The 231,187-nt window shown below is 36.0% G+C and overlaps 3 protein-coding genes across 3 annotated transcripts in view; 2 read left to right on the top strand and 1 right to left on the bottom strand.

Moving 5' to 3' along the window:
• Positions 1–35,681, top strand: part of LOC150084862 (uncharacterized) — a 243,598-nt gene extending 207,917 nt beyond the window's left edge. The window contains exons 18-21 of the mRNA XM_090376371.1: positions 1,157–1,208; positions 14,263–14,412; positions 29,228–29,309; positions 35,500–35,681. Of these exons, the coding sequence (XP_090232497.1) occupies positions 1,157–1,208; positions 14,263–14,412; positions 29,228–29,309; positions 35,500–35,556 (341 nt within the window). The 3' untranslated portion in view covers positions 35,557–35,681. The remainder of the gene's footprint in view (positions 1–1,156; positions 1,209–14,262; positions 14,413–29,227; positions 29,310–35,499) is intronic.
• Positions 35,682–53,287: 17,606 nt separating this feature from the next.
• Positions 53,288–69,131, bottom strand: LOC150084861 (uncharacterized). Its single transcript, XM_090375604.1, has 2 exons — positions 68,641–69,131; positions 53,288–54,324 (listed from the first exon to the last, which is right to left on the bottom strand). The coding sequence occupies exon 2, from the start codon at positions 54,314–54,316 to the stop codon at positions 53,540–53,542; it is 777 nt and encodes a 258-aa protein (XP_090231730.1). The 5' UTR covers positions 54,317–54,324; positions 68,641–69,131; the 3' UTR covers positions 53,288–53,539.
• A 20,190-nt stretch (positions 69,132–89,321) lies between these two features.
• GCS2alpha (glucosidase 2 subunit alpha) lies at positions 89,322–228,813 on the top strand. The gene is made up of 21 exons (XM_090376660.1): positions 89,322–89,427; positions 144,917–145,018; positions 147,447–147,683; positions 154,961–155,134; positions 156,060–156,096; positions 172,180–172,261; positions 184,409–184,505; positions 184,613–184,717; positions 187,933–188,008; positions 192,009–192,182; positions 193,825–193,964; positions 194,425–194,851; positions 198,029–198,125; positions 200,691–200,851; positions 204,609–204,858; positions 214,747–214,823; positions 216,073–216,147; positions 219,095–219,208; positions 223,038–223,150; positions 224,160–224,263; positions 228,372–228,813. Exons 1-21 carry the CDS (start codon positions 89,411–89,413, stop codon positions 228,482–228,484), a joined length of 2,772 nt encoding a protein of 923 aa, XP_090232786.1. The 5' UTR covers positions 89,322–89,410; the 3' UTR covers positions 228,485–228,813.
• The last annotated feature ends 2,374 nt before the right edge of the window (positions 228,814–231,187 follow it).

Here is a 231,187-nt window from a genome sequence, read left to right as displayed (position 1 = left end):
TAGTTCTGATGCTATGCTTTTTGATGATCAACAAATCTTAAATACAGGTTCTTGTTATATTCTCATGATTCCTGTAATATCTCTTAGTGCAGATATTTGATGATTCTGTTCAACAGTACTTCTGATCCTTTTCTGCTCAAATCACCTGTGCCCTCCAGAAGAATCTCGATTGTTGTGGATAGTTTGAAAAATTCAAAGAAGAAATAGACACAGTATGGGAGAGGTGAAGAGGGAATTTTTTTTTTCGGTTTTTTGGCTGATGCTGTTTAAGCTTGCTTTCTAACATCATTTGCCAATACTAATACTGATTCAGTTGATATTTGTGTTCAAGACACTTCAGCACCAAAATTTGATTTTCACAAAGATCATGACATAATCTTTGACAAAAATCTCTCCTTTATCTGCCACTGTGTGGCATGTAAAATTCATAAAACTAAGTTGATAGTAAATCAGAAAACAATTACAGTGTGCAACACAACAGCCATTACAAAACACATACATTGATGCATATATCTCATTAGTACTTTTTAAGCAGAAATATGGCCAGGATCATCACAAAACAGGCACAGAAGTTCCTCTTGGATGGCTAGATTGTAAACTGGAATTTCTATTCACAATAGGAAGAAAATGTACCAAAATATCAAGATCAAGCCCTTTTATTTGCCAATAAAATTGGCAGATACAGCTTCCTATTGAAACTGCTTTGTGAAGTGGTGGTTTCTCCCAACATATCACAACTGCAATCACAGCAACTTGTTCCAAACAAAACAATAACCAGGCATTTCTCTATTTCACTTCTTTCTATATTGTTATCATTATATCATTGACAGTAATAAATAAATAATTTAAGTATTATGTCTAATACTTCGTTACTTAACCCATTGACAGTTTCATAAAATCATATTGTCAACTTTATAGGATGTTTTTACCCTGTTCAATAAATATCTTGAATTTTTAATATAAAAACTATGGCAAAATATTATCTTGGAAGCACTGAGTAACTTCAGAGTGAACAAAGTAGTTGAGTGAAGTAGAGAAAAATAGCAAAAAATGAATAAATCTTAGAATTCTACCCCCACACACATACACTACTATTACTGCTGTATGTATCTCACATACATATTAATCCGATAATGATTTTTTTCTTTTCTTGTAGCATTTCAAGAACATAGAGAACAAGAAGAGAATCTAGAAGAATGTAAAACAAAGTGAGTTTTAAGTGACTTATTATAAGTAGTCATGTATGAATTTCAAAATTTGAGTTCACGTCAAACTTGAAGAAAATAGTGGAACTAAAGTGGAATTATTTTATAACATTGGTTTAATTTGCATTAGTAATTTAAAAAATTTAAGCCATTTCTGTCAAGTAATAAATTTGCAGTTACCATTATTGACTTTATAAAGTAACAATTGAAGACTGCAGATTTTGTTTTTATACAGACTTGTTATTCTTCTTTGGTAAATATCCTCTTAAATCTAACAGTATCAATATTTTGTTTCTAGGTTGGTTTTTTTTTTTTTTTTTTTCTCCAGGAATATGAGTTAAGCTGAATTAAATACATGGTATTCGCAAACCTCCTTTACGAGACTAAAACATTATTATGTGAATAGATATGCGATACAAACCTGAAACCACTTCTAGATAATAAAGGATATCTTCAAGTTTTTATTCGTCAACCAGAAAAATATTCATGCTGCATAGTAATAGTAGCATAGTATTTTGGGGTCAAGTGCAGTGGTGAGCTATAGTGGGCTTGCGAGAGCCCATTGTTATTATTTTTGAAAATTTGCGAGCCCATTGTTGAAACTATTATTTATTTTACAAATGAAATCCTTAATTTAATTATTGAGTATCCAGAGCCGGAACTACAGTGAAGCGAATGGGACCCCATCCCCAGAATTTTAATGGCACAATCGACCAGTTATGTATTTTAAAATTGCTTCATTTTTGAGTTACAGTCGGACCTCTGTTTAGTGAACTTCTTTACAGCGAATTTTTTTTAATTTCACTTGGTTTCTACGGAAACATTTAAAATAGTTTCCATGGAACGAATAGATTGAGAGACAACTTTGTATGCATTGTTCTCACCTCTGGCCTTTAGGCAATTTAGGTAATTAGAAAGCGTGAATTAAGGGTGAAAGTGATTACCGTTCCACAACATTGTGGTGTCCTAAAACCTATGCAGCTACATTCTGAGTAGTCATGCTAGTTAGTATGCTTTCCATATCCAGTCAGAGGATTAACAATATTCCCAACATGGATAACCTATGTCGTGGTTCCCCTTTACTCTGACAAAAAGTCACATATTTTTCAGAGAAGTGAGTGATCCACGCGTTTCAGTAAAATTCTCCTGTCTATGTTTACATGGTCACAGTAGCTGAATATCTGAGCGATTCCTATATTTTGCACACTATTCAAAGAACTAGAGACATTGGGAGGAGGGGGAATGAGGCAACTAAGATATTAAGAAAACTTTCCAAAGATGAGATGTTGGCAGATTTGGAAACCGTGTCAAGGCTTTCACTGTAAAGAAGATGTTCCCGGTCTATTTTGGTATGCCCCTGCTAAACATTAAAAATTTCCTATCAGATCTAATGACCGAAAAAGAGTCTGGTATGCCGCCACATATTATACAGTATATGCCTGATGATTGGAAAAGAGTCTAACCATGCTTAGTATTCGTTGCTAGTTGTTGTTGATGTCTTCGTTATTGCAACTACTGATGATTGGAAAAGAGAGCCCTTTAATTTTACCTCATTAAATTATATCATCATCATTACATAACATCATTATACAGTATACATCATTACAGTAATATGAATAGCACATCATTACATTACATCATTACAGTAATATGAATAGCACATTATTACATTACATCATTACAGTAAAATGAAAATATATTTTGGTAAGCCCCTGCTTTGATAGTTATACAGTATATGTCTGATGAGGTAAAGTTAGGTCATCATTACATAACATCAGTATACATAATTACAGTAATATGAATAGCATATCATTACAGTAATATGAAAATATATTTTGGTATGCCCCTGCTTTGATAGTTATACAGTATATGTCTGATGAGGTTAGGTTAGGTTATGATGTATAATAATATATTTTCATATTACTGAAGTGGTGTAATGTTAATGATGATAATGTAATGATGTGCTATTCATAGTACTGTATTTTTTTTTTTTTTTTTTTTTTTTTTGGTAGTTGTTGCCGCATTGGCTTCTGTGGCCATAATGCACCTCCCAAGGTTTTTTGCAGTACTTTGATCCAAGCCCGAGCGGGATTTGAACCCGCAACCTTTGGGTTGCCAGGCAGGCACTTTACCCACCTGGCTAGCCTGGTTGGCATTACTGTAATGATGTTATGTAATGATGATGATGTAAAATTAAGGGGCTCTCTTTTCCAGGCATCAATGGTAGCAATAATGAGGACATCAACAACAACTAGCAACGAATACTAAGCATGGTTAGACTTTTTCCAGTCATCACACCTGATAGGAAATTTTTAATGTTTTGCGGGGCATACCAAAGTAGACCCAATGTTCCAAAATATAATGGCATATAGGCAATAATTTAAAAAAAAAAAAACACTGTATGCATTATATCACCAATCTCCAAAAAACCAGTGAGAATTAAGGATTATTGCTAAAGAACTTGATATGGAAACTATAACGATCGGTCATGTGTTCTGACCACGATGGGAAACTTGTAGCTTGCAGACGGCAATTGAGGGCTGGAGGAATTATCCCGCTTTGTGCAAACATTTTTAATCAGAATGCTAAATATTCTGGATTATTAAACCGGCTTTTCAATCCAGAATTTCTTAACTATTTAGCACTAATGATCGACATCCTGCAGGAGCTCTCTTAGCTTTCAGAAGCTTTACAGAGTTGCAGCATCACTGTAGTAAAAGCAGATAAATTAATTATTCTAACTATCAATGCTATCTCTAATTTGAAAAATTCTGAAGGAAATTATGAAGCTAAAATTGAGAGCATGTCGAAGTTGAAAGAATTTGAACGAGTCAAAAGTAAGAACACACTTAAAAAATTACCTCATAACGCATTATTAAGGATAAATTAATTAATGCAACTGAGTAATTTTAAATTAAATAAAGAAAATAATGATACTATTGACGATGAGGAATTTAAAGAAATTTTAAACATATGCTACCCGGAATTGTGGAATATGAAAGAACTTTCGTCTCTGTGGCAAGACCTGTCATATTTTAATTGAATGTCCGTGTTTTTATAATGATCATCATTTATGTTTTAGCATCTGTCTGAGCCTTATACACTCTGACAGATTTTATCGGACAATGACAACGTGTCAGCTATATTTAAGTTTTTACAACTTATTAATCTAAATAACTTTATCTAGAATGTTTTTATCATTTTATGCTTTATAAACTTTTTATATTGTATACTCTTTCACAATAATATATAAACAATTATAATATTATACTTTTATATTTAGATGCTAATGCACCATAAAATCCTAAAACAACCAACTAACCATAGCAAGACTGAAAAATGAATAAGAAATTTAAATTTTCTGATAAAATATAAAATAAAAATTAATGATTTTCGAGATTTTTGTCAAAGACAGTTTATCTTTAAAATCGAGTGAAATTCCCTCTTCAATTAAGAAAGCCAGAAATACCTTTGAAACCATTGCAATTAGCACTGCTGAAGCTGAGCGAGCTTTCAGCGTAATGAATAATATTGTGACAATTAAACAAGTTGCAGATTATGATTACCATACATCTAAATGGAAAGCCACTGCTGCAATTTGATCTGGATCATTATATCAAATTATTCCTCTGTAATCATCGCTCAGCTATTGAGCAAATCAGAAGATTGACAACAACGTTAATAAAGAAGTAAATTCTATATGGCAGATTTTAGAATAAACTTTTCTTGAATATTTGTATAATTTTTTTTCATGTAATCTGTGATTTTTGTGTACGTTTTCTAGAAGAGTTTGTTTTTTATATTGTAGAATTTCTTTGTGATAGTTTGTTATTTGTGATATGGGAAATATTTCATGTTATTTTTTATTCACAATATTAAAATTTTATTATGAAAAAATGTATCCATAATATTTCTCTTACTTTTAAAAAAAAAAAAAAAAAAAAAAAAGAATAAAAAAGTGGCAAATGTGCTAAGCATGCATAGTAGATGGCTTTATGTGAATTCTGTGTGTTTCTTTTAGGTATTTTGATTTGTATATTAATTACAAAATAAAAGAGCTTTTGTAGCGTAAATATTTTATTGAACCTTCGCAAATTTTTGTAATTTCTGGAAGACAAGATACAATGGGTTTATGATAACTAAAGTAAGAGATGTATACTTGCGATTGCAACATATCTAAATGTCTCTAGAAAACAGCATTGACTTAAGTACCAACCTTGTAGTTGAAACGACATATGCATATTTTAAGGACATCTAACAATTGAATGTTACGAAAATGTGAGACAAAAAAATAAATTGTTGACAAATACTTGTATTGTTGCAATCATACTTACTTCAGGAAGCATGATTGTGATGTCATACTATTCAAAAATTCTAAAAAGTAAGAACTCGAGATATTATCGTATCCAGGTGTTACGTAAAGGAGGGGCTTGATGACCAGGCTGACCCGAGATATTATACCGGTCATGAAAAATGCATCACGCGCTCTAAGCGCACTACTAGTGAGTGCTTGGCACAGACTAGTAGTGCGAATGTGAGAAGTGCCTCTGGCAAAAGCCGTGGAAGAAGTCACTTCCGTGACCAATCAAATTTACTCGGCAGGAATCCCCAAGGATGTTTCAAAAAGTCTGCAAAATTGCGAGCCCATTGTTAAAATATTCATGGCTCACTACTGGTCAGGTGGCACCAGTGGTTTCCCACATTTGCGCAAAGTGCATTTGTCTGGCGGCACCAGGGGTTCCCCCCCCCAATTCCGCATTGTGTACTCTGCTTGTGTAGCACAGAACTGTGTAGGCCAGAGATTTAAAAAGTGTGTGGGGAGTGGCAGGATGTGTAGTGTTGTGTACTGTTGTTTCCAGTAGCGTAGCTACCCTTTTTTAGGTCTGGAGGCAAAGAACATGTTCGGGCCCCTACTTAATTAATGAAAATTGCAAAAACAGGAGACAGCCAAAGATGCCATGCCCCTAAAGGGCCCAGAAGCAATTGCCTTGCCTGCCTACATGATAGCTACGCCACTGGGTGTTTTTTCTGACCATTTAGCCATTGGGCTCCTTTTGGGACCCACCATTACTGCACTTGGCCCTGGGGAGGCAGGTCAGGTACCCAGTAGATTTTATTTTGTACTCTGGCAGGCCCTGTCACCTAGTTTCTGAAGATTTCAGTGGCAAGGGCCTATGTAAAAAAAAAAAAAAAAAAAAGAAAGGAAGAAAAGAGGGAGTTAATGCTAGAATATAAAAGACAGAGAGGTTTATGCAAATGCGGTTTAAATTTAGATGTTATTAATTGATAAATTGTGTGGGGTGTACACTGGTGAGTTAGACAGAGTAGGGGGAGACTGAAGGCTGGGGGGAAGGCAGAGGGATGTGGGACGATAGAGAAGGTGACCCCCAGAAAATCAGTGAGGCAGGTTCATGCCTCACCAGGCAGAAGGGAGGAACAGGTACCCTCTTCCCCCAGCCAGGGAGAAGAGTAAAAGAAAACCAGGTGAGAGTGCTCTGTTTAATTGCCAGTATGGCTTGTGGCAGCAAAGCTGCTGGTGTCTTCAATGTCTGGGTTTGGAGTCTTGCGTGGGATCAGGTCCTGTCTGGGATTTGTGGTCACTTCCTTGTTTCTTCTAATTATGGTGACAGTTCAGTGGATTGCATTTCATGGGATGCAGTCCAGTCCATGGTTGTTCTTCTTTTATGTTATTACATGTTAAGGATCCATACGTGGTGATATACTTGGGACAGAGCCCCATCCAGAGTTTGCCGTCACTTCCTTGTCTCATGTTGTAGAGCCTTAGTGCACTGTCTTTCCTGGGACATAGTCCTGTCTGTGATCATTGGTCATATGCATTGTGGCATTTTAGCGATCTAGCTGCCTGATGATTTAGAAGTCTTGCGACAAGCAAGAGCTGTTGTCAATTATTATCTCAGTCGGTATGGATTTTCATTATGGCTTCGTTCAGTTATACTAACAGAGGTTTTGGGGATGTAGATAGAGGCATCTGCAAATAAACAACGCAAATGAATCCATCAGGTGAGTGTAGTCGGGGGATTAGGAGTAAAAGTATACAGTAAGAGAATCCAGTTTTAGACCAAGAAGTCCATGATCTTTCATGATGAGTTGAGGATTTCTCTTGAAGGGAGTTGCCCAGGTGTTGATGTTTCCAGTGTCCAAATCAATTGATGGCGTAATCAAAATTGTTGATTCTCAACCTAGATACTGGTTTTAGGTGTGTCAATCAGTGTCTTATTTCCTGTGAAGGGATAGTCAGGTTCTGTGGTTTCAAAGTTAAAATCAGGTGATATCACAGCCCGATTGATTGATCTTGCCTGCAGATTTTGTTGCGGATATCAGCCTGATGGAACTTGGATGAAAGAATTGAATCTCAGTTCAGGTGAGCTTTGATGAGGTTGGCAGTTTATGCTACTGGGGAGGGGTGCCCAGAATCTGTCTCAAGTTATTGGTCTTGGTGTTTTAATAGGTTCCTTAATGTTCTTCGTCTGTCAAAGACATCCTGTGAAAAAGTGGTGAAGTATTTATAATTGTCATGAGTATGAATTAGTATATGTTCTTGGTTCTTTGGCAAATTAGTAATCTTTGTGATCAAAATATATCAAGTATATGCAGGACAGTCATACTTTGTATGGTGCCAAGATTCGTCAGTGCCACAGTGGCAGTGTGGATCATCTGTGATGCCCAGAGATGTTAATTTTTCTTGTATCGACCCATGGCCTGTAAGGGGGTACGTTATGTACAGGCCAGAGGGGAAGGAGCAGCAGTGCATAGCACACGCTTCTTGATTAGACTGGGGTTCGAGCCCATCACCACCAAATACGGAGGATGCGGAAAGGTCAGGGAATGACCACCGCATATCCCGGAGCAATATGGCCTTAGTTGCTAATGCTCCTAAAAAAAAACTAACAGGCCAGAGGAAAACCAGCTTGGTGCTTTTGGAACGCGAACATTACTTCACGGATGAATTGTTTTGTAATCGCTCCCTTAGTGGATGTCGTCCATCTGTCCTGCCAGGCCTGCTGCAGGTGAGCAAGAAGGTGCCTTTTCTCTGTCTTGCAATTGATTGCTGGGTTGGTGGCGAATCCAATGGTGGTAGTGGAGATTCCTGTGGACAAACGATACAACATGCCACATCTAATTATTTCAAGATCTAGAGGGAGGACTCCAGCAAGGACTTGGAGAGCAGGAGTGCTCACTGTGCAGTGAGCTCTGGTGATGATAAGTAGTATTGCTCTTTGAATGGTGGCTAATTTCTTCTGATTTGCAACAATAGTTGCCTGGTGATACCAGACCCCTTCAGCATATGAGATGGCTGTAATAAGCAGTGTTTGTAAAACAGTGCTAGGGTATGCCATTTTTGACCCCAGTCCCTGTGGGTGACCCCTTGCCACCAATGCTATGTAATTTCTTATCTTCTTTTGGATATACTGTAGGTGTGGGAGGAAGAACAGTTTTGAGTCCAGGATTACACTAAGGTGCTTAAGCTGGGTGCAGTGCTTGATGGTTGTGGCATTGATCTTAATCGGTGGTCTGGTGGTTGAACTTAGGTTCCCTTTCTGGAGAATGCTGGAGGTTTTCTCAGCCGAGATTGTCAGGTTGTGCTGGGTAGTCCACTCCTGGAGGAGCTGGAGTGCTCGGTTAGCAGAAATTTCAAGCTGGGCCCTTGAGCTGGCAGGCACGAAAAGGATCAAATCATCTGCATAGGCTTGGGACTTAACATGCTCAAGATCTTGATTTAGGAACTTATCCAGGATCACGTTCCAGAAAGTTGGTTCTAGGAGCGAGCCCTGTGGGCATGTCCTGTGAATCTTTCTGATCACCCTGGAGTAGACTGTCTCTACACTGACAGATCTGTCACATAGCTTTTAATGCAGGAGTAGAGATTTTGAGGAATCTGTGCTTGCCTGAGCCCGCCAAGAATGCTCAGCCGCCAAAGTGAGTCGAACACACCAGTGAAGTTGACTGCAATTACAAGGAAGTATTTCTCAGGTGTGGATTGAGCAGATGTTATCAGGTTATTTAGTGTCTACTGTTGAGTGCCCCAGATGGAATCTGTACTGGTTGTTAGTCTTGTGATTGTATAATACTTGTGAATTCTGCAGAAGATTAGTCTCTCAAAGAGTTTGCTGAGAACAGTTAGGAGGGCGATTGGTCTGTATGATGTGGGCTGTTGTGGCTGTTTATTCGTATTCTTGAGGAGAAGTCGAAGATTAGCTGTCTTCCAATCAAGTGGATTGTAGTCTGCTATTCTCCTGACAATCTCAGGCTCCATAAGGTCAAGGCCTGGGCATTTCCTGTCCTTGAGTTTCAAGGACTGCTCGATGAAGTTCCTCCAGGGTGAAGGGCTCTTCGGTTTTCTGCATGGTGTGGTAATCATTGGAGGCACACAGTTGGGCTTGTATTGGTGTGAGGTCAGAGATTAGTGGCTGGAAAATGATATTGAGTATATTATTAATTGATTGCTCCCAGGTAGTGGTAATTGTGCCTTGTGGTTTGAGAGTAGTTGTCAGAACCTCTCCCCTGGGGAGTTTATGGTGGTAATTTTGTATACCACTTCCCCAAGGGTCGGCATTCCCAGTCGATGCCACCAGGTGCTCCCAAGATGGTCTTTTCCTTTGGCAGATTAGAGCCATATAGGTGTTCCTGGCTATTCTATATTGTTGTCTCATGACATCCACCTCTGGTTGCGGCCATGCTTTCCTTTTACTATTTACCTCTCTGCGGAGGCACTACAGCTCTAAGTTCCACCAGGAAACAGCACTGGGGAGTGGATTCTTTGGTTTAAAGGTTGTTGTATAGGCATTTGTAATGACCTTGGTAACTTCTCTAGTGCACTTCTGGATCCAGCAAGTTACAGTCCCCCACCAGAAGTTGCATGACAGATGTCCAGAGCTGCTATGAAGTTGTCCAAGTTAGCATTTTATATTTTAAATCTGTTCAATGTGAGTTTGGGATTTGCACAGTGGATGGCAGCATAATTATAAAACTGCAATCATGGTGGAATTTACCAACTCCAGAAAGGTGCAGTTCATACTTTAGTTCAAAGAGCCACAGTCTTCTACTGCTGTAGGCACCTCCGTAGCCAGGTGGGAAGGAGCAGCGGTGCATAACACACACTTCTTGATTAGACCGGGGTTCGAGCCCATCACCACCAAATACGGAGGATGCGGAAAGGTCAGGGAATGACCACCGCATATCCTGGAGCAATATGGCCTTAGTTGCTAATGCTCCTAAAAAGCAAATAACAAACAAACATCTTCCACTGCTGCTATGTGTAAATTCTGAATACAGTTTAAAAAGAAGCTGAGTAGACCTGCAGTTTTGTAATGAAAAGGAAAATTTATAAAGGATGTCTGTGCAATCAACCCAGCTGAGATGGTTGCTGAGCAAAATTTGGCAAGGGTGCAGTAGAACTAGTTTGAGGAAGCTTTATGCAAATCTTAGGAAAATCCACACAGTATGCCAGTCTTGAGCTTAACAAGTTAAGGTCAACAGTACTTAATGTGTTATATCATACTCTGAGGGTGAAATCGCACAAGTTTCAGCTCATACAGAAGTTATCAATTGATTACAAAACTAAAAGAATGGAATTTTATTGGTAAATTTTCACCACAATTACAATTTTGTGATTATGCCGCCATCTACTGTAGCATGCACATTTTCTGGTTGGTGAATAAAAATGTGAAGATATCCTCTATCACCTGGAAGTGATTTCAGGTTTGTGGACAAATTAATGTGCTTTACATAGGAAAAGGATTTTTCTACAAAATTTTCTTTTTAACGTTGAATGGTGAACATCATTGGTGTTTTATTTAACCCTGATGTTATTTTTTTCATTGTTGTTGTACACATTGTGTTTACATTCACACATGCATACAGTTTATACTAATTTATATACATTATGTAAAATCGCAACATAATATTTCTACCTATGATTTATAAAAATAACTCAAGTGCTTCACTGTTACTGTTAGATTACTGTCCAGTTCATTCTTTGATTGAACTGGACAACTGAAAGTTAAAGATGACAAGATCAGAGTTGTGTTTCTGCTGAAGAACAACTGCACTGATCCAGTTCCATAGATCAAGACATTACTTAAGCCTACTGTCATGTTGAGCTACTTGCTGATGTGAATCCCAAAATGCAATTTTCAGAATTTTTGAAAACTGATGCTGAAAGAATATGCATACAATGGTGGTAATAAATTAGCTCAATGACAATTGAAAACTGCTGGTGAAATGTATTGGAAAATCTCTGATTAAAATCCGAAATTAGCAGCATTTTCAGGATGAGAAGCAAAGGCTACTTATAATATACCTGGTGTCCTGGGTCAAAGGGGATGTGAAAACTTTGGTTGTGCATCACCCGAGTGAGGAAGAAATCACAGCCTCTATGAACAGTGGAAAGACAGATGGCAAATACAAGGCCAGTGACAAATGGAGTGACTCAGAAGACAGATTGTAGATGGTTACTGTAAAGAAGGAATACCAGAAATTAAAGTACTCAAAAGCATTTAATGGAGTGATGGCATGTTTAGAATATCAAACTTATATTGAACATAGTTTATTGCATATGACTACTAATAAGAATTATGTACTGAAAAAAACAGTCATCAGTTCTTACAAACTACATTAGATGACTATTTCAGAATGGATGCATAAAATGTAGTACCTGACAGCCCTAAGTGGTAATGTCCTTGTATTCTCTCTATCCTGTGAACTTCCTCTCACCCTGTGTAATCATCCCCAAACATAAACAGAAAATATATTTATTAATTTTATTTTTATTTTGTATCAGTAGAATGAATAAAATGTAAAGGGAATGATATTAACCTTTAATAATTCATGTGTTTTACTCAATGTGTACTTGTGAAAAAGCTAAATAAATCTTAGTTTCATCTATAACATAAGCGTTCAAGTTGTTCGCTCAACACCCGCATTATATGAAGGTTGCACTGTGTATGTTAATCTTAAATAATTTTTTGAAAACAAAATTTTGTTCAAGAAACTACCAGTAATTATAGCTGGTATGTTAGCCTACAACACTAAAGAGGCCAGGCAGCCGTGTTCTACATTATTTATACTGCTGTATGATTAGTGAACAAACATAGGATTGGTAAGAGTTTAATTAATAGTTTATTTCAATTATACCTAATTTTAGTTAACACTGTCACTACATTTCTATAATAGAGCTAGTAGCAAAGCTTGTTGAAATCGGTGGGATGCTTCAAATATAACAGTTCTCATATTATACTAGGTATATGAAAACCATTATAATAAAGGGTCATGATATTATTATAGTTCAATATACTACTTACCTTATCCAAAATAATCACTTAGGAACCGTATGAAAATAATCATACTAGTAGAATTTCATTTTATGATCATAACTATTTTAAAAATTGCATAATTTCATTTTATAGGTAATTTTAAAAAATTTTTCTCCCAATTTTAATTACAGGTTAAACCGTGTATAATATCTACAATGTTTGCGAAACCATGTTATATGGGACTAAGAACCAGTACAAAAAGGGACTTTACGTTCCAAGCGCTAACAAAAATATACCATTTCATTAACAAAATATTAACAAAAATACACAATTCAGATTTCATGCATCTTCTACTCTCTTTAAAAAATCATTAATCTGAGTTTGTTTGTTTTGTTTGATAGATCTTTGTAAATTTCATCGTATGGAACTAAGCATTTTTGAAGCTCCCTTTTGAACTTTGGGCTCAATTCAGTTGAAGAATCTGAATTCAAAAAATAAGATTCTAATTGCTTGGCTAATTGATTTGATTTGCCTCCAATGCCATTTTCACCAAATCTGCTTTGCCAGCCACTTTTTCTACCAGTAATTCGTAATTCTTGAACATCTTCAGTAATCATTTCTTTGTTTTTTTTTTCCAGGAGCATTGGTGACTATGGCCATGTTATGTGTATATTGTCCATAAATTGCATGTTCGGAGGTTGATTTTCCATTTTGCTAGATGGAAAACCCAAGTTTCTTGGAGAAAAAAAACCATATTATCCTTGCTTGAGACAGACTAACTCAGTCATGTTGTGAAAAAGACCCATAAACATTCCTCCTGTCATTGATGGGAATTCAAACTTAGGTCTTTTCCATCCGGTGTAGAGAGGACACCGATTCTGCTGACTGTGCTACCCTTGAGGGCTTCAGTAGTCATAACATCAAAACCTTCCTCTCTTACCGACTTAGCAAGTTCTATTGTTGCACTGATTCCGTTTTCTGCCGGTTCAACCATATTTCCTGAATGAACTGACTCTGGCCATACATTTTTCCAACACGCATTTAACGTTGACTGTTTTGCTTCTTTGATCAATAAAGCTATGATTCTGATACAGTCCACAATTGAAAAATGTTCACATGCTTACATCACTTCGGAATCATTTTTTTCCAAAATCTATTGTAACAATTTTCTGATGTAATGAGTTTAAAAGGTAGATATAATGCCTTGATCTAATTAAAGAAGTTGTAATAGGTGGTAGCAACATCACTTCAGCATTTGGATGGGCTGGCACGTTATCCAATAGTAATAAAACTTTGAAATCTAGATTTTTCAACAAGCACGAGTTCAATAGCACAGAACCTAACACTGGGATTTCTTTTTTTTTTTTTTTGCATAACAATTAGTGAGCCAAAAGCAGGGATTCACAAAAAATAATGGAAATGTTGAAAAATTACATCCAACATAATAGCAGAGTTTTGCCCGCATAAAAGCTCAAAAATGCTGTGTTATGCGAGGCTTGCCCAATTCTCTAATCATGTTAGAGCGACACAGTGTCATATGACTACAATGTTGTGTGGGGATTGCCACACTTTATCAGTCTTGTTACAGCAAAACCGTGTTGTAGAAGTATCATGTTACATGAGGGGGGGTTGCCTGTACACCTAATTTAAATCTTAAATTAAAAGTACTCCTGTTGTGTGGTTTCACTATAGGCTACCAGTCGTGTGAACTAACTGTAGTGGTTTTTGCAAATATTATAAGAAAATAATTTTTTTTTTACATGTAACTATTATCATTTTAATAGGTTTTTAGACATCAAAGCATTCTTTAGCTGGAATAGCAAGTCAAGAAATATCTCTGAGTGGCCAAAAGAACTTTTTACTCCATGGATCACATTTTGTAGTGACTTTAAAGACATATGGAAGAAGGAAATGCAAAAAAGAAATAAGCAGAAGTAAGTATTTCTATTACATTTAACTCATCAGTATTCTAAGAGAACTGCAAATTTTCTTTAAATGTAAAGAAAACGCATTTTCCCTTCTAAAGTATGATCATTAAGCAATTAGTTATTATTTTACATTTGGATCAACATTAAAAACAGAAACAAAATAAATCATTCCATTTTCCATATTTATAGTTTTTTTTCATCTATATAATATTTATTTAACTACATTAATAATAGCAGATCAAATTTTCTTTCAGTACACTACTTATATAGGGGCTCACATCTGGTGAGTATGGGCTTGGCACACCCAGGGTTCTGAGCTGGATATCATCATTTTTCTCTTTCTTGGTGATTCCCTTCTATTTCTGACTCTTGTTCTCTCTCTTTCTCTCAGGGTAACTTTTTTTTTTTTGGCTGGTGTAGCATAAGCCTCAGGCTTCCTTGCACCATATGGCTAATAATAATAATAAATAATAAAAGTCTATTTGAAAATATTTTTTCCCCCTGATGGTATTGATCTCTCATATACAGTATGCAAGTAGTATATCTCAAGAGAGGCACCTCCATAGCCTAATGCTCCTAAAAACCAAATAACAAACAAACATATCTCAAAAGTTGCTTTATTTCATTTCTAAAAATAGTATTTCCGTGTTGAGAAGTATTATTATTAGCATTTATTTGTAATAAAAGTGTTGTTACACTGACAGCTGTTTCAATTGTTTTGCCATCTTATTTTGAAGTAAAACAGTTGTGATATTAAGCTGCACTATGAGAGATGCCAGGCAGTAGTAGAAGTATAAATTTTAAAATAAAATGTATTATTTATTTTTTAAAACGAAAAGTACAAAATTCAGGGTAATAAAAGAAAAGTAATAAAAACAGGGTATTTTTCATTTTGCTGTACTAGTTTTATAAGCTCTATATGTGCTTTGATTACTTATGGAAGATAAAATAAAAAAATCATGAAATGGCTGAATAATAATGAAATTTGCCTTAAAAAAAAAACCTGAATTGTATAAATATTATAAGAAATTGTAACTCTTTATTGCACAACTTAATTATAAATTAAACATAATAAAAATTAATGAAGAGTTAGTTTATTTATAATAAAAAATGTCAAAAAATTTGCAAATGTTTTAGACTGATTTAGACTTTTCTGTCTAAATCAGTCCAAAATTGTTTCCAAGGAAAATTTAGAATTATTAAATAAATTTGCCAACATGATAAATTGGGTCATTTAATAAATTATTAAATAAACTTGCCAACTAGGATAATAAATTGGATCAACATCAACGGACTATAAAACTAAATCTGTTGCACAGACTAACCACAGGCAGCTGTTAACATATTTCCAAATAGTCGTGTGGGGGGACGGACATGGAGAACTCTTGACACGAAATTATAACTTCAGCTAATGATATTACAGAATAAGAATGATTAATTGAGCAGATATCTGAAAAGACACTTGCTCAGGGAGAGAAAAATCCAACCTTCTACCATTCTAGTAAGTTTGGTTTACCAGTAATAATTTAATAATGTTTTGCCATCACATAACTTATTAATTGTGAATAAATTTAAAAGATTTCCTCGCCTTCTGCTAAAGCTGAAAAAACAGATTTGGACAGAATCGGGGGATAAAAATAAAATATATTCAGACATTGTCACTCAGCATGAGATGGACAACATCTCGTGCTTAGTGTAGATTTAAAATTAAAAGAAAAATTTAAATATAGTATTAGTAATGGCAAATAATGTAACAAAGGAAGCTTATACAGCATCAACCAAAAAAAGAAAAAAAATCCCTGTTCACCTAATTCATTCCCTTCAATAGTTTGTCTGGTTCATCTTTGGATTTATTTGAGCTATCAGCTTCTACACATCTATTCTGCAACTGTCCTTCCTCAAATTCCTAAGTTCGAAAAGCAAAACAATATTTCTATTAATGTTTATAATTACCAAAAAAGTTCAATTTGCCATTTACTGATAATGGAAAATAAATTACATAAGCATGTGAATCTGTTCTATATGAAGAAACAAGTTGAAACTGATAATACTATTAAAGAATGTTATCGTTGGATAAAAAATATATCAAGAGTAATATGTTCACAGGTGAATAATCATAAAGAAAAAATATATGTATATGATATATATTTAACATATTTTTATTCAGAAGAAAAATTAAAACATGTAAAGAACACAAAGTTAAGATGCCTGAAACCGATTCAGTTTATTTCAAGCCGACCGGGCTAGTCGGGTGGGTAAAGTGCCTGCCTGGCAACCCAAAGGTCGCGGGTTTGAATCCCGCCTCGGGCTTGGATCAAAGTACTGCAAAAACCTTGGGAGGTGCATTATGGCCACAGAAGCCGATGCCCGAACAACTACCCGAAAAAAAAAAAAAAAAAAGTTTATTTCAAAAATTATCACTCATTAAAAATTACATTTGTTATTTATGCAGATTTTGAAAGTAATACCGAAAAAATACATACTGCTAGACAAAATCCCAAAGATTCTTATATAATGAATTATCAAAAACCTATGAGTTTCTGTTATTATATTAAATACATTAATGATAACAAATATGAATATAAAGAACATAGATTATATAGAGATGTAGATGCATCAAAAGTATTTATGGAATGGTTGGTTGAAGATGTAAAAACAATATTTAGAATCTACAATATAAAAGAAGATAGGTACCCCTTTCAGATGAAGAACAATTGAACTGTGATAATAGAACAATGTCATATTTGTGGATGTGAATTTCCAAATGAAATCGAAAACAAATAACAAAAAAAGTTATTACAGAAATTTAGCAGTCATGATCATTTAGCTGGAAAATTTAGAGGTTCAGCTCAGTTATTTTTGAAGTATAAAAAATGCAGATTTTATTCCAGTAATTATGCTTAGTTTAAGTGGTTATGATTTATTAAGGAATTAGGATTTAATAGCGATAATGTTAAAGTTATTGCAAAAAATGGAGAAAAAATATGTGTTTAAAATTTAAAAAATATAAGTAAATTAAACTCGAAGAAGATGAGTATTTTCTAGATGAAGAAAATTATAAGCAATGATTATCAAAACATTATTTGAGATTTATAGATTCATTAAGATTTTTGGGAACTAGTATAGATAAGCATGATAGTAAACTTAAAAAAGATCAGTTCAAAAACATAAATAAATATACTTTTCAGAAGATAAGAAAAGGTGATTATATGAACTCATTAGAAAAATGTGAAGGAATTAAATTACCTGAAAAAAAAAAAAAATTTATAGCGTATTAAACGAAATATCTGATATATCTCAAGAAGATTACATTCACACACAAAAAGTTTGAAAAGAATTTACATGGGTGAATATTGTAATTTATTTTTAAAAAATTATATGTAACATGTTATTAGCTGATATTATTAAATTTTAGAGATGTTTGCTTAGATGCCTATAAACTAGATCCTGCTTGGTATTATACAGCTAGTTTATCCTGGAATGCAATGCTAAAAATGAGAAATATTGAATTACAGTTATTAACTGATATTAATATGTACTTAATGATTGAAAAAGGTATTAGAGGTGGAATTAATCAATGTTGTACTATATATGCAAAAGCATATAATAAATATCTAAAAGATTTCAATAAAAATGAATTATCAACATTCTTAATGTACTTATGTGCAAATAACTTATATGGATGGGTGATAAGTGAATATTGTGACTCTGGTGAGTATAATAAGAAAATGTACAGGGAAATAGTGGGCCAGTAAATCAGACAGTCTTATAATGGGGGATTTTAATTTCTCAGATAATGACTGGAATTTGTGGGTTGGTCACTCACACACTAGCAAGGCTTTTGTGGATTTATTGGATGATTGTTTTCTACATCACCATGTTCGAAAGGCAACTAGAGGGAGTAATACTCTTGATCTGATTATCAGTAGTGATTCTTCATGCATTAAGAATCTGCAGATAAAGGAACCACTAGGTGGCAGTGATCACAGTGTGCTGAAGCGGGATTTACTCAAAGAGGTAACTACCATCAGGGGTAAAGAGAAGGGTTTTTACTTTTGTAAAGGCAACTACGGTGGTCTGAGACAGTATTTAAATTCTATATGGTGGGACCAACTGACGATGTTACCAACAGCAAATTCAAAATAGGAAGCAGTCAAAGAATTAATCGTGGAAGCTACTAGGCTTTTCATACCAATCAAGAAATATTGTTCAAAGTTTAGGCCTAAATGGATGTCAGATGAACTAATGAGACATATGGCACAGAAGAAAAATGCATGGGATACATATAAATTAATGAGTGACATGGAAGCTTATGATAGATATAAGCTGGTCTGTAACCAAATCACAAAGGAGATTAGGCAGGCAAAGGCAGATTATGAGGAATCTTTGGCAAAGGATGCAAAGAAAAACAGCAAAGAGTTCTTTACCTATGTAAACTCTAGAAGGAAAGGGATGAATCAGATTGGTCCACTGGATATTGATGGTTCAACTGTTGATAATCCTGCTCAGGTGGCTAGCAAACTAAATGAGTATTTTGCATCTACATTCACACGTGAGGAGTTATTTAGGGAGGGGAATGTCAGAGGTGAATTGAACTCTGGCAGTGAGCTAGATGATTTTGTAATAACTGAGAGGAAAGTGGGAGAGAAATTGTTGAAGATAAACATAAAAAAGCACCCGGAGTGGATGGCATCTATCCAGTTATATTAAAGGAGGCAGCAAAGGAAGTAAGCAAACCTTTAGCCATAATTATGAGAGCTTCTTTGGACTCAGGGGAGGTACTCATGGACTGGAGTTGTGCAAATGTGACCTCAATTCACAAAGGGAATCGAATGGTGACACGAATAATTACAGACCAGTTAGTTTAACTTCTGTTCCGGGTAAAATAATGGAGTCACTAGTTAAAGATGCATTGCAGGATCATCTAGACAAGACTGCAGCAATAATTGAGACACAGTATGGGTTTGTTAAGGGAAAGTCTTGTCTGCAAATTTAATAGGATATTATGAATGGAAATTTCTACTGCTGCAATCACCAATAATACAATGGAATGGGCAGGAATTATCTTCCCCTACTGATATTGCAAATGCTTTATCAGAGTCTTTTTATAACATTTCCACCTCATCCTCTTATGTGACCTCCTTTCAACACATTAAAACTAGTGAAGAACGTCAAAAATTGAATTTTCAAACTAGATTCTCACTTCCTTATAACCAGCCTTTTACTCTAAGTGAGCCAAGGAATAGTTAAGAAATTGTCAAATAGTGGAGCAGGACCAGATGGCATTCACTACAGTATGCTGATGCATCTATGTGAAGCCGACCTAGGCATACTGTTACTATTCTATAACCATGTCTTTTCAGAAAATACTTATCCTTTGTCCTAGCGGCATTCCTATATCTGTGCTATTCCAAAACCAGGCAAAGAACCCACTTTGGTCCAGAACTACAAACCGATATCATTAACAAGCTGTTTGGGCAAAATATTTGAAAGGATGGTGCATAAGAGGCTCACCTCTTATGCAGTTTGGTGTGACATAAGCACTGCAAAAGCAAAAATAAGAGTACGTGTGTTATAGGCCTAATAACTCAAATGAGTACAATGAACAATTGTACAGAGAAATAGTGGGCTAGTAAATCAGAATGTCTTATAATGGGGGGATTTTAACTTCCCAGATATAGACTGGAATTATGGGTTGGTCACTCGCACACTAGTAAGACTTTTGTGGATTTATTGGATGATTGTTTTCTGCAGCAGCATGTTCGAGAGGCAACCAGAGACGGTAATACTCTTGATCTGGTTATCAGCAGTGATCATTCGTGTATTAAGAATTTGTAGATAAAGGAACCATTATTGGGTGGCAGTGATCACAGTGTACTCATGTGGGATTTACTTAAAGATATAATTATCATCAGGGGTAAAGGAAGGGGTTTTTGCTTCCGTAAAGGTGACTATAGTGGTCTCAGACAGTTTTTAAATTCTGTACAGTGGGATCAACTGATGACATTACCAACAGCAAATTCTAAGTGGGAAACATTCAAGGAATTAATAGTGGAAGCTACTAAACGTTTCATACCTATTAAGAAATATTGTTCAAGGTTTAGGCCTAAATGGTTGTCAAATGAACTTATGAGACTCGTGGCAGAGAAGAAAAATGCGTGGGATGCATATTATTATTATTAGCCATATGGTGCAAGGAAGCCTGAGGCTTATGCTGCACCAGCCAAAAAAAGAAAAAATTTCCTGAGAGAGAGAAGTAAAAGGGAATCACCAAGAAAGCAAGAAAGAGAAGAATGATGATATCCAGCTCAGTATCCTGCGTTTGCCAAGCCCATACTCACCAGATGTGAGCCCCTGGGGTAATATAAATTATCAGGCGACACAGAAGCCTATGATATATATATATATATATATATATATATCCAAGTATAAAAAAGCAAATATTAAATGTTATAATAAATATAAGTATTATAATAAATATTAAGTAGTAACATAACCAATTAATGCCATCTAGGACGATTAAACATTACATCGGTCTGTATGAATATGAGTTAAGTTAATAATGGTTAGAGTTTTTTTTTATAATGGTTAGAGTTTTTTTTTTTTTTTTTTTTTTTTTTTTTAAGTTTTTTTATAATGGTTAGAGTTTTTTTATTATATTATACATACATATCATATTTTATTTTTAAAAAAACTCTAACCATTATTAACTTAACTCATATATATATATATATATATATATATATATATATATAAGCTAGTCTGTAATCAAGTCACAAAGGAGGTTAGGCAGATTACAAGAAATCTTTGGCAAAGAATACTAAGAAAAACAGCAAGGATTTCTTTACTTATATAAACTCTAAAAGGAAGGGGATGAATCTGATTGGTCCACTTGATATTGATGGTTCGACTGTTGATGATCCTGCACAGATAGCAAACAAACTGAATAAGTATTTTGCATCTATATTCACACATGAGAAGTTATTAAGGTTTAAAAATGCCACAAGCTTATCAAATTGTAACAGGGTGCTTAATGATTTTGTAATAACTGAGAACAAAGTGGAGGAGAAATTGTTGAAGTTAAACATAAGAAAGGCATCTGGGGTGGATGGGATCTATCCAGTTATATTAAAGGAGGGGGCAAAGGAAGTAAGCAAACCCTTAGCCATAATTATGAGAACATCCTTGGACTCAGGGGACATCCCCATGGACTGGGGATGTGCAAATGTGTCCCCAATTCACAAAGGGGATTGAAGGGTGACACGAGTAATTACAGACCAGTTAGTTTAACTTCTGTTCCGGGTAAAATAATGGAGTCACTGGTTAAAGATGCATTGCAGGATCATCTAGAGAAGACTGCAGCAATAATTCAGACACAGCATGGGTTTGTTAAGGGAAAGTCTTGTCTGACAAATTTGCTAGGATATTATGATGTGGTTACAAAGGAACTGGATGCAAAAAGTAATTTTGATATCATATACTTAGATTTCAGGAAAGCTTTTGACACTGTTGTGCATGGAAGACTACTGTACAAATTGGAGCAGAATGGTATTAAGGGTAAGTTGCTACAATGGATAAAAGGATGGTTGAGTGGGAGATGACAGAGGGTGGTAACCAATGGATGCTGCTCTTCGTGGACTAATGTTATTAGTGGAGTCCCACAGGGTTCGATGTTGGGTCCACTGTTGTTTTGTATATTTATCAATGATATTGATGAAGGTATATCAGGCTTAGTATTGAAGTTTGCAGATGATACAAAGGTTGGCAGGGTTGTTAATCACAATAATGGCAGTGTGTTTCTGCAATAGGATCTAGAAAATTTGGGAGATGGGCTGAGAAGTGGCAACTGAAGTTTAACATTGAAAAATGCAAAGTACTGCATATAACCCCAGAGAAACATACCAACTGTGTGGTACTACACTTAAGGAGATAGAAAATGAAAAAAGACCTGGGAGTAATTGTGCAGTCAGATATGAAGTTTTCTGAGCAATGCAGATAGGCTGCCAAGGGCAGGTCATGGGGTTTTGTCAATGATATACAGGAATTTTGTTAGCAGGGAAAAGGTGATTGTCCCTCTGTATAAGGCAATGGTCAGGCCATGCCTTGAGTACTGTGTTACAGGTCTGGAGGCCTCATTTTAGGAAGGATTGGTTTGGTTTGGTTTGGGTTTTATTGGCGCATCAGCAACTGAGGCTATAATGCGCCAAATACCGGTTATATGTAAAAAGTTAAAACATTCATTGACCTTTTAGGAAGGATGTAGATTTCCTTGAGCGTGTGCAGAGAAGGGCACAAGATTGGTGAGGGGAATGAAGGGATCCTCTTACCAGGAGAGCCTTAAGTTCTGCAAATTGCAGCAGCTGGAGACTAGGCACCTGTGAGGTGATCTGATTGAGGTGTATAAGGCCTTGAATGGGTTGAGCCCGCTGAATTCTGATGGGATTTTTCAACTTTTTCAGATTACGAATCTAAAGGGGCATAAATTCAAATTGAGGAAAGACAGCTGTAGAATAGATGTGCAGAAATTTGCATTTAGCCAGTGTGTGGTTAATTGCTGGAACAAACTTCCATCTGTTGTTGTGGAAGTTGATAGGTTAAATAAATTTGAGGAACTGGACAAACATTTAGAGAGAATGGTTGTGTGAATTTTTTTTTGGCTGATGCTACATAAGCTGATACACTTGCTTTCTTGCATCACATGCCACTACTACTACCTGGTTTCTAGATTCCCAGTATATTCTTTCTGATCACCAATATGGCTCTCCGTAAAAACAGATCTATCCTAGATTTACTTGTAAAACTTGAATGCAGCATACGAAATGCCTTTGTCTTGAAACAGCATCTAGTGATGATCAACCTAGCTATTCAAAAAGCATTCGATACCACTTGGCATCATGGCATTATTAAATATATACATCAATTGGTGCTGAGAGGCAATCTTCCTGAAATAATTCAAAACTTTTTAAAATTACACACCTTTCAAGTCCGATATCGAAACATGCTGTCAGCATCTCGCATTCAGGAGGAGGGTGTCCCTCAGGGTTCAATACTGAGTGCTACCCTATTTGTGATTCAGGTCAACAACATATTGGAAGACCTTCCAAAAACCATTCAAGTATACATGTATGCAGATGACTTCACTATATCCTTCCAATCATAAAGCATGAATACTATCGAAAGACAGTTGCAAATTGCTCTATTCAAAATAGAAGCCTGGACCTTATGGATATCGTCTTGCTGAGCAGAAATCCACCACTACTCACTTCTGCAAACTACGGTCACTTCATCCTGATCCTGAGCTAAAGATCAATAACATGCCAATACCCCTTGCTCACACTGTCCGTTTTCTTGGCCTGGTTCTAGATAGGAAACTAAACTTCCAAGCACACGTGACCTACCTTCAGACCATCTGCTTGAAGAAATTGAATATCCTCCGGTGTGTGTCATCTATGTCATGGGGCACTGATCGACATACCCTGATTCATCTTTATCGAGCTCTCATCATGTCCCGTTTAGACTATGGCTCCCCAGTGTGTGACTCTGATAGGAAAACTACCTTAGAGCGATTGAACACAATCCATCACAGTGCTCTGAGAGTTTCTCTAGGGGCTTTCAGAACCTCCCCAGTTCAGAGCCTTTACATTGAAGCCCACAAACCTCCGTTACATCTTCGGAGAAAACATTGCTTTTGATGTATGCTGCAAAAATCTGTAGTCTTCCCTCTCACCCGAATTGGAGATGTCTGTACAATACCGTATTGGAGTCATTTTACAACAGTAAACCAAATGAAAACAGACCTGCTGCACTTAGACTTAAAGAACTAACTCAAACGTGGAATATAGAAATTGGCAATATATATCAGGACATGACACCTCCTGATCCACTGTGGACAAATATCCCTGCAATTTATGATGACTATTTCGTACAGTTACATGAAACTCACTCTGCTTCTTATTCACAGGCCTGTAAGATCTATACAGATGGATCAAAAACTGAGAGACCCAAGTAGGTACTGTGGCAATCTTCCCATCATTCACCACTTCTGTCTTATTACCTGTAGAATGCAGTATCTTTACTGCTGAGCTTTATGCTATTAACTTGGCTCTAGATCACATTACTCAACTTCTAATTTCATCTGCCTGAATATGCACTGACTCACTCAGTGCTGTCTCTGCCATAAATAGTAATACCAACTCCTCACCCTGTAATAAAACAAATACATTCTAAGTTACTTGCCTGTAAGGAATGGAACCAAACTGTGACATTCTGCTGGATTCCAGGACATTGTGGAATATCAGGAAATGAAAGAGCAGATCTTGCAGCCAAACAACCAGATACTACTCTTTTGCAGACTTTTCAAACTCCATATACCGATATATCCAAGAAACAAACTCCATATATCCAAGAAACAAACTATACCAAATAAAACCAGAACCAAAGCTGTGCTCTCTAGCTTCCAGAAAAGCAGATGAGAAGAAACAATTTTAGGAAGGCTTAGGATTGGGCATACTCATCTCACTCACATGTATCTGACAGCGCTCCCATAAAACTACATCATGTCAAGTACAACTGACCATTTGCTAGTGGACTGTCCCCACTTTCAAAACATCCGCTTAGACACCTTTAAAACAATTGCTAATACACTGTCATCAATAAATTTATTGCAGATCCTGGAAGATGATCCTAATAAAAAGGAACTATTTACTTTCCTAAACCGGATAGGAATATATCATAAAATATAGTTATTTCATATTCACCATTAGAAAGACACAATATGGCCCCAGCAGCCTATGTGTCGTTAAACTCAACAAGAACCCGTCAGCATTGAGCATGCTCAATCCATTCAAAGCCTTGAACATCTGAATCAGATCACCTTGCAGGTGCCTAGTCTCCAGACACTTTATTTGTAGAACTGAAGCCTTTCTTGCTAAGCACACCCCTTTGTTTCCCCCCCCCCACCAATCCTATTGCTCTTCCTTGTATTCGTTCCAGCAGCTCTACATCCTTCCTAAAATGAGGCCTTCAGACCTCTATGCATTACTGAAGATGTGGCATGATAATTGCCTTATACAATGGAATAATCACCTCTTTATCCCTGCTACCAAATTCCTGTATATCATTGACAAAACCCCCTGAGCTGTCCTGGCAGCCTGTCTGCACTGCTTGGAAAACTTCATATCTGACTGCACAATTACTCTCTGGTCTTTTTCATTTTCCACTATCTTGAGTGTAGTACCACACATTTGGTTTGTTACTCTGAGGTTACTACTACAGTAGAGCCTCTACTTAAGATGACATCGACATCTGATATTCTCAGGAACCGATATATGTACCTTCCATACAATCTTTTATTTTGACCAATTATATTTGCAGGTACTGATGGCTTTCTGATATAGCTGGAATGATACATGGGTGGAAATTTCAGACACGTGGTGCACGGAACATCACTCTTACGATTGTTCTCAACCAATTAGCATTATCGTTCAACATGTGGTGTGCAGAACTCGTACGATTGTTTCAGATCTGTGATGATCTGAAAATACAAGCTCTGTCAACCTGTGAGATCTGAAACTTCAAGCTCCATAAACCAGTGGCAGTGCTGTGCACTTTGAAGACTTTAAAGCCAGCAGAGACTGGTTCAAACACTTCAAAAAAAGGGACAAATATCAAAAGTGTTGAAAGGCATGGAGAGGCATCCAGTGCTGATAATAAAGCAGCTGAGACCTTTAAAATTAAATTCCAAGAGTTAATTGATCAGGAGGGTTACCTTCCCCAGCAGGTTTTAACATTTACAAAATCGGCCTTTTCTGGAAGCGAATGCCCAGGAACACGTACATCACTAATGATGAGGCTAGTTTACCTGGTTTCATAGGCATAAGCCTATGAAAGATAGGCTCAGTCTTCTGTTGGGTGCCAATACCTCTTGAGATTTTAAGCTTGAAGCCTTTGCTTGTGTATCACTCTAATACTTCCATAGTATTTAAACAACAAAAGGTTGACAAATGCATGTTGGGAGTATTTTGGTGCAGTAACAAGAAGGCCTGGGTTACAGGATATGTCTTCAATGAATGGGAGCTTGAAGTTTTCTGTCCTTCAGTGACGAGTTATCTTGAGAAAAATAAGCTTCCTGTGAAGGCACTGCTCCTGCTGGATAATGTGCCAGGCCACGATCCCAACCTTGTTCAGTCTCTTGAGGCACAATTTGACTTTGTTCAAGTGAAATTTTTGCCTCCCAATACCATTCCTCTTCTTCAACCAAACCAGCAAGTGATTGCAAACTTCAAGAAAATCTACACCATGAAAATGTTCTCAAGTTGCTTTGCAGCAGCCTCTGGTGAAAATGCTCTCACCCTCAAAGATTTTTGGAGGTCAAAGTTCAACATGCTGGACTGTGAGGCTGATTGTAAGTTCTGGGAATGATGTTTCCACCAGGTGCTTTTGATGTTTCTACTGGTAAAGAATCAGTCCATTTGGACAGTTTCTTTACCAGTAGCAACAAAAGACTGAAAAGATGTGTGATGCTTGATATAGTCCCACCACCACTGTGCCACCATTGATTTCATCAGCTCTGCACTTCAAGTCTTTTTTTTAATTTTTTTATTTTAAGATGTTTTATGACTATTAAGTAATCTTTATAAAAAAAAACCCATTTTTAATGTAAAAATGAAGTATAACATGCAAGAAATACCTGTTTTATGTGTTGTTGGAGAATGTATTACAGTAAATCAATGTATTTTTAGTTTCAACTTACAATATTTTCAACATACAATGGGTTTTGTGGAACGAATTACCATAGGATGTTGGGGTTTCAGTGTACTCATATGCAGTATTTTGCATTTGTCAGTGTTAAACTTCAATTGCCATTTCTCAGCCCATCTGCCTAACATTTCTAGATTCTTTTGTAGTAGACACCATCAATATTGTCATTAATCACCATGCCGACATTTGTATCATCTGCAAACTTGGACATTAAGCGTGATATACCCACATCAATATCATTAATAAATATAGAAAACAACAATGGGCCCAATGTTGAACTCTGGGAAACTTCACTAATAACATTAGTCCACAAAGAGCAGTGCCCATTGATAACCACTCTGTCTTCTTCCACTTAACTTTATCCATAGTAGTAACTTGCTCTTAATGCCACAAATGGGTAGGGGTGCATTGGATGCACTGCACCAGGACACCCAATCTAGGGACCCCAATCAAGGGAGACATCAGAGTCTCAACATAAATAAAGGAGGCCCTTAACTCCTGATGCACCTGAGCCCCCAATTATCTTTGCATGGCCCTGGCTCCAGTTTGTACAGCAGTCTTATGTGCAACGGTATCAAAAGCTTTACCGCAATTCAAGTATATTATATCAAAATTATTTTTTGCATCCAGTTCCTTTATGACTGCATTGTAGTAAATCAGATTGGTCAGAATATTTCCCCTTAACAAACCCATGTTGTGTATGAAGTATAACTGCATTCTTGGCTAGATGATCCTGCATTACTTCTTTAACCAGTGACTCCACTGTTTTTCCTAGAACAGTGGAGTCACTGGTTAAGCTAACAGGTCTGTAATTACTCGTGTCACCCTTTGATCCCAATTTGTGAATTGGAGACACATTTGCACATTTCCAGTCCACAGGGACCTCCTCCAAATCCAGAGATGCTCTCATAATTATGGCTGAGGGTTTGCTTACTTCCTATGCTGCCTCCCCTTAATATAATTGGATAGATCCCATCCGCCCCAGGTGCCTTTCTTATGTTTAACTTCAATTTCTCTTCCATTTCCTCTCAGTTATTACAAAATCATTTAGCGCTCTGTTAGAGTTTTGATAAATGTCTGGCATCTACTTCCCTAAATAATTCCTCATGTGTGAGGAATGTCAGCATTCAGTATGTCAGCAACCTGAGCAGGATAATCAATAGTCAAACCATTAATATCAAGCGCACCAATGTGATTCATCTCCTTCCTTCTAGTGTTTATGTAAGTAAAGAAGTCTTTGCTGTTTATCTTTATCCTTTGCCAAAGATTTCTCAAAATTTACCTTATCTTGCCTAACCTCCTTTGTGACTTGATTACAGACATTATTATATCTACCGTAGGCCTATGTGTCGATTGATAATTTATGTGCATCCCATGCATTTTTCTTTCTGCCACGAGTCTCATTAGTTCATCTGACATTTATTAGCCCCAAACCTTGAAGAGTATTTCTTATTTGGTATGAAAAGCCTAATAGTTTCTATGATTAATTCCTTGAGTACTTCCCATCTAGAATTTACTGATAGTAACATCATCAGTTAGTACCCCTGTATAGAATTTTAAAACTGAGACCACTGTAGTCGCCTTTAGAAAAGCAAAAATTCTTCCTATCATTTGTTTTTCTTTGTTCATTTTTCCTTATAGCCTTTATCATTCTTCAGTTTTCCCTTACCTTCCTCAGTACTTTGTTTCTAACCCTATCTGTCCATTTCAAGCTTCCTCCACATCCACATCTCAAAAAGCTTCAAGTCTTCTAATCATGTTTCAGCCCTACACATGATGCTCCATACAAAACATTTCATGTTAATTAACCCCTTAACATGTGTGTCTGTTTCTTCTTCTCAAACTTCATCTTATCTATTGCACATTTCATCTATGCTCTGAAAGCATGAAACTATAGAAACTGTGAATTGAAGGCATTCCAAAAAAATTGTTTTTTTTTGTATGTATGTGTTGTATTTTGTTAGGGTTGGGGTGCTTATATCCACAATATATTGTAATTTGTTATTTTTATTAACAGTGAAACTTAAGGATGTATATTTAATTTACTTTCTGTCCATTGCAGTTTTGAAAAAATAAGAAAAAAAGTAAGTGATATTGCAAAAGAAAGTAAAGGTAGTATTACATCAGTTAAAGAAAAAGGTTTGGTAAGTAGTGTGTTTTTAAAGATAATTTATAGTTAAGGGATGGGATGGGATGGAATGAAGCAATCATCAATTAGTCTTGGAAGATAATGATATACCCATAATTATATATCATATGAGCCCATATGTGTATCATATGTACATATGGGCTCATGTGTATGTGATGTTAACAACTAGAGATATAATGTTCACCTGTTATGTGTCTAATCCTTTTGAGTTCATTTAAACAGTTATTTGCTATTACTTCATTCTGAGTTGTCTTCATCATGCAAGGTAATTTCAGTGATCTTATCATTCTTTGTGTTGATATTGTAATCCCAAATTCATGACATTTCTGTCTGCAATTTTTTTTTTTTTTTTTTTTACTGTTAGGTCACTGAAGAGCATAGCTTATGTATACAAGACTTTCAATTCTCTTGAAAGTCAGTATTTCGTATATCTAATCATTTATGCTTGGATTGCCAATGATTTGTAATTTGCAAAAGAGGAAGATTACATTATGCTTCTTCTCCTTGAATTTGGCCAAAAGACACCAGAACAGTATGCCAATTGATGAGTTTAGTATTTTAAATTGATCTCAACATGTTCCACTTATTAGACCTGCCAATTGTTCAAAACATTTAAATGAGTATTCCAAATAACAGCTTTGAAAACATCCATAAGTAATAATTGCAGTGGCAAATGATGCAAGGAAGAAAGCTTACATAGCATCAAATATAAAAAACAAACAAACAAAAAAAAAAAAACCCACTATCCACATCATTTATCCATCCTGTCTAATTTTACAACACTATATGGAAATTTGTTACAACAGTTGAATACTCTCTGGCTGAAATCAAATTTCTGCACATCTGTTCTGAACCTGTCCTTTGTCAATTTAAATATATGCCCCTTAAGTGTGTTGCCTGAGAAAGAGTAAATATGTCATCATCATTTAATGTACTTAATTCATTTAAAGCCTTAAACACTTCAATCAGGTACCTAGTTTCAGTTGTTGCAATTTGTGGAACTGAAGTCTTTCTTGGCAAGAGTGCTATTTTTGGCTCTGCTAACCTCGTTGCTTTTCTCTGCACCTATTCCAACAGATCTGCATCCCTACTAAAATGATGTTTCCAGATCTCTGTGCAGTACTCATGATGTGTTGGCTTATACAATGGGATAATCATCTTATTCTTGATGGCAAAATACCTGCATATGAATGACAGAACCCCATAAGCTGGCCTAGCAGCCTCTCTGCACTGCTCAGAGAACTTCTAGACTATACACTTACCTCCTAGGTCTTTTCTTTTTTTTTTGTTTTATACCATTTTGAGCGTAGTAGAGATAAGTATGTTATTCTGGGTTTACTGCCACCCATATGTGCAGTATCTTAAATTCATCAATGTTAAACCTCAATTGCTACTTCTCAGCTCATCTGCCTAATCTTTCTGTCTTATTGCAGTAGCCTGCCTTGCTTCCTCTCATTAATTACCCTGAATTCTTTTTATCATTTGCAAACTTACATATTAAGCTTGATATGCCTTCATCAATATTGTTAATAAACATTGAAAAACGTTGGGACCTGGCAATGAACCCTGAGGAATTCTACTAATAACATTATTCCAAGAAGAACAGCACCCATTTTGACCACCATCTTTTTCCACTTAATCATCTCTTTATCCACAGTAGTAACTTGCCCCTGTTGTAATTTTAAAGTTGATTAATTCAGTTATGTTAGCATTAGCATAGGCACATGATGCAAGAAAGCAAGCTTATATAGCATTAGCCAAAAAAAAAAAACCCAAATCTTCTAATTTCACTCATCCACTTGCTCCAAATGTTTATCTAGTTCTACCTTGAATCTATTAAAGCTGTCAACTTCTACAACGACAGATGGAAGTTTGTTCTAGCAATCAACCACATGCTGGCTAAAGACAAACTTCTGCACATCTATCCTGCAACTGTCTTTCCTCAATTTGAATTTATGCCCTCTCAGGCAATTATTCTGAATAAGAAGAAGAATCCCATCAGCATTGAGCATGCTCAAACCATTCAAGGCATTATACTCCTCAATCAGGTCAGATCACCACGCAGGTGCCTAGTCTCCAGACACTAATTTTCAAAACTTAAGCCTTTCTTCGTAAGAGCAACCCTTTGTTCCTTTCACTAATCTTGTTGCCCTACTCTGCACTGGCTGCAGCAGCTCTACATGTTTCCTAAAATGAAGCCTCCAGACCTGTATACAGTACTCAAGGTGTGGACTCACCATTGCCTTATACAAGGGGATAATCACCTCTTTATCCCTGCTAGAAAAATTCTTGTATATCATTGACAAGACACCATGAGCTACTCTTGCAGCCCGTCTGCACTGCCCAGAAAACTTCATATCTGCCTATACAATTACACACAGGTCCTTTTCATTCTATACTACTGTCAGTGTAGTACCATACAATTTATACGTTACTCTGGGTTACTGCTTCCCATATGCAGTACTTTACATTTGTCAATGTTAAACTTCATTTGCCACCTCACAGCCCGTCTGCTCAGCTTTTCTAGATTCTGTTGCAGCAGCATACTGCCATTAGTGTCATTAACAACCTTGCCAACCTTCATATCTTCTACAAACTTGGACATTAAGCCTGATATATCATCATCAGTATCATTAATAAATACAGAAAACAATGGACCCAACACCGAACCCTGAAGGACTCCACTAATAACATTATTCCATGAAGACCAGTGTCCATTGATTACCACTGTCTTCTCCCACTCAACCATCCCTTTATCCATAGCAGTAATTTGCCTCCAATGCCACACTGCTCCAATTTGTGCAGCAGTCTTCCATGGGCAATGGTATCAAAAGCCTTTCTAAGATCCAAATATATATTATCAAAGTTATTCCCTGCCTCCAGTTCCTTTGTGAGCACATCATAGTATCCAATCAAATTGGTCAGGCAAGACTTTCCCTTAACAAAACCATGCTGTGTCCGAGCTGTAACTGAAGGCTTGTCCAAATGATCCTGCAGTGCTTCTTTAACCAGTGCCTCCATTAATCTTCCTGGAACAGAAATTAAATTAACAGGTCTATAATTACTTGTGTCGCCCTTTGATCCTCCTTTGTGAATTGGGGTCACGTTTGCACATCTCCAGTCCATGGGTACCTCCCCTGAGTCCAAAGAAGCTCTCATAATTATGGCTAAGGGTTTGCTTACTTCCTTTGCTGCCTCCTTTAATATAACTGGATAGATCCCATCCATCCCAGGTGCTTTCTTATGTTTATCTTTAACAATTTCTCCTCCACTTTGCTCTCAGTTATTACAAAATCATCGAGCTCATTGCCATAGTTTAATTCACCTCTGGCATTCCCCTCCCTGAATAGCTCCTCATATGTGAATGTAGATGCAAAATACTCATTTAGTTTGTTAGCTACCTGAGCAGGATCATCAACAGTTGAATCATCGATATCCAGCGGACCAATCTGATTCATCCCATTCCTTCTAGAGTTTATATAAGTAAAGAACTCTTTGCTGTTTTTGCATCCTTTGCCAAAGATTTCTTGTAATCTGCCTTTGCCTGCCTAACCTCCTTTGTGACTTGGTTATAGACCAGCTTATATCTATCATAGGCTTCTGTGTCACCCATTAATTTATATGTATCCCATGCATTTTTCTTCTCTGCCAGATATCTCATCACTGACATCCATTTAGGCCTAACCCTTGAACAAAATTTTTTAGTTGGTATGAAAAGCCTAGTAACTTCCAAGATAAATTCTTTGAATGCTTCCCATTTTGAATTTGCTGTTACAGTTTTCATCATAGATATTTGATGTTCTAACAGGAACAAGAGCATTAGGTACAGTTATAAACTGAAACTTTAAATTTTTAAAACAGTAAAACTCTAGTTACTGTCTCAAGGATGCTTTGGTCCCTTCAGTGACAAAGAAGACTTTCTCCCAGCAAGGCTTGAGCTTGTGCTCCCATTAGAGACAACACTGTTATCCATGAGTCAGCTTATTTGTATAAAGTGATATTAAGAATTTCAATTATCCTAATTTAAATTAAATTCTAAATTTTATATAAATATTATCATTAAAATGGTGAATCAATTATTTATCTGAAAGCCAGAGCACCATCATGACAATTGTTTTGGGACTTACTAATTTCTCATCAGAATAAAGGTGGCCTCCATTAGCAAATAAGTGAATTTAATCTAAAGTAGATTATATTTTAGATTCATTGCCATCTCTAATGTGAGCAAAAGCCCAACCTTTTGTGGCTGAAAGTTGATCTCCATCACTGGAGGGACTAAAGTGATCCTACAATAGAAATTGAACTCCTAGTTGTGCACAAATTTTAAGTTATTCATTTCCTGCATTGAAATATAACCTCAAAACCTTTACTAAATGTTTTCACCTAGAAACAAGTAGATTAAGTCCAGTTATAGTTAATGCAAGCATGCTTAATGAAGAAGGCTCTAGTTCGTTTTACATTCATTTCTTAAAATATAGATTATCCTTTTGTTATGAGCACAGGGCCAGGTGCAATGCACTTCTTGTTAGCCTTGCTTTTCTGCTGTACTACACTACTGCTTGATAGCTAAGGTGCTGTGATTATTATTTCAAAATTCTCAGCTTTTATATAAATGACAAATTTACTTTTTAGCAAGTTATTGTTTGAAAGTGGTAACACCATTGTACCTTTTGGTAAAGCAAAATTCATTCTGCTCTGTTTCAGGACTAAGGATCATTGGTCAAATCTTTGGATGTGAGCATCTAAGGATCTCACCTGTAATCCCTGCTTATATAGCAATATTTCAATATGGCTCAAGTTAAATGTTTCAAATAAACACAGCTATTCCCTGCATCCGACTCATGTATGACTGCTGTTAGATTAGTTAAACATTATTTTTCCTTAGTGAAACCAAGCTGTGTGTTTCTTCAAGAAAACTCATTTTGTCTGAATGATCCTGTATTGCATTATTAATCATTGCCTTCCTGATTCTCTATTACCGAAGTCAGACTGAATTGTCTGTGAATATCTTCTTCATTCTTGGAACCACTTTTATGGATTGGTAATACATTAGTTGCTTCTCAATCCTGAGGATTGCCTCCTGCTAAATCTAGTGAAGTCTTCATAGCTGGTTAACCTTAATGGGCAGATGCATTCCCTTGCTGCTTCTTTCAGAATAACTGTGTATGTGCACTCTTCCCCAGGATCATTACTTTCCTTAAGGTTCAAAATTTTTTTCCACTAAACAATCCTCTGTAATTTTATATAGGTTTTTTGGTGCTTAGGTTCACTAGTACAGTTTCTGTTTGCTATGAAGGGCTTTTATCTATAGAGATCAATACAAAGTAGCCATTTGATCAGCTGCATCGTCTGGATTATCAATAAGTAGCCTGCATCCATTACATAAAGATTTGGTTAGATTTGTTCTTTTCTTTGTATTTACACAGGTGTAAAACCTGTGTAAATACAAAGAAAATCAACTTATAACTATTATGTATTTCAGAACTTTTCATCATTCTATACCTGTTTCATGCTACTGTTTTACTCTATTAAACTAGTCAATTCCTTCTTCATCCACCTCACCATTTTTGTGCTAAATTTCTTTTAAAAATTCAGAGAAGAGAAGAGAATTAGTATTAATGATGGCAAATAATGCAAGAAAGCAAGCTTATACAGCATCAGCCAAAAAAGAAAAAAAAAGCTATTTCACCTATCCATCCCCTCCAATAGTTTGTCTAGTTCTTTCTTGAATTATTCAAGCTGTCCACTTCCACGTTAGACAAAAGTTTGTTCTAGCAATCAGCCACCTGTTGATTATTGACTAAAGGCAAAGTTTTGTGCATCTATTCTGCAACTATCCATCCTCAGTTTGAATTTGTCTCCTCATGTGCATAGTCTAAGCAAGAGGAAGAATCTCACCAGCATTGAGCTTGCTCAATCCATTCAAAGTTTAATGATATATATGCATTAATATTATATATGCTTCTGTTACAGCAGCTCTAAAATTGGTCCATAATAATTCACCTGTACTCCTCTCTACATTCTTTCCTTGTAACTTAGAATCTTAGACTGTTATAATTTCCTTTCCTGAAATTTTCTGGAATGTATCACAAGCATAAGGTGGGGACTATATGTATAATAATACATCAATTTTTTTATCTCTGGATATCTGATTTATTATTGACTTATGTGAATTTAATTTTCAGAAAGCTAAACTGACGAGAAAAACTAGACTTTCAAAAGAAGCAAGTACAGAATCATAACTTCCTGCCCTAGAAGTATCAGTATGCCTTAATCCAAACAGGTGCTATTCTCTTGAAAGTGGCAATCTCCAATAAGCATTTTGTAATGTGTGCTCATAAGATACATCATGAACAGCATACTGAAATTATCATAACATTTTCAATTTTAATGGACTCCAGGCAGTTTACTCTGAAGATTTTTTTCTTCACAAGTTAATTGGAAATGAGAAAGAAATGCTTTATAACAATTTTTTTCCATTTTGTAAAAACAAAAGTAAACAGTTTTTGCCTGTTTTTATATATTTTGTGTTAAAACAAATAAGCTAGCTTTGTGCACTGCATATTAGGAGAAAATTTGCCTCCAAAACAATTTTATAATTAATATTTGAACATATGAAGGACTGTGTATGTAAATAGAAATTCAGAGAAATAAAAAGCCAAAACAACTTCATCAATAAATAAATAATAACCATCTGTACAAGTTAGCCACTAAATTTTTCATGATTTTAATTTATCAGAAATTCAAGATAAAGGGCAGGTTTGTAAACAGTGATAAATGACCATTAAAACATAGTTAATATTTTAGAAATAAAATTAACTATAGTTATCTTTATACATGAATATACTGTACACTACACTTTTAAATGTGGATCACATAATCATTTTTTATAAATAGTAGATGGTGTATTAATGCTGTAATAGTCCTATGGCTAGTGCAGTTACAAATCATTCCTGTAGAAACAGAGTAGAGCTCAGTACTTAAACCACTCCTGTTTGGATAGCATGTGCATTAACACAGATGATTGTAGAGAATTATGAATAATGTGAAACTAAATCTTATTTAAATGACAAATATTACTTGTGCTTTGCATGAGATACAGGTAACAGAAGAACTGTCATAGATTTAATAGTCTTATAATATTATTCTTCAAATAAAACTTTGTTGAATCAATAAATTTTACTTATCTGAAGGTTATATCCGTTCCTAAAATTAACATTTTTTGAATTAAGTACTAACTTTGATATATTTATATATTTAACATAGCTTTTTTACCCAGTTGGGTTTTAGTATACACATTTAAAAGAAGTGATATTTATCTTATCTTCATTTCATTCACGCCCGCGAAATTTAATAGAATAGATTTTGCTTTCTACTTAAAATATGAATCTAAAAGAACTAAATCATATGTCGAAAAAGGTAAGATAGTTTCATCTTGTTATAAGTCTCAGATCTGTAGACTTCCAGTAGCATGCATTGTAAAAAGTAGCATGCTTTTTTACGATTGTTACTGTTTTGCTTACTGGGTATGCATAATGACTGGGAGCAGACTAAACTTAGATTTGATATATAATTTATTGAATGTTTTTGTTATGTTCACCTGCTGTTAGTGTAAAGAATTTTTTTACTAATATCTTTTATTAACTTGTAATTAGTACTAGTGTAGATGCAAGTAGGATGAGGATTTCTGTGAACTTAACATTTTATTTGTATAGATTTTTAGAGAGCTTATAGATTATGCAGAAAATTTCTGCAAGCAGCATGCCAAATTTCTAGTCACACTGTTCAGAAGATTCCATCACCACTTGTACTTATTTCTATATATGTATTGTATATTTTCATACGGTATGTGAATAGAATCCATTTCTAACTTTTTATCTTGTAAAACGAGCTATTTATTTTAAACACCTTAATATAATTATAATAAAAAACGTTTTGCTGTTAGTATTTTTATATGCATTCCAAGAATGCTAAATATTAAGCAGTTTGATCATTATTTGCACTTTTGGCACCTCATTCATCTAGAATAAAAGCTGAAATGTATAAAATTGCTTTACTGTGTTAAGTTGCAGCTTTACAATTCAAGTGATGTCAAACATCAAAAGCTGTATCTAATGGAGTGTCAATTTTTTTCACAATCATATGATAACAGATAATGTGAATGAAGTCCATTATCAGTTTAAAAAAGTATTGATATTTATTAGAGGTAGAAAAAAGTTTTTATTAATGCATTTTGATTTCTCTTTATTCTGTTTTATTTATTATTTATTTTTTTGGTTGTAAGATTGTGCAATAGTATTCTTTATAACTTGAAATGATAATTAGATAATATTACCAGATAAATTGGATTAATGAAGATTCACTGTATAAAGAACACATATACACCCTCCTTTCTGCCATTACACTCTTTGAACATGACTAGTTTGTTATGTTAAGCTACTAATATAAATCTTAACTTATGCATTGTTGTTTTCTTTAAGTTTTATCCTAAATCAGAAGTGTTCAGGTTAAGGTTTGATATTTTTAGTTTCTTAATTGAAGTAGTTGTCTTTACACTGAGTGGCCACTTTATTAGGTGCACCTACCTAATAGTGAGTAGGTCCCACTTTAGCCCTGAGAACAGCTCAGATCCATCATGGCATGTACTAAGTGGGCTGTTGAAAGTATGCCACAGGGATGCTGGTTCATGTTGATTCAACTGCTTCCCACAGTTGTTGTAAATTTGCCTATGGATCTCTACTTCAAAGTGCTTGTTCCACTTTGTCCCACAGATGATCAGTTGGATTGAAATCTGTTAGGTGGGGAGGTCACTGCTGCAGACTGAATTCATTCATGTTTTTGGAACCAGTTGTGCACAATTCTGGCCTTGTGACATGGTGTAGATGAATACACTGCAATGGTAAAGGTATGTGCCTGGTTGGAAACCATTTTCAGATAACCTGTGGCATCCAAAATGTTGCTCCACTAGTATCAAAGCCCCCCAGTGTGTGCCACTAAAACACTTTCCACATTATACCGCCACCGGCCTACACTGTGATACTTATCAGGATAGATCCAAGATCCATAGACACATGCTGTTCTTGCTATATATTCTAGTCTTCCCATCAGAGTGAAACAGCTGGAACTAGGATTCATCAAACTAGATAATGTTTTTTCAATCCTCCACAGAAACATTGTTGTTGGTGCTCCTGAGCCTGCCACAACCATTTTTTGATTATGTTTTGATTATTTTGACCAGACTAGGTTCCACACCTATGGAACCCGGTCTGGTCACAATTTGCAATACACCCAGAACAATCTTGCGTGAAAATTCCAGCAAAGTTGCAGTTTCTGAGACAATTTATACGGTTGTGTCTGGCATTGACTACCATGCCACATTCAAAATTGCTTCAATCTTTTGTCTTGCCCATTTTCTGCTTAGTTGCACACACACAACATTCCTATATATCTGTACACCATGTATTATATCACATGGTATAAACACATGATGCCGTTACTGAAAAGGAATTCCATTTCATGAAAAGGGTAGTGTACCTAATAAAGTGGCCACTCAGTGTTATTAATATCATATGGTGGTCTTCCATCAGTATACATAGAACGAACAATATTTCATATCATTATACAAATTTGTAGTCATTCCACTTAAATATCTTTCAGACAATGAGTAATGTTCATTGATAGAAAGAAAGTCTAATCAAGAACAAAGGCTACTACTACCTCATTTATTATGTGTTTAGAACTGTTTTTCACTCGCATTGATTTAAAAATATGAATTATAGAGAGATGTTGCTTCTTTCATTTCTCTATGTGAAGGAAAAATCAATTTTAATAAAAACTAGAATAAATTTAATCTAGTAAAACTCTCATATGTCATATGAAAAACCATTTGAATTATCCAAGAGAAAAATTTGCAGTACAAATCAAGTGAAGTGTATTATTTTTATGTCTGTTATTTAGCTATAGTATTTAATACCCTTTGAATGGATAAACATTCCTTTTCCAATCAATGAGAAAATTGTTGATATACAGTTATTTAAATAATCAAATCTTTCTAATTTTAGAATGCATTTAAAATTTGTTTTTTGAAGTTGCAATTACTTTATAATTGCTTTAGTTGAAATAAAACCATTCTTGTTTACTATATTGTTGTGATTACTCCTATATATATACCATTTTGTTGTCTTTCAATATTTACATAATGTTTACTAGAGAATATCCGACAATCAAATTCATTCAGAGAGATATTTTAGATGTAATTTTAGAAGATTATTTTGGTCTGTTTTATGAAGAGCAATTAAAAATATGAAGAATACCCTTAATCTCAAAAATGTTATTACATGATACAGAATAACAGAAAAATGGAACCAGCGAGGAGGCAGTTAATCAAAAAGCCAATTAATCCAGAGTTACCACTTTTAACTTTAAGAAACAATAAATAAACAATGCATGCTAGTGTTAAATCTATATTACAAGCAAAAGGTGGCATCACAAGGCATTAGGTAGGTGTTTCTAATGAAAACCAACTCAGTGTACCTTTTTATTGGTAAATTATTGATCTTTATGCTTAATTAATGCTCGATTATGATTTTACATTAAAGTATGATTTTATATTTTAATGCTCAATGCAAACTTCCAAGCCTTGTGGCATGGCACATTGTATTTTTGATAGATGCCAGAATTGTCTGGATACACTGTCATGGAGAGGTGTGCTTAGTCAGTGACAGTAGAAAGGTAAGAATTCCCATTGAGCCATTGATTAATGGCGATCAGAGCATGCCACGAAAGTAGTCCCCAAACCATACCACTGCCTACAGCCTGCTGAATACCAACAGTGCATCCAGGTGCCATGGTCTCGTGTTGCATTTCTCCAAATGTGCATACTCTCATCAGCATGATCGTATTGGAAACAGGATTCATCATATCAAGCAACAGATTTCCACGTTGGTGGTCCAATTTTGGTGCTGATGTGCCTGTGCAAGGTGTAGTTACTTGTGTCTCACAGTGAGTGTGGGTTTCAGTGATGGCTGTTAACTGCCATAGCCTTGTGGATATTGGTCTTGCTATTCATACATTGGACTGAGTGGTTAGCTGAGTCACTGCTGTGTTACGAGACGAGACATGGGTGTGAACCACGCATTATCTTTGGCTAGTTGTTTGACCTCTGTTGAGCTAATCAACTCATGACATAACAGAACAGAACAGGACACTAAGATACTGGCACCTGCACATCCTGCCCCTACAATCATTCCATGTTCAAAGTTGGAAAGATATCTTGATACTAACCTGTCCTTCCTTGCAGACATTAAAAAACTGTTTGCCATGTGTGTGAACTATAATCCTATATCAGCCGTTAACAACTTTGAACCTTCACCAGTCCATTCCTACACAAGGAGATATTACTAATGCAAAGCTAACTGGTGTACATAATAAATGCAAATTAACATAAAAGCCATTGCACAATGAGTGCACTTTATTAAAATTAATTTTTTTGTTTTTAATCTTTTACCTTGTTATGTATTTTTAGCACTTAATTTCTGTAGCCAACGTTCCTTTTTTGCTGTTTGTTAAGCTATGTTTATATCTAGGTGCATGTATCAGAACTTGTATGGGATGCATCTGCTGGGCTTTGTTATAAAAAAAAAAAAAATTGTGATATGTAATGTGGTATAAAGGATGTCTCAAAATAAAACAGTGACATTTCAGGAGAGTGTATGGGGTACTCCACTTGCATTCTGTGCATATCATTTCCAGGAGATTGACTTCATATGCTCTGCTGACAATGATATGCAGTGCCACTTTATTTTATATCAAATAAGCATACTAGTTATAGCATTAAATTTAAGATAAATACCAACCAACACCTGTTGTATTAGCCTGTATACATACCTCTCATATCAGCTGAAAAAAAGCCCTGTACATGTCTGATGATAAGCTGCAAAACATCAGTTCATACAAATGGTCATACAAACTGTATGAGATGCTTCCTGTGTTGACATTTTTAGATACATATTGTATATGGCGATTTTACCATATGTGTGAAAGTTGCAGAACTGGAAATGCAGAAACTGTGCAGTTTTTACATTTAATTAGCCATTCCCAGAATAGAATGGATTTTGCCGTTTGTTTCTCTTGTATTTACAACAATTGTGATACAAAAGTGGAGTGGATATATAGTCAGGGGTTAAAATGGAAAAGTTAACAAAATGGAATTCTTATTAATAAAATATCTCATTTTTAATAATCAGGTATGTTCATGACAATTGCAATGCATCTGTTGAACTGTAATGCCTTTCTGGTGTCCTCCAGTACAAGTTCTTTATATAGTCACAGCAAAACTCTACTGATTCAAACTTCACTAATTCAGGCCCTCTGTAATTCAGACTGTCTTCTTTTTTATGTATATATTTCATTTATGTAGAATGGTGGGATCTTTTTTAAATGAGAATTTAATGATGCAATTCAAAGCTTCTTTTAGAATGGTTTACAATTACTTTGTTAAAGAAATATAATCATTCAAAAGGAAAAATTAAATGAAAACATTAAGGCATGAAAAAAAATGAAATAGTAATACAATATGGGACCTTTACTCAACAGAAAATTTGATTCAAAAACAAATGTGGGAGGAACTGTCTACATCCGATTAAATTTTTCATTATTAAAATTTTACACAGTAATTAAAGCTTATTGTTTAAAAAATTTCATTGTGTTCTATTTGATTTGAACTCTCCATATTCCATTTTGGTTTGGATATAGCATTTTCATAAAATTTACTTTTTATTTTCATCATATTTGTGTCCTAATACCTCTGAATGAACATATGTTTGTTGGATTATGGGTAAATTTTCTTGTTTTCATGAACTGTGACTTGAAAATATTTATATATATTATAATTTTATTTTCTTTTATGCAGTTTCACCAAAAGTAATATACACACGCTTAAAAACGTGAAACTTCCCTCATCTGATGACATTTGCCAATTTAGGTCCTGAATTTTTTTTAACCAGATATTTGTGTTTGCGAGTGTAAACAGGACCATATATTTATAAAAGTTGACCAATTTGGGTTGATACGTGTTCTGATACATGTATCCAAACATAAACATAGCTTTAGAAAAACTGGTCTATAATATTGAACAAATTTTAATACCTATCCCTACACTACTAAATATTAAAAATTAGTTGGGTCTATCTAGAGAAACCCACTTCTACTGATAATAGAGAATGCAAATAGTTCTGAATGTAACATCCAAAAAGAAATTGCCATTTTTGAGCAAAGATGTTTCTTTAATGCAGAAACAGATAATTAAATGTTAAAAAAATAAGCTTCAAATCAAATTATTCTCCTATTTCAGCACCATTGCATATACCACAGACTTAATATTCAGAAAGTAAAAAGAAAATTTTATAATAGTATTATAATCAGATTAAATTAAACTTAATGTGCAAAATATAATTTAATATGAAATTATTTTAAGTTAATTGTTTCATGATGGTTGGATAAATTATAGGGTCAAATTATGAGAATCAGATTCCCAAAAGAGGATGGTTAAGCTAGAGAATATTAAGAGCCAATTCACTATATACATTTAAGAGCAAACACTTCACCTTAAAGTAGAGCTTGCCTATCATGCATAAAAATTAACAGAAAATAAGCACCTCATACATATTTCAGCCAACTCTTTAATATAATAATGAGCTTGTCTGTGCATTCATCACATTATGATAGTTATTACCAGTTTTAGGCATATCATACCATACCACTAACTTCAACCATATTGCTTTGTTGTGTTATTATATCTGCACAAGTCTGTGTTCATTGACCAATTTGCACATTGTGCAGGCTGAAAAACCCAGAATAACTCACATGGGGGGAATCCTACTCCCCCCCCCACCTGAGGTTAACTAAATACAGTCTTGATTGAATAGACCTTTAGAAATTTCTCCAGTCATCAATGAGACTCAAATCCACACCTATCCAAATGAGTGACAAAACCACTATACTGTCATGGAGGAATACATGATGGAGAAAAAGTGAAAAACTAAAACATACATATTTTTATTAAAAATTTTTTAAACTTTCTTTGGACTATCTGAAGTATTTTCAGAATATTCTCTTTGGGTATAAATATTGGAAATATTTGGAAGCAAGGTTGGGGGAGTTTTCAAATTGATCAAGCATAAAAGAAAAATGAATACCGAGAAAAATTTTCATATGAGTATTGTTTATGAAGAAAAATAGTCCAGTAACAAATGTTTTATGTATTTAATACAAACTATAATAACTTTTACTATCTCAAAAGTTTATAGGGGCCACTTTCTTCTGTTCTAAGATTAATGAAAAAAAGGAAACACTAAACCAATTACAAATACAAAAAATTCCTGCTGTCTTTAAGGATAACTTTGGTAAGGTGCAGTTCTGCTCCTAAGTACCAAGCCAACCTAATAAAAATAAAATGAGGAAGGCAAAACAGTACAACACTTCTAGCAGTACAAACTCGTAACTGCCTGGCCCAAGGGGATATGTGAATAACAAATTGAAATAAATTGCAATTTGTTATTCACACAGCCCCTTGTATAAATTGAAATCTAGGAAGTATGGTTGAAGGATGTTTGATTGGATCAAGAGTAAGTTTGCCATCAGCATTTAGCTTACTTGATTCATTCAAAGCCTTAACTACCTGAGATCCTTACACTACCTAGTTTTCAGACACTGCAATTTGCAGAACTGAAGCCTTTCTTGGTAAGAGTACCCTTTTGTTTCCAATCACTAATCTTGTTGCTCTAATCTGCATCTGTTCCAACTGATCCACCTCCTTCCTAAAATAAGGCTTCCAGACCTGTATGCAGTACTCAAGATGTGGCCTACCTATTGCCTTATACAACAAGATTAATCACCATGTTTGCTGGCAGAATTCCTCTATATCATTGACAAAACCCCATGAGCTGTCTTGGCAACCTGTCTACGCTGCTGAGAAAACAATGTCAGACTGCACAATTACTTCCAGATATTTACCCAGTGGTCTGCATGAAAATGGATTTTGCTGTATGCCACTTTCAAGAACTCAAACAAATGCTAATCACCTGCTACAAGGTTTGGTTGAGTGTGTGAGGAGGAAATGATATTCATGGACATTTCCTTCATAGTTGATACCATCACCATGAATTGGGAGATAATGCACTGATATGCAAACACACCCTTGGACAACAGTCCATACCTCACCATATATTTGCTTCATCTCATCTGTTTGCAGCACTAATGCATTGTCAACTCGTGGGTGATGAAATTAGACAATGCAATTATAAGGAAATGTTCATGGGCAACATTATACTAAGGTTTTCCTGAGCTATGTACAGTTACTCAAATTAGTCCTCCCCCTTTTTTTTTTTCTCTCTCTCTCTCTCTGCTTCTAATTTGTTCAGGAGTGATAATGCTGTTGCTTGGCTAGGGAGCATCATTCAAATCCTGTATACTACTTTTTTTTTTCTTTTTTTTTTTTTTTTTCCTTTTTTTTTTTTCCTTTTTTTTTTCTTTTTTTTTTAACCCTCTGCACCCATTTATGGACATCATCTTCAGACAGCAAATGTCACTGTAAACAGCCTATTCTTTGGCAGTCTGCTGGTTTGTCATTTTTGTACTGATAAATCAACTTCATATCTTGTTGATGAATGATAGCACTGTTTTGAAACTGTGATATGGGTTTGCACATATTGCTAGTTATCACCTTTGCATTGTAGGTTCACTGTTTTCAGTGAAAGGAAAAAAAAATCTGGGTTTAATGTGTTAGATCGAAACAACTGTCTTAATATAATTTTATCTTAATATATCTATCGACAAATATTTTCAGCTTAAAGATTTTGTTAATCAAGTTTTCCTTAAGTTTTTTTCTTTATTTTTATTTTTTTTAAGGGCACCATAACTGTTTCTTTGCCTTCCTTTATTGCCACTCCTGTTAGCATTAGCATTAGTAGAGGCATTTGATGCAAGAAAGCAAGCTTATGCAGCATCAGCCGAAAAAAAAAAAAAAAAAACACTTCACCCCTCTGTTCGTTCAAAATACCTGTCCAGCTGAGCCTTAAACTTATTTAGGCTATCAACTTCCACGACAAGGGATGGAAGTCTGTTCCACCAACCAACTACCCGCTGGCTAAAGGCAAATTTCCACACGTTTTTCCTACGTCTGTCTTTCCTCAATTTGAATTTATGCCCTCTCAGGTGATTATTCTGAGCAAGAGGAAGAATCTCATCAGCATTGAGCATGCTCAAACCATTCAAGGCTTTATACACCTCTATCAGATCACCTTGCTCGTGCCTAGTCTCCAGCTGTAATTTGCAAAACTTAAGCCTTTCTTCGTAAGAGCACCCCTTTGTTCCATTCACTAATCTTGTTGCCCTTCTCTGTACTCGTTCCAGCAGCTCTACATCCTTCTTGAAATGAGGCCTCCAGACCTGTATACAGTACTCTAAGTGTGGCCTGACCATTGCCTTATACAAGGGAATAATCACCTCCTTATCACTGCTAGAAAAATTCCTGTATATCATTGACAAGACACCATGAGCTACACTTGCACCCGTCTGCACTGCTCAGAGAACTTCATATCTGCCTGCACAACCACCCCTAGGTCCCTTTCATTCTCTACCTCTGTCAGTGTAGTACCACAGAGTTTATACGTTGCTCTGGGGTTGCTGTTTCCCATGTGTAGTACTTTACATTTGTCAATGTTAAACTTCATTTGCCACCTCTCAGCCCATCTGCTCAACCTTGTCAGATCCTGTTGCAGCAGCATAGTGTCAGTAGTGTCCTGACAACCCTGCCTACCTTTGTTATCGTCTGCAAACTTCGACATTAAGCTTGATATACCATCATCAATATCATTTATGAATACAGAAAACAATAATGGACCCAACACTGAGCCCTGAGGGACTCCACTAATAACATTAGTCCACGACGAGCAGTGTCCATTGATTACCACTCTCTGTCTTCTCCCCCTCAGCCACCCCTTTATCCACAGCAGCAATTTGCCTCCAATGTCACACTGCTCCAATTTGTGCAGCAGTCTTCCATGTGCAACAGTATCAAAAGCCTTTCTAAGATCCAAGTATATAATATCAAAGTTATTCCCTGCATCCAGTTCCTTTGTGACTGCATCATAGTATCCAATCAAATTGGTCAGGCAAGACTTCCCCTTAACAAAACTATGCTGTGTCCGAGCTATAACTGAAGTCTTGTCTAAATGATCCTGCAGTGCTTCTTTAACTAGTGCCTCCATTAATTTTCCAGGAACAGAAGCTAAACTAATCGGTCTATAATTACTTGTGTCAGCCTTTGATCCTCCTTTGCGAATTGGGGTCACATTTGCACATCTCCAGTCTGTGGGTACCTCCCCTGAGTCCAAGGAAGCTCTCATAATTATGGCTAAGGGTTTGCTTACTTCCTCTGCTGCCTCCTTTAATATAACTGGATAGATCCCATCCACCCCGGGTGCCTTTCTTGTGTTTATCTTCAACAATTTCTCCTCCACTTTACTCTCAGTTATTACAAGATTCTCTAGCTTACTGCTAGAGTTGAATACACCTCTGGCTTTCCCCTCGCTAAATATCTCCTCATGTGTGAATGTCTATGCAAAATATTCATTTAGTTTGTTAGCTACCTGAGCAGGATCATCAACAGTTGACCCATCAATATCAAGTGGACCAATCTGATTCATCCCCTTCCTTCTAGAGTTTACATAAGTAAAGAACTCTTTGCTGTTTTTCTTTGCATCCCTTGCCAAAGATTTCTCGTAATCTGCCTTCGCCTGCCTAACCTCCTTTGTAACTTGGTTACAGATCAACTTGTATCTATCATAGGCTTCTGTGTCATGTGTTAATTTGTATGTATCCCATGCATGTTTCTTCTCTGCCATATGCCTCATCAGTTCATCTGACATCCATTTAGGCCTAAACCTTGAAAAATATTTCTTAGTTGGTATGTAAAGCCTAGTAGCTTCCAAGATAAGTTCTTTGAATGCTTCCCATTTTGCATTTGCTGTTGGTAACATCATCAGTTGGTTCCACTGTATAGAATTTAAATACTGTCTCAGTCCATCGTAGTCGCCTTTACGAAAGCAATAACCCTTCCCTTTACCCCTAATGGTAGTTACCTCTTTGAGTAAATCCCACTTCAGCACACTGTGATCACTGCCACCTAGTGGTTCATTTATCTGCAGATTCTTAATGAATCAAGAATCACTGCTGATAATCAAATCAAGAGTATTCCTCCCTCTAGTTGCCTCCCGAACATGCTGATGTAGAAAACAATCATCCAATAAATCCACAAAAGCCTTGCTAGTATGTGAGTGACCAGCCCCCAAATTCCAGACAATATCTGGGAAATTAAAATCTCCCATTATAAGACTCTCTGATTTACTGGCCACTCTATTTCCCCGTACAATATCTTATTATACCCATCAGAGTCATTAGGCCTATAGCACACTCCTACTCTCAATTTTGATTTCCCTATGCTTATGTCACACCAAACTGACTCGACACTGCCCTGTCCATCGATGTCGACTGGCTTCACCTCCTTGGACTTTATGTGTTTCTTAACTAATAGCATAACCCCTCCTCCCCTCCTGTCCTGTCTATCCTTTCTATACACATTGTATTCCCCAAATTCCAGTTCCGCATTCCTTATATCTGTGTGACACCACGTCTCTGATATCCAAACAATATCTGCTTTTGATGTTTTGAGCAATACCTCAAATTCATCAAATTTATTTACTAAACTCCTCACATTGGTGTACACGCAAGTATACATGCACCTATTTCTATTCTTAGCTACCCTAACACAACCCATGTGTTTACTTGTACCGCAATGTCTCCCAGCAGTCTCTGAAATATCCTGCATCTTGTTTTTCAGGCTTCTGCTCATTCCAATAGAAGCAGTGCAAGAATCTCTTTCACCTCTGCCAGTGGCTACTGTTAATCTATTCGTCTTTGTCTCCCCCCCAAGCTAGCAGTTTTCCGACCCACCTAACACTGCCTCGATAGCATCAGCAAATATTCTTGCACCCTTTATATTTAAGTGTATCCCATCCCTGTAGAAGCAATCTCTCCTGTTAACAAGTACAGTCCAGGCTGAAAAAAATTCTACCCCTTGAGCCTTGCACAATCTTTCCAGGGCCGAATTGATTGACAAGGCTCTCATCATATACTCTCTCCTATTGTGTCTGGGCAGAATTGCAGACACTTTCAAATTCAACCCTATTTCGCGGCTTTTTTTCAACAGTGACCTGTACTTGTTAAGCAATTCTGCCAGTCTTCTACTCTTGATATCATTAGTGCCAACGTGTACAACTATATCACCTTTTGTGCCCTTAAAAGATGATATCTGCTCTACAGCGTCATCAACCTTTGCCCCTGGCAGACATACCCTGGTCCTGTTCCACTTATCCTTTTTACAAAGCATGTTCCCCGTTTCCCCGACAATAGAGTCACCAACAACTACTAGTTCCTTTGGGACCAGCGCATTCTGCCTTGGGGGTTGCCGCTGTGTTGCACAATGACCAAGTGCAAGCTCTGGCGTTAATGTGGGCAGCTGAGAGCTTGATGGGCCCCTCACTTGTAATCCTTCGAGGGCATCCACCCTGTCCTTCAAGCTCTCATATAAGCCCATAAGAACGATGAGTTGTTGCCTGATTTCGATACACTCCTTGCATCGCGCGCACACAAAGACATCCCCCATGGCAATATCATGTCCCGTACCTGAATGCTCCACAAACATCATGCAAGCTGTGCATTTTAGAAGGCTGTGATTCAGAAGGCAACTGCCCCCCTCAGTTCTCCTCTGAGCCACAGCACTTCCATTACTTGAGCCTTTTGTTTTGCTGCTCTGGTCTGAGTCATGATTTCTTTTAATTTAAATAAAATTTCAATTTCAGTTTATAACACTACTAAATATTAAAAATTAGTTGGGTCTATCTAGAGAAACCCTAACTTATCTCCCAACACAGTTATAACGGGATATATATTTTTTAGTGTCTAGTATTAATTATCTCCAAGTTCCCTTTATATAACTTCCGTATCAGTTATGTATTAATTAATTATGTTACGTTTGTAATCTAAGTCGGTATATGTATTTAGTTAAAAGTGCACTTTAAATGCCAACGAAGTTCAACAAGTTTAATAAATTTTACCGATCACTGAAAATATTATAATCTATGCTATACTAACGCTATCTAGGTTTGATATATAACGATTGTATGACAAAGACAAAGGCGGGAAGTTACGAATGGTAAATCTATGGACACTTAAGTATTAATTAACTTTCAATCTCGCTGTCTCAATTCAGAATAAACTAACGATCCTTACTAGGTCTATAAGCTACTTACAAAAAATAATTTGATGTAAATAATATTCAATAAGTGGCTGTTCCCTTATTGGAGTTTATTTACCAAATCTTTTGTACTTTTGGTCTCAAGAACAGTCAAGGATGAAATCAGCTGATAGATTAGCATCTTCAGATGTGAAATCCACTGTACAGATGTTTTGAATCTGTTGACAAGTGAATGTAAATATTTTAATGCTTTCACTGCCAGCTTTTCTGACTGCAGGGTTCAACCCAGGATTGAGTCAATCGGATTGGAAAGGGCAGAAATATTTTTGCGCTTTCTTTTGACTGAATTAATCAGCCCCCGGTGAAGGTTGCTTGACAAAAATATCCAGTTTCTCTTCTGTCAAATTGGAAGAAAAAAAATCTATAAGTATGGTGGTTTTTCCTCCAAGTGGATTAAAATATGAAGTTGCATATTTGTATTCAAGAAGTAGTGAATGTGTTAAGCAATACCACTTATACATACCAAAACTAAATAACAGCAAGTGGTATTGTATGATTAATTTGTATATTTAATGCACAAGCATTAGTTCCTCCCCCCCCCCCATCTTTATGTAGAAAGTCCTACACTTAACCTTTTCCCTTTTAACGTTGTCATTTTTTCTAAATATAGGTCTGATACCTTATTACTGTATAAATTGTACCTCATCTTATAGGTATCAACTTTTTTTTTTTTTTTTTTTTAAGTGTTCAGCTGAATACATTCAAAAATGAAGTATACAATACAAAATGTGTTTCAAAAGTCCTACCAAAGTGTTTTTATAGGTTGAAAAATGTTATCTAAACAAAAACTTTAAAAAAATTGAGTCAAGTTCTTTTGCAAGCTTTGTAAAAACCTCCACTGTGAAAAGGTTTGAGATCAAACAGTGACGTGAAGTTTATCATAACCTCAGCTGTGAAAAGCATTGATATCAAAAAGTTGTGCCAAATTTGTTATAGGCTCAGCCATGAAAAGCATTGAAATTAAAAAGTTATGCCAAGTTTGCTGTTGGTTAAACATTTGTCATACACTTGGCAGATTCACCACATTATTTAAATTGCAGTTCATTACAGGGTCATAAAGTGGTGAATCTGCCAAATTAGCCAATAGTAAACTTGGCACAACATTTCATCTCAATACTTTTCATGGCTGAGGGTATGGTGAACTTTGCATTGCTGTTTGATCTCAAACCTTTTCATAGTGGAGGTTTCTGCAAAGCATGAAAAAAAACTTGACTCACTTATTTACAAGTTTTTGTTTTTTATTGAGATATCAAATCTTTTTGCAGAGTTATTAGACTTTTAGCACATTAACATGCTACATTATATTGGCAAATAAATTAGCTGGATACCATTTCTTCTCTGGGCCTTTGCAAACAAATGATCCACCTTTAAACAATGGCAGTTACACAAAGGGTCAGTATGGCAAATAATCTGCAGTGTTATTGCCATTATTTAAACATGAAATTATTTAAATGTGCTAAATGGATTGTTTGTATTAATTAAAAACTATCGCTTATACTGTTATTTTAATGCATACAACCCCTAGATAACTTAGTATTAGTATTAATAGTGAAAAATGATTCAAGAAAGTTTATATAGCATCTGCCAAAAAAAATATCCCCATTTCACCTATCCATCCTTTCCAATAGTTTGTCTAGTTCTTCCTTGAATTTATTCAAACTATGCACTTCCACAACAATGGATGGAAGACTGTTCCAGCAATCAATCACCCATTGGCTGAAGACAAACTTCACACTTTATTCTGTAACCATCCTTAATTTGAATTTATGTCCCCTTATGTGCATACCCTGAGCAAGAGGGAAAAAAAAAATAAAAAAAATAAGCAGCATTGAGTTAGCTCAAGCCATTCAAAGCCTTAAACACTTCAATCAGATCACCTCACAAGTGCATAGGCTCCAGATGGCACAATTTGTGGAACTGAAGCCTTTCTTGGTAAGAGCACCCCATTGTTTCCCTCACCAATTTCGTTTCCCTTCTATGTAGCCATTCTAGCAGCTCTACATTCTTCCTGAAATGACACCTCCAGACCTGTATGCAGTACTCAAGGTGTGGCCTAACCATTGCCTTATACAATGGGATAATCACCTCCTTATCTCTGCTAGCAAAATTCCAATATATTATTTACCAAACCCAATAGCAGCGTGTCTGCACTGCTCAGAGAACTTCATATCAGGCTGCACATTTATCTCCAGATCGTTTTCATTTTCCACTACTCTGAGTGTAGTGTAGCAACACAGTTATAGTTTTAATTAATTAATTTTATTTTATTTTATTAGTTAATTAAACTTTTCATAGTTTTTATTAATTTTCCCATTACCAGAAAGACTATCCTATAACTGTATGAAATTTCTAACTTAATCAGAAATATGTTACAATATTAGTGAGTGAGTCAGAAAGCAAAAACTACCACGTTGAGGCACTACAGAAGGACACCAGTTCATCCCAGAGAAATGAAATTTGATATATTTTGTCTTAAGAGTCCAGTTTTTCAGAAATCCATGTTAATCTTCTGGCTTTTTCGCATTCAGATATACAGAGGTGTGAAAACAACAGGTATTTGTTGGTTCGAGTAAAGAGTTTGGGCATCTTATTAAGAAATTGGCCAGGTGCATTGCTGTGCACCCTGATATTTTAAGTCTTTTTTTTTATTTTAGCCTAAACTTTCCTCTTCTTTAAGAATGACTATCCTTAATGAAAATGAAAGGTAGTGTTCAGGCTCAAGGAAAAGGTAAAAGCAGCAACTTTCATTTAATAAGTGGAGTTGAATGGTTTTAGTGTGAAGCATTAAAAGATTTCCTCAGCCTTTCCATTCCACCTACCTTTATCCCAAAAACTAATCAAGAATATAATAAATACTGCTACACTATGCAGAAAGGTTAATCTAGCCTTTTAAACTATGATTAATTTATGAATTTTCAACTTTACTGATCCTCTTTATCTTCTATCCCTCATGATGACACACACCTGCAATTCATTGATATTTAATGAGAACTTTGCTGATGCTTCATCTGCAGGGCTCTCTTTAAAGGTGAATAAACTTGGAGATTGCATGAGACACTGGTATATTGGGTGCCTCTTGTCTGGGAGGCCATACAGATTTGGTGCCTATAAGTAGGACCATGCAGTGGGCCTTTGTGCATGGTTGGTTTTAGAGCCCCTTTTTGTTATGACTGTGGTTTAACCATTTAAGTATTTTGGGGTTTATTTTTTTTTGCATAGATGCATTGCATTCTTTTGTTGTGGCCTTTCTTCTAACACTAGATCTTTCCCCAAAAGGGAGGAGGGAAACTATAAACCTAAATATAGAAATCCCATTTTGTCTTTCTGTAATTTGGAGTGAAATTAAAATCCAGTTAATTCAGGCTAGGAGAAGAAACAAAGTGAAATGAAGCTGTTTTCAAATATATGTGAAACTTTATTGGGGCAGTTTCATTATATTGAAACTGAGAATCATTAAATTAAAAAAAAAAAAAAATGCATAATCTATGATAGAAATTATGTACAAAGTTTATATGCCTAAATTATGAATTATTTTCAAATAATAAAAAATTTTCAATTATTTTTAGCATTTTTTTTTCTTAGGCTCATAACATAATTTAAATATTAAATAATACATCACTTCAACAGAGCAATTCACAATCCATTGTATATATATATACCCTACTCTGAAAGGGTGTGTAGCCTTCTAGTGTAGCACATGTGCTACTTTATATATTATCTTCATTCTCACAAGAACGATAAAGAGTTGGTGCTTGGCAGCTTTTCTGAAACCATAGCCACCGGTTCTTACACCCTGCCAGATTGGGTATTTTGCAGAAAATGAAACAATACATATAGATGCATAATTACATTCAGCGAAGAACTTCAGAGATACAGCGGCAGTTTATAACACGAAGTACTCTAATTTTCTTTATTTGTTGGACTAATCCTGGACACTGAAGTGTTATGCTTACCCATCTGGATATGTGAGGTTTACAAAATGCACATGACTGAAACGCAGCTGCATTTTTCTTTTTCTTGTTTTCGCTTTCCTGAGGAATGTAAAAAGAGTTACACTGCCCATAACAAAATCTGTTGACTATTGTCTTTGAATGACAACCCTTTTCTGAAATTTCTTGACGAAGGGGTTCAGTTCGACACCAGTCTTTCTTCAGGTGATTTGCAGAAGTTATAACAACAGGAGGTTTGTTGGATTTCAAAATAGCAGGCTTGTATCTCCAAGGCTCTGGATTGGAAAATAGAGATATTTTTTTTGATGGCTTATGAAATAAGGTATGCATTTGTGGAATATGTTCTGATTTTGGTAGACCTTGTTGCCACTTGCGTAAACGCCTGTCTTTATGCCATCGTTGTGAACCATCTGGATGGAGCTGTTTTTTGGCAGCTAACCATGGTGACCAAGTTCTTTTATTAGATTCTTTAGATTGATTCTTTAATCCTTGTTTTTGGACCACTTTTCGCATTATAATAGGAAGCAAATCTCCCATTTCTGGTGAATGAGTACTAGAATTCCAAGAATCTACAGTTACTTCAAAGATTCTATCACTTTGAACTGCCTTAAGTTCCTCACCCATCATAACAGCTGCCAACAGGAGTATTATTCCAACAGCTCCTAAATGAGTGCTCATCCTTCGGCCTGAAAGAAAAGTATAATTTATAAATAAAAATAATTAAAATTTGACATAAAGCTGTATATGTGAATTTAATGAGTTACCAGTCAGATAAATATACTTAAGTTTAATTTACTAGTTTATTCATACACTTTTACTTTAATTCATTTAATTTATTTTAATTCATTATCTAGAGCTTTGCCTTGTCAGCAAAAACATTAAAAAGCCCATAGTTTATATTTTTGAAATAAATTTTTGAACAGGGAAAATATTTTCTTATACACATGAATTATGGTTATTAGTATTAATAAAGGAAAACTGAAGCAAAAAAGCCAAGCTTAATCAGCATCAGCTTCAAAAAAAAAGAGTAGAGGCGGTTCCATCCAGCTGACTAACCCTTTAGCTAAAAAAGAATTTTCTTGCATCCAGTCTATTACTGTCTTTCTAAAGATTAAACTTCAAGTGTGTAATTATTTATTTTACCCTGAAACCAGCTTGGTATATTGGACTAGTAATTTGTCATGCTGTTTCCTTTAGTATCACTGGATAAATCTCATCAATTATCAAACAATTGTTTAGTTATCTTAGCTAATAGCACTCTCAAACTTAAAGGAATGCTCACATGTGGATATTTAGCTCATCAATATTACTGAAGCTGGCCTGTAGTGGAACCAATATGGTTCAGTCCCTTCCTCCTAGTGTTCACATATGCAAAAAAAAAAGTTAGTTGTCTTAGGCAGCATCTTTTCAAAGTTTGCTTTAGCATTTCTTACTCTGAGTAACTTTATTACAGATTAACTTATCTGTCAGTGCTTGCTATCTCTTCATAATATATAATTCATCCTGTGACACTTTCTTTTATATTACTGACTTCATCAGCTCAGGTCATCCACTTTAGTCTAGACCCAGAACAATGTTTTAAAAAGATGGGCAGCTTAAAGAATTATTTCTTCAAACAGTTCCCAATTATCATTTGCATTTTATCACTGATTCACTTACTGGTCCCATTGAACAGAATTCCAACAATGCTTAAGGCCATCAAAGTTCCCTTTCAAAAATTAAAACCCTTCCCTTTACTCTTGGCAACAGATTTTTCTCACATTTTTCTCTCTGGCTTTGTCCCACATTAATACATTATGCATACCTAAACTCCCACCTAAAAGTTTGGAATCACAGCATGTGACAACAGTTTTCATAATTTTTTTTTGAAATTAGCCATGAAAATGCAAGGTTTAATATAAAAAAAAAACAACACACTACAAAGTATTAAGATTTTTTAAGTATCGAAAAATTTATAGCAAAAAAATACTGAAATGATTAATATTAACAACTATACTGATTTTTCATCAAAATATTTTCCATGATTTGAGTCTAGATCAGAGTTTCACGGCGCCCTTAGTGTCCCAGTAATTTTTTCACAGCACTCCTAGGCCAAAAGAAATACCTAACACAGTGGTTTTCAACCTTTTAATGTATACCTATATAATAATTTTATTCTTTATATAGAGGTACTAAATAAAGATCAATTATAGATCACTGCAAAATGAAAAAGATACGGTACAATGGATACCGTACACCTTTTTATAATGAAATAAATGTATAAATTTCAAAAAATAAAAATAATAACTTTAAGTAACTTAAACCAAAATTACTTGGCACCCCAGGAATGTTGTTGTGGCACTCTGGTTGAAAACCACTGGTCTAGATGATCCCATAAAAGCTCTATTGGTTTTAAGTCACACAATTGGGGTGGCCACACCATAATTTGCACTACCACCTCCTCCTCCTCTTGTTTAGTTGCTAGAAAGTCCCTGCACAGCTTAGAGCTGTGCTTCGGGTCATTGTCTTGTTGTAATATAAAGTTTCTTCTACAAAGTCTTAAATCCAGAGGATATTGCATTATGTTCAAGAATGTTTTTATAGCTTTATTTTCTTAAGTCCTTCAATTCTGATTATGTCACCCACTCCAAAAAAGCAGAACCAATCCCAAGTCATGATGGAACCACCACCATGATTGACTATAAGCTCTAAACACCATGACACCATTTTTTTCTCAGTTGATTGTCTCACATGAACACTACGCTTGGATCCGAAAATTTCAAATTTGGATTCATCCATCCATGGTAAGTTTTTCCACTATTCAGTTGTCCAATGTTGATGGCTCTTAGCCCAACCCAACCATTTCTTTCAATTATCCGGTTTTAATATGGGGTTTCAGACCGCTACATTTAACCCCAGGGGCTCACATCTGGTGAGTATGGGCTTGGCACACCCAGGGTCCTGAGCTGGATATCATCATTCTTCTTTTTCTTGGTGATTCCCTTCTATTTCGACTCTCCCTCTCTGTCTCAGGGTAACTCGGGAATTTTTTTGGCTGGTGCAGTATAAGCCTCAAGCTTCCTTGCACCATATAGCTAATAATAATAATAATGACCGTCAAGCCCTGCTTAAGATGAAGTTTTATGGTGGATGTAGACACGGGAATTTCTCTGTTCCTATCGAACTCAGCTCAGATTTCAGGTGCAGTGAGTTGTCAGTTGCGTTTAGAAATAAGTGTGTTGGTCTTATGCTTCTGTTGCTACATGCAGTCATCCTGATCATGGTTTGACCATTAAACTGCATCTCCTTGAATCTTTGAATGATAGTTTGTACTCCTTTAAATGAAACACCTAGTTTTTTGTCAACACTTCTTATGGAATAACTTTCTTTATACTGTACAAAGTTATAACAGCACTTCTTTTTTTGAACATTTGGTTCCTTATTTCTTGTCATATTTATCACAAAACACACAAAACTTACACCAGACTCTTTCTGAATGAAGGGTGTTTGATTTTATAAGTTACAGCTCTTCTCAATTTATATTATTGCAAAACACTACAATTTTTTAATAGTGAAACAATACTTTCACTTTCTAAAATATTCTAGAATCATCTACAACATTTTACCACATTCAGTAATCTTCCACACCTTTCTGGAATATTCTCAAATATTCCTTAAATATTATTTTAAGTTTTTTGATTTTTATACGTAACTGAAAACATTTTAATAATCCATGCAAAAATGGGCGATATTTCCCTCTTTATAAGTACCGGAGAACCACATGCTGAATAAGCTTTAGGCACAGTTTCTACTGCCACCATATGACACAATAGTGGGGGGATCAAACTCGGAAATTATAGTTCTTTCCACTGCACAACTTATTAGTGAAAGCAGTGACAAAAACTATAATTTCTGGGTTCCATTCTCCTCCCCGCATTATTTAAAAAAAAAAAAAAAAAAAAAACACCATGCCTTATTAAGCATAGAACCCCTATGACCATCACAATTTAAACTACTTCGATAGTGCATATTATTATTAGCCAATGTGGTATAAGGAAGCCTAAGGCTTATGCTGCACCAGCCAAAAAAAAAAAAAAAAAAAAAATTAATACCCTGAGAGAGAGAGAAGTAGGAGGGAATCACCAAAAAAGAGGAGAATAATGATATCCAACTAAGAACCCTGGGTGTGCCAAGCCCATACTCACCAGATATGAGCCCCTGGGGTTAATATGCAGCGAATGTATAGTGTTCATCACAGAGTAGTAAGATTACTATTCTGTGGTGTGCATAGTGTAAGGGTCAAGCGCCACCTGTAATTTCCTATATCTGCGCACTTCGATAATGCAATGGTCATATTTCTCACAGCAGAAAAAACTTGCCTTTGCAACGAGTTGCCCTGGTATTGCACTACTTTCAAACAGATGGCCTCGCCAAAAGTTCAGGACTAATTTGTTCTCATCAGATAATAAATGGCCTGTGATGACAACGTTCAGACAAAACAGTAAAGATGTTCGATGTGAGCTGCCGTGCAGTATAGTAATTCAATTTTTAACGTTGTAATATAGCTAAAAACCATCGGTCGAAGTAGTGCAATACTAGGGCAACTCGTTACAAAGGCAAGTTTGTCCTGCTGTGAGAATTAAGATCCTCACATTACTGGGCCCAAAAAACAGAAGAACGTACAAGATAGTCATGATAAATGTTTGCAGTTGTAATTAAAATCCATTGTTTGTATTAATATTTATTGAAATGTGCTTCTCCAAAACTGTTCAACCACTAGATAAGTCTCAAAAATCCGGTGCTCCTCAATGCCCTAGAGTGTCCGATTTTAAAGAGTTTACTGTATGTACCATCAGGCCAAGGTGGTTAAGGTCCTGACACTGTCCCTGTTATCGTTCGTATGGGGGGCACTGAGTCCCCCATACAAACGCTAACCTGTTTCGGCGGATGCTGTCCGTTATTTCCGAAATCGTTTAAACTGAGAGTTTACTGTATGTACTTAATTTATGAGTATACTTTGTGTTTATCCCAATTGGAAATATGTGAATATTTCCAATTTTTAAATGGATAAATCTCTAGGATAAAAAACAGTTTATTTTATGAAAGTGTCAAGTTAAAAGTTTGCAAACCACTCTTTCATAGAATAGCTTCACTGTATAGCTTAGCTCCCAGGAGGGAAACCACTGTTTCTATGATGATTATATATCACTTTCTTGAAATCTTTTAATTAAAAGAAAAAAAAAAGAGAGAGAGAGAAAAAGAAAGAAAGGCACGTATAAAGTTTGTTAGAAGTAGTTCCCCGAAAAAAACGTGCTTTGTTAGAGAGAGAGAGAAAAGAAAATTTATAGAGAAATTACCGAATATAAGTAAAGTCAGGGGCTGACATCTGGTGAGTATGGGCTTGGCACACCCAGGGTCCTGAGCTGGATATCATCATTCTTCTTTTTCTTGGTGATTCCCTTCTACTTCTCTCTCTCGGGGTAATTCAGAAAAAAAAATTTTTTTTTTTCGTGGTGCAGCATAAGCCTCAGGCTTCCTTGCACCATATGGCTAATAATAATAATAACAATAAAGCCATTATCCGAACCAATCAAGTTCATTTATTTTTGTTACGTCCTGGTTGAATCTTCTGCTGTTATCGCGTAATTCATTTATGGAATAGTGTCGGATTCTGTCTGAAACCCTGTTTGCGTAAAACTTGTACATTGGACGAGAAATTTTGTTGTTGTTGTTGAAACTTAGTTCACAATTATGCAGTTATTAAACTAGGGAAGTATAGCATGGTTTTTTCTCCCGGAAACTCTGGTTTTTTTTTTATCCAGAAATCAGAAAATCGACCACAGAACACAATTTATAGACAGTATATACGGAGCAACATGGTCTTAGTTACTGATGCTCCCCCCCCCCCAAAAAAAAAAAACTACAACAACCAAACTAGGGCATGACCCGATTCTAGTTACAGGTTTTGTTGTAAAAATGAAATACTGTAATTAAAACGAAATTAAATCGACTAATATAAAATTATTTTCAATGTAATAACAGTCACTTTTTTTAACCAACGTGATTGCACGAGCTGATTAAAATTCCTAGCATTTAACAGCTTTTTCTCTTCTGTTTAACTCATGAAACAAGGATACAACGCACTTTTATTTTTTCGGAAAGCAACCCGTTAAGAATAGAGTACCCAGTTACTTCTCATGTTCATCTCTTATTGTAAAAATCCTCTAAGTTGTATAGGTAGCCAGTTATTCCTAACAACATTAAGAAGCAACCGTGGAGTTCTCATACCTTTAAAGAAGTCACGACAACGTGGTAGCGTATAACATACGGAATATATTGAGCGAATAACCTCAAGAGGTTATCTCGGCAGTTAAAATGTCAATCCGAAACCACAAACAGAACTGTGTAAACAAACAAATACCATTTAGACGCCAAATTGGTTCGAGTGAAATTTCATATGTAGGCTCCCATAGAGATCCATTATCTGGGTGCGGTAGAAGGGAGATGGGTGGATATAAGAAAGTTCATGTACGGTTTTCTTCAGATGCAGTTATAATACCTAACTAAATACCGAAGGTCTAATAAATCACGCCTACATTTGATCTTAGGTCTTTTAGTGTCACCCATACTCATTGAATCATACTGACCAGAGATTTTTTTTTTATGGAAGGGGAAAAATTTTATAATTTATGGGTTATCTTTCGTCTAATTAAGTTATAAAAGTGAACCCGTCGTTTTATCTTAGGTTAGGATTAAAGGGAAAAAACTTAACGTTATCTTGTTTACGATAAGGATATTTACTTTCGCTGATAATCGGCACCTTTTAACCTTGAACTGGGTCAAACTGTGTCCTGAAAACTTATGCCCTGCTTTCCAACGACAACTGTCACACAGCACACCAGAAAAACAATCTGAGATAAATTCTAAACGTTTTTTGTATTAAGGGTAGTCGCCTTTAAATCAGAGGCAGGAGTGAAAAAAATGATACTTCATTAATACCATGACAATTATTCGACCATTATAAGGACAATTCTTCAACAATATTTTGTTTCATAAGAAAAAAATTGATTGGGATCAATCAATTTGAATAAGACATCTGCGAAAATTTGCTTTCAGCTAGAAAATAATTATTATTATTAGCCATATGGTACAAGGAAGCCTGAGGCTTATGCTGCACCAGCCAAAAAAAAACAACGTTACCCTGAGAGAGAGAAGTAGAAGAGAATCACCAAGAAAGAGAAGAATGATGATGATATCCAGCTCAAGACCCTGGGTTTACTAAGCCCATAAGGCGCCTCCGTAGCCAGGTGGGAAGGAGCAGCAGTGCATAGCACACGCTTCTTGATTAGACTGGGGTTCGAGCCCGTCCCCACCAAATACGGAAGATGCGGAAAGGTCAGGAATGACCACCGCATATTCACGGAGCAATATGGCCTTAGTTGCTAATGCTCCTAAAAACCAAATAACAAACAAACTAAGCCCATACTCACAGAGGGGTGAAGTGGAAGTGGTTATTTTTATTTATTTATGTTACTTTTTTTTTTTTTTTTTTTTTTGGCTGATGCTGCATAAGCTTGCTTTCTTGCATCAAATGCCTCTACTAATGCTAATGCTAAAGATGTGAGCCCCGGGATAAATTGTTGGAACAAACTTCCATTTGGTGTTGTGGCAGTTTGAGGGGATGGGCATATGAGGGCGTTGTTTTTTTTGTTTGTTTGGTGTCATATAGGCTTGCTTACTTGCATCGTTTTGCCATTGCTAATACTAATATTCAATTGATAATAGTATAATAATAATAGGATTTCCTACTCCATATAATGGTGCCTCACTTAAAGTATACGAGGGGAGCTGAAAAGTTTTTAGCCCAATATAGATTGCAAAGGTTTTCGTAAAAGACAATATTGACAATCATCGCTCGACTCTTCTTGTGTGTTCATAGAAGATATCAGCTTTGTAACTATATTCTTCTCCTTTGCACAGGGAGTTGAAGTGTGGAAGGTGAATGAAGATGGCGACTGTTGAGAGAATCAAGCACCGTGCAGCCATGAGTACCTTCATTTAAAGCGAATGCCGCCGAAAGAAATTCATGAAGACATGCAGAAAACATTAGGGGAATCTTGTCCTTCACCCGCCAAGGTCAAAAATTTAGTTGCAGAATTTAAGATGCACCCCGTAGTGGGAGGCCTGCCACCATGTCGACACCTGCAGATGTGAATCCATTCATGATCTGATCATGCAAGACCGCAGAATAACATTAGAAGCATATTGGGACAACTTTCAATATCTCCCATGAGCGAGCGGTGAATTTTTTTAGGAATGAAAAAGGTTTCTTCGGGGGTGGGTCCCTAAAGCAATGAATGCAGATCAGAGCGGGAAAGAGGGAGGTGTTGTCATGAGATGGGCAGCATTTTGAAGCTAATGAAGCTCAGTTTTGGGTGCAGTATGTTACTATGGACGAAACATGGGTGCACCACTTCGACCCTGAAACAAAAGAACAATCGGAACGGTGGAAGCATCTGACTTCTCCCCTCCTAAAACGTTTCGAGTCGGCTGAGAAAGTCATGGCATCCACCTTCTGGAATGCAGAAGGAGTGATCTTGGTTGATTTCCCAGAACGAAGTGCCACTGTTAATTCCGAGTATTATGCTAACCTACTGAAACGTTTCGGCGAGGAATTGAAGCTCAAGATGCGCGAGAAACGCCTTCTTGCATCAAGACAATGCACCGGCGCACACAGGGTTTGTGACTCGGGCAACACTGCGTAACTGTAGGTTCGAACCACATTATCCGCCCTATTCATCAGATTTGGCTCCAAATCTATTTTCTATTTCCAAATCTCAAAAAGGACTTGAAAGGACAGAATGGCAGTCAAGTTGAATCAAAAACTGAATTTTGTTTGAGAGGGTTACGAAAGCTAGTACTGTATCTAGGAAATGAACCGCGATCGCCAGAAAGTATGTTGACTAAAGGGGGCCTACGTTGAAAAATAAATGGGTTTTCACAACTTTCCAGCATTCTTTGTATGAGAGGCTAGAAACTTTTCAAGCTCCCCTCGTACAATACATTTAAAAGTATAAATAAAATAAACGACACAATGCAACCTTTTCCACAATAGATAATCTCACGGTTTTCCCCCTGCCATTTTACTTTGAAATTATAAAAATTGTGTTACAGGAATTTCGTAAGTGATACGTTTTTCAGTTTTTATTATATATTAGTCAAGTTGACTGCACAAGAGGAAATGTCCTCGGTAGCACAGTGTATATAAGCACGCCCTCCCCATACCGGGCGTAAAAGGCTCGGGTTCGAATCTAGGAAATGACGCGAGGAATTTGTATAGTCTCTTTCACAACGTGACTGAGTTAGTCAGTCTCAGGCGCGGGTTATATGGTTTTTTTCTCTCCCAGAAATTAGGGTTTTCGTCCGACAAACAGCCAAATACACGCAATTTACAGGCATAATATATACATTACAATATGGTCTAAGTCGTTGATGCGCCTACAACAACAGCAGGAAATAATCGTTGACACTTGACTAAAACACTTATAATTCCTTGTATCTGTAACATTTGGTCTTACAAGTTGTATTATAACGGATAACTTTAATGTTTACTTTAAATAGCCACTGTTTGATTGAAAACTGTGAGCTCAGTTTTATCCATTTCTTCATGGGTTCTCAAAGTCAAACAGTGGCTATCGGATCCCCTCTAAGTTACTAATGATTCCCACCCCAGGGGATTATTAGCAACTTTCTTTTAAGTTATCTCGGATTTTAAATAATTTTTTTGTTTACTTCCAATGAAACCGTTTTATTTTATAAAGGTTCTGTCATTGTTTTATTTTTATATAATCATTAAAAAGTAAGTAGTACAGTATATTTAATTTTTTTTCCAGTCCTAACCCAAACGAAATTATTACTTTTATTCATGGGGGAAGTCTCACAAATTCATTTATCGTTTTTGGGGATTGCGGTACTGCAAAGTTTCAGAATCTCCTGCTCAGGCCTATCTGATGGGACACCAAAAGCCACTGTTGTTTTTTACCTACAATACGATAAAAGTTTTCAAAAAATAGCATTATAATATTTTCCGTAATGCACCCAATTGACGTGTAGAAAATTGTACACTTAAACGTCGATCACTGCTGGTCAGATCACAAACGATCAACGTCCTCGTGGGTAGTATATGTGGTATAATCATAATCCTCCTCACACGGTGGAAAAGATCTGAGTTCGAATATCGTCAGACGCGAAAAATATTTATGGGTTTTTTTTCACAACGTGGCCGAGTTAGTCAGTCTCAGGCACGGGTAGTGTAGTATTGTTTTTTCCTTCTGGAAACTTGAGTTTTTCGTCCAGCAAATAGCAATCGACCACAGAACTCCACAAGATACAGATATATACTGCGCAATATGGCCTAAGTTGCTGATGCGCCTAAACCCAATAACAACGCACCAACCAATCAACCGAGCGACAAAATCATTATTCTTGAGTTGAGTCCGTCGAAGATGATTATTATTCTATGATCATCTTCGACGTCCCCCAACTTTCTGATCGCACCTCGTACTCGGACACATCTCTAGTTATGAATTAATTTTTAAAATGAATCATTTTTATACCATGTGAATAATTCAAATTAGTTTATTAAGTGTTTTCATCTAATTTCTAAACTTAGTACAAAGGTGACGTTTCAGGATCCTTGCTGGATCCCATCATCGGTTGGTCGGTTGTTGTAGGGTTTAGGCCAGGAGTCGTCAAGCTTTTCATGGTGGCGGGCTACTTTTGATACTAATTAAACAGCCGCGAGCACCAAAGAATAATGCATTTATTAAGAGTTTTACATTGAAAGATATAAATACATTACATACTCTGTCATACATAATATTATTTTATGATTTTACTTTTTTAAATAATAAAATAAATTTTAATTAAAATTAATGTGAAAATTGTGATTGCATTTCTTCAGTTATCGAACGAAAATCTGGAGTATAAGACGAACACTACACGAGGACTCCCATCATCAGAACATACAGGACAGCTTCTCACCCTGACTTGTCTAAGTAGGACTGAGTTGTTGCTTATGAGTTTCCCCCAATGTGACAATTAAACCTCCAGGACAGCACAAATTAACTTAGGGAAGTATTTATGAAATTGCGGGGCCCCTAAACAAGATATCCTATACGAACCTGTAGAGAGGAACCCCTAGAAAATTTATTAAATAATATGATGAAGCCTAATAGCTGTTTATATCTCTTAAGCTCGCTTACACCAGTCTAATAAGAGAAATGTAACAGATTTTGAGCAGGGAATGATCATGTACCCTACCAAATGGGCTTTAGACAATTGTCTAACTTGTCTAGGCATAACTCCAGAACTAGGGGCCATAAATTCAAATTACGGAAGAAGGGATTAGGACTGGGTTGTAAGAAGTTTGTGTTTTAGTCAATGAGTTAATTGCAGGAATAAGTTACTCCCATGGGGTTGAGGCGGTTGGTGAAGTAAATGCCTGGGGCTTCGTTACGCCATACACCACAGACCGGATACAGAGTTCGGTATGTAATTTCGAAACCTGGTGTAGGGTTAGTCAGCGCATTTTTTTTTTTTTTCCCTCTCTTAATACTTTTATTATTTTTTCATTTAAGTTTAGCATCAGCCTTAAAATAGCCTTTGCAGAATAAATTCGTCTTCATTAAAACTAACTACTACTACACAACCAGACGAATCTAGTATTAGAGGTGTGATCAAAAAGTTCGGGAGCAATGAATTATGTGGAAATTGCAGAATCATACCGAATTGCAACTTGTATTAACAAGTTTGGTTAATAATATTTTTATTCCATAGCACAGAATTAAGCATTCCTATGACCTTTCTACCTTCACCCAGTCTTCTCTCAATAAAATAAAAATAAAAATTGCTTTATTTAATACAAGTATTAAACAGAGCCCCAGCCTATTCAAGCCTAAAACACTATTTCCAATAATCATTTCAATAGTAAAGGAATAAAAACACGAAATCGTTTTCAACTTTGAAGTTTAACCATAGGAGAACTGTGCGCTAGACAGTTCCACACTTTGCTCCCAGTGGTGGAGTCAATGCCTGGTTGATAGATTGGCAATAGGCATTTTTTTTAGAGGTGACAAAACGAGTCAATGGAACTGCGGAGCGAACAATGCGGATTTGATCGTTGATCCTAAAGGGTAACAAAAAGACACTGCCATGATGTCGGTGTCTTTTTGTTATTCGCAGGATTCGCCCGAATACTCATTAAGCAAATTATATCAGTATCAACAGTGCACCAAACTTCAATGAAAAAGTTATTAATCTATTTTCAACAAAACCGAAGAATGGATTTTTAAATAAAATTTCAAACCAAAAAAACCAAACTATTATATTAGGCCACCCGAATATTTAAGTTCATATGCCGTGATGTGTGTGTGTCTTATGTCTGTTAATTGTGTGTGTTCTATGGTCGATTTGTCTGTTTTGCTGGACAAAAAAACCCCAGTTTTTGGGGGGGCGGAACCTTGCTATCTACGCCTGAGACCGATTAACTCAGCCGGGGGGGTGAAAAAAGCCCACTAAAGTTCCTCGCGTCATCGACAGTATTCGAACTCGGGCCTTTTCCACCCGGTGTGGGGGAAGATGGTGATGATAGCACTGCAGAAATAAAATTTCAAGATTACCTGAGTCTGTTAATGGTAAGCCAAGGCAATTTAATATAACTTTTAAGAAGCAGCACTCCCATACATCAGAGTCACGAGCCCCCACTGCTGAGGAAATTATTCAGAACTCAACACAGAAATTATTAGTAATTCCAAAAAAAAAAGCTAAACACTGATTCAAATGCTTTTGCAACTTACAGAAGCGTTGGAATCAGTGCAATGTCCAGGAGACTACTTCGAAAGAGGTTCATCCTATTAACCAGCAAGCTTCATTTCTCAAATATTAGTTCAGTCCCTGATCATACCACGTATTTACTTTTGGCCGTGCAAAGGAACTTGGTGGTCCTGATGCAAAAGGGGTTAAGGGGCCTCGTTTATTTATGCCGAGACTTTGATGTCTCTCTCGATTGGGCCCCCTAGATCGGGGGATCAGTGCGGCGCATTCAATGCACCCCTCCCATTTGCACGCCCTTGCTTTTGATATCAACCACTCTCCTTCGGTGGGCAGCGTCAGAAAGTATAGAATTTCTACTCGTAATTTTGTAATTCCATTACAAAAGCAATGGAATGAAAGGCTTCGCGGACGTTCACATCCCATAACGAAAGTGGCAGATTACTGCCAATGTAGAAATTGTACACTGATCGTTCGATGTATACACTGTATCAGTCCTTATTACTTAATCTTTTGTAGGGCTTGCTGTGGTAATAACTAAAAATGCAATAGTTAGTTAATATTTTCTTTTAAATTTCTCTTATCGACATTTTTATGCGCTGTAAAATAAAAAGAAAACATATCCTTATATCTAAACTAAAAACAAATTGTTTTTTTAACCATAAGACTCTTGAAGTAATCAGGCTGTTTTGAAAAGCAAAACCCAAATTAAAACGTAATTAAAAAGCCTTATCTACAAAGTTTCTGATAATTAAAAAAAAATGCAGAATGTTAGAAAAACATTTTGCATATTATAAAAACAAATATAACATAGGTTGTTTTTTTTTTTAAATCATTGTTTTTATAACCATTGCGTTCACACATTTTTAGATTTTCAAAAAAAAATTAAAAATTCTCAAAATGTGTGAACGGGGTATTCAAAATTTTTCGCATGTAAATTTAAAAATTAAAAAATGCAAGTATCAAAATATATTAAAGCGAAATACATAACATGAAATCATAGAATAATATAAATGTTATAAATAAAATTACTTAAATTATATATAAGAAATATATAAAGTATACGTAAAGATTTCCCAAACTTACTATTGTTCCATATATTTTTTTTTTTTTTCGAAATTATCTTTAGAAATGTATTTACTAACCAGTATTATGTTTAGAGTGCAGGATCTAGTGGAAGTACATCATTGACCAGTTGGAAAACTAAAATTTTAGAGTGGTGGTGGTGCAGCAGAAGATATTCAATAAAGATATTCTTCTGGTGCAGCAGAAGATATTCATAAAGTTTATTCTTCTGGTGCAGCAGAAGATATTCATAAAGGATATTCTTCTTGTGCAGCAGAAGATATTCATATAGGATATTCTTCTTGTGCAGCAGAAGATATTCATATAGGATATTCTTCTTGTGCAGCAGAAGATATTCATAAAATATATTCTTCTGGTACAGCAGAAGATATTCATAAAGGATATTCTTCTGGTGCAGCAGAAGATATTCATAAAATATCTTCTGCTGCATACAGCTGAATACAATTTTTGGGCGGTGTACTTTGTACCCACAGTCGGTTTAGAAAATCGAGGGGATTTGTGCAAAACGTGCACGAGACCTCTTATGATACAAAAAAAAAATTTAATTGTGATTTTTATTGGAATAAATGAATATGTACATAGGTTTAATCGTTTGTTTGATAGTACGATGGAGTTGAGGATCACAATAAGGAGGTTGTAAAGCCTGTCTAGCTGGTAAAAATCTAACAAAATGAAAGCTGGCCTTCTCAGGAAATCCAGAGAGGTTTTCCACTTCCAGCTTTTGAAGACTTTACACATAATAAAAACATTGAGACACAAGAAAACAAAATATGGCGTAAAGGGAGACGTATTTTTTATTTAACAATTTTTTTTCAGTAACGAAACTAAAAATGCCGCACTCCTGTGCTGGAGGAGGTAATTGGGTGACAATAAGTTATAGATAGAACAAAAAGTGCTGGCACCCCAATACCAAAAATGCACCCAAGTCTCGAGATATCGTACTCTCCAGCCCGTTTGTTTAAAGTACACTTTTTTGAATAAATAAGTGAAGCCGCGGTATTTTAATAATAAAATTAATAGTTGAGTTCTAGAAACGAAATGACTAGAATATCATATTTAGAGAATGACCACGAATTCATGGTTATACGTTTTCTACAAAATATTACCTCTGTCTTCTATTCCAATGACAAGATGCTATCCTCTTAGTCAACTTGTAGTTTCGATGTCTACAGACTTGTGACCAAGCTACAGAAAGGTCCGGAACGCCAGAAAACACACGTGGGTCAGCGTATTCCCAAATACCGTTGAAGAAATAGCCTGAGAAATCTGCTGTTGATGAGTAGCCGGTTTCCTATCATTGTCACAAGAGGGCAACCCAACGATGTAAATACTATATCGTTCGCTCCGCAACTTCCGGAAGACGGGGAGGATTGAGGGGGGGAGAGTCAACTATTGCGCTAAGATTCGCAGCATTAAACACAATACTGCTACAGAATGGTCGGATTGGGTTGTTGATGTGACGAAATCACCGTATAGCCGGTCGCCAGTGTGTCTCTGTGGTGGTTGAAGAAACGGGGATTTGATATCGTGTAAAAGGAACTTTTTTTTTTTCGGTATTCCTTCCCCAGTGGCGTCGCCTGGCACGTGTTATGTCTGACTCGTGTCACAGTTGGTGTGGTAGTCACAGAGTCGCTCTTGGAATGCTGTTGTCTGCCGCTTCTTGACCCCTCAGCATCACCTTACGAGAAAATGTATTATGCTCTTATGACGGACCATTCAGTCGCCGCTGCGTCGGTAGTGGCCAGGTGTGAAGACCGCCCATGTGCCTACCAGCAGACCATAACCCCCCGTCAGCAGAAGTCTCTCACGCCACATCTACTGCCCACAGTTGAAAAGGATCGCCGCCTTCCACAGAAGGTCTGTTTTTCGCGTATTCGTGTCTACAATAAAGACCAAATTCCAGACTTCAAATTCAAGGTGGAGTCGTAGAAAATGTGTTGGAGAGTCGATCGTCAACAATCTACTTGGCCTTGAATAGGAACGGCGACTTTAGATCTCTTTAGAATTACCAGACAAAAGGGAAACTTCTTGTGATCCCAGCAGGAAACACTTCAACTACGAATAAATATTTACATTATGAGAAAGTAGTAAGACAACTGGCTATTTGGCTCTAGGAGAAATTAAGCTGCAAGGAGGAAGACACCGATTGCAATAGTAACGACATCGTTGCTATAGTAACTTGATTTAAATGTAAAAAAATAGCTTATACTTTTAATATTATTACTCAAGATGATTTAAATCTTAGTTATGTAGAACTACACTCAAATAGCAAAAGTGGAGGGAGAGGTGATCATGGAATTACTATTTTCTACGAAATTTAAAAAAAAATTGACGCAAAACGTAACCATCTATGACCAAGGTGGTCATTTTTGACCAATTTACTTTTATTATTATTTTTTGTAGAATTTAGACTATAAAAAAAGTAAGCTGGTTCGATAATGTATTATAATCTGCACGTGCAGCTGTGGGACACATCGTTGAGATATCTTTATAATATGAAAGATTCATATCATATGAAAAGAAATGCATTTTCCAGTGAAACCGTGGTTTCCTGTGCTCTTAGAATTTAAAAAAAATAGCTTTAATTTTGTCTACCAGGAAAGGCTTCAGTTTTTCAAATCGCAGCATCTGGAGATAAGGCACCTGCGAGGAGGTCTGAGGTGTTTAAGGCTTTGGATGGATTGAGCAAGCTGAATTCTGATGGGATTCTTTCTCTTGCTCAGACTGCACACATGAAAGGGGAGGAAGGATGGTTGCAGGTTGGATATGTTTAAATTTTCCTTCAGCCAGAGGGTGGTTGATTGTTGGAACATACTCCCACGTGGTGTTGTGGAGGTGGGAAGTTTGAATAAATTCAAGGAAGAATTGGATAAAATGTTAGAAAGGATGGACGAGGTGCAGGACCAGCGTCGTATCTCGATATGAATAGGAGTGAATCATATGAACACTTTGGAAAAAGATTTCAATTTCTTGTTGATATAAGTTGTTTTTACTTTATTTATTTATTATTATTTTTATTTTTTTTTTGTATAAAATAATTTGAAGAAACATATATTGGTGGGGAAGAAGGGTGTGAAAGAAAGCAAACCTTCTTGTAGTAAACAACAGGAAGGTCCGGAAAATTTTTTTGAGGCGAGCCTCCTCATGAACTATAAAAGATCTCGATAATTCGTGTTTCATTAATCCGACTTATATTTAATCCCAGGTCATGCCCAGAAAAATGAAGAGAGTCGAATTAACGAGATACGGATTATGGAGACTAGAGGTTGAAGTTGAATCGATTCTATATCAAAAAAGGCTTTGGCACAAGATTTTGATGTTCCTTCATATAAAGAGTTCCACGGTTTTACTTGTAAAGTGGTATAAAGAACAGCTCTCGTGGTTTCTGTAATAATAGGACTTCAGCTACCAGGCCTTGATGCTTACAATAGAACGATCTTTGTGTTTCACCAACAGAACCAGAAAACCGACCATAAGATACATACAATTTACAGACCACATGCCTTAATTGCTTTAGTGCAAAAACAGTACTCTCGTTTATTTAAATGTCGAGACGCTACTTTAACAGTCTGGGATTTATTAGTCCCCTTATCAAATAGCAGGGAAGTCTCTAGAGACCATCTACGAAACAGTGCAATACCAAGGTAACTCGTCGTAAGAACAAAACTTCGTTCTAATGTATTGAGTAAAGGACATTACGTGGAATATTATCTTAAATATAAAAATCTTTGTACTTGTTCAGTATCTGACATCTGGTATAATAACTTGCTAAACAATTTTTAGAGATAGGCGTGAGGGTCCATAAGTACACATGCTTTGAGTGACCGAGGTTCAAGCGCGTGACTGCTAAATACGGTGCTGTTTTTATGTTCTTTCGATCTTGTTAACGTGTGGTCGTCCCGGAGTAATAAATAGAAAATGAATTTATATTATTTATATTTTAGCCAGAGCTGTAACTGTTGGAGGTGCTTGCCCCGGGTGCATCACAGTCAGGGGCACAAAACTGATAGCGCTGTTCCGTGTTTTGCATTATTGAGAAAATAATACAAAAAATTACAGAAAAGAAAATTAATATAGGGGCACATTTTTTCTTTTTTGCTCCACGCACATACCTTTTATTCTCCATATTTCCCACTCAGTTCGCTTATAAAAGTATTTGCTTTTTGCTCGTTTTTTAGTTATCAGCTTACTAAATACATAAATCACGAATTATTAATACTTGATTATTATATTAATTACAGCATAAACGTTAAATACGTGTTATATTTCAATTATTATTAAAATCCAGGAATAAATAAGTAAACTGTATTACGAAAGCGTTGACAGTATACTATTATGATTGCACTTGACGCGTCATGGCCTTAGGCGCATCATGTGCAATGGAAGGAAAACAATTACATCACTTTTATATATTGTTAGGTAATTAATATTAATAGGTAACGAGATAATTAGCTATTTACTTTACTTTTCGTTTATTAATCAGAGAAAAAGAAACAATCATTCATTTAAAGTGCTTGAAACTCTGGATTTTAGCGTGAATCCTATTTTATTTCATAGATCCAATATACTATGTCTACATGAGTGCTGCACCAAAGAGATCGACGTTAGGCTCTCTTACTGATTTCTAATATCCATTAATAATACTGATGTAGGTGTTTCAAGTTTGATGTCTTAAATACAGATGATTCAAAGGCGGGAAGAAATATTAATGACAGTAAACTTCAACAAGACATACGATGGGTTGAGAAATGGCAGCTGAGGTTTAACTGGAAATGTCTTGCACCTTGGTACTAATAATCTTGCAGTAACGTCAATCTACAAATTCTGGAAGCCTCTCTTACCTTTTAGATTCTTGAATGGAACACCCCATTCAACAGAACCGGCTCCAGGTCTATCGGCCCCCCTGTGCGAGAATTTTTGGAGCGCCTTCTCCATCTTCCTATTAAGTTTATGCATTATATTTTTACTATTAACTGAAAAATACTTATTTTTTGTTTTAAAAATGAAACAATGTATGAGAGAGAGCCCCTGAAGGGTAGAGAATCAAATATATTATTTATGAAATAGATAAATTAACCACATTTGCAATATATAATAATGTTATTTATTATAATATAAATCGTATCAAGAATCTAAAAGTGTCTTTAACAACTATACCATATCAATTTTCAGGCCCTCTAACTTTTCGTGCCCTCTCGTGGGGGGGGGGGGGGCAACTGGCTGTAGAGTAATTTTGCCACTGAGTACATCTGGATAGCAACGAACTCAGTGTAGACGGGCTATTAGGGCAGCTCATTGGGTTTTGTCAATGATATTCTTGTATGAATATGGACTATATCGACAGTCATTCACAATGATTGTAGTTCCAAACTAGTCCTAAGCAGCCTAATTTCTACCGAGAAGTTAAAAAAAAAAACAAACGCAATTATTATGCATAAATTTCTCAAACTATCCTTCCCTCCCCCACACGTGTATTCCAGTAGCATGTGCTACAAGTGTCGAATTACTTAGTCCAGACAGCCAAATGTTCAGTTAAAAAAAAAAAAAAACTACAAAATTGCCTTGCAGTAATAAATTTGTTTCTTCTTTTTTGGAAGGTCAGTGTTGACAATTGTACGGTACGTCGTATAAATAAGGTTATTTATGCTTTAGAAGTGTACGTATTTTAAAATTAATTATGTATTCTTTATATAACAGTTAAGCGGTATTTTATAATGTACTTTTTACCTTCAAATCTTTAATTTAATTTTAAAATTATGATATAATTTATAATTTTATTAAGAAACCATTAATTTGCATTTATACACTGACTATTTGAAATCTGTAGGTGTTTTCACTCGTGTTGTTGAATTGCGGTAGCTCTTCAGCTCAAACCATAAAAGTATTTTTTTTTCATGAAAACCCCAAAATCCAGAGATTACCTATAGCACTTAGTAACAGGTTGAGGGTTGAGAAGATGGAAGATATTTGTTGAGTTGGGGGTTGAGAAGAGGGAAGATATTTGTTGACATCAGACTTCAACCTGCTTGTGTTTCACCGAACCTTTCCATTGAATTAGTCCATAAATGGATAACATAAGGCAGAATATCACCAGTGGATCCTCACTGACAGAATCCATACTGGCGATCGTTGATCACATGAAAGGTTTCTAGGTAGTTTAACAGTTGGCGATTAATTGATTTCTCCATTACTTTAGAAAGAGTAGAAGTAATTGCAATGGGACCATAATTGGATGGGAGGGATTTGTCACCCTTTTTAGGGACTGACTGGATATGAGCAAATTTCCAAGCAGAAGGAAAAACACTTTTGGAATAAGAAAGTGAAAAAAAGCGTCAAAGAACACGAGTAAGTTCAGGAGCAGAGGTTTTGAGAACAAGTGAAGAAATACCATCAGGACTTGGAGCATCTTAGCATCGAGATTCGTCAAAATCCTTCTGACATCCTACGGAAGACCACAGGTGGCATTAAACTGAGCGTGTTTGGAATGGTGGGAGATGTTTTACCAAAATCATTAATACATCAGTTGGAAGAAAAATGGGATGCTAGCAGGTCAGCTTTATCCTTGGCTGAAGTGAAAACAGAACCATCTGGTTTTGACAGAGGTGGGAGCATAGATGGGCAAAAGTTGCAGCTTTGGCAAGAGACCACAATGCTCGGCTACCATTAGGGCAAGAAGCAAGTTTTCTACTGTTCAAAATCTAATTTGGACTGATTAATAACTGCTTTACAATTGTTGTAAGCTTTGGTTTTTTTTTTTTTTTTTTTTTTTTGGTAGTTGTTGGCGCATAGGATTTTGTGGCCATAATGCACCTCCCAAGGTTTTTGCAGTACTTTGATCCAAGCCCCAGGCGGGAATCGAACCCCCGACCTTTGGGTTGCCAGGCAGGCACTATACCCACCCGGCTAGCCTGGTCGGCGTAAGCTTTGGTGTAGGCAGAAAATGAAACTGAACAATTGGAAACAAGCCAATTACGATATGCAACATTCTGCTATTTAACAGCCTTAGCACATTTATTGGAAAACCAAAGTTTAGATAAAGGACAAGATTTTAAAGTGGAATGTGGGACAAAGGATTCCATTCCTCAAGAATAATTTCACTGACACGATCTGAGCAAACGTTGACATCAGAAGTTTTGAAACAGTTGTCCGACCAAGGAAAAGAAGAAAAGAAGTCTCGCAGGTCATCCCATTTTGCATTCTTGTAATGCCAAAGAACACACGGTTGGGAACAGCCATGAGATAAAGGCTCCATTGGAGAAGAGACAATCACCAAGTTGTGATCTGAAGTCCCTAAAGGACCTCTCACTTCGACAGTGTGCTTAGAAGGGTTGTTTGTGAGAAAAAGATCGAGCGTGTTGGCTGTATGGTTAGGATTGCCCTGTGTTCTGGTAGGTAAATGAACAATCTGTGTGAGGTCATTAATAATTGCAAAAGAATCAGCATCTCGACCAGCTGTGTCGGGGTGTGACTAGAAAATGGAAGCCAGCTGAAGTTGTGAACATTAAAATCACCAAGGAAAATTACCTCACTGTTAGGAAAGTTATACTGGAGAAAGTCAAGTTTCAAAGAGAGGAAGTCAAAGAGTTCCAAGTGATTAGTGGAGTTTGGAGAATGATAGAGACAACAGATAAATTTGACAGAATGAGGTAGAGAGATTTTAAGCCAGAGAAGATCAAAAAGAGGAGATTCCAAAGTCTGGAAGTTGGAAGTCTCTGACAGGGAATATCGGAAGGGACATATACACAAGTACTACCTTTGAGGCGAAAGGAATCATATAGCGAATAATTTGGCCAACTGATGTTATTAGACATAATGACACAACTTTTATTGATGTTATTAGACATAATGCCTTCTGTCATCTAGGATTATGTGGTGGTGATTTGATGTGTTGGCAGTTGGGTTGGGGGTTCTTAGCTATCCATCGCAGACGTGTCGAGCTATTCGTGCGTCTTTGGAGGAGAGAAGCCATTAAATAATTTTATTTTCGACTGAATTCAGGAGTTTGGCTTGCTGAAGAATTCTACAAAAGAACATTGAGGTAAATCTTATTTTTTATATATGTTAACTACTAATAACCGTATTTATGGTCATGTGGGCTCAGTGTACTACTGCACACCTTGTAAGATGTAAATTCTTACAAATTAAATAAAAATATGTGTTTTGCTAGAAGTAAGGTTAAAGTTTGAAGAACGCTAGATTTAGTGATGGGATAGTTTAAGCGTGAGAATTAAGAATAGTAGCAAAGGGGTGAAATAACAGTAAAGAAGGAGAGAGCAAACAGGGACAGCAGTACTAGGTAACAGGGTGATATTTGAGAACGGGCGTGAAGGGGTTGCTTAAGGAAGAACAATAGGACGTGAAACGGGATTATATGAAGCGCCTCCTTTGATCTATGACACCCTTGGAGTCAAAACAGGAAATGAGTGGACGTCCAGTTTTCGCTTCAAAATAAAACCGGCGTCAGGTTGACTGATATTTGAGTTTTCTGATACTTTTAGAGAGAGAAAAAAGTGTGAAACGAAAATGAGTGTTTGTGGAGGTTGCCGGTGGACATGAAAGGGGCATGCTGCCTGTGAGAAAAAAATAAGAAAGTTCGAGAAAAGGGTTGGTTTGCACGCTAGGGAGACAGCTTGGGAGAATTGTGTTGGCAAATGGAAAGGAACGTAAATTTAAACAGAGGGGGAGGATTGGTTAGAGTCCTTGGGGGAGGTGTGCCAAACTTGAGGGGAAGAGTGAAGTTCGGGGAGAGAAAAGAGCATTCTGTGTCTGACTTCTGTGTGATGTGGTCAAAGGGGAGAAGGTCATCAGTGTGGGTTGAAGTGGTAGGCGAGTTTGGTAATGTAGGTCCCTGTAAAGAGAATGAGCCAGGTATGTACACCTATGAATATATCGTCTACACAAGAAAGTAGACGTCAGGTCAAGAGTGCCCCAGAAGTGAAAGTAAGCCTGTCAGCCTCAAAAGAAACCCGGAGTGTCCCCAGCAGTGAACGCATGCCTGTCTGCCTCGAAGGAAAACCGGAGTGCCCAAGGATCTGAAGTAAGCCTGTCAGCCGCGTGCTTGGAAATAGCGGCGAAGTCGGAAAGTAAGTCTGTTCCTTGTTTCTTTATTGAATCCTGAACTCAAGGACTCATAACCATTGCTTACAGAGCAATTTCTCAATTGCTCTGTAAGCAATTGAGTGATAGATAGTCCTTGTAAAGGAAAGGAACATTCCTGTTGTTAATGATTATGAATAAATGTAAGGGTGGTTCAGGAGTAGCAAAATCAAAGTAATAATATAAAGGAATTAGTAAAGAAATTATATTTATAAGGGTAGTACTGTGTAAGGATAGGTTAACCTATGTCATTAAATTAGGCCAAGTGTCAAACAAGGTAACATATCAGTGAGGTGCAAAGAAAAATAAATTTTATTAATAGAAAAACCTCATGAGTAAAGAGGGACAACTAAGGTGATAACTAGGGTGGCTAGGATATTAATTAAGGCAGAATGGGTGACCTATAAGGAATGTTATTGAGATAAGAGGGTACCAGATGTAATACGTTTTATGTGTAAGAGGCTAAAACAAAGATTCTAAAGGAGTACTAAGAGCTGAAGTAAATATTATTGATGTAAGAGAAAGACAGAAGAAAAAATTGGTAAGATAAGAGAATGATTGAGTAATCATTGTGCAGTCAATTTTATGTAAAATTCAACTGATACAAACTGATGTTAATAATTCGCTTATTGAGAATAATTGAGGAAGAGAGAGAGAGAGAGAGAGAGAGAGAGAGAGAGAGAGAGAGAGAGAGAGAGTAGTGTATTGTAGCATGGTTTACATATGTATATGAAATTGGGATGCTTGTATGTAATTATTTGTTTCTTTTATGTAAATGCTGTATTTATGTAAATGTTGTTGTATGCTCATTAAAAGTTTTGTAAACAAAATATGTTTTTATGGCTTTAACGTTCTGCTAACAACCGCTATACACACCCAAGCGATTGGAATTTTATAATAAAATTTATAAAAAATTATAAATTTTTATAAAAATTAAAAAAATTATTTATTTTAAAATTATTTATAATAAATATTTTCTTAAATATTTTTTCCTTCAACTTTAACTGTCACTTATTTTTATAACTGGGGACAGCCAAAAAAAACTCACAAAAAAAAAAATCAAATTAACAGGAGCACATTGTCATTCTATTTTTTTTTTAAAACATTCTGTTGAAAAAAAGAAAAAGCCAAAATAAAACCAAAATATGAAAACTGATATTTCTTCTTCTTTGGAAAGTCAGCGTATAAATAATTATTACATTTTAGAATTTATTATGTATTCTTTATATAACATATAAGCATACTTTATAATATATTTATTTATTTTTAAATATTTAATATAAATTTAAAATTATATTATAATTTTATTAAGAAACCATTAATTTATATTCATATGCTACCTATTTCAAATCTGTATGAAGGCCATTAGCCTTTTGTTTGATAGGAATATGTGGTGCGGATCTCCTGTGGTCCTGTGATGAATATTGTTCGTTCTATTACTTTTCCAATTAATGATTGTTGATGAAAACTGAAAGAAGAAGAAGAATAAAATTAATCGCATACACGAAATTTATGATTTTATATTTAATTCAGTTAACATCCTTTTTCATTTCCAATTTTATTGAGTACTTTACAATAGGTGACAGTAATTATAGTAGTGGCTATTTTGAACAGTGTCTAACCTAGCTAAAATGTACCATTTTGGTTGTATTTATTGATTTCGGTAACCAGTACAAAACCACAACGGTGGCAACACCATATGCAAAATAGTGGTTGTTTGCTATACGTTTTAGAGTTGCTTGAGCGAGTACAGAGAGGGGTAACAAGATTGGTGAGGGGAACGAAGGGGTTCTCTTACCAAGAGAGGCTTAAGTGCAGCGTCTGGAGAGTAGGCACCTGCGAGGTGATCTGATTGAGGTGTATAAGGCCTTGAATGGGTTGAGCAAGCTCAATGCTGATGGGATTCTTCCTCTTGCTCAGACTAACAACCTGAGGGGAGACAGTTTCAAATTGAGGAAAGATAGTTGTAGAATAGATGTGCGGAGATTTGCCTTTAGCCAGCAGGTAGTTGATTGGTGGAACAGACTTCCATCTTTTGTTGTGAAAGTTAGCCTAAATAAATTTAAGGCTCAGCTAGACAGGCATTTGGAACAAATGGAGGTGTGAAATGGGAGGTTTTTTTTTTTTTTTTTTTTGGCTAAAGCTGCATAAGCTTGCTTTCTTGCATCGTATGCCTCTACTAATGCTAATAAAATCATAGCAAAATATTTAGCTTCTCTAGTCATTCTTAGTATTTTATTTGTAATATTTTGTGAAATTATTTCAATAATTTCATTTTGTATTTGATCACCCAGAGCACGATATTTTTCCATTCAGATTTCTGAATACGGGGAATATGTTCTGCCATGAATCAAATTTAGCAATTGTTTCAGTACCATTTTAATTTTCAAATTCTTTTGAGGATCCCCGAACGCTGTACATTGCCTTGCTAAAAATAGTATCACATATCTTATTCTGGCTGAACTGCAGAACATGGTATCTCCGTTGCGAGAACGGAGTGATTTTCTGGTCGAGTTCTGTGATTGGCTTATTACTGGGACTGTGTAATTTACCTCATTTTGCGTTTCAGATTGTTTGATTGGATGCAAATCTGTTGTTCCGTTTGCAGGGCTGATGAGGTGAGGTTTGTTTCTTAACGATTTGATGTTTTTTGCAATAATTGCATGAGTTGTCAGTATCAGGTTCTCTTTATATTAGCAGGATGTGGGGACAGCAGCCCCAAAAACAAAACAAACATTTCTGCTCCTTTTTTTTACTATAATATGGCGTCATTGCTTGTTCACCTGTAACTGAAGAGATATTTTTCAGTTCGATTTATACCCATTCGCTACCAATACGCCCTCTGCACCAGTAGCACAATTGATAATTTACATATCACGTGATTATTACGATGTCCTTATACTTTTGATAACATAGTGTATAACTTCGATGAGACACTTGAACTGTCTCATTTGCATCAACAGCTAAGTTATGAGGCGTTAGTATATCGGTTTCTGGAAATTCCTGGTTTCCCTGTTCGCGGAAAACGAAAATAAATAAATAACAACGCCTTGTCGAATGAAGACGTTCGCCATCTTATCGATTCTTACGTAGTAAAACACTACACACATTGAAGTGCGCTTGAGAATTTTCCTCCTGACAAGTAACTTTACTGATGATTTGTTAACTATCCACTAAGTGATGACTCTATTTACTGCAACGCCAAGTCGCCACAACGACTTGGGACAACTAAAGGAACAGGAAACACGGTTCTTAGCAGATACTTAAGTTCTCTAACGCTTGAGGTATTTGCCTAGCTTTGAGAAACGTGGAGTGTCTCTCTGAACAAGAGAATTATGTCTACGAGGTCAAGCGTCCGATTAGATTACTCACGCTGGTAATGATGAAACATTGCAGACCACAATAATGTTCAAGATCTACATATAGCGCATGCTCCTAACTTCTTCAATCCATCCTTATTCGGTACCAACTAAGACTGCCAAAAAAAAAAAAAAAACGTTTAAATAAAAGTTTATCCTTCATCAGTACATACTTTCATTTTTAAAAATCAGCGAACAGACTAATTACTGTTTAGGTAAATGACGTAACAATAATCTATATCCGTATCGTGGTATATTCTTAAAAAAAAATAAAGATAAATTCATTTTAAATTATTAAAACGAAAAAAAAAATCCAGAAAAGAATTATTTCTAAATAAATTTTAAATTACACATCTTATTAATTAACAGAGACGGCAAATATTTAAAACAGTTGAAGAAAACAGGGCGTCTTGAATATTTGTTACACCCTTATCCCAGATCTCACTCTGGAATCAGAGATAATTTACCGTCTTAATTTATTTATGTATTTAACATCAATAAATAGTTAATGGACGTTTATTTATTTATTATATAAATATCTGTGCTACCCACGAGGGCACCTCACGTGTACAACAATGGGTGCAACGTGGCTGAGTTAGTCAGTCTCAGACAAGAGTTGCATGTTTTTTCCCACTCCAGAAAACTCGGATTTTCGTTTACAAAACAAGCAAAGTCGACCACACAATACATGCAGTTTACTGACGCCTTGTGGACTTAGTTGCTTTGGCGCTTTCCGCGATCATACGAGCGTTTTCCAAGCATCTACCTTAGCTAACGTATCCATCAGAATGAAGTGCATGTAGCATTATCCATTACGCCATGCAGTGGCGCGTTATACCTTGCCCATTGGGCCCAAAGGCAAAATGGAATTTGGGGGTCCCATATAAAGAAAAAACTAATAAAGAACATTTTCAATTTCATTTTATTGTGACAACAAAACAAACAAATTATATGACAGAAGAACTAAACATAAAATTTCATCCAAGATCATTTTTGAAGAAAACCTAATTTTCAAATTAATCTTCAAGTGTTCTTTGACCTTGGAAGGTAGAAAATTCAGTTTCCGATAAAAATCAGCATAGTATTTAGGGTCATCTCTAAATGAGAGATTTTAGAAGAATTGAATGTTCAATTCTTCCAACTTTCCCAGAACAAAAAGGGCATGGGCCTAACGCATTTCCCATCACCACTTTGCCTTCATCAATATAAAACAGCAATGAGTTTTGAACAATGATTTTAGCCTCAACCATCTGATCGGAGCCCTAGGCAGATGCTTTTTTTGCCCATAGGATAACGCGCCACTAACGCCATGGGATCAATTTTAATTGATCCAGAGTTCAGGTTCACTCTACTTTGCATCATGGCAATCGATGGTGTGCATTTTGATATTAAAGGCTTGTGGAGTTCAAATCTTCCAAGAATGTTCATGACGTGTTGCTGTCTTCGTGCCATGCCAGTACTTTATGTCTAGTAGCTGGCCACTCTTAGGACTTATTGTAATAAGCCTCAGTTTCTAAGTCCAAGTTGCAGTTGTGGACTTGCCAATGTTTATCCTTTCCTCAGCGAGTTTTATGATACCAATGGAGTGTGGAATGAATTTCTTTGTGGAATCTGAAAAATTAATTTAAAAAAAAAGGTACATAAATCTTTATATATACGAAGTTTTTTTTAAAATAAATTTTCCCTCTAATGAAATAAGTAAATATCAATTTGTTCTTATTTTGACTTGACAATTAGAATGATAAAAAAAAAATCAAATTAAAGCTTAAAATCATCAATAAATAAAGGATCCTTATCATTATCTATGATCCTGGAGCAACAGGCCTGTTTAATTTATTCTGCACCTATTTATGCATCACGTGATTCAATTTCTAGATATGAATTCCCAATATTTTCGTGCTGCCATCTATCGTAAACTATGCCCACTATTAGTTGTAAAAGATGGCCGAATTTCATGATAGTTCGCACAACAGCAGACACATTAATTCAAACCGCATTTGAAAATGACCTTCAAAGCGTATACACTGAGCGGCCAGTTTATTAGGTACCCTAGCCTTTTCATAAAATGGGGTATTGATCACTCATACAGTAACAGAACTTTTCTGGATTTATTTAATGGCTGTTTCTACTGCAGCAGAGGAAACAAGAGAAAGCAACATTCTTGAGTTTAATCTCTTCTCACTGGGATAAACTGATGCCATTACCAACTGCAGTCTAAACTGGAAACTATCATAGAAGCTATAAAGTTTTTTTATACAAACGAAGAGATATTGTTCAAGATTTAGACTGAAATGAATGTCACATATACTGATGAGACTAACAGCGTAGACTAAGAATACATGGGATGATTATTATTATAAGTAGTGGCAAATGATGCAAGAAAGCAAACTGGTACAGCATCATCCAAAAAGAAAACTCACTGCCCGAATTACCTGTCTATCCCCTTCTAACAGATACAAAAGGACAAGTTTTAAGAATGCATTTTTCCCCTGAGCAGAGAAGACAGTATACTAGGGCGGTCCATGGGATTCTGCCAAAGACGGACTGTACAATTACCTCCATTTTTTTTTGTTTTTCACCAGCTTGGGTGCAGCACCACCTGATAGGTATGTTATTTTGGGACAGAACCTTGTATTTATATGCATCCTTGTATTTATCAACGTTAAACCTCATCTTCCACTTCTCAACCCATCTGCCTAATCGTTCTAGGTCTTATTGCAGTAGTATGCCTTGCTTCCTGTCATTAACCACACTGCCAACCTTGATATATTATTATTAGCCATATGGTGCCCAGGCCAACGCCCAGTGAGGGCGTTGGTCTGCACCCCAGCAGGCTCTTGATTCACAAAACTACACATATATGATTAGCTCATGAAACGTCCTCATATATACTGGACTTCTCAAACATTTTGATATTTTCAAAACATTAAAATGTTTTATCTGTACTGAAATATTGAATTTTTATAAACATTTAATATAAAAACTGGCTTATCATGAAAAAAAGTACATATTTTTCATATAAAGTATAATAATAAAGTACTTATACATAATTTTGAATCACCTTGTTTATTAAATGGTTTAAGATGAGCAATAACAAAGTTTATGGATAAATAAAACGTACGCAATATCTTAAAAGCATGATCATCTACTATACAATATATATTGGAGAACATTTAAAACTTTATGTTTTTTTTTGACAACATACGAATCAGGCCCAGATTTAGCAATGTTTCTGCTCCAGTAGGGCCGGTACTAAGAGAATGGGAAATACTAAAAGGTGTAACGTATCTTGGCCCCTGATTGAAAAGGGCCAAAAAATCTTAAGAGCTCTTTGGTTCAAGAACCGGGTGGAGTAAACTGTACACTTGCACTGGGCGCCCGAGCTGTTGAGCAGCCCTGTCCACGACGCTCTTAAAAATAAAACAAACTAAAATTATGATTCGCGGCCTACATGCTAGCTGAAACAGTCTGACGAATTCAAATTATTATAACGCTTTTCATTAATTTAAACATAAACTGTATTTTTCTATGATATTTTGGCAAAGATCATATTTACGAACTGTGTTTCTAAGTGTGATAACAGCGAAAAATATTGTATATATGAAACGTCAACTTCAGGCTGGGTAAAAGATGCTTTGTACCAAATTTGGAGAATTTTTTTAGTTTGGGGAAGGGGGGAATAATTTCAATTTTAGGTTTAATTTGGAAGCAGTTCACGGTGTTAATCCGTGTGAGCAGGTAGTACAGTGGTTATAATCGCTGTCCCCGCTGCGTGAAAGGGGGCTCCAGTTTGAAGAATCCTGTCAATGATGCGGGGAAGCTTTTATAGTCTTTTTTTATTTCCCCCATTCCGTTCCTGATTTAGTCGATCTCAGTCGAGGATGGCAAGGTTTTTTCCCGCAGTAACTCGAGTGTTTCGCCCAGCAAAACACACAACCTGACCAGAGAACGCATGCTATTTATGGGCATAAACACATGGGTGGAGGTTCTTCCCGGGTAACCCTAATTTAGTTATTTATTTATTTTTTTCACAATGGTGTGATGGGTGAAATGAGAAGTGCGTGTGTGTCTGCGTGCGTGTGTGTGTCTGCGTGCGTGTGTGTGTATGTGTGTTTTGGCTGATGCTAAATAAGCTTGCTTTCTTGCATCATGTGCCTTTGCTAATGCTAATACCATTGAAGGCCTTATATACTTCAATCAGATCACCTTGCAGGTGCCTAGTCTCCAGACACTGTATTTTGCAAAACTTAAGAATTTCTTCGTAAGAGCAACCCTTTGTTCCATTCACTAATCTTGTTGCCCTTCTCTGTACTCGTTCCAGCACCCCTACATCTTTCCTAAAATGTGGCCTCCAGACCTGTATACTGCACAGTACTCAAGGTGTGGCCGGACCATTGCCTTATACACTTTTCCCTGCTAGAAAATTCTTCCATATCATTGACAAGACACCATGAGCTACACTTGCAGATTGTCTGCACTGCTCGAAAAACTCCATATCTGATTGCACAATTACCCCGAGGGTCTTTTCATTCTCCACCACCCTCAGTGTTGTACCACACAGTAGATATGTTACTCTGGAGTTACTGCTACCCATATGCAGCAGTACTTTACATTTGTTAACGTTAAACTTCAGTTGCCGCCTCTCTCTCAGCCCATCTGCTCAACTTTTCTAGATCCTGTTGCAGTAGCGTACTGTCATTAACAAACCTGCCAACCTTTGTATTGTCTGCAAACTTGGACATTAAGCCTGATATACCATCATCAATATCATTTATAAATACAGAAAACAACAATGGACCCAACACTGAACCGTGAAGGATTCCACTAATAACATTAGTCCACGAAGAGCAGTGTCAATTGATTACCACTCTCTGCCTTCTAGCACTCAACCATTGCTTTATCCATAGCAGCAATTTGCCTCCAATGCCACACTGTTCTAATTTGTGCAGCAGTCTTCCATGTGCAACAGAATCAAAAGTCTTCCTAAGATACAAGTATGTAATATCAAAATTATTCTTTCCATCCAGTTCCTTTGTGACCACATCATAGTATCCAACCAAATTGGTCAGGCAAGACTTCCCCTTAACAAACCCATGCTGTGTCTGAACTATAACTGAAGTGTTCTCTAGATGATCCTGCAGTGCTTCTTTAAATAATACCTCCATTAATTTCCCCGGAACAGAAGTTGAACTATCAGGTCTGTAATTAGTTGTGTCTCCCCTTGATTCTCCTCTATGAATCGGGATCGCATTTGCACATCTCCAGGCCATGGGTACTCCATCCGAGTCGAACGAAGCTCTCATTGTAATGGCTAGGGGTTTGCTTACTTCCTTTGCTGCCTCCTTTAATATAACTGGATAGATCCCATCCACCTCAGGTGCCTTTCTTATGTTTACTTTCAACAATTTCTCCTCAACTTTGCTCTCAGTTATTACAAAATTATCTAGCTAACTGCCAGTTTAATTTACCTGTGGCATTCCGCGTGCCTCTCGAATAACTTCTCATGTGTAAATGTAGATGCAAAATACTTATTCAGTTTGTTGTCTACCTGAGCAGGATCATCAACACTTAAACCATCAATATCAAGTGGATCAGTCTGATTCATCCCTCTCCTTCTAGAGTTTATATAAGTAAAGAGCTCTTTGCATTCTTTGCGAAAGACTTCTTGTAATCTGCTTTTGCCTGCCTAACCTCCTTTGTGACTTGATTGTAGACCAGCTTATATCTACCATAGGCTTCTGTGTCACCCGTTAATTTATATGTATCCCATGCATTTTTCTTCTCTCCCACGTCTCAATAGTTCATCTGATTTATGGATCATTTGATATACATTTAGGCTTAAACCTTGAACAATATTTCTTGATTGGTATGAAAAGCCTAGTGGCTTCCAAGATTAATTGTTTGAATGATTCCCATTTTGAATTTGCTGTTGGTAACATCATCAGTTGTTCCCACCGTATGGAATTTAAATACTGTGTCAGAGCACCATAGTCACTTTTCGAAAGCAAAAGCCCTTCCCTTTCCCCTGATGGTAGTTACCTCTTTGAGTAAATCCCACATCAGCACACTATAATCACTGCCACCCAGTGGTTCCTTTTCCTGCAGATTGTTAATGCATGAAGAATCACTATTGATAATTAGATCAAAGTGTTACTCCTTCTAGTTCCTCCCGAACAAGCTGCTGTAGAAAACAATCATCCAATAAATCCACAAAACCTTGCTAGTGTGTGAGTGATCAACCCACAAGTTGTAGTTAAAATCTGGGAAATTAAAATCCCCGATTATAAGACAATCTGATTTACTGGCCCACTCTTTTTCTCTGTTCAGTTGGTCATTATACTTATCAGAGTCATTTGGTCTATAGCACATTCTGCTGTCAATTTTGCTTTCCCAGTGCTTATATCTCACCAAACTTACTCGACACTGCACTGTCCAGAGATGTCGACTGGCTGCACTTCCTTAGATTTTATGTGTTTCTTAACTAATAGCACAACCCCACTTATCTTTCTATCCTGTCTGTCCTGCCTGTACACATTGTACGCCTCAAATTCCAATTCTGCATTCCTTATATCTGTGTGGCACCACATCTCTGATGTTCCAACAATATCTGCCTTTGATGTTCTGACCAACACCGCAAATTCATTAAATTTATTTACCAAACTCCTATCATTGGTGTATACGCCAGTATACATACACCTGTTCTTATTCTTAGCTACTCTAACTCAGCCCATGTATTTTCTTGTTCTGCAATGAATCCCGGCAATCTTTGAAATCCCTGCACCTGTTTTCCTGTCTGCTGCTCATTCCAATAGAAGCAGTGCAAGAATCGCTTTCCAGCCAGCCTGCGTGGTAGCACAGTGGTATCGTCACCGTCCTCCCTTCACCGGATGTAAACAGTCCGGGTTCGAATGTCATCGATGACGGAAGGAACTTTAGTGGGCTTGTTGGACTCTGTGGCTGAGTTAGCATTAGCATTAGTAGAGGTATGCGATGCAAGAAAGCAAGCTTATGCAGCATAAGCCAAAAAAACCCTCCATTCGTTCGAAATGCCTGTCCAGCTTGGCCTTAAATTTATTTAGGCTATAAGCGTCTACAACAAAAGATGGAGTTAGTCGGTTTCATGCGTAGATAGCAAGGTTTTTTCGTGTAGCAAACAGGCAAATCGACCAGAGAGCACACGCATTTACAGATAAATTTAATAATAATAATAAAAAAAAACTATTATATTTAGGCCCCCGAATAATTAAATTCATCTGCCGTGCTGTATCTTATGTCTGTTAATTGCGTGTGTTCTCTGGTAGATTTGTCTGTTTGCTGGACGAAAACCCCAGTTTCTGCGGAAAAAACCTTGCTATCTACGCCTGAGACCGCCCAACTCAGCCACGGAGTGAAAAAAGCCCATTAAAGTTCCTCGCATCATCGACGGGATTCGAACCCGGGCCTTTTCCACCCGGTGTGGGGAGTACGGTGACGATACCACTCCACTGTGCTACCCACGCAGACTAGATAAATTTAATAGAATGAACCAGAGCTATAATGCTGAATACGTTCTACGTTGATATCAATATATGTATTTGTAAAAGAATAAGAGAAGTTTACCTCAATATGATATGTAGAACACTTCCGTATGATACTCTCCAGAAATTAAAACGAAAAAAATTAAAAAAAAATCGAAAATCTTACATTATAGTAAGAAATAATTAACAATAATTAAAATGAACACAATTAAAAATCGATTTAAGGCAATTAAATATTAAGTCAAAAATTAATTTAACGAAAAAAATGCAGAACGATTTTTCTTCCTCCCTTTAGGAAGTAAAATCGTTTTGCGTTTTAATTTTTTACTTTATTTTTAATTGCGTTAAATTGATTTTTAATTGTGTTCATTTGATTTTTAATTATTGTTAATTGTTTCTTACTGTAATGTAAGATTTTCGATTTTTTAAAAATTGTTTTCGTTTTAATTTCTGGAGAGTATCATACGGAAGTGTTCTACGTATCATATTGAGGTAAACTTCTTTTATTCTTTTACAAATATTTACAGATAAAATAAATATATGGGTAGATATAATCATTTATAGGGGACCCTAATATCATAATTTTTTTTTTCACCTCTGCCATCGGCTACTGTTAATCTATTAGTCAGTGTATCTGACCAACACCTCAAATTCATCAAATTTATTTAGCAAACTCCTGTCCCCCAAGCTAGCAGTTTTATGACCCACCTAACACTGTCTCGATAGCATCAGCAAATATTCTTGTACCCTTTCTATTTAAGTGTATCCCATCCCAGTGGAAGCAGTCTCTCCTGTTAACAAGCACAGACCAGGCTGAGATAAATAAGAGAAGATACACACTTTTAGCATTGCCTTACCGATTACACCTGTGTTATCAGTAAGCCACAAATGCCCAGTCCATAGGGGAGGGACGTTTATGGAGGATTTCCGCAATTTTTTTAGAGATTATGAAAGGGTTCCGTTGGCGAATTAAATTGTCCAACACTGCTCTAGGCCATAGTCAACCCTTTGACGTAGAATAAAAATCTAATAATAATAAATGGTCTTTCAATTAAAGTAAAATAATAAAACTATTTGCACTTATTTAATAACAATGGGATTGTCCACAAGGAAGAGGCATTTTCAATCACGTTTGAAACTCTCCGTACATCTTATTAATTTCGTAAAATCTCCCTATTTAGTAAAACGCTCACAGTTTCCCAGTACCTCTACTCCATGCGATAGCTATGGATTACGAAACACGACCTTCATAGAGACACGTCAATGTTAATTGTATTCATGAGTATTTACCGATGATTCATTATTTATACTATAATGATACGAATTCTATTAATAATATGAGTATCAAGGCAAAGCAATTCTTGTAATTGTTATGATTGTCTGATGCGATTTCAATTTTTAACACAGTAAAGACAATTTAAAATGGAGGATAACTTTTCTTTTTATAACGCAGGTGACTTATTTACTCCTGTCCAGTACAGTGTTTGTTAGATAAACTTTTTTTTATTGTTTATTTTAGATTTGGTGAACTAAATCTGGTTGTGGGCGTGGCGTCGTTTACATTAAAATTTTGTAAAAAAATTAATAAATACAGCTACAATGATTAACGGATATATATATAACAATAATAGCAATAAATTTCTTATTGACTTTTTTTTTTTTTTTTTAATTGAAGCTGTTTGTCTGAATAAGGCAAGAAAACAGATTCGAAGATTGAGTTACCCGTCACCGGGTGGCGCTTGCAGCAGGCATGTCATTAACGTTGAAAAATAAGTGCTGCGTTTCCATGTGAAGCTGTTTATAACGCGGTTCAAGGTATCGAACAAAAAAAAAAAAGTTAAACGCATAGAGGGCAGGCTCGCCAATCACGTGATTACAGTTGATCTGGATTCTATGCCGGAAAAATGGCCACGTGTGTCAGGTGAGTTACTGCGAGAAAAGTTAAGATGTAAACGTACAATTAGCCATTCAGTTTCATTTTTTGCGCACTTTTGCAGTATGGAATTTCACGATGTTATTAACATTTTAACTGCATTTTTTATGAATCTAGAGATAGCAGAATTATATTTACGCGATGTAAATATACACGCTGTTTTACTACTCGAGTTGTAAAAATTTAATTTTCGTTAATTAATATTGATGGCAGTCGTGTTTATGGGAAGAACGAATTATATTTAATCGCAGTGTCTTTTAGAATAAACCTTTACCTGAAAAAAGTATAAGCCTTCATTTATGCGTGATATGAATTCGATATAAAACCTGTAAACAAAGGGACAGGAAATTTTACGTTTTTTGTTTTGATTGGCGCATTTTTGTTAACGCAGTTTCATATGCCGGCTGAGAACGTTTTCCGTTGGAGAATCATCACCATATACCTGCTTGCAATGTTTCATTTGTAAGAGATTTGGTTACTTTAAATCCATAGAGAAGTGATTTAGACGTTACTGACAATACCCTTTCAAATAGTAAAACTCTGGCATTCACATGAATGCGAAGAAGCCAAGTCCCCTCACAGCTGATTTTTTGTATCTGTTCTGTAGGAACTTAAATTTCTAAGTTGTGTACTTAGTATAAATCGAAACGATGTATAAGAAGACCAGACTTCAATATGTATACCGGAACAGTGATCACAGTTTCATTTATAGAAACAGTGGCTTAAAAAATAAATATAAATACAGTAATTGTTATAGTTTAAGGAGAATTTTTCTTCATAGCCTGTGCCATAATGTTGATTCTGTTGGTGAGTTGTGTTGCCACAAGCGTGAATGCTAGATTGGCATACCAAGTTAAAAAAAAAGAAGAAAAAGAGCAATTGTGGGATGGTGTCATTCATAGAACTTTTCATTATGATGGGTGGTTACAGAGCCACGTTGAGGGTGTGGTGAATGAGGCTCTTGCCTCAAATTAAAAGCTGAAGGAGTGCCAAATGAAAGATTAAATAATTGCCAACATTGCCATGATTAACAGTAGGGTGCAATTTTTCATTCTCGCCTCAGGTACTAAAATGGCTCGGCATGGCCCTGGGTGGTTATATTACAACTGGCAACAAAATGATTTTTTTTTTCCATTTGTAAACATTTCTAACCCAGTTTTGTGTGCTGATTTCAAACAACAAATGGGCCCAGCACAAAATCCTGGGCTCTTCACTAATAATGTTAGTTTAAGAAGAGTAGTGCCCCTTGATAACTATGCTGTCTTCTCCCACTCAACTAATCATTCCTTTATCCCCATCAGTAACTTGCCTTAATGCTACACTTACAGCTAGGAATAAGATGCTTTTTGAATGTAATGTAAATTAGCATGAAATTTATAAAATCAGATTTTTATTCTGGTGATTTTTTTAAATAATTTGATGAAATTTTGAGTTATACTGAGTTCATTTTTCAAATTTGATCTCACTGTTTGATACTGGAACATTTTCAAGTTTTAAGGGCCTCCGTAGCCGAGTGGTCAGGAGCGGGAGTGCAGTGGCACACGCTCTTTGAGTAGACCAGGGGTTCAAGCCCCTGACTGCTAAATACGGTCGATCTGCCAACCCGCACTTGACCAGCGTAGTAGATTATGGTCCATGTCCCTCAGCATGAATTGTTGAGGAGGCTTCCATCCTGCAGTGGGTTGATAATGGCTGAGTTTACCCTTTTTAGTGTCTCAAAAATGCACAATATTATCAGAATCATCATCAGATTTAGAGCAGACTCCATCGTCGTCATCATATTCACTCTGACTATTGCAGTTCTTTTCTGTATTATTATAACACTTTGGTTATTATTTTCTTGCACCATTTTCCACTAGTAATACTGCTACTAAATATATCCCACAGTTGTAACATAATTGATGAACTGCCCCGGATGATCTTTTGATCTTTGCAGTTATGGAAGCTCTAAGATTGCTGGCAAAATAATTTAGACCAGGTTTTTTAATGCTTTTCTTGTACAAGTACCACTACTGATTCAGCTGGAAATTTTCTTTTGATATTAATCAGTAATCAGGTTTCATGCTCTCATTTATATGCATAGCTAACATTTATTAGCAATGTATGTCCACTCATTCAATGTGAGGCTAAGTTTTTGTTTTAATTATATTATTTTTGGGATCTGTGTTATAATATTCTAATATTGATGAATCATTGATATTGCTCCACTTTTATGGTATAGCATGTTGTTGTCCTGTGAGGAAAAATAAAATGATAAAATTACTTATTATTTCTTGGTGGATATGCTGTCCAAAGCAGCAAGATGCCAATAACATTACCTGCATACATATTTTAAAATTAAAGATTTTGGGTTGTAATTTAATTTTTTGTTTGAAATACTTCAGTAATTTTTGCTTTTGTGTACAAGCTCGAAACATCAATGCAAGCCACTTGTTGATGAGATTTTATAGTTAATTATAACTTATAATCATTTTTATATATAGCTTTCTTTTTATTGTTTTTCCTTTTTTGAAATAATTCCAAACATTCAATCCACATCCATTACTAGCTTCAATAATGTAACTGAAAGGGATCAGTAAACAAATATAATTCATAATTGAAACAAAATTATACTGAAATCTGAAAAATATTAAATAGCTGTTATTATTTGTCAGTCATTGGTTGTTGTAGGATTTTTAGATGAATCAGCAACTTAGGCCATACTGCACTATGTCTGTGTGTAAATTGTGTTCTTTGGTCGGTTTGCTGGACGAAAAACCCAAGTTTCCAGGAGAAAAATAGGTACCACTTACCGGAGAAGGGCCAAATAACTTAAACGATGCCACCTTTGCAAAAATTTGCTAATTCAGAGTTTAGCTGTGTACTAATATGATGCATTTGCACTAACTTGTGCGTAGTCTAATTCTCTTGCAGCCTAAGGCATAAGCCCTTAATTCATCTTATACACCATCAGGCATCTCTCATATTGTGGAGTTATACTTCATAACTGTTTTGCCATCATTACATCACTAGGGTACCTACCTACCTACCCACCCACCGAAGAAGGGCCAAATAGCCCTGAAATAGTCACCGTGGGGGGGAGCCTGATGATGCTCGGAGTTTCCAAAAATAGGTAACAACAGTCTTCCCCACTGGGGAAGGTTGCCTATTTGAGGAGTTTGAGTTGGAGTTACTGTCCCTTTCATTCTTCTACACCATTTCTTTTCCGCTTCCACTCCTACTATTACTTTCCCTCTACTTTTTTGCTTTGTTAAGTCTAATAGGGACAGGTGGATAGTAGAGTTATTATCCCACACATATACAAAATAGCCCTGAAACGGTGCCATCTGGGTGGTGGTATCTGCTGAGAATAAGTAACAACGGTGTTTTCCTTTTGGTGAAGCGTTACTTATTCAAAGTAGTGCATAAGTACACGTGTTTTGAGTGACCCGGGGTTCAAGCCCGTGACTACTGAATACGGTGCTGTTTCTTGTATTCTGTCTATCTTGTGAACTCCTCTGACCGTTTGGTCGTCCCGGAGTATAAACAGAAAATTTATTTATTTATTTTAATATCATGGCAAATCATTGTGAAGGTATTCACAATATGATTCAGAGTTTAGCAGTGTACTAATATGATGCATTTGCACTAACTTGTAAGTAGTCTAATTTTCTTGCAGTCTGAGGCATAAGCCCTTAATGTATCTTATTCTTTCTTTCTTCCAAGAAATTTATGCTTTAACAATTACCAAGCTGCTACTTCAGTATATCCTGTAGCTTTGTTTCAAATACTCATTTTTGAGGCATTTATTTATCTGAGGCCCAATGAAAATTCTTTCTTTCAGTTTTGCATCTGTTAAATTGAGAACATTTTCCTTAGGTAGCTGGATCCACTTCCTTCTTTATCCAGAGGCTTAACAGAATCCTTCATTAATTCAAACTTCATATGTAAAGGTGGAAGTAGAATATTTTTTGGTTCAACTAGTGGAACATATTTTATTACTTCTCACTAGTAAAAATTCCTCCCTCTTTTCTCATTGCTGCATAGTGTAATGTTTTTCTGTTGCACAGTTGTCTAAAATAATAGTATTTTGTGAAACCTTCCTGTAGACCAGTGAGTAATCTATTTACCTTAAGATTACCACAGGCATTCAAAAGTCATGGTACATGGATGTTTCTTTCAAGCCAACAGCACTGAGTAGAGGAACTGATGGAAACTGCAGCAGAACTACTTTTATATTTTATTTTGAGGCATCAATAAATGTATGCCATTCATTAGGATTGCTTTCAGAGCCCAGTTTGTTTAGAAGATTGCTGATGCCTCTACAGAAGTACTGTTTTCCATAATGAAATATTTTTAAATATCGTTGATGTTTTTGATATACTGTAATTATAGTTCTGCTTCAAGTAATTTCCACTGTTATAACCTAGAACTAAGGAGTTCTCTTTGCTTTTTAGATAAGTTTAACTCATGAACTGTCATTCAACTCTTCTTGCTCAAATAAATGTGGTGTGTTATTTTTTTAATTTTTTGGTTGATAGTCTAGAGTCGTTGAAGTGAATGGTCCAGCAAAGTTTACAACATAAGAATCCTTGTTATATTCATCACTGTTTCCTTATCCCATGATTTTGGGTTATCTGATATTGGCAGTCTTCATTATATGGAAAACCTTATTGCAGATAATAGCATATTTGATACTGTGCTTTCTTCTTTTTTTTTTTTTTACTACACAAAAGTAGCAATCATCAGTGTAGTTGTGTGGTTCTTGCCCCACCACAGGAACAGCAAAAGGCATACTTTTAACTTTCCCAGTTAGCTACATCCTCAGATTTGTGGTGCAGGTAAAACAGCACATGTGGAGCCTAAGTTTTTCCTGGTCACCAAAGTACAAAGAATATACATTTTTATTAATACTGTAGATTTTCTTCCTTTGAGTTTTTGTTGTGATCTCTCAACACACAACTTTGCTTCTGCTTAAACATTTTAACAACACAATGCTAAGCAAAACATAGGAGAAACAGTATGCAATAGATATGCAGATAAACTGTAAGTGTACAACTGCCTTTGTACATGTACAGTTTGCTCACATTACAACTGTCTGTTATTGAGATTGGTGGGAGACAGACAGATAAGGTTGAACATGTTAACCTTCCCCCCCCTGGCATGCAATTATATTGCAATCACAGCATGGATTTGTTAAGGGGCAGTCTTGCCTACCCAATCTGATAGATTATTATGATGCAGTGACCAAGGAACTGGATGCAAAAAAATAACTTTGATATCATATAATTGGATTTCAGGAAGGTTTTTGATACTGTTGCACATAAGACTGCTGGAGCAATGTGGCATTAAGGGCAAGTTACTTCTATGGATAAAGGGATGGTTAAATGAAAGAAGACAGAGTAGTTATTAATGGGCACTGCTCTATATGGACTAATGTTAAGTTCTCAAGGATTCAGTGCTGGGTCCATTGTTGTTTTCAATGTTTATCAGTGATATTGATGAAGGTATATCAGGCTTAATGTGTAAGTTTGCAGATGATAACAAAGGTTGGCAGGGTGGTTAATGGCAGTCATCAGGGTGAGTTACTGCATCAAGATCTAGGAAAATTGGGTTGATGGGCCAATAAATGGCATCTGAAGTTTAACGTTGACAAATACGAGGTACTGCACATGGGTAGCATTAACCCCAGAGTTCCTTATAAACTGTGTGATACTACACTCAGGATAGTAGAGAATGAAAAAGACCTGGGGTAATTGAGCAGTCAGACATGAAATTCTCTGAGCAATGCAGACGTGCTGTCAGGACAGCTCATGGGGTTTTGTCAGCTATATATAGAAACTTTTCTAGCAGGGATAAGAATGTAATTATCCCTTTGTATAAGGCCATGGTTAGGCTGCATCTTGGGTACTGTATGCAGGTCTGGAAGCCTCACTTTAGGAAGGATATAGATCTGCTGGAATGGGTGCAGAGACAGGTAATTAGATCGGTGAAGGGAACAAAAGGGTGCTCTTACCTAGAAAGGCTTCAGTTCTGCAAATTGCAGCGTCTCAAGAGTAGGCACCTGCGGTGAGATCTGATTGAGTTGCTTAAAACCTTGAATGGATTGAATAAGCTAATGATATTCTTCCACTTGCTGAGACTCACACGAGGAGGCATAAATTCAAGTTTACTAGCCATATAGTGCAAGGAAGCCTGAGGCTTATGCTGCACTAACTAAAAAAAATTTCTGAGTTACCCTGAGAGAGAGAGAGAGTGTCAGAAGAAGGGAATCATCAAGAAAGAGAAGAATGATGATATCCGCTCGGGACCCTGGGTGTGCCAAGCCCATACTCACCAGATGTGAGCCCCTGGGGCTTGAGGAAGGATAGGTGCAGGATAGATATATGGAAGTTTGCTTTCAATCGGTGGGTGGTTGTTTGTTGGAACAGGCTTCCATCTATTGTGGAAGTGAATGGGTTGAATAAATTCAAGGGAGAACTAGACAAATTCTTGGAGGGTACTGATGGGTGAACTGTTTTTTTTTTTTTGGCCAGTACTACATAAGCTTGCATCATTTGCCATTAGTTCTGCTACTTTACTGCCATCTTAATGTTTGCACATGCAAACATTAATGTGCATATCGGTGTCATATCTACTTCCCTAAATTGTGGTAAGATATATGTATAATGGATAAGAGCAAAAACCTGTATACGTAGAAATTGTGATGTGACGTGATGTGACGATTTTTGAATCAGTGCATAAAAATTGACTGAAAACAGCTGATATATTAGTGGAGGTAAAAAATCATGTTGGCCAGCGTAATGTTCAAAGTTTTATTGTACTTCTCATCATTTGAAACTTTTTCACTTTGTTCTGCTATCTTATCTTCACTTGTCACTTGCTGGTTTATTCATTCCAGAAATACACAATAGTGTTTGTGGGGCTAAAAATTGTGGAAAATATACATAATGATTATAAGGGGTTTCCGAATAATTCATTTAACAAGGAGTGTTTGATGACACTACAAAAATTCAGTGATAGTTAATCTCTTTGGAAAAATCTTTTCTTTTTGTATAAGGCATTTTTGTAGTTGCCAGACTCGTACAATTGCATATATTTTCATTTACACGCCTAGGAACTGGAAACAACGTAGAAACAACATATAATTTGATTGACACATAGACCTGTTGTATAAGTTCATGGTGCATTGTAAGAGAAGTTGAAGTTGTCTACCATTTTGTGCTAAACGGTCTTAAACTCAAAGACTGAAACAATCACTGGGATGTGTTGACAATAGTGATGGTGTTCATTTCTTCAACTGTATGTGGATTGTTCACAACTGCCCGATCTTTAAGAAATTCTCACAGGAAAAATCAGGAGAGATAAGGTCTGATGACCTTGGTGGTCAGAGTCCATTAGAGATTATAACTTCTTTTGGAACTGCTTCCAGTACACAATGCATTTTTCTGTGTTAATTTGCTGGTTATACAAAGAGTCTCATAACATGTTTTAAGCAAAACTGTCATATTGTGGATTTGTGTGTTTTGAATTATTGTTTGTATTCCTAACTTCTGCAAAGGAATTGAGTTTGAAATATTGTACAATAAAGCATCTCATAAGATGCTTTATTTTACCAAGGCTTATTTTGGAAGTGAATGTCATTAACTCACTAATTGCATGAAATGTGCTGCCCTCTGTTGTTATGCTTCCTGTCTACACATGCCCGCAAGCATAACTGGAGATAATGCATTGGCATGAGTTAGATGATTTTAAAAACACCCTATATTTTTATAAATACATTTTATAAATGCTTAATATAATTTTGATCTGAAGAATATTTTAATAAGGAAAATTCATATATAGAAACTTAAGTTTTTTTAAGATGGAAGTTTTTGGAAACTTCATATGCCTCTTTGTATTTTACAGTAGTGTACAAAAGTTGCAACACCTAAGAAAAGTCTGAAAATGTATGAATAATACTGTAAAGAAATAATATCAGTAATTTATACAGTACCCAAAAAGATTTTTATTTCTATCCTTTCCTGTTTATATACTATAGGATTTCTGTGAGAAATTGCATTATAGTCAGTTTATAAAGTAGCATAAAGATTATGTAAAACTGTTTTCTGTAGTATGTATGCTTTCTAGTTACTTTTGTAAGAACATATAAAAACTGTTGTTATCTTTATATTTCTCAGAGGAAGTTCTGTAAGAGGAAATGACCAAGTTAATAAATCTGTGTGTGTGCACAAAAGGCTCATCAAGGATGTGAAAGCCTCATTTATATAAATTATTTTACTCTTAAATAAAACAAAATATACTTTTCAAATTCAGTCATTTGAAAATCACAATTAATTTTTTTTTTTTTTTTTTCAATATTTCTATTTAACATCCTGAGTAACAAATAAAAATAGCATATCATGAAAATATTTTGATAGCAAACTCTTGAATAACAAACATTGATAAAACAGTAAAAGGAAGAAGAAAGGGAAACACTGCTTGAAGAATGTGTTTCACTGTGTAAATTGTATGCATTTAATGGAGTAATGCAAAATATTACATCACTTTCAACTTTTAATTAAAAGTAAAATTTGCAACTCTTCTGGGAGCTCTCTATCAGTGGCTAAATAATATTAGCCACTTGCAAAGTGGCTAATATAAGAAACATTTTGGAGTGGGATTACTGATTAGTTTGTGACATGCATTATAACCTTAGCTGTTCTTGTGCCATAAAAACCAAACCAAACTGATTAGTTATGTGCCCAGGGCCACTGCCATAAATTATTGGAAAGGGGAATTGGTGGGGAAAGAGAGGCTGTTTACCCCAGTGACTCATGTTGACTCTCAACACTCCTGACTGATATCATTTAGCGTGTGAAGATTTCTGTATTATTAAGGTTACTATAATTTAAAATCTGAAAAGTGGAACATACAGCAGAATTGTGTGTAATCACACACATCACAACCAGTGTATCATGTGGCATCAGTGTACAAGGCTTTATTTAACCTTGTACCCATTTCCTGTAAGGTTGATTTACTTATTAATAAAATTATTTAATACAAAGTAAACATCAATTAATCAAAAGTGCCACTGGAAGAGTATTATGATAAAGTTATGAAGTTCTCATTTTGTGTTATGAAGTAAAAATTTAATAACATATTAAAATATCATTACTGGGATAATACCTTATGTATTATTCCACTAATTAAGTAAAATTATGATATAAATCTATAAGTATTGTTATTTCATATTTCTTCATTAAAATTTTTTTTTTCTCATTTTAAATAAATGAAACAATCTGTACGGGGAATGGAAATTGAACTGGATTTATGTTTCTAATAGGAATGATTTTATCCCACCATTCCACATCTTCCTAAATATTTAATTGCATGTTATGTTAAAATAGATTCATAGTATTCTAAAGAATTAAAAATTGAGATATGACAAATTATGAAGAAACCCAGATAGTAGTATTAGTAGTGGCAAATAATGCAAGAAAACAAACTTATAAAGCATCAACAACAAAATAATAATAAAAAAAAACCCTACACATTTCACTCATCCACATTTTCCAAGAATTTGTCCAGTTTCTTGAATCTATTCAAACCACCCACTTCCACAACAACAACAACAACAACAGATGGAAATTTTTCTAACAATCAACCACCTACTGATTGAAAGTAAATTTCCACACATCTATCCTGTAGCCATCCTTCCTCAATTTAAATTTATGCTCCCTTGTGTTTGTAGTCTGAGCAAGAGGAAGAATTCCATCAGTATTGAGCTTGCTCAATCTATTCAAAACCTTGAACATCTCAGTCAGATCACTACACAGGTGCCTAGGCTCCAGGCGCTACTGTTTGCAGAACTGAAGCCTTTCTTGGTAAGAATACCCCGTTTTTTCCCCTCATCAATCTCATCGTCCTCCTTCTCTGTACAGGTGCCGCTGTAGCCAGGTGGGCAGAAGCAGCAGTGCGTAGCACATGCTTCTTGATTAGACCAGGGTTCGAGCCCATGAGCCACCAAATATGGAGGATGCGGAAAGGTCAGGGAATGACCGCTGCATATCCCGGAGCAATATGGCCTTAGTTGCTAATGCTCCTAAAAACCAAACAACAACAACCTTCTCTGTACCCTTTCCAGGAGCTTTACATCCAGCCTTATACAATGTTACAACTACCTTCTTATCCCTGTTAGCCAAATTCTTGTATATCATTGACAAAACCTAACAAGCTGTTTTGGCGGCCTGCTTGCACTGCTCGGAGAACTCCATATCAGACTGCACAAATACCCCTACCTTTTTTTAATTTTCCGCTACCCTGAGCATAGTAACACACAAGTATTCAAGTATTTGTGTTTGTTAGGCGGGATCCAGGGTTTCCCCTATACACCGCAGTGTACTCTAAAAGCATATCGCTGAGCCGGCAGAAAAAAAAAAAAAAAAAAAAAAAAAACTTTTCAAGGAAAGAACAACTAATAAAATGTTTGAACCCGTTACTGTGTGTAAGTGTGTGTTCTGTTGTATGTTGTGTGCCGGCTCCTGGCATTTCGCAGTCTGGGGGCAGAAGCAATTTCCTTCTACCCCCAGACTCCCGTCCCTAGCCACGTGGAGGCAGCCAGGAACAACTATACTTCATACTGATGCAAAACATCAAGAATAAATGGGAAGGACTTAGTAGGAAAATAGTTAGAAGAAAGAAACGGAAGAAATAGGTTAGAAAAGGAAACAGAAGAGGAAAAAAGAATTTCCTCAACACTAGTGGCAAATAATTAAAAACATTTCAACAAATATTGCTTTAAAACTCTTACTATTACAAAATATTATTTATATTTTGTTATATAAAATCTTCCAATTGAAAGCAAAAATAAGTAAGTATATTCAACTACAGTTAAGTTAAATTTGATTCAATAACACCAATTAACTTATTACAACAAAATTCAGCAACTATTGGAACAACACTTAAGTAAATAATTACATTTACCATTTAACTTAATGAATCAACCACCAGCCCGAATGGGGCTGAAATTTACAAAATCTCAATTTCTCAGAAGAGATATACATATATACAAAACTAGAAAACAAACACAGAACAGACTCAAAAACCCAAAAACAAAACCAGGTAATAACTGTAAGTTACAATATAATACAAAAGTTCTAGAAGAGTTAAAACTTTGTTACATATTTACATTTAACTACGAGCTAAGACATCTCATTTACAACAGAAGTACAAGAAGAAAGACTCCACCCTAACCAGGGCAAAACAAAAACTGTGCATTATTATACCTAAAACACAAGAGTTAGATTCCTAATGGTGTCGATGTTATCTAAGAACTATCTGACATTAAGATTTTCCGACGTTTGAAAACCTTATCCGCAAAAGTTGAAAAAGCCCCAAACAATTCCAAAGAGGAAACCAAAAGAGGAAACTCAGAAACATCAAACACGTTTGTTATTAATTGAAAAGGAAGCCGTAAATCAACATATAAAGGACAGTCTAATATTATGTGTGGAACTGTTTCCAATTCACCACACAAACAGTTTGGAGAGTTAGCAAGACCGAAATGAAAAAGCTTAAAATTAATGCTACCGTGCCCAGAAAGAAGAAAGGTGAGATATAGACCTGGCGTAAACCAGGGAAAGTTATCCCTAGTAAAAATTTCTACTGTAGGTTTAAAACTATAAGTTACTCTTCCTTTTGTATTAAGATTCCAATCCTGTTGCCAGGAATCTTTAAAGAGTGCTGTCAACCTTTTACATTCCTCCTTATAGGTAAGATCCAAATTGTTAGAATACTGGTTCAATTGGACAAGAATACCTCGACTTTTATGGAACATAAGAAAATTTTGAATAACCTCATATTGAATTGGTAATTTCCCAGTTAAAACTAACAGGGCTGGGGTAGAAATGGTTCTGCAAGCACGTGATGTTGCTAAAAGGAAAAAACGTTGCGCTTGTATAAGATACTTTGCAACCATAGTTGTAGTACATTTACGGCCCCAAGCACCAGCAGCATAGACAATAATCGGGATAAAGATGCATCTGTAATATGTTCGAAGCACACTGGATTTTAAACCAGAAGTACATCTTGCTATATGAAGTATTTTGCCAGTGAGGATTTTAATTTTCTTTAGCAAGTATTTCGCATGCTGGACGAAATTTAGCTTATTATCCAGCATGACTCCTAAATATTTGAAAGAAGTTACAAGGCCAATAGAATTATCATTAAGTTTTACGGTTGGTGGTCTGTTAACAGCTAGCCGCCCCTTCAACAGCATCTGCTTTGTCTTTGAGACTGAGACCTCGAGCTTATGCAGTTGGCACCAGCAGTCAAGATCAAGGAGTGCCTCATTGGCACGTTCCTCCAATTCCAACCTGGAATTACCAAGGATGAGAACGACCAAATCATCGGCGTAAGCAACTTTATGTGTATATGGTAGATTTTGAGTGAGCCACCCATCCAGAACAACGGACCAACAAATTGGTCCCAGAACAGAGCCCTGGGGGCAGCCACGAGTAACCTGTCTCTTTACAACTTCAAAGCCAGAGGAGACAACAATGTTACGGTTTGAGAAATAACTTGATATTAACCTGTATAAAGGAATGGAAACCTCGGCCTCCCGAAACCTCGCGAGGACACTTTGCCACCATAAGGTGTCAAAGGCCCCCTTGAAGTCTACAAAGAGACCAAGGACATATTTGCTATTAGAGGCAGCTGTCAAATCAAGGGTGGCATTAATGGCATCCACCGTTGAGTACCCTTTCCGAAAGCCAAATTGATTACGTGCCGAAAGAGAATGATTGTTATAATAAATCTGAAAACGAAGTGAGATTAATTTTTCTAGTACTTTGCTTAAAGCAGGAAGTAAAGCAATAGGCCTATATGAAGTAACCATATTTGCCGGTTTGTCTTGATGTTTTAATAATATTTTCAAATTTGCTACCTTCCAAGAATCAGGAAAACAACCACCAGCCAAACAAGAATTCAATAAGTCACTAATGCAAGTCGGGCAAAGCTTCCAGATTCGCTTCAGTATGGACACCTCCATCAAGTCCAGACCGGGACATTTGCCCGAATTAAGTGAACTGATGGAGTTGTCGATTTCAAAAATGGAAAAAGGTTCCTCAACACTTGAAGCAGAGTAACAAAGATGATTGAATCTTAAGGAAGTCTGCAAAGGACTCTCAGGAACGGTGATATCATCCTTTATTATTTCTTGTAAAATGAGAGTGATGGATTCCTTCCAAGAAAGAGTTTCCGTGAGATCTGGTTTTAGGATTGAAGAATGGATCAGACCAGGGTGAATCTTCTCAGTAACCAGTTTGAACACAAAACCCCAAGGGTCAGAATTTAAGTTTTTTGAAATTAGATCATCCCAAGCTTTTCTCTTACATTTATATATAGTATTGAAATAAGTTCTCCTTGATGTTTTATACTGTTCGTAAAAAGTCTGTATTTCCGCCTGGGGTCTGTGTGAACGCTTAGCCCTTTGAAATTTTCGCCTTGCAGAGCTAAAAGCTTTTCTCAGGTTCGAGAGCTCAGACGTCCACCAAGGGACGGAAGAAGGGGAACGAGAACATTTCTGCAATGTAGAGTCACAAACAAAAGAGAATAACTTCATAAATTCTTCAAGATGGGAATTAGTGTCCAGAGAATTCAGAAAAGCAATACAGGTAGGAGTAAAAGTATCCAAAAATTTTGCATCAAAAAGTGACCAATCTATATTAACTGTTCTATATCTGGGAAAATCAGCTGTGTGTCTGGAAGGGCCCAAGGAAACGTTAAATTTAATGTGGAATACAATGGCATTATGGTCACTACCGGACCACGTGGGCTGAACCGACCAAGAATGAATGTTACTGCCAAAGGCTCTGTTGGTAAGAGTTACATCAACACTGGACTGTCCGGAAGCAGAAACAAAAGTTGGAGGTGAATACGGAATGTTCCAAACCGTTAAACCTTTAGAAAAAATTAACTCCTCAAACAACTCACCCTTAAGATTTGGAGGAAAATAGTAACACACAGTTGGTATGTTAATCTGAGATTATTGCTACTCATATATGCAGTATATTGCATTTGTCAATGTTAAATTTCAACTGCTATTTCTCAGCCCATTGACCCAATTTTCCTAGATCTTGTTGCAGTAGCATACCATCATTACTCTCGTTAACCACCATGCCAACCTTTGTATCATCTGCTAACCTTCATCGGTATCATTAATAAATGGGGTGTTGAGAATCATAGTGGTGTAAGTCAGTCTATTCTGAGTTTTGAGAACAAGGTGTTTTGCATTTGCATTCATAAAAAACTTAAAAAATTTAATTTAATGAATTGTGATACACCTGGAGGTTAAAAAAACTAAAAATTTACACGAGCTTGATAAGTTTTGTTAATACTGTAATCAATTTTTTGGTCTGCAATGTTGATATAATTGACTTACACCATTATGTTTCGAAGTAGTTTACCTATTTTAAAATGTTAAATTATTGTAAGGAGATGACTGTGTTATCAGAATTATGATTTCATATAGAAGAGATTATATTATTTCCCTGTAAAAAGTACACCATAACAAAATTTTAAAAAACCCGAGTGATACACACATTAGGAATTTGTCAAAATAGTTAAGATTGTCTTAATTGCAGAATGATCATAAAAAAGCTAAGATTAACATAATGAATTTAATTATAATGTAAAAGGTGGTTGCAAAATTTAAAAAAATTAGTTTTTGTTAATGTTTTTTTTTTTCAGTTAAAAAAAAGCAATTAAAAAGTCATCACTAATTTGATAATCATAAAACACCCTCACCACAAACAAACTACTGTTTATGCATCATCATCTTCTTCCTCGTAGTCAGATGAGGGACCTAAATTATCAACTTCTTTTTAGCTTCTAATATCTTTAAAGAAGGCATGGTGAATTGGAGGGATGTATTTTAGAAGGCATTGCATGTCTTTTTTTCTTTAGCAATTCAGCACTCTAAGGCCATCATACAACTTTTCTTGTTTGGTACTGAAAGTGATGTCTTTATCCAATGTACACTTGTAGAAAGTTGTGAATGGGTTTTCCTTTTCATAATGGAGCCACTGTATCTTGAACCATTTTCACCTTCAACACTCTTCTTCCCTTTTGTTATGCCTTTTTCAAGAGCTTCTGTTTTCAAAAAGTCATCTTGTTGTATCTATATTACCATAAACCTGTTGTCAGACTTTAGTATCATACCATCCATCCGGAACATAGATAATCTTTTTTTCAACTTGCTTAATCAATCTGATTCATTTGGAAGGTAAGACTGGCCAGAAACCATGAATTTGTGGTCTATGATTCAACTGAAGTTTCTTGAGTCAGTTTCATTAATGATAAGGAAACCTTGATGTTCTGATTTTGGCCAATGTATGTGTTGCTGTCTTTTTCATAGCATCAACAAAAGAAAACTCAAGTTTGTTGGACCTATAGTAAGAAGGGAAAACTTTCTGTTGAAGAATATAATGGAAGGAAGAATCGAGGGAAAGAGGTGCTTGCAACTAGGTGGAAGGATGGGATCAGTGAACTTCTGGGCATGACACTTTGTGATAGCACATGATCGATGTGGTTGGAAGAATTTGTTGGTGGCCACAAATCCTCAGGGAGCTATGTGACTGGAACAAGGAGATGTGTTGCTGTGTATTATCACACGTTTTTTTTTTTTTTTTTTGTTCAACTTAATATGCTTAGTCAGGCAAGAAGCAATCTCTTGTGAACCTCTCTGGATGCAATTAGTATTAGTAATGGCCGCATGGTGCAAGAAAGCCTATGGCTTATGCTGCACCAGCAAAAAAAAAAAAAAAAAATCCCGAATAAAACAATGATAAAAAAAAAAATAAAAATAATAATTAATAAAATAAAAGGAAATTAAACCTATCATCCTATGCGTTTCCCTCACCCGAAGGTACTATCCAGATGACCTTTGAATTTCCCCAAACTGTCAGTCTCTACCACCCATGTAGGCAACTTATTCCAGTAATTTATAACTCGCTGGCTAAAATAAAACTTCCTGAAGTGGGGAACTCCACTTCTTACATCAACCCAATCTGAGGAAAGCCATTTATCAAACCCTCTGCCTCCTGCTATCCATCTAAGGATTTTCCCAGTGATTCCAACCTGTTCCGGCTTATAAAGCAACCGCTCATGTGGGACTAAGTCAAAAGCTTTGCTGAAATCTAAATAAACAACGTCGAAATTATTCCATAAATCCAGCTCATGAGTGATCCTTTCAAAATAGCGAACCAGATTTAAACATGATTTTCCCTTTACAAAACCATGCTGAGTACTCTTGAGAATTTCAATTCTATCCAAATGATCCTGAATTCCACCCTTGATCATTAATTGTTTCATTCCAAACGTGCATGTAGCCAAGGTTATTTGCAACGTCATGCCAACTTAAATTATAGCAGTACATATTGCACCTATATTAGGCCTCAGAAACAGTCAATTTTGGAACTGGCAGGGCTTTCTATCGTGATTGTGTAGATGTTAGAATTTCCTCGGGCCCTTTCCCCATCCACCTTTAGTTGACCTCTTGCTTTCTCTGCATTTTGCCAAATGAAAACATGTTGCCTCTCCAAAACACCTTAGCTTTTCTACATCAGTCTACTGTTTATACTTGTCACAGGCCTTGCAAGCATCCTTTTGAGGAATGTGAAAATGTAAATTAAATTCTATGTTGAAGACATGTCTGTAGTAATACTCTTTAAGAGGTTTACCCTCTTTTTGGTCACACCGTTCACAATAAAGCACATTTTCCTTACATTCCAAGTGAAAGCTAAGGAACTTCCTCTTTGGATTATCTTTTCAAGTGTAATGACTTTGAAATGCTGGGAAAATATTAATGTGATTCTTAAGCAGAGCTGGAACTAGGGTGGAGCTAGCAGGTTGCCAGCCCCAGATGCAGCATTTTAAAGGTGAATCCAACCAGTTATATATTTTAAAATTGCTTCATTTTTGATTGAATTACAGTTAGACCTGTGTTTAGCGAACTTCTTTATAGCGAATTTTTTGAATTCCTTTTGGTAATCATTTAAAAGTTTCTGTAGAATGAAGAAAATTTCCATATAACGAACAGATTACGAGAGACTCAACTTTATATGTTTTGTTTCCACCTCTGGCCTTTAAGCAATTTAAGCAATTAGAAAGTGCAAATTAAGGGTTTAAAGGGATTACTGTTCCACAATGTAAGTGGAAAGTAAGACGTATGCAGCCACCTATCCCACATACCGAGTGGGATAGGTGGCTGCACTAGTTCTATTCTAGTCAACTGCTTTCTTTCTATAGCTAGTCAAAAGATTAAGGCGTATTCCAGACACCGATAATAGCTTCTGGTCAACTTGTGTTCTTTGTTCAAAATAAAAAAGTTTTATTAAAAGAAATACTGCATTATCTTTGTACGTGCTAACTTATGAATCCAGAAATTTTTGTGAGAGTGAAAAAAAAAAATGATAAATTCGGGATTTATAATCATGGAAAAAAATATCAGGGAGGAACAGTGTTTTACAAATTTCACAAATAACAGAAATCCGATTACAAACTTCTATAAAGTATGGCCTGTTTTGTGACGTCTCACCTCTGAGCTTTTTGGTTTTTCCTTGACTGGAAGACAAGAGGTGGGTTGTTATTTGAAACAGCAAATATTTGAAAAATCAGGATATAAAACCTGTAACCCCTTTACAACTTCTCCAATTCATTCACAAGTATTGTGTAATAGAATCTTATGTAAATATAGAAATAGCGCTATGAATTTTTCTTACTCTGCCTGTAACAGTAGTTTCTTGTGAAAGGTCCATCGAAGCGAGAAAAATGCAATTAAAATAATAAACCTTTGTTGCATATTTTTAGTTTGTTATAATGTTAAACGTACTATACATGTATTTTGCAATATTTTGTTTCTGTGATTTTATACTAGATACAAACTATCTGGTTTTTTAATTTCTTTGTAGTTATATATATACTTTCTTTGTAATTTTTATAGAATTAAATTCTCTGTAGATAAACGAATATTTGAAAGTTTCTTTTTCTTTGATATTTTTGTTTTGTTATATTCATTGTATTATTTAAATTATTTTATTAATAAAGATATGCAAATCATAGACTGTTGCAATAGTAATTTTTATAAATTCATAAAGTTTACAGAGGGGAATTCCCCCCACCCACCCCAGTGGTGAGCTTCAGTGGCACAAACTGAAGGAATCAGAGGCTCAAGGGAAGACATGTTGCATCTGGGCATCGACGACCCTAGCTACGCTACTGAAAGATTGACTACCTCCATATAAAGGGGGTGTAGTAGTAGTAGTAGTAGTGGCATGTGATGCAAGAAAGCAAGTGTATGAGCTTATGCAGCATCAGCCAAAAAAAAAATCACACCATTCTCTCCAAATGCCTGTCCAGTTCCTCCTTAAATTTATTTAACCTATCAACTTCCACAACGACAGGTGGAAGTTTGTTCCAGCAATTAACCACCCGCTGACTAAAGGCAAATTTCCACACATCTATTCTACATCTGTCTTTTCTTAATTTGAATTTATGCCCCCTTAGGTTTGTAATCTGAACAAGTGGAAGGATCCCATCAGAATTCAGAATGCTCAATCCATTCAAGGCCTTATACACCTCAATCAGATCACTGCGCAGGTGCCTAGTCTCCAGCCACTGCAATTTGCAAAACTTAAGCCTCTCTTGGTAAGAGGATCCCTCCATTCCCCTCACCAATCTTGTTGCCCTTCTCTGTACACGCTCAAGCAAATCTACATCCTTCCTAAAATGAGGCCTTCAGACCTGAACGCAGTACTCAAGGCGTGGCCTGACCATTGCCTTATACAGAGGGACAATCACCTCCTTTTCCCTGCTAGCAAAATTCCTATATATCATTGACAAAACCCCATGACCTGCCTTGGCTGCCTGTCTGCATTGCTCAGAAAACTTCATATCTGACTGCACAATTACTCCCAGGTCTTTTTCATTTTCTACCACCTTAAGTGTAGTACCACACAGTTGGTACGTTTCTCTGGGGTTATTTCTACTCATATGCAGTACTTTGCATTTGTCAAGGTTAAACTTCAGTTGCCACTTCTTAGCCCATCTGCCCAAATTATGTAGGTCCTGTTGCAGTAGCACACTACCATTACTGTCATTAACAACCCTGCCAACCTTTGTATCATCTGCAAACTTCGACACAGCCTGATATACTTTCATCAATATCATTGATAAATATACAAAACAACAGAGGACCCAACATCGAACCCTGTGGGACTCCACTAATAACATTAGTCCATGAAGAGCAGCACCCATTAATTACCACCCTCTGTCTTCTCCCACTCAACTATCCTTTTATCCATTGTATCAACTTACCCTTAATACCATTCTGCTCCAATTTGTACAATAGTCTTTCATGCGCAACAGTGTCAAAAGCTTTCCTGAAATCCAAATATATGATATCAAAATTATTTTTTGCATCCAGTTCCTCTGTAACCACATCATAATATCCTATCAAATTTGTCAGACAAGACTTTCCCTTAACAAACCCATGCTGTATCTGAATTATTGCTGCAGTCTTGTCTAGATGATCCTGCAATGCCTCTTTAACCAGTGACTCCATTATTTTACCCAGAACAGAAGTTAAACTAACTGGTCTGTAATTACTCGTGTCACCCTTTGTGAATTGGGGATACTTATAACACTTTTGTCCCACGCGAAGGATTACCTAGTTCTGGCTCTGTTTTGTTCAAGTAACTTTTTGATCGTCAGTTATCTTTTGTGCTGCTACATGTTTAGCCCTTAAATCTTCTCCTGCTGACTTTCCCTTCCTTACTTTTTCTAACGCTCTTGTCACCCTTCAATCAAATACAACAAAAGTGTCGAGAAAGAATTTTTTACATACATGTACTACAACAATACAAACCTTGAAACACAACCTGTTTTGGAACAGAATGGTGTAAGTCAGACTTGCTTCACTATGATTCTAAACCTTTTGCTCGTATTGTTAACTATTCAAAATAAAGGCTGACGTCTCTTGGTTAGAACTGTAACTTTGACTTACTTAGCTATCAAACTATATAATGGACACCTAGAGAAGGCGGGAAATATGAACAGCTGTTATTTAAAAAATTACTGACTTGCACTACTGATTCTTAACATCCCATATATAGAAAACAACAATGGGCCCAGCAATGAACCCTGGGGAACTCCACTAATAACATTAGTCCACAAAGAGCAGTGCCCATTTATAACCACTCTGTTTTCTCCCACTCATCCATCCCTTTATCCATAGCAGTAACTTGCCCTTAATGTCACAATTCTCCAGTTTTTACAGCAGTCTTTTTTTGTGCAACAGTATCAAAAGCCTTCCTGAAATTCAAGTATATGATATCAAAATAAATTTTTGCATCCAGTTCCTTGGTTATTGCATTATGGTATCCAATCAGATTGGTCAGATAAGACCATCTCTTAACAAATCCACGATGTAACTGCAGTATAGTTGTATTCCTGTGTAGATGATCCTACATTACTTCTTTAAGCAGTAACTCCATTATTTTCCTGGGAATAGGCGTTAAGCGAACAGGTCTGGAATTAATCAAGTCACCTTTTGTTTACCCTTTTTGAGATAGGGATACTGTACGTTTACACATCTTCAGTCCATAGGAATCCGGTCCCCAAATCCAGTAATGCTCTCATCTTTGTTAATAATTGGATAGGACTGAGACTGAATTTTTTTTAAAGTATCCCTTGAGTTTTATAAGTTCGAGATATTCATTTTTGTATATACATGAATTTGCTTTTAAACAACATTTTTGGAAATGTACAAGACACTTCTGTTTTCTCTCATATTTCTCTGACAGCCATGCTCAAGTGCCAAAGAGCCACATATAGTTTTGCTTGTCCTCTGTTGTTCTAGGTAGGACAAACATCTGTTTTCTTTTCTTAGATTGCATCTGAGATGAATAAGAGCCATTTCAGTATTTGTTATTAGTATTTGAAAAGTGATGTAAGGAAGTAAACTTATACTGCATCGGCAGAAAATAAATAACATAATCATCCGTTTTCTCATCAGATTTCCTATCATTTCTAATAATTTGTTCAATTCCTCTTTAAATGAGTTTAGACGATGCGATGTATTTATTAAATGTATTTGCTCCCTCATGATGGTGAAACCGTCAGTAAGCCTGGCTATACCGCCATGCGAAAGGTCAGGAATACTGCATCTAGTATACTGGTGGTGACTACGCAGGTGTGAAATGAAAGTGTGGATGGAGGTGTGGTATCCACATCACACTGGGAAAAGGCTGACCCTCTGTGTCGACAGGAAATGCTAGGTGGTGACATTTTATCACTTGTGAAATACCACCACTCTGTTTAGTGGAAAATTGAAATGAAATCCATGTTAATTCACCACAGCAAAGCACAGAAACTCCTCCACCTCTTCTGTCATGCAGTATGAATTATGTCTTTTGAGGTTATGATGGGCATCACAACAAGGTTCAGTATTCCTTACATTTCAGGGGTACAGTATCCCTTTAAACCGGATTGTTGAAAGCCAGCCACCAGATAGTCCACTAGATCAAACTTAATAGTAGCTCTAGGAGGCATCTTTATCAGCTATGTATAACTTTGCTGCCTCTGTTCTGCCACCTAGTGACTGGATGGGTTCTGATTAGCATGCATGTAGGCGGCATTGTTGTGGAGGTGGTGTACTTTTGCTTTGTGTACATCTCATCCAAAAGTTCATTAATTCATATATTCTTATTCTTTCTCACCCACTGCTTTAACCTTATTTATTCAATACATCACGATTATTAATCAAATAAATAGAACAGATCTAACCTGCCCAAAAACTCTTCTTCATTTCCAAAACCTGTGTGATCTCAGTGTTCTCCATTTCTACCTTCAATTTGCCAAGCCCCACTTTTTTATTTGGCAGAATCTCAATTATCAGTTGCCTCAACCCACTCATCTCAGTTTCCCTGATTATTTACCACGATTGCTTTCACTTCAAAGGTGTAGTTGTGCATATATTCACTCTGTTATTTGGTGTCAGACTTCCTGATCTAGAATCTCCTCTTTTTTGGTTTAAAATCACTCTATCACTTTACCATATTCTGTCAAATTCATCTGTTACCTTTATCATTCTTCCAACTCAGCAAATCACTCAAAACATTGACTTATTTTCTTTGAAACTCAACTTTCTCTAGTCTGATTTTCTTAACAGTGAGGTAATATTCCTTGGTAATTTTATTATTTACAACCCAGCTGGCTTCAGTTTTATAGCTTTATATACTCAGCTAGTCAAGATGCTGAGGCTTTTGCAATTACTAATGACTTTGCACAACCTCTTCATTTACCTACCAGACAGTTCTAACCGCACACCCATAATCTCTTGATCTTTTCTTCACCAACAACTCTTCAAAGTACACAGTCAATGTTACTGGTCCTTTAAGTACCTCAGGTTACAACTTGGTCATGTTCTCTTCTCTAATGGGGGATCTCATATTACAAGAATGTAAAATGTGATGGCAATGATCTGTGTGATGCCCTGGTTGGATTACTGCTTTAAATCTTTCAATCCAAATGTTTGCTCGGATGATATAAGTGAAACTATTCTTGTAGGAATTAAATCCATTATTCCTCATTCCACCCTAAAATCTCATCCTTTATTTAAATCTTGGTTTTCCATTAAATGTGCTTAAACTGTTCAAGATAAAAATGTAACATATTGCAGTTTTATTCAGCTTCATTTTCTGCCTGCGGTAACTATAACACTATTATTATTCAGTTTAGACTTGATTTTCAGTAGGCTAAGGACAGAAAACTTGCTTCTTGTCCCAATGGTAGTTAGTCTTGTCTCTATTACCTGCAATGTCTGTCAGTCTATATATATATATATTTTTTTTTTTTTTCTGTTTATACTCCGGCACGACAACCAAGTCAGAGTTTACAATAAATCGTCAATACAAATATTTATCGTATTTAGTAGTCACGGGCTTGAACCCCGGTCCACTCAAGGAACGCATGCTATGCACTCTCCCTCCTGACCACTGGGTCAATGGGTCAGGCCTATTTCCACCTCCGCTGCAACCTGATGGTTCTGTTGTATCCTCAGCTAAGAATAAAGCTGATTTATTATTCTGCTTTTGCTTGTAGTTTCAACATAAAAGAGCAAAACTGTTAAAAGAACACCTGTTTATTAGGAGAAATCCACAATGTTGAATAGTCAGTCTGCAGTGTGTGAAGGCATTCAGATACCTAGGGGTTAAAACTGACAAGCAGTTATGGTTTGTCTCACACATCAGTTACATTGCTGAGAAGATTCATAAATTTGTTGGTATGATTGGATGTGTAACTAGGAAGGAGTTGGGGCTAAAGTGCAAGGCATTGAATTTATTTTATAACTGTATTACTTGCCAATTGCGAGCTATGGTGTGCATGTCTGACTAGATTGTGTGTTGCAAAAGGTAAATGTCAAGAAGACATTTGCAATTCAATGGGTAATATCGTTACTACCCAGTATGGTTGGTTTATAGAACTGTATCAAATGAGACCTTGCAGGTGATAACAGCACACCTTTCACCTGATCTGGTCTTAGTATTTAAGTCAATGTGCTTCTAGTAAGTTAAAGGCAGAATTAGATAAACATTTGGAGTGAATGGGTGGGTGAAATGAGAAAGGTGTTTTTTTTTATAAGCTTGCCTTCTTGCATCATATGCCTCTGCTATGCTATTGCGGTGTAGATAGCCACACCAGCAGATATCAATTGAGATTCATTGTGATGGTGATTATAATGAGGGGAAACAATTGTGGACTCTTCTTGTTTACCAGTGGCAAGACAGATGGAACAATTGCATCAAGGGTTTAATAACCAAAAAATTTCTTCCAAGCATTAATCACTTTGGGAAGGGCATGCGAAGTTGGTTTCAACCAAAACTCTGTTCTATGTTCCTGATTACAAGACACGGGTCCTGCTTTAGAAAATCGAATTAGGTACTTCAGCATATTCATGGTGTACTTGTGGAGAAAAAGAAGACTGGGTACATCTTCTGTATAGGTGCCATGAGTACCAGGATTTATGAGAGGATCTGTTGATTGATGGAGCACCCAACGTACAACCACTGATTTCTAGATGTGAAGCCCTTCTACTGAAGACAAGGACAGACTTTGGCGCTCCGAAATTTTGCAGTACAGGTTTCAAGAGAAGACAGTCCTGCTACAAATGGAGTAAGAACATTGCTGATGAAACTACCCGTGTAAAAAATGTGGTCTAGTTTGATGTGCTAAATAGTTGTCCACTGGTCATTGGAATGGAGAATTTTGCAGTCAGGATAAGTATAGGATGTGTGGTACTGGTACATTTAATTGTGGGTAGCTTATCCTGTAAAAATACACAAATGTAGCTATCGCTCACAGCAAAACAGCATTCTTGTGTAAGAGCAGCATGAAATACGATGACCCCTGCATTTCCGTGTGCTGCATTGAATATTTTCATAGAACATTCCAGTTTTCTGTGCTCAAACGGATACATTTAGAATATTTCTTTCATCTGCACGAGCAAACTGGAAGAAGTGATTTAACCACAGGTGATGCGTGTGTAAAACTCCCTCTTCTTCAGTAGGACGCAGCTATTTTGCTGCATCCTTGTGGAGGTGAAAACTAACATCCTGTTCATTAGGAGGTGACTATTTCTTCCTGAAAATGTGATCCATGCAACATCATATTGAAAACAATTTCCACCATGCAGTGAAAAGCTCCTACATTTTCTTGAATGACTCTTGCTACATGAGTTGATCCTCAGGCTACATCATTCCCCTGCAAGTAGGAATGACCAGTTCCTACAAGTATTCTCAGGTGAGCTGCATCACTTGGCAATCTTTGGATTACTGCAAAGTGGTTCTTTGTGCTGCAGATGACAGCTGTGTAATATTGATTCCTTATACTGCAGGCACTAGCTTTGGCAGCTGGTAGACAATTGCTAATAATTCAAGAAGGCCAGTACGAATAGGCCAGTTCATCCCTTGTTTGCCTATATTTCATCACTGAGTGGTCTCTCAAATCAATGTACTCGATGAGGCCATTGGAAACGTCAATGTCTAACTAACATATTTCAATGACTACGAAAATGGTGCCCTTGCACCAGATCTCTGTTCATGGTCTGACTGCAATTTACTGATGAGAATACTTCCACGGTGTGGAAGTATTCCTTTCCAAATTATATTTCTTGTTTATACTCCGGCATGACCACCAGGTCAGCGGAGTTTACAAGAAATTATCAATACAAACAAACATTAATCATATTTAGCAGTCACAGGCTAGAACCCTGGTCCACTCAAAGAGTACGTGCTACTGCACTCTTTTTCAAGACCACTCAGTTATGTCAGGCCTAAGACTTTTTCCCAGACTGGATATCACATTGAGATTGTATGAACTGACTGCAATTTCTCACTAGCTGCTTTTCATGGCAGTGACTTCAAATTCATATTATATGAACTCTAGGGCTTCAATGCCTTATAATGGAGTAGGTACATGAAGCTCAAATTCATATTATATGAACTCTAGGGCTTCAATGCCTTATAATGGAGTAGGTACATGAAGCTCAGAACTTCAATGTCTTTTAATGGAGTGAGTATTAGTAATGGAGAAAGTAATGGAGTAAGCTAAAGTAATGGAGAAATCCATCTTCTCTCAACTTTTAAAACTATCTTGAAACCTTTCATCTGCAAGCTTGTAATTATCTGTACAGTATTATAAATAGTGGTGGGGGATGCCAGGAATGCTGGCCAGGACAACCTAGTACAATAAATTAAAAAAAAAAACATTTTTTTTCTCTTGTTACTCTTATATTGATGATCTTGGTAAATAACTTCCTATCATATCAAACACACTACACCCAGTTCTCCCGTTGTCTTCCAACAGAAGGATGTTAGAACAGTTCTGCACAACCTTGATACCACAAAAGCTCCTGTTCCTAGTGGTATTTGTCCATTTGTTCTCAAACCTGCGTTCTTGAGTCTGTTCCTGTTTTGTGACACCTGTTTTACACTTACTTATTCCATTGGTGTTTTTCTCTTTTCTATGGAAATTTGCTCATCCATCCAGTTCTTAAAAAGGGTGACATTCTTTCCTTCCAGTTATTTGCCCCATTGCATTTCTCCACTACCACTGCTCTAAAGTAATGGAGAAATCCATCTTCTCTCAACTTTTAAAACGATCTTTGAAACCTTTCATCTATGGAAATTTGCTCATCCATCCAGTTCTTAAAAAGGGTGACATTCTTTCCTTCCAGTTATTTGCCCCATTGCATTTCTCCACTACCACTGCTCTAAAGTAATGGAGAAATCCATCTTCTCTCAACTTTTAAAACGATCTTTGAAACCTTTCATCTGATGATCACAGATACGGATTTTATCAGTACTGGTCCACTGATGATGTATTGACTGACATTACTAACCTTTAACCAGATTCAACAGAAAAGTTTGGTAAAATTCAAGCAGTCGCCCTTGATATTTCTAAGGCTTTTATGTTTGGCATGAAGGTCATCTAAACAAACTCTAATCTGATGGATTGCCTACTGTTTTTTTGTAGTTGGATAAACAGTTTTCTCTCCGATTGCTTGCTTTGGTTGATTTTAGTTGTTTCCTCTGGCTTTCATACTTTTCACCTAATACTGGTGCTGTCCAAGGTTTGGTTCTTTCTGCCACTCTTTTTCTCTTGTAAATTAACAATCTTTTTCCACTAAACAGAAGCCTTATATATAGTTTTTATGATAATAGTATACTACATTCCAAATATTAATTTGAGAAACTTTTCCAACATTCACCATCAATTCCTTAACTGCTGATCTCTTAAATGCTAATTCTCCATTAGGACAAAGAAAATTTAATTAGTTTAAATTTTCTTAAAACTTAGTTTCAAAATCCTACTGTTGCTATTTTATTTTTTATATCACTCTCAAATTTTTGACATCACATGCCACTGTTGGGATTATCCTGGCTTAGTCTGTCTTGCCATAAGCACATTCCAAATATTTCTTCTTTTGCCATTTTTTTGTTCTTTGTATTGACTGGTATTCTAAACAGCTACCGACTACAAATCTCATATCCACCATACCATGGAATGTTATTCCCACATCTGGAATTGTGTCCCTAAAACCTCTCTCAAGCTTGTAGACTTTGCAAGAAAGGGCAGTTGGGTTAATTAATGACTCATCCCTTACGAAGTCTCCACTCTCTGTCTCAAAGACTTTCAGTTTCTGCCGAATGCCTTTTTCTTTTCACATGAGCACTACTCTTCCGAATTGGCATCTGTAATTCAATTGCTCTCTTCAAAACTCGTCCAAACATTTGCTTCAACCAATCAACGTCCATTCACTGCCCATATCTAAACTGACAGAACTAACTTCCTCTTCCTTGTTTATTGTTTCTACTTTTGTAATATGAAATAACCTTCTTTCATGTGCATTTACTGAAATTTTCAATCTGCAGAAATTCAAGTCAATCAGCAAGTATCTTGTCTTTCCAGCCTTCAGTCCATGCACAGTACTAAGTAATATTTTTATTTTTTTTATGTAAACCCCAAACACGAGAGGTATTAGAACCTATAGTACTTAGCACCGTGCTTGGGTTGGAGGTTGAGAAGACAAAAGAAGATATTTGTTGACATTGGACTTGAACTTCTGTAGACTGTAATTTTCAGGAAATACATATGAAGGAAGGTTGTTCCAGAAAACGGAAGTTGAATGAATAAATGAGGAAGATGAAAAGTTGGTTCTGTGAGTTTGAAGTTGGACAGTAAATGGATGTTGGATGGTGGCGGCACATGTTCGGACTGTTTTGAAAGAGAGAGCGGGAATTATAGAAGGCAATGCAGAAGAACAGTGCCAATGGAAATATCAGTAGAAAAGGCATGCAGCAGAAACAGTACATCTATGAGACAGCGAGTGGAGAGACTCTGTGAGAGATGAGTCATTAATTAATTTAACTGCCCTCTTCTGATTTTTTTTTTTTTTGATTTGGTAGTTGTTGGCGCATCGGCTTCTGTGGCCATATTGCACCTCCCAAGGTTTTTGCAGTACTTTGATCCAAGCCCGAGGCGGGAATCGAACCCGCGACCTTTGGGTTGCTGGGCAGGTACTTTACCCTCTCGGCTAGCCCGGTCGACCCCCTCTTCTGAATGGAATCAAGAAGCCTGAGAGAGGTTTTGTGGGCACCACCCCGATGTGGGAACAATATTCCATGGTAGGATGGATATGCGATTTGTAAAGAGTGAACAGCTGTTTGGAAGAAAAGTAACTCCGAGAGCGAAAGAGAAAACCAAGTTTTTTAGATGCAGAGGAAGCAATATTTGTAATGTGCTTGTGCCGAGAGAGAGAGATTAGAAGTATGGTAATCCTCAAAAGAGATATATCATTTTGCCTAGAAATCGGAGTGTCACCGAAGATAAGCATAGGAGCAGAAGAATCCTTTTTACGAGATATAAGACAAGACTGAGTTTTAGAAGGATTGAAATCAAGTTGTCTTGCCCCACTGGAGAATTACCTGGAGATCGGCATTTAAGGAATTGGTAGCAGTTTTTCAAGAAGTTGAAGCTGTTTGAGCAGGACAGTGTTTCTCAAAATGGAACGTGGAATGCAATGTGCTATCATCGGCAAAACTATGGATAGGATTTCCAGTCAAATGGAAGAAGGTCGTTAATATACAAGAGGAAAAGAGTGGGGGAAAGAACTGAACCTTGGGGGACACCGGCATTAGTGGAGAAATTAGAAGACAGAGAGCCATCACCCTCAGTGAGCAATCAGAGAGAAAATTGGATAACCAATTACAAAAAAAGTTGGCAAACCATAAGATGGAAGCTTGTTTAGAAGACCTTTATGCCAAACACGATCGAAAGCCTTTGAAATGTCAAGAGCAACTGCTTGTATTTCACCAAACTTTTCCATTGAATTAGTCCATAAATGGGTAATATAAGCCAGAATATCACCAGTGGATCGACACTGACGGAATCCATACTGGCAATCGTTGTTCAGACGGAAGGCTTCTAGGTTGTTTAAGAGTTAGCAGTTAATTGATTTCTCCATTACATTAGAAAGAGTAGAAGTAATTGGATGGGAGGGATTTGTCTCCCTTTTTAGGAACTGGCTGGATATGAGCAAATTTCCAAGCAGAAGGAAAAACACCTTTGGAATAAGAAAGTGAAAAAAGGCGGCAAAGAACAGGAGTAAGTTTAGGAGCACAGGTTTTGAGAACAAGTGGAGAAATACCATCGGGGCCTGGAGCTTTCTTAGCATCAAGTTTCATCAAAATCATTTTGGCAGAAGACCACAGGAGGCATTGAATGGAGCGTGTTGGGAATGGTGGGAGATGTTTTACCAAGATCATTAATACATGAGTTGGAAGAAAAGGGGATGCTAGCAAGTCCACTTTATCCTTGGCTGAAGTAACAACAGCCATGTAGTTTGGACAGAGGTGGGAGCAGAGATGGGCAAAAGTGGCAGCCAATAGCTTTGGCAAGAGACCAGAATGCTCGGCTACCATTAGGGCAAGAAGCAAGTTTTCTACTCTTAGCCTGTTCAAACTCTGGTTTGGACTGATTAACTGCTTTACAATTGTTGCGAGCTTTGGTGTAGGCAGAAAATGAAACTGAAGAATTGGAAACAAGCCAATTATGATATGCAACGTTCTTCTCTTCAACAGCCTTAGCACATTTTTTGGAAAACCAAGGTTTAGATAAAGTATGCGATTTTAAAGTGGAGTGTGGGATAAAGGATTCCATTCCTGCAAGAATAATTTCACTGACACGATCTGAGCAAACGTTGACATCAGAAGTTTTGAAACAGTAATCCGACCAAGGAAAAGAAGAAAAGAAGTCTCGCAGGTCATCCTATTTTGCATTCTTGTAATGCCAAACAACACGAGGTTGGGAATAGTCATGAGATAAAAGCTCCATTGGAGAAGAGACAATCACCAAGTTTTGAACTGAAGTGCCTAAAGGACCTCTCACTTCGACCGTGTACTTAGAAGGGTTGTTTGTGAAAAAAAGATCAAGCGTTATTGGCTGTATTCTTGTAGGTAAGTGAACAATCTGTGCTAGGTCATTAGTAATTGCAAAAGCCTCAGCATCTTGACCAGCTGGGTCGGTGTGACTAGAAAACGGAAGCCTAGAACTAGAAAAAGGAGTTGTGAACATTAAAATCATCAAGGAAAATTACCTCACTGTTAGCAAAGTTGGACTGGAGAAAGTCAAGTTGCAAAGAGAGGAAGTCAAAGAGTTCCAAGTGATTAGTGGAGTTAGGAGAATGGTAGAGACAACAGATGAATTTGACAGAATGAGGTAGAGAGATTTTAAGCCAGAGAAAATCGAAAAGAGGAGATTCCAAATTACCAAATCTCTGACAGGGAATATCGGAACGGACATATGCAAAAGTATAGGTCAACCATCACTAATCCGGCAGCATTGGGACCTGGGGGTGCTGAATTAGTGAGTTTGCCGGATCACACCGGTGGTTATTTTAGCACATACAGTGTACCCAACAGCTAACCACCTACCTTTAACATGTTAACTGCCCAGCTAGTTTAAGAAAAAAATTCTCCAGGGGCCAAAAAGTATTTAGCAAATAATTGATTAGTAATTCTGAAATAAATATTGTAATGTCAGTGTTGTTGTTTTTTTTGTTTGAAAAATATATACAGTCGATTCCGGTTATTTGGGACACATCGGGACTAATGCATTTTGGCCCGATTAAGTGGCTGCCCCAATTATCCGAAGTTTCACGTAAATAGTTAAAAAATACAATGTACTCCCCCCGCCCTTTACAATCGGTTCACTGTTCAATCACTTTACGACACCATTTAAAGTACCGATCACTATACGATGTGTAATAAGTGCCGGTCATTGTGATCACGTTTGTGAATTGAATTTTAATTCTATTAAACAGCGATTGTAATTAGCGAAAATAGGAGGAATATTATCCATAGGCTATAAAAGTAAAGATATATTAAGTACAAAAAATTTACCCTTTATTACCTTACCAATTAAAAAATTAAATGATACCTGAAATTCGGAAGAATATACGTTATAATCGAAATAATTAATACGTACTGTAATATGTACATACTAACTAAACTAGTTGACATTTCTGTTCAATGTCATTTGTGGTGGGAGTTAATATTTAAAACAGTAAAAAGATAAGCAATCAATAACAAAGAACACCGCACACACACACAAATTGCAAGTAACACGATACGTGCAAGTGAGAAGTAACAAATTCCGAAGCTTTAAAAATAGGAATGAAGAGAAGAGCCTGAAAATTATTTTTTTTTTTATATGATTGAAGATTCCATAGAAGTGTAAACACATCTCACCATAATAACCCACAGAATTCCAGCTGTCGGTATTATTGCAAATTCAATAAGATAGAGTTTACTATCAGTTTATGATAGATTTCACTAACACAAAAGCCCAATAAACAGGTGACTGCTAATTGTTTTTATTGTTTTATGGTTGTGACCTCCAGAAATTCGACTGAACTACGTGGTACGGTTGGGGACAATCGTAGGGTAATCTTCAGTGCTGCGGTCTTCTGCCCCGATTAAACGGCATTTTGTCCCAATTAAGCGAAGTAAATCCTGGCTATTTTCTCGATTGGGTTTTTTAAGATTTGCCCCAAATAAATGGCTGCCCCGATTAACCGGTGGCCCAAATAACCGGAATCCACTGTATATGTAAAAAAAAAAAAAGAGACTTTTTATATGTCGCATATGTGGCCGACGTGGCTCAGTGGGTTACTTTATTTCTTAAGAAGCCGTGTCGGCCACATATTTGATGCTATTACGGCTTACATATGAAGGTCGTTTGTGATTAGTTAATGCACATGTGGGGAGCGCTGTAATCAAACTAATTGCGATAAAATAAATTCTCAAACGTTGCAATAAGTTTGTCAGTATTGTTAAAGATTTTGGGAAAACAAGTTTGTTAGCGCGCTGTATTATCCATCATATTGTGTTGTGTTTTTCCGCAATTTTACAAGTGTGTTGTAACAAAAAAAAAAAAAATAAATAAATCTAAAAAGGAATAGCTAAAAGAAAATTAGTAAAATAAGAGGAACTGAGAGAAATCACTCTATTTACAGTTAAGCAGGACACACTGCTGTTGAGTTTTTTCAGAAGTTCAACTTTATCTGTTATGGACAATGTGCGGTGTTTGCGCTTTACACCACGAGAGGCACTTCCTTTATGCATTGGAACCATGGCTGGGGCTAAATGTGAGCAGGTTATAATAATAATAAATTCAGAAAAACAAGTGGGAATGGCTTGCCAGTGTTGTTTACAAGTTTGCGCCAACAGCTGATGCTGCAACCAATGCCACCAAAACAGTAGCTGCAGGTCGGTGCATCGACCCGGGAAATTTGAAATTACGTTCGCGGAAATTATGTCCGAATTAGCAGTGGAACTTGATTATCGGTGGCCGGATTAGCCATTGTCAACCTGTACCACCTTTGAGGCAAAAGGAGTCATGCAGTGAATAATTTGGGCAACTGAGATGAGCAGTAGTTGAATCAACCGATAACTGAGATTCTGTCAGAATCTCAGTTATCGGTAAGTACATGGGATTTGGCAGACTGCAAGTGGAAATGGACATTGTTGAGATTAGAATTGAGACCACGTATATTTGTGAAATGAATTAGAAAGTGTTTGGGAGGTTTAGATCTTTTCGCAGATAAGCATACTCTATTAGTTTGACAATTCATAGTGTATTCAGTAGTAAGAAAAAGTGGGTGGACATGCTGTATGAAGTAATGAAATTTTTGGATACGGCGTACACATGGTAAGAATATACCCAGATCCTTGACATAACACGGCCACGACAATGCCCCCCCCCAAGCATACACACTACTTGGACTCCCTCCAGTCACTGTCTGGCAGAGTAGAAGTAGCAGGTTATACACTAGTTCAGTGTTTCTCAATCTTTTTACTCTCGTGGCACATTTTCCAAAGAAGAAAAATTTCGCGGCACACCTACGTAGTCATAGAAGAAGAAATTTCTAAATTTCGCGGCACACTTGGAAAATTTTGCGGCACACTAATGTGACGCGGCACACCCTTTGAGAAACACTGCACTAGTTGATCCAGAAGCCTCCTAGAGAGTTACCAATAGGTTCAGTCTGGTGTACTAACTAGCAGCCAGCCTGCGAGCACTGTTTGAGAGCTGTATCCTCGAAATGTAAGGAAGATCGGATCTCGCCAAGATGTTCATCATAACCTTAAAAGTCACCAATCATACTGCATGATGAATTGATGGGGAAGGGTTAACCGGAACTTAACTCTGGAGACTAAACATGGGTTCCACTACTTCAAGCCTCCAGTAAGCAAAGTGGTAGTATTGCACTGGTTGATGAAAGTCATCTACCACCTAGTACTGCCTGGTAACAAAGAGGAGCGGCATTCCTCCATGTGGTGTGGGTGCCACACCTTGACCCCCTGCTTACGTTGGTTCACACCTGGGTGGTCACCCCCACCGTATGCTTGTGCATGCAGGTTATACCCATGATTAGTAACAGTCCCACCATCGTGAAGGTGCAAGCAGAGGATTTGGCACGGACTGGGCTAGCCAGGTGGGTAAAGTGCCTGCCTGGCAACCCAAAGGTCGCGGGTTCGAATCCCGCCTCGGGCTTGGATCAAAGTACTGCAAAAACCTTGGAAGTGCATTATGGCCACAGAAGCCGATGCGCCAACAACTACCCAAAGGAAAAAAAGAGGATTTGGCTGTCACAGACCGTCCAGACTTTGCCGAAATTGGGTCCACTTGACTTGAGTGTCACGCGATTATATCAGTTCCATCAGCGTGTTAGATTCCCAGGTAGCAAGTACAGCTTGTCTGGCATATCTGAGAAAATGTCTGTGACAACCTCAAGGACTAAAGATTGTAATACCTTTCATGTTTAGGGTTTTAATTAAAAAAAAAAAAAATCTTACCTCCACAACACTGTCTGGAAGTTCATTCTCTTTGTAGACAGATGGCAATATGGGTCCATTGTGCCCTACCAGTGATTTATCCACAAGGGTCATGTAGAGAGAGAGAGATAGAAGTCATAATTCCATTATACAAGCCAGTTAGAAGGCCACACTTAGATACTATGCCTAAGTATGGAGATCGCACCTAAAAGAAAAGACACTTGCCTTGAAAAGGTCAAAAGTTGGGTGATTCTGCTGGTGAGATTGGCAAAGGGATGCTCATGAGGGAAGACTTGAATATGTGGTCTACAGAGCTTAGTGTCTAAGTGCCCTAGAGGAAAATCTGAGTGAGGAGGAATGGTAAAATGAATGAAGATGAAATTTTCACTGTCATAAATTATACTAGAAGTAGGGGGTCATAAATTCAAATTGTAGGATAAGTATTATGGGTAGTTTTGTAGGAAGTTTTATTTTAGCCAGAAAATTGTTAATTACTCTAATAAGTTAACTCCACGAGTAGTTGAGGCTGATGGCCTAGGGAAAGTCAGAGGTGCATTGGCATTTATATGAGGAGAGGAAATGGAAATAGGGGGATATTTTTTGCTGGATTTTTTTGTGCAGTTGAAATTTGTTAATGATTCACAACGCAGACAGTAAAATCCAGATTTTTTATTTTCATTTGTCATTTACGATGACTCATGAATGTGACATCATGAGCCAGAGACTAAGCAGCAATGAAGATCCCTGCTACAAAAAAAAAAATGATGTTGATTCTGTTTTTTGTAAATAACACTGTAAATGGATCTTATGTTAACATGCGAGGCATTTCAGTAGGATTATTCACAAAAGACACTCATTGGTTGAAAATCTTTACAACACCCACCCTGTGTCCTAGATCTCACTCCCTCCCTCTGAATTTTGAGCTTTTTCAAACTTAACACATTTATTGCAACTGTGTTAAAGATTCTTTTGGAAAATGGCTTGCAGCATGCCTTTGAAATGTTATCAAGTCACTGTAAACAGTATGTAGATTGTCAGGAATGCTATTTTGAAAAAGAAACTAATTCAAATACTAAAGATACCTCCAACACTGAGTAACAAATGCAGTACATTTATTTTTCAATCAGCATTATACAAATGGATTAAATTTGCTATATTGGTTTTGTTTACAAATACAACAATCAGAATACATTGTCAGCTTAATTTTTCATGCAAGAACTACAGAACTGAGACACACTTGAATTCCTCATTGCTAATTATCAATGAGCAAATAATTTTGCTTAGCAGCGTAGGTTGTAGTATTGTCTGTGTATTGTTATAGTATTGTTAATATTGTATTGAAAGGCAAACCTACAACCTTCCTATGTCATAAATAAATTACAGAACACAGACTCCTTCAAAAGCAACTGTATCTATTGTACATTGTGTTTACTTCAAAATTCAAGCTTATTAAGAATTTTTATTGCTCTGAGGTGAAACTCCATCAGCATTTAAGGAGATAAAAAACCTATATAATACTAAAATTGGCTGTTTTCTCAGATGCTGGATTACTGCCTCATTGATAATTAACAATGGGGAATTCAAATGAGTTTGCTGCCGCATTTTGCTGTGGTCAGTATTTAAAATTTATGAACTCATAATTAATAAATATTGTCAGGCAAGTAAATTTCATACCAAAGCAAATTGCTGTGCAGATTTTTTTACTAGTACACATTAGACAAACTCAAATGATATGGAAAAAATGATAAAAGTTGGTGTATATTATGAGATGAGATAATATAACATAATTGAACCCTATGGAAAAATTTAAAATCCTTGCCAGATGTCACCAGAGAAGTGAAAAATCCAGAAATGGTAACTACAACTGCATTCTTCTCATACTTTCTCACTGTTCACATATTCTGGGATATATGAAAATTTATCAAATATTTTCTGGTGAAAATAATCTTAATTTTTCAGTGCTTTGTAGAAATTAGAGCAACGTTTATCAATGCTTTATTCATCTATTATTTCGCCTCTTGACAATTTGGAAATAGTAAATTTCATTATATGATAGATTTTGTTTTAAATTTGGAGTGGCCAACCTGCACACCACAAATTTCATGCACAACTCTTGTCTGTGGCACACTTCTCAGTGTGGGGAAGGGAAGGCCAAAAAATTACACAACTGATTTGAAAAATCAGAAATGAAGAGAAACAATAGTTTAAATTCCACTTTTATTGTGAAAAATTACAGCCTGGTTTTCAGTGTAACAACGACCTACAGTTCATATTTACTGCCTTTTTAGGGTTAGTTTAGAATAGATCACTAAAGAAGATCATAAATTCTGTAAAGAAGAATGTTTGCCTATTAACCTGAATTAAATTTATTTTATAAATGAAACATTTTTATCTTTATTATTATCCAATTAATCCTTAGGCATAACCAGATCAAGAATGTTGCTTCCCTTATAGCATTTCTAATACATTGCTAAGCCAATTTACCTTGTGGTCAAATGCATAAAGCAGAAAATAACTTGAATCAAAGTGGATTCAACATGGAGATGTACTGAGGCAGAACATTAGCAGAGGAAAAGAATTCTGAGGCATTGATTCAGTCAGTGTCATCTAGCAATCTCAGTTACAGTTTAATCAATGTCTGCAACTGGAAAATTCTTTTTTCTGCTTTCAGTAGTGCTGTAAGAACAAAATAGAACTTTCAATCCCAAAGTGAAGTGAGATGTGCTTTCTTGAAAATCTTAGAAATGTTGAAATTGGAACATAGAGAAGCTCACAAAAGATTATCATGGTGCTTTTCCCCCCACATCTTCCATGAATCATTATCCATAAGTATGGATCTCCATAACGAGATAAACAAGGAGATTAGTCCTTTGTATCCCTCCAAGCTAGCAGTTTTCCGACCCACCTAACATTGCATTGATAGCATCAGCAAATATTCTTGCACCCTTTCTATTTAAGTGTATCCCATCCCTGTAGAAGCAGTCTCTACTATTAACAAGTACAGATCGGGCTGAAAAAAATTCTACCCCTTGAGCATTGCACAGTCTTTCCAGTGCCGAATCGATCGACAAGGCTCTCATCATATACTCCCACCTGTCGTGTCTGGGCAGAATTACAGACACTTTCAAATTCAACTCTAATTCGTGGCTTTTTTTCAACAGTGTACTTGTTTCAACCTGTACTTGTTAAGTAATTCCCCCGGTCTCCTACTCTTAATATCATTAGTGCCAACGTGTACAACAGTATCGCCTTTTGTGCCCTTAAAAGATGATATCTGTTCTACTATATCATCAACCTTTGCCCCTGGCAGACATACCCTGGTCCTGTTTCACGTATCATTTTTACAAACCATGTTCCCCATTTCCCAATAGAGTCACCGACAACTATTAGTTCCTGTGGGACCGGGGGTTGCTGCTGTGTTCTGTGTTGCGTGATGATCAAGTGGAAGCTCTGGCATTGATGTGGGCAGCTGAGAGCTTGATGGGCCCCTTAATTTAGATCCTTCGATGGCTTAGATCCTTTGTGCCCTTAAAAGATGATATCTGTTCTACTATATCATCAACCTTTGCTCCTGGCAGACATACCCTGGTCCTGTTTCACGTATCATTTTTACAAACCATGTTCCCCATTTCCCAATAGAGTCACCGACAACTATTAGTTCCTGTGGGACTGGGGGTTGCCGCTGTGTTCTGTGTTGCGTGATGATCAAGTGGAAGCTCTGGCATTGATGTGGGCAGCTGAGAGCTTGATGGGCCCCTTAATTTAGATCCTTCGAGGGCATCCACCCTGTCCTTCAAGCCCTCATATAGGCCCATAAGAATGCTGAGTTGTCGCCTGATTTCCTCACATTCCTTACATTGCACACACACTCAAAGATATTCTCCTTGGCAATACATGTCCCGTACCTGATTGCTCTACAAACATCAAACAAGCAGTGCATTTTAAAAGGCTGTGATTCAGAGGGCAACTGTCTCCCCTCAGTTCTCACCCGAGCCACAGCACTCCCATTAGCTTGAGCCTTTTGTTGCTTTGCTGCTCTGGTCTGTCATGATTTCGATTTAATTTCAATAAAATGTCAATTTCAGTACAAAATTATAACTCTAAACCTATATCCCAATGCAGTTATAACACTATCTACACACACACACACACACACACACACACACACACACACACACACACACACACACACCGTATTTCCCCATGTATAAGATGCACCTTTTTTCGAAAAATTTGGGGTCTAAAAAATTGGGTGCGTCTTATACAGTGGTTGTAGATTTTTTTTACTTGCATTTCCCGCTTTTTCACGCTTGTTGTCTTTGTGCTCATTGTTTCGCACTTGTTACCGGTATATTAGGTTATGTTTTGCCATGTTCTGCCCAGAAATGGCTCAGAAAACATTTTTGTACAGTGCTGAATTCAAGTTAAAAGTGATCCAGTTTGCAAAAGTGAATGGAAATTGTGCTGCTGAACGTAGGTTTGGTCCTCTTCCAACTGAGAAAACAATCAGAGACTGCCTACGGGAAGAAGAAACCCTAATGGAAACGCCACGCCAGAAGAAGGCGCCATGAGAGGCAAGTCAGCAAAATGGCCTGATTTAGAGAGGGAATTGAAGATATGGATTGAAGAGCAAAGGGCAATTGGAATTTCTGTGTCCACAAAGATATTTCAGCCCGAGGCAAGAAGAATTGCTGATGAAAAAGAAGTTACTGATTTCAAAGGAGGACACATTTGGTGCTTCAGGTTCACGAAACGGAATGGACTAAGCATGCGTACACACACCAGATTTGCCCAAAAGATGCCTGAAAGCTATGAGCAGAAGGTCCTTGAATTTCATTGTTTTGTCATTCAATGTTGGAAGACACATCAGTTTGAGTTGGGACAGATTACAAATATGGACAAAGTCCCCCTTCAATTTGATGTCCTAAGTAACAGAACTGTTGTTAAGAAGAAGGTGAAAACTGTAACTGTGAAGACAAGTGGACAGGAACCAAGCTGCCTCCTATGCTGATTTTCAAATGCAAAACAATGCCAAAAGAAGACATTCCTCGAGGAGTGATTGTCCACGTTCATGACAAGGGTTGGATGGATCAGAATGGGATGAAGATCTGGTTTGAGAAAGTTTGGAGCAGGAGACCAGGTGGGCTCTTTCGCAAACCTGCCTTATTGGTGCTTGATCAGTTCAGGGCACACATAACGAAAAATACAAAGAAGATTGCGGCAGAGCAAAAAACAAAACTTGCCGTCATACCTGGTGGCTTGACATCCCAGCTCCAACCACTTGATGTCAGCATTAACAAACCCTTCAAAGCTGCCATGAGAGATGAATGGAACCAACGGATGAAGTCTTCTGGGGACAATTTGACACCAGCAGGAAGAGTGAAGAAACCAACTATAGGAGAAGTTTGTACCTAGGTGAAAAGATCCTGGGATAATATCAAGATTGAGATCGTTGTCAAGTCATTTAAGAAGTGTGGCATTTCAAATGTCATAGATGGAACTGAGGATGAGGCAATATATGAAGACAGTGATTCGTCATCAGACACAGATGAGGACAAGCTAATGGATGGGAGTTTTGACAGTGATGAGTTGTATGAATTTTATGATGAATAAAACTTGAGTTCAATAACTTTATATAATACTTTTTTTTTTTTTTTTTCAAATTTCGGGCCCCAAAATTAAGGTGCGTCTTATGCATGGGGAAATACGGTATATATATATTTTTTTCAGTATCGAGTATTATCTCAGAGTTTTGTTATATAACTTCCGTATCAAGTTATATATTAATTAATAATGTAACGTTTGTAAAATCTAAGTCGTTATATGTATTTAGTTAAAAAAAAGTACAATTTAATTGACTATGAAGTTTAGCAAATTCAATAAATTTTACTGATTAATTGATAATATACTATACTATACTAAGCTAACGCTATCTAGTACGGGATATAACGTATCGTATAACAGTGGTGGCAAGTTACGAACGGTAAATCTACGGACACTAAGTATTAACTTCAAAAATCTCACTATCTAAATTCCGAATAAACCAAGGATGTTGACTAGGTCTATAAGCTACTTATAGAAAATAATTTAATATAACAATTAAGTAAATAAAACGGCTAAATATAGCTGAAAACTTCCTGTTTGCAGGAGCTGCAAAACTTGTAAAACACGTGGGCATAGCCTTCTCAATTGGGAAGCATTACTTTCTCAAAGTATAAGAGACAGATAACTCGTTGCAGAGGATTTCACAATTCAAGCCTGTACTTTGGTTGTCATTTTACAGATTGAAGAAGTGCAAACAGTACTATTTTTGAGCTAATTAACTTTTGTAAGGGATTCTAATTTATGGGGCCTAAGTATTGGAGCAATATCACATTGTTGCTGATTGCCAATGTTGAGGAATAATACTTAGATGTTTTGTAAGCTCCCTAGATTTGTAAAGGAGTTCCTGCCATGTAATGACCAATATGTGTATTATATGTTAATTATTTTTTTGGTAATGAAGGATTTTAATAATAATATAGACATGATGCCAATGTGTTAACTGTGTATCATCGACTGTCATCTCCATGATATGTAGTGGTGTTCAAGATTTAAATGTAGCTACGCAAAGGAATGTTTGGAGGAATTTGTTATGGCTTTTATCATAACAAGTGTCAAGAGTTTGCACATTTGTATAATGCTCTTGGTGTCAGGAATATCAGTGCTTCTAGCATATTTTAAGGATATCCATTAGTGTGAATATTCCTCTTATAAGTAAATTTTGTATCGTATTGATGTGGTTTTGTAGTTCGATATCACGTCAGTCACCTGACCCTTGTACTTAACTGCAGCCATTATCAACCCACTGCAGGATGGAAGCGTCCTGAACAATTCGTGCTGAGGGAAATGGACCATAATCTGCCACGCTGGTCCAGTGCAGGTTGGCAGATCGACCGCATTTAGGAGTCAGGGTCTTGAACCCCGGTCTACTCAAAAAGCAGTGTGCTACTGCACTCCCGCCCCTGACCACTCAGCTACGGAGGTCGTTGTACTTATGTGCTTGTAATTTCCCTTCTTTCATGTAACCAGTTTGCAATTTCAATATGTAAATAAATTTGTCAGTTCTCGTAATTTGAACATTTATATAACACATGCAAATTGTTAACTTTTGTAAGGGATTCTAATTTATGGGGCCTAAGTATTGAAGCGATATCACATCGAGCAATATCACATATGCAAAGTTATAATTCATAATTTACAACACTTTTTAAAGGGCATTGAAATTCAAGCCTGTAATGGAAAAAATTTACCATTGAGCCATAATATAATATCTTTACAAAAGGATTTATTGAGCAAGGATATTTATGAAGATGCACAAGGGAGAGTGCTGATAAGTTCTTAGCCTATAACAGAAAGAAACAAGATAATCTAGTTATTATACATAGTTTATTCAATATATTTGCTTTCAACTTCACAAACTTTTTACTGTGATGGTCCACCTTTTGTGGACCATCACAGTAAAATCTTTCAAATAAAAATCGAAAGGCTGCTCCCCAAACCAGGCTTCTGTTGCTCTTATGGCATCATCATTTGATACAAATTTGATACCCTTTATATGTTTTGAGATTTGGAAAGTGGTAGTAGTCTGAGGGTGCAAGGTCTGGTGAATATGGGGGATGATGAAGCCAAAAGCTTAGTTCAGCCAAACTGACATGTTTTTGATGTGCTGTGTATAATGGAGCATTGTCGTGCCAAAACAGAACCCCTCGGGTAAGCTTTCCCCTAATTTCGGCCTTCAATTTCTCCTTCAGTTTGTCCAAAAGTGATGAATAATGCTCAGCAGTTATTGTGTTACCCTTTTCCAGGCAGTCCATAAACAAAATCCCATCCTTGTCCCAAAAGACAGTGGCCATGACTTTCCCATCAGACTTTTGGGTGCAGATTTCTTTGAATGGGAGAGCCACTGTCTCTTCCTTTGACTGTTCTTTGGTCAATGAAACAACCATGTTTCATCCGTGATCACAGTTTGCATGAAAATATCATTGACACCTTGCTCAAAATGGTGAATGACATTTGAAGACAGGATACCTGTTGCATTTGATCAGCATTCAGACCTTTGGGGATCCATTTGGTTGAAGGCTTCCATATGTCCAAAATGTCATGAATAACATATCCAATATGTTCTCTGTTACCTAGAGTCTTAGCTATGTGTTTATCAGAAATTCATTTATTAGAAAATATCATGGTGTGAATGGCATCAACATATTTGGGCACTGTCGCAGAAACTGATCTTCCTGTCCTCTTTGCATCCTCATTGTCAAAAAAACCCATTTTAAATTTTGCAACCAAGCTTTTGATGGTTGAATAGTATGGATATTGTTCTCCCAGTGTCACAAACATCTCGTCACGAATTACCTTTGGTGCTGCTTTCCCCCTGTAGAAACAGGTATTTCATGATGGCTCTACCTTCAGTTTTGTTAAAAGTGACATTTTGGGCAAAAGTGACAATATGCTTTCTTCAACTTATAAAAAATAAAAATGTAGGTTTTTTTGAGACAAACAGTCTTTTTAACATAAAAAGATATGCACTTTCATGATTTGACACCCATTTATCAAAGAAAAAATGGAAGTGGCTCAGGCTGAACTTATCAGCATCATTGGGAGAATTGACTCCATCATATTCAACTTTCAAAAATTGGATGACCAGTGAGTAATTGTTAGAGAAATAATAGAAGCTACAGGTATGTGTGCCAAAAATTCAATCAAATAAATTAGGTATGTCGTTTTCATTTAAAATATAAATATCAAACCCAGTCAGAAATGCCTTTGATTCAATATGGCAGATCAACTTGCTTTGAATGTCATTAAGCAGGATCCTGAAAACTTTCTGGCCACATATGTAACTGTGGATGAAACATCTCTTTGTCACTACAAACCAGAATCAAAACAAGGTAAGTAAGGCAATTCACCACCTCCAAAGAGAACCAAGTAACTCCCATCACTGGAATGGGCTATGGTGTCCGTTACCTAGGATTCAAAAGGAGTAATAATAATGGCAAATTACCTTCCGAAGGTACAAACAATAAATGGACAATACTATGCTAACTTTAAGTAAATTATGAAGTCAAAGAGGCCAGGAAAGACAACTAAAGATGTTTTGTTTCATAAGAACAATGCATTTGTCCGCACACTGACAGTTGCCAAGGCTACAATCAGGCTTGCTATGAATTAATGCCCACTACACTCACAGATTTAGCATTATCTGATTTTCACATACTTGAAACTAAACTACTGTAATTTGTCTGGAAGGAGATTTGGGTCGGATGATGAGCAATAGAGGCTGCATACTCCATTTTTCACGCCTTTCAAGACAGCAACTACAAAACAGATCATGAATCTTGAACAAGGAGATTACATTGAAAAATTGTTTTAAGATCAACATTAGATAATTCCTTCAGTGATAGGCTAGAAGCTTATCAAACAACAGACAGTTTTGCAACATTTTGTGATTTTCTTGTGGCCAGGCATGACCATCAGCCACTAAAACTTTGTGTAAAGGATACCCACCCTTAAATACTCAAGAGAATTAGCTTAGGCGCCTCCGTAGCCAGGTGGGAAGGAGCAGCAGTTGAGTAGCATACACTTCTTGATTAGACAGGGGTTCGAGCCCGTCACCACCAAATACGGAGGATGCGGAAAGATCAGGAATGACCACCGCATATTCACAGAACAATATGGCCTTAGTTGCTAATGCTCCTAAAAACCAAATAACAAACAAACAACAGGAATTAGCTTCTACCCACAAAGATTTAGGAGAATTAGCTTCTGAAGACAAGATTACTTCTCTTGTAAGTAAAATATCAAAAATTTCAGAGTATTATGACTTTCAAGAACCAGAAGTAGTATTGATAAGTAGTGTGATTTTATGGTTGGAATTCTACCTGTTAAACACTTCCATTACAGCTTAAAACACTAATAAGAGTGTTTAAAATATTTATTACTAGAGATTCACTGGTTGAGGATTATTAGTTTCTTTTTGTTCCTTTTTATGGGGATCTTTATTCTTGTATGTGCTATTGTTTGGACTGATTTTTGAACTCCTTTCTGTAAACTATGAAAGTCTAATAAACTTTATTGTTTACATTATTTCATTGGCTGTCCACCTCCAGTTTTTCATGTAGTGGAACACTTTTTTTTTTTTTTTTTTTTATATATCAGAATGGTAACATATTTTCAGTTTTACATATTCATGGCCTTCATTCAAAAACCTGGAAACTTACCTTCATATAGTTCAGTTATTTATTTTTAATTATTATTGTTATTTTTTTTATCTGATATTAAAGTATAATTTTCGTAAGAGTTTTGAAAATGTTCTAAAAGCAGCTTAGTGAATTTTTTATTTGTCCTCTTAAAATTCATGGCAAAGAGCAATATTTTTTTTTGGAAAGTATCATTCTTTATGAATATGCAGCTAGCATATTGGGAAACAGTCATCTGGCACTTGTGTTCCCCTTTAGTTATCCTCAACTAAAATTCCAAGCAACACAGTTCTTATTGAAGTTTCCCTTACTTTCAAAACCAGTGGTAAAAGAATTATCTGTTATGTCAAGAGCACTAATGGAATGAAATTAGAACAATAAGCTGTTCCAGCAGTTTTGTTTGAAATAACATGAGACACTCCTCAGAACACAAAATAAATTGAGTATGTTCTTGAACTTTTGATCCCTGTATGCTGTCTTGAAAAGTTTTCAGTGAGAAAATTATTTTTAATACTTTACTGCTAATACTTGAAACTTGTTCCTCATCAAATCAGGAATATATCTAGATCTTTTTCCAATGGAGTTATAGATTACTTTGTGAAAAAGCAAAAGTAATATATAAATCTAATTCTATAATTCTTTTTTTTTTTGCTCTAACGTACTTTGGAAGAACATCTCTTAACTTATCTTTATAAGATGTTATAGTTATCTGCTTGAAGCATTTGTTTTCCTTTAACATACATAAGCTTTCAGTTAGAGTTCTGAACTTAACTGTTTTATAACTAACAATATAAAGATTTTTTTCACAGCATTTACCTATGCTTTGCTTAAAATCAGCACTAATTTTAACTGTCTTTGCATGTAAGATCATTAAATTAATGATCTTACATGCAAAGTTAAAGTTAGTTTAAGTTTAATGATCTTTACAGATCATTAAACTTAGACTAACTCCATAAAACTTTATATTCCAACTTTTTAGGCTGTGACCATTTTTTTTTAAACAGAAAGCAATCTCTTTATATTCTCCACATGTGGTGGTGGTGCTCTTGTGAATTGCTGTCTGTTACATGCAGTTGACAATTGTGCATGTGTTTATTCATCAAGCAGTTTGTTTTGAACAAAACCAAAGCATAAAGCTTAATTTTACAACAGTGTGGGAATAAAAAATAGCAATATCATAATTGCAGTTATCTTATTTCCACTAACAAGTTATTTAAGCTATAACAATTACTATGCAGAATCAATCCACATAATCATGATTGGCAAAAGCTAATGAGAGCAAACAGAAGCCCAGCCATTAATCATGATTACTAAAAAAAGTTAACATCTGCTACGCTGCAATGACTACTTGCATGAGATCTGTGGCAAAATAGTGGTCTTTTTAATGTATGGTAAAAGATCTCTAATCTTTCCATATTTGAGGACAATGTTCAAAAAATCTTCCTCTGTATATTAATACATAATATATTAATTTACAATGATGAATGTAATAAATGACCAACTCAATTCATCTTCAGATTCAGCCACTTTCACTGTTTCTGCTTCTAATTCTCCAATTTGATCACCAGCTTCTGTAATGTTGAACTTGGCATTCAGTATGTCATCTTCAGTCAGCCATTTTCAAAACCTGTGGAAATGCAATGGGGCTCTAATGGGAACACAAACTCATATTACATAAAGTGCAAGTATAATTAATTAATTTATATTAACAAGAAACTCATTGTTAGCTCATATTAGCAGCTTTGCTCCACAAGCTGATGAACAAAAGTACATGCTTTAATCGTCATGTTTGGTGTTCAAAACAACAGTGTTGGACTTCTGTAACTATGTAATGTGATATTAGAGTAAACCCATGATTTAATGGATTGCCATTCATGAAACCAGCCTTTTCATCTGTACAGGACCCAGTGACATAACTGTCTGTCTGGTATTTGCTATCGATTAAAATATTTTTGCAATAAAGCAAGTTTAACTTGCAGTTTCGTTTATCATTATAGTATCCAATAATCATATAGAAAAACCAAGATACTCTATGAAGCATTTTCGTTCTTTTTTTATGACCAATGAAGTAGCTTGTTGCAGTTTTATACCTAAGTTGTATTTACAGTTTATGCTGTGTGATATGGTGCATTATAACCTTTTGGTTATATGCTATAAAAAACCAAAAAACCAGTTTCTGCTGTTATGAAGAATATAAACAAGTGCCCATGGGAATTCGTATAATTTAGAATGAAACTTGTGCACAAAACAATAAGTATTGCTTTCTTGAAAATTTGGTTTACAATGTTATAATTTAAGAAGTGTGGCAAAACTTTTCCCATTATGGTATCATTCTGCAATTTCCATCAGATGGTGTAGTTTAAAACTTTGCATCTCCATTTTTCTTTTTCATGGTGGCATCTAAAAAGGGGTGGTGAGAAAAGAAAATATGTAAATCTGAGCATTTCTGATAAATTAAAGTTTCAAAGCTTAAATTTCAAGCTCTTGTGCTTCATGTAACTGGTAAGTTTAGAAAAATGCAGTTCAGTATTGTGGTGTTTAATGTTTTTCATTTCATAGTACAGCACTTTTTCATAACATTCTAGAAACCCATGTTTAGTCTCTAGAGCAAAGTTTCCGGCATCCCCCCCCCCCCCCATACTTCTCCTTCAACCCATGCATGGTACTAAGTACTATAGGTTTTGATACCTTTCGTGTTTGGGGTTCTCATAAAAAAAAAAAAAAATTTTGCTAGAATGGAAAGTTGCTAAAATGTCTTAACAAACAGGTCTTCTCCCATATAGTCTGTGTATGTAATCGTATTTCTAACATTTTGCTATTTATTTTTGGCCAAGTATATGACCACAAGTTGCTAAAAACTTTACGCAATTATTTAGGTATACAGGGTCTGCCCACAGACAAATCAGGAAAATTAGTTTTTAAGGCCAAGCTGACATCTTATGTTAGATTACTTCTAGTATTTTCATTGGTATATGGTTTCTTTTCTTATATTTTATTTGTACAGCTGTTTGTCAAATGGAAGTATAATAAAAAAAACCCATAGGATTGAAATCTGGTGATTGGAGTGGACTTGCTACATCATAGCCTTAGTTGCTCATGTGCCAAAAAAAACTAAAATCGCTCACTCACTCACTCTGGTGATTGGGGAGGCCAGGGAAGATAGCAAAATCTGTTTGATGTTTCTCAGACCTATTCAGCATAATCTAATTTTAATGATTATCATCTTGAAACATTCCTACAAAGGTGGAAGCAATACATTAGTCAAAACATTAATGTATTTCTGTTCTTGATCCTTTGCAAATAGGATCACTGTTCTTCAGAATTTACATCTGTAATTTTTTGCCTCTCTTCCAAACCAGTATAAAATGTGCATTGAGCACTCAGCAGTTGTTTGCATCTCAACTCCAAACTCACCAACATTGTTTTCTGCATTTATTCCCTCTATTTCCATTTTCTGAAACCTTTGTATCTATTTTTTGAAAAAAATTGTAGCATTATAGAAATTTGTGTAGTGAGCACTAACAATTCTTATGACTAATGTGCTCAAGAGGAAACAGATTTATGTTAGAAAACATAATTGCAAACTTGATGTAAGAAAAATTTATTTTAGCCAAAGTGTAATTAAATACTGGAACTAACACTCACATAACCTAAGAAAACATAAAACGTAAGTAAATTTAAAGAGGGATTAAATAAATACTTAGATGAAATAGATTTAGAAAAATAAAGAAAACATGGGTTATAGTTATCAGTATTTTATTTATTTTAATTTTTTTTTTTCTAGCATCAGATGCTGATTAATCTTTGTTTGCTTAATAACTGGATTACATCATCTTATTTGTTTGGTACATGTTAAAAAATCACCTGCTTTACCACTAGCACAAACTTGTGTGGCAGTGGCCCTCAAATAGTGAGGCATCACTGACTATACTGTATGGGAGGTAGAGTGCACAGTTGCCTTTTGAAAAATGAAGGAAGAGGGGTAGAAATAAACTCTTACTCTTCGCTACTGTGGAACATTGCTGTGAAATCTAGCTTTGCCCAGGAGGCATTAATTGCTGAGTATGGCTGTCTTCAGGGGCCTATCCTGGGGCCAGCTTGCTGGAATATCTTATTAAGTGAGTAGGTGATGGTGTGGAGTGTTGAGAAGATAGCCTGGCAAATGATGCAAGAAAGCAAGCTTATATAGCATCAGCCAAAACACACACATGCACTTCACTCATCCTTACTCTCTAAGAATTTGTCTAGTTCTTCCTTGAATTTATTCAAACTATCCCCTTCTACAACGAAAGATGGAAGCCTATTCCAACAATCAACCACTCGCTGGCTGAAGACAAACTTCCGAACATCTATCCTACAACCATCCTTCCTAAACTTAAATTTATAGCCCATTGTGTGTAGTCTCAGCAAGAGGAAGAATGCCATTCACATTCAGCTTACTCAGTCTCAATCAGATCACCCTGCAGGTGCCTGGTCTCCACTAGCACAAACTTGTGTGGCACTAGCTTACCACTAGCACTTCCATCTCCAGATGGAAATGTCTTGCTGTTCGCTTATAGGGAACAATTGTCGCTTATAGAGCATGCCAAGTATTTTAAGAATAAAGTTAAGATGCTTTATGCAATGTTGCTTAGGATTGTTTGTGTCAATGGGGGATAAAGGGTGGAACATTAAATTTGCTCTACAACTGCATCTTCCAGTCAATAACATTTGCAGCTGGAGCTTGGGACTTTACTGCTGTGAATACCCTGATATGTAGGTATCTCTTTGCAGCTCAGCATTTTACTCTCCTAGGTGTGACTCATGCATGCAGGACAGTGTCCACAGGAGTACTGAATGTGCTGGCTGGTAAGATCCTTGTAGACTTACTCGTTCAAGCTTGTTTGACTTATACAGCTTGGCGAGTGACTTTCACTGGGTTGTTGGGTGTCCGGTCATGTCCAGGTGGTGGCTTGGCATGACAGTTGGCGATGATGAGTTAGAGTTCCTGTAGTAAGAACACTGGACCATGAGAAAGGAAGGGTGACATATACTTTCCTGCCCCCTGTCTGCATTGTAGACCATAGGCAGAGGATATGACTGCACTGTACATCATATTGCATTGCCTTATATATGTCGATATAAGAATGTACCTGAGCAAGATACTCCTGTTGCTAATCTCTTGTTATCAAGACAACACTTTAAATGTTTTAACAGATACATGTATATCAAATCTCTTTTTTGTCTGGAGAGCAACTAATAGTAGAGGCCTTACCTCCCTATGGTAGGTATGATAATCAGTAGTGGAATGATGTCCCTACCTTTTGCAGAGGCTAGCTCTCCACTTTGATTATTCATTAGAGGATTGGTTGGTCTTAGCTGAGGCAATTGTTTTCACCTGAGTTTGAATTTTGACTAACTCTGAATTTTATATTGAGTTCCTTGATTGTTGACATATGGACTTTAGCCAAGAGGCGTAATCTAGACAGATTCAAATTGAATTGAAATCCCTCATTATACCTTTTGATGATTTATTAAAAATTTTAACCCATTAGGAACTCAAACTAAAATGAGGATATGAGTGAAAATGCTGGAACTTCTGCTGTAGAGAATATAAAGAGCATTACATAGTCATTGTTTTAATGTCTCTTAAAACTACCACAGTATAATGCAGCATTTTTCATAACATTTTAGCAGTTCTGGCAACCACAGTATTTCTTTCAAGTTTACAATCAGCTTTAACCCCATGTAGCAGCTCTATGGAGTTAAGGCCAGCAATTGCCTAGCTGAAATCTGTGTTTTGTATTATATTAGCATAGTTTCACAGCCGATCCTTGAGGCATCTTTTTGCCTCTCCAAATTTGGTGAGGTAAAAAGATGTCTGAATATAATGTAAAAAGATGTCTGAAAATAATCAATTGGGAAAAGACTTTGATATGATAAAACCAAGATTTCAGCTCAGCAATTGCTGAATATGTTTGTCAGAAAGGGCATGCATATATAGTGCAAAAACAATTGATAAACAGATGTAGGGTATTATATACATCCTGTATTTGAGTCTATATTCTTTCATTGTGATAGTATCTGATGGAAGGCAAAAAAAAAAATTCACATAGAGTGGGGAATGGATCAGTGGATAGACACAGGTATAATAATGATGGTGTTATGTTAATTGCATGATAATGAAGAGTACATGATTAATCCCATGTGCCATGTAGGTTATTTAAGCACACACCCAGCATAAGTCAGTATAGCTGAAGAAAATAATCATGTATCAAAAGCTACTATATTTTATTGCACTTCATTTTTTTTTTATATAACTTTTTTTTTAAAAATTAAATATACAGTAATTATATTTTACATTGTATACAACTGTGAATGGTGAATAGTTTTTTACTAATATTAAAGAAATTTTGAATAGTGTGGTCGGCGTGCAACAGAACTAATATGTAGAGAAATTGTTCATTAAATATTTTTCCTACCAGTTTTTCTTCATTAGTTATCAAACTTTTTTAAAAAAAATTATCATAAATTAAATACCGTGTGGTTATAAAATAAGTTTTCCTATTCAGGAGACCCTAATGTCAAAACGGTTAGAGTTAGCGCTGTGAAAATTGGTGGGTATGTCATTTAGGGTATGGGGAAGTGATTTGTAGAAGAAAAAAAATCAGTTCGAATTTCCATCACCAGGGGAAAACGGCACTGCACATATGTAAAAGTTGTCATTTACTTCAAGACACGCTGCTTACGCAAATGACATCCTGTTAGATAAAAGCAGAAAGACCAACACCACCGTCAATAACCATTATGGCTCTTACAAAAAAGGAACATGCTCTTTTAGTAAAACTGTTCTATCAAAATAATAATAACACTAATGCAGCACTGTGAATATCAGAAACTTATAGGTTTGCATAAAGGACCTTTGACATCAGTGGGGCTTAGAAAACTAATAAAGAAATTTTTGAAGTGACTGGAGAGTTAGGTGTAATTCCAGGAAGGGGATGACCACATATTTGAACGGATCGGATGTAGTGGATGAAGTGGCCGTTGCAATGGTCAGAATGTGAAACACTATCAGTCAGTAGTGCCAGAGGTATGTCAAGAGACTTGAACCTTCCTTGGTCTACTGTATGTAAAGTGCATTGAATAATTTTACACTGGTTCCCGTATAAGATTCACATAGTGCAAGAACTAAAGTCTTGTGATCAGCAAAAATGAATATACTTTGCTCTAAAATTTCTGGCTCGTATGGAACTTGATGATACATGGGCTCGAATGATCGTGTGGTCTAATGAGGCACATTTCACTCTTCATGGGGCTTCATACTACTTGTCCATCTGCTGCGCATGAAAGACCACTACAAAGTCCGTATGTTACAGTATGGTGTGGATTCACAGCAGTGTTTATAATCGGACCATTTTTCTTTGAAGAGTCTACGCTTCATGGCCCCCGTAAGGTGTAGCTAACATCCCCAATGAGATGCTACACGAAACTGTTGCACACAGTCCTCCGCTCTCAGAATGTCATCTCAAGTGAAGGAAAGCACATAGAACAATATCTGTAGATTTCTAAGTTCTAATATTAAAATCCAATCCTAAGTTAAGTATTCTATCTCATGTTTACAGTGCCAATTTCTCCCCTGGTGGCAGAAATTTGAACTAATTTTTTTTTCTTCTACAAATCACTTCCCCATACCCTAAATGACATACCCACTGATTTTCACAGATTTTCACCATTTTGACACTAGGGTCTCCTGAATAGGGAAACTTATTTTATAACCCCATATATCAGAAAAAAGCCTCAGCTGCTTGCATAATATCAAGAGAGATGCAGAGTAATATTTTTTTTTTTGCACAGCCTATTGTGTACTGTAATGCGAGAAAATCCTGGGTTATCCTTAATTCTCTATATAAATACGGTCAAAATGAATAAACTTTTGTGGTCTCAGCTGTCATGAGAATAAATGGAAATTTATTTATTATTACCATTATTCATTCAAAATAGAGTGCCAATGTTTTATTATTCGTGTTTTTTCATCACATGAAAAATAATCCTTTAGTCCCCAACAGTATTTGGTTTTATTCAAGTTAGGGCCATAGAACCCATTTTTATTTTAAAATTAATTCTACAACATGATATTAAAAGTTTCTAGGTTTTTAAATTTGCTTTGACTGCTGTTGATTAGAGTTCCTTTCCACATTCACTACTTTTGTCGTAACGTACCAGTTCATATGGTATGCTAATTAGTATGGTCCTCATCATGTGTGTTAACAGGCCAATTTGTATGTTTGCTGAAAAACTGAGAATAACTCATTGGGAAAATCTACTTTCTTTTCCCTGAGATCAGCTTATTACAGTCTTAAAAAAGCCTATAGTAAAGCTTTTTCACATGCTTTGGCTAAGGGTCTCATGTCTTAATTTTGTCCGTGGTGCACCATGGTCTCTGTTTATGTACTGTAAGACCTTAAAACCAATCAAACAACCTCCACTTTCTGACATGATTTTAATTCAGATGTCTCCCAGTGAATGACAAGTGGTGATCCCACCATAATGTTGCAGAGGATGCCAGAGGTGAAAAATTATGGCAGTGAATGAGGCATTTTTATAATTTCAGTTGCAGTTGTTTTTATTATTATAGAGCAAATAGATTGCACCTTTTTATAGCAAATTATAATACTGTAATTATTATGGTAAAATAATTAGAATATTATAGGCTTAAGAAAAACACAAGGTTGTTTTCTTTTGTGAATAGTTTGAGTTGGTTTTTTTTTTTTTTTTTTAGGAGCATTAGCAACTAAGGCCATGTTGCTCCGGTGCGGTGGTCATTCCTTGACCTTTCCGCATACTCCGTATTTGGTGGTGACGGGCTCGAACCCCGGTCTAATCAAGAAGCGTGTGCTACGCACTGCTGCTCCTTCCCACCTGGCTACGGAGGCGCCCCAGTTTGAGTTGGAAAGCCAGTTGAAATGTATTAACATGACTTTGAACATTTTATTGTAACTGGTTATTAATTATGGCTAAGATGGTCAATTGTCTAACAATGCAGGCAAAATGACCATAGAATATCCACATCTTATCAGAAAATGCATAATGGGATAGTTATTCTACAAAATGGACATACAAGTAGTGAATCCCATCACCGACTAGACTTTACTTTCCAGTCAGTTATACCATTTCTGAGTTATTCATTCACACCTCGGAGTTTGTAGGATATTTCTGCCAGGATATAATCCTGGCAGAAATATCCTACTAATGTTCAATACTTTTTATGTTGGAGATTTATATAAATAAGTAAAATATTGAGATAACTTGCTTGCACATGAATTGTGTACAAGTGCCTGTGTCTCGAGAGTCATTTTGTCCAATCGTTCAAAGATACCTCAAATTAATAGAGCAACTGTGGAAAAAACTTGAAGAGAATTGTGTTACTACAAAGAATGGTTTTAGATTGTGAAAGCAATCTAAGACGATTTGCTAAAATAATCTGAAACTTTCTAAAACAATCTAAATCTAGAACAGTCTAAATCTCTAAAACCATTTCCATTCCCCAAAGCAATTATCCCTAAATGCCTGTCAGTGGTTTAGGTACTGGAATAAAACATATCAAAACATGTACCTTGCAAATAGCATAGTGGTTATAATTCTCTTTCTATGCAATGTGGAAAAGGCTTGAATTTTAATCCTGTCAAAATGGTAGAAACTTTTATGGATTTTTTTTTTTTTTCGTTTGTTAAATTATGGCCAAGGTGGTCAATTATTTAATAATACAGGCAAGGAAAACACACATTTTATAGTCACAGTACACTGACACCTCTCCCCTAATTGCTCTTATGCAGCTATCACAGTAAACTCTCACAGCATTTAAATATTATTATTATTATTAGCTATATGGTGCAAGGAAGCGTGAGGCATATGCTGCACCAGCCAAAAAAAATTCCCGAGTTACTGTGTGAGAGAGAGAGAGAGAGAGAGAGAGAGAGAGAGAGAGAGAGAGAGAGAGAGAGATAATGAGTCAAAAGTAGAAGGGAATCACCAAGAAAGAGAAGAACAATGATATCCAACTCGGGACCCTGTGCGTGCCAAGCTCATACTCACCAGATGTGAGCCCTGGAATATACAGGGTGTTTCAGTTAAACGTTTCAGAACTTCTAAGAGGGGTAGGGTACATCCTGACAACTCGAAATCATATAGCAATGTGGGGTCGGAAATGCTTTCCTGAAGCGGTATTGTACACAGAAGGCGTCGTGCAGCACAGATTCGATTTTCGGTCAATGTATGGGCCGGTATTATGGGAGATCACCTCATCGGACCTTACCTGTTATCGTGTCGTCTAACCGGACCTATCTACCTGATCTTTCTGCAGCAAGTATTGCCACAACTTTTGAGAGATGAACAGATTTCTGCATCGACGCAACAGACAATGTGGTTCCAACACGATGGAGCCCCTGCCCATTATAGCGGAGATGTTCGTAACTACCTGGATGTCACATTTGGTCAACAGTGGATCGGACGTGGTGGTCCCGTGCATTGGCCTGCTCGGTCACCCGACCTATCATGTCTTGATTTTTATTTCTGGGGTCATATGAAATCGCTAGTTTATGACACCCCTGTTGACAATGCTGAGGAGCTGGTTGCAAGAATCGCAGTAGCTGCCGAAGAAATTCGAAATTCGCCTGGAGTATTCCAGAATGTTCGGATGTCCATGCGTCGGAGATGTGAGGCGTGCATTGTAGCCCGTGGAAGAAACTTCGAACACTTACTTTAATCCATGTACCTTTTGCTTCTTTTCATGTATTATTAAAACGATTTCTCACTTACAGGTCTCTTTTCTTTATGGTGCTTCTGTGTACAACACCGCTTCAGGAAAGCATTTCCGACCCCACATTGCTATATGATTTTGAGTTGTCAGGATGTACCCTACCCCTCTTAGAAGTTCTGAAACGTTTAACTGAAACACCCTGTATAATCATTTAAAAACTGCTGTCAGGAAAACTCACTAGTGTTGAATGTTGAGCAGTTTATATTATTCACTTCTTGATTTAATGGGGTTTTAGTTTATCATTATTATTTTTTTTTTTAGAAAGATATCATCTTCATATTGCAATCGCATTTTTTTTCTCTTTGCCATGATTTTCCACTATTGACTAGGTTTGCATGATAGTGTAGGAAGATAAATCCTGTTTTGTTGTCTATGTTAAGAAACTAATTTCCATGTGTGTTGTAGATTTCATTATGTAATATTTCTTTATAGTCTTATTTACTAACTACTCTTAAAATTGTATACATTATAAATAAGTTTTTTTTTCAGTGTCAAATGCAATATCTTTTTTATTTAAACAGGGCAGGTATTATCCAAATTTTTGCTGCAGTAATACTTCTATCATCTGTGAGTTCGGTAGACAAAAGTAACTTTAAAACATGCGACCAAAGTGGTTTCTGCAAGTAAGTATTTATTGTTAATTAAGCAAAACCAATAATGTAATTAAGATCCCCCCCCCCTTTTTTTTTCAAATTTAGTTGAATGTCTTAAAGTGTTATGATTGAAATCTTACATAATTTCTATAAATTTATGGAATCTGACAACTATTAATTAAAATAATATAGAAAAAAAATCCTATTATCATCTGCCCACCACTTACTTAACATTTACTTTTTTCAAACTATTTTTTTAAACTATAAATTTTATTAATCACTGTGTTTCAAGAATACAGATTATAGATTAATATGAAGTACTTAAAATTTTATAACACAAGGTTTTTGTGCTCGAAATTTTAAATACTTTTACAATCTGGTGACTTTTTTTTTTTTTTTTTTTTAATATTGCACATTATTAATCCATAGATCAAAGTCAAACCAAAGGCTGTTCGTATACAGGAAGTTTCCAGGTTTATGAATTTTTTTTTTTTTAAGTATTAAGTATCAACAAAATCGAAAATATGAACATTAATTGCAAAAAATGAATGTTAAACATTCGTAAATACCGCATTTCAAACCACACTCGTAGCTATACGATACAGTGTACCCCTGCTTTATGATATTAATCCATTCCAGAGATACCATCGTATCATGAAAATATTATAATGTGAACCCAATAACACATTGTTTGTTTTTTAGTTATTCGTTCCAAGACCTCGGAAGTTGAAATTTTCACTATATAACTCTCTGAAAGGTCGTTTTTATAATGTAAATTGTATTAGTTACCAATTCAAATCATTAAAATGCACTACACTTTCATCGTTATCATATGTTCCATTATAAGAACTAATTTTGAACGCCTTTGTGATTTGTTATTTGTTATTTGGTTTTTAGGAGCATTAGCAACTAAGGCCATATTGCTCCGGGGATATGCGGTGGTCATTCCCTGACCTTTCCGCATCCTCCGTATTTGGTGGTCACGGGCTTGAACCCCGGTCTAATCAAGAAGTGTGTGCTACGCACTGTTGCTCCAGCCCACCTGGCTACGGAGGCGCCGCCTTTGTGATATTTTTCAAAAACAAATTTCTGGAGGTCACTACCATAAAACAATAAAAACAATTTGCACTTTCCGATTTATTGGGCTTTTCTGTTACTGCAAGCAATTATAAACGGGTAGTAAACTCGATGTTATTGCAATTGCGAAAATACCGATAGCTGGAGTTGTGTGGTTTTTTTTAATGTCATTATGGTGAAATGTGTTTCCCCTTTACTGAAATCTTCAATGGTATAAAAAAACATAAATAAATTTTCAGAATATTCTCTTCATTTCTTTTTTTCTAAGCTTCATAAACTTGTTACTCCACACAAATCGTGTTAGTTGCAATTTGTGCATTCTGTTAAAAAAAATGCTTATGCATGCTATTGAAATTTTTAAAGTAAAGAGAAGATTATCTTGGAAATAAATGCCTCTTGAAGCATTTCTGAAGAAGACGACTCCTTGTGCAACAAACCGAGTGCCGAGCCAATAATGAGCGATCAACGAGTGTGCATTTAGAAGAATAAATATTCTTTAACATTTGTAAATCATAAATGATTTCTCTATTATTATAATTTGCTTGATTTTACAGGCTACGTTTTCATTTCTTTGAATAAATCAATCATTGTTTAAACAAACTAATTAGCTAACTAATTTCATTGTTGATAATGTAACCCCTATTTTTAACATTATGTCTATGGGAAATAAATTCCTGCTTTATGAGTGCGCGCTAGGGACAAATTAACTCGTAAAGTCGAGAACTACCTATATTCAATATCCGTGGCTTGCAGCTGTTGAGCAGACCATTGAGGTGTAAGTTAAAATAGAAGTGATATACAAATTTCTACATTTGACTTGTAAATTTGTTGATAACATCTATGAGATCACATTTTAAAGACCAAAAGGCTTGCAAAGTTCAAAAGATTTATCATAAATGATAAACCGAGAAAGTTCTGCTTGAACATAGTGATAATAGTTTTAACTATTCTGACTTTGTTTAAGCAATGGTGGATCAACAATGTAAGCATTGTTGATCCACCATTGTTAGGAAACTGAAATTGAAACATTTCATCATCAGCATAAGCCTTAAAGCTCAGGTGTTTAGCAAGAGTGCTGTAAATAGTAGATCGCAAATGATCCTCTCTGCAGGATGCCAGTTCTTGTAGGCTTCACAATTTTCTGTTGATCATTTTCAAAAATAGATTTCTTATTAAAGATAGGAGAAAAATTAAGGATTTTATGTCTGATATAATTAATTATTCTATTCCATCACAAAGCCTTTTTTTAACCCTAAACTTGTAATAATTATTTTTATAAAATATTATATTAGATGAATTAACTGAATAATTTTTAATATAGAAAAAATATGAAATCTGTTCTTTTCAAGAAAGTTTTACTCTGTTTTTTCCCGGCTTTTAGGAGGAATCGTAATATGCAGCCCGGTCAGTCTCCTTATGTAATGCAGATGCAAAGCATCAAAGTGTATCCTACAAAAATTCAAGGGCAGCTTATTAATGTCAGAAATGGTGTTGCATTTAATTTAGAACTAATATCATTAGATGGTGGGATTTTAAGGCTGAGAATAACTGAACACTTGTCCTTGAAACCACGATATGAACCAAAAGATGCCTTTGTTGCTGAACCTAAAGAAAGTAGGTAAGTAAATCGAAACATGGTACCTTGTACAGCATGCAAATTGAATGTTTATAAAGCATTATTCATTTTATTACTCAAAGCTTTCATTTGTATTAATTGTTCTATAAGTATATTGTAGTAAACTTTCAACACTACAACATTAATTAATACAATCTAAATAACTATTTAATTGCATTATTTAAATTATTTTACAACATGTTAGAACAAGAATGTGAGTCTGTCAATCTATTGCCATCAAAGTTATTCTTGTTTTCCTACCTCAGGTAATTTTACATCTCAGATTAATTGTTGGAAACAATATTAAATATCATTAAAAATGTGAATTTAAATTAGTACTTAACTGTATTGTTGAAATTTGGTAAAATTCAATGTGATACTTAACTACTTGAAATCTCTGAAACCAAACTTTGAACCAAAAGAAAAGAGGCCTTTGTTGCTGAACCTCAAGAAAGTTGGCAAGTAAATTGATTGCATTTGTAGAGAGGTGTTGCCACGAAACAGACTTAAAATTTGCTGTCCAATGAATAATGCTTTGTGGCATAGCGCGATCACTAAGATGTCATACCAGACCTTTTGTAGTTCTGAATAATAATCAGAGGTATCTTTGTTAAAGAGAATTGGATGTTTTGAATTGTAACAGGAACAACTGAAATGGAGAATTGATAATCAGAAAAAAATGTTTGGTTTCTGAGGCTTACTCAAGAAGTATTTTGTGGTAACTTGTTCCTTGTACAAGTAGAGCCAGTAAATTTTCCCACTGATAGAGGAAGAATAATTGGCTGTTCTGCTCAGAGCTGAAAGGCTACTTCACTGCTTATATAAGCTTTAAATTAAATTCTCTTACAAACGCACATATGCACACACTGTATCAATATATTCACCTTCTTCCTTCATATATGAAGGGAGAAGATGAATTCAAGTTTTTTTATTTATTTGCTCAAAAAAATTCAGTTGATGGGAAAAAAATTCTAGAGGAAGCAGGTAGAACTGGCATAAAAAGTCTCACCAGTTATGAAAAATTCAGTTGCAGAAAATAAATTTTTTAATGCAACAGAACAATCTTTTCTTGGATCAAGAAATATTATGTAAGTGGGTATGTGGTGTGTTGTACACCATTAAATATATATATTTTTGAAGAAAACAAGAATAAAGCAATTTCAGATAAAGGAGATTGTTTATTCTTCATTATTTTAACCAATCAGTTAGGGTGGATTTTCCACCCACATGCTAAAATCCACATTAAAGAATTCCATGTCCTATCTTAAAATGCTTAAAGCATTGGCGGTTATGGATTTTTTTCCCTTTTTTGTCTCTAACTTTAAAATATTGTAAAAATGACAGTGTGTATATATACAGGGTGATTCACTTACCAGTGCGACAAACTTGCAGGAGGTGTAGGGGGCACAAAGACGAATCAGAATCACATAGCATTGCAGGGTCCGAAGTGCCTTCGTCATGCGGTAGAGGGATCGCGTGAACAGCGATCCCACTGGAAGTTAGCATTTGCGAACCGTTTCTGTTGAAGAAACCAAGTAGCAAAAGTCCTCCGGAGTGGATAATCCGCAGGCTCCAATGATTGGACGCATTGCAGATGGTATGAACTCATTTGGTTTGTTGACAGTATCCTGCATACAGTGGATTGGGAAATACCCAATCGTTGGCCTATCGCTCGAGTACTCGTACTCGGATTGCCTTCTGCAAGATGTAGGACATTCTCCTCATTGTCTGGCGTCCTCGTCGTTCGCTCTCGATTCATGGTACCTCTCGTGAAACAACCAGTCTCACGTAACCTTCTGTGCACACGTGCGAAAATCGTATGATGAGGAGCACACCTGTGCGAGAAACGTTCCTGGTACAAGCGCAGAGCAGCGCGCTCATTACAGTCCGCAGCTCCATACGCGAGGTGCATGTCGGCCAGTTCAACGTTTGAATACTCGTCCATCCTACTGCCTCGGAAACCGGTTCGCAAATGCTGACTTCCAGCGGGATCGCTGTTCACGCGACCTGTTCAACGTCCTCTACCGCATGATGAAGGCATTTTGGACCCTGCAATGCTATGTGATTCAGATTCGTCTTTGTGCCCCCTACACCTCCTGCAAGTTTGTCGCACTGGTAGTGAATCACCCTGTGTATATATATATATTTTTTTTTTAATTTAATTTCACAATATAAGTGGTAAAAAAAGGCTTTTTTTTTCTTTTTTTTTTTTTCCTTCTTTTTCTTATATCAACTTCAAAAGTTGCATGAATATTTCTGAATTTTTTTTTTTTTTTGTTACTGGTTGTGAATTAATGTTACAACTACCTTAAATCATTAATTATTTATAAATTCATAAAATAACTTTTCTTTCTACCTCCATTTTTGCACTCTTCTAATCCCTTTACTAAAACAGTAATCTTGAAATAATGTGCAGTGCGCAGACAACCTTTTAACATGTTCGTTGCTTCCTCATTCAGACATGGCATCGGATTTTTAATCCACTTGAAGGGATTTTTAATCCACCATACTTTTGAACTTTTTTCTCCTAGTTTGACAGAATAAAATCTGGATATTTTTATCAAGCAATCTTTGCTAGAGGTTGATTAATTCAGTCATAGTGAGAAGAAAGCTCAAAAAATGTCTCTGCCCTTCTCAGTCTAGATTAACTCAATTGTGTGGTTTACAATCATTAGTAAAAATGGTAATTGAAAAATCCAGCAGCGAAAGTGTTGGCAAAAACCAAAATGAAAATTAAAATTTTTTTTCCTGATACTAAAGCATACTATTTCATTGCTTCAAGAATCATAAATGCTATGGGTTTTGTGTTTCTTATATGTTCATTTATTTCGGATGCCTCTCCTGATTGCATTGGCATTAGTAGAGGCATATGATTCAAGAAAGCAAGCTTATGCAGCATCAGCCAAAAAAAAAAACAAAAAAAAACAAACACTTCCACTTCACCCCTCCGTTCGTTCGAAATACCTGTCCAGCTGAGCCTTAAATTTATTTAGGCTATCAACTTCCACAACAAGGGATGGAAGTCTGTTCCACCAACCAACTACCTGCTGGATAAAGGCAAATTTCCGCACATCTATCCGACATCTGTCTTTCCTCAATCTGAATTTATGCCCTCTCAGGTGATTATTCTGAGCAAGAGGAAGAATCCCATTGCCATTGAGCATGCTCAAACCATTCAAGGCTTTATACACCTTTATCAGATCACCTCGCTGGTGCCTAGTCTCCAGAGACTGTAATTTGCAAAACTTAAGCCTTTCTTCATAAGAGCAACCCTTTGTTCCATTCACTAATCTTGTTGCCCTTCTCTGTACTCGTTCCAGCAGCTCTTCATCCTTCTTGAAATGGGACCTCCAGACCTGTATACAGTACTCAAGGTGTGGCCTGACCATTGCCTTATACAAGGGAATAATCACCTCCTTATCCCTGCTAGAAAAATTCCTGTATATCATTGATAAGACACCATGAGCTACTCTTGCAGCCCATCTGCACTGCTCAGAGAACTTCATATCTGCCTGCACAATTACCCCCAGGTCCTTATTATTCTCTACCACTGTCAGTGTAGTACCACAGAGTCGATATGTTGCTGTGGGGTTGCTGTTTCCCATATGTAGTATTTTACATTTGTCAATGTTAAACTTCATTTTCCACCTCTCAGCCCATCTGCTCAACTTTTCCAGATCCTGTTGCAGCAGCACAGCATCAGTAGTGTCCTTAACAACCCTGCCAACCTTTGTATCGTCTGCAAACTTGAACATTAAGCTTGATATACTATCATCAATATCATTTATAAATACAGAAAACAATAATGAACCCAACACTGAACCCTGAGAGACTCCACTAATAACATTAGTCCACGATGAGCAGTGTCCATTGATTACCACTCTCTGTCTTCTCGTCCTCAACCACCCCTTTATCCATAGCAGCAATTTGCCTCCAATTTGTATTTGTGGACAGGTTTTGCATTTGTGGACAGGTGTTGTCATTTTTGCTCTTGTTATTCTTGCAACTTCCTCTTCTCCTTAGTTCATGACAAAATGATTTTGGCTAATATGTATATGATCTTATCTTTTTTGCCATGTTTAATAAGGAATAGTTTGTTAAAGCATTCAGCATTGATTTAAGAATTTCTTATGGTAATTTATCAAAATATAGTATTTAATAAGCATGTCTTTGTACTGAAAATTGTTATACTGTGAAACTATTCCTAATTCCTTCCTAATTATTCTCTAAGTGGTAAATAAAATGTGTAAATAATGGGACATATATCTGAAATTATTCTACTTTCTCCAGGAATATTAGTACAGGCATACCTCACTAATACAGCGGGTAGATTCCAGACCACCGCTGTAAAGCGAATCATAGCCTTTTTTTTCACTTGCCAATGCATATAAAAGCCTAAAAACATTTGCACTATCATTTATTGCGTGCAATAGTCCCAGGTCTAAAAAAAAAGATGCAAAAGTAAAAATAATAAATTTAAAAAATTCTACAGTACTGTATTGCTAACCTTAATGTATTTTTGTCCATTGCTTATGGTGACTGACGAATGAACATTTTAGAAGAAGTAATTACGGAAGGAAGGCTGAAGGAGATAGTGGAACTTCATCATCTGAGCCTTTAATTAATCTTATTCTCTTTGCTAGGGGAGCACCTTGTCTTGATATTGTGATGGTTGTTGAATGGTAGAGCTACTTGCTGTTGAAGGTTGGGGTGTCTGTGGCACTTTCTTAAAATAAGGCAACAAATAAGTTTGCCTCATTGACTGATGCTTCCTTTTGTGAAGGATTTCTCTGTAGCATGCTATACCATTTGATAGTATTTTACCCACTGTAGAACTTCTTTGAAAATTGGTGTCAGTCCTCTCAAAGCCTGCCACTACGGTATCAAGTAAGCCAATGTAGTGTTCTAAATCCTTCGTTGTCATTTCAGCAATACTCACTGGTTCTTCGTCAGGAGTAGATTCCATCTCAAGACTTAACCTTCTTTTCTCATCTACCAAAAGCCAGTCCTCATCCGTTAAAGGCTGATCATGAGATGCCAGCAATTCAGTCACATCTTCAGGCTCCAGTTCCAGTTCTCTTGCCATTTCCACCACGTTTGCAGTCACTTCCTCCACTGAAGTCTCGAACCCTTCAACGTCATCCATGTGGATGGGAATTAACTTCTTCCAAACCCCTTTTAATGTTTATATTTTCGCCTATTCCCATGAATCATGGATGTTCTTAATGGCATCTAGAATGGTTAAATCCTTTCCAGAAGGCTTTCAATTTATTTTGCCTAGGCCCATCAGAGGCATCACTATCTAAGGCAGCTATAGCCTTAACAAATGTCTATCTTAAATAATAGGACTTGAAAGCAGCAATTACTCCTTGATCCATGGGCTGCAGAATAGATGTTGTGTTAGCAATCAGGAAAACAACATTAATCTCCTTGTACATCTTCATCAGAGCTTTTGGGTGACCAGGTGCATTGTCAGTAATATCTTGAAAGGAATTTTTTTTACTAAGCAGTAGGCCTTAACAGTGGGCTTAAAATATTCTCTAAACCACGTAAACAGATCTGTTGTCATCCAGGCTTTGTTGTTCAATTTATAATACAGGCAGGCTAGCTTTAGCATAAGTCTTGAGGGCCTAGGATTTTCAGAATGGTAGATGAGCATTGGCTTCAACTTGCAGTCACCAGCTGCATTAGCCCCTAACAACAGTCACCAGGCATTGACTTCTTCTCTCTAATATGAAAGTCCTAGGTGGCATCTTCTTCCAATATAGGGCTGTTTCTTCGACATTGAAAATCTGCTGCTTAGTGTAGCCACCTTCATTAATTACGTTAGCTAGCTTATCTGGATAGCTTTCTGCAGCTTCTACATCAGCACTAGCTGCTTCACCTTACACTTTTATGTTGTGGAGATGTCTTTTCTTAAACCTCATAAACCAACCTCTGCTAGCTTCAAACCTCTTTTCTGCATCTGCCTCGCCTCTCTCAGCCTTCATAGAAGAGTTAAGGCCTTGCTCTGGATTAGGCCTTGGCTTAACGGAATGTTGTGGCTGGTTTGATCTTCTATCCAGACCGCTAAAACTTTCTCCATCATCAACAATAAGGCTGTCTTGCTTTCTTATCACTTTTGTGTTCACTGGAGTGGCACTTTCAATTTCTTTCAAGAACTTCTCCTTTGAGTTCACCACTGTGTTACTTGTTTGGCATGCCAAACCTAGCTTACGGCCTATCTCGGCGTTCGACGTGCCTTTCTCACTAAGCTTAATCATTTCTAGGATTTGATTTAAAGTAAGAAGCTTGCGACTCTTCTTTTCACTAGCATTACACTTAGGGGTCATTGTACTGTAATTAATAATAACAATAACACAAGTAAAAAGTTTGAAAAATTTTGAAAGAATATGACACTGAGATACGAAGTGCACAAATGCTGTAAACAGACTAAGTGCGGGTAACAAAATGGTGCCGGACGACTCGCTCGATTCAGCTCGGAGTCAGCTGATGTGCATGTCACCGCCAAAAACCCCCTTAAGAGCAAGGCAAGTGCCGAAAATAATAAACATGAATATAATTGAAAAGCACTGTATTAGCAAAGTGCTCTAAAGTGAAGTGCCTTAAAGCAAGGCACACTTGTATATAGATAACATATTTTGTTAGCCAAAGTGCAACAAGCATGTTTTAGAATTGCATATATACAGCCACAAGGAAGTGGTAACAGCAGTCAGTTAAGCACAAACACTAATTACTAAAGTTTTTATTTCATTTTGTGGAGATTACATAAATAATTTGCCAATTTTTAGCCATATTTCATACACTGTGCTATTATTAGTGTTGGTTCATTTAACTATTTGCATGCCCACACATATATAAGGTCTTTTCTGCAACAGCGACTTTTGATGACATTTGATATTGAGAACTTTCAAAAATTCAAGGAAGATTGAATTATATAGGCTAGCTAGTGATGTCATTTTACCTGAAAACACTCCATACTTCTTACTATTACATTTTGCTTGTGTGATAATATTAAACCCACATACTTGTTAAGCCACAGTATCTCTTCTTCCCCCCACCCCCCAACAATTGAAATTTCATCACAGTTGGGCTTGGTTTTATAGTGTACTTGATGCATAATTTCAGCAGAGTTGTTTTTTTTTTTTTTTTTTATTAATTAGCCAGTAAAAGGAATTTTTTTCCTTCAACTTTAAAATTGATGGTAATATTGTTTTATAATAGTTTGTCTTAAAAAACTCTAATTTTGCTTATAATATCCATATTTATTTAACTTTCAGTATAGAAGTAATTTCAAGAGATGATGAAAGCATAAGTCTTAGGTTTGGAGAGAATAAAGCTGTTCTGAATGCTAATCCATTTAGATTAGATGTTTATGCTGGAGATCAACTAGTTGCAGTTGCAAATGCTAGAGGATTGATGCGATTTGAGCATTATAGGCTAAAAGATAAACCGTAAGTGATGTGTTAAGTATCTGCTAATAAAGAAGTAATCTTTCAGCTAATGCCCTCATTGTTGACTACTATAACAACTAACTGTATTCAAGCTTTTATGAAATGTCAGTTTTATTTATTTTTTTTTCCCTGTAACTTTTTTTTTTTTTTTTTAAGAAATTGTTTTCCTTTCCTTTAGAGAAAGATATTTGAATTTATTGTACATGTACACTTTTATAATAGTGGAAAAAATTGTTTGCATTACATTTTGCTGAAACAGAAAGAAAAAAAAAAAAAAAAAGAAATTTCTTATCTGAAAGTAACTTTCATTTTCTGCCATTAGATGTTATTGTTAGGCATCATTGCCCTTATGGTTAGTCCACTGTCATGATTGCTCTTTTTCTGTACCTAAGTTTGAATTCTCTTGGGACTAGAAAAATTTTGTATACTTTTTCATACTGCAGCCAAGATAGTCTTTAACTGAGGGGTGCTTGGTTTTTTAATCAGAAAACTTTATTATTATTTATTATTTTTTTTTTTTTCAAAAGAGGCAGAATGGTCATAGAATACATGTTTTGCTGATATAATTTTAAGCAGCTCAAACTGGGCTTTGTCTTGTTGGTCTCTCTCTGTGATGGAACCTGTGGTACTTTGGAAGCTCTGTTATTATTTCTTTTTTTTATTATTCTGTAATTAACATAAAGTTAAAATTAGATTACAGATATACTCTTCATCCCTCATCTTTTATTTTGCTCATTATCCAGATCTGATGGTATTAAAAGAAAATCAATTTATACAGTGTGTTAATTCAGATGATACTGTTAAATGTAAAAAAAAAATCAATTTGTAAGTGAGGAGAGACTGTTCTGTTTATTTTCTTCTATTAAAATAAAATATGAACATTTTATTATGTAATGAATCGTCATGTTTTTTTTTCCTATCCTAGAAAGCATGCAGGTCGGGAAGAAAGTGATGGAAATCAAGTAAGTATATTTTTAATGTGGAGATTGAAGAGCATTCTTGAATAAAGCTTCAGTGAATATGAAAATAAGAACACTTCTCTGTGTATTTGACAATAAAAATTTATTAAATTAGACCAGTTAATTTAAATTTCATATCAGAATTGATATTGCAAGTAATGGACCAAAAATAAGTCCTGAAAGGGTCAACATTTTAATTTGAAATTTAAGTAGTTGCCTGAATTTAATAAATCTGTATTATTATTATTATTAGCCATATGGTGCAAGGAAGCCTGAGACTTTTGCTGCACCAGCCAGGAAAAAAAAAAAATTTCTGAGTTACCCTGAGAGAGAGAGAGAGAGAGAGAGAGAGAGAGAGAGAGAGAGAGAGAGAGAGAGAGAGAGAGAGAGAAGAATGATGATATCCAGCTCAGGACCCTAGGTGTGCCAAGCCCATACTCACCAGATGTGAGCCCCTAAATAGCTAAGCATCCTTTCTAAGGATTATTATTTTATCTATCAACGCGCATCTTTGTGCCTGCATTATTCCTGACCTGTAAATACAAACGAACTGTTCTAGAGTTCCAGTGCAAACAAATACAAAAGAATACATTCCATTATATACAATTTTAATCATACATAAACTATTTAAGTAATCATTACTATATTATTTGCCCATATATGCATAGAATTGTTTATAGTTCATGAAAATTCTTTTTGGTGGTAATTCTCAGATTTTTTTGTCCTCCCCACCATGGAAATGTGAAATGATTTTGTGTACTCCAGAATAATTTTTCTAACAGTGTTTAGTACAAAGGCTGTGTTAACCCTGCAATGCTCACACAGGATTAGACAGATCCGTCTCCAAAGTTAGTTTTTTTTTTTTTTTTTATGTGAACCCCAAACACGAGAGGTATTAGAATCTATAGTACTTAGTACCGTGCTTGGGTTGGAGATTGAGAAGACGAAAGAAGATATTTGTTGACATTGGACTTGAACTGCTGTAGATTGTAATTTTCAGGAAATACGTATGAAGGAAGGTTGTTCCAGAAAACAGCAGTTGAATGAATAAATGAGGAAGATAAAAAGTTGGTTCTGTGGGTTTGAAGTTGGACAGTAAATGGATGTTGGCTGGTGGCGGCACGTGTTCGGACTATTTTGAAAGAGAGAGCGGGAATTATAGAAGCCAATTCAGAAGAACAGTGCCCATGGAAGTATCTGTAGAAGAGGCATGCAGCAGAAACAGTGCGTCTATGAGAAAGCGCGTGGAGAGACTCTGTCAGAGATGAATCATTAATTAACCTAACTGCTCTCTTCTGAATGGAATCAAGAAGCCTGAGAGAGGTTTTGGGGGCACCACCCCAGATGTGGGAACAATATTCCATGGCAGGGCGGATTTGCGATTTATACAGAGTGAGCAGCTGTTTGAAAGAAAAGTAACGCCGAGAGCGAAAGAGAAAACCAAGTTTTTTAGATGCAGAGGAAGCAATATTTGTAATGTGCTTGTGCCAAGAGAGATTAGAAGTCAGGGTAATCCCCAAAAGAGATATATCATTTTGCCTAGAAATCGGAGTGTCACTAAAGATAAGCATAGGAGCAGAAGAATCCTTTTTGCGAGATATAAGACAAGACTGAGTTTTAGAAGGGTTGAAATCAACTAAGTTGTCTTTGCCCCACTGGAGAATTACCTGAAGATCGGCATTTAAGGAATTGGCAGCAGATTTTCTAGAACTTGAAGCTGATTGAGCAGGACAAGGTTTCTCAAAATGGAAAGTTGAATGCAATGTGCTATCATCGGCAGAACCATGGATAGGATTTCCAGTCAATGGAAGAAGGTCATTGATATACAAGAAGAAAAGAGTGGGGGAAAGAACTGAACCTTGGAGGACACCGGCATTAGTGGAGAAGTTAGAAGACAGAGAGCCATCACCCTCAGTGAGCAATCAGAGAGAAAACTGGATAACCAATTACAAAAAAAGTTGGCAAACCATAAGATGGAAGCTTGTTTAAAAGACCTTTATGCCAAACATGATCGAAAGCCCTTGAAATGTCAAGAGCAACTGCTTGTATTTCACCTAACTTTTCCATTGAATTAGTCCATAAATGGGTAATATAAGCCAGAATATCACCAGTGGATCGACACTGACGGAATCCATACTGGCGATCGTTGTTCAGACGGAAGGCTTCTAGGTAGTTTAAGAGTTGGCAGTTAATTGATTTCTCCATTACATTAGAAAGAGTAGAAGTAATTGGATGGGAGGGATTTCTCACCCTTTTTAGGAACTGGCTGGATATGAGCAAATTTCCAAGCAGAAGGAAAAACACCTTTGGAATAAGAAAGTGAAAAAAGGTGGCAAAGAACAGGAGTAAGTTTAGGAGCACAGGTTTTGAGAACAAGTGGAGAAATACCATCGGGGCCTGGAGCTTTCTTAGCATAAAGTTTCATCAAAATCATTTTGACGGAAGACCACAGGAGGCATTGAATGGAGCGTGTTGGGAATGGTGGGAGGTGTTTTACCAAGATCATTAATACATGAGTTGGAAGAAAAAGGGGATGCTAGCAAGTCCGCTTTATCCTTGACTGAAGTGACAACAGAACCATCTAGTTTGGACAGAGGTGGGAGCAGAGATGGGCAAAAGTTGCGGCCAATAGCTTTGGCAAGAGACCAGAATACTCGGCTACCATTAGGGCAACAAGCAAGTTTTCTACTCTTAGCCTGTTCAAACTCTAGCTTGGACTGATTAATAACTGCTTTACAATTGTTGCGAGCTTTGGTGTAGGCAGAAAATGAAACTGAAGAATTAGAAACAAGCCAATTACGATATGCAACATTCTTCTCTTGGACAGCCTTAGCACATTTATTGGAAAACCAAGGTTTAGATAAAGGACGAGATTTTAAAGTGGAGTGTGGGATAAAGGATTCCATTCCTGAAAGAATAATTTCACTGACACGATCTGAGCAAACGTTGACATCTGAAGTTTTGAAACAGTAATCAGACCAAGGAAAAGAAGAAAAGAAGTCTCGCAGGTCATCCCATTTTGCATTCTTGTAATGCCAAACAATGAAGTTGGGAATAGCCATGAGATAAAGGTTCCATTGGAGAAGAGACAATCACCAAGTTGTGATCTGAAGTGCCTAAAGGACTTCTCACTTTGACCTTGTACTTAGAAGGGTTGTTTGTGAGAAAAAGATCAAGCGTATTGGCTGTATGATTAGGATTGTCCGGTATTCTTGTAGGTAAATGAACGATCTGTGCTAGGTCATTAGTAATTGCAAAAGCCTCAGCATCTCGACCTGCTGGGTCGGTGTGACCAGAAAACGGAAGCCAGCTGGAGTTGTGAACATTAAAATCACCAAGGAAAATTACCTCACTGTTAGGAAAGTTGGACTGGAGAAAGTCAAGTTGCAAAGAGAGGAAGTCAAAGAGTTCCAAGTGATTAGTGGAGTTGGGAGAATGGTAGAGACAACAGATGAATTTGACACAATGAGGTAGAGAGATTTTAAGCCAGAGAAGATCAAAGAGAGGAGATTCCAAATTGCCAAGTCTCTGATGGGGAATATCAGAACGGACATATGCACAAGTACCACCTTTGAGGCGAAAGGAATCATACAGCAAATAATTTGGACATCTGAGATGAGCAGTAGTTGAATCAACCGATAACTGAGATTCAGTCAGAAAAAGTACATGGGGTTTGGAAGACTGCAAGTGGAAATGGACATCTTTGAGATTAGAATTGAGACCACGTATATTTGTGAAATGAATTAGGAAGTCCTTGGGAGGTTTAGATCTTTTTGCAGATAAGCTTGCTCTATTATTTTGACAATTCATGGTGTATTCAATAGTAAGAAAAAGTGGGTGGGACATGCTGTATGAAGTAATGAAAATTTTGGATATGGTGTACATGTGGTAAGAATATACCCAGATCCTTGACATAAAGTGGCCTCAACAATGCTCCCCGCATACACACTACTCGGACTCCCTCCAGTCACTATCTGGCAGAGTAGAGGTAGCAGCCTACAGTTATGAAGATAGTGAAGAACTTGTTTGGAAAGTGCATGGAGTGCAGAGAATGCTGTGCCATGATGCAGTATCTGAATAGGAAGGAAGTGGGGATGACCCCAGAAAACTGCATGGTACTATAAAGGAAGGAGAGAAATGTGCTCCATAAATAGAACCACTAGAGAGACAACTATATTGGAGCAACCAAGTTTGCAGAGCAACAGACTTCAGGTTGATTTTGGGCCGACCGGGCTAGTCGGGTGTGTAAAGTGCCTGCCTGGTAACCCAAAGGTCGCGGGTTCAATTCCCGCCTCGGGCTTGGATCAAAGTACTACAAAAACCTTGGGAGGTGCATTATGGCCACAGAAGCCTATGCACCAACAACTACCAAAAAAAAAAAAAAAAAAAAAAAGTTGATTTTGATGCAAGGAGCAACTGAAGTAAGGAGGACAACAACACTGTACTGAAATTTGCCTCTACAGCTAGAGACGTTCCAAGGAAAGGTGTGGATCCATGTGCCCACATTGAGCACACTGACAACAGATATGATGTAGACAACTATATGACAGAGAAAGAAGTGTGGTAGTGGCAGGAGTAATGAATTCCTGCTGGCTGTGCGAAAGTAAGTCCCAAAGAATAATTATTCATTCAGATTGTTGTTGTTCGTGTTGGATAGGACTACGTGGCTACAGGAAGGATTAAGGACTGAAAGTTAGTGTCATTGGAAAATAACATTTAAGAAATGTAAGAGTGCTAAAACTGTAAAAGAACGAATAGGAAGTGTATATTTTCCCATAGAAAAAAGGGTAATAATGGGATAAATAAGTGAGAGTGAAAATATAAAAGAGATTAAAAAATAAATAACTAAAAGAAAAAAAAAAACAGAGAGAGAGAGAGATTTCTGAAGTGCACGTAAAAGTAATGATTTAATATGTTAAAGGTATTAGTTATGTTTAAGAGACTGTGACATCAAATAGTGAGTGTGAGAGGGAGAGAGCGAGAGCAAGAGCATAACCTGATGTAGTTTATTTATGTGAGGTGAAATGCTAAGGCAAAGGAAAAAAAAAAAAAAAGAGAGAGAAAATTGAGTTGAGAGCATTTGCAATGTTATGTGATAGTAGCATAAGGCAATATTTAAGAGGTATAAAATCCAATAATCTAGAGATGAGCTCTTATGATATATAGAACCTTCTTTCCTATTGACATAAATGTACTCTAACTGAATGAGTATTTTGCATCTACATTCACACATGAGGAATTCTGTAGGGAAGTGGAGAACAGAAGCATATTAAACTCTAACAGGGAGCTAAATAATTTTGTAATAACTGAGAGTAAAGCGGAGGGAAAATTGTTGTAAGTTAAACATAAGAAAGGCACCTGGGGTGGAGGGGATCTATCCAGTTATATTAAAGGAGGTGGCAAATGAAGTAAGCAAACCCTTAGCCATAATTATGAGAGCATTGTTGGACTCAGGGGAGGTCCCCACGAACTGAAGATGTGTAAATATATCTCCAATTCAAAAAGGGGGATCAAAGGGTGACACGAGTAATTACAGACCTGTTAGTTTAACTTCTGTTCTGGGGAAAATAATGGAGTCACTGGTTAAAGAAGCACTGCAGGATCATCTAGACAAGACTGCAGCAATAATTCAGACACAGCATGGGTTTGTTAAGGGGAAGTCTTTGTCTGACTAATTTGATTGGATACTATGGTGTGGTCACAAAGGAACTGGATTCAAAAAATAATTTTGATATTATATACTTAGATTTCAGGAAAGCTTTTGATACTGTTGCACATGGAAGACTGTTTTTTTTTTTTTTTTTTTTTTTTTTTTTATGAGAACCCCAAACACGAGAGGTATTATAACCTATAGTACTTAGTACCGTGCTTGGGTTGGAGGTTGAGAAGACGAAAGAAGATATTTGTTGACATTGGACTTGAACTTCTGTAGATTGTAATTTTCAGGAAATACGTATGAAGGAAGGTTGTTCCAGAAAACGACAGTTGAATGAATAAATGAGGAAGATGAAAAGTTGGTTCTGTGGGTTTGAAGTTGGACAGTAAATGGATGTTGGCTGGTGGCGGCACGTGTTCGGACTGTTTTGAAAGAGAGAGCGGGAATTATAGAAGCCAATTCAGAAGAACAGTGCCCATGGAAGTATCTGTAGAAGAGGCATGCAGCAGAAACAGTGCGTCTATGAGAAAGCAAGTGGAGAGACTCTGTTAGAGATGAATCATTAATTAACCTAACTGCCCTCTTCTGAATGGAATCAAGAAGCCTGAGAGAGGTTTTGGGGGCACCACCCCAGATGTGGGAACAATATTCCATGGCAGGGCGGATTTGCGATTTATACAGAGTGAGCAGCTGTTTGGGAGAAAAGTAACGCCGAGAGCGAAAGAGAAAACCAAGTTTTTTAGATGCAGAGGAAGCAATATTTGTAATGTGCTTGTGCCAAGAGAGATTAGAAGTCAGGGTAATCCCCAAAAGAGATATATCATTTTGCCTAGAAATCGGAGTGTCACTAAAGATAAGCATAGGAGCAGAAGAATCCTTTTTGCGAGATATAAGACAAGATTGAGTTTTAGAAGGGTTGAAATCAACTAAGTTGTCTTTGCCCCACTGGAGAATTACCTGAAGATCGGCATTTAAGGAATTGGTAGCAGATTTTCGAGAACTTGAAGCTGATTGAGCTGGACAAGGTTTCTCAAAATGGAAAGTTGAATGCAATGTGCTATCATCGGCAAAACTATGGATAGGATTTCCAGTCAATGGAAGAAGGTCATTGATATACAAGAGGAAAAGAGTGGGGGAAAGAACTGAACCTTGGGGGACACCGGCATTAGTGGAGAAGTTAGAAGACAGAGAGCCATCTACCATCACCCTCAGTGAGCGATCAGAGAGAAAACTGGATAACCAATTACTAAAAACAGTTGGCAAACCATAAGATGGAAGCTTGTTTAGAAGACCTTTATGCCAAACACGATCAAAAGCCTTTGAGATGTCAAGAGCAACTACTTGTGTTTCACCGAACCTTTCCGGCGCCTCCGTAGCCAGGTGGGAAGGAGCAGCAGTGCGTAGCACGTTTCTTGATTAGACCGGGGTTCGAGCCCGTCACCACCAAATACGGAGGATGCGGAAAGGTCAGGAAATGACCACCGCATATCCCGGAGCAATATGGCCTTAGTTGCTAATGCTCCTAAAAACCAAATAACAAATAATAACAACCGAATCTTTCCATTGAATTAGTCCATAAATGGGTAACATAAGCCAGAATATCACCAGTGGATCGACACTGACGGAATCCATACTGGCGATCGTTGATCAGACGGAAGGTTTCTAGGTAGTTTAAGAGTTGGCGGTTAATTGATTTCTCCATTACTTTAGAAAGAGTAGAAGTAATTGCAATGGGACGATAATTGGATGGGAGGGATTTGTCACCCTTTTTAGGAACTGGCTGGATATGAGCAAATTTCCAAGCAGAAGGAAAAAAACCTTTGGAATAAGAAAGTGAAAAAAGGCGGCAAAGAATAGGAGTAAGTTCAGGAGCACAGGTTTTGAGAACAAGTGGAGAAATACCATCAGGACCTGGAGCTTTCTTAGCATCAAGGTTCATCAAAATCCTTCTGATATCCTTTTGACGGAAGACCACAGGAGGCATTGAATGGAGCGTGTTAGGAATGGTGGGAGGTGTTTTTCCAAGATCATTAATACATGAGCTCGAAGAAAAATGGGATGCTAGCAGGTCAGCTTTATCCTTGGCTGAAGTGACAACAGAACCATCTGGTTTGGACAGAGGTGGGAGCAGAGATGGGCAAAAGTTGCGGCCAATAGCTTTGGCAAGACACCAGAATGCTCGGCTACCATTAGGGCAAGAAGCAAGTTTTCTACTCTTAGCCTGTTCAAACTCTAGTTTGGACTGATTAATAACTGCTTTACAATTGTTGCGAGCTTTGGTGTAGGCAGAAAATGAAACTGAAGAATTGGAAACAAGCCAATTACGATATGCAACGTTCTTCTCTTGGACAGCCTTAGCACATTTATTGGAAAACCAAGGTTTAGATAAAGGACGAGATTTTAAAGTGGAGTGTGGGATTTTACAAATTGGAGCAGTGTGGCATTAAGGGCAACTTGCTACAATGGATAACGGGATGGTTGAGTGGGAGACGGCAGAGAGTGGTAATAAATGGCCACTGCTCTTCGTGGGCTAATGTTATTAGTGGAGTCGCCTAGTGTTCGGTGTTGGTTCCATTGTTTTGTATATTTATCAGTGATATTGATGAAGGTATATCAGGCATAATGTCAAAGTTTGCAGGTGATACAAAGGTTGGCAGGGTTGATAATTACAAATGACAGTATGCGACTGCAGACTTAACATTGACAAATGCAAAGTACTGCAGAAACCTCAGAGAAATATACCAACTCTGTGGTGTTACACTCAGGGTAGTAGAGAATGAAAGAGATCTGGGGGTAATTGTACAGTCAGATATAAAGTTTTCTGAGCAGTGCAGGCAGGCTGCCAGAGCAGCTCATGGGGTCTTGTCAGTGATGTACAGGAATTTTGCTAGCAGCGATAAGGTGGTGATTATCCCCTTGTATAAGGCAATAGTCAGGCCACCCCTTGAGTACTGTGTACAGGTGTGGGGCCTCCTTTTTTTTTTTTGGAAGGATGTAGAGTTGCTAGGACAAGTACAGAGAAGGACAGCAAGGCTGGTGAGGGGAACAAAGGGGTGCTCTTATGAAGAAAGGCTTAAGTTCTGCAAATTGCAGCATCTGGAGACTAGGCACCTGCGAGGCAATCTGATTGAGATGTAGAATGCTTTGAATGGATTGAGCATGCTCAATGCTGATGGAATTCTTCCTCTTGCTTAGAATAATTACTTGAGAGGGCATAAATTCAAATTGAGGAAAGACAGATGTAGGATAGACGTGAGGAAATTTGCCTTTAGCCAGTGGGTAATTGATTGGTGGAACAGACTTCCATCTTTTGTTGTGGAAGTTGATAGCCTAAATAAATTTGGGGAAGAAGTAGATTAACTTTTGGAGCAAATGGATGTGTGAAATTGGAAGGATTTTTTTTTTTTTTTTTGGCTAATGCTGTATAAGCTTGCTTTCTTGCATCATATGTCTCTGCTAATGCTAACTCTGACAAGAAAAGGAAAGTAAATTAAGAGTCTGTTGAGAATTGATCATAATAGCTTAGAATTGTGAATTTCGGTTAATTTTTGATGTGTAGGCTCTGTAGCTATATGTATATGGGGAAAGGGCTGAATAAGGGTTTACTATTGAAGTACCCTTCAGTTTGAGGTTTTTTTTTTTTTTTTTTTTTTTTGGAAGGTAAAGTTGGCTATTAAGGGTGAGACTGTCAGTATATATATATATATATATTTGAATAATGGCTTTAAAAGTTAGAATGAAATGAAATAAGAAGATAAATAAATATAAAGCAATCATTAGAGGCAGCAAAATGTACATCCTCTACATGATGCCCTGCACATAATCGATAATTAATATAAAAAAATAAAAATTGATGTGCTAAAGCTGCACCTATACCGCCATCTATATTTTATTTTATTTTATTTTTTCTGTCTCTATAAGCTGGTTAAGCTTACATTATGTCGGTAGTGTGGCTCTGCTCTGGAGTGCTGGTTCTGTTCTATAGTTTATTTCTTGCTGCATAAGGACCACTGCTATGCAAATCCTCTACATTTGTGGATCGATCAGGGGATGAAGGGGTGGTTTGATCCTTCGATCGGTTCGCCTTTGCGATGATTTGTCTAGTGATTTCGAAATGCAGGGATTCCATGACCATTATTGGCTTCGGGGCCCTCTGTCGATACGGGGCAAAATGGTCAGTCTATTATTTTGTTACTTTGTTTTATTTTAGTCCTGTTTTGGTGATATTTCACGTCTCTCGGAACTGGTACCTTACAAGGGTGATGCCGCTAAATTATTATATAATTGGCTTTATATTTTAAATTTAAAATGGATTTATAATTAATTGGGTTTAATTGAACGTCTAAATTATTTGGAGACTTTTGGCTAGATTCAGTCTTGTTACCTTTACTTTTACCCTCCCTGTTGATTTAATTTTTATGTTAATTTTTCACTCTACAGTTTTGCTATGCTACTGGTGTATGTATTAATTTGATTTTTATTATTTTTTTATAGTAATTATTGATTATTTATATATATATATATACACACAGTGCTTTTTTTGAAAAAAAAAAATAGATGCCGGTACTGGTTCTTTGCTATCAGGAAAAATTGAAAATTAAAAGGATATGAAAAGTACTCAAATTTTTTTTTTTTTTTTTTCCCTGATATTGTTACTTTGGTAGTAATGTTTTTAGAATAAGAACAACAAATTAAGTATATTAACCAGTTTATTAAGCATAAATTTATTATTCAAGTATGTAAAAAAAATAAGTAAAAAATAATAACAAGTAAAAATTTCATAATAAAGTTTTTGTAGAATATTCCAAATTTTCATTAAGTTCTCATCAGACACCCTATGCTGACTTCTTTTCTTCCTCTTTGTGTGTCGGTTGCTGAATGACATTTCTGAAGTAGCTATGAATCGACATATTTTGCTGGATCGAAGCGGGTTAGTGGTGGGCCTACAATTTTAAGAAACAGTAGTGAAGAAACTGTTTTTGTCATCAACGAAGCGCTGGTTGGGCTGGCAATCAGATTCATTTGTGAAAATCCTTGTTCACATTCACTGGATGAAATTTGTATCGTACTCAGAGGTTCATCAAATGCTTCAATTCTTTCGAAACCTTCTTATCAATTAGGTATCCCCGAATTGCATTAACCCCAGGGGGCTCACATCTGTGAGTATGGGCTTGGCACACCCAGGGTCCTGAGCTGGATATCATCATTCTTCTCTTTCTTGGTGATTCCTTTCTACTTCTCTCTCTCTGTGTGTAACTTGGAACTTTTTATTGGCTTGTGCACCATAAGCCTCAGGCTTCCTTGCACCATATGGCTAATAATAATAATTGTAACCTAATTGACAATTTTCTAACTTAATTTTCACCAAATGCCAACAATTCATGTTTAGAATAATTAATACCTTCCTTGTTCTCGTTTTCCTACTCTCATCATCGGTATTGTCACTTGTTCTTAAATTTGAATTTTTTTTCTTTTCTTTTTTTTGAAACTGTCCGAAATGTTGGTGTCATTTGGATATTCAGGTACTGTGAACATGTAAACAGAGCGAGGGAAAATTTATTGAAAAATGTGGATAATGCACTTCTGCGAAACAACAGATGATTATTTGTCGGGGTAAAAGAAAATCACTTTTCTAATCTCTAACAGGGCGCTTACAGTTGATTCACAGAGGTGTCCAACCTACGGCCAACGAGGAAAATGAACAAAAACAGCATTTTAAATTTTGTTAATTATGAAAAAAATTTTCTAATTAAATGTTTTGTTCAGTAAATGTAATTATGTATTGTACTTAATAAAATTTTCGAATATTTTCAGTTTTACTTTTACATGCAACAAGATATGGAAAATGTAACGCACTGAAGAAATCTAACTTTGAATTTTTTTGAATATGGCCCCTGTACGGGAAAAGGTTGAACACCAATTCAGCATGCCCAACATGGGTTGAGCCTTGCTGAATTCTGATGGGATCCTTCCACTTGTTCAGATTATGGACCTAAGGGGGGCATAAATTTAAATTAAGAAAAGACAGATGTAGAATAGATGTGTGGAAATTTGCCTTTAGCCAGCGGGTGGTTAATTGCTGGAACAAACTTCCATCTGTCGTTGTGGAAGTTGATAGGTTAAATAAATTTAAGGAGGAACTGGACAGGCATTTGGAGGGAATGGTGTGTTTTTTTTTTTTTTTTTGGCTGATGCTGCATAAGCTCATACACTTGCTTTCTTGCATCACATGCCACTACTACTACCACCACTGCAGTAGTAGGTAGGCCAAATTCCATTGGGAATACACCTTAATCTGCTTACTTTTGACTAGTGTGACTCCGTATGTGGGACAGATGGTCGGATAGGTTTTACCAGGTACCACTAAGTTGTAGAATGCTTTAGCTCTCTTAATTCACGCAGCAGCACTAATTGCCTGAAGGCCAGAAATGCAATCAGTGCGTACCGAGTTAATTCTCTCCTAATCCATTCGATAGGTGAAAATTTTCTTTGCTCAATGGAAACAATTTAAATGTAACTTCCAAGAGCAATTCAAAATAATTCACTATAAAGAACTTCGTTAAACAGAGGTCCGACTGAGTAATTTAGAATTATAAAAATGGTTATACAGTTTTATATAGAAAATATCTTAACAACAGCTTATTTGAATAGTAGGTAAACATGTGAAAAAAATTCATGGAATATTACAAATTTTGAAGTGCAGTGCATCCAAATGTCACATGTCGCTGTTAATAAAGGTACTGGTACCCCATACCATTGTGTACCATCCCAATAAAAAAAGCACTGTGTGTGTGTGTGTGTGTGTGTGTGTGTGTGTGTGTGTGTGTGTGTGTGCAGTGAGGATAAAAATGGGGTGAAAACATAATTAAGTTAATTAACCCAACCACCAAATAAGATCATTAGGGTCAGCCATGAAATATACATTAGCTTTACTTGTGCCTGCTGCTACTTTTTGACTTTACTTCTGCCTCTGCTTAATTCAAAATTCAATATGGCTTAACTGTTTCAACCAAATGCTATGTATATTTCGTGTCAGAAACAGCCCCACTCCTTGCTGTCTTTCCTGTGGTTTCTACAGTTAACCCTTGATGAAGATGTTGAAATTGCAGGATCTACAGCATTAATTACCTCTTTATTTTTCCTGTACCTTCCAGGTTTTCTGTAGTTTCTGTTTCCAGTTTTGTTAGCTCGTTCCCATTCTCTTCTTCACTTGCTACTTACCTATATTCCATTATGGTCATTGGGTTCTTTCTGCTATATATAACAGTGTCCCTGGTCCATAAACCATCTATATAAATATCATTGTAACCATTTTCTACAACCTCTTATTATTAATACATTTTAAGTAAGAAAAGATCTAAATTTTGTTTCTGAGAAATGCTGCGAATACTGAGTTATGGCTCCCATAGTAATAAAGGGGTTCCGTTCCAAAGTATGAAATATATAAGAAAAACTAATCTAAAATTTTGTCTATGTATGTATTACGTGTACCTTCATAATATGACTATGTACATAGACAGTACATAGTGAAATGCAAGCATATGGCATCGAAATGAATATAAGAAACAATTTAATATTAAATGTAATATTTATTAGAAATTTCAAACAAATCTTTCAAACCAGCGCCTTTGCTAGCAAAAAAAACTTATCCTGCCAGTGCTATCACCAGTTTCGCTAAAGTGTTGATAAAGGAGTTTTGCCTTTTCACGAGTGATGAGTGGACTTAACGGAATTTTATTTTGAGTTCGGTCTTCTATCCACAGATTTAAAGCTTTTTCCATTTTTTCTAATTTAACATCACGAGTTACAGAGCAAATTTTTGAAGCAATTAGTGCGTTTTCACGGACACTGCGGCGGATTTTTTCTTCCGATTTCTTAATTGATCGTACCGTTGACTCAATAATTTTATGTTTTGCCACTGAGGAGACACTTTCACCATTAGAAATTTTATCTAATAACTCAATTTTATTCGCTAGTCATCACCTTCTTTGATCTTTTCATATTTCCCTTGTTATTCGTAGCCATATTTTTGTGCGGGTTAGAAAGAACTTGTCCACAATAAAGTCACTTCCTTCCATTAACAAACTCGCAAAAGTCTGTTTTACACTGCAAAACGGTAGATTTATCACTTTTGGAAGCATATCAGTTTATAAATTGATAAATTTGTTCAATTTATAAGCATATAAATTAAAAGCAAACGACGAAACCTTCCATGACAAGCGCATAACACATACTGAACAAGGATTAGCAAGAAACATCCACACTCGAGATTTTGTCATCCCTCTCCCCCCCCACCCACTGAGCGCTGTTTTGACCGGGAAAGATGATTTTAGCCACGCCCATGTTTTTTTATGACGGAAAATGTTCACGGAGCTTTAAAATTCACATGTTTTTTTAGGTTCCATTTTATATTAAATCAGCGACCGCAAAACCGCGAATACAGATACCGTATATATATATACTGTATATATATATATTTTTTTTTAAATTAAATATTTTTAACATTTGAATAGCTTTAGATCTTTTGGACCTACCTAAACTAGCAGATAACAAACAGAAACAGATAGCCTTTGCCAATTATTGATTGAATGTATTGAGTGGTGGTGGTGTTAGCCTTCGTAAATGTACCATTCAATGTATCCTAATATCAGTAATTTGCCTCATCACTTTATTTTATTTTACTTGCATTTTATTATTAATTTTTTTATTTATAGGGTAATAACACATTAAACCAGCTCAGGCTATCTAAGTCTTTTGGCCTCATGGCTCACTGGGTACTTTTATACTGAATATGTTTATTCTTAATACACCCTTATTCTATTAATTTGACATTGGGGCTCTATGGATAGCTTTTATTGTACTTTAAACACAGTTCAAATCTTTTATCTTAAATCAGTATCTCACATACTATTGTAATTATTTTACAGACTGATTTTATGTTTAATCAATAATTTGATGGCATTAATCTGATCTGGGACTCTTTTCATACTTTTCCTGCAATTCCATTCAAACATTTTCCTGTTTACCTTTTGTTATTACTTATTACAGAAAAGTCTAAATACAAATATATATGTGTGTGTGTCATCATCATTCTGCTCTTCCCTTGGGCATGGATCGAGTCCCTCTTTAGATATCGACCTCCATTGTTGTTGGTCTCTTGAATCTTTCATCATTTGTTGATAGGTCTGAAAGCCTATGTTTTCTTTTAGGCATTGGAGCCATTCTCTTTTGGGTTTTCCTGTCAGTACCCTTCAGTTTGAGTTAGGCAGCCTGCATTGTTTCATCTGGTTCACATGTCCAAATCACTGAAGTTATTTTTTGTAGATCTGTTCTATTATGCTGTGTTCAAAATTTAGATCTTTTCTTACTTGCTCATTAGTTTTATGTTCTCTCCAGTTTTTTTTATTGATTTTCTTTAGACATCTCATTTCAAATGCCATTATTTTTTGCCTTTCTTTGTTATTTATTCTCCATGTCTCTGATCCATAAGTTGCTGTGGTGATGACAATTTCATATAATTTAATTTTTAGACTATTTGAGATTTTATTGCTGTTTCATATGTCTTTGAGTTTGCTCATGTTTGTCCATCCAATGTTCAGTCTGTGATTAATTTGGTCATTATTACTATATTTATATAGTAAATTTATATATTACTATAATATATATATATATATTAAATGTGTAAAATGAGGTGAAGTGGTAAACTGAAAGCCTCAGTCGATGTTTTTTTTTTTTTGTAGATGTTATAACTTGTGTAACCTGAGGGGGCATAGATTCAAATTGAGAAAAGACGGTTGTAGAATAGACGTGCGGAAGTTTGCCTTTAGCCAGCGGGTAGTCGATTGCTGGAACAGACTTTCATCTGTTGTTGTTGTAGAAGTTGATAACCTAAATAAATTTAAGGTTGAACTAGACAAACATTTGGAATGACTGGATGGGCGAAATGGGAAGAGATGTTTTTTTTTTTTTTTTTTTGTTTGGCTGATGCTGTATAAGCTTGCTTTCTTGCATCATATGCCTCAACTAATGCTAATGCTAAATAATGTGTGTATGTAATAAATGTGTTATATAAAATTGTGTCATTAATCAAGAGTCAATGAGAATCAAAGTACTTAATCCTGGGGCACCTCCGTAGCCAGGTGGGAAGGAGCAGCAGTGCCTAGCACACGCTTCTTGATTAGACCGGGGTTCGAGCCCGTCACCACCAAATACGGAGGATGCGGAAAGGTCAGGAATGACCACCACGTATCCCGGAGCAATATGGCCTTAGTTGCTAATGCTCCAAATAACATAACAAACATAACTTAATCCTGGGGAAAAAAAATCCTCCTTACTTAGAGAAATCTTCTGAAATGATTGAAATTTCAGATTGATTCTGAAATTAGTTTTCTTATAAATATTGATTAAAATTGAGGTTTAATCTTTTATAGCAACATCTTGCACATGAAGATGATCCTCAGGAAAACCTCTGGGAAGAATCATTTAAAGGCCGTACAGATTCTAAACCCTATGGTAAAGCATATATATAAACATGCAACTTGTGTGATTTGATTTTTATTCTGATTAATTATGCTAATTAAGGGTATCTAAAACTTAATTCATTTTGACAAAATATTGCAGTTTTTGGCTTTACAATATCTGTACTTTTAATTTTCTGATCCTAAAAGGCTACAAATGAGGTGGGCTTTATTCCTGAAGCATACCAAAATATTCTAAAAAATAAATGGATAATAATAACACAGGTCAAAAAGTATTTTTCTTTAAAAAAAAAAAAAGGTGGAATTGATAGATCTTTGGATGCTGATTCCAAATATGTTTTCAGCTTTTCTCTAGCATATGCAGTTTTTGTGATGAGACTGATTATATGAATGTGATGAGACTGATATACCACTCACATACCTATTCATAGCCATCCTACCTGAATATAATTATTCATTTATTTATTATTATTGTTTGTAAATTCCTATGTATGTAATCATTTTAATATATCTCTATCCTTGTGTTTTCATAATTTAACTATTTGATTATAAATTGTTTCAGTTAAAATCTGGTGAATTGGTAAATTACACTTTTGAGGCATGATGATGAAGTACATTCAGTATTATGCTTTTAAAGTATAAAAAGTCACCCCAACAAATTCTGTTGTGTGTATGTGTTGTTCTTTTCTAACCAAATCACAATGGTGTACAGTCACGACAGATATTTGTAAAATTTACAACTTTACTTTGACTGACCTATGTGTGACCAGAATAAGGTGTGGGTACCACATGTTATTTGTACTAATTAATGGATTTCATGATTGGCAAATAAAAGGAAAAAGTTAATGCTGTTGCCATACCCACAATATAGAGGGAGTCAAAAGACCATGGTGATTGTTACTTTTTTAATTTTAATGTAACTGGATTCTCAGCAAAGAATAAGCACAAGATTGTTCATCTGAACTTGTATTCAGCAGTGAGACCAATCCCTCGCAATGATGGTATGCCAGGTCTGGATTAAATTCTTTAGGAGATGAAATACAATGTGATGAAGGTGCAACTGGCGGAGACCTGAGAACTTCAGCCAATTCTGAGTACACATCCTATGAAGAGACACTGGAGCAAGACCTGCTTACCCAAGATCATTTGAATGACTTCATTAGAGATGTAGTCCTCTCCAAAGCTGAACTTCTCACCTCGAGACTAAAACAGAAACACTTGTTTACGAATGTCAAAGTGTGTCATTATCAAAAGAGAGACCAAGTTTTGTTGACATTTTTTTACAGTAAATGGTCTGCTCTCTTACTATTGTGATACTAATAGAGTTTTTAGGAAACTGTCACGATTGCTTGTGTCTTCATTGACTCCTCATGGCTTGAATCCTTCTATCATATAATGGGAACTTAAAGCCATCATCCCCATTGTCCACTCTGTTTATCTAAAGGATGTACTATAACATGAAGACACTACTTGAAGAAATTCAATAGAGCACTCATCAGTGGAATATCTGCGATGACTTCCAAGTCATTGGTATGTTTTAATGGGCATGCAAAGAGGGCTCACAAAATAGTTTCCTATATCTATAGGACAGCCATTCTGCCACAAACCATTGCATCAGATGTGACTGCCTCAAAGAAGTACATATGAGCCAAGAATGAGTAGTGTGCAGTATATTCCATTGATTCAATGAAGAGTTTTGTGAATGCAGTGGGTAAGATGAATTCAAGGGCATTTTGTTACTTAAGTAGGAAATTTCCAAAGATCGGTGCCACGAAAATGAAAGATTGAATCTTTGTGTGCCTCAAATCAGACAGTTTCTACAGACTCAGTTCCAGTTCCTTACACTGATTACAAGGCAGTCATATGACGGATATGTACTGACTTGTGATCTCACATGTGGCATACCCAGACATATAAGCTTCTTGAAATAAAACTGAACCTACAGCTGTGGAAATCCAGTTTCTGATTAAACAGGCATGAAGAGGTCATGCTTGTGAGAGACAAATTGGCCATACACATTTAATGCACCTCTTTTTACTGATAGGGGAGGATCCCCCACATTGCTTGCACTGCATTTCTCTACTTACCATTAATAATGTTCTCCTTGAGTGTACACATTATCATTCAGCCAGAATCGTATCTTTCGGATCATTGCTGAACTTACATGAACCTCTGCAACTAACTCATTATTGGAGATGAGGCCAGTTTATCAGAGCTTTTTACTTACCTAAAAATGATCAACTTATACACTCACTTTTAGATCTATTCGCTCCATAAGTTGATCAACACTGCAGGCACAATTTGGCAATAGTAGCCCATGCAGAATTAAACCTCCAATTCCAACAACATCTGCAAGATGAAAGCTTTGAAAATGCCTGAGTGTTATTAGAACTAAAAGCATAGCATGCTTTCAAGTGGCTTTGTGCAGAAACCTTTTGGGTAACTGTAGGTCTCCTGCATACAGAAATAGGGTTCAGACGCTTATTGATGCATAAAAAAAAAAAATGGAATTTTGTGTTACTGAAACTTCATTTCTTGCATTTGCATTTAGACTTCTCTCCTGAAAACATTGACCAAGACAGTTAGGTTTTGACCAAGACATTAACCCAGACTACTGCTGAATATTGTACTGCTGCATTCTGGATGAAGTGTACCAGAGAAAATCATCTGCACAACATTTTTAAATTGAACACTATATTTTTTATAGTACTGTACTGTATTTTAATTATGTGTATAAAGTATATTGAATTTAAACTCAATGTGAAAAAGTGAAAAAATGTAATTGTAACCAGTTAAAACACACAGTCTTGTGTTTTGCAATGAAATCAATTTAAGTTGCATTGATATTATCAACTGTCATACAAAACATGAGCATATTTGAAATCAGCATGCAAAACTGGTTTAGAAAAGGTGTTTACATCTCTGATGAAAAAATAAATTTAATTTTGTTGACCAGTGTAATCTGAGACTGATTAACCTAGTAAATGGGAAAATGCAGGAAGAAATATGTAACCTAAACCTAACAGAATTTGAAATTTTCTTATTCAATAAGTAAGTTTTCTGCATGGTATACCATAGTCATACTTACACCAATCCATGTGAACTGTCTTAGATTGTTTGTATTTCATGGTTTTATGGGTATAAAAAGCCTCAGATTTTTTTTACTGCCTGCTCAAAATAACAAAAACTTCAGCATTGTTGCAAGCTTACACACACACCCACACACCCACACCCACCCCCCCTACCTTTGGTTATGATTGAGAGTTTTATGATATGAGTTTCAAAACTACTATTAAGTAACTTTGGCTCACATTTTTTCCACTGTGCCAGTATCTCTTTGTGCTTGTGAACTGTTTGGTTTTATTGCATTGTATACTTTGAATGGAAATGACAGTGCTGGGAGATGAAAAACATGAAACATTATTTTCAAGAGTTAAGGGAGACAAATACCAGTATGTTTCCTTGCATTCTCAAGTTCTAAAAGTATTAATTATTAAAACTACACATCTCACAGGAAATTGTAATTATATAAAAATGCACATTTCACTACATTGTGAAAAATAAGCATTTTAATTAAACTATAAAAATAATATTATAGTATAACTAATGTACAAGTTAGTATATTAGTATCATTTCTGTTCATAACTAAATTGTTTGAAGCAAACTAAAGTTTTGTAAAAGACAATTTCAGTACCTCTCATATTGTACCCCCCCCCTTCAAAATTAGTATTCTTGCTCTTATACCTCAAATAAATAACATTTTCCATTTAGAGATGTCGTTACTTATTCTCACTTGAGTAGTATCACCACCACCCAGATAACACCATTTCAGAGATGCTATGCCATCTAGGAAGTGGCACTCAGCTGAGAATAAGTAATTCTCTATTTGGAATGTGTTACTTAAATTCAAGGTATAACAGTAAGTCTACACATTATGAAGAAATTCACGATGTGTTTTACAAACACATTGTGAATGCTTTACAATCTTAGGTTTGCTTCAAATAATTCAGCTATGTACAGAAATGATGATAATGCAATAACATGTACATTAGTTAAAATTTTTTGTACAGCATCATTTGTAAAGCTTATACAGCATCATAAGATGCCATATAAGCTTTTTTCTTTGCTTAAAATGTTTTGTTTTAGAAGAGTTGAAAGAAATGGGTAGCTGGTTTAGGAGTTCTGGTTACTGACTGTAACCAGAACTTGTAAATCCAGCCATAATTTTCTTGTTTTTTCCAGTTTGTATTTCAAGAGCAGACCTTGGAAAATTAAAAAAAAATTATCTGGGTTTTTGTTTACCATTCTGTCACCTAATGGAAATGTTGAAAGAATATTTTCAGAAATTCACAAGTCATTATGAGTTCATATTGAGTTCTCAAATTATATTTGAGAAAAATCTATCCCCAATTCATTTAAAATTTATAATTTAAATGAATTAAATTTATAATTGATCTAAAAGACTTTATAATTTAAAATTCTAAAATCACCAATATTAACTATTTATATTTTCTTATAGAAAATTTATTTTCTTTGAATATAGTTTTAACACACCAAATTAATTAAAATATGCATTTAACTCACATTATTCATGTTCGTTGGACAAAACTTGAATGTGAAAACTGTTAAAGGCATTATGTTAAATAAATTTAACATAAATTTAGTTTAGTAAGGTCAAATGATGCAAGGAAGCAAACTGTATCAGCCAAATATAAACAAATAACATAATAATAAACATTCAAATTAAACAGAATAATACAAGGTAATTGTCCAATTCTGCTCTAAACTTAGACTCACTGCCTCCACCACTCTGGGAGGTAATTGCTTGACTCCCTGCTTCCCATAGGTAAACTGTGTGAGATTCATTTTTCTGTTATTACCTGAGATTTATATTTGTGTTCCCTGATTTGTTTCTCACCCATGAAAGAAAACAGATCTTTCACATTCATTTTACTCAATCCTTTCAGTCTTATACACTTCAATTAGATCTCCCCTTAGATGTCTGGTTGTCAAACTTTGCAGTCTACAACTAAGCCATTCTTCATATGTACTTTGCTTTACATTTGTCATCAGTCTGGTTGCCCCTCTCTGAACCTTCTTCAAAAGTTCTGTGCCTTTTTTTAGGTGTGGTTTCCAGGCCTGATTACAATATTCTGAATGCAGTCTAACCATTGCTTTGTAAAGAAGGATGATGATATCCTTCTCCCTACTAACAAAGGTCCTGTAAATGACAGACAGGATACCATGTACCTTCCTAGCTGCATGTTTACATTGCATGAAAAATTTCATATCATATTGAATCATGGCTCCAGTATTTTTGTTTCCCAAATGCATAACCTTACATTTAGAAGCATTAAACTTTAATTACCATTTTTCAGACCATATATACAGGCACCTCCATAGCCAAGTGGGCAGGAGCAGCAGTATGTAGCACACGCTTCTTGATTAGACCGGGGTTCGAGCTCGTGACCACCAAATATGGAGGATGCAGAAAGGTCAGGGAATAACCACCGCATATCCCCGGAACAATATGGCCTTAGTTGCTAATGCTTCTAAAAAAAAAACCAAACCAACCAACCAACCATATATACAACTGATCCAAGTCTTTTTGAAGTAGTATGACCTGACTCGGGTTGTTAACACTCTTTCCACCTTCAAATCTTCAGCCAACTTTGACAGCTTACCATAGATACTCTCATCACTATCATTTATGAAAATTAGAAATTGGAGAGGAATTATCACTAATCTCTGAGGTATTCTACTTGTTATGCTGGCCCATCCTGAAGATTGACCATTTATGTCAACCCTCTGCATCCTGTCTTTTAACCAGCCTGTAATCTAGATAGGATCTTGCCAGTAACTCCAACCCTTTCCAGTTTATATAGCAACATTCCATGAAGGACCGTATCAAAAGCCCTTTACTAGACATATAATGGCCAAATTTGTTGCTAAAATGAACCAACTGCATATTCACGCGAGAACTCCTTATCACTGTTTTTAGCTCTTTGTTAGTGCTCTCTTGCAATCCGCTTTCACCTGTCTTACCCCATCAGTGACTTTGTTACTTATTCTCTTATAATTACAATACAAACCAGAGTTATTATGTAATTGTCCCATGCTTGTTTCTTTTGCTCAATTAAACTTTTAACCTCACCTGGCATTCATTTTGGTATTTACATTTGTGGAATTTGACCACTGGTACGAATACAGGCACTCCCCTCCTTATGGCTTACGGAAATTTGACTTTGCATAAGTATTTGCTAGCTGGTGCAAACTTAAAAAAATTGTGGAAATGTATTTTGCATCCTGTAGGAATAAATGGGGGCATCTTGAAAATATCGCAACGTGAACCCAATAACAATATTTTTTTTGAGAATTCATTCCAAGACTGGAAGTTGAAATTTTCACTATATAACTAAGCTCTTTATCTCTCTAAAAGGTCATTTTTATAATGGAAATTGCACTACACTTTCATCATTATCATATGTTCCATTATAAGAATCAATTTTGAACGCCTTTGTGATATTTTTTTAAAACACATTTCTGGAGGTCACTACCATAAAACAATAAAACAATTTGCACTTTCCGTTTTATTGGGCTTTTCTGTTGGCACAATCTATTATAAATGGCTAGTAAACTCGATCTTATTGTTTGCGATAATACCGATAACTGGAATTGTGTGGGTTTTTGCAAAATCTTTCTCTTCATTCCTATTTACTTATTACAATGGTGAAGGAAAAGGGACCAACAGAAAGTGAAAGTGCTGGCAGTGTTAGGAAACGAAACAAAATTGATTTAGAAATGTAGATCATTAATTAAGAAGTACGAAGCAGGACAAAGTTTGTCATCTGTCGCACGGAATTAGGTTTCCCTGCTTCAACAATGAATACTATTTTAAGAGGCAGTGTACCGATATTTGGGTCGGAAAACTGCTAGTTGGGGGGGATACAAGGACTAATAGATTAACAGTAGCCAGTGGCAGAGGTGGAAGTGATTCTTGCACTGCTTCTATTGAAATGAGCAGAAGTCTGAAAAACAAGATGCAGGATATTTCAGAGACTGCTGGTAGTCATTGCGGTACAAGTAAACACATGGGTTGTGTTAGAGTAGCTAAGAATAGAAACAGGTGCATGTATACCTGCGTGTACACCAATGCTAGGAGTTTGGTAAATAAATTTGATGAATTTGAGGTATTGCTCAAAACATCAAAGGCAGATATTGTTGGGATATCAGAGACGTGGTGTCACACAGATATAAGTAATGCGGAACTGGAATTTGGGGAATACAATGTGTATAGAAAGGATAGACACGACAGGAGGGGAGGAGGGGTTATGCTATTAGTTAAGAAACACATAAAGTCCAAGGAAGTGAAGCCAGTCGACATCAATGGACAGGGCAGTGTCGAGTCAGTTTGGTGTGACATAAGCATAGGGAAATCAAAATTGAGAGTAGGAGTGTGCTATAGGCCTAATGACTCTGATGAGTATAATAAGATATTGTACAGGGAAATAGAGTGGGCCAGTAAATCAGAGAGTCTTATAATGGGGGACTTTAATTTCCCAGATATTGACTGGAATTTGTGGGTTGGTCACTCGCACACTAGCAAGGCTTTTGTGGATTTATTGGATGATTGTTTTCTACATCAGCATGTTCGTGAGGCAATAAGAGGGAGCAATACTCTTGATCTGATTATCAGTAGTGATTCTTCATGCATTAAGAACCTGCAGATAAATGAACCACTAGGTGGCAGTGATCACAGTGTGTTGAAGTGGGATTTACTCAAGGAGGTAACTACCATCAGAGGTAAAGGGAAGGGTTTTTGTTTTCGTAAAGGCGACTATGATGGTCTGAGACAATATTTAAATTCTATACAGTGGGACCAACTGATGATGTTACCAACAGCAAACTCAAAATGGGAAGCATTCAAGGAACTAATCTTGGAGGCTACCAGGCTTTACATACCAACTAAGAAATATTGTTCAAGGTTTAGGCCTAAATGGTTGTCAGATGAACTAATGAGACATGTGGCAGAGAAGAAAAATGCATGGGATACATACAAATTAATGGGTGACATGGAAGCCTATGATAGATATAAGTTGGTCTGTAACCAAGTCACAAAGGAGATTAGGCAGGCAAAGGCAGACTATGAAAAATCCTTGGCAAAGGATGCAAAGAAAAACGGAAAAGAGTTCTTTACATACTTGAACTCGAGAAGGAAAGGGATGAATCAGATTGGTCCACTGGATATTGATGGTTCAACAGTTGAGGATCCTGCTCAGGTGGCTAACAATCTAAACGAGTATTTTGCATCTACATTCACGCATGAGGAGTTATTCAGGAAGGAGAATGATGTAGGTAAAGTAAACATTGGCAGTGAGCTGGATGATTTTGTAATAACTGAGAGGAAAGTGGAGGAGAGATTGTTGAGGATAAACATAAAAAAGGCACCTGGGGTGGATGGGATCTATCCAGTTATATTAAAGGAGGCAGCAAAGGAAGTATGCAAACCCCTAGCCATAATTATGAGAGCTTCTTTGGACTCAGGGGAGGTACCCATAGACTGGAGATGTGCAAATGTAACCCCAATTCACAAAGGAGGATCAAAGGCTGACACAAGTAATTATAGACCTGTTAGTTTAACTTCTGTGCCAGGTAAATTAATGGAGGCACTGGTTAAAGAAGCATTGCAGGATCATCTAGACAAGAATTCAGTTATAGCTCAGACGCAGCATGGTTTTGTTAAGGGCAGGTCTTGCCTGACCAATTTGATTGGATACTATGATGTAGTCACAAAAGAACTGGATGCAGGGAATAACTTTGATATTATATATTTGGATCTTAGAAAGGCTTTTGATACTGTTGCACATGGAAGACTGCTGCACAAATTGGAGCAGTGTGGCATTGGAGGCAAATTGCTGCTATGGATAAGGGGATGGTTGAGTGGCAGAAGACAGAGAGTGGTAATCAATGGACACTGCTCAACATGGACTAATGTTATTAGTGGAGTTCCTCAGGGTTCAGTGTTGGGTCCGTTGTTGTTTTCGGTGTTTATGAATGATATTGATGATGGGATATCAAGTTTAATGTCCAAGTTTGCAGATGATACAAAGGTTGGCAGGGTCGTTAAGGACAATACTGACGCTATGCTGCTGCAACAGGATCTGGAAAGGTTGAACAGATGGGCTGAGAGGTGGCAAATGAGGTTTAACAATGACAAATGTAAAGTGCTGCATATGGGAAACAGTAACCCCAGAGCAACGTATCAACTCTGCGGTACTACACTGACAGTGGTGGAGAATGAAAAGGACCTGGGGGTAATTGTGCAGGCAGATATGAAGTTCTCTGAGCAGTGCAGACGAGCTGCAAGAGTAGCTCATGGTGTCTTGTCAATGATATACAGGAATTTTTCTAGCAGGGATAAGGAGGTGATTATTCCCTTATATAAGGCAATGGTAAGGCCACATCTTGAGTACTGTATACAGGTCTGGAGGCCTCATTTCAAGAAGGATGTAGAGCTGCTGGAACGGGTACAGAGAAGGGCAACAAGATTAGTAAATGGAACAAAGGGTTGCTCTTACGAAGAAAGGCTTAAGTTTTGCAAATTACAGAGTTTGGAGACTAGGCACCGGCGAGGTGATCTGATAGAGGTGTATAAGGCTTTGAATGGTTTGAGCATGCTCAATGCCAATGGGATTCTTCATCTTTCTCAGAATAATCACCTCAGAGGGCATAAATTCAAATTGAGGAAGGACGGATGTCGGATAGATGTGCGGAAATTTGCCTTTGGCCAGAGGGTGGTTGGTTGGTGGAACCGACTTCCATCACTTGTTGTTGAAGTTGATAGCCTAAACAAATTTAAAGCTCAACTGGACAGGTATTTCGAACGAACGGAGGGGTGAAATGGGAGTGGGTTTTTTTTTTTTTTTTGGCTGATGCTGAATAAGCTTGCTTTCTTGCATCATATGCCTCTGCTAATGCTAATGCTAATGCTATTATAAATGGCTAGTAAACTCGATCTTATTGTTTGCGATAATACCGATAACTGGAATTGTGTGGGTTTTTGCAAAATCTTTCTCTTCATTCCTATTTACTTATTACAATGGTGAAGGAAAAGGGACCAACAGAAAGTGAAAGTGCTGGCAGTGTTAGGAAACGAAACAAAATTGATTTAGAAATGTAGATCATTAATTAAGAAGTACGAAGCAGGACAAAGTTTGTCATCTGTTGCACGGAATTAGGTTTCCCTGCTTCAACAATGAATACTATTTTAAGAGGCAGTGTGCGTATAAAAGAACATATTAAAGAATCAACGCATTTTACATCAATGGTAATCACAAAACAGTGTTCAGGTGCTATATTGAAGATGGAAAAGCCATTAATAACATGGAAAATCAGATTCAGAAGCAAACATGCCCTTAGTCCAATGGCCATTCAAGCAAAAGCAAGAAGTATTTATGAAGATATTAAGGATAAGTACAGCGAACCCCAAGCCAAATTCGTGGAAAGCAATGGGGTGGTTTAATAGGTTCAAGCATCGCGCTGGTTTCCAAAACATTAAAGTATGTGGTGAAATCACCAGTGCCGATTCTGCAGCTGCAGAGAAATTTTGTGATGTGTTGGAAAAACCCTTCTAAATCTCCACAGTCCTCAACTTCTGCAGTGGCATGCTTATCAGCTGGAGAGTTAATTCTGGCAACGATGCTTGAAAAGTAAAACTTGCTGACGTTATTCCTGTCTCCTCTCTCTTTTTTTTTTTGTAATTTTGAAATTTTTGTACACTTTTGTAATTTTTCCTGCGCATGAGAAAAAAAATTGAATAAATAATTCTATTTACATGTTCGTCGAACATTTCAATTTTGCTTCAATCAAATTCATGCATAGCTGCGAGTGCTGCATAAGCATTTAGGGAAATTCCAACTTACGTAAAACTCGACTTGCGTAGAGTTCCGTGGAATGCAACCCTTACGTAAGTCGGGGAGTGGCTGTACTTTTGTGGCTTCAAGGAAAAATCCATTGAACATTTTCCATAGCATATTTGTATCTGACACCATACAGTAGTCACTCCAGTTAATCAAGCACAAGAAAAATCTCATTCCATTATAGTCCCCTCTCTTTAAATTGCATCCCTTGTTTTTACCTTTGATTACTTAGGTTTCTTTAGATACAGTACTGTATTGGTCATTGCCTGCTATTGATTCCTCCACTGGGAAGTTTTTGGTACAGTTGTTCTACTTAAGTGAGAACTGCAGTAGATCTAGGATATTAGTTTCCCCATACGCCCTCGAACATGGAGGGATAAGTAGCACTCCTCCAGTCTGTTCAAAACCTGTTACCATATTGGTGCAGTTCTAGTCCCTGTGTTTCAGTCTATCAGAGGTAGATTGAAGTTGCCATAATGAAACAGCCATACTTACTAACCCATTCACATTACCTAAAGAGATTTTTATCATACACCTCAGGGTTGTTTTGCCTATAACATACCTTTAATGTATAAAGATTTTTATTAATCAAAATATGATTAAGGGAGAAATAAGTTCAATAAAATACAATAGTATATAGCATTTCGATCTTGATTTATTTAATTGTAATACTGCTTAATTATTCCTAAAATATATTAATGTAATTATTTTGATATATTAAACCATATTTGCTCTTTTATAAATATTTCTGTGGCATTTTTAGAGCACATGTTGTTATCTAAAAAAAAGGCAAAGTTTGCACTGTCCCTTTCTTTTTCAAAAATTCTCTCAGATTTTAAGCTCAAACTCATTTTGTTGCAGTTGTGGCCATCAGCATCTGGTCACACCTGAACTACCAGTATTACAAAAAACTTTTTTTTTTTTTTTTTTTCTGAATTTGCTATGACTTTTGCTCTTTTTTTTTTTTTTAAAATAACACTTGCGAAATCTGCTAAATTTGTCAACATTAGAAACCATATTCCATACCATATTCTAGCAATGTGTGTCCAAACATACAGTAAAATTTATCTCATGAATATAATGTCAGCTTTTTAAATAAAAGTGTGCACATTTTCTCTACATCATAAAGAAACAGCCCATGAAGGAGTTTTAGAGCTGCCTTTAACTTAATTATAGTGACTAAATAATATCAAAATATCTAAATAGTATCAGAGTGCAAATTCACATGTAATTTTTCTATTACTGTTTTTAATTTTTTATAGGACCATCTTCAGTGGGAATGGATTTCTCATTTGTTGGGTTTGAACATGTGTATGGTATTCCAGAACATGCAGAAAGTTTTTCCCTTAAACAAACAAAGTAAGCTTTATAGTGTTGGCTGTGTGATTTTATGTTTCCAAAAAATTAAAATAAAATAGTGATGTTTTTATGTGATTAATGGTTAAATCTGTGTTTGTTCATTTTAGGGGCTCAACTGATCCATATCGTCTGTATAATTTAGATGTCTTTGAATACGAGCTTAATAATCCCATGGCATTGTATGGTTCAGTTCCATTAATGTTGGCTCACTGGTAGGTATACTGATAAAGTTCTTTTGCTAGCCTTTGACATCTAGATTTTAATAGTTAAACCTCAAGAATATTATCAAAAATTCTTCTCTTTGGTGACATTATTGCATCTTCTGCTAAGAGGTAAAAGAAGCTCGAAATTTGTAATGTTAACTCAGAATCACAGCTGAGTTAATATCAGTCAGGAATTTCCCACAAGAACATTAAACAAATACAGACCTAGTAAACAAACTTTCCAAACCATGAATCAGAACATGAGAATAGGAAATAACTATGCAAGAATTAGCACTGGAATTAGTTAACACTTTAAGGATTCACTTGTTAGGTCTCCACAATAATCAGACAACTGGGTGCCCTCTTGAGGAACCCCAGAAGATGCCTCTTAAAATACCATAAATTGTTTTAGGAGATCTCTTAAGAATGAAAAACTTATGAAGACTAAAGAAATGGAACTTGAAATAATTAAATGAAAGATCAATCCTGTGAGAGGTGCTGAATGTCTTTTGGCCACTCAGTTTTTAGGTGGTACTTAGTTTTAGATCAATAGATTCATCTCAATCATTTTTAGATGGGACTCTCTCAGAATTCATGGAAATAAATAAATGTCTGTTAAATGAGGAAAATATGTTGCAAAGCAACATACCCCCTAACAAACCTACCCTGCACAGCCTACCTAGGCCAGAGGGGTTACATTTTTCCTTAAGAACAAGCTTGCAAATATATCTTGCATAAAGTACAGTTAAGTTAATAATACATACATTTAACACAATAAATACCCAACCATATACATGACACTTCTTTATTAAAAACACAGAGGGAAAAGAAAATAACTAAGGTTAATGTCATTGGTAGCCAAAGGGTTAGAATTTGATTGATCATTCCTTCTTGTAATATCTTTCTGCCCAAAATACTTCAAGATTCACATTAAACTGGTTAATCACTCTGATAGAGGGATAGAAAAATACACTGTCTAGTGATGAAATTGTGTTAGCGTTTGGGATGAATACATCTGTGCAGCAGATGCCATCCAAATCATATGGTAGATGGAAGGTGACTGGATGGAACCAACAAACAATTTAGTAAAAATGCATGGTGATTTTTATCTAAGTTTAGTGGTTGGGGTCAGATTAAGATTGTAGTACATAGTTGTCCAGGAGATGATATGGGGTGGGTCAATTTAAAGTCACATTTTAAATAAGTCCACCTCAACATCTGATATTCAATGGCTGGACATCCCTTAAGATTTGACTTTGCAGCTGCAGGCCACATGTCAGCACTGTACAATGTGGAGATAAGCAGATGTGAGGTTATTTTGCATGCTGCAAAATGCGCAAAATTGGAAATAAATTGTAAAATAAACCTGAAAATGGAATTAACTAATAGCATCAAATATATATAATTTTTAGTTTTTTAATAATATTTATTAAAATTTCAAATATGCACTTGTGCATGTTTGAAATTTTGTGTGCTTAATGATCTTTTAAACTAGAAAATCGAAGAGACTAAGAGATTGTTTCTATTTTAAGTCTGAAATGTTTTTTTGCAATTTTCAGTGGAATTATTTTTTTTTGAAAATAAATGGTGTTAAAAGACATAGCATATTTTAGTTTTTAATTCTTTATTAAAAAGTACCTACAGTAAGTACTGCAATCCATTAAGAAAAGATGAAGTATTGATACTATTTAAGCAGAATTCAAAAAAAAAAAAAAAAAAAAGTTGGGCACCTGACAGGTTACCTGCCACTGTTTCTGCTACATTTTGGGAGCCACCACCATTGGTGCTTGGAGTTGGTTAAGTGTTTACTAAGCAGCATAAATTGTTTGAAAGAAGATGGTACTCATTATGGGACACCTGCCTTGGCACCAGCAGTCTCTTTCAAGCTTCAATAAATAAACATTTTCTCTTCTTGGTACATTTACCACTTTACAAAAGCTGCACATGTAGTGAATATTATCTGCACATGTAGTGAATACTAGCTCACCTCATCTTTTATTCTACTAGAATGGTCTGTCCATCGTTTTTGAAGCTAATTCATATTTTACTAGCCACTGAATGTATTTATATTTCTCCCAAAAAACAGTGATGTGATATTTTTAGTGCATTCAGTAGTTGTAACTATATTAAATTTTAATGAAAGAGTAATGCATGAAATTAGTTTATCTAATTACCGTATTTACCTTCATATTTTTCCCCGTTGCATAATTCTCCCATCCCTACCTTGATGAAACTTTAAAAAAAATTTTTTTTCTGCATAATTTTTCCTGTGCCTATCCTGTTGTGGAAAGTCTTCCAGGAAGTGACATTTGTCATTTACTCATGAGCAATTGTATAAGTATGCATTTATTCACCCTTTACTGTAATCAAGTAATAAATGAACAGATCACACTTCAAACCTGAATTGAAGACTTCAGCTTGATTTATCTTTAGGGTAATTTTCTTTGGAACTACAAATCAGTAGTACTAATGATTGTGCAGCTTGTGACTTGTTCCTTGTTTCTCTTAACACCTTCACGCTCATATGTTTGAACTAACTCCGTGTATTGTTTAGGAAGTTAGGGGAAACTATTGTAGTTAGTGAATTTGTCTCTTCTGTTCAAAAGTTCACAAAAACAAATGGTGGTAGTTTTGTTCTTGGGAATTTTTGGCACGTGTGCCAAAAATTCCCAAGAACTACCTCTGATTCTCTGGCCAACGTGCATTGATTCCAGTGGTAATCTAGTTCACATCATTTGTGCTGTGCATATAGTGTGTACACATCACGCACAGCACAGACTGATAAAACCGTGGAATAACTCACAGGGAAGAACCCTACTACCATTGCCTGAGATCAGTTCACTACAGCCCTGACCCAAAGAAGCCTTTAAGAATTCCTCCAGTCTCTGAAGGGATTGAAGGAATTCAAATCAAGGCTTCTCCAAACAAGTGACAAGTAGTGAACTCTGTTTTCTCACAGAGGATGTAATGATAGTGAAATGGTAATTCATCTCTGTTATTGAAGTCTGTTCATTCTGTTCTTTTCATACTTCTGTATTTTTCCATTGTGAAAAATATTCCAAATATTTTATACACCCCATTTTTAGGATATATAAAAAAAAAAAAAAAACCAAGAAAGAAGGGGAATGTGTACGTGGGTAAACACGGTAATAGAACTTATATAAACATTTCATATAAAAATACCAGAGTTTTTGTAGACATTTTTTTTATATATATAATTATAGTGAAACACGAACTGTTGGTTTATTGTGGTTAAATGCAGCAGAAACCTGGGTGGATGTAGAATCTGCAACTAAACAGGTATGATTAGTCGCTTTCATTTATTTTTATTAGTGATTTTTTTTTTTTTTTTTTTTTTTTGATATTTTGTTTTCAACTTGCATTCTTTGCTTATAAAATAAAAATAGTAGTTTATATCTTTGATTAGTATCATAAAATGTCATATGGACTTTGTTAAAGTCTGTTCCATATGAAATAAAAACTGTTCATGAACCAAGTTTAGTATCCTTTCAAACAAAATGACATTTTAGATTTTTTAAAAATCACTTTTTATCATAAATGTCACACTAAAAGCATTTTAAAGAACTTAGTTTGTTACTTTTTTTTAAATAATTCTGTACCTTCTAAGTGAAGTTAAAATATGGAACATATGATCTGCAATTTACATTTTAAATGGAACACTGGCCATTAATTTTCATAAAAGTACCAATCAAAAGACTTAATGAACAGTATCATTGACCTCATTTTTACTAAGGATTCAACTAATATGAAATTTTACTTTAATTAGAAGATAGCAATCATAGCATATCAATGTAGGACGTAAAGGAATAACTGTTATAAAAGGGTATAGGAAAAGTTTGTTTTTGCAAGGGAAATTAGTCGTATTAGGCATTATTGAATTGAACAAGTGTAAATGCTAAAATTTATGCTAACAAATAAAAATGATAAAAGCATGTTGTCTTGACATGTGGCATTCATGTTTCAGTTTTTTTTTTAAACATTAGACTGCAGGACAGTGTTTCTGTAACAGTTCACTTTACTGTTTGAGTGTGACCCTACTATATCATCACAGACAGTGAATTTTTTAAAGTAAAATGAATCTAATTAATACTTGGTATAAACATATTACATCTATTGTATAACCTTTCGGTCTGGAAGGCTAGTTTTTCTCCTTTGCTCTCTTGGCATTATATTTCATGTACATTGCAAATCTACATATAGTTTTCTCATCTGCCAGTGAAGAGTAGACTGTTTACAAAAGAGTGATCAGATTAGTTGATAATCACCCTGCCATCAGTCAGGGTGATTAATCAAAAAGTTCACTGAATGTTGCAAAACATTAATTTTATTCAATGATAAATGTTTACATTGTTAACATTCTTAAATGTAATCATTTGTAACTACACGCTTGTTCCATCATGCACTGCTAATCAAAACATTTTTGGAAGCCTTCTTTTGTTGAATGTTTTTAGGCAGTTCATGGTATTTGAATGGATGTCTTGAATTGACGCAAATCATTTTCCATTCATGTTCTCTTTTAATTTTGGAAATATCCACAAGTTTTTTGGTGCTAAATAAGGTGAACGAGGTAGATACAGCGTGATGAGAATGTTTTTATTGATAAAAGTTGCCAAATTTCAAATTCATGAGTTTCAGTACATATGACAAATGAGAAAAACAAGTTCACTCAATAAATCTTTCTACTAGACTGGCACATAGCAGCAAGTTAAAACATAAATCTAAATAGGCCTCTTGCTCCAGGATCCATAAATAGGAAGTATGAATATACCGGAGGAACAGAAATAATAATGAAAATTGCAGATACAAGCAAAGTAGTAACTTTAATAGAAACTACAGGTACAAATTAAGGTAAGCAAATGAATTAAAAAATAAAATTTTGTTTTATTTAAATTTTTAATTCATTTGGTTATCTTAATTTGTAACTGTAGTTTCTATTAAAGTTACTACCTTGATATTGTACCTGCAAATTTCATTATTTTCGTTCGTCCAGTAGAGAACAATATTCATACTTCCTAAGTTCAAACTTGTTGTGTATGCATACTCAAAAGACATTGTTTTGAGCTAGACTTATAATATTTTAGCCATTACCAAGCATTTAAGAATTATAAAGCCATTCACTGAACTTTTTGATGGAACTGTATTCTTTTGTAGGTCACATAGACATTTAGTTTCTGTTATATGTCTTTTCTCCAGTTATATCTATTTTCATCCTAATAAACATTTGGTTGTTTACCTTCCTGCACCTCTTATTAATCTGTTAGAACAGGTGTGGCAGCTAACCATCATTCATCATCCTCTCCTCAACTTCAGATTTGATGAACTAGTTCTGATTTCTCTTTATTTATTCATACCTCTCTGCTCTCATTCTATGAAACAGCTTTTGTATTGATTTCCAGGAAAGTACAACCTATAGATATTCATTTTTGCTATTAACAAGTTTCTCATATATACTTGAGTGCGATTGTTGTAGTAGTAGTAGTGGCATGTGATGCAAGAAAGCAAGTGTATGAACTTATGCAGCATCAGCCAAAAAAAAAATCACACCATTCCCTCCAAATGCCTGTCCAGTTCCTCCTCCTTAAATTTATTCAACCTATCAACTTCCACAACGACAGATGGAAGTTTGTTCTAGCAATTAACCACCTGCTGGCTAAAGGCAAATTTCCGCACATCTATTCTACATCTGTCCTTTCTTAATTTAAATTTATGCCACCTTAAGGTTCGTAATCTGAACAAGTGGAAGGATCCCATCAGAATTCAGCGTGCTCAACCCATTCAAGGCCTTATACACCTCAATCAGATCACCACGCAGGTGTCTAGTCTCCAGCCACTGCAATTTGCAGAACTTAAGCCTCTCTTGGTAAGAGGATCCCTTCATTCCCCTCACCAATCGTGTTGCTCTTCTCTGTACACGCTCAAGCAAATCTACATCCTTCCTAAAATGAGGCCTCCAGACCTGTACGCAGTACTCAAGGCGTGGCCTGACCATTGCCTTATACAGAGGGACAATCACCTGCTTTTCCCTGCTAGCAAAATTCCTATATATCATTGACAAAACCCCATGACCTGCCCTGGCAGCCTGTCTGCATTGCTCAGAAAACTTCATATCTAACTGCACAATTACTCCCAGGTCTTTTTCATTTTCTACCACCTTAAGTCTAGTACCACACAGTTGGTACGTTTCTCTGGGGTTACTTCTACCCATATGCAGTACTTTGCATTTGTCAAGGTTAAACTTCAGTTGCCACTTCTTAACCCATCTGCCCAAATTATCTAGATCCTGTTGCAGTAGCACACTTTCATTACTGTCATTAACAACCCTGCCAACCTTTGTATCATCTGCAAACTTCGACATTAAGCCTGATATACCTTCATCAATATAATTGATAAATATACAAAACAACAGTGGACCTAACACCGAACCCTGTGGGACTCCACTAATAACATTAGTCCACGAAGAGCAGCACCCATTGATTACCACCCTTTGTCTTCTCCCGCTTAACCATCCTTTTATCCATTATAGCAACTTACCCTTAATACCATTCTGCTCCAATTTGTACAATAGTCTTTCATGTGCAACAGTGTCAAAAGCTTTCCTGAAATCCAAATATATGATATCAAAATTATTTTTTGCATCCAGTTCCTTTGTAACCACATAATAATATCCTATCAAATTTGTTGGTTTGCCAACAAAGGCAGGTAACTAAAGGTTACCTGCCACAATTCATCAGTATAAGATTATATTACAATAAAGAGTAACTTTTAGTATGTTATATGTATGAAACATGAAATGAAGATGTTGGGTTATTAGCAGTATAATTTATGCCTTGGAAAATCATTGCTGACAAAAAATTTCGCCTTAACATTTTATCTGTATTTGAATGTTCACTATCTTGTAACAGAAGATCATGTTTTATCATTAAAATTTAAAGAACAATACCTTTTCTTTCTATTTGATTGATTTGTGATATATTAAAATTTTATTTTAAAAAGTGCTTTGTTTCGCAGTTATGTTCATTTTATTTTGTAGAGTTTGAATATCATTTCCAACTAATTAAAAAGAACCACGTTATTAAATTCATTGTGTATTACTTGAGTGTGGATAAAAAGATGTTTGATTCGCATATTGGAAAGTTTTGTAGTTTTTGATTTATAAACTGCAGAAAGTAATTTAATTAAATTGTGATAATGCTTTTCATTGAAACATTCTATTTTTGCTAAAACTGATTTCATGATAGTAAACTGAAAATGCATCTTAGAATATTTATAATTTTGATAGGGTGTTGTATCCTCTATTGTGGATTTTGTGAAAGGTAGTACAACAATTCCTCAGCAAGATACACATTGGTTCTCAGAGAGTGGAATCATCGACACATTTTTTTTTATTGGGCCTGGACCAAAAGATGTTATGAAACAATATGCAGACTTAACTGGGACCACTCCTTTACCTCCTGTAAGTAATAGAACATTTAAGTAATAATATAATATTTAAGTAATAGTAACAGTATAATATTTAAGTAATAGTATAATATAATATTTTCCCATTTTACTTAAATTACATATTTTGTGTAGCTAGTACACAATGTTATAAGATAGGAACAGTCTCTTTCTTTAGTTTAAGGAAAAAAATAGGCCAAATTCATCAGTTATACTGTATTTAAATTCTGTATTAAATATAAGGGCTTAGCCTGACAGTTATGCCAGATTAAAATTTGGTATTAAGCTACCAGCTGTTTCAAATTGTTTTGGCATAAACATATGCCGGAACAATTTGTAAATATTTAGCTGCATACAAAACTAGAAATTTTTTGAAAGTGCTCCAGGCAGTACCACTGGTTCTTGAAAGCTCAGAGGCCATAGCAGTGTCCCTTGCAGGTTCACAGACCACAGTGAGGTGCACACAGCACATCATTTTAATTATGGAGAGAAATACACAAAATGCATGATCTCACAACGAGCAATATTTACGAAGGATGATATATAAATTTTATTTAAATTTTATGTTAATATATATCTTTTAATTATTTTTTATTACTTTCACATATGTTTAACACTGTTAACTTGTAAAAAGTTGACAAACACTTGGGAGGGGGGTTAACCTTTACACATCCTGCAGACTGCCAATTTTGCATGCCTGTCTAAATGAATTATGCACTTTGCTTCTCTATATAGTTAAAAGGAAAATTGATGCCACCCAAAACATCTTGAATAGATGCTGTCATGAAAACAGTACCTGAGACCACCACTGCAGTTATTAAAGCTGTAAAAAAGATTTCAGTAGGTTTTCCAAAAAAAAAAAAAGAGAGAGAGACACATCTACATCTGTTAGAATCTTTTGAAATTCATTTTATGACTCTATGCATATTTCAAATGCAGGTGACCACAACAAATTATTAGGCTTGTGTGTGGATGTAGATAAGCAGAATAGATCTGAATTTTCAGCATACTTATCATAATCCTTTCATCAAACTGTGATTTGGATATTAAGTTTTGGATTGATTGTAGAATTCAGTACTCAATTAAACAAAGTAGTCTTACATTGCTATGTATGCCAATAGAGCTGTAAACTTAGTGTTCATTAAACCATTTGTGTAACTTGTAAATCAGTAAGTCATATTCGAATTCACAAAATGCAAGATATTTGTATTTATTTTACATTTTTTGGATTTTAATATGCAAGAATTGATTCAAGACTATTCTGGATCTTGTGCTTATGCTAATTTTTTTCAAAAGTAATAGTTTCAAACTGATGTTAGGTTTTATGAAGCATTTCAAGTGGCTTAGATATCTATATCTCTCCCCCCAGTGTTTTTGCAAACATTGCATAATGTTTTCTCTATTTTATTGTGTTGGTTTGTTGATGCATAATAGATCTTGCTTAGAACTTTATTTCTTGATTTTATATAGAGTCAACAAGTACAAAATGGGATGGCTTAACCATAAGCTATAATCACAATATCTGAAACAAACTGAGTTAAGTTATAATTAATGCTGTGATTTTAAAAGTTTTTTGAAATTATTATTAAATAATATATAAAAGAAAATTGCTTAAATAATATGATTCTAAGAAGTAACAATTTTTTTTTTTTTTGCAGCTTTTCTCTCTTGCATATCATCAGTGTCGTTGGAATTATAAAGATCAGGATGATGTGAGAAATGTTGATGCTGGCTTCGATGATAATGACATTCCTTATGATGTTATTTGGCTTGATGTTGACCATACTGAAGAAAGAAAGTATGCACATTTTTCTTGTTTTAATGATATATAAAAACAAAAAGAATGAAATTCATGTACCGTATTGTTAACTTCACAAAATTATATAATTGAATTCAGTGAAATCAAATTTAATAGAACCTAATTAAAACTTAAATTCAATATTACTTAGAATATTAATTTTGATTAAATTTTCCAGGGCATTATTAAATGATCACATGAATTATTTTGGCTATTTTGTGACATTATGTCTAAGCCTTTTGCAAAGTAAAAAATAAGATATTCTGGTAGCACTTTATATGCTGTTTTGAAGAATACCCAAATTATAGTTTAGACATATTTCATAAGATTTGCTTTTAATTATCACTTGACATATTTTTTTAAAAAACATTGTAGTAATAATTTTTATAATCTACCTTTAGAATTTTACTTCACAAATGGCACTTTTGTAGAGTTTATTCTGAGGAGATCTTCTTTTCAGATATTTTACCTGGGATCCTTACAAATTTCCAACTCCCAAAGACATGATCAACAATATTACTGCAAAAGGAAGGAAGATGGTAACACTAATTGATCCACACATTAAGCGTGATTCAAATTACCACATACATAAAGAAGCAACAGAAAAAGGCTATTATGTTAAAAATAAGGATAGTGGTGATTATGAAGGTTGGTGCTGGCCTGGTTCTTCTGGATATCTAGATTTTTTAAATCCTGAAGTTAGAGACTGGTGGGCCAGCAAATATGCACTTGATCAATATCAAGGTTCAACTCTTTCTTTGTACACTTGGAATGATATGAATGAACCATCTGTTTTTAGTGAACCTGAGGTCACAATGCCAAAAGATGCTAAACATCACGGTAGCTGGGAACATAGGGAAGTCCATAATATTTATGGAATGCTTATGGTAAGTAAGCCTCCATTATTTTCAGGTTTATTTTATTTTGTGGTTTGGGAGGAAGGGATTCTTTATGATAATTTTATATCTTATGTAACTATACTTTAATGAAAATGTTTGCATTTAGTTTATTAGAATTTTTATCTGATAAAAGAATGTATTGTGTATACAAGAAAATAATTAAAAACATTACTAAGCACTTCAAATACTGGAATGATTCATTGGGTTCAACTAGCTTGTGTTTATCATTATTATGATATTTACCTTCAGGCAAATTACCCTCAATTTGAATAAGTATTGTAGATTTATTTCTGTAGATTTATTTCTGCAGATAATAAAACTGAATAAAGTATAAAAATATTACTAAACAGAAAAAGCAATTGATAGCTCAGCCCCCTTCTCACTTTTGTTCTCCATCTCCCACATAATTTATTTTTTTGAGTTGGCAACTGTTTTTTTTCTTAGTATAAACTTAATGTAATGTAAGCTGTGAATAAAAAAAAAAAAAAAAAAAAAAAATCACCAATTTATTTCTGCAAAATTGTTTTATTTGCTTTTTCTCCTCTTTGTGAAGTTCTCAGGAACAGCAAATTGCATTTATTAAACTGCTAATCGCTCCCATTAAAAGCTTCTTTGTTAGCACTTTTTCCAAATTCTTACTTTACAGGTTTATTTAAGGTATATGTAAACGTCATTAGAAAATTTATAATAATTTCATTAATAATAGTAAGAAGTGTAATGAAACATCTGAATATATTTTTTAGTTTTTTTTAAACCATTCTTGAAAATATTTAAATAATTGAAAGTAACATTAAGGTTGCAATGAAGTTTTGAGAAATTCTCGATAAATACACAAAGTAAACTGATTTAACAGCAATATGACTTGATGTGTGCTACCACAGACTTTAGTGTGCATGTGATAGATAATCAGTAATGAATTAACAAAAACAATAAACAATAGTGTTGCAAATAATGACTTCCATATACATCTTGAGGCTATATAATAAGCTCATAATACATAACAAATTTCCAAATGCTCATCTAAAATATCACTTCAACAAGACATTAAATATCATTGATCATAGAAAACTACTGCCCAAAAGTACATGCAGAAATGAAATTTTTGATTAGATCTTGCAAAATTCTCTAAATCCCTCTCAAATTTTCAGGTTATAATATTGTGCGACTTATATGGTGTATTAATCGTATTTAATACAACATACATAGTATATATCTTTTATATTATTATCCATCTTTGCTTCAGCAGAATAATTTTTATAAACTTCTGCAATATTTTTACATTTATTTTTATCATCATTTATAAATTCTTTTTATAAATGTAATTTGTGTTTATGTTTTATCCTTTCATACATACTGCCCTCACATGTAGCATATTTGGTAGAATTGCTGCCCTCACCATACCAGGTAGAAAAGACCTGAGTTTGAATCCTTTCAGTGATGTGAGGAATTTATATGGGTTAGTGGTTTCAGGCAAGGGTAGCATGGTTTTTTCTCCCATAAATTCTGGTTGTTTTTCAGCAGAGAAAGTGACCACAGAACACAATAAATTTACAGGCATAATATTTATATATAGTGCAATATGGCCTAAGTCATTGATGTGCCTAAAACCCTATAACTGACATATCAATTCATTTGCTATGTACTTGGCAATCTGTTCACTGTCATAACTGAAGGAATGGGCTTGCAACATTAGATGTACCTGAATCAACACTAATTTATATTTTGCTGTTTTTACTATTCTCTTTTCTTTAACCTTTTTTATATCTTATGAACTATTAAAAAACAAGGGGGATTGAGATGTTATGTGCTCTTGTGTAAATCTTTTTTCTTCTTTTCAAAGTTAGTATAATATGCATTACTACTTTAATGATCATCTTTCTAATCTATGCTATGCTGAATTGTGTATGAATTTACAGTTATGCAACAACACACATCAGGCTAATTTATTTCCCATGTAGACTCTTCTGGATTATTTTCCTACTTCCAAACAGAGGTCTCTTTTTTCCACTTGAGGACACTTTTGTCTCTTAAACACTAGTATTGGTTCTGGCACCAATTTCATTCATTTTCTGCTGGTGCTATAAGTGGAAACACTGTATTTAATTCTTCCTAAACAGTGAGTTTTATTTTTCTGTAAGCTTAGCTTTACTTTATTTTTATTTGATTTGATCTTATTCTGTTTGATTTTATTTTATCTTTCCTTTTTGTAATCTTTTAATCTGGTTTTCTGTTGGGTCAACTCTAAGCTATTTGCTTGCAATAATGATAACCTTATTTGGCATCCATTTGGTCTATAATTAGACCAAATGGATGCCAAATAATCAAATCAAAATTCAAAATTTTAATCTGTTATTTATTATTATTGCTTGAATCTGGTTTACCATAGAAACACAGCACCCACATGTTGATGTCTTTCTTCTCAATTTTTTTGGTTGACCCTTGAAAAAGTTATTAAAGTTGGCCAATATACTGTTCCCAGCTCTTTGACATAAAGTGGCTTTGACAATGCTCCCACATACACACTACTGTGACTTCCTCTTTTCACTATCTGGCAGATTATAGGCAGCAAGATTATATACTAGCTGATCTTGAAGCCTCCTAGAGAGTTACCAATAGGTTTGGTCTGGTGGACTATCTAGCAGCTGGCCTACAAACACTGTTTTAGAGCTGTGCCTTTGAAATGTAAGGAAGGAAGGATGTCTAACATAACCTCAAAAGACATCAATCATACTACATGATGGAAGAAATGGGGCCTAAGAGTTGCCAAAGCTTTGCTCTCTGGAGACCAAACATGGGTTCCACTACTTCGAGCCTCCAATAAGTAAAAGTGGTGGTATTGCACCTGTCGATGAGTCATTTACTACCTAGTATCGCCTGGTAACACAGAAGGGCAACATTCCTCTGTAGTGTGGGCACAACACCTCGACCCCTGCTTATGTTGGTTTGCACTTGGGTGGTTGCCTCCAGTATACTAGGTGCCATATTTCGGGACTTGCACATGGGGGTTATATTCAGGGTTACTAACAGTCCCACCATCTTGAAGGTGCAAGCAAAGGATTTGGCTCTCATAGACCAACTGGACTTTGCCAAAATTAATTGACTTGACCAATCTACCCTTTTCTCATATTTATACATATATGGTGATTTAAAAAAAGTATTTTGCAGGTGATGTCATCCTACAAGGGACATTTAATGAGAGCAAATGAACAGCAAAGACCCTTTATTCTAAGTAGAGCATTTTTTCCCGGATCACAAAGATTTGGTAAGTACTTCATACTCTGTAATACTTAAATAAGCTTCTAAATGTTGTACTGTAAAAATTATCTACACAATTACTTGTTAGTAATTTTTTTTAATAGCTTTTGTGAAAACCACAAACATGAAAAGTATTAGAACCTGTATTGCTTAGTACCGTGCATGAATTAAAGATTGAGAAAGCAGAAGGTACTTGCTGACATTAGACTTCAATTTCTATAGATTGCAATTTTTGGGAAATGTGTGGATGAGAATAGTTCCAGAGAAGAAGTAGAAGGAATAAATGAAGAGGAAAAAGTCAGTTCTGTGAATTTGAAGTTGAACAGTAAATGGATGTTGACTGGTTGAAGCACATATTCAGACTAGTTTGTAAGAGAATGGTGGAATTACAATGCCACCTCAAAAGAATAGGGCCCATGGAAATATATAGAAAAGGCATGCAGCAAAAATTGAATACCTATGAGACAGTGGAGAGACTTTTAAAGTGATTGGTCATTAATTAATCTGACTGTCCTCTTTTGAATGGAGTCAAGAAGTTTGAGTGAGGTTTTGGGTGCACCACCGAATAGTGCTCCCACATCTCAGGTGGAATACTGCTCCCACCTGAGATGTGGGAGCAGTATTCCACGGTAGGGCAGATTTAAGATTTGTATAATCAGTAACTGTTCAGAAAAAAAAATAAAATAACCCTTAAAGCAATAATTTGTGATACATTTATGCTAATACAAATCTTGCCATGTCAGATTTCCCCATAATAGATATGTGATGTCTAAAAGCTATTAAGTATATTAAAATGGTTTCATTTTTTAGAATTCATATGGTGTTGCTGACCAGGAAAAAGAAATATTCATAAATGTTACGTCATAAGAATATAAAATTTTGATTGGTTGTTGGCCATCAAATGTGACTGTTAAAAAAATAAATTTGAAACTATCTTTTGATATTGTGTATTGTATTGTTTATGACATAATTGTTTTGGGGATAATCTATTGATCAGTATTATATCTATTCTAATTTTATGGTAACAGCCTATTTAGTGGTAGCATTCTTGTCATGTTTCCAGTGTCTGTTTTGCAAGCATTGATAGAACTTCTAGTTACATGATCTCGGCTTGCTCGTTGTGGTAACCACAGATTGTTTCTTTCCTTTTCTCCCTTTACAATCTTATAAAATGGCACTGCCTTGACCAATTTTATAGGATATATTCAGAAATCTAATAAACTTAATGGAGACTCGAGCACTTTTTGAACAACAGCATCTTTGATATATTTCTAGATACTTTGTTGTAGAATATATCAGTAGTGAAGTTTGTCTTGCTGACATCACTATTGTTATATTCTTTGTTATGCTTTACATTCTGATCATCTAGTTGTCAGGTGAAATCTTCACATCATACATCCTTAATCTTTTTGAAATTAGCACAGCCTTTAGATCAGCAGTTTCCATTCCTTCATGAAAAATTGATGTCACAAATTCATAGCATCACTAAAGAATATTTGCTATTGATCAATATTAAAATTTTCATAACAGCACCCTAAAGTGCCACAGCATGCTGTTTGAGAATCTGCTGCTTTAGATGAACCATCTGTAAGTCTATTCATGGCCTGAATGGTGATTTTGCCATTCCTTCCGCCAACACTCTTAAATGTGATTATTGTTTGCAGATGAACTGAAACTTTTTACCACTGTTGTCAATGTAACATTATTTAAACCTGCAAACTTTCAGTTGTAGTAAATATAGAAATACACTCCAAGAACATTGTTTATTTGTTTGCTGTTGTAATTTGCAGAATTTTTGATGAGTAATGCTATCTTAAATTTTGTTTTTCTTGTATAAAGAAAAAAAAAAGATTTGACATTAAGAAATTTTTGATGCAGTGATTAGCAAAATTGACCATACTACAGATCTTAATTACTTTGCAGGAAATGAACATTAATTTGGCATGTATGCGAGATGTCCAGTTAATCATCCAGAACAAAACATACCTTGGCAGTATAACTCTATCTTCTTAATTAAAACTAAATGGAAATATGCCTTATCTGTAAACCCTCATCTTGTTTCCTTAGAAAACCATTGTGAAGATTTACAGTGATCAGCTGTTTATCAAGAATCTTTATTACATAAATGACTTTTCCCACAGCAACCTGTATGACCTTGATTTTTGCACAAGAAAAAAGATAGAAAAGTCATCAAGTCTTTTTATTCAGATTAATTAAATAAAACTAAAATCAACTGTCATGAGTGCTTTTGTAGGCAGATCACAATTAAGAAATGCTCTTAGATTTAACAATGTTAGCAGCTTGCAATAAGCTAATCGAGTGGAGAAAAAAAAAACATGTAAATGTACAACATATACATATGACCACATTTACAAATAAGTATACTGCTGTGATTGTGCACCAGAATATTATTCAATGACTTTTTTTGGGATAAAGTTTCTATGTGAGATTATATCCCTCTTTTATGATAAGTTTTTATCAGGATTAATCACCATGATATGCAGTGACAAACCACCTAATCTCTCTCTCTCTCTCTCAATTCTTAGTTTTTACATTTATGTACTTTCTTCAGGTGCTGTTTGGACTGGAGATAATACTGCTGAGTGGGGCCATCTCCGTGTTAGTGTTCCTATGATGTTAACACTTAGTGTTACTGGCATGTCATTTTGTGGCTCTGATATAGGAGGATTCTTTAAAAGCCCCTCTACTGAATTGCTGCTACGATGGTATCAGGTAAGATGCAGTCTGTTATATATTTTTATACTCCTGTGTAATTGAATGAATAGGTAATATTAGATATAGCCTTATCAATGAAATCAGTACACATTTTTAAGATCTAATCTGTTCATTTCCATGTTTTTTCACACAGCTACAAAATGATATTTATGTAGCTATTTGAAATATAAAATCTGTATTTATAACTGATATCCTCAATAAATGAAATTACATGTTTTTTCCTCTGCAAATGCAGTTCTATTTTTGAAAAATCAGCATATTGCTGTTTAAAATAAGAAATTTAAAAAAATATTTGCTCAATTTTCTGTGTATGTATGCATCAGCCCTACTTACTGTTTATAGTAGCATATCCCAAAATTTTGAACTTATGAATTTATTTTTGTGTCGTTCCTAGTTGCAGATATTATCTCCTCTATGACAGTTATAGTGGTTTTGTCCTTTGTCACTCGTTTGGAGAGTCTTTGGTTTGATACCATTGGAAACTGGAGGAACTTTTAAATGCCTCTCTAATTTGCAGTTATCTGCTCAGACAGAGGACAAGGGTACCCCTCCCTCCCAAATTATTCAGTCAAAACGACATACAAATTGACTTATGAACACTTTTGTACAGACATAATACACAACAAAACTATATGAATTAGAGTACAACCATAAACTTGTTTACTATGACCTGAGTAGTTGATGCATGAAAAATTCCCAAAACCAGGAACAGGCAAATATGAGTGTGCATGCGTGCACACACACACACACACACACACGCACACACACACACCCTTTTCTCCACTGTCAAATTTTTTCATGATTTTTAATAGTGATATCAAATTCAGACTTCTGGTGTTATAATTAACAAATTTGAAAAGCAGTATCATTGGTTATTTGAACTTGATGTTAAAAACTATAGTAATGATATCTGTGTATTTTAATGGTCAAAGTGCAGTTCACGAGTATTTAGATAAAGAACTTCACAAGAAATTGAATCCCAACAGCTCAGAAACACCATATCTCTTTGTAAACAAAAGTCAATAAACCAGGTCTTCTAGCCAGACCAATCATCATTGGCAAACTTCACCTGGGACAGATCTCAATATGGCTTTTACAGCTCTTCTCACAAATAATATTGAAGAACTAGAACACCTTGAAAAACAACTAGAACCTAATTTTACAGATTGAAAGAGGTAGAAATAAATGAAAATGATATCTTGGTATTGTTTAATGAAGATTCTCTGTTCGCAAAAATACCTCTGTATGTGAAGCAAAGTCAAAAAGAACTAGACAGCCACATCTATTTTGGCAACCCAAAACTGCTACCAATTTCAGAGATACTACAACTTGTCGACCTGTTGATAAGGAAATCCTATTTCCCCTTCAAAGGATCATTCTACAGTCGTTACAGATCTTAGGCCTAAGCGTGGGAAATGCCCTTTCTCCTCTCATAGCAAAAATATTCATGACCCATTTGGAAAATGAATTCTTAGAAAAACAACCCCTTAAACCAGTCCTGGATCAGATACATAGAATAATTGCAATTTGGAGCCACAGATCTGAAGTGCTGCAAAAATTTTATGATGCACTGAACTACCACCAGACAAAGTTCAAAACTGAAATAGGAGACAACCTACCTTTCCTGCATATTCTAATCAAAAGAAAACCCACAGAGTTACAAATGGAAGTTTACAAGAAACAAATAGATACAGGGTTCATATTCAACTATAAATCGTGCTACCCTCACTTAACTAAAGTCAGAGTATTGAAATCTTTCATCTTAAGAGCTTACTGGATCTGCAATAGAAAACTTTGAACAGGAACTAGAAGCTATAACCAGACTAGCCCTAAGAAATAGATTCCCCATATATATCATTAAGAAAACAATAGAGGACAGTGCCAAGACCTTGAACCAACCTCAACCAAGTAATAGCAAGAGACCCGTCATCTGCATACCACATATACCCAATAAGTGTTAAGATAGCAAACGAAGTCAGCATCCATAAAGCGCCGACTGGGCTAGCCGAGTGGGTAAAGTACCTGCCCGGCAGCCCAAAGGTCGCGGGTTCGATTCCCGCCTCGGGCTTGGATCAAAGTACTGCAAAAACCTTGGGAGGTGCAATATGGCCACAGAAGCCGATGCGCCAACAATTACCAAATCATCCATAAAGCGGCATTTTCAGGTTTCAACATCTTTTTCCTGCTAGATCCTTCTTCACTATTCATAATCGACACAAATTCTGTTATAACATTGGAATTTTTCTTGATGTTGTAAATTGTTGAAGTCCCCATATTAAACTCTTTGGAGAGATTCCTAAATTTTCACCTTTTCTAATTCTATTAATAATTTCTGTTTATTGCTGCAATGTTAAAACTGTTTTCTTTTTGTTCACGTTTTACCGCTAAAAATTGAGAAAAATAATGAATCACACAGTTTCGGGCCGATATTATTTTTACCGAATCTGGAGCTAAACTAATCTGAAATTCACTCATGGTTTCTAAGAAAACCTAGTTGTTTCTGTGATATTTTTCTAAAGCACATTTCTGAAGGTCACAATCATAAAACAAAAACAATTTGCAGTTTTTGGTTTATTGGGCTTTTTTGTTTGTACAATCTGTTATAAATGGGTAGTAAACTCGATCTTTCACTTATTATAATCAAAATTCAATTCGCAAACATGATCACCTGGGCTGTTTTAATCCATGGGTACATCCGGCAGATGCCATGGGCCTCACTTCTTGATTTTAAATAATTTTTTAAAAGACCCTCTATCCCATACGGTCAAAAGCACTGCAAACATGGAAAATAATGATATATGAATGTTTTTGGCTTTCTTTAAATAGTTTAAAGTGCCGAAAATATTAATATTTAGAAAAATAATTAACAAATTTAATTCTTGCTTACGATTATATAATAATATAATAATATATATATATATATATATATATATATATATATATTATAATGTTAGGAATATGAATAATGTTAGGAATGCAACTAAGAGAGACCCAGAAAAAAATTTAAACTGAATAGGTGCCACATTTGGAAATTCACCAGGGGACCCGAGAGTTCTTAAAACGGCCCTGGTGATCACTATAACCGGGAGCTTATTGTACTACTGGGTTAATAAAAAAAAAAAAAAAAAGAAGAAGAAAGATCAGCTTTTCAAATTATTCTGGATAACCTACATTCTACTGTATTTCAGAGATACAAAATTTTTGCAAATCCAGCAGTTGAGTCCCATTGTTTCTAGATTTATGAGATTCTACTGTATTTGTAATTGGAAAATAATGGAAGGCATTACAATGTACACAATTTTAAAATTCTGCACTTTACTGAGCACTGAAAATTTACATTATTTTTATAATTTAAATTAATTAACTATAAATTAATATACAGATGGTATGTGGACATTTTCCTGCAGTTGTATATAATCATAGATAGCTTAGAAATATTTTAAACTATTTTTAGCCATTATTCCATTTTTATTCCAAAAAAAAAAAAAAAAAAACTGTATGGTGAAAACCATACAGTTCACCATTGCAACTTCTCATGATCCTTCTTAATTTTTACACTTGAGAATTAAAACAACCTAACCCGCCTTATTAAATACCTTAGAAATTGACTAAGCCATTAATTTAATTTTGAATATGCTGCCAGTCTCGTGAAGTAATTATGATTAATGAAATAAAATTGTTTGAAACCCTTTGTTTTTCAGAGAAACATATCTGAAATTTTTCAATCTGAAGAAATTAAAATTTTGTTTTGTAGGCAGGTGCTTATCAACCCTTTTTCCGCTCACATTCTCATCATGAGACAAAACGCCGAGAACCATGGCTCTTTGATGAGGAAACCAAAATGTTAATCCGTGATATTCTACGTAAACGATACACATTCCTACCCTTTTGGTATACTACATTTTTTGAAAATGAAAGAACTGGATTACCACCAGCAAGACCTTTGTGGATGGAATTTCCTACAGAAAAAATCACTTTTGATATGGATGAAGAATATATGATTGGTAAGTTACAGGTAAAAAGATGAAATTGGTAACATTCAGACTATCAGTTTTTGTGCATGAAGTAAAATTTTGCGTTTCTGTTGAAATTTTGGTTTGTGCGTACAGATATTTTTCTACCTATACTACCTCAGTCATGGGAGTTATGTTTCTGAAACTGTTCACAATTGGCAAGATTAAGGAAAGGGGAAGTGAGGTTCTTGGTTCGCCTAATATTTTATACATACTAACTTGGTTAAGTTTGACATGTGTGCACCAAATAAAATTATAGAGGTCACCTGATTGTACAGTTTGTTTGAATTTTTATAAGAATATTTTTTTTATTTTTAACACTATTACTTGTCAAAATTTAGAGATATCCACTTTATTTTTTTTCTTTTCTTTCAAGTATTAAAGGAATTTCCTGGGATTCAGGAAAGGGGAACCTAACTTCTCCTTTCCTGAATGGAAATTGCACTACACTATCATCGCTATGATATGTTCCTGTTATAAGAATCATTTTGAACACCTTTGTGATATTTTCCTAAAGCATGTTTCTGGAGGTCACGACCAAAAAACAATAAAAGCAATTTGCACTTTCTGGTTTATTGGTCTTTTCTGTTAGTGCAATCTATTATAAACGGGTAGTTGTTGTTATTTGGTTTTTAGGAGCATTAGCAACTAAGGCCATATTGCTCTGGGGATATGCGGTGGTCATTCCCTGACCTCTCCGCATCCTCCATATTTGGTGGTCACGGGCTCGAACCCCGGTCGAAATAAACGGGTAGTAAACTCGATCTTATTGCATTTGGGATAATCCCGATAACTGGAATTCTGTGGGTTTTTATGTTACGGTATTATGGTGAAATGTGTTCCCCTTCACTGAAATGTTCAATCATATAAAAAAACAAATTTTCAGAAACTTCTCTTCATTCCTATTTACCGTATTTCCCCATGTATAAGACACACCTTAATTTTGGGGCCCGAAATTTGAAAAAAAAATGTATTACATAAAGTTATTGAACTCAAGTTTTATTCATCATAAAATTTATACAACTCCTCATCACTGTTAAAACTCCCATCCATTAGCTTGTCCTCATCTGTGTCTGATGATGAATCACTGTCTTCATATATTGCCTTGTCCTCAGTTCTATGGCATTTGAAATGCCACACTTCTTAAGTGACTTGACAACAATCTCAATCTTGATATTATCCCAGGATCTTTTCACCCAGGTACAAACTTCTCCTGTAGTTGGTTTCTTCATTCTTCCTGCTGGTGTCAAATTGTCCCCAGAAGACTTCATTCATTGGTTCCATTCGTCTCTCATGGCAGCTTTGAAGGGTTTGTTAATGCTGACATCAAGTGGTTGGAGCTGGGATGTCAAGCCTCCAGGTATGATGGCAAGTTTTGTTTTTTGCTCTGCAGCAATCTTCTTTGTGTTTTTTGTTATGTGTGGCCTGAACTGATTAAACACCAATAGGGCAGGTTTGCGTAAGAGCCCACCTGGGCTCCTGCTCTAAACTTTCTCAAACCAGATCTTCATCCCATCCTGATCCATCCAACCCTTGTCATGAACGTGGACAATCACTCCTTGAGGAATGTCTTCTTTTGGCATTGTTTTGCGTTTGAAAATTAGCATAGGAGGCAGCTTGGTTCCGTCGGCATAACAAGCTAGAACAACTGTATAATGGCTCTTTTCATGTCCACTTGTCTTCATAGTTACAGTTTTCGCCCACTTCTTATCAACAGTTCTGTTACTTGGGACATCAAATTGAAGGGGGACTTCGTCCATATTTGCAATCTGTCCCAACTCAAACTGATGTCTTTCGACATTGAACGACAAAACGATGAAATTCAAGGACCTTCTGCTCATAGCTTTCAGGCATCTTTTGGGCAAGTCTGGTGCGTGTATGCATGCTTAATCCATTCTGTTTCATGAACCTGAAGCACCAACTGTGTCCTCCTTTGAAATCAGTAACTTCTTTTTCATCAGCAATTCTTCTTGCCTCGGGCTGAAATATCTTTGTGGACACAGAAATTCCAATTGCCCTTTGCTCTTCAATCCATATCTTCAATTCCCTCTCTAAATCAGGCCATTTTGCTGACTTGCCTCTCATGGCCTTCTTCTGCTGTTGCGTTTTCAGTAGGGTTTCTTCTTCTTCCCGTAGCCAGTCTCGGATTGTTTTCTCAGTTGGAGGAGGACCAAACTTACTTTCAGCAGCACGATTTCCATTCACTTTTGCAAACTGGATCACTTTTAACTTTAATTCAGCACTGTACGAAAATCTTTTCTGAGCCATTTCTAATATGCCGGTAACAAGTGCAAAACAATGAGCGCAAAGACAACAAGCACGAAAAAGCGGGAAATGCAAGTAAAAAAAAAATCTACAATCACTGTATAAGACGCACCCAGTTTTTAGACCCCAAATTTTTCGAAAAAGGGTGCATCCCTCTCTAAATCATGCCATTTTGCTGACTTGCCTCTCATGGCCTTCTTCTGCTGCTATACATGGGGAAATATGGAATAGAATAGAATCTTTAATTGCAGCAATGATAGACATACAATTAGTCCCGTCACGGCATGGTGGTGCCAGGGGTTAACAAAACATATTTACAAAAGAGATACACATGAGAAAAAAAGATAAATCAGATTATTAACAAGGCAGAGTTTTACATTTTCAGTTCGACGAGGATACCCTTCCTGTATTTTTTATTATTGACCACTTCTTGGAGGTCCCCGTCGATGGCTTGCAGTGAGGGCAGCATTTGCTTTGGCAGGAATCTGTCGGTTAGTACTAGCCGGTTACGGTTTGCTAGCAGCTGTGCTGAAGACCGGAGATAAGGGGGAGGAATGCGCCAAGAGCAGTGATCCCAGAAGTTCGGCTCTGTGATTTTACCGGTGGCCATCTTGATGGTGAACAGCAGCCTTCTTTCTGCGACGTAGGACCGGAGCCTGCGTAGTTGAAGAGCTTCTGCTAACTGCGTTGATCTGAGAGCTGGGGGAAGGTGGAGTTTGCTGTTGGCCCATTTTAGAAGCCAGAATTCGGCAGAGAATATTCTTTTGATGTTGGATTCGGCGGCCGAGGCCCATATCTCTGAAGCATACAGTATTGTCGGGTAAAGGATTGATACGATGTATCTTTTTACCAGTTGTGGGTCGGTGGTGTGGAGCAGCTGTTGTTTGGCGACCCAGCGTAGTGAGTTCAGCCTCGACTGTATGAGGTTTATGTGATCGTTGAAAGATAGTTTGGAGTCGAAGACGACCCCCAGATCTTTGTGTGTTTGAACACTTGGAACTGAGGAGCCGTTAAGCACAGGCTCCAACGTTGTTGGGCTGCCCTTTAGAGAGTAAGTTATTTGTGCTGATTTTAGTGGGTTGATTTGGAGGTTGAAGGTATTGAGGTAGTCAGCCATGTCCTGCAGTTTGCTAGTGATTTGCTGAGTGATTTCGGCTGCCGAGTTGGATGGCGATATTTTAGTAAGGAGCTTGACATCGTCAGCATATGTGATCCAATTGCACTTATTGGTCACAAATGGCACCATGATTGCTGAGAAGAGAATGCCAGACAGGACCCCCCCTTGAGGTACACCGGCAGTTATGTGGCGCGTGAAGGTCTTTGTTCCGATCTTTAGAACAAGGGTCCTCTTCGATAGGAGAGATTCTAGGAACCAGAGAACATCGCCGCGAAAATTGAAGTAGTTTTCTAAGAGACGTAGGAGATTAGGTATATAGATGGCATTCAAAGCGGAATGGATGTCAAGATATATAACTGACAATTCCTGTCTTTGTTCGAAGGCATCTAAGATGTGCAGAGTGGTTGTTACAAGGTTAGTTATAGTTGACCTTCCTGATATCCCATAGTGTATTTGCTGAGGACTGTCACGGAGAATTTGGAATATATGGTATGTATTACAATGATGAAGGGAAAGGAACCAATGGAAAGTGTAAGTACTGGCAATGCCAGAAAACAAAATTAACTTAGAAATGAAGATGATTAAGAAGTACGCAGCAAGACTAAGTTTGTCATCTATTGCAAGGGAATTAGGTTTTGCTGCTTCAACAGTGAATACTATTTTAAAGGATAGTACGTGTATAAAAGAACATGTTTGTTATTTGGTTTTTAGGAGCATTAGCAACTAAGGCCATATTGCTCTGGGGATATGTGGTGGTCATTCCCTGACCTTTCCGCATCCTCCGTATTTGGTGGTCACGGGCTCAAACCCCAGTCTAATCAAGAAGTGTGTGCTACATTCTGGAAATCCTCTTGCATTTAAGGGCATTAATAAAGCCATCCTACCCATGCATTTTCGATCGAACCTATCTCTCTTTGAGGATTGATTTAAATGCTGCTTCATGCCCAAGGTTGAAAAATATTGTAAAGACAACGACGTTCCTTTCAAGATTTTGCTTCTATTACATAATGCTCCTGGACATCCTATGCATCTAGATGATTTCAGTTCAAATGTGAGAGTCATATTTCAACTGCCAAACACTATTTCACTCATCCAACCTATGTATCAGGATGTTATTTTGAATTTAAAAGCATACTATTTACGCACAACATTTGCTCAGACATTGTCTGCAGTAGACGGTGAGAAAAATTTTACGTTAAGAGGCTTTTGGAAATCTTACAATATTTACCATGGCATCTTAAACGTTAATAAGGCATGGTTGGAAATTACAAAAAGTTGTTTAAATGGTACAAGGAAGAAAATATGCCCATGGCACGTAAAGGGCTTTGAAGGGTTTGAAAAAGACTCACATGAAGATTGTAAAGATAAGATTGTAAAGGTTGCAGAGCTACTTCAGTTGGAAGTTGTTGCCAGAGATGTGGAGGAGTTAATAGAGGAAGAAGAGAAGGAATTATCTAATGAAGTTATTGACTTGCAGGCAGCAATAATGAAAGAAGAAAATGCTGACGAAGTTTCAGATGAACCAAATGAGGGGCCAAGATGCTTCATCACCAGAGAGATGGCAGTGGTATTTTGTGAAATTGCATCGGCATGGTGAGGTTTGAGAAGATGAATCCTGACAGCAAACCATTCTTAAAAGTTCAGAGGGGTGAATGATATGCTTGCTTACTACAAAGAAATCTACGATGAAAAGAAAAAAGCCACCGTCCAGTCATCCATTAATATGTTCTTTCGTAAGGTTGAGCAGCCTGACCCCTTCTCAACCTCCGCAGCACCATACTTATCAGCTGGAGACATCGATTTTGGCAGTGATGCTTGAGAGATAAAACTTACTGACGTTATGCTTGTCTCCTCTTTTTTTGTAATTTTATAATTGTGAAATTTTTTAAAATGTACGCTTTTGTAATTTTTCCAGCACACAAGATAAAAAATTGAATAAATACAATAAATAATTCTATTCAGCTGTTCGTTGAACATTTCTTTTTGATTCAGTCAATTCAGCAAGAGTGCGTGTACGACCACACACAAAAACTTAAAAAAAAAAAAAGTGGAGGATGCGATCTGACATTACCAAAACTAAATTTTTCTCAGGCAATAGTTCTTCTCTACATATATATAGCACTTTATCTTTTAGTTTTGTTAACATTGGATCAAATTTCTCCATTGCCATTCCCATTATAACTAGTCATGTTGCTCATCAGCTGCATGACTAGCTGTAATGGTTGTGTGGAAGTATATTTGCACATCATTAGTTTGTGCACATCAGTAAGTCACTCTTTGTAGCAGAGATTAACCATAGAAGTTTAATGAAACTTATTTTCCAACTGTGCTCACACTGAGCATTTTCTGCGTTTTTTTTTTGTTTTACACTCAGATGTTCTAAACTATGCCAAACTGGTCACTGGTTCTGATAGGCATTGTTTGATCAGCTACATAGCTGTAATTTGCAAGAGAAGTTTGCACTAAGTTTCAAGATTTACTGAATAAGTGATATTACTAAAATAGAGAAATGTTAAAATCGCCCAGATTCTGAAAGACACTTGTGATCTTTGATATGCATGCCAGATTGTTTTCTTTGTATTTCCAGATTGAAAAATGATTTTCTTTTTTTTGTCAAATTTGGTAATTTTAAATAACCCTGGAATTTACAGTTTCCTATAATTTGTTGTCTAATAAGTTTCAACTGATCGTAAACTGCTAGTATTTTTATTTTTTTGCATTTTATTTCTTTTTTCCTGGTAATTGAAAATTGTTTGTAGAAAACTACAAACAATTTTCATCCCATTTAAATCCCCTACATCTGAAACATTCAGAAGTGGGGTGATTTATAAGATTAAGTGTTCAGAACGCGATGCAAGCCACGATGCTGAGGCAAAGAGACCTCAAGGATTGTCTGGGGCATACATTACAAAATACAGATTTCAGTTTGTTAATTACTGAATATGTGTGGCAACAAGGGTGCCACCACATAAACTCCTGTTCAGCAGATATCATTAGATACCAAAAGGACCAGCAGAGGCAATGTACATACACTGTGAAAACTGATGAATAGCTTTGGTACACATTTACAAAGTATTTAGAGAGTTTCTAATTCTATGTTGTGACAATGTACATTTGAAAATAAATGGAGGAGGAGGATGAACAAATTGATATGGTGACATTATGGTAATGAGAATGATGTTGCAGTGATTATATAACAATAGTGAGCATGTGACCAACCTGTGTGTAATTTATTTAAGCACAGTGCCAGATGTAAACTAGTTGGCTGAAGAAGGTATAATTGTCGAAAGCATCTGTATTGAATTATAGTTTTTTAAACTTTTTAAGTGCATAGTATTTATATTATTTTTATATTGTATATAACTGCAGTATCACAATTAAAGAAATTTGGATACAGTGCAATTGAAGTGTTACAGAATTGAAATTTATTGTATATTCCCTACCTTGAAGGTGTATTTCAACATCCAGTTTCTTCCACTTAAAATGTTAGATCTTTTTTGCATATAAACCAATGTGGACATGTAACTTATTTCTACACCTGTGTTTGAACCAAAATGTGTCATTTACCTTACTGCTTTGTATATTGACTAATTTCTATTATCGATTTGCTGTATTTATGTTATGGACAGAAAATTATCCCAGTTGGTACAGAAAAGTTCTGCAACACTTAAGTTTCAAATTGATTTGAATTATGTTTTTATAAGAAAACAAACCCAAACCTAACAGATATTTATTTAAAGTATACCCAGTAAAATAAAATAAAATAAAATATTTCCAGAAGCTTTCGGAACTCGTGTCCCTTTCTCAACTGACAGAATTTTTAAATACATTACAAGCAAACTGTGGCACGTTACTCATTCGTCATTGTTGTAGCACGGACGTGTGCTGCCTTGCGCCAGTGATCATCCATCAATAAAACGGTTGTCTCCAGGATTGGATGTATACGCATGCCTTTCTGGCGATTTAATGCCTTAGGGTTGTTCATTATGTTTAGTGACTCTAGCCATAGGCGGTGGCGAAAGTGTCGCGCGTGGTCCACTATCTCAAAGTCGCGCTTGGGGTCAAGATCGTGGTTGGTAGCCCAAAAATGTTCTGCAAGCGCGGACTGGTCAGTTTCGGCAAGCCGGATTGCTCTGTCGTGTTCCGTGAGGCGATCCTGGAGACGTCTCGATGTCTCACCTACGTAGCAACTGTTACAGGCCCTACAGGTGATACGGTACACTACATTGCTGCGTAAGACAGGTGTGACAGGGGTCTTCACACTGGAGACAAGTGAACGTAGGTTCCTACCTGGTAATTGTACACATTTTATGTTGTAACTTCTCAGGATCTTCGAGATACGTCCTGACACTCCTGGATAATACGGAATGTAGGCGGATGATATGCCGACTTGCTTCGGAGGTCTTGGGTTGGAAGTAAGTTCTTGTGCCTGTAACAAGCATCTGTTTAGTACATGGGATGGATAACCGCATCTGGTTAAGTCCGCCTTCACACGGGAGATCTCGTTACGTCTAATTGTGTCGGTGCTGGAATGGCTCCAGGCCCTGGAGAACAGGGTGCGGGCAGTGCTACTGAGATGGCTTGGAGCGTGGCCGGACCCGTAGTTGGTGAATTGACCGCACCACATGGGTTTGCGGTATACTGAGGTCTCTAGATGTGGGCCTACGCGATGCACTAGCACGTCCAGAAACGGGAGCGAACCGTCCACCTCTGATTCTACGGTAAACTTGATGAAATTGGATAGAGAGTTGAGGTATTCTAGTAGTACCGTTTCAGAACCACGTGGTATTATGGTAAAAATATCGTCGACATATCTACACCACGTTGTAATAGGTGTAGGTGGGTTCTGGTGTATCTGCTTCTCCAGATCTTCCATGGCGATGTTAGCTACTACGGAACTGACAGGGGCACCCATAGTCAGTTCCGTAGTAGCTAACATCGCCATGGAAGATCTGGAGAAGCAGATACACCAGAACCCACCTACACCTATTACAACGTGGTGTAGATATGTCGACGATATTTTTACCATAATACCACGTGGTTCTGAAACGGTACTACTAGAATACCTCAACTCTCTATCCAATTTCATCAAGTTTACCGTAGAATCAGAGGTGGACGGTTCGCTCCCGTTTCTGGACGTGCTAGTGCATCGCGTAGGCCCACATCTAGAGACCTCAGTATACCGCAAACCCATGTGGTGCGGTCAATTCACCAACTACGGGTCCGGCCACGCTCCAAGCCATCTCAGTAGCACTGCCCGCACCCTGTTCTCCAGGGCCTGGAGCCATTCCAGCACCGACACAATTAGACGTAACGAGATCTCCCGTGTGAAGGCGGACTTAACCAGATGCGGTTATCCATCCCATGTACTAAACAGATGCTTGTTACAGGCACAAGAACTTACTTCCAACCCAAGACCTCCGAAGCAAGTCGGCATATCATCCGCCTACATTCCGTATTATCCAGGAGTGTCAGGACGTATCTCGAAGATCCTGAGAAGTTACAACATAAAATGTGTACAATTACCAGGTAGGAACCTACGTTCACTTGTCTCCAGTGTGAAGACCCCTGTCACACCTGTCTTACGCAGCAATGTAGTGTACCGTATCACCTGTAGGGCCTGTAACAGTTGCTACGTAGGTGAGACATCGAGACGTCTCCAGGATCGCCTCACGGAACACGACAGAGCAATCCGGCTTGCCGAAACTGACCAGTCCGCGCTTGCAGAACATTTTTGGGCTACCAACCACGATCTTGACCCCAAGCGCGACTTTGAGATAGTGGACCACGCGCGACACTTTCGCCACCGCCTATGGCTAGAGTCACTAAACATAATGAACAACCCTAAGGCATTAAATCGCCAGAAAGGCATGCGTATACATCCAATCCTGGAGACAACCGTTTTATTGATGGATGATCACTGGCGCAAGGCAGCACACGTCCGTGCTACACAACAATGACGAATGAGTAACGTGCCACAGTTTGCTTGTAATGTATTTAAAAATTCTGTCAGTTGAGAAAGGGACACGAGTTCCGAAAGCTTCTGGAAATATTTTATTTTATTTTATTTTACTGGGTATACTTTAAATAAATATCTGTTAAACTATGGACCCCAGTACTCCAGGCCCATTTGTCACTAAACCCAAACCTAGTTTAACTAAAGCATACTTTACACAATTCCTGCCACAAGTTTCATATTTATTTATTTTCCTAGAAGTATTCATCCGCAGTTTCTTGTTTATAATTTTTTTTTTTTTTGCACACAACTTATTGATTATTAAAGATTTCTTACTAAAGAAATCTATTTTTTCCCTTGTGAAAACAATAGAATAGGAACTGATTTAATTAAGTTTTGTATCAAGATATGAAAGAAATCATTCATTTTAGTTTTTCAGAAACATATCTACAATTATTGTTGTCACAGAGCTTCAGTTTTTAGCATTTATCACTCATTTAACTGATAAATGCAGCAATATAATCGTGACTTTATTTTGCAGGTGAAGCACTTCTTATCCGTCCTGTTTTAGAGTCTGGTCTTACTAGCGTCGAAGTATATTTTCCTGGAGACCAACAGGTTAGCATTCATAGATTAAAGGAACCTATTTTAAATTATTTTATAACCTTAAAAATGAATTAAATTAAAGGTTAAATAAGCTGGATTTTAAATGAAATATATGAAATCTTCTATTCAGTAATGGCAGAGTAAATGCTGGTGCTTGATAGTTTAGTGAGATTGTCACTTGTTTGGACAGGTCTGGATTCAAATCTGGCCAGAAGGCTGGTGGAATTCTTAAAGGCCTTGAATTGGAATTGTGGTTAGCTGATCTCAGGAGCAGAGGCCTCTTCCCCTCTCCCTGTGAGTTATTTCAGGTTTTTCAGCCAAAACATGTAAATCAGCTAGTACACATTTGTATAGACATAATACACAAATACAATGGCACTTGTGGTATTCATACTGTGAATACCACAAGTGCCATGGCTGTGTAGCAGTAGCACACAAAAAAAAAAAAAAGTATTTATGCTATTTACTATTTATCTGCCAGTACATTTCTATGTATTGATCACTGCCCATTAGCACCTGTTGTGCTGGTATATTAAGCTGCCTTAAGCACTCACAATGAAGTATATTTTTATTTTAAAATCATAAACAGTGCTGGTCATGGATGCTTTACTGAGTATAAAAATAAATTTATTTAAATTGCTGTTCTGGAGGAATGCTATCATAGTGTGATTTTTCAGCGATACACCCATATTTTTCATAAGTGGATAAACAATAGCATAAACAAGCATGTCATAGAATTCATTTGCTCCTGTGAGTTCCACTGAGCTCTGATATAGTAGTAGTGGCATGTGATGCAAGAAAGCAAGTGTATGAGCTTATGCAGCATCAGCCAAAAAAAAAAAAAAAAAACACTATTCCCTCCAAATGCCTGTCCAGTTCCTCCTTAAATTTATTTAACCTATCAACTTCCACAACGACAGATGGAAGTTTGTTCCAGCAATTAACCACCCACTGGCTAAAGGCAAATTTCCACACATCTATTCTACATCTGTCTTTTCTTAATTTGGATTTATGCCCCCTTAGGTTTGTAATTAATAATCTAAGATATGAACCCAATTGATAACTTTCGGTGGCATCTTGAAAGAGAACTATGTATATCACCACCAGACAGTCTGACAGAAAACCATCTACTGACTATTTGTATATTACGAGGGCTTATTTTATTCTGGTAGGGCACTGCTTAACTTCACTTATTTATTATTTTGCCTTGTGCTTACCTTATTTTTGTAGTTGATATTAATGATAAAATTGTTATTTTTAGGTGTGGTATGATATTGATACACATCAGAAATATGAGGCACCACAAAAAGTATCAATTCCAGTATCACTAAGTAAGGTAAATATTGTTTATACTTATCATTGCCTCTTCTTGCTTAAATTTAGTTTTACGTATTTATTAAATGTTTAACTCAAAGTTTTAAGTACATAAATTGAAAAAAAAATTTTTTTTACTTCAAATCATAACTTTTAAGTCAATTTTTGAATCATTAAAAATGTTGTCTTTTCATATAAAAAAATCTACGAATTTGGAATTTTTAACATGAAAATGGCTTCAAACATTTGTTTTTTTGCAAAGTTTGGCATATTTTATTAATATCAGATGTACAGTGCTTACTATATATTCTTACTATAGTAACATTACTAATGTACACAGAGGAAAAGGATAGTCATTATTTGAGCACTAATCTCAAATATACTTAACTTGTTCATCAAATACAAAATAATATTACTCATTAGCAACAGAAGGTTGTATCTTCAAGTTGTTATATGTGGTATTAAAACTTACTGTGAACACTGCTGTTTAATTTTGCCTACTTCCATTATAGCATGTAAACTAATTTAAGAAAACCAGAAACAGAAGTGACAAGTTTCAACCTTTGCAGGGCCCCATTTTGAGAAGTAACCATTAATTATGGCTGTTTGCCTCATGTCATGATCTCCTAGAGAGATCAAGATTGAGAATTATGGTTCTCTTGTGTAGAATAGCCTGTAGTAGCCAGAGAAGGTCATAGTGAATTTTGACTAAGTAGATTTGTAGACTAAGTAGATTTATAGGGCAGGGATGCAAATGGCATCAAAAGGATTTGCAGTTCAAGGTATGTGACAACAACCTCTGTATGGTCATCAAAAGCATATAGAATCACTGGAGTGGCAGATAACATATTCATGACAGCCAACCTGCCAGGAATAATAGTGGATTTGAGGATTCTGAAGGGTTTGAATGACCATCAGAGGACAGCTTTCTCTGGTAGCAAGAGGAGATGGGCTGCAGAGGAAATTGGTCTAAAGTTCTAAAAATCTGTAAGGAAGGGTGGTTTTTAGGAAGAGGTCTGATAGTATAACAATTCCAAGTTGGAGGGAAGTAATGTTCTTCTAGAGTCTGGTTCAAGAATAAATTAAGCTTTTTAGGAGGAACTGAGCTATTCTGTCATACAGTGGCAGAAGTTATAAAAGGGCTTACTTTTTTTTTAAAGAGTAACTTCCATGTTTCATTATGGCTTCAGATTTCAATCAATTGAAGATCACTCTTGAAATAGAAAACGTGATCCCATCTACCAGATCTCTAGAGGGAGATATGACTTTTTCTCCCAGAAAGAAGCATTGAGTGTAGGACCACCAGCTCTTTGACTGGGAATGATCATTTTAGAAGCAGCATAGTCTGTAATCGAGACAAGTCCATCCAGTGAGTAGATACACCCCCCCCCCCAAAAGCCTTTTAAAGTGTCTGAAGTCTTGAGTCAATTCATAAGGACTTCAACATATCATCCCTCCTGTCGTATCTGAGCAGAATTACTGGCAAATACATTGACCTACATCACTTTTATTATGATGTGCAGTTAATATTATTAGTTCTCACATGAATAATAACACTTTTTAGAGCTTTAAAGCTCTGAGACCCTGTTTGTTACATATCAGTTTTTTGCTCCAGGTAGCCAAACCCTGGTTTTAGTCTGCCTATTTCTATTGCAAGAAATGTTACACATAGTTAAGTCTCCCCCTCATATTAGAGGACCATGAAAATCAGGAGTGTGGCCTCACAAAATATACTGGATACTTTAATCGCTGATGTGTTATTCCTGGTTTCCTTTTTCCCTAAGGCATGAACTAACATCCTCAGTGACCTAAATCATCTGGAAATACACTATTTTAATTTCAGGTGTGCCACACTGTACATCTGGTATGTAGAAGAGAGCCATCAGTTGAACTAGAAATTTATACAGGAATAACCTTGGAATACATGTCACAGGCTATACAAGTAGTGAACCTGTGACTCATAAGGGGAATTGCTTGTAGCTAATTTATGTTTTGAGTCATGCAATTCTGTGCTGAAATACTCTTCATCACTCTGGTATTAACAATTAGGGAGGTAAAAACTACAAGAAAATCATAGTATGTTCTCTAATTAAAGTTGTAATTATCAGTATTTAAAAACTAATTAACATAATTAGAACAATGAAAATTAAGTTAACTCAGATATATAACAGGAAGAGATTTTAATAGCAGTAAAATCAAACTCCTCCATTTAATTTCAAATGCTATCAGTACCTTCAAAATTGTTTTTTTTCCTGAACCCAGGATTTGTATCACAACATTGCTGTGGATCTACATTAAATAAAAAAATTTAATTTTTTGTTTTGCATCTATAATGGGCTTATAACTGGCCCATGTCTTAAGAGAGTGATTTGCTTTTAATCCCCTGGACGTCAATCATTTATTTGCAGGAGATTCTTGTTAGCACATCTTATAAGTTCTAGCTGCTTGCAAACAAAAATAAAAATATTGCTAATTCAGACTCTGAAACACTAGTTAGCTTTTTTTTTTTTAAGGATCAGTACCATAGTAAACAGAATAATACTATTTATTTTATATTGGTAATGAATTAAGTTTTTTACTTCAGTAATTAGTTGAAACTGAGTTACAACTCAATTTTTGTTGTTGGTCTATTAAATTAATGGATTTAAATCTTGGTATTATTTCCTTTTTTTAACGACTTTTTTTTAAACCACTTTAAAAATTTGAAAGAGAATTACAGGAGAATTTAACTTTGATCTGAATTACATTCTGTTCAAAGTTACATTCTCCTGGTACAGTAGAGAATTTACTTTTGATCAGAATGTAATACAGACAGCACTCATTTTTAGAGTTAAAAAAAAGAAAAAAAAACCCACTCTAAACTATGCTTATTGTCATTTTTAAGTTTCCGTTTGTCTGTTAATTTATTTCACCAGGATATATACCTAGGGCAACTTATTTTTATCACTAACTAAAATCCATTTTTTTAGATTCCAGTTTATCAGCGTGGTGGAACAATTATACCTAAGAAGGAAAGGCTACGGAGGAGTTCCTCATTAACGTACGATGATCCATATACCTTAGTTGTGGCCCTCAATAAAGATGTAAGTGAATAATTCATAGTAAGTTTCATTCCTTTAGTTTTCTGAATTTTCCATGCCAAGCTGACTTAACATTACACTGGTATCCTACGTAAATGGGTTGCACTGCCTTTCATTCTGTTGGTTTCTTAAGCAGGGGCATAACCCCCTTTCCCCACCGTCTTTTCTGAATACACTGTACTCCCCATATTCAAACCCTTTATCTCCTATGTCAGTGGCACCAAGCTTCTGATACCCCTATAACATTGTATTTGGTGACAACCAGTACTTGAAATTAGTTAAATTTATTTACTATACTTCTAGCATTACTATACCAGCAAGTATATGTGTGCCTCTTTTTTGCTCTTAGTAATCGCAACACAGCTCATATATTTGCTTAGCCTAAGGACTCCCGGCAAGCCTTGCAATCTTCCCCTCCGCATCACATTCTAGGAATGTCTCAATAGAAACACTGCAAGGATCAGTTAGTTTGCTTCTGCTTGCAGTAGTAGTAGTAGTAGGGGCATGTGATGCAAGAAAGCAAATGTATGAGCTTATGCAGCATCAGCCAAAAAAAAAATCACACCATTCCCTCCAAATGCCTGTCCAGTTCCTCCTTAAATTTATTTAACCTATCAACTTCCACAACGACAGATGGAAGTTTGTTCCAGCAATTAACCACCCGCTGGCTAAAGGCAACTTTCCGCACATCTATTCTACATCTGTCTTTTCTTAATTTGAATTTATGCCCCCTTAGGTTCGTAATCTGAACAAGTGGAAGGATCCCATCAGAATTCAGCGTGCTCAATCCATTCAAGGCCTTATATACCTCAATCAGATCACCGCGCAGGTGCCTAGTCTCCAGCCACTACAATTTGCAGAACTTAAGCCTCTCTTGTTAAGAGGATCCCTTCATTCCCCTCACCAATCTTGTTGCCCTTCTCTGTACCCGCTCAAGTAAATCTACATTCTTCCTAAAATGAGGTCTCCAAACCTGTACGCAGTACTCAAGGCATGGCCTGACCATTGCCTTATACAGAGGGACAATCACCTCCCTTTCCCTGCTAGCAAAATTCCTATATATCATTGACAAAACCCCATGACCTGCCCTGGCAGCCTGTCTGCATTGCTCAGAGAACTTCATATCTGACTGCACAATTACTCCCAGGTCTTTTTCATTTTCTACCACCTTAAGTGTAGTACCACACAGTTGGTACATTTCTCTGGGGTTATTTCTACCCATATGCAGTACTTTGCATTTGTCAAGGTTAAACTTCAGTTGCCACTTCTTAGCCCATCTGCGCAAATTATCTAGATCCTGTTGCAGTAGCAGACTGCCATTAACAACCCTGCCAACCTTTGTATCATCTGCAAACTTCGACATTAAGTCTGATATACCTTCATCAATATCATTGATAAATATACAAAACAACAGTGGACCGAACCCTGTGGGACTCCACTAATAACATTAGTCCAAGAAGAGCAGCACCCATTGATTACCACCCTCTGTCTTCTCGCACTTAACCATCCTTTTATCCATTGTATCAACTTACCCTTAATACCATTCTGCTCCAATTTGTACAATAGTCTTCCATGCGCAACAGTGTCAAAAGCTTTCCTGAAATCCAAATATATGATATCAAAATTGTTTTTTGCATCCAGTTCCTTTGTAACCACATCATAATATCCTATCAAATTTGTCAGACAAGACTTTCCCTTAACAAACCCATGCTGTGTCTGAATTATTGCTGCAGTCTTGTCTAGATGATCCTGCAATGCATCTTTAACCAGCGACTCCATTATTTTACCCGGAACAGAAGTTAAACTAACTGGTCTGTAATTAGTCGTGTCACCCTTCGATCCCCCTTTGTGAATTGGGGATACATTTGCACATCTCCAGTCCGTGGGAACCTCCCCTGAGTCCAAGGATGCTCTCATAATTATGGCTAAGGGTTTGCTTAGCTGCCTTGCCGCCTCCTTTAATATAACTGGATAGATCCCATTCACCCCAGGTGCTTTTCTTACGTTTAACTTCAACAATTTCTTTTCCACTTTGCTCTCAGTTATTACAAGATCATTAAGCACCCTGCTACAATCTGATAACCTTCTGCCATTTTCAAACCTTAATAATTCCTCACGTGTGAATGTAGATGCAGAATACTCATTCAGTTTGTTTGCTATCTGAGCAGGATCATCAACAGTCGAACCATCGATGTCAAGTGGACCAATCAGATTCGTCTCCTTCCTTTTAGAGTTTATATAAGTAAAGAAATCCTTGCTGTTTTTCTTAGCATCTTTTGCCAAGGATTTCTCGTAATCTGCCTTCGCCTGCCAAACCTCCTTTGTGACCTGATTACAGATTAACTTATATCTGCCATAGGCTTCTGAGTCGCTTGATAATTTATATGCATCCCATGCATTTTTCTTCTCTGTTACGAGTCTCATTAGTTCATTTGACAACCATTTAGGCCTAAACCTTGAACAATATTTCTTAATAGGTATGAAACTTTTAGTAGCTTCCACGATTAATTCCTTGAATGCTTCCCACTTAGAATTTACTGTTGATAACCTTGTCAGTTGATCCCACTGTACAGAATTTAAAAACTGTCGGAGACCACTGTACTCACCTTTACGGAAGCAAAAACCCTTTCCTTTACCCCTGATGGTAATTAAATCTTTAATAAATCCCACGTCAGTACACTGTGATCACTGCCACCTAGTGGTTCTTTTATCTGCAAATTCCTAATACATGAATGATCACTGCTGATAACCAGATCAAGAGTATTACTTTCTCTGGTTGCCTCTCGAACATGCTGCTGCAGAAAACAATCATCCAATAAATCCACAAAAGTCTGACTAGTGTGTGAGTGCCCAATCCACAAGTTCCAGTCAATATCTGGGAAGTTAAAATCCCCCATTATAAGACATTCCGATTTACTAGCCCACTATTTCTCTGTACAATTGTTCATTGTACTCATTCGAGTCATTAGGCCTATAACACACTCCTACTCTAATTTTTGCTTTCGCAGTGCTTATGTCACACCAAACTGACTCAATAGTGCACTGTTCATCTATATCAACTGGATGCACTTCTTTTGATTTTATATTTTTCTTTATTAACAGCATAACACCTCCTCCCTTCCTATCCGTACACATTGTACTCCCCAAATTCCAGTTCGGCATTCCTTATATCTGGGTGACACCACGTCTCTGATATCTCAACAATATCTGCCTTTGATGTCTTGACCAACACTTCAAATTCATCAAATTTATTTACTATACTTCTAGCATTGGTATACATGCACCTATTCCTATTCCCAGCCACTCTAACATCCCATATACCCACCTGTTTCACGATGACTGACATCCGTCCCTGAAACCCCCAACACCCCTCGCTCCAGGTCGCTACTTATTCTAATAGAAGTTGTGCAAGAATCACCTTCACCTCTGCCTACGGCTACTGTTAAACTATTAGTCCTTGTATCCCCCCCAAGCTATCAGTTTTCCGACCCACCTAACACTGCCTCGATAGCATCAGCAAATATTCTTGCACCCTTTCTATTTAACTGTATCCCGTCCCTGTAGAAGCAATCTCTCCTGTTAACAAGTACAGTCCAGGCTGAAAAAAATTCTACCCCTTGAACCTTGCACAATCTTTCCAGGGCCGAATTGATCGACAAGGCTCTCATCATATACTCCCTCCTCTCTTACCTCCCTCCTCTCCTCAAACTAGGTTCACTTAAGCAGATTTGAGTTTTCTGTAGCAAGTTGCAAGGGTAACAAAAACATTTTCTTTAGTATTTTTTAACTTATTGGAATTATTACTGAGAAGTCCATTTCATTTGTTTTACAGGGTCAGTCTGCCAAAGGATTATTGTATATAGATGACTTTTATAGTTTTCAGTATAAAAATGGAAATTACATTCTACTTAGCCTTACATATGACAAAAATGTTATTTCTTCAAAGTAAGTATTATGACATTTTTTCATCATACGATATATATATTTGTTTATTAGTATTTATTTTACCTATAAATACTAATTTAGTATATAATTTTTTTTTCTCTTGTTTTACTAAAAAGGTACTGAAACTGTATGCACAAGTTCAGAACATTGTGGAGCTTATTTCTGGTTGGGGGACACACACAACATACAATTTCTGTCTTCAAAGTTCCAGATATTTAATTTTAATAGCACTCAACTGAATTCATTAATAGAGAAGCAAACGAGTCATTTTCTGACTTTCAATGAAATTTTATCTAGTTCATTCTTCTTGTTGGACAGAAGAGGCACTGTTTATGCCTGTGTATAAGACTGGACTAGTAATGAGGGAAAATTAAATTTTGCTTCAAGCTAGGTAATATTGTAATGAAGATGTAACTTGTTTAATTGCCATAAACATTGGAGCGATATAGTCATTTCTGCAACAGAAAGAAGACAGATTAAGATAATTCTTGGTCTTACTCCCATTTCTTATCACATATTTGTGTGCATCTGCAAAGACATGTTACCGTATTTTGACAGAGATTCTTGTCAAGGGTAACTAAATGAGGATTTTTCTGTAATACCTGATCCAAGAACAAAAAAATGAATTTTCTTTTATGAAGATCTTTTGGAAGTTGTTTGCAATTTACAAGCAATCAGCATAAATAATCAATTTGAACTTCTGGAGATGAATTCTGTTTCTGTATGAGCCTGCAACAAAATGACAAACTGTAAATTGACTATTTCTATAATTCATGTGAGGTGCCAAAACACCTCACATGAAATACTCCATTTATAGTCATCCAATGTGAAGAGAATATTGATTACCATTTTTGGGCTGTAAAGATATCATACACAAGTTAACTGTTTGCAGTTAGTAGTTACATTACTTTCATAGATATTGAAGTTAGTACTCTGCTACAAAAGTAAATATAAATTAAAGTGACATTTTTATAAGTTGAATTTTAAAGATCTTACTGTGAACTTGCAGGTTATTAGAAGGTCCAGGAAAGTTCCAGACCAAAGCATGGTTAGAAAGAGTTGTTGTCATTGGTTTAAAATCTGCACCAAAGTCAGTTCAAATTACTGCTCGAAGTAAGTATATTTGCCATTTTTCTTTCCCCAGACAAAAGTTTTAAAGGTATGAGGTATTCTTAAGATTAATGTACTGCATTTGTATAATCCTAAGTTGGAGTTTTAAGAAACAAAAGCTTGGTATAATACTAATATTTCTTTATTTGAAAATATGATTAATTTAATAAAGTAACTGTATCTATATAATATCGGTGTAGATACACCATAGACAACTCGTAAAGGGCATCATTTCATCTGTATCTCATATTGTGCTCATCCTTCACAACAAGTTACCAAGTATTGCACTACCTCAAATAACTAACGATTCACTAATAGAGAAGACTATTGTTACTTATTCTCAGTGGGCACCACCACCCAGCTGGCACCATTTCAGAGAGAGTTGGCTTTTCATCAGTGGGCGGGCAGGTACCCTGGTATTGCATACATGACAACCTAGTTGCATTTAGTTTATTTAAATAAAGTAATTATATAATGGATAAAGAATATTTGCACCTTGAGACAGCAGAGGTTTACAAAGATGAAAAAACTCCAGCTAGATGTTTTTATATACATTGGTGTTTTTGAATTTTTACTCAGATGTTTGTATTAACAAGATTGCTCAGTTCCACTTACATGTTGTTTATGTAGTACTAGTTATGTAGTTTGATGCATACATCAAATATGTTAAAATATAAACAACATCAGCATTATGTTGTTTATGAAGTATAATAAGTGCTTGAGAGAGAGTCCATATTTTGGGTATTATTTGCTATTTAATACTTTTAATCTATAAAAAAAAAGTGATATGTCTCATCTAAGTGTGAATTACTCTTGCTAATTACACTATGTGAGCTGGTGACCAGCTAATGTCACTTTAGAATAGCTGAATGGTAGGCAGAATATGCCCAGTTGTGAAATGTTGAATTAAATCTGCTTTTTTTTGTGCACATAAGTCATTATTTATTAAAATAAATAATTTGTTGTGTTATTTATTTTAATAAATAACACAACAGACTTTTACAAAAAAAAAATTCAAACATTGAGGTATATAATAAAATTTTTATTTACCTTGTTTTAACTTGATTCAGCAATGTGGTATTGAAATTAATCTCTTCCAGAAAAAGTTACTTAATTTAGACACATAAAAAAATAGATTTAATTGTACACAACCAAAGTGAAATTTCATAACTAATCAAATATACATTTCCTCTCCCCCTCCCCCCATTGCTCTGTGAGCAGCAAATGTAGCTGCGATTAGCAAGAGAAATTAGTGCTATGTTACTAAGTTTACAGAATGAGCGCAAGTGCTATAAGAGAGAAATATCACCCTTTTTTTCATGGATTATAAATATTAAACAGCATCTAATATCCCAAACTATGGATACCCTCTCTTTAGAAGGTATTCATAATTATACATAATAAACAACACATTGCTTATTTTAATGTATAGCTCACATACCTAGAGCTGCATGACTATTATGGTACCAAAAAGAAACGTGGCAATCTTTGTTATTACATTTGAGAAATTGAAAAACATTTCACATACCTCATTGTGAGTTCCTTAATGAAGGCTAATTTTATCCTCAAATGTGAAAGTATTTTTTCTCAATTTTTGCATATTATTTTTGTCGTATGCTTTGTATCATTAGCGATCAGAGTCTTTTTACAGCAGTGTAAACAAAATGGATAAATGGATTACATGTATCCCCAATGCAAGTTACAATTATCTGAATTCTCTGTGATTCCACATGTAGCTCTAGGGGGATGTGAATAGAAATGTAAAATTGTGATGAATAGAATAGAAATGTAAAATAATGATACTATCAAAGTACACAATATAAAGTAAATTTTCATTATAGCATCATTCAATTTCACTATAACAATGTTTGCCTGTAGTTGATTTCAGCAGTTTTTTGAATTAGATAAGCTATTTAGACTTTGAATTTCATTGTAGACATATTTTGAATAAACCATACATCATAAAATACATATAAAACCTTACATTGTTTGGGCAATTTCAAAATACATCACACATTTCAAATAATGTGATATTGAATTAACAAAGATATACTAAATCAGACTAAAATCCAAGGATGTTTGACTAATGGTAAATTGTAGAGAAGGAACCAGAGCTTCCTTAAGTCTTTATTGTAACATTTTTAAGCGAGACCAAAATGAGCATTGAGTCCAAGATGGCTCCTGAGAATTTGGTCTGTGTTCTGGCATTAGCTGAACATTACTGAAAACAATGAGAAATCATGACAAGTTTGATTAACAGAAGTTAATATGACATTTATGGACATTATAATGATTACAGAGGGATAAACAGGTTGTTTAAAGACAAATTTGTATTTTCTGCTGCTTGTTTCTTTGACAAAGACTGAGTAATGAAGACAATATCATCCACCACTGAAAAATTGTCATGATTTTTATAAAAATAATAAAAATTTCTTTTTACTTCTAAAAGGAGAGGAGAAAGTTTATCACCTTGGGGAATACCTATTGATATTTTGGAGATTTTTATACATGACAATTAATGACACCTTGTTGTTAAAATGTAATGTGTAGAAATATGTGCTGTAGAATAATTTAAGAATGCCTCTGAGTGTGAAGCTAGGAAAAGGATGCAAACCCACTCAACCAAAAGCAGGTTGAGGATATTGCTATGCTGTTCGTGAATCTTTGCATGACTGCAGGCATAGACAGCAGTTTACTGGTATCAGCATCAGTGCACAGGAGACAGCAGTACAGCTGGATATTCTATATGTGACAGTATGGAAGGTGTTATGTTAAGGTTTTGCAATTTTCCCATCTAACTCTACTATGAGTAAGCTTCAAGGAATTCTGTTGGTATTTATTCTCAACTTCTTGGCACAAATGGAGGTAGAAGATAAGGCTGGCCATGGAACATTCTTGAAGAGATGAGGCCCATTTCCACTTGAATTGAGATTTGGGCCATGGCATTATGCCATGCAGTAGTAAATAACTAAAGAAAATGCTGGCATAGTTTCATGGCTACTTTCATTAACAGCTCATTTATTTTTGAAGAAAACATCCTACTGGACCTCTAACATGTTAACTGCCCAGGGGTACTAATTGATATTAGCAGTTCTTGTCCACTCCACATCAGTGATGTTTCCACCTGGAAACTCTTTATGCAAGACTGAGCACCTCCACATATCAGGAGATCTGAATAAGAACTGCTACAGTGTCATTTTGTTGCTGAAAGGATAATGTACTATTATACTTCCTTAATAATAATAATTAAAAGAAAGGGATGAAGATCATGAAACATTAATTTCCCCCAGAATGGCTGCTTCAATCCCTGCCCTTATGACTTTGGACATGTGTATCATGGCACTCTTCCTGGTCTAGTTACTGTGAAAGATTGCATCACACATGTAGAAAGATTCCTCATATGTTATATTCTGCAGTTAAAAGACCATGTGTGTTATTCAGATTGAGGTTCTGCTAGACCACAATGGTGACCCCATCAGGGCATGCATTGAGTGCTGATTAATGAATCCAGTATTGTCAACTCAGAACAGGAGGTACTGTATTGTTCATGTCATGCTAACATGCTTCAGAGCAGTCACATTATGCATTACCAATAATCCTGTTAAATGAAAGTGTCATGCAATAAAGCAACAGTATTCCTGTACTAGTATTAACAGCATGCTTTTCATTTGCAGTATAAAAACACAGACATGTAACAGCTTAATCATCCATGGCAAAACTCTTCCCTGATGGTAATTTTTTTTTTTATATGATTCTCTTCCACATCCTCCAAAGAACATACTTGCCTAAGTTGCCTGCATTTCTTCCATTAGACTGAACTGCAGACAGCTCTAAAACAGGAATGCTTTAATTTTGTGACCATTAAAAATAATAAATTATACATAGCCATCACAAGAATTCATTTCATATGGTAAAAACTTTTGGGTCATTAGGGCATTATTATCATTTAGGTTATCTTCTTTTGATAATTACATAGCAGTTAGAAAGTAACGATTTACATTTTAATTTTATTTTCCTGTCTTACTGTCATGTCTGTTGTAGCCTGCAAAATAGTTAAGCCTTTCTTTTAATTTCTTAAATATTCACTGAAAATTGTAATTTTCATTTTTAGGTTTGGGTAAAAAAGATCTCCTGTTCACTTACGATAAGGACACACAAGTTTTAACAATAAGAAAACCAGCAGTAAATATTGGCGAAGAATGGAGAATACTACTGCAGCTCTAGAACGAAATTAGTTTAGTTATAACACAAACTGCCTCCGAACCACCAGAAATTAATGATACTCCACAACTTCATGGAAGAATATAAAGTGTGCACTTTGATACACATGCTAGAGGAACTGATTTACTCTGCTAAGCAAGTCAGAACTTATTTGTTTGAACAGTTATTAGTTCTGCTCTCATTACTGAACATTTTTGCATTCCACATCATTTGTTACTGATTTGTGTATGCCTTCGTTTTGTGGTTCACAGGCTCCTTTTTAAAGACAAAAAAAAATTACAACAGGCACCTTTGTTTCTCCATCTTTTTTCACCTGAAGGATTGTGATTCATATAGTATGATTTATTAGTGATGGGACTCTGTTAAGGATCTTATAAACAAAGAAAAGAAAATGAAAAAATCAGATGTGTACAATTTAAAATAAATAAAAATATTTAATAAATATGGTGGTTTCATTAATTGATTAATAATCAGGAAAGAACACAACACAAGTACAAATTCTTAATTATTCTGATTGACATGTTCATAATAATAATTAAAAGCATGAAGATTATGAAATTGGACAAACTGTTAGTATTGGACTGATTTGGATTATCATCTCATGTAATTTTACCTTTGAACCATTTCAGCTTTCATATAATCCAGTGTTTCTCATAACCATGGTTGTATAATGGCTAGGTAAATTTGGTGATTTATCACCAAATAACAGTTAACTTACTGAATGGACTGTACCAAAGTAACTTCAGACCCACACCCAGAGCTTATTACATCATCCACATCCCCTTTTATGTTGCATGCAACCAGTTACTAAACTTAAATAGAAGTTAAAATCAATTGCAAGGATTAAAATTCCTCTGCATCACAATTACAAAGCAGAGCAGTGTTATAAAATATGAATGTAATGTACGACCAAAAAAGTTCCAGGACTGAATTTTTACTTAAAGAAATAATATTTACAGATTTGGCTATTTACACACTTTATATAATTTAAAAAAAAAAACACACACACACACACACACACTTCTTTGGAGTTCTTTTTGAAAGTGCCTTGATTGTTTTTAATAGCAATCATGACTTTTGTGAAAATCATTCCTTTAAGAGTTTCCTAATTTGGGAAAACCACATTTGGTAATGTATACAATGCATTACATTTCAAGTGCATTTGATTTTTTTAAAAATTGAATTTTGTTTTCTTTTTCTGTGATGAATAGAAGTGCAAAGTAAATAGTCAAACCTTGATATAGCAGCATCGCTGCAAGCAGCCATACTTGTGAGTTACCAAATGCACAAGTTTTCATTGCAAATGAACTTGATTTAATGCCAAATCTGCATACCAGCCTGCCTTGTCTATTTATGGGATATAATCTACAAGTGATATTTTTCAAACCATTGTGAAAATCATTTTTGGCCCTGTAAATAAGAAAGTGGACTTTAATTCCTCACTACTCAGTTACCCACCATTTTTCATGTTTTTAAGCATTCCTGTTTGCTTAATGGACAAAAGAAAGAACATTTTACTTGTGTGCTTCAAATGCCTTCCTGCATTCATTACAGCTTTAAACAGGTATTTTTCGAATTACTGAATGTGCATTTTGTTATTATTACTATTAAAAATCAATTTTAGAGAATAACTTTATTTTCATTAAAGTTAACTGAGGAGTACTGACCTTAAAATGAATAAGATGGCAGTGTTAAATCTGACTGAAAAGAAAGTATGCAGTTACAAAAAAACAAAACACCCTGGTAACAGTCAGCAGATGATTGTGGACCATTTTTCTGCCGTATGGGGTAAACCAATACATTGGCACTGTGTTGGAGACATTCTTAGTGAGCAAAATAAGTGGTTGAATCAAAAAAAGTGATTCTGTGAAGTGGCTTAATGGACCAAAACATGAAAAGCCAGAGGATGCATTAGTTATTTGAATTGGACAGATTAATGCAAGAAATGGAACAGTAACTGATGAAGTAATTAAGGAGCAGGCAAAATTAATGGGAGAACAGATGGGAATAAAAGATTGTGTATAGTGTTGTTTTAAGCAGTGCCATCAATTGATTCAACGAAACAGATACGGAGAAACAGCTGAGGTTGACAAGGAATCAGTGAAACGATATCGTCAAAGAATTTGATATTTTTAAAAAAATGCAGTCAATGAGACATACATGGATGAAACTGCTCTTTTATAGAATGCAACCAAACAAAAGAACTAGTCAGTGGTTACTGTGAAAGGGTGTAAAGCAATAAAAGTAAGGGTCACCCTTGCATTCTGTATAAATGCTGACAGAAGTGACAAAGGGACTTACTATAATTGGAATGGCAGCAAAATTGCAGTGCATTAAGAATTTCAGCCCATCGATTTATGGGAGTTATAGACATAATAGCAGAGCATGATAACTGCAGTAAAATTTTATGAATGGCTGCAAAATTTCAACAAGGAAATGGGAATTAAAAATCAGTGTTCTTCTTTTAGATTATGCACCTTACCACAAAGCAGTGATTTTTTTTTAGTAATGTGGCAATCAAGTTCCTATCTTCTAATTGCACAGTTTTCCTACAGCCTTTTGATGCTGGAATTAAAGAGTTTTAAGGCATATTATAAACAACATCAGATGGAGATGTAGAGAGCACCAATAATAAATGTTCACCTGAATTGTCCTTGAAAGATGCATTGTATATGATCAAACTTTCATGGGATGAATGGGACTGCG

Source organism: Mastigoproctus giganteus, chromosome 6 (assembly GCF_048544385.1).
Source record: "Mastigoproctus giganteus isolate SK-2022 chromosome 6, ASM4854438v1, whole genome shotgun sequence".
NCBI lineage: Eukaryota > Metazoa > Arthropoda > Arachnida > Uropygi > Thelyphonidae > Mastigoproctus > Mastigoproctus giganteus.
This window is presented reverse-complemented; position numbering and strand designations above follow the sequence as displayed.

Excerpts from the sequence above, each read along its gene's own strand:
- LOC150084861 (XM_090375604.1), bottom strand. The coding sequence starts at position 54,316 with ATGAGCACTCATTTAGGAGCTGTTGGAATAATACTCCTGTTGGCAGCT.
- GCS2alpha (XM_090376660.1), top strand. Across the intron at positions 147,684-154,960 it reads GCTGAACCTAAAGAAAGTAG|TATAGAAGTAATTTCAAGAG; the intron begins GTAAGTAAATCG and ends TTTAACTTTCAG. Across the intron at positions 193,965-194,424 it reads GACCATACTGAAGAAAGAAA|ATATTTTACCTGGGATCCTT; the intron begins GTATGCACATTT and ends TCTTCTTTTCAG.